This window comes from Kogia breviceps, chromosome 1 (genome assembly GCF_026419965.1).
Source record: "Kogia breviceps isolate mKogBre1 chromosome 1, mKogBre1 haplotype 1, whole genome shotgun sequence".
NCBI lineage: Eukaryota > Metazoa > Chordata > Mammalia > Artiodactyla > Physeteridae > Kogia > Kogia breviceps.
Window position 1 is genome coordinate 23,920,607 of NC_081310.1, and position 288,358 is coordinate 24,208,964.

Here is a 288,358-nt window from a genome sequence, read left to right on the forward strand (position 1 = left end):
TAGGCTTGCTTAGGGGTTTGATACCCAGCCTGGGGCAACAGGAAGAAGAAAAGCCCCCTTGGCCCTATCAGCCTGGCCTGAGTGCTCTGTGATAGGCGGGGATGCCGACAAGAGAAGCCTGTGCAAAACCACCGCAGCCGAAAATAAAGAGGCTCTGGCTACAGAATCACTGAGCAAATTCTGGCCTTGGTCCCCACATGAAAAGCTCCCCGGCTAAGTCACACCCTCCACTGAGGCATCTCAGAAAGGCTGGGGAAAGCTCTCTTTTCTGGGAATTGGGAATGTGGGAAACTCCCAAAAGGAGTCAAAATCCGCGGGCTGCAGGAAACGACAGTCAGGCCACGGAAACAGTGACCGGCTAGTTTTCGTGTGCTGCCACCTTCTGGGAAACTTAGAAACTGCAGAACTGCCGGCCAAGGAAGAGAGACGCTGACTCATTCTCCAGGTATTTTTTGTGCATCCAGATGTGGGAGGCATAAGCCAGGGTCCCCGACTTTGATAAGGACACAGTTTAGGTAATTTGTTGTAAATGCAGTAGAGAGAAGTGTGCAAGCCAGAATCCTGGGAACCCTCTCCACCTCCAATCCATGATCAAGTCCTCGTGATTCCACGGCCAAAATGCTCCTTAGATCCATCCACTTCCCTCCACTTCTGCTTCCTTCTCTCCTGAGTCAGACCAAGACTTTCCTTTTGCCTAGCTTCCTCCCTAAATATTCTCCTTCTTTCCATCAATGCTCTTCCCTCAAACCATAGCAGCAGGCTTAAACCATTTAAGCAGGTTGCTTAAGTGGAGAAAGACCAAGCTCCCTGCTGCAACCCAGGGCCCCACGTGGCCTGGCAGCTGCCTCATCTGGTGCCTGCTCTCCTCCTGACTCTCTCACATCTGCACACAGATCTTCCTTCAATTCTCCGGACTAGACAAGCTCCCTTTTGCCTTCAGGACTGTGCTTCTCCATCCCTTCTGCCAAGCACCGTCTTCCTTATCACCCCCCTCTATCTACCTAATTCCATTCACCCTTCAGATGGCAGCTCAGACATCACTTCTTCAGATAACAGGTCCCTCTGCAATCTAATCTAAACTCTGTGTGCTTCGTCCTCACGGCAAACATCACAGCTTAATTCCTATGTGCTCGTTCAGTCGACTAGTGTCTCCTTCCCCACAAGCCTTAAAACTCAACATTGTGTCACCAGCGCCTAGCATGGTACCTGGCATGTAGTAAATGCTGAATAAATATTAGTGGAATGAATTTGAATGGGCCTGTGGACTTCTTACATTGAAGAAGGGAACAGTTCGGTTTGCTCAGTGAATACAGACCTATACTCCCCACCACAGGAGTGGAACAGGGCCGGGATTTCCCCTGCCACCTGGAAGGATGCTCTAACCACAGTGGCACCTCCCTCTGAGCCTTTCTGGAAGGCTCAGCATTGCCCTGTCCTGGGTGGATGGTCCTTAAGATGGATCATTGGTGGCGGGGTGGGAAGGCTAACGACAGAGGGTGGCTGTGAATGGAGCAGAGAGCAGGAAAAGGGAGTAGCAAGACACCATTAAAGTCAGAAGGCCACTGGACTGATGACCTCTAGGGTATGTGAAGTCCCCATGCAATTTCTCCAGGTGTCAGAGAGAATGATGCTGTGTATACACGATGAGGAGTCATCGTCACCCACTTGGGTGTCATTACCTGGGGCTCAGGCTGGTTGAATTCATTCCTTTGGTAACCTTTACTGCGTTCTTGTCCTCCAGGAAGTGACACTGCCCTCGGCCCGCAGAGGGCACCCTGGAGGCACTTCTGGGCAGCCTGTCCTGCACTCAGGTCCGCAGAGCCTGATGTGAAAGTCGCTGAGGCGGAAGCCATCTGATTGCGAAGCAGGCTGGGTGGAGGAGCGGAGGGAGAGTTTCCCCCGTGTGGTTTCCGCAGTGGTGAGGTGGGTTGATTAGTCACAGCAACAGAGGTACGTATAGCAGCCATTTGTTTTTTTAATTGCCCAGCGTTCACTTCCCCGTTATTGGAAATATCACCCCAGTTTTTGTGTGTGGAGTTAAGCCTCTCTCCTGTGTGCACTCTTGGTGGGCAAGTAAATCAAGGGACTTTCCCGCACAGCCGAAGGGTGGGGCACGTGATGCGGTCCAGGCTGCTCAGACTCTCTCCTGAAACTGTAACTTTTTTGGGTGGGGCTGGGGGGAGACTGCCCTGCACGGCTTGCGGGATCCCAGCTCCCCAACCCGGGATCGAACCCGGGGCCTTCGGCAGTGAGAGCTCGGAGTCCTAACCACTGGGCCGCCAGGGAATTCCCACGAGACTGTGACTCGTGAACAGAGCCAGGCATCATCAGCAATGAACGCCTGGAGCACACCTATCGCCTCGGTAACTCTCAGGTAAAGCAGTTGACCGGTTTCTGTTGGTTCCTGTCCCATTTCAAGACTGGGTGTCCAGCCTCCTGTCTACTCTGTGAGCTACCCGAGAGTGTTTCAACAAACATCTCCTTTTGTCTGACTTGCTGAAGCTGGTTTTTGTTCCTTACCACCAAGGAACTGTGACGCATTGTCATCTGGTTCATAACTTCCATTTGGCCGACTACAGGTGGTGGGCAATGGTTCAAAGGCTTGGATAGGAGCTGCCAAAAGAGGAGGTGGCTGGGAGTGCCTGAAATATTGGCCATCAGAGTCCTTGGAGGATAAACAGGTTGACACTAGTCGATGAGGATAGCCAGAGAATTAAGTGCACTATGTTGCTGACAGTATCTCTTACCATTAGGCATGAGCCAGCCAAGGGTATATAAACACAGAAGGTTGGAGATGAAGCCCAGAGATCACATATTCCAGGGACATTTGGGACTGGGGAATGTGCAATGATCCTCAGATGACCCCAGGCAGAAATGCCAGAAGTGGTGCCACAGGGCGGGATGTCATCAGGCAGACAACGGAGACAAACGTCCCTTTTCTGAAAAGGATATCCACCCCCTACTCCTGCCAGATTTGGAGAAAGATAGGCACGGGGTGGCCCCGTCCTCTGCTGGAGAAATCATTCACTCTCAGCAGTGAGATCCTGGGCCGGGTCAAGATAAACTGGGACTATGGCAGAGGTGGTGGGTACTCGACAGTGTTGGGGACAGAATTCTGAAGTGGAGCGAGGAGATGGCTCCTGCTTTATAGGGAGCTGGGGCCACGGGTGATGACACTAAGCTCGTGACATGCTCGTTGTGAGTAGCTGGATGGGGAAGGGCTTAGGAGTCACACCCCCTCTTCAGAGGGTATGTGTTGCAGTGTCCATCTCCACCCAGGTGGCCCTGGGTAGTGTCGGAAGCCTGCTCTGTCAGACCAAGACAAAGTCTCCTCATGTTCTGAGTCCATAGATGCTGTGATCCAAAGGCAGAACCCTACCCTTCCCTTGCCCCCTACCTGCCCTCAGAGCTCCAGCAGACTGTGAACACCCCACCCCCCCACCCCTTGGCCATGGCCTGGTGACAGGAGTCAGGGACCAGGCCGCTGGCATCAGGCCCATCCCCTCCGCAGTCACGAGGATGGGGGAGATGGGGGCTGTGCAGCACAGCCCGGAGAAGGTTTGCTTCAGGGATCTTGGTTGTAAGCAGCAGAAACCAATTCTAGCAGGTTAGAGCGGCAAATAACACTGAAAAGATACTGGGTAGCTCAGAGGGGCTCTAGGACTGGAAAGTCAGACCTGGAGAAGACAGGAACAGAAAGCCCCGGTCCACTGATGCTTACACCGCTGACACTGCCCACACTGGACAGTGGACACCACGGCCACCGTCCTGACACCTGTGACACTGGGGGGTGCTCGTGACTGAAATCTCGTCACAACTAGGAAGGATCCCTTCTTTGTTTCATTAACTCTCAAGTCTGACTCTAGGGCAGTGCTTCTGATAGGCTGAGTCTAAAAAACAAAACAGAAGAGACAGAAAGAAGAGATTTCCAGTAGAACTCCCCTCTACCTCCACTTACTCCTTAACTTTTCTTTTGGCGTCTGAATTCTTCCATACACGTTTTATAAGCAAGAGATCTGAACTGCCACTCTGGTGGATGCGGTGACGCCCGACCTGATCCCCATTCCAGCTACTGAGCGCTGGCGGCTAACATGTCACAGCTGCTCCTTTTCCTCCGCTTCTCGGGAGAAATGCCCTTGGCTGGCAAGAGCTGCCTGCTGGGAAGTTACGAACCCTTTTCCCCAAGAGGAGGGGGCAGCTCCAGCCACCGACTGACTGATATGGGGGTACAGAAGCTGCCCCCGTGCCTCGGGGCAGGTTATGTTCCAGAGTCCCCCTCTGTTAGCCTTTGCCTGAGACCACAGCCTGCAGCCGAGTTAGAACTTAACCTGCTTGAAGCTTGCCCTCCCCTTACCTACTTTGCCTCTCTTTCTCCCTTATAGGTTTTTCCTGAAAACAGCCCCTCGATAAATCATGAGCCTGTCTCAGGCTCTGCTTCCATCCTCATCTCTCTCCCCTCTCACTCCAAGCCCTAGAGTCTAAGGTGTCTTGCCTTCTGCTTCCTGGGCAGACAAGTGATAGTGATGAAGGACAGGCAGGAGAGAGAAGCTGGGCCTCCCGCAGGAGAGACAGGTATTAACCCAGTAATCACGCACGTGGCTTGTAAGGTAGCGATCGAGACAAAGCTCGTGAAGGAAAGTCTGGGTGAGAGGATCCAACCCAGTCAGGAGGGGGGGAAGTCTTCCCTGAAGAAGTGAAGTTGAGTAAAAGTGTAAAGTGGGACGAGCAGAGCCTTCTCACACAAAGGCCCTACGGCAGAAGGGGATCTGAGATGAAAACAGGGCCTCTGAGATTGGAGCAGAGAAACCAACGTCTGGTGGCACTGCGTCTGCGGGGACGGAGAGGGCCAGGGGGGGCTGCCTCGGCTTTTTAGAGAATCTGGTCTTCAACCTAAAACAAAAGAAGCATTGGAGGGTTTTCCGCTCGTGGGAGAGGGGTAAAGAGACACGATCCGTCTGTGGTGGAAAGATTTCTCTGGCTGCAACACAGAGAAAGGGTAGGAAAAGGGGTTTTATTTTAAGAGCAATGGGAAGTCACTGGTTGGTTTTAAGTGGGAGTTGGTATGATGAGATTTCTCCTTTGAGAACATCTCTCTTGTGTAGAAAGCAGAGTAGAGAAGGGCAGGGGCTTCTGCCCCTGAATCAAGAAGACCAGTGAAGAAGCTCTAGCAGCGGCTCAAATGAAACATGGTGGTGGATGGAAGTAGAGTGTTGGAGATGGAGAGAAGTGGCAGATGGGAGATGTAGAACGGACAGGACTCACCTGTCAATCAGATGTGGAGTGGGCGGGAATGTGAAAGAATTGGATGCTGATGTCACTTACAGAGATAAGAAGGCCTGAGGAGTGAACTAAGCGAGGGGAACCGAGAGTTCCGTTTCAGATCACATTACATGTTAATATGCCCATTAGGTAACCAAGTGGAGATATCAAGCATGTAGTTTGATACGAGTTGGATTTCAGAGCTAAGGAGAAATGGTTGGGCCCTAGAACTGGATGAGATTACTAGGAAGAAGAGATCCGGGGACCCAGAGCTGATGACAATATCTAGTCCAGGCAGAAGAGTAGGCGCTTGCTTTGTGGAATATTTTTATTAGAAAAGTACATGTGTTATATAGGTTTTCTGAGTTGCAGATAACAAATATTCACGTGGATAAACTCAGGTATTCAGGATTTATTGCCATCATGCCCAGGAAAATAAAGATGGGAACTTTAGCCACAGCCTGACCTCATAATAACTCAGGGGCAGCCAACGAGCCATATTATTTTAATATAGTGTTGAGGAAATTTCAGTGGGTCTATGCTCCATGGAATCCAATGACCCTAACTAAACTATGATTATGTTTTATAACACTACTTGCTTTAAGCCAAAGAGCACAATGCTAGTGCATGGGTCTCTGTGAAAGGGCAAAGGTGTATATCAATTTGAAAGTCTGGCTTAAATGAAAGAATGATTTTAGATTAAGTAGAAAAATGAATTGACTATGTATTTTTCAGACTATCCATCATAGATACTATTCTTGCAACCAAACTTTTGATACGTAACCTTGGAGGTTATACTCCCAAATCGTATCTGAAGAGCCTGGCATGCAGTAGTTGTTCAATAAATATTGTCTGAATGAATGAGAGTCATCTTATATTGCTGATTAAGAGCATACTTTAATTATGGACCTCCAGGTGGTCCAGTGGTTAGGACTCTGCACCTCCAGTGCAGGGTGCATGGGTTTGATCCCTGGGCAGGGAAGTTCTACATGCCACATGGCACGGCCAAAAAAAAAAAGAACATACTTTAATTAGAGATAGGTCACTTGACTGAATAAAAGACTAATGTACAAAGAAGGGCCAAAGGACTGTTCATAAGTAAAGCACATTTTATTTTAGAAAACAGTTTTGGGTTTTTTTTTTTGGATTATAACGTATATTTATTGACAACTGCTTGATGTGTTGAAGAGGTCACAAGAAGCTGAGTACACTATATCTTCCCCACTAGTTGGAGGAGAGATTTGGTTTCCTCTGGTCTCCTTCCACCATTCAGGAACTAAGCTCAATAAGTATTTATTAAGCACTTACTATGTGACAGGCATCATGTTATATAATAGGGATAAGGACTTATAAATCACTTTAGAAGACAGTTCTGAGTCTATTCCAGCACAGGACAAATGGGTGACTAAAGTCAAAATCTCTATGCCATGAAACACAGTCATGATAACTTTTGCTTAGAGTTTTTTTTTCCAGAAGTATTAACAGATACCCAAAACAACCATTATGAAGTCTCAATAAAGAATGTCTAACTCCAAGAAATCAATTAGCTATATATATCCAGGTGAGTTTCTAGTCTCTATTCTGTTTCATTGTTCTGTATACCTTATCATATACCAATAGCACACTGTCGTAATGAATTTAACTTTATAGTAAATATTACAATCATGGAATATAAGTCTTTCAACATATCTTTTTCAACTTTTGGTTAATTCTAAGACTTTGCCTTGGGCTTCCCTGGTGGCTCAGTGGTTGAGAATCTGCCTGCTAATGCAGGGGACACGGGTTTGAGCCCTGGTCTGGGAGGATCCCACATGCTGCGGAGCAACTAGGCCCGTGAGCCACAACTACTGAGCCTGTGCATCTGGAGCCTGTGCTCCGCAACAAGAGAGGCCGCGATGAGAGGCCAGCACACCGCAATGAAGAGTGGCCCCCACTTGCCGCAACTAGAGAAAGCCCTCGTACAGAAACGAAGACCCCACACAGCCAAAAATAAATAAATAAATTAATTTTTAAAAAAAATTAAAAAAAAAAACAAAAAAAACGAAGACTTTGCCTTTCCTCATGAATTTTAGTATCAGCCTGTCTGTTGGGATTTTCACTGTGTAAGGATTCCATTGACTCTGTAATTTAGACAAATTGACATGTTAATGTTGAGTCTTCTAATCCAAGAACAAATGATATCTTTTTGTTTATTTAGGTCTCCTTTAACTTCCCTCAGCAGTGTTTTGCCTTAGAGGTCATCCCATATTTTGTTAAGTTTATATAGCCATGTGCTGGTGAGCCAAATCTTAGGGCAAGGTGGGAGGTCATAAAGTCCTAATTTCTTCTGTTTGCCAATTTCTGTGGTCTAAATACTTCAAGCTCTCAACGTGATGTCACCCAATGTAGAGTTCAGAAGAGATGACGGAATCACCTGTCATGCGAGCCAGTTCCAACACACATAGGATACATTGATAAACATTTCATGGTTTTGTTGCTATTTTAAATTCCTGACATTGTAAACGTTGTTGAGCGATGGGATTTTTCTTGTCTTCCTTCAAAGAGAGTTAAAGTCTGTTTGGTTGGGCAGTTGAGTTACTTGCAAATCAGGCTGACCGTTTGAGTTATTACAGCCTCCTCTTGAGGCCTTTACTATAGGCCAGTTTAGCTCTTCTACTAAGACACGACACTTTTGAGGTCCTTACTCTGTACCCCAAGGGTTCAACAATTGCTCTCCACTCTTCACAGTAAGAACTCAGGTCTCCCAGCCCTGTGTCAGCTTTGGTAATTGTTTAGCTTATAGATTCCCATCAGTTGCTCTTTTTTAGGCCTTGGGGGTTTCATCCAACATGTGCTCAGGTTAGCCTTCACTCAAAGTCTCAAGGGAATCCTCATGCAGATTTCCGAAGCACTTTCTTTTTTTTAATTTTTAATTTTTATTTTATATTGGACTGTAGTTGATTTATAATGTTGTGTTAGTTTCAGGTGTACAGCAAAGTGATTCAGTTATACATATACATGTGTCCGTTCTTTTTCAAATTCTTTTCTCATTTAGGTTATTACAGAATATGGAGCAGAGTTCCCTGTGCTATACAGTAGGTAGTAGTGTATATATGTTAATCCCCAATTCCCAGTTTATCCCTACCCCCTACCCCCGCCCGACCTTTCCCCTTTGGTCACCATAAGTTTGTTTTGTTTGTCTGTGAGTCTGTTTCTGTTTTATAAATAAGTTCATTTGTATCATATTTTTTAGATCCTGCATATCATTGACGTCATATGATGTTTGTGACGCACTTCCTTTATATAGTGTCTTCCTCTTTAATCCTCTGCCTTGCAAATTCCCTTGGCAACCCCCCTGCACCTCCATGTCATATACACAACGCCAGTTTTGTCTCTAATTCAGCAGAATCTCATGGGTTTTAACTGGGTTCCCAACCCCTGCACAGCAGTTTAAAAATTGCCTTCGGGCAGAAAGCTGGAGCCATCGTAGGGCTCATCTTATTTGTTTCTCTTATCTTTGGGGGCACAGTCTTCGCTGCCTATTGTCCCAATATCTGAATACAGTCGTTTCATAGGTTTTGTCCAGTTTTCTAGTTGTTTATGCCAGAAGGGCAAGTTCCATTTCAATTACTCCTTCACTGCCAGAACAGAACTTATTGGTTTGTTTTTTAGTCTGAGTCAATACATGCTTAATCGAAAACATTTGTGTTAAAAGTGTTGCTTTGTGCACTAAGGGCTATGAGAGCAATAGAAACAGAGTTAGAAATGTGCATATTCTAGGTGAGGGGAGAGAACTGAGAAGGCTTTCAGGAGAAAACACTCAAGTTGAATCTTAAAGTATCTCAGACTTTTCAAACCCAAACCAGAACTCCTGATATTCCCCCCAAACCTGCTCCTCCAAGTATGCCGTATCTCAGTTAATGCCAACTCCATCCTTAGAGTTGCTCAGACTAAAACCTTTGATGACATCCTTGGCACCTTTCTTTTTCTCATATCCCACATCCAATCCATCAGCAAATTCCATCAGACCTACCTTTAAGCTACATCCAGAATTCAACCATGTGTCACGGCCTCCACTGCCCCCACCCTGGGCCAAGGCACTAGCGGTTCTTGCTTGGATTTCTGCAGCAATCTCCTAACAGGTCTCCTGCTTCCACCCTCGTCTGCCTACAGCCTGTTCTCAACTCAGTAACCAGAGGGATCCTTCTAATATGTAACATCCCTGTTCAGACCCTCCAATAAGCTCCTCATCTCACTTAGAATAAAACTTTGCAGGCTTCCCTGGTGGCGCAGTGGTTGAGAGTCCTCCTGCCGATGCAGGGGACACGGGTTCGTGCCCCGGTCCGGGAGGATCCCACATGCCGCGGAGCGGCTAGGCCCGTGAGCCATGGCCGCTGAGCCTGCGCATCCGGAGCCTGTGCTCCGCAACGGGAGAGGCCACAACAGTGAGAGGCCTGCGTACCGCAAAAAAAAAAAACAGAAAAAACTTTGCAGTGGTTTACAAGGTCTCCCCTTATCTGTCTCACTTCGCCCTTCACTCCTCTCCAACTTGCTCACTCTCCCCAGACCACACTGGTCTCCTTCCAGCTGCTCCCCTGTTTGAGGGCTGCCCCTGCCTCTGGATCTTTGCCCCTGCTCTTCACTTTTCCCTTAATACTTTTCCCCCCGAATACTCACCTGGCTGGCTCCTTCACTTCCTTAAGTCTTTGCTCAAATGTCCCTTCTCAGTGAGGCCTTCCCTGACCATTCCATTTGAAATTGCAATCACCTCCACACCTGCTCTGGCACCCCGCCCACATCCTGCTTCCCTGCTTAATTTTTCTCCGTAGCACTAACCCCTCCTAGTCTGTCATATAATTTACTTATTTATTTTGCTTCTTGTCTGTCCCCTCCCACCACTACCATCACCACCGCTAGAGTACAAATTCTGTAGGTCAGGACGTTTTGTCTGTATTCTTCACTGATGCTCAGCACCTAAATTAGTATCTGGTGTGTAGTAAGCCTCAGTAAACAGTTCATGAATAAATGAATGCCGAAGCAGTGGGAGGGGAGGTAACTAGTGAAGGATAACCATTTGGGGCTGAAAGAACAGCACGGAAAAGCACTGAACGGGGAAAGAGTGTGATATGATCAGGAAACCGAAATTAGATGGATACAGCTGGAAGGAAGGGCCTCTGGGGAGGCAGGGGGTGGTTTGCCATGCTAAGGTGTTTGAACTTCGGCCTAAAGCAATGGGGTGTCACTGAAATGTTTTAAGCTTGGTGGAGAGGGCTGTGCAACCTGATCATGTCAGTAATTGAGAAAGATCACTCTGCCCGAAGACATTGGTTTAGAGGTGCTGAGGCTAAACGCAAGGAGACCAGTTGTTTCTAATTGCAATAGCTCTGATGATGAATGATGAGGGCATGAATTAAGTCAGTAGCCAGAGGCATTAACACAGAAAGGGGGTGGATCTGAAAGGGAGTTAGGAAGTGAAATCTTTTTTTTTTTTTTTTTTTTTTTTTTGCGGTATGCGGGCCTCTCACTGTTGTGGCCTCTCCCGTTGCGGAGCACAGGTTCCGGACGCGCAGGCTCAGCGGCCATGGCTCACGGGCTTAGTTGCTCCGCGGCATGTGGGATCTTCCCGGACCAGGGCACAAACCCGTGTCTCCTGCATCGGCAGGCGGACTCTCAACCACTGCGCCACCAGGGAAGCCCAGGAAGTGAAATCTTTAGGATTTGGTAAAATGAATTGGTTGTGTGTTGTGAGACAAGAGCAAGAGTTCAGGATGACAGCCAGATTTCTAGCTTGGGTAACTTGAGCGTTGATGGCGCCATTCACTGAACACAGATGTGAAGCAATTATACAGACTCACCAGTCATCTTCCTGTTATTGGGCAGCCAGGGCCCAGGGATGATGGGTGCAAAGCCCAAGACTTTCATCTGCATTCACCATGTGTGGACACCCAGCTGGTGGCAGGAAGTCTGACCAGAGCACCATCAGTCAGTGGCCTCCCTTCCAATATGAAAGACCAAGCCTATATTGCTTTAATTTGTTAGACAGGGCTTTGTGGCTTCTTGCCCCACCTTGACTGCCCTATGAAGTAACTGGAAAAGGAAACTGGGTGTGGGTTTCCCTAAAGAGAAGTTTAGATTTGTCTAAGATTATAAAGGTACAGGCAGCAGGGATTGTCACTATCAAAATCTGCCATGACCACGAGTATTTATGCAAAATACAGCGCTAGACACTAAACTAAGCTCATGTGTCATTGAGGTGCTACTTTATTCTTTGCCTTCCTGAGAAGATCTTTTTCTTTAATTGAGTGGTGAGGGGAGTGGTGAAGAAGACACTTAGCTGACCAGGCTGGTCTTCCTTGGAGTCAATGTTCACTGTAGCCAGATCACCTTTACCTCCAAGTCCGAGCTGTCTGAACTTCCCTCCTAGGCTGGGGCTGGGTGGAGAAGTGAGGCAGGCTGCAGGATGAGGAGTCCAGGGAGAGCACCCAGGAAAAGAGTCTGAAGCATCTTTCAACTTTCAGAGGGATCAGGATGTTGAGTGTGAAGCAAAGGGACTCTAAGCAGAGTTAGCAAGACAGAATAAGTCAGCTTAGTAGGGTAGAAGGGAGGCATCCTGGAAAGATTCCCTGAGGGTCCAGAAAAGAGAAGCAGAACCTGCCTGTGAGTTTGGAGAAAGCTGTTGAAGCAACTCACTTGGGCACAAGCAGCTTATACAGCAATGGTGCCACATTTTATGTAATGGAAGTGATAGAGAAGGGAATAAAGGGGTTTAAGATTTAATGGCATGCACTATACGAAGGTAGAATATTTGCATTCACTCATTTAGAAAGCTGTTATTTAGTGCCTACATGCACATAAAACAAGATTGCCACGTGAATGGAATAAACAGATTATAGGCTGGTGCAGTTGGAGGAGGATTTTAACACATATATAACTTCTAATGAAGTGTTATTCCTAATTAGAAGAATGACATGTGTATAATTTCTTTTTTGATGATACTGCTAAAGATGGCAATTCTGAATTAAGTAGATCCTTTGTAAGAGTTTTATCCCATGGTTTTGAAATAGATAATTTTTCTTGGTTATTAAATTTACCCTCCTATGAGTTTTTTTTTTCTATGAGTTTTAATAAGTGACTCAAGTCAGGAGGCTCACCACCACGATGAACATTTTTTAAATGATAAATGAAATTAAAACATCTGAGTTCAAAAGATTGCCATGGATCCTTTGCTTTTGAAGCTACTTGTGCTGTTCTTTGGAGGCTAGATAGCTTTCCTGAACTATTGAGAACTGACCTGAGTTAGTGGACAGAAATGAAGAAAAGAATTTGTCCTGCATGGCCAAGCAGATCTTGTATAGCCTGATCACTCTGAATGGAAAGAAATTGTTCTCTGGGGCTTTTTTTTTTTTTTTTTTTGCGGTACGCGGGCCTCTCACTGCTGCGGCCTCTCCCGTTGCGGAGCACAGGCTCCGGACGCGCAGGCTCAGCGGCCATGGCTCACGGGCCCAGCCGCTCCGCGGTATGTGGGATCTTCCCGGGCCGGGGTACGAACCCGCGTCGCCTGCATCGGCAGGCGGACTCTCAACCACTGCGCCACCAGGGAAGCCCTGGGGCTTTTACATATATGTAAAACATGGGTAATATTCTATGCTACTGCACCGACTTGTTTTTACTTTTCCATATATGACAAATAGCATTGTAGAAAGCAGTAGGCCACCATAAAAAAACCTATCTAGTTAGGCAGATAGATATAAATATTGAGATATATATCTTTTACAAAACAGCAATCCTAACATCTTGCTTGAGTACAGTAAAATGCATCTGGGTCACTGAGAAATTTTAGGGTGGCCCTGTTGTTCACTCTCTAAATATATGTATTTCAGATAAAAATATGGTTTCCTTTTTGCCGATATGTTTACAATTTCTTTGAACTGAAAAGAGGAAGTATTGCAATATGATTATTTCCTTAAGTAATGACATGGCAAACTGTGTCAAATGTGACAGGAAAAACAAACAATTATAGATTCTTCATGAAAGTTTAACCTGTGTTCTGATGGAAGAAAGACTAAGACTATTAAAAACTGGGCTTTTTAATGCAGTTTGGTTTTTTTCAAAGAGCACGTTTGTGAAACAAATAATCTGATACATGATGCACTGTAGGCAAAAGGGACAATCTCAGTAGTCCAAGTTCTAAAGATGCTCTTTGGAGCTTCTCTGTAGTAATGTTCATTTTCAACATTTAAATGCTTCTTTCTGAAGAGAGACTATCTCTAATTAACTGATGGCTGGGGAGATTAATGATAACTTACAGTGCATTTCAATTCTTCTCCCCCAGTGACACTCAATTTTCTAAATCAATAACAAACACACTTTCCACGTTAGAGGATTTTACTTTTACTATGACTGCAAAAAGTTACCCCAAAACATGGTGCCTTGAAGCACAATAATCAAGCGTTATATAATGTATTATTTCTCACCTTTCTGTGGTCAGAAATTCAGACCAGGTATAGAATGGTTTCTGATCCACAATATCTGGGGCATCAACTGGAAAACTCCAAGGCTGCGGGCGGGAATCGTCTGAAGGATCATCCACTCGTACTGTATGACAGCGATTGATGCTTGCTCACGGCTGGGGGCTGGCTGCGGCTGTCAGCCCGGGTATCTGCACTGGACCCCTCCCTCTATGTGGGCTGGATTTCCTCACACGTGATGGCTGAGTTCTAAGGGCAAGTATCCCAAGAGACAAGGAGAAAGAGATAGAGATTGTATCTTTCGTGTGGCCTAGGCTTCAAAGTCACATATTTAGTGGCATTCTGCCAAACTCCAGTGCTTGAGGCAGTCACAGGTTCCTGTTCAGGTTCATAAGGAGGGAACAGAGATCCCACCTCTCTTTGGGAGAAGTGTCAGGCTCATTGTAAGACAAGCCTGTAGGATGAGATAAATGTATAGGTAGAGCCATCTTTGGAAGATACAGTCTGCCCCACTGTACTTCTAGAAAGGTATCGGAGATTCATCTCCTAGTTGCTACATGAGTTAAATTTTAATATATTTTATTATAAATATAATATCTGCTCATATGGAAAACTTAGAAAAATATGACTAGAAAATAGACCAGTACGGTCCTAATACCCAAAAAAGCCATAATTAGAGAGGATTAAAGTTTTTGTGTTGTCACAGATACCATTTACCCCGTGGTTTCTTTTTCTTTTCTTAATATTCATTTATTTATTTGGCTGCGCTGGGTCTTTGTTGCGGCACATGGGATCTTTAGTTGCAGCATGTGAACTCTTAGCTGGGGCATGTGGGATCTAGTTCCCTGACCTGGGATCGAACCCAGTCCCCCTGCATTGAGAGCTCAGAGCCTTAGCCACTGGGCCACCAGGGAAGTGTCGTCCCCGCCCCCCCACCGCCTCCACACTGAGGTTTCTTTCATTGCCTTTCCCTCCCAACTTTTTTTTTTTTTTAATTAATTTATATTTTGTATGCGGGCCTCTCACTGTCGTGGCCTCTCCCGTTGCGGAGCACAGGCTCCGGACGCGCAGGCTCAGCGGCCATGGTTCACGGGCCCAGCCGCTCCGCGGCATATGGGATCTTCCCGGACCGGGGCACGAACCCGTGTCCCCTGCATCGGCAGACGGACTCTCAACCACTGTGCCACCAGGGGAGCCCCCCTCCCAACTTTTAATGAAGATTTTGAAAGAGTAGTTTCCAAGAACATCCATTTGCTCTCCACATAGGTTTAGTAAATATTAACATTTTGCAATATTTACTTTATTTTTTCTTGCTGAACCAATAGAAAGTTAATTTCAGATACCGCGATTCTGCCTCAACATATTGCTATTGCAATACTTATCTCCTGAGAATAAGGACATTATCCTAAACAATCACAACACCATTATCATCTAAGAAAAGTAATAGTCTCATAATGCTGTCTAATATCGATTCTATATTAAAAATTCTCCATTTGCTTCATGACCATCTTTTATAGCTTTTTAAAAAACAAATCAGGGGGCTTCCCTGGTGGCGCAGTGGTTGAGAGTCCGCCTGTTGATGCGGGAGACGCGGGTTCGTGCCCCGGTCCGGGAAGATCCCACGTGCCGCGGAGCGGCTGGGCCCGTGAGCCATGGCCGCTGAGCCTGCGCGTCCGGAGCCTGTGCTCTGCAACGGGAGAGGCCACAGCAGTGAGAGGCCCACGTACCACAAAAATTTAAAAAACAAACAAACAAAAAAAAACAAATCAGGATCCACTCAAGGTTAACATTTGGCCTCTGGGTGACTTTGGCAAGTTTCCTGACCTGGCTCCTGTGCCTCAGTACCCACGTCTGTCAGATGTGCACTTAGTGATAAGATCCCTGTGCACCCACGGAGTTGTTGTGAATATCACATTCATTCATTTCAACTGATACTTATTGGACACCTACTGTGTGCTGGACAGCAGTGCTCTCATGGAGCACACACTCTAGACAGATGATAGAATAGGCTTTGAAAGTTAACAGTGCTATATAAATATAGGGGATTATCCTTTTAAAGGACTGGAGCAAATCTTGACAAAAAAAATCTCCTTTATACAAAATGAAATGGATTTGGATTAAAATTAAATTATTCCTGTGCTGTGTAGGTGATTGGCAAGCTCAGTGAAGAGATTAGTAGCACTGAGCAGAATGACAACTTTGGAGTTTAGAGTGTAAACTGTTTCTTCTGCTTCTAATGAAATAAAATTATGTATATGCATTTCATCACATAATATTTGCTAATTTTGACTTTCTCAGTTATTATTTTTCTAAATACTTAATAACCAAAAAAACCCATATTGGAACACAGAGATGGTGAGACTCACAGAGGTTAGAGCTGGAAGGGGCTTTAGAGGTCATCTAACCCAGATTCCACATTTTTACAGATGAGCTCATCAGTGATCATTTTAGAGGCATTTGCATGAATTTTAAGGCTCTAGACACACATAGTTTCCGTATGTAGAAGCCCACTTTCGAAATCCTGCGCATTAGGTAAGACAATCCGAACCTTGTATTATGCTAATCTTTGTTCCTCATCTCCCAGGCACATGGATTTTCATGTCAGTCGTGGGAGACCTGAAGTAGTAATGGTGTGACAGTGTAACAACCGTGGTGCAGTGGTGCTTGCCAGTCTGGAGATCTATCTTATGCCGCTAGAAAGGTGATGGATCTTCTTCAGCAATATGGGTTGAACTTAAGCAAAGGTGAAAGGGAGCATTTTGGAGCCTTTCCCTGGAACAGCTGACAGGCATTGCCTGTTCCTGTCCTTGGCTCTAAGCTGCTGGGCAATGTGGTTGGCGAGTAGATGCCAACACTTGGGGATTTTGTTCTCCTGTTTAACAGTTCTTAGCACTGTTGGCTCTCAGGGAAATTCAGGACAAGCTCCTTTTGTTACTCTCGGGTTGGCTTGACTGGTGAGGGGTGTCTGGCCAGCTGAGGACAAATTGAAGTCATTTGTTCATTCATGTGCCGGTGCCCCTGTATTCAGGAACAGTTGTTCTATGGATGGCAAAAGTGGAGGACTTCAGGATTTATGATAAAACTGAATGGTCAGGGACTTCCCTGGTGGTGCAGTGGTTAGGACTCCACACTCCCAGTGCACGGGGCCCGGGTTTGATCCCTGGTCAGGGAGCTAGACCCCACATGCATGCTGCAACTAAGAGTTCGCACACCGCAACTAAGGAGGCAGCAAGCCGCAACTGAGGAGCCTGCCTGCTGCAATTAAGACCTGGTGCAACCAAATAAATAAATAAATAAGTATTTTAAAAAAAAAACCGAATGGCTGTCCTTTTGGGACTCCTTAGGGACTTAGCCGTGTCCCATGTGTTACACTTACCTTGAGTTTTAGGTTTCTTTGTTTTTTATTACTGAGGATATTCTATAGGTTTTCTTAAAATAAACAATCAGCATCTAGATCCAAATTTACAATCTTTGATGACCTTCCAGAACTTAATGAATAAAACAATAGCTAGCAATGCCCCATTAATGCATTTAAATATACTGGAGTCTGCCAATGTCCTCTTATGCCTCTCTCCAAAGGAGGCTTGAGGTTTGAGCATATGATGATAAGGAAACATTTAGTACAGTAGAGCAAACCCAGTATTTAACCAAGATTCCAGGAATGTGATCAAAGCTGGCTATACAGAACCCTTGGAGAGTGGTGGTGGGAATGTCCGCCTTTGAAAGTATGGCCAAGGCATGGTCAGATCCTTTTCCCAGGCCTTCTTCGGCATGGCTGAGAAAGGCAATAATTTCCAGAAAGAAGTTGCTGAATACCGTTGGGGGTGGATGGGGAGGTGAATTAAACATAAAGAATAAAAGAAACATAACATCACTTATTCAATCATTCATTCAATGACTATTCACTGAGTATCTAGTATATGCTGGAGACAAGCAGTGAACAAACTTTAGAGAAAGCTTGTAGCTTTTAATACCCTTTGCCTTATCAAAAAGGCAAAAACAACTTGAAAAATACAGGGGACAGAAAAGAAAATCTGAAAAATATCACCCGTGGTCCTTGTTCTCATGGAGTTTCCATTTTAGTGCTGAAGGTGGCACTTGGGAAGCTAGAGAGTAAGTAAACAAATGAGGATGAAACATGTTAGCTGGTGCTATGAAGAAAAGCAGGGTAAGAGGATAAAGAATGAGGGAGGAAAAGGTGCACTTTAGGTGGTATGGTCAGGGAAATCACCTCTGATGAGGCCCATGGACCTCACTCTGTCCTTTCTAGTCTCAAAGGTCTAACCTAACTTTGCAAGCACCTGGTTTACCAGGCCCCAAAGTCACCACATGGAGGATCCTTCTTATAGAAACTAGTTTTGTAGACAATTTGGGTCCTTGTAGCCAAGAAGCAGTGCTTCTCTGTGGTTCACCTGAGGCTTGCCTCTCAGTGCCAGCTTCTGGTCTAGGAGCCTGTATTCGTTTCCTAGGGCTACTGTAACAAATTACCACAAACTGGGTAATTATCACAGCTCTGGAGGATAGGAGTTTAAAATCAAGGTGTCAGCAGGCCCTACTTCTTCCAAAGCCTCAAGTGGAAGAACTTGCTTGCCTTTTCCAGCTTCTTGTAACCTCAGGTGTTCCTTGGCTTGTGGCAGCATCACTCCAATCTCTGTCTCCATCTTCATATGGGCACCTTGTCTCTGTGTCTCTGTGTTTCTTCTCTTCTTATAAAAACACCAGTCATGGGCTTCCCTGGTGGCGCAGTGGTTGAGAGTCTGCCTGCCCATGCAGGGGACGCGGGTTCGTGCCCCGGTCCGGGAAGATCCCACATGCCGCGGAGCGGCTGGGCCCGTGAGCCATGGCCGCTGAGCCTGCGCGTCCGGAGCCTGTGCCCCGCAACGGGAGAGGCCACAACAGAGAGAGGCCCGCGTACCACCAAAAAAATAAATAAATAAATAAAAAATAAAACACAAATGCCACCTCTTCTTATGGCATGAGATAAAGAAATACTACTTAAGCAATAAATTCTGAAGCTGAACTGCTTAGATTCCCTATACATTTAACTGTTATAAAATACCTTTTATACATTTATATTAACAGACCCACAATTGTTGGTATATAATTGATAGTTATATCATATAATAGAGTAGTAATTTGATTTTTTCCATTTGTATGCAATATGGTAAAGACATCAGAAGTTCCACTGACCACATACTCAATAGCAAGAAGGCATAGGGGAGGTGAGAGACCTTTGAGGAGCTGAGAAGGATCCGTCACTTTGGGGAACATGTAAAAATAAGAGCATTCAGCTCAGTCAGGAAGGAAAGCCCATGGTTCAAGGGAGAGCTCTTTGGGAGACATTAGTCTCACTACTTCTAACATGACTGGATCGAGCCAGAGTTCAAATTTTCCTGCTTTTCTCAGAATTAATTTAAAGAAAATACGGTAATATGGTATTCTTATTTTCGTTTTACCAGCAGGGTTCTTCTATGTCACTACTCCCATCTTTAACTATTTTAGAGTTCTGGAGCTGCTGTTACCTTTAGAAAACTTTTGCATATTGTTGCTGTTTCCCTATATATTATGCCAATGTTCTTGAAAGTATCCTTTAAGCTGGTGAAAATGAAGGAAGAAAACTAATATTGTTGAATACCTACTATGTGTTTGGCACTGTTCTCGGTGTGACATAGCATATGTAATTTATTTCTCATAACAACTCTGTGAAGTAGGCACTACTATTATCCCAATTTACAGATGAGAAAATAGGTGCTTAGAGAGGTAAGGCTTGTAGTCTTCAGAGTACCGAGGTGAATGGCAGGATATAAAACCCTCACCTTCTTGCTTCTCTTTCCTCTCTGAGCCTGTTGCTGGGTTATACTTGCTGGAAAAGTTTGCTGTTAGTGCCAAATTGTGCAACAATAACAACAACAAAATAACAAAACAAACCACTATTTATTGTATACCTAGCATTCTAGGCACTTTACATGCATCACCATTAATTTTGTTCCTATAATAATAGCCCTATGAAGTTGGTATTATTTTCCAATTTTATTGCTAAGTAGCCTGGGCCAGAATGTAAATCAATGCACAGCTTCCTTCATTGAGAAAGTTTTCCTTTGAAAGAAAAAGTCAGTGAACTTAGTGACATAAATGATTCCATATTCTGGCACTAGTTCCTTATCTCCTTGAAGATTTGTCCAGACACTCTGAAGATCATACTTGGAGTAGTAATGGCTTAGGCAGATCAAGTAAATCGCTCACGGTCTCATAGGTAATGGGTGGTAGGGACAGGATTCCAACCCAGGTCGACTGCTCTTTCCCAATACTACACTGTCTTCCCAGTGTTCAAGGAATGAGGTACTACTGGCCTCTGCAAACAACTCTGCAGAATGTACTCTCTTCCTTGTGCTTTCTCTCTCCCATTCCTTGCCACAATTTCACAGTATATATGTTATATGAGGAAAACAAGAGCTATTGTAAATGTTCCATTAGAATTAAAGAAGAGTGAAATTGGTACATAGTAATTCATGGAGGTGAGGACAAGGTATTGCCCAAGCAATTAGAATAAGGGAAATAATAAACAAACAACCCAGTTAAAAACTGGGCAGAAGACCTGAGTAAACATTTTTCCAAAGAAGACATACAGATGGCCAACAGGCACAATAGCATCTTTCCAAAATGCTCAGCATCACTAATTATTAGAGAAATGCAAATCAAAATCACAATGAGATATTACCTCACATCTACCAGAATGGCTGTCATCAAAAAGTCTACAAATAACAAATGCTGGAGAGGGTGTGGAGAAAAGGGAACCCTTGTTCACTGTTGATGGGAATGTAAATTGGTGCAGCCACTGTGGAAAACAGTATGGAGGTTCCTCAAAAAACTAAAAATAGGGACTTTCCTGGTGGTCTAGTGGCTAAGACTCCACGCTCCCAGCGCAGGGGCCCCAGGTTCGATCCCTAGTCAGGGAACTAGATCCCACATGCATACCACAGCTAAGAGTTTGCATGCCGCAAATAAAAAAAAAGATCTTGCATGCCTCAATGAAGATCCTGCACGTGGCAACGAAGATCCCGCGTGCAGCAACTAAGACCTAGTGCAGCCAAATAAATAAATACTAAAAAAAAAAAAAAAACTAAACTAAAAATAGAACTACCAGATGATCCAGCAATTCCACTGCTGGGTATATATCTGAAGAAAACAAAAAACATTAATTTGAAAAGATACATGCACCCCAATGTTCATAGTAGCATTATTTACAGTAGCGAAGATATGGAAGCAACCCAGATGTCCATCAATGGATAAAGAGGTTGTGTTATATATATACAACAAAATACTACTCAACCGTAAAGAAGAATGAAATTCTGCCATTTGCAACAACATGGATGGACCTAGAAAGTATTATGCTTATGAAATAAGTCAGACAGAGAAAGACAAATACTGTATGTTTTCACACACACATATCACTTATATTTGGACTATAGAAAATTAAAACAAATGAATATATATAACAAAACAAAAAGAGACTCACAGATATGGAAAATTAGTGGATACCAGTGGGAAGAGGCAAGGAGGGAAAGGGCAAGACAGGGGTGTGGGATTAAGAGATACACACTACTATGTATAAAATAGATAAGCAACAAGGATATATTGTACAGCACAAGGAAATATAGCCATTACTTTGTAACAACTTTAAAGAGAGTATAATCTATAAAAATATTGAATCACTATGCTGTATGCCTGAAACTAATATAATATTGTGAATCAACTATATTTCAATCAAAAAAATAAACAAAATAAGGAAAATAAGATTGCCCTCTGAAAATCAAACAGATGAAATCCACACGTATCATGGATAGACTTGACCAACAGTGAGAATAAACTAAGAGATTGTATGACTAAATGTTTGGTTGAGAGGTGTGGAAACACCCAATATACTACTCATAGTGACCTAGAAACAATCTCAGGGAGACCAGCCTGATTGTTTTCATCAGCCAAATCCCGATCTGTTGTACTGGGCTTTGTCTGGATTGACTTTGTACTCAGACTGGCGATGGTGAACCTAGTGTGGGAAAGGAAGTCAGGGACATGGAGTTGGGCATGTTTATCCAACACGGACTCTCCTCTGTTGTGAGGCAATTATGAGTCATCAGGCTTCCCAGGCCTGGATGAGATCTGACTCAAAACAATGCTCCCTTCTAAACTTTGATTTTGTGTTCACCAAGTAATCTTTTGATTATTGATGTTTCCCAGGTACCTCACTATCAGAAAAGATGGTGCTCTGGATATGAGTTACAGGGACCTTAGTTAAAGCAAAAAAATATCCACTATAGTATTGTAATGTATTGTAAATGAATACATTAGAATTTGGGTTTATATATGAACTTCTTATGAGTGTGATTCCTACAAGTCAGTCTCCTTGAGACAGATGAGCTCTCTAGGAGTCCTGGCATGGCCACGTTTCTGTACCTCCAAGGCCAAGACTAGAACCAGGCTCACGGTGCTGTCACCCTGAGAGGGTGTGCAGGGGCTGCCAGCCAGGTGCCGTCTCTCTCATCCCCCTTCTTTTTAACTTCAAAAACAAGCCCAGTGGTTGGCTGTATAAATGCCAGGAGATACATAAAGGTCCAAGAGGTAAGAAAACCTTTCAGAAGGCTAAAAGTGAGTAAGGAATCAGATGGCATAAGAACTGAGAAAATGATACATTTTTTGAAAAAGGACCACGTAATTCAGAAAAGGGGCAAGAGGAAAGAACAAGCTTTGGAAGAGAATGAAAGTGTTGATAAAAACCATGTTGTAGGGAGACGAGAGGAGAATTTCACAGCGTACATGAGGGACTCTCTCATGTCGAGATAGGTGGATCCAGAAAAAATCAGGAAGCGATCAGGGTGTCCATGTGAAAAAAACCTAGGCTGGGGAGTGGGGATCAGGAGAGTCAAAAGGCAGTGACATGAGGATGATGGCCCAACTGTCAACAGGTGGAAGGGTTTAGCATTTTCCATTTTCATTGCTCACTCTTGTAGGAAAGACAATCAACTGCAAAAAAAAAAAAAAAAAAGGCTTAAACACCAACATTTATAGAATTATTGTGAGCTTTAGATTTCCATCACCTTTTTGTGGTTTAAAACATCTCAGGGCACTAAAGATTTGAAATGGCAATGGACAGGAGGGCTTCTCTAATTGAAACAAGTCTTCAATCAGAAACTGTCAAGCTCCTCAGTACAAACCATACCCAAGGAATTCCTCAGGGAGAACAGTGAGCTGCTTTGAAGAGGGTCCGGCAGAGGATCTGCCTCTGCTTGAATACAGTGTCTGGATTGCTGGTTAGGAGGTAGATCAATATGAGCTGTAAATTAAAACCCATCTCTCACAGAATCTTTTTTTTTTTTTTTTCTGCGGTATGCGGGCCCCTCACCGTTGTGGCCTCTCCCGTTGCGGAGCACAGGCTCTGCACGCGCAGGCTCAGCGACCATGGCTCACGGGCCCAGCCGCTCCGCGGCATGTGGGATCCTCCCGCCCCGGGGCACGAACCCGTGTCCCCTGCATCGGCAGGCGGACTCTCAACCACTGCGCCACCAGGGAAGCCCAGAATCTATTTTTAATTGATATTAAAGGGAGATTCCCATGTTTGTTTTTATTAACAGATACCTCTTTATCTTTTGTTTTTTTGTCTTCTTTTCCTAACTCCACCAATAGAAGAAAAAGTGTATTCACTCATTTATTCAAAAAAAAAAGTGAATACCTACTAGATGCTAGGTACCTTGCTGAGTGTTGTGGGAAAAAGATGACAAAGACATTGTCCCTGCCTTAACAAAGCTCACAGTGTAGTGAGAAAGATAACTTATAAAGAGTAATCAGAATACAGGGCAATAGGTACTGCAATGGATCCTTGAACACTTTCTTATTTCAAGGCAGCAAGCTTCTCAACTATGTGCAGATAGCAACATCATTCATTAACTTCCTTTGTCTGGAGTGCCCTTTCTATTAACTTGCTGCCAACACATCAGATAACAACAGCAATTTGGTGTCAGATTTTTTTTTCTGGTTCATTAAGTGGGAAATGTTTCTCTTTCATATCTCAGCTGTGTTTTGTTTCCTGTCTAGTTACCCATGTTGATGTTTTAACATGGGCAGGAGAATAGATTTTATTTACATTGCTTGCAGTTGTGTCATAACGGATAATTTATTTTCTTCTAGTTGAAAAAAATGAGAGACAGGGACTTTGATCAGAGACAAATGAGAGACAACCTGGGGGTTGCCTATCTAGGTTTGTCAAAACTACACACAACTTTGAGCAAAAATCTTATTGAAATAAGCTGGATTTGGTAACATCTAAGGGTCCTCTGACTCTGATAATCTATGAAATTATTATTTGATAATATATGAAATTATATATTAGGCAAATTAACACTAAAAAAATCAAGGACCAGAAAATTGAAAAAATCTTAATACAATGATGGAATGTAGCCTGATATTTTTGTAGAACAACTCATCCAAAAAGACAGAGAAATCCGTTCTATACTGTCACATATTGTTCTTATTGAAGCAGCTTAAATAAGTCATCTGATGTCCAACAAAGTGTTGGCAATAGCAAATATTTGGTAGAAGTTAAAAGTTTACTACACATTTTTACACATAATCCTCACAACAGATGAGGAAACTGAGGCTTGGATAGTTTAAGGTCTTTGTCCATAGATGCACAGATAGCAAAGGGTCACATCAGAGATCAGGATTCACATTTACATCTTCTCCCTCTGAATTAAGTGCTTTTTATGTTTCAACAAGCTGCTTCCCAAAGTGCTTCATATATTCAAAGAAATTCTCAGGAGACTGCTGCTTTAAACCACATGCTGGAGGGGTCCATCCCAGTGCATTCATGTTGAGGCTCGTCCAGAATGGGATGCAGGTCACTCATGCTGATACTGGCCTGTGAGCCCCTGATGGTCTGGGGAGAGTTGAGGGTGGACACAAAGCTGGGAGCTACTGTCTCAGATCTCCTCTTCTCTAGGAGGTTGACATTACGCAGGTTTGAAACGTGCTAGCAAAACTAGCAAAGGAAAGAAATGATTTTACTTAAATAAAATTTTTAAAAGCACTTGGTTTTTAAGGACTCCAACTGTCATGGAATGGTTTATTGCGATTTCATCTATGTTACAAATGGTTTCCAAATCAGCTGGAATTATTCTCAGATATGCCGAAGCTGGTTTTTACACATCACTTTGTCCTTTTATGTTTCTGCAACACAACTCCATCTAAGTCTTATAGTATTAGTAGGACTGCGTTTTACTCTTTGAAATCTTTATGGTCTTCAAATTGAAAGACTCTTGATCTTCTTTTCTAATCTCTGAACACTGTAACTCAATAAGACAATAATTCTTACACAATGGTCTGGTGTGTCCCTCCGTCCCCTCCGTCCCCCTTTCTGGTTTCCACTGTCTACCCTGCTGACGAGAGAGCTCCTCAGCCTTATTTACTAAAGGTTTACCAAGTGCCTATTTTTCCGAAAGCTGCTCCATTGATGAGAGAACATATGTTTGTCTGAGATAGGATTAAAAGATTACATAATTGATTGCTGTGTCAGTCACCCAAAGAATATAAGAGCCTTCTTATGATACAAAAATATAAGTGCTAGGGGAACGTGGGTAACAAGGGTGTGTTTTGTCATTCACTCTTTTAACCAAAGCACTGTATTATAGTTAATATCTGAAATTTGCCAACTGTACTAAACTTTCATGTCTATAATCTGTGACAAAGGTAATGAAGGGTAGTTATCTAACTTTAAATTTAGACCCTTTAAAATAAGAGAATGCAGAATCAGAAGAACAAAAGAAATCTGAGTGATTATAGAGCTGTTGTTCAAAAACGCTCCAAACATAAAAGTGACAAGCCTTCTTTAAAAGTGCCTTTTGTCCAACTGGTGGGAAATAAGTTTGTGATCCAATGAATTCTAGTGAATAAATGGCTTGACCTAAACCAGAATGTGAAACTAAAATGTTCCTATGACAAACTGGTACACTGAACTGAGGGTTCATTATAATTACCAGTAAGATGCTTAAGAAAGAGTTGTAACTCTCTTTGATTTTAAATAAAAATATTTCAAACAAAAGGTAACTTGTCATTTAATTATGCTGTCCTGATTGCATTGCTGAGGGACACAGATATTGGTCTTGCCAAGCTTTGTATCCCCAGTGCCCTAAGTAATGACTAGCCCATCAAAAGCATTCAATAGATATTTGATGGCTGAACAAACGAATGAATGACAGGGAACTGAAACAAAATAAAACTATTCTGAAAAATACATTTTGGAATCTTAAGGATGTAATTTCGGTTTCATTGAAGTTCTGTATTGTTTTCTTCACTAAACAAGAATTATGTGGTCTGCTAATAAATAATTCACTTCTAAACCCTAAAGGTCTTTGACATTCAAACTTATTTTCAACAGAAGAATGCTCTAGGGCAGGGGTCCCTAAACCCTGGGCCGGTCCGAGGCCTGTTAGGAACCGGGCCACACAGCAGGAGGTGAAGCGGGGTTCGAGCGAGTGAAGCTTCATCTGCCTCTCCCCATCGCTCCCCATCGCTCCCATTACCGCCGGAACCATACCCCCCTTCCCCCCGTGGAAAACTTTCTTCCACGAAACCAGTCCCTGGTGCCAAAAAATGTTGGGGACCGCTGCTCTAGGGCATGCTGAACTTTATTCTGGGCATTCCACTGCTGGCTCTCCACTTAGGGCATCCTAGTTGACATCTTGTTTCAATTTTCAGACTTCTCATGGTGAAAAATTGATACCGTGTCACCTATGCTTTTCTTCAATCAAATCTAACAAGTCTACCTGAAATTTATTAAAATGCCATTCAGAGGACCCAAGAAGGAGTAAAGATAGAAAAGGCAAAAGGAAAAAAATCCCGATAGACTATAATATAAACCACGTAGAGATATTGTTTTGACTAACAAATTAAAATGCTTTGAAAACTTATGAAGCACCATGTAAACATCACAGTTCATATAGGACGTGCAAGCTCAATGGGATTAAACTAAATTCACAAGAAGAAATAAGACTGAGAATCCACCTAATAAACTAGGCACGAAGCATTGTTAAAATGGGTGACCTATTCCCTCAATGGAATATCAGACTTGACTGTTCTCATTTCCATCACTTTCCAATGCTGCAGAGCCAACTTTTCTTACCCACCTGGTTTCGTTAGAGGCAGGATGCTTCAGGCGAGAGATTTGTGACTTGGGAACAATACTTGCAACACCATTGACTAAAAGAAGCATAAAAACTATTATGTGCCCCCTGGAATTTGGCATAACAATGCCCTAAGGCAAGCATGAGTCTTGAGGATTTAAAGGTTGAGAAATGAAAAATGCAATGATATGTGAGTAAATAACCTGTAGCTACCCATAGCAGAATTTCAAGATCCATCATTGACAGTGTTCTTTACGGTTAAGGAACAGAGAAACCATAACTGTGATATTTTTAGTTAAAACATACAGATTTTTAAAGTAGCTTTACAAGAGGAAGATGTGAAAGAAAGGGAGAGGTAGAAAGGGGAACAATTTTTAAGAAGAAATTAAAACGTGGTACCATGTCTATGACAAATATTACCAGTGTTCAGAGAAAGAAATAAAATCTGTGGCATTTTTGGGGTACCATTCATGAAAAACAATTTTTCAACTTCATAAAAGACTATATTTTAATGGCAGAAAAATATTTTATTGCTTTTCTTTAAAAACTTTAGATTTGATTCAATGCCTATTTTTTAAACAAAACAAGTATAATCCGTCCCAAAATATTTGTGGCAAATCATTTGACAATCTGTTTCCCCCTCTACAGAACGAGATGTTTAGCCTAGAATATCTCTAGGGTCCCTTTTAATCTAATATTCTATTTTATTTTTATTTTATTATTTTTTTGCGGTATGCGGGCCCCTCACTGCTGTGGCCTCTCCCGTTGCGGAGCACAGGCTCCGGAAGCGCAGGCTCAGTGGCCATGGCTCACGGGCCCAGCCGCTCCGTGGCATGTGGAATCTTCCGTGACCGGGGCACGAACCTGTGTCGCCTGCATTGGCAGGCGGACTCTCAACCACTGTGCCACCAGGGAAGCCCTAATATTCTATATTTTGCTTTTTGAATGGTGAAATCAATAAATATATACTCATTCACTAAAAAATTATTTTAGCACTTATTTATATGCTGGCCACTATGCCATCACTGGAAATGTAGTAGGGAACATGAAAAATGACTCTTCACTCACCAAGTTTATTGTCAATTGGAGAAATCAAGGTTGGGGTACTCCTTGCTATAAAAAATCATCTCCACAAAATTGACGAAAACGTAGCTGTTGACAGAGGCACCGCTTCTATTTGAGACAGAGAAGCTCCGTTTTGTTGTTATTGCTATCAAGGTTTTTCCCCATTACTTTGCAAAACAAACAAGATCTAATTCAGAACACTTCAATGGGGTTCTTTTTTTTTTTTTTTTTTTAAAGATGTTCAAGCCACTCATTTCTTTTTGTTTTCTTCTTTTCCCATTTATATATATATTTATTTGGCCACACTGTGCAGCATGTGGGATTTAGTTCTCCAACCAGGCATCAAACCCGCACCCCCTGCATTGGGGAAGTCTCCAGTGAGGTTCTAAATTCTCCGAAATTAGATGGCTGTCTGTTGCCCCCAGGATGCTGGATTGGTACTGAAATAGCGACTCTTGAATAAAACATTCCAAATGGAAGCATGAGGGTCCACACTAGTTATCATTTTCTAGGCCTTTTACCAAAATAACATATGACTGATCATATAGGGAGAAAGGGAATGAAGTTCTTTTTTTTTTTTTGAATTTTATCTTATTTATTTTTTATACAGCAGGTTCTTATAGTTATCCATTTTATACATATTAATGTATACATATCAATCCCAATCCCCCAGTTCATCCCACCCACCCACCCCCACCGCCGCCGCTTTCCCCCCTTGGTGTCCATACATTTGTTCTCTACATCTGTGTCTCAATTTCTGCCCTGCAAACCGGTTCATCTGTACCATTTTTCTAGGTTCCACATATATGCATTAATATAAGATATTTGTTTTTCTCTTTCTGACTTACTTTCACTCTGTATGACAGTCTCTAGAACCATTCATATCTCTACAAATGACCCAGTTTCGTTCCTTTTAATGGCTGAGTAATACTCCATTGTATACATGTACCACATCTTCTTTATCCATTCGTCTGTTGATGGGCATTTAGGTTGCTTCCATGACCTGACTATTGTAAATAGTGCTTCAATGAACATTGGGGTACATGTGTCTTTTTGAATTATGGTTTTCTCTGGGTATATGCCCAGTAGTGGGATTGCTGGGTCATATGGTAATTCTATTTTTAGTTTTTTAAGGAACCTCCATAATGTTCTCCATAGTGGCTGTATCAATTTATATTCCCACCAACAGTGCAAGAGGGTTCCCTTTTCTCCACACCCCCTCCAGTATTTGTTGTTTGTAGACTTTCTGGTGATGCCCATTCTAACTGGTGTCAGGTGATACCACATTGTAGTTTTCATTAGTTTCTCTAAAAATTAGTGATGTTGAACAGCTTTTCATGTGCTTCTTGGTCATCTGTATGTATTCTTTGGAGAAATGTCTATTCAGGTCTTCTGCCCATTTTTTGATTGTGTTGTATGTTTATTTAATATTGAGCTGCATGAGCTGTTTATTTTGGACATTAATCCTTTGTCCGTCGATTCATTAGCAAATATTTTCTCCTATTCTGAGGGTTGTCTTTTTGTCTTGTTTGTAGTTTCCTTTGCTTTGCAAAACCTTTGAAGTTTCATTATGTCCCATTTGTTTATTTTTGTTTTTATTTCCATTACTCTAGGAAGTGGGTCAAAAAAGATCTTGCTGTGATTTATGTCAAAGAGTGTTTTTCCTATGTTTTCCTCTAAGAGTTTTATAGTGTATGGTCTTACATTTAGGTCTCTAATCCATTTTGAGTTTATTTTTGTGTATCGTGTTAGGGAGTGTTCTAATTTCATTTTTTACATGTAGCTGTCCAGTTTTCCCAGCACCACTTATTGAAGAGACAGTCTTTTCTCCATTGTATGTACTTGCCTTCTTTGTTGTAAATTAGGTGACCATATGTGTGTGGGTTTATCTCTCGGCTTTCTATCCTGTTCCATTGATCTATATTTCTGTTTTTGTGCCAGTACCACATTGCCTTGATTACTGTAGCTTTGTAGTATAGTCTGAAGTCAGGGAGTCTGATTCCTCCAGCTCCATTTTTTTCCCTCAAGACTGCTTTGGCTATTCAGGGTCTTTTGTGTCGCCAAATAAATTTTCAGATTTTTTGTTCTAGTTCTGTAAAAAATGCCACTGGTAATGTGATAGGTATTGCACTGAATCTGTAGATTGCTTGGGTAGTATAGTCATATTCACAATATTGATTCTCCCAATCAAAGAACATGGCATATCTCTCCATCTGTTTGTGCCATCTTTGATTTCTTTCATCAGTGTCTTATAGTTTTCTGCATACAGGTCTTTTGTCTCCCTAGGTAGGTTTATTCTTAGGTATTTTATTCTTTTTGTTGCAATGGTAAATGGGAGCATTTCATTAATTTCTCTTTCGGATTTTTCATCATCATTGTATAGGAATGCAAGAGATTTCTGTGCATTAATTTTGTATCCTGCAACTTTACCAAATTCATTGATTAGCTCTAGTAGTTTTCTGGTGGCATCTTTAGGATTCTGTATGTATAGTATCGTGTCATCTGCAAACAGTGACAGTTTTCCTTCTTCTTTTCCAATTTCTATTCCTTTTATTTCTTTTTCCTCTGGTTGCCGAGGTTAGGACTTCCAAAACTATGTTGAATAATAGCGGTGAGAGTGGACATCCTTGTCTTGTTCCTGATCTTAGAGGAAATGCTTTCAGTTTTTCACCATTGAGAATGATGTTTGCTGTGGATTTGTCATATATGGCCTTTATTATGTTGACGTAGGTTCCCTCTATGCCCACTTTCTGGAGAGTTTTTATCATAAATGGGTGTTGAATTTAGTCAAAAGTTTTTCTGCATCTATTGAGATGATCATATGGTTTTTATTCTTCAATTTGTTAATATGGTGTATCACATTGATTGATTTGTGTATATTGAAGAGTCCTTGCATCCCTGGGATAAATCCCACTTGATCGTGGTGTATGATCCTTTTAATGTGTTGTTGGATACTGTTTGCTAGTAATTTGTTGAGGATTTTTGCATCTATATTCATCAGTGATATTGGTCTGTACTTTTCTTTTTTTGTAGTATCTTTGTCTAGTTTTGGTATCAGGGTGATGGTGGCCTCATAGAATGAGTTGGGGAGTGTTCCTTCCTCTGCAATTTTTTGGAAGAGTTTGAGAAGGATGGGTGTTAGCTCTTCTCTAAATGTTTGATAGAATTCACCTGTGAAGCCATCTGGTCCTGGACTTCTCTTTGTTGGAAGATTTTTAATCACAGTTTCAATTTCATTACTTCTAGTTGGTCTGTTCATATTTTCTGTTTCTTCCTGGTTCAGTCTTGGAAGGTTATACCTTTCTAAGAATTTGTCCATTTCTTCCAGGCTGTCCATTTTATTGGCATAGAGTTGCTTGTAGTAGCCTCTTAGGATGCTTTGTATTTCTGCGGTGTCCATTGTAACTTCTCCTTTTTCATTTCTAATTTTATTGATTGGAGTCCTCTCCCTCTTTTTCTTGATGAGTCTGGCTAAAGGTTTATCAATTTTGTTTATCTTCTCAAAGAACCACCTTTTAGGTTTATTGATCTTTGATATTGTTTTCTTTGTTTCTATTTCATTTATTTCTGTTCTAATCTTTAGCATTTCTTGCCTTCTGCTAACTTTGGGTTTTGTTTGTTCTTTCTCTAGTTCCTTTAGGTTTAAGGTTAGATTGTTTATTTGAGATTCTTCTTGTTTCTTGAGGTAGGCTTGTATAGCTATAAACTTCCCTCTTATAACTGTTTTTGCTGCATCCTATAGGTTTTGCATCATCATGTTTTCATTGTAATTTGTCTCTAGGTATTTTTGATTTCCTCTTTGATTTCTTTAGTGATCTCTTGGTTATTTAGTAGCATACTGTTTAGTCTCCATGTATTTGTGTTTTTTATGTTTTTTTTCTCTGTAATTGATTTTTAATCTCATAGCGTTGTGGTCGGAAAAGATGCTTGATATGATTTCAATTTTCTTAAATTTACCGAGGCTTAATTTGTGACCCAAGATGTGATCTATCTTGGAGAATGTTCTGTGTGCACTTGAGAAGAAAGTTAATCTGCTGTTTTTGGATGGAATGTTGTATAAATATCAATTAAATCTATCTGGTCTATTGTGTCTTTTAAAGCTTGTGCTTCCTTATTAATTTTCTGTCTGGATGATCTGTCCATTGGTATAAGTGGGGTGTTAAAGTCCCTTACTATTATTGTGTTACTGTCGATTTCCCCTTTTATGGTTATTAGCATTTGCCTTATGTATTGAGGTGCTCCTATGTTGGGTGCATAAATACTTATAATTGTTATATCTTCTTCTTGGATTGATCCCTTGATCATTATGTAGTGTCATTCCTTGTCTCTTGTAATGTTCTTTATTTTAAAGTCTGCTTTATCTGATATGAGTATTGCTACTCCAGCTTTCTTTTGATTTCCATTTGCAAGGATTATCTTTTTCCATCCCCTCACTTTCAGTCTGTATGTGTCCCTAGTTCTGAAGTCAGTCTGTTGTAGACAGCATATATATGGGTCTTGTTTTTGTATCCATTCAGCAACCCTATGTCTTTTGGTTGGAGTGCTTAATCCATTCATGTTTAAGGTAATTATAGATATGTATGTTCCTATGACCATTTTCTTAATTGTTATGTGTTTATTTTTGTAGGTCCTTTTCTTCTCTTGTGTTTCCCACTTAGAGAAGTTCCTTTAGCATTTGTTGTAGAGATGGTTTGGTGGTGCTGAATTCTCTTAGCTTTTGCTTGTCTGTAAAGGTTTTGATTTCTCCATCGAATCTGAATGAGATCCTTTCCAGGTAGAGTAATCTTGGTTGTAGGTTCTTCCCTATCATCACTTTAAAAATATCATATCACTCCCTTTTGGCTTGTAGAGTTTCTGCTGAGAAATCAGCTGTTAACTTTATGGGAGTTCACTTGTATGTTATTTGTCATTTTTCCCTTGCTGCTTTCAATAATTTTTCTTTGTCTTTAATTTTTGCCAATTTGATTACTATGTGTCTCGGCATGTTTCTCCTTGGGTTTATCCTGTATGGGACTCGCTGTGCTTCCTGGACTTGGGTGGCTATTTCCTTTCCCATGTTAGGGAAGTTTTTGACTATAATCTCTTCAAATATTTTCTCAGGTCCTTTCTCTCTCTCTCTTATCCTTCTGGGACCCCTATAATGCAAATGTTGTTGCATTTAATGTTGTCCCAGAGGTCTCTTAGGCTTTCTTCATTTCTTTTCATTCTTTTTTCTTTATTCTGTTCTGCAGCAGTGAATTCCACCGTTCTGTCTTCCAGGTCACTTACCCGTTCTTCTGCCTCAGTTATTCTGCTATTGATTCCTTCTAGTGTAGTTTTCATTTCAGTTATTGTATTGCTCATCTCTGTGTGTTTGTTCTTTAATTTTTCTAGGTGTTCTTTCTTTAATTCTTCTAGGTCTGTGTTAAACATTTCTTGCATCGCCTCAATCTTTGCCTCCATTCTTTTTCTGAGGGCCTGGATCATCTTCACTCTCATGATTCTGAATTCTTTTTCTGTAAGGTTGCCTATCTCCACTTCATTTAGTTGTTTTTCTGGGGCTTTATCTTGTTCCTTCCTCTGGTACTAAGTCCTCTGACTTTTCATTTTGTCTGTCTTTCTGTGACTTTGGTTTTCTTTCCACAGGCTGCAGAATTGTAGTTCTTCTTGATTCTGCTGTCTGCCCTCTGGTGGATGAGGCTATCTCGGGAATGAAGTTCTGAACTGGGCACATACTTTCCTTTAATCTCTGCAACAGCTCTGCAAGGAAAATAAGTAACATTAGCCTTTCTTACTAGATGAGAAAACAGGCTGAGAAACGGAAGTAATTCCATTAAAATCATGTTGCTAGAAAGTAGTGAAATGGATTAAAACCCTAGTTTGTTTGGTTCCAAATAACCATGTTCTTTCCACTACGTAATGCTTCCTCCAGTAATGGAAGGCTTTGAAACCATGTTTACCTGTCCATCCTGTGGAACACTAATGAGGCAAAATGTTCCACAAGCATAAATGTTTTCATGCCATGGTCAAGTAACTTTGCGAAATGCCAAGCATATTAAAGACAGTGAAGTATTACATAAAAGAAATGCTTAATTTTGTTTAGTCCCCTTTCCCCCAAACTCATCTGATTATGAAACACAATTTTTTTTTCATTTAACAGTTATAAACATCTCTGGAAAGTAAAACAATTTGGCGTATGCTCAAATGACTGAAAAGAGGAAAAAGGAATTAATGAGAGCTTTAAAGTGGAAATTTGGTTTACAAAGCAATTGAAATAAAAAACTAGCAGTTATGAGGGAAGCATTAAAAAAAGTATAACATACAGTCTGCTCTCAGTGTAGCTGGGAGATGGGGGTGCTCGGTGGATGGAGGGAGTCTGAGGCAAAAGGGGAAACAGACATAAAATAATATGCACAGCATATATTCTGTGCGAGTTCTTAGTGATTAATATGGGCTGAATTTGAGAAGATTTGTGAGAGAAAAGAGACTTGAGCTGCACTATTTTTAGTGGAAGACCCTGAAAGGGAGAAACATGTTTGGAGGAAAGTGAAGAAAAGATTCCCAGAAACTACATAAGATAATAAAATAGGACAGGTAGTGTTGGTCCAGATTATAGACACTCATCATACAGAAACCATACCAGCATTCTGTCATAATTATGCAAAGAAAGATTAAAATTTGAAAGATCATTTTAGAAAGTCAATTAATCTGGATAATAAGTATGGTGAGACAGATTTTTGAATTTTACAACTGGCAGGGCTCATAGAGCAAAGTTAACAAATGTTTGTCTAACGAATCCATTGAACCTCTAATCCAGCCGTTCTTGCTCTCTAAATCTGATAACCAAAGTCCAGAGAGGTCACTTGATTTTCCTAATGTCACACAGCTCATTAGCAGCACACCTGAGTTGAAAACTCAGGTCTTCAGACTACCAAGAAGTACAGCACCCATGAATTGGGCATAAAATGGTGCCAAGGAAAGGAAATGTAGAATGGGGAGCAAAGCAAGGACATGAATTAGCACATCTGACTGCAGAGTAGTTTCTGTTTGAAGAAGTCTAAAATAATTAAGACAAACAAACAAAAACCTTTTTTTAAAAAAAAAATTATAAATTTATTTATTTATTTTTGGCTGTGTTGGGTCTTTGTTGCTGCTTGCAGGCTTTCTCTAGTTGTGGCAAGCAGGAGCTACTCTTTGTTGCACTGCACGAGCTTCTCATTGCGGTGTCTTCTCTTGTTGCAGAGCACGGGCTCTAGGCGTGCCGGCTTCAGTAGTTGTGGCACGTGGTCTCAGTAGTTGTTGCTGGCGGGCTCTAGAGCGCAGGCTCAGCAGTTGTGGTGCACGGGCTTAGTTGCTCCATGGCATGTGAGATATTCCCGTGTCTCCTGCAGTGGCAGGCGGATTCTTAACCACTGCACCACCAAGGAAGTCCCCCAAAACCTCTTTTAACTCCTTCTCCACCACAACTTAGCCCAGTACCTTTTGCAAACAAATGTCACGTTCAGAGGTTGCTGTCAATAAAGGAACAAAAATTATGGAAAAAAGGATATTACATTTCTAAAAGACAGCCTTTGACAAAAAACATACGGGAAAGGGTAACAGAAAAGAATAAACTTCCCTGATTAAAAAAAAAAAAAACGTGGCCTGCTAGAATCCTACCTTTACCTCCCATTATAATTCTTTTATTTGGAATTTACTATTGTGGATATATTCCACACGTTTGAAGAGTGTGTGGTGCTGGGACTTACTTCAAAGATACTAACAACAAATAAAAGAAATTCCACAATGAAACCCCAGGGTGACCAAACATGCAACACTGACTTGGGGTAAAATTTTGACTTAGTAGATTAGACTAGACCTCGTGAACATCTCTGGCCACGAAAGCACGCTCGGATGTTTAAAAATACAGAGGAGGGGGAAAGAAGCGTTTCCCCAAAAGTCAGGCGCCCACTTTTGGCACGGAAAGCCCGAGCAGGGAGAAAGAAAACCACCGAAGGCAAAGATTATCATTCGGCCACCGGTAAGCGGAGCCAGAAGATAAAGCGGCGACTCTTCCGTCTCATTAGACACCAGGCGGGATCGCTACGCGGGCGCTACTTCGGGTACAGACTACCACTCCCGACTCCGCGCTGGGCCCAAGGGCTGGGCGACCAGAGCGGTTTAACGCGCAAGGCATTGTGGGGTTCGTAGTCGTTCTTCCCTTCAGCTCTTTGGAGGTGGGGAGATCCTATTTTACAAAAAGGACCTGCCCTTCCCCACCCTGCTTCCCTTTCCTCCCTTTCCCTCCCCCACCTTCTTTCCCTCCCCCACCTTCTTTCGCAGAGAGTTTGAAATTCCCGCAGAGCCGGCGCTCAAGGCCGGAACACTCGCGAGAACTCAGGTCCCCGCGCCGCGATCTCCTTTCCGTCTCCCACTTCTCTCCGCCCTTCACCGCCCCTCCCATCCTCTCCTGGTCGTTTGGGACTGTGTGTCGGCCGGGTGGTAATGCGCAAAGCGGGGCCATCGCTGCGCGAGCGGAGGAGGCAGAGTCACGTGGGGAAGGAACCCGGGGCCGCGGCGCAGGCAACGGCTGCATTTTAGTCGCTGAGCGGTCGGCCGGCCTGTTGCCGGCGAAGGCGCTCGCGGGGCTTGTGCGGAGGTGTACGCGCCCTGCCGGCGGCGGCTGTGTCTCTTGGGAGATGCTGTGACGGACCCGCGCGGGAGGAGCTCGCGCCCCCCTGGACTTGGCGGCCGCGGCGGCTCGGTCACCCGCCCTTCTCAGGTAGTGGGAAGGGAAGGAGGGGGTTGGGCTGGGACGGTGGAGGGCGGGTCGGCGCGGCCTGGGCCCGGAGCGGCGGCCCGGCTTCTCCCGCCGCGCCTGGCCCGCCGGGCCCTCCCCGCGCCGGGCCTAGGCCGGGCCTGTGGCCGCTCAGCGAGCAGCGGCGGCCCGACTCGCGGAGCCGGCCCGAGCGGGCGAATGCGGGCGTTGGCGGTTGCGACACGCTCCAGGGCTCCGGGAGTCTGTTATATAACCTCCTCTGCGGAGCGGCGGCACATGGCGGCGGAGAGGCGCCTCGGGGTCCAACCCCCGCGCCTAACGCGCCGGCAGCAGGGTGCTCACGCCCTCCCGGCGACCTGGACCTCGGCGCCTCTTCCCCACGGTTGTTTGGTGCGGTTGAGACCTTGGCGGGCCTCGCTCCGGGGGAACCTGCTCGTACTTTGAGTCTGTCTTAACATTGGTGTGTGGTCCACATGCTCCTGGGCCTGGCTGGGAAGAGTCCCGGGCGGAGAAGTTTGCCTCGTGATTTGAAAAGTGCAGTGAATTGGTTCGATAAAGGAGATTTAAAATAACTGTACATCTTGGAGTGGGTATTAGTTTGCCTTGCTTGTGCCACCTGGAAACTTGAGGACGATTACTTTTGTTACTCGTGGACTGGGGGGCGTGGGGAGGTTAATTTGTTCTCAAAGCCAACGAGGTTCAAACTAGCCGTTATGTTTTTTCAAATGGGTAGTTTGAGAAGATATTTGATAAGAACCTGGGTCCTTGAGGATTAAATATGTGTCTCTTGGAAACTCTTAAGTAGAGTGTATTCTTAAAATATCCTAAAGAGCCAGTAGATGTTAAGGACTTTTCTTTAATGAGCTTTCATTGATTAAGTCTGTAAGGAGAGAAGGAAATTAGGGTAGGTTTACTTATTTTGGAGGATTTCATTAGGGATGACAAGCCCAGCTAAAGTTAATGTTTGAGGGATGCTCTGAGTGTGTTAAGCGCTAGGGAAAGTCTGCATTCTCCCCGTACTGTAATTTTTGATTCTAATTTTTCAATAACCTAGTGCCAGAATGTCACCGATTCGCAGAACAGCAATAATTACCAAAAAACCACATTTTTTTTTCTTTTTTAAAGATTGTTATGCAGCAGTTTTGGGATGGACACATCTCGATTTAAGAGGACACAAAACATTGTTTCTTTCCTAACCATAAAAATTTTCTGGAGATTCTTCGTTTTCTTCTTCAGAATGAAGTCTCATTTCCCTAGGTTAGGTCAACGGTCTCTACAGTAAATCTTCTGTACTGTCCACCCTCAACTATTCACGAGTTTATGCTTCGGCTATTCCAGAATCATCCGCAATCCTGGGCCCATTTTCTTGAAGATGTATTTTAATGTTCCTTTGCTCCTGTCCTTCAAGCCTGGAGTGCCATCTCTGCCTTTTTCAAGTTTTCAGCTTTCAAATCCTCCTTAGCTTAAATGCCATCTTTTCTATACACTCTTTCATTTCTCTTTATCCCAGTTCTTTCCTGGGATCTCACAGAATATACACCTTTATTGTAGCATTTATTTTCATGGTTGATTATGTATCTCCTAGAATGTAAACTCCTTGAGGTCAGAAAGTAGGTCATCTTTCGGCCCTTGCATTCCCTTCCCAACGCAATGTTTTAAAAGTAGTTCGTGATTGGTAAATATTTGAATTAAGTTTGAAAGAACAACTGCTAAAAGGCTGGACGTTTCTGGGTCCACGGCTAGTTTACATTTATATCATAATTCTTAGTTTTTTTTAAAAAGTAAAAATGCATATAAAATGACTTGTAGAAATGTTCGCTCAGTATATGGTGCATTATAATTATTGAACAACTAGATTAGAGTTTTATTTTCTGTTGTGGAGTTCAGCAGCCTTCTAGGATGTGTGAATTTCACACAACTGATTTTTCGTATTGTGTCAATATCTTTCCTAGTACTTTTGCAAATTTTGCTTTGCTTCTTAATATTGAAGCAATGTATACTTAAAAATAAGTGGGATCCAATATTAAGCTTTTTTTTTTTTTAAAGAATCAATTTAATTAATTAATTTATTTTTGGTTGCATTGGGTCTTTGTTGCTGCACGCGGGCTTTCTCTAGTTGTGGCGAGCGGGAGGCTACTCTTCGTTGTGGTGCGCGGGCTTCTCATTGTGGTTTCTCGTTGCGGAGCACGAGCTCTGGGCGTGCGGGCTTCAGTAGTTGTGGCGCGCGGGCTCTAGGGTGCACACTCAGTAGTTGCGGTGCACGCTCCATAGTTGTGGTGCACAGGCTTAGCTGCCCCACCGCATGTGGGATCTTCCCGGACCAGGGCTCGAACCCTTGTCCGCTGCCTTGGCAGGCGGATTCTTAACCACTGCTCCACCAGGGAAGTCCCTGAGCTTTTTCTTTTTAATACACTTTATTCTTTAGAGCAGTTTTAAGTTCGCAGCAAAATCGAGTGGCAGGCACAGAGATTTCCAGTATACGCTTTCCGTGCTCCTATTCATGCGTAACTTCTCCCATTAACAACATCCCATACTAGACTGGAACATTTGTTACAGTTGATGAACCTGCACTGACACATCGTCACCCAAAGTCCATAGTTTACATTACTATTCTCATTCTTGGTGTTGCACATTCTATGGATTTGGGTCAATGTCTAATGTAATGTATCCACCATTATGGTATCATTCAGAGTAGTTTCACCACCCTAGAAATTCTCTGTGCTCCCCTCTCCGTCCCTCCCTCTCTACTAACTCCTGGCAATCACTGATCTTTTTGTCTCCATAGTTTTACCTTTTTCAGAATTGTCTTATGGTTGGAATTATGCACTATGTAGCCTTTTCAGATTGGCTTCTTTCACTTTGTAATACACATTTAAGTTTCTTCCATGTCTTTTCTTGGCATGTACCTCTTTACAGCACTACATAATATTCCATTGTTTGGACGTACCACTGTTTATCAGTTCACCTGCTGAAGGACATCTTGGTGGTTTCCAGGTTTTGACGATTATTAATAAAACTGTTAAAAATATCCATGTGCAGGTTTTTGTGTTTTATATAAGTTTTAAGCTCCTTTGGGTAAATACCAGGAGTGTGATCGCCAGATCATATGGTAAGAATATGTTTAGTTTTGTAAGAAACTGCCCAACTGTCTTCCAAAGTGGCAGTACCATTTTGCATTCCCAGCATCAATGAATGAGAGTTCCTGTTACTCTACATTCTCACCACCATTTGGTTGTTGTCAGCTTCCGGAGTTTGGCCATTCTAGTAAGTGTGTATTGGTAGGTCATTGTTTGAATTTGCATTTTCCTGATGACGTAAGATGTGGAGCATCTTTTCATGTGCTTATTCGCCATCTGTATATCTTCTTTATTGAGGTGTCTGTTAGATCTTTGGCCATTTTTTAATTGGGTTGTTTGTTTTCTTGTTGGGTTTTAAGAATACTGAGTTTTTAAAAATTGATTTTATTTATTGTTCAACATGTCTATTCCTGTCCCTGCTAGTATCTTGCTATCCTAATTTATGACATGTTTAGGACCTGTTAGTTTCAAGGCATTGTGACCCTCTGGAATTCACAGGAATAAGGTATGATTTTTGCCTTTTAGAAATTCATAGTATTGTGGGGAAGACTAGCAAATACAAATAATGGATTTCAAAAATTATTTTTAGGATTGCTAACAAACATAAATATGGAAAGGGGTGAGCTCAGAGATGAGATTAAATAGGAAAAGGATTCCCAGACCACACTGGGAATCTAGTCCTTAAATGGGGCTTTGGCAGAAGGAGGTAGAGGAGGGAACAGCATAAATAAAAGAATGAATATGCGAGGCAATAGCAAACTGATGAAGGAAGGGGCGTGGGGAGACAAACATTGTAAAGATAGTCTGAGACTGCCAGATTGTGGAGGGTCTTGATTACCTGTGGCTGAAGATGTCAGTTTTTATATGCAGTAGGGGTGTCATTGAAGGTTTTTGTGAAGGGAGTGAAAATCCATCTGTGCTTTATAAAGACAGTGGACAATATTTTCATTGAAATTAGGCATAGTGTTCTTGCTCTGCCTATCTAGACCTTGGAAGGATTGAAACTTTGTAAATTACTTTTTAGAGGTTGCCAATACTGGCATGTCAGGCTAGGACTGTACTTAATTTTGTACAGTACTGAACATAGCTGCTTAATGTGTTTTTGTGCAGATGTATATATAGATATGTCTTTATATAAGATGTTCTTTCTAATATAATTTTTTTGAAGTTCTCTTCAGTGTGCTTAATATGTGAAAATTCACACTGTAAATATGGGATTTGAAAGGTCTGGAAGCCAGAAGCCAATTTGTGCCCTATAGATTCAAAGGCTAACTTCTACATTTGGAAAACATTTTCTTTCACTCACTGAACATTTTTTTGAACTCCTGTGTGTCAGAATTGACCCCTTTATTGTTATGAAATGACCCTCTTTATCCCTGGTAATATTCTTTGCTCTGAATTCTACTTATAAAAATAATAAATAAATTAATTATTTAATTAATTGGGCTGTGTCAGGTCTTAGCTGTGGCATGCGGGATCTTTGTTGCGGCATGCGGGATCCTTCATTGCGGTGCTTGGGCCCTCTAGTTGTGGTGTGTGGGCACCAGAGCACGCGGGCTCAGTAGTTGCAGCACTTGGGCTCTCTAGTTGTGGTGAGTGGGCTCTAGAGCGCATGGGCTCGGCAGTTGCAGCTCACGGGCTTAGTTGCCCTGTGGCATGTGGGATCTTAGTTCCCTGAGCAGGGATCAAACCTGCGTCCCCTGCATTGGAAGGCAGACTCTTATTAAACACTGGACCACCAGGGAAGTCCTATGAATTCTACTTTGACATTAATAAGCTGCTTCTGCTTTTTTTTAATTGTTAGCATGATATATTTTCCATTATTTTACTTTTAACCTATCTAAGCTTTTTATTTAAACTTTGTCTTGCTTTTTTATCCAGTCTGACTGATTTTTGCTTTTTAATTAGAATGTTAAAGTCATTTTGTTAATGTAATTAGTAATGTAATGTGGTTAGGTTTCAATCTACCACCTTCCTATTTTTTTATTTGTCCCACTTGTTCTTTTTAAAATTTTTTATTTTATATTAGTGTATAGTTGATTACAGTAAAGGTGTACAGCAAAGTGATTCAGTTATACGTATACATGTATCTATTCTTTTTCAGATTTTTTTCCCATTTAGCCATTTGTTCTTTCTCTCTTTTTATACCATTTTTGGATTAACTTTTTAAATGTTGATATTTTATCTTTCATTGGCTTATTATATGTTTGTGTGTGTGTTTAGTGTTTATTTTAAGGTTTCTAGTGTACATCTTTAAATTACTATAGTCTATTTTCAAACAATGTAGCATTTCGTGTATAGTTTAAGAACCTTGTAACAATATGCTTCTGTTGCTCCTCTCTAGGCCTTTGTGCCATTGTGTCATTTGTTTTCCTTGTAAATATGTTATAAACTCCTTAATATATTGCTGTCACTTTTGCTTCGAATAGACAATTGTCTTTTAAAGAGATTAAAAATAAGGAAAAAAAAGTATTTTGACCTTTTTTGGTGGTCTGTATTCTTTTACATAGATCCAGATTTCCATCTGGTATCATTTTGCTTCTGCCTGAAGGAATTCCCTTTTTAAAAAAAATAAATTTATTTATTTATTTTTGGCTGTGTTGGGTCTTTGTTTCTGTGCGAGGGCTTCCTCTAGTTGTGGCAAGCGGGGGCCACTCTTCATCGCGGTGTGTGGGCCTCTCACTGTTGCGGCCTCTCTTGTTGCAGAGCACAGGCTCCAGACACGCAGGCTCAGTAGTTGTGGCTCACGGGCCCAGTTGCTACGCGGCATGTGGGATCTTCCCAGACCAGGACTCGAACCCGTGTCCCCTACATTGGCAGGCAGATTCTCAACCACTGCGCCACCAGGGAAGCCCCTGAAGGAATTCTTAAACATCCTTAGAGTGCAGATCTGCTGGTGACGGTCTTTTCAGTTCTTCTGTGTCTGAAGGGTCTTCCTTTTGCCTTCATTTTTTAAAATTTATTTTTTAAAATATTAATTAATTTATTTTTTGGCTGCATTGGGTCTTCGTTGCTGCGCACGGGCTTTCTCTAGTTGCGGGAGTGGAGGCTGTTCTTCATTGCAGTGCACGGGCTTTCATTGTTGTGGCTTCTCTTGTTGCAGAGCATAGGCTCTAGGCACATGGGCTTCAGTAGTTGTGGCACATAGCCTCAGTAGTTGTGGCTCGCAGGCTCAGTAGTTGTTGCACATGGGCTTAGTTGCTCCTCAGCATGTGGTTTATTCCCGGACCAGGGCTCGAACCTGTGTCCCCTGCATTAGCGGGTGGATTCTTAACAACTGCACCACCAGGGAAGCCCTGCCTTCATTTTGAAAAGATATTTTCATTGGATATAGAATTATAGGTTGACAGCTTGCTTTCTTTCAGAACTTAAAATACATTGTTCCAGTTTTCTGGCTTGCATTGTTTTCAGTGAGATGTCTCTTGTAATTCTTATCTTTGTTGCTCTGAAGTGTGCTACTTTAAGATTTTCTCTTTGTTCCTTGATTAGGATGTATTAATATTTTGGTGGAGTTTCTTCATGTTTCTCATGCTTGGAGTTTACTGACTTTTTTGATTTATGAGTTTGTAGTTTTCTTCAAATTTAGGAATAATTTGGCCATTAGTTTTCCAGATGTTTCTGTCCTCTCCTTTTGGAGATTCCTATTACACATATTAGGTCACTTGAGGTTGCCTTATAGTTCAGTGATGCTCTCTTCTTTTGCTCCTCACCCCAGCCTTTATTCTTTTTGTGCTTCGTTTTATTTAGCTAGTTCCTATTGTGGGTGTTTAATTAACTAATATTTTCTGTGTCTAATCTATTAATCCCATCCAGTGTATTTCTCATCTCTGGACATTTAATTTAGACTTTTTTATATCTTCCAAGTCTTTCCTTAACCTGTTCATGCTTTCCTCTATTTTGTTGGACTTAGGGATTATAGCTAGAATAACTGATTTACTGTTCTCATCTAATAATTCTAACTTCTATGTGATTTCTAGGTCTGTTTCTATTTGTTGTTGTTTTTTCCCCTTATTATGGGTCATATTTTCCTGCTTTTTGCATGCCTGACAATTTTTGATTGGATGCCAGACATTGTGCATTTTACTTTCTTGAGTACTGAATATTTTTGCAATCATTTATATATTCTTGAGCTTTGTTTTGGGTTGCAGCTAAGTTTCTTGGAAACAGTTTGATTCTTTTGAGGCTTGCTTTTTGAGCTTTAGACCAGAGCAGCCTTTAGACAGGGGCTAATTTCTCTCCCCACTACTGAAGCAGTCAGTACCTTTCTGAGTACTCTACTTTGTGCCCATGTATTAGGCTTTTTTTCACTCTGGAGCTATACCTGGGCGTGCATACACTTTGGGGATTATTTCTCCTCTGCTTTTCCAATGGTTTATTTCTTGTCCTCTGGTAGTTTCCTTATATTAACCATGTGAAGATTCAAGAGAACCCACTGCAGATCTCTGGAGTTCTTTGTATGACCCTTTGTACTGCAGTACTCTGTCCTTTGAATTCTAGCTACCTGTGGAATTCTCAACCCTATCTTCTCAACTCAAGGCGACCCTTGGGCTCTATGTGGGTTCCCTCTCTCTGCTCTGTGTCCTGGATACACGCTATACACGATAACCTGGGACAGTCCTAGAGGTCATCTTGTTTTTCTTTCTTTTCTTAGGGACCACTGTCCTGTGCTACCTATTGTCTGGTGTCTGAACAACTTGTTTTCATATATTTCATTTCTTTTTTTTAGGTGGGATAATATTGGGAATGGAAATTACAGTTCTCTTTTTAAATATTGCGACTGTTTGAGCCACTACTTCCACGTCGTAATCTTTGTTTTATATTAAAAAGAGCACAGAAAACATCCAGCCTGAGGAATGGAACATTTATTATATTTCTTTTTCAAAAAATTGATTATTGTGCACCTTTCAGATGAATTTTAGAATCACTTTGTGGAAGTCATCTCGTAATTCTGATGGAGTGATCTTGATTGAACTGCAGTGATCATGGAACTTTTTTGCCTAATGTCCATGAACACTCCACTGACTATACTTTGGGAAAAGCTACCCAAAGTGTATGGAATTTTGGAGGTTTTAGCTCTAGAGAAGTGATTTGGGTTTTAAGTTTAATAGGAAAAATGTGTTAACTTCTGTTTACCATTACACTGTTTTTTTAAATCGAGAAGGCCATCAGAGGTGAAACCAACGTAATAATGTGATTGTGGCCTTTCCTACCTAAATTTGTGTAAAATTTTCTTTGGTACTAAAATACTTAGGAGGAGAGGGATACAATCACTTTATGAAAGCGTAATGCTTTCAGCATCTAAAGCTTGAGCCTAAGACCATCATGTATATATAAGATGTTAATATAATTGTAAGAGGCTAATGGTCATTACTTCTCACTGACTATATGTTATAGTAATAATAGTCTAATTACTTTATATTTGATTATACTTTTCGATCTGTTTTGGATAAAAAAACTAACACTTTAACTAGGAAGTCTCAAACACAACTTTTTTTGAGTTTTTTGAGTTAATGGTGACATACATGTTTTTTGAGGTAGTCGATCAGATTTTTTTTTTTGTCCAGAAAATAGCATTCATAGCCTGGACAGAAAATTATGACTCATGTCTTTGAGTAACCTTTTCAAATCTATTTTTTCTTTTCACATAAATTGGTAATAAGTACTTGCCAATTATAGAATGGCCAGAAAGTACAGGAGACTGGAGAACAAAAGACCATTAGTCTAGTTTTTGATAAAGCCTGAGTCACTAGGAAGAGAAATAATGGACTAGAAGGCAGAGGTTTGTTTTTTTGTTTTTTTTCCATAAAATGGGCAGTTTTTGGTGACCACTTGTATTGCGGGGTAAGGGGAGGAAAAGGAAACCATTTATTCATGTAGTCAACCAATATTCTTTGCTCCCTCCAGTGTGGAAACTACTTGGATTAAAATAAGTAAGATCTAATCTGTCCCCTAAGAACTTTCTAGTCGGGTATACAAAGAGGAAATTATGGAGTGCAGTAAGTACCATCCATGATAGGGGAAGTACCAGGTTCATCAGGAACAAATAGAATTGTAACTTAACCCAGACAAGGAAAATTTTTTTGGAAGAATCATTTTTTAACCAAGTCCTCAAAGTTTCTGGGTAGGTGGTGGAATCATTAACTGAGAGAAGAAACAGAAGAAAAGGAACAGATCTGTAGAGAGGAGGGAGAAAGATTGTTTCATTTTGGAAATGTTGAATTTGAGGTGAATTGGAAGCATCCACATAGGGAATGGTTAGTAATGTCTGTTACTTTGGAAAGAATATGGTGTTGCTGTCATACAGTATTTGAAGCCATGGAGTAGCAGGGATCTCTTTCTCCTGATGATCTGGTGTGATGATATTATGAAGAGGTAAAGGATATAAGTTTTTTACCTGTAGGAAATAAAAATTCTAGAATTACCAAGTCAAAAGATTTGTCCGCATAAAATTAGGGCCTGGCAAATTATCTTCCAAAAAGGCTTTTGGGGTTTATGTTTCTGCAAGAGTGTATAAGCACATGTGTGTTTTCCCTATACCTTTAACAGTGATTGGCAAAAATGGTATCATGATTTAACATGGTATTTTCTTGATTGTTAGTGAATATTAGGTTGATTTGCACCTTCTTCCCATCTTAGATTATATAAATATCTCCTGTATTTTCAAAGTTTTTTGTTTTTAAAAAGTTCTTAGTTAATTGATTTTATAAAAATGAAAAACATTAAAAAAAAATCCAAGCTGGGCTTCCCTGGTGGCGCAGTGGTTGAGAGTCCGCCTGCCGATGCAGGGGACACGGGTTCGTGCCCTGGTCTGGGAAGATCCCGCATGCCGCGGAGCGGCTGGGCCTGTGAGCCATGGCCGCTGAGCCTGCACGTCTGGAGCCTGCGCTCCGCAAAGGGAGAGGCCACAACAGTGAGAGGCCCGCATATAGAAGAAAAAAAAAAAAAAAAAATCCAGGCCATACCAAAAAAGTATAAAGGAACAAATCACCCCAAATTTGGGTCACACAAAAGTAAATAGTACTAATGTTTTGTATTTCAGACATCTCTGTAGTCAGATATATGGGTAGAAGATTTCATACAGAGACTAGTTTTATGAAATGCAATAGACTATAAATGTTATTTTTTAGAAAATTAATTTTATAAGAAAAAACTAAAATTAAAGGATAGGAATTATGAAGCTTAGGATAATTCTTTTAACACATCAGTCATTTCTTTATAAAAGTGGTGTTCGGGTTTCTTTTTGTTTTTTTTAAGAAAGATCTGTTGAGAGTAGCTGTTAACTATTGTTTTGCCATAGGTTTCAGTTTGATAGTATTGATTTTATTTTCTGAGAATGGCTTGGGCTGAGTGTTACAGTTGCATGTTGTCCCTGCTGGGATACCATGTACCTAGTAAAATGACTTGTACTTGGTATCACTCTCCTGCCAGGGAGACTCCTTTGGATGTTAATGCCTTTCTCCCGGTAAAGCAGCACAGTGCCCTGGAAGGTGGCCCTCTGATGAGGTTCAATGGTATGTAGTATGTAATGAGAGGCTTCTAGACCTGGAATTTTCCTAGGGTTATCTATTCACCCTTTTAGTTTACTTCTTTCCAAACTGAAGGATATTAGAATTCTATGGATTTTTTTGAACTCACCTTCTTTCTTCTGTATTGTTTCATGATGTACACACACACATATACTTTTATTCATTTTCTAGATATTAGGGGAGGAGTGTGTAGTATGTGTGTGGGTAATGTGTATAACTTTGCTCTACCAATGTGTAACTTCTTTGCTGGAACAAATTGTACTGGTAACATTAATTGAATAGTCCATACTTTTGCTCTGATTTGAAATACGCAAATATGCTTATATCATCTAAATTTTTGTGGTTCTGTGTCTAAATTATCTGTTTCATTGATCTATTTGTCCATTACTAGCATATTATTGCAGTTTTAATTATTATAATGTATTGAATAATAGTATGTTTTTATAATCTGATAAAGCAAATTTCTCTTTATTTTGTTTGGTTATTTTTAGTATTTTGCTATTAAGGAAACTCTACTAATATGTTCTTGTGTATGCCTCTTCCTATATATATTTTCAACTTGGATATGTAAGAGTCTAAAATAAGTCAAATGTCTCTTCATTCTCAAGACAAGAGGATTACAGATGCTTTATTTAAATCCAGTACTTGACCATTATTATTGTTGCTGTTATGTTGTCCATATTTTAGATTTTTCCATTTATTTACCAGTACTTTGACACACCATTCTTTTTGTGTCTCAGAAGTTGTGTCTGATCATTATTCTACCTGAAGCCTTCTTTTAGAATTCCCTTTAAGGGAGGATCTGTTTGTACTAAACTCAGTTTTTGTCCAAAAATGTGTTTTCATATTTGTTTTGGGGGATAATTTCAGTGATATATAAACTATATGTTGCCAACTATTTTTGCTTAGAATTTTGAAGATATTCCAGACTTCTGACTTCCACTGTTGTTGAAAAGTCATTTCTTTTTATTTGACCTAGGATTCACTGGTCTTCCTCATTTCAGAGAATTAGTTTGTCTCTACAAATCTGGGAAATATCTTTTAGAATATTGCCTCTTCCTTGCTATTCATGTTATATTTTGGGGGGATTCTGAATAAATGTATGTTAGATTTTCTCCCTGTATTGTCTGTATCTTTCAACTACTCATCTCTTTGTCTCTCTGTGCTACATTTTCTCTCTCCACTGCTTTTCTGATCTTTTGAGTTTGTTTTTATTGACTTAAGTGGGTACAAAAGAATATTTGTAAGTTTTGAAGAACCATGATGCAAAGAATACCTTATGTACTTGCTACCAAGTTTTAGAAAAAGAAAATTACCATTACTTGGAGTCCCTTGTGTATTCTTCTCCATTCCATTCCCCTTTCTCTCCTCTCATAGGTAACTACTATTGTGGACTTCATGTTTTCCTTTGTGTTATTCATACTATTGCTACATGTGCGTGTATTCTTAGGCAATATATTTTTTTTTAGTTTTGTAGTCTTTTAGACTTTATATATATGTAATTCTGCATGTATTTTCTCCACTTTTGTTTAATAATATACTCTGATGTTTGTTCATATTGTTGCACTGTAGCTGCTACATTCTCATTGCTTCATTGAGGTTTTTTCCCCATTGAGTTCTAAATTTTACTTCATTTTTCATTCCGGAATTTTTTTTTCCCCCCAAATCTACTTGACCAATTTTCATTATAATTTTTAAAGTTTATTCCTCATTAGCAAACTAAATCTTTGATTTCTTTAAACCTATTAAACATACTTATTTTCTGTTCTCTGATCTTTTCAGTATCTGAATGAAGTCTCTGATAGCCTGATTCAGCTGGCTGTTGATCCTGATATCCTTGTTAAAGTTTTGTTATTTTGATTGTAAGCTCATTTTCTTTGGAACTCCATCTTTGAGAACTCTTTGAGATTCCAAAGAGTTCAAATATTTGGTGGTTTCCGTGGGTTGCTTGGAGCATTACCAACCTGAGACTACTTTATAATATTCTTCACCTGAGTATTTTCTGGTACCATAGCTTGAATTCTGGCCACTAATTTGTATGAAGGGAAATTTTTTTTTTCTGTGTAGAAACTTTCAGCCATGGTCAAAATGAACAGCTTTATTGCTCGCAGTCCTGCACTCTAGAGGGTGTTTGTCTCACTCACCTTTATGCTGATGATATAGCCCTATGAAGTTTAATGGGGATGGGGGGGCGGTTAGCCCTAAGCTTTTTCTTCAGCCTCTTTGGACCTCAGGATGCTCAAAACAAGATCAGGGTCACCAGAACTGGATTTAGTAGCTAACCCTCAAGACCCAAGCCAGCTTATATATCTTCCAAAATTCCTACTGTTTCCATTTTTGGCTTTGCCAACTGTGTAATCTTTCAAAAAGATACTTTTATATATCAGCCATCATTTTTCGTTGTTTACAATGGAAGAGTCATTTAGGAAATCTACTGTTCTATACATTGTAAATGAAAGATAATTTTAGATTTTTTTCTGTGCGGTTAAAGACATGTGCCAAACTCAATTCCTGAGGTTACTGTGGGTTTGGACATTTTTCATGGACTTTCTCCTCTTTTACTGTAGTGGTAACTTTAGCAATTTTTCCTGTTTTGTGTGTGAAATGTTCTTTGAGAGTAAATGAAGCAATAAGATTAATTGCATTGAACCCAGTCTTCGAAGAAGACTGGCACTCATGTATGTCCTCAGGACATCTGGCTTAATGAATCTTTACCCTCCTAAGGCTGGTTGGGAAATACTTTCTTAGGAGAGAATGTCTCAGACCCAAAGCACATAATGTGTAGTTCATAATCAGATTTTAGTTTCAGTTTATTTACTTTTGTATGGTAGCTTTTTATTTTTCTTTTCTGTTTTCCCTTTCTCCTTGACTAGAGATAATCTAGTGTCTTATAGTACAAATATATCATAATAATCTTTCTTTAAAAAATATTTGCAGTGGAAGTATGCGAGACCTAACAGCACAAGTGACTGTAACAGCACAATTCCCAGAAGTGACTATCCAAGCCCTTGGAGAAGATGAAATAACATTAGAATCTGTGCTTCATGGAAAGTTTGCTGCAGGTAAAATAATGTTGCTGAAAATTTAGGAACATTATTGCTAAATTTAATAAGATGAATAATAAGCATATATTAAGATAAATAATATTAAGCATATATTGCAGTTCCTTTAATGTGGAAGAAAAAAAAGCAGAACCTGCTTAGAGTGGTCTTATATAAGTATATTACATCTACAACTACATATGTATTAATTTCTACCTACTTGAGCACATTTTCATTGAATCTCCTGGGGTATTATAGTTCATTTTTCCTTTTTGCAATACCATATATTTTATATCTCTTAGTATTGAGTATTTGCATTTGGAAAGTAGAAATGATACATGGCTGGTTTTCTTTTATAATTAGTAAGTTTTATTGGTGATGAATTTAGATTAGAACCTGAACAGTCTTATGAGTAGAAAAACCTGATTGTAGTGCCCTAGGTGATACAATATGTTCTGAAAGTCTTATTTCTTAATTCTATTAATCTGAACAAGGTCTTAATAATAATGATGTTTTACATTATATAATACAGCAGAGAATTAGACCAGAGAAGCCATTAAATTATGGATTTCAGTCTAGTAAAATATATTGCAGAAGACTTTTCTGAAAATGAATTTTATAGCCATCCTGCCTAGCAGGAAGACAACAAAACATATAGATCAGTAATTTAGGTATTTGTAGTGCTATTCTCTTAAATATTGAAGGTAATAACAGTACTACTCTTACATACTAGGTACTGTAACAACTTTTTATTGAGGTAACTACTAGGTTTCTCTAATTAGGCACTATTCTATGTGACTGAGAATCAAATAGGTTAAGTAACTTGGTCCCAGTTACATAGAAAGCAAGTGGCAAAAATGAGCTTTGAACCCATGCGTTCTTGGTCCCCACTGTGCCATGCTATTTTTTAAAAAAATTCTTTAGCCTCTCTCAGCTATAATCTAGTATATACAGCTATCTATTTGGATGCATCGTAGACATCACAAATTTAGTAGTAGAAATTAACACCATTCATCTAGCTGTTCAAGGGAAAATTCAGGGTCTAGTTCTTGATTTTTCTTTATTACTCACTTCCCTATATATTATTCATCAGCAAGTAAATCCTTTTAGTTCTGCCTCTGAGATGACTCTCCAGTCAATCCACTTTTCTCTGTTCCTGGCCACCAACCAAGCATAGGGTACCATCTCCCTACTTCTGCTCTGGTCCCACCTTATTGTCCATTTTCTGCTTAGCATCTGGACTAACATTTAAAAATGTAAATCAGATTGTCACTGTCCTGCTTAAAACCCTCCAGTTACTTTAGATTGCATAAAGAATAAAATCCAGACGTGACTAGTCAGGGGCCAAGAAGGGCTTCTGATATTTCCTATTATTATACTGGTTATGTCCTGTCTTCTCAGATTTTGAACTCTTCAGTGACAGAATCATGAGTTATACTTTTATAACTCCCATAACACCTAGTTTAACTCTTAAGGTATAATGTAGTAAAAATATGAGGTTGGGAGTTAAACAGACTTGCGATCTACTTCTGGCTCTGGTATTCATAGCCATGTGGGTTCTGGGCAAGTCATTCATTCATACAGTTGTATGAAAGTTTAGTTGCCTTATTTCTGTATTGAGGTGTATAACAAGGAGTAAGTGAGATAATGTATTTAAGCATATAACATGGTACCTTTACTGAATGGTTACTTTATTATTATTGCATTGGTAGTTGATCAATTTATTTTACTAATTAGAGGACCACTCTGTTCTGTAAATGCTTAGATTTCAGCTTGGAGATAATGAGCTGTATATTATATATGTAAAAGAGCTAACTGCTATTTAGTTTTGTTGTATATATACAATATTAAAATAAGCAACATTTTTGTTTTTTTTTCTTCTAGGGAAAAATGGACTTGCTTGCTTGGCTTGTGGTCCGCAACTTGAGGTAGTAAACTCTCTAACAGGAGAGCGATTGTCTGCATATAGATTCAGTGGAGTGAATGAACAGTCTCCTATAGTCCTAGCTGTGAAAGAATTCTCTTGGCAGAAGAGAACTGGATTTTTAATTGGATTGGAAGAAGCAGAAGGGAGTGTTCTCTGTCTTTATGACCTTGGTTTATCAAGAGTGGTTAAAGCAGTCGTTCTTCCTGGAAGGGTAGGTACTGCTTAAGATATGTGGACATAAACCCCTGCTTGTTACATGGGTGTGTTCGCTTTGTGAAAATTCATTGAGCTATATACATTTGTAATTAGATTACTTTTAAGAAAGTTTGTTGTTTTTCATTAAAAAGTTTAAAATAAAGAGGTTAAAAATACATTATCAAAGCAACATGACATTTAAAATAAAACCTTCCTTGGATAAAGAAGATGTGGTGTGTGTGTATACACACACACACACACACACACACACAGGAATATTACTCAGCCATCAAAAAGAATGAAATAATGCCATTTGCAGTAACACGGATGGACCTAGAACTTGTCATACTAAGCAAAATAAGTCAGAAATATTAGAAAGTCTAATATTTAGACTCTAAAATATTTTAGTGTATCATATTTTAGACTCCACATATGATATCACTTACATGTGGAGTCTAAAATATGATACAAATCAACATATCTGTGAAACAAAAACAGACTCAGAGATAGAACAGACTGTGGTTGCCGCAGGTGGGGTGGGGGTGGGTAGGGGAGGGAAGGGATGGGAGCTTGATATTCGCAGAGGCAAGCTATTATGTACAGGATGGATAAACGACAGGGTTCTGCCGTATAGCACAGGGAACTGTATTCAATATCCTGTGACAAACCATAATAGAAAAGCAAATATGTATATATATATATATAAAGAATATATATCTATGTATATGTATAACTGAGTCACTTTGCTGTACAGAAGAAATTAACACAACATAGATCAATGAAATTTTTAAAAAATTAAAATATAACTTCCTTATTCTTGGTTAGAAAATTACAGAGTAAAAATAGTGATGACAGGGGCTTCCCTGGTGGCGCAGTGGTTGAGAGTCCGCCTGCCGATGCAGGGGACGCGGGTTCGTGCCCCGGTCCGGGAGGATCCCACGTGCTGCGGAGCGGCTGGGCCCGTGAGCCGTGGCCTCTGAGCCTGCGCGTCCGGAGCCTGTGCTCCGCAACGGGAGAGGCCACAACAGTGAGAGGCCCACATACCGCAAAAAAAAAAAAAAAAAAAAAAAAAAAATAGTGATGACATGTCGTGTTCTAATCTTTTATATGAAAAGTATCATCTGAGTTTTGTTCTTACATCCAGTTGTGTTTTATGAGGACACCAAAAGTTTATAAAGATATTATATTCATTCCTATGGCATTTTTTTCCTTGCCTCTGTTTTTTTCTCTATTAATTTGAGACTGTAGCCTTGCAGCAATATGTAAAATATGTCTTTATTACCATTTAAGGTGTGAATAATATATTTAAATAGTGAGTTCATTTCTATTCACCATTTATTAATTCTAACATATGTATGCCTTGATATGCCAGACATCTTATCCAGTAGTAATTATAGAAGTTCTTTGAATTCAGGTTGTTTCTTCAGCAGATTTATTACTGCTCTTTTTACATGGTGAGAAAATGTATACACTTACAAATACACACAAAGACAAAAGTCATGGAAGAGTAGAATTCTTTTTCTACCAGTGGGAAAGAAGTATGCACTTTACACACAAAAGTATATGTAGGTATGTATGCATATATATGTATGTAATGTATATCGTCATAGAATAGAATTTTTAAAGTTAAAAGGGAGCTCAATGACAAAATAATGTTTTTATAGTGAGGAAACCAACCCAGTGGGCTAATGTGGGGTCTGAAGTAATTTATAGCCTGGTATCTTATATGTACTTGCCAGTGATGATGACATTAAAGACAGAATTATTCGGCAATTTATTGAGTGCTTACTGTAAATCAAGCTATGTGCTAGATTTTGAGGGTAAGTAGATGAATTGAACTTGGTCCATGCTGTCCAAAAAGGCTTGTAGTCTAGTGGGAGAAGACAGATTATATAGGATGATAGCATAAATATAATAAGTGCTTTGATAATTTTAGCACTTGGAATGTGGAGAACACCTGGATGATTTCTGTTCAAAAAGGTTGGACATTTTAGGCAAAGAGACCAACATGTTAAAAGTCACAGTGTATGGAACATTTGGAAAACTAGTCTTACTTAGAATGACGGGAGAGAAGGGAAAGAGGAAGTGGGTGCCAGAAATGGTGAGGATTGAGACTGTGAATGGCCTTATTTGCAGTTAGTGGCCTCCTCCTAAAGTCTGTGGTGAAATCATTTTAAAATTAAAGTGGAATTGTAGGGTAAAAAGCTATTTGGTTGGGGTAGTTCAGGTAAATGAGGATGATGGACTGAACCGAGGAAGTGACATAAGAAATGGAGAAGATGGGACAGATTCCAAGTTGATTCCAGAGGTAACATGGACACGACTTGTTGATCATTTGGATAAGAGTAATTGAGAAGGAATAAGAGTTAGATAAGTTATTGGTTGCTTAATTGGATGAATGGTTGATATCACATGGAATATAGGGGAAGGAGAAGATTGGGAGAGGAGTGATAGATACCTTCAAAAGGAGTTCAGTCAACTAGCTCCTTTTTGACTAGGGCACAGTATCCTCTCTTAAATTTGCTTTTAACTGCCTCACTTTAAAATTAATTAACTTCATGTATAATATTTATATGAGGAATGCAAACAGATCCCTTACCCTTCACTGAAGGAATTAAAGAGTACATGCTTTAGTATTTATAGACATTATTACATAATTTAGAAAAGAAAGACAATCCGTGAAATTACAGCTTTCAGAATTAGAAACACTAAGGAATGTTTTGTGTACTAATGAAATATTGAGAAAGCCAGGGTATTGTCTGTAATAATAAATTACAGCCTGAAACAAACTTTAACCTTACATTAACACATAAACCATCGATAGCAAATTTCCTCTTTTCTTTCTAGGATACTCATCAGTATTATAGTAGAAATCACCAATTACTTAATTATCAAATATCATACCTAATTAATTTTTGTGAATTAATAAGAAACAGAAGGAAAGCTAAGTGTAAACTAAAATACAGACTATTAGGTACAGACATTTAAAATTTGACTCATGAGATGAAGAGGAAAAATACAGCTCCATAACGTAGCTACAGTATGATTTTCTTTAAGTAATTTCAGTCCTTGTTAAATGTCAGTGATCCAGTTACTGCCAAAGCTTTGTGTGAAGTCCATTATAATGTAGCCCTTTTAAAGGTTAGACCTCTTTAGGCTTTAGGGCATAAAAAGGACCTTTTTAAAAAAGTGTAACCAGTAAATTTTTCTGTAATGATTTATTTTTAGTCTTCCTTAGAGAAGAGGCTATATACTTATACAGTAGCTGGTTAAGAGTTTTAAAGTGAGAAAAATCTAGGTTTCAGTTTCATACTTAATGACTGTGTGACTTGAATAGCTCATCTATTCTAAGCCTCAGGGTGTTTCATCTTTAAACAGGGATAATTATATATAGTCTGATATCAAAGGGTTATTGTGAATTGATTAGCATAATGCCTGGAATATAGTAAAGTCTTGATAAACATCAGTTTTTATTCCAGCTGCATCATGTATTTCTTGTTATATCTGAACTTTTCATTATGTTATTCAGATTTGCAAGTATCACATGCAGATTTGTGATTCTGTATTGGAAAATGTTAACATCTGTATAACTAATAAGCTGCTTTAACCTCAAAATTTGTTGTGTTTTCTCACTTTGTATAAGAAAAGCAAATGATATATTCTGCTTTATAGGTAACAGCTATTGAACCTATAATTAATCATGGAGGAGCCAGTGCAAGTACTCAGCATTTACACCCAAGTCTGCGATGGCTTTTTGGTGTGGCAGCTGTGGTAACTGATGTTGGACAGATCCTTCTTATTGACCTGTGTTTGGATGACTTGTCATGCAATCAGAATGAAGTAGAGGCATCAGGTAATTAATTAGTCATTCTTTGCTTGAAACCAGAAATTAAGCACCTGAGTATTCTGATGCAGTGGATTGATTTTTTTTTTTTTAATAGTCAAAAAATGTTGTATAGAAACTTCTTTATGTATATTTTTTAAAAAAATTGTTTGCTCCTATTTTATTGTTTTGGGCACTATGGAGATTTTTTGCATTAGTTATTCTGTTTTATTGATGAAGTGTTTATAGACTAAAGTAGGTCTTGAAAGAGATAGGGATATGTTTCCAGATTCAAGTTATTAAGTAAATGCCAGAAGAAGGGCTGAAAGGTATAAAATCTTGATCCTTATCAGACAGTATAAAATTATCCAACTATGTAGGATCTAACAGTGTTTTTGGCATACTGTTATGTTCCTACAGTAAATCCAAGATAGAAATAAAGCAATAAATAACAGTAATTTAAAAGTCTTCCCTCACAATATAACATCCTAAAATAGAACTAAAGCTACTTAAGTGAAGAGAGATAATTTTCCCCCTTTAATACTAATGCATATGTTTATAAATCTACTCAAGTGGTTTTTTTGTTATTTATGAGACTCTTACTTGATTGGTTTATGTAGGGAGGAAAGCTAACCTAAAAACTTCTAAAAATGTGTGTATTACCAATAAAGTTTCAGGAAAGGACTATTCCTTGAGGACCCTCTTGATTTTTAAAATAGTCCTGTTGGGAATTCTGGTGGTTCAGTGGTAGAGAATCCATCTTACAATGCATGGGACTCGGGTTTGATCCCTGGTCAGGAAACTAAGATCCCACGTGCTGTGGGTCAACTAAGCCCATACCCTGTAACAACTGAGCTCAGGTGCCTCAACTAGAGAGCCTGCGTGCTCTGGAGCCTGTGTGGCACTAGAGAAGAGAAAACCTGCACGCCACAACTAGAGGGAAGCCTGTGTGCCTCAATGAAGATCCGCATGCCGCAACTAAGACCCGACACAGCCAAAGATAAATAATATAATAACTAACTAACTAACTAACTAATCTTAAAAAAATAGTCCTGTAATATTAGTGCAGATCTGTTTATTTATGGATCAGCTAAGAAATAGATACAAATAATCAGTATTTTGTCCCAATTTATAATGAGTATAACTAATAAGAACTGTTGGTATGTAATAAAACCGATTAAAACTGCAAGTTGTAAAAATTATGTTTGACCAGAAATTAACTGAAGAACCAGATTATCTGATCAAAATTTAAATCTGCAAGATATGACGTGAAAAAGTTTGATTTGGTAGAAATAATGGCCACATATGCACTTAAGGAAAAAAAAAATCTCATAGTGATGGAAACTATACCTGGAAATTTGATATGTATTAAGATATTATTGATCTTAATAAAATCCCGGGTAAAGTTTAAATGAAAAGAATTGATTAGTATAAATAACAGTAACTAAAAATGAATTTGTAGAATATTAGAAATGATTTAACTGCTCTTTGTAGAAAATTGATGAAGGAATTAGTCTTGATGGAGTTTTGTTCCAGAGTGTTTTGTAGATGATATCACTATAGGTCTAAGGCTAATTAAAATACCTGTATTCATAATTAAAACTCTTCAGATCAAAATAGTAGAGTTGAAACATGCTTTATTTCAGGAGTCAATAGTTAGTAGTTAATTCAACACAAGGGTAATTTTATAGTGAAACTCTCTGGATTGTAATCAAAGATGAGAATCTGTTTCTCAAATATGAGAATTAGGAAGCCTTTGAATTTTATAGCATACAAAAAGTTGAGGGCTTCCCTGGTGGCACAGTGGTTGAGAGTCCACATGCCAATGCAGGGGACATGGGTTCGTGCCCTGGTCCAGGAAGATCCCACATGCCACGGAGCGGCTGGGCTCGTGGACCATGGCCGCTGAGCCTGTGTGTCCAGAGCCTGTGCTCCGCAACGGGAGAGGCCACAACAGTGAGAGGCCTGCATACCGCAAAAAAAAAAAAGTTGAGTTTTGGGGTTCAATGCAAAATTAATTTTTTGTTTACAGAAGTAATTTATAATTACAGCTATTTAGACTTCACTGAAACGCACACAACGTAGAAAATGAAGTTCTAACATGATAAACATACTGTAAATACTATTCTGCAACTTTTTCAAACTTAACAGTATTTCTATATCATCTTTCCATATCAGTGCATATAGAGTCTACTTTATTCTCTTGAATAAGTTTACAGTATTCCATTTATTAACTAGTTATTTTGGCAAAATGTAATAATCACTTGCTGTTTTCTGGGGGGGGGAATCAGAAGCAGAATGGATTAGGAGGGTAATCATTCAGGTACAATGTGATAGGATTTTTTCCCCCTTCATAATAGCATTGAGGGAATCTGCTCTTGCACAACAGTTATATCAATGAATGGGCCTGAATTTTTTTTTATTTAAACATTTCAAACATCTTCAAGTAGATAGACCAGTATAAAAATTCCCACAAACCTGTTACCTAAATTCAAGTTAGTTTTCGAAATTTACCCATATGTGCATCTGTTCTCTTTTCCCTTTTCCCCTCTTCTCTCTCTCTCTTTTTTTTTAATTTTTATTTTTGGCTGCACCGTGTGGAATGCAGGATCTTAGTTCCCAGACCAGGGATCAAACCCTTGCCCCCTGCATTGGGAGCACGGAGTCTTAACCATTGGACCACCAGAGAAGTCACCCTTCTCTCTCTTTCACTCTGTACTAATCTAAAGCAAATAACGGTTATTTTACTACATAATCATGATGCCGTTTACCACTGTTAACGACATTAAATATGGACTTACATTTGACAGTTTGCGTCTCATGTCTATTTGAATTTAGAGCAGTCTTCCCTCTATCCTCTCCTTATTCATTTATTTATTTTTAGTGCCACTGACATGCTGAAGATGTTAGTTATCTGGTAAAATGCCCCACATTTTGGAATTATCCGTGTGTCTTCATGTGATGTCATTTACATTTTGTATTTTCTGCAATTATAAGTTAGCTCTGATTAGATTGATTTAACACTTGACAAGTATACTTCAGAAGTGCTGGGTATTTCATAATGTATCACAGCAGGAGGCACATGGTGTCTTGTTTCATATTCAGTGATCAGTGGGTTCATATGACGACAGCATGATCCATCAGCCTTTGTACCAGTGGTTCTCAACTGGGGGTGATTTTTTGCCCTCTAGATTTTTGGTCATATCTGGAGACATTTTTGGCCATTAATACTGGAGGGAGATGATGCTACTTGGCGTCTGGTAGTTAGAAGCCAAGGATGCTGTGAACATCCTATAAAGCACAAGACAGCCCCCACAGCAAAGAATTATCTGACCCAAGATGTCAATGGAGCCAAGGTTGAAAAACCATACTTTGGGTCTTCTCTGGTGGCGCAGTGGTTAAGAATCCGCCTACCAGTACAGGGGCATGGGTTTGAGCCCTGGTCCGGGAAGATCCCACATGCCACAGAGTAACTAAGCCCATGGGCCACAACTACTGAGCCTGTGCTCTAGGCCTGTGATCCACAACTACTGAGCCTGCATGCCACAACTACTGAAGCCCGTGTGCCTAGAACCCGTGCTCTGCAGCAAGAGAAGCCACCGCAGTGAGAAGCCCGTGCACCGCAATGAAGAATAGCCCCCACTCGCCACAACTAGAGAAAGCCTGCGCACAGCAACAAAGAGCCAACGCAGCCAAAAATAAATAAATAAAATAAATAATTTTTTTCTTTTTAAAAAAGGAAAAACATACTTTGTTTCATCCATTGAGATTGTTGCCTAGGTCTCTTGTGTCATTAGAGCTGCAAAAAAGATGATTTTAAAGTTCTGTTAATCTAAATAATTTTCTGATTAACTAGGGCTGTTTGTTCACCTTGAACTACAGTTTGTACAGAAAAGGGAGAATAAATGCTTATATTACTATTTCTTTAAGTACTAATTTTCAGAGTAAGAAGCTGGTACGCAGCTACTTTCAGTGTTTCAATTCAGTAAGGTCTCTTGTAAGTAAGGAGGGCAGGAACTCATGGGGTTTTATATATTGTACTTAATGTGTTTTATTCACTTTCATTATTGTCTTCTCATGCTCAAAAATGTTCTGTTTTTGCTAATGAAGGCACCTTCATGTAGTCTGACACATCCCGTCAGATTTTGATAGCTTCCTAGATTTCTAGCACAGGATGTGCCAGGCTCATCTTATATATTTTCTGCTTCTGACTTGGAACCAGCCATTCTCCAAGGGGAATAGTTAGGTTGTTAGTTCTAAATTTGAATAAAGAAACCATCAGCTTTATTTATGATTGTTAAGGAAATTGTTTAATTCTTTTAAAATAGTCTACTTTAGATAATATTTGATGTGTACTATGAGATTTTTGAGAAATTATACAATTAAATGTACTTTGAAAATTATAGCATTTAAAATAAAGGTGGTTATTTTATAGTTCAGTATACTTTGTTACCACTAATCTTATTTTAATTGACCCCAGTAGTTTTCAGTTGCTGCTTGAATAATGGGTGACATGCTTGCTTTTATGCTGTTTATAGTTTGTTAATCTTACTTGCCTTATTTATTTTTTAGACCTCGAAGTTATAACTGGTATCCCAGCTGAAGTACCACACATCAGAGAAAATGTGATGCGAGAGGGACGCCATTTGTGTTTTCAATTAGTAAGCCCATCAGGAACAGCTGTTTCAACCCTTAGTTATATAAACCGGACAAATCAGCTTGCTGTTGGTTTTTCTGATGGGTATCTAGCACTTTGGAATATGAAAAGCATGAAAAGAGAGTAAGTACAACTTTTTCTCTTCGATTATGTGATTATTGGTAATTTCTTTGTGAATGTAACTTGTTCTCAATTACTAATATTTAAAAATTAGCATAAATAGGAAAAGATAGGATAATGATTGAATGACTTTGTAATTTTCCATTGCATTAAATCATAACTTGGTATAATAAAGGAGTGACCTAGCACATGAATTTAGGTTGATTCAGTGTATTTAAAAGGCATTTCAGGCAATTTCCTGGTGGTCCAGTTATTAGGACTTTGTGCTTTCCCTGCCGTGGCCCGGATTTAGTCCCTGGTCCGGGAACTAAGGTCCTGCAAGCAGTGTGGCTCGGCCGGGGGAAAAAAAGGCATTGCAGTCATGTGGTGTTCAATTTGCTAGTAACTATGACTGTATTAAGATAAACTACGTATTTGTATAGTATGAATTCCTTCAGAAGTACTTTTCTACATAACCATATGTGTAAGGTAGTTTAATAGTAGTAGTTCTCAGCTGACAGAAAAACAAAAGCTTTTTTAAAAAGTTACAAAATACTGTGTTTAAAATTTGTTATGCTGTCAGAAACTTTCCCCAAGTATAATTATATTGATACTTTTTATTAATCTTTATGTTGTTAAAATTGCTGAGGAATTGACTCTTTATTGAGGGAGGTAAGGCACTATAGGTTTTAAGTCTGATCTCTGTTAAGTAGATACCTATTTGTCTCTTAAGTTGTCAATTTAATATTTGTTTCTTCTTTTTTCTTCCAAGTAATATTGTAATATTTCCTTGAGTAATTCGTCTTGCAGATGAGTCAACAAAATAGTCACCCTTCCAAACTTTCTGCTAAGTTCATCTCACCAACAAATTGGTACCTACTTGGCTGTGTTTGGTTATAAATATTTGCCAAGTTTGAAGTGAAGGAAAAAGAGAGAGGTAGAAAATAAAAAGATTCTCATCTATACCCATTTTTTACTGTTGGGTTCTTTGATGATATTAGAGTGTTACTAGCTCCTTAAGTAAACATTGACTGTCCTTGCACTTCCTCAAAGTCAGATTTTTCTGCAAAGTGCGAGTGATGAAGTGGCAATGCTATTGCCTAGTAGCTCCCTATGGGAAATCCATCTCAACTCTCTTTGTTGATACCTTTTTTTTTTTTTTTTTTTTTTTTTGTGGTACGCGGGCCTCTCACTGCTGTGGCCTCTCCCGTCGCGGAGCACAGGCTCCGGACGCGCAGGCCCAGCGGCCATGGCTCACGGGCCCAGCCGCTCCACAGCATGTGGGATCCTCCCGGACCGGGGCACGAACCCGCGCCCCCTGCATCGGCAGGCGGACTCCCAACCACTGCGCCACCAAGGAAGCCCAGTGTTGATACCTTTTTATCAACTCTTGTTTTTGCATAGCTCCCAAAGGAGTGCCTGGAGAACCTGGCTTTTACAGTGTTTTCTTTAGCACTATCATCCTTCACCGATCATGCTTTTCCAAAGGGTTTGTGAGGACTCTTCAGATTCTAACTCATTCTGTTGTCATAATGGGGAAATTGACTCTAAACCCAAGCAGCTGAAATTGAGTGTCGTGGCAGTATTTCATCTCTTTCTAGAGTACCTGTTATTGGGGAACAGTACGTCATGGCATATGTTTACACTCCTGGAAGGACTAGTTCATGCATGTGTATATGCATGTGCTTTAGTAATTTTAACCCTTCCCAGTTCTACCTGGGAGATGGGGTGCCATGCTCATTGTCTTGATGTCTTGCACCCTGTGTATTTTTGAAGATAAGAGGATTGTATGAACAGCAGTTGCTGTAACCCAGATTCTTACATGAGGCATATTCTTCCTTTTCATGAAATTATAACTTAAAAGTATGAAGTGTACTGATTTTTGTGCCTATTGTAGATACTGCACACAGTTGGAAGGTGGAAGAGTTCCTGTATATGCTGTCACTTTTCAAGAACCTGAGAATGATCCTCGTAATTGCTGTTACTTGTGGGCTGTTCAGTCTACACAAGATAGGTAAGTGATACATGTGGTTTTAAATATTTGTCAGGAATGGAGTAGCAGTTAATTTCTTTTGCAAAGCTTTGTACTGTGTTGTCTCTTTTTAGTGAAAGCGACATAAATTCAGTGAATTAGAAAGTGGTGGTTGAAATGACTTTAAAAGATCAATGATTATTTCTGCATGTGTGAGTAATTCTGAGATATCAGTAAGAAGAAATTGTGCTTGCTTGACCTGTTTAGGTGTTATTTCAGAGAGTAAGCCAATACACATGAGTAGGCAACCTCTTATTCCTTAGGCAATTTTTATGGCCTATGTTCTCTCATAAGAACATTTTTTCTCTTATAATCTCATTCCTTTTTTCTCTTTGTTGTGTATGCCTCTCTCATTTTTATGTATCTGTACTGTGTTCTCTAGTCCCTCTACTTGCCTTTTGCAGTATATTCCTAGGATTAATTCAGTTAATTTTTCCGTCTTTTATAAGCTTTAATTTTATTCCAGCTATAGCTTGTGAGAAATCTTTCCTTTCAATTTAATTTCAAACAGGTTAAGCTCGTTCATTTCCAATGCTAGGACAGTGTAAGTATTGATTTTCTCTTATTTTTCATTGGTGTTTAGTACTTTCTTTGATGATCAGTGAAACAGTTAAGTCTGTGGTATAAATGACATGTTCTTGATAACTGCTCCTAATACTTTCTCTTCCCAAGTCCGTACATGAATTGTGGTCAACTTGGGTTTTTGTGTTAGATGTCCTCGCTTTGCGGTTTTGTCTTACTTGTTAGTGAGTAAATCAATGAAGGAAGAATTGATTTGTCACTTTGTCAGTCCTGGAGGAAAATAGAAATAAAAATATAGAGACGGCTATTGGGATATTCCTCATTAAGTGAAATCCATATTTCCATCCATCTGAGTGTAATATGGGCTGGCAGCAGCTTGAGTAATGTGCCTTCTGAAGGCTCCATGTGGTGAATGAGAAGGGATGTTTATCTGAACAATTTTTTTATCCCATTTATTTTTTCTTCCAGTATTGCCTAAGTAAAGCATACCTATTGAAGAAAGGGAGAAGGAATATTGGGTAAAGAGTTATAGTCTTAGCCACATAAGATGTCACCTAAAATATGCAAGCAACATAAGCTTTAGTTAATTAGAATCAGTAAAGAATTAAATCAGTTATTATTTCAAAGGACTGCATTTTGTGAAAACAACCAAGTAAAACTAAATTCTTTACAGTGACCTCAGTTTTGTCACATGCACTCAGTATTGTATGCAGATTAAATTTATTTGGACAATAAAAGGTGCTTAATGCATTAATAAGATATTCAATATTTCTCCTTAGCTAATTTCTGTTTCTTTCAGTGAAGGGGATGTTTTGAGTTTGCATCTGCTTCAGCTGGCCTTTGGTGACAGAAAGTGTTTGGCATCAGGACAAATTTTATATGAGGTAAATGGTAATGGTAGTATGGGTTCAGAGTACCATTTTGTTCATTGTTTGCGTGTTTTAAGTCTTTGTTTTAAGATACTAAGATACTGAAATGTTATTCTTCTATTCAAGTTAATACTATATTCGTAATATAATGTAAAAAGTATTAGATTAGGGATCAGGAGACTGGTATTTTACCAGAGTAGCAATCTTAAAATCTTCGGGTGTCATTTTCCTCTAAAATGAGGGGATTAGACAAGACTCAAACTTGTGGCCTAATTGGTAGCCAGGAAAAATAACCCCACTTTTCTTGTTCTAAGATAACAAGCAGTAAGCCATGGGGTGACTTTATAGTCTTGTTGCTTGCAGTTGTAAAAGAGGGTAAATGCATCTAGCGTTTTAGATGACTATTTTTCTGGCCGAATTCTTGACAAAATAGTGGGGTGCTGCTAATAGCCATATTTGGTTAGCCATCACATTAACTTCTCTAGAACAGGCTTTCTTAACCTAGTATTTGAGGGTATGTGGTTGGGTTTTAGGGAATTTGTGAAGCCCCTGAATTATGTGTGGCATCTTTATGATCATAGTGGCCGAGTCGTCCCTCTTCCCGCCCCCACCAATCCTCCAGTTCCACATCTGTAGATTCAACCAATCTCAGATCAAAAATATGCAGGGGTGGGGGGGAGAATTCCAGAGGATTCCAAAAAGCAAAACTTGAGTTTTCCGTGCCACAGCAACTATTTATGTAGCATTCACATTGTATTAGGTGTTATAAGTAATCTAGAAATGATTTAAAGTATATGGGAGGATGTGCATAGGTTATATGCAAATATTACTCCATTTTATGTGAGGGATTTGAGCATCCACAGATTTTGGTATCCGAAGAGTGTCCTGGAACCAGTCCCCCATGGACAGAAGGGACAACTGTATGCATTTTTCTGGGGAAAAATTCATAGCTTTTGTCAGATTGTTACAGGTATAAGTGAACAAAAATTTAAGAACTACTGTTTTAGAGCAAGAACTTCAGTGAAAACACAGATGTAGGTTTGCTGGTCTAGAGTATACGTATATATAATTTTAATGCTTAGGTCCAGTTTTCCCCCATAACCAGTAGTGCATGAAGGTTCCCGTGTTCAGTAACAGCTTTAGATTTCTTGGTAATTATTTTTGAGAGACTAAATATAGTCTTTTTATTTGTGTTTTATGCTATATAAAATTTTAGAACCCTTTTCAATAATTTGTTCTCTTCATTCAGTCTTTTAACTTTTTTGTTCGCTTTGTATTGTAAGAAAACTCTTTTGGAGAACATTTAATTTTAGAATGACTTTTTCCGAGAATCCTATTAGGATATAGATTGCTGTACATTTTCTGTTTCAGGGGTTAGAGTACTGTGAAGAAAGATATACACTGGACCTCACAGGTGGCATGTTTCCTTTGAGGGGCCAGACTGGTAATACCAAACTTCTGGGATGCCAAACTGTAGAGAAATTTCGATCTCATGGTGACAGGGAGGAAGGCATGAATGAAGGTTGGTTAAAAGTACTCTTATTATATATCATGTGAATACTTGATTTAAGATTTATCTTGATTTAAGATATATGACAGGTATTGTTTTCTATAGTTCATTGGAATACTAACTGTGGAATTTATTCAGGTCTGTGTGAGATATCGGGTATGTCTTGCTCTCCAGATTGCCATGTGTAGAATTCAAGAATTGAATAGATTAAGAAAATGAGGAACCCTTGTATTTTGATCCAGCTCTCAAAACAGACATACAAAAAAAGGGTCTCTAGTTGTAACTAGTATGAATAGTCTCTGAATAGTCTCTGAATAATGTTCACCTCTGTATTTTTTGAGACGTATGCAGCAAACATGCTTTGGTTGCCTTGAAGTTTTTGTCTCCTTTCTTCTTCCTGGTAAACATCCTAGCAGAGTGAAAATTGCATAGATCTTAGAATCCAACCAACATGGATTCAAATCCCAGCTCTGTCACTAGTTGTAACCTTTCATAAATTATTTAACATTTGTGACTGAGCCTTTTGTTTCCTTACCTGTGAGTGGAATAATACATTTATACCTTCTGCAAAGGGTCGGTTGTGAGGATTGAATGTGATAATGGGATAGGTTTATTTAGTTCTGGGAATGCTCAGTGGGGCCCTGATTTTGTTTGTTCTTATTGGGATTCATTCTCATGGTTAGCTCATTCACTCCAGAGATTGCCTCTGTCCTAGTCCCCGCATCTATATTTGTGATCCATTCTTCACATCCAACTAAACATGTCAAAACAGAACTTATCAAACCCTGTATTCCCAACTCACATCTTCTTTTTTTTTTTTTTTTTTTTTTTTTTTGCGGTATGCGGGCCTCTCACTGTTGTGGCCTCTCCCGTTGCGGAGCACAGGCTCCGGACGCACAGGCTCAGCGGCCATGGCTCACGGGCTTAGTTGCTCCGCGGCATGTGGGATCTTCCCGGACCGGGGCACGAACCCGTGTCTCCTGCATCGGCAGGCGGATTCTCAACCACTGCGCCACCAGGGAAGCCCCACATCTTCTTTTTTATATTGCCTGTTAGTTGTGCCTCAGATTTTTACTTTCCTCTTTGCTTCTATTGATCGCTTAACTTCGTTCCTATCCTTCTAGGCCAGCCACCATCCAGGTACCTATCTCCCCCAACCTCACCCGTTACCATATAGCTGGATCAATCCTTCTCAACTAGAATTCTTCTAAAGAATTAAGCCCTAAAGCCTAAAGGCATCCATTTTAAGTATTGATATTCTCTGGTAGCAGTGACATATTCATGGGAGAATTTTCATTTAAATCGTTTTCTACTTTTCTACCTACAATACCTCAAAGTTGCCAAAGAGTACTTTTTAATAAGGTCTTCTTGAAATAGAAAAACAGTCAACATACAAGTGAATGAATCTCTTCTTATAGAATAAATGATAGAAATGTGTCTTGACACATTTGACACAATCAAATCAAATATGAATTAAGCCTCTTAATTTATGAGAAAGTCTTGCTCTAATTTTATTTGGGAGATTTGTTTTGAGATTATTTATTCTATTTTTAAAAATTATCTTCTTTTCTTTTAGCTCTGTCCCCTGACACCAGTGTTTCAGTCTTTACCTGGCAGGTGAATATATATGGACAGGGAAAGCCTTCTATATATTTGGGGCTTTTCGACATAAATCGTTGGTATCATGCACAAATGCCAGATTCGTTAAGGTATGATTTTTCTTTCTCTCTCTATGTATATGTGTATGTATTTATTTATATATACATATATAGGAATTTTTATGTGTAGCAGTTCATTGACTTAATAATTGTGTAAAATTTTCTTTTAGATCAGGAGAATATCTACATAATTGCTCTTATTTTGCATTGTGGTCACTGGATTCTGTTGTAAGTAGGACTTCTTCACATTATATCTTGGATATATTAGTACATGAGAGAAGTTTAAGTCGAGGAGTTCCTCCTTCATATCCACCTCCTGAGCAGTTTTTTAACCCAAGTACTTACAACTTTGGTATGTATTTCTTTAACATTACCTTTAGAGAAAAATAACATGCAAGAGTATGTGTTTGTATTTGTGTTGTGTGTATGTGTGTGTGTGGCATATTGTTCATTTCTCATTGTTATTAGTTAATATGTGGATAAGTTAGGAAGTTAACTGGATATATACACACAGGAAGTTTAGTGTTTATATGTTTTATAGAGAAATTATCACTATTTTGAATTTGCTAGAAAAGATATTAACTATTTCACATTAAGTGCACTTGTGATAAGGTTTGGTATCTTGTTAGGATAGAAATACGTGGACAAATTACTTTAAAATTTATTGTATGTAGTAATTCCATACCTTGCCTAAGAATCTGTTATTAGGATAAATTTTACTGTATAAATACCATCCCAAATATAATATGTAAATGGATTTCTTTTTAATCTTTTTTTAAATTTTATTTTTTAGATGCCACCTGTTTGTTAAACTCAGGAGTTGTTCATATAACTTGTAGTGGTTTTCAGAAGGAGGTAGGTAACAAATAACAGTTTGGACAGAGTGTTTCTTCTTGAACTGAAGTCAGATCATGGATTTAAACTTTACTTAGTGTTATTTATATAAACGGTTGTTTCATCTTAAAAGGTAGCTTCTGCTAGGTTTATGAGATTAGCAGCTAGTAGCATCAGTTACTGATGGCAGCCTTCTAGGTTCTAAGGTATTGGGATGTTTTTAGCAGCTTTATATGGATGTTAGCTCCTGAACCCCAGGCAAAAGTAAATCAGTGCTTTACTGCATCCCTTTTTATCCATCCTCTTAATTCTCTTCCTTCTCAGAAAGCTTATGTAAAGCTTTGCATTACATGAAGTAATGCAAAGAAGGTACCTAGCACAGTGGCACAGTGACTGGCCCAGAGTGGATTATGACTGTATGTTGAAAATACTTTTCCAGGAAAACACAAAGTGGCAGACCCTTTAAATGATAATCATCTAGATGTGGATGAATGCCGTATTTATACTTCATATCAGATCTCTTTCACACTAGACCAAGAGGAATAAACTGCAAGATTTTTCTTTTGTATATTAAGTTTGTTAAGATCTGTTACCAAGTCTGTCAACTTTACAGAAGGTAACAGGGTTACCTTACATATAAATAACTTAAAATACTTTTATCAGTAGTATTATTTGTAACTAGCAAGCATTGGTTACCTCAAGAACCTATAAGCACTTTTCCTTGCAAGAAGTACAGAAATGTAGTCTTCCACAATTTTCATTCAGTGCCTTTTAGTTTTATTCAAAATGTTAAGTGTAAAGTAGGGTGATGAGTTTATTAGTTATTTTTAATTTTGATTATTTGAATTGAATAGTGACTGATATTAATCAATCTATTGTAGACTTTGACTTTTTTAAAGAAATCAGGACCATCTCTCAATGAAGTCATTCCTGATAGTTACAATCGATGTCTTGTGGCTGGCCTTCTCTCACCAAGACTTATTGATATTCAACCTTCCAGTTTAAGTCAGGTGAGAGATTTTTAACTCTTGTTTCTTTTGGATCACATGTTATTAGCTTTCTATTATAACAAAAATCTATTAGATAATTTCTAAAAAAGTAGATTAAGTAGAATAATGCCAACTCTGCAAGTCAGTAGTGGTGGTTCTTGGGTTTGGCTTGACATTCATACCTGCAGGACCCAATAGGCCTAACTTGCCACCAGGTCTATAGGCTAGGAAACACATCATGGCTGCATCAGTCATGTCATGACTAGAAATCATTGTAACAGTCGAGGGCCCATTTTCTAGCCCCCAGAGAGAACAGCATAGGTGCAAGAGAATGAGACCACATGAGTGGAAACCATCTTGACTTAGGTGAATCTCACAGTCTATAGCCACAAATTAGGGTTTCCAACATCAGCTTCCCTGGGAACTTGTTAGAAATGCAAGTTCTTGGTTCCTGCCCTAGAGCTACTGAATCAGAAACTCCAAGAGTAGAGCCCAGCAGTCCATATTTTAATAAGCCCTTGAGGTGATTTGTGATGGTTTGAGAACCACTGCTCTATAGAAACAAGTGTCTTGTGAAAGCCTCTTAGTGAAGATTCCAAGTTCCTGCACAACACAAGACAGACTTAGTCATGGAAGCCAAAATCTTAATTTCCTAATGGATGTATAAATACAAATATTGTAAAATCCACTCACAGTTTTTATAGTCCCAATACATTTTACCAGTCAGATGACATTCTTAAACAGTGTTGCCTGGTGACAACTTATAATTCACATTTATTTTAACTTGATGTTTGCTAGTAAAATGTGCTTAAAGAAAGTAAACCAATCCCAGGTCGTTTTCCTGTGGAGAAGGAGAAAATGTTTATTAACTTTTTTTTACCCTCAAGTAGTATTGGAATTAAGTTATTTAAATAATTGCAGGTATGTAACATAATGAATTGTTAGGGAAAGAGCTTTTTAAATATCAGACAAAATGTAAATATTGCTGCTGGCGATTTAACACCTGCAGTTGGAATTTAATGCCTAATTTCATAGAAATAAGAGAAATATTCAATACACTATCATCAGGAGATTTTTTTTTCCTTTCTCTCCCCCCTCTCCTTTTATATTACTGTACTGAGCAAATATTCACTGAGCAGTCATGTACAGTCATCCCTCTGTATCCACGAGGAATTGGTTCCTGGACCCCCACAGATACCAGATTTCAAGGATACTCTAGTACCTTATGTAAAATGGCATAGTATATGCATGTAACCTATGCACACCCACCCAAGTACTGTAAATCATCTCTAGATTAAAGTACTTAATACAGTGTACATGCTATATAAGTAGTTGCTGGCACATGACAAATTCAAGTTTTGTTTTTTTGAACTTTCTGGAATTTTTTTCCCCTGAATGTTTTCTGTCTGCAGTTGGTTGAATCGTGGATGAGGAACTGACTGTGGATATCTACATAAACATTTTCTTCTTACATAACTTTTGCTTTTTCCTGGAGTTTCCAGATGGCCTTAAAAAACCAAAAACCCTTGCCTAGCCTGTCATTCACACAACCTTAATTTTTTCTTTTCAGTTTGTTTTTGCTCTTTGTAGAACCCCATTAGACAAATATTGACTGTCTGAGTTGATCTTAGGTTAGCTTATCTTTGCTTTCCAAAAGTTTGTCTCATTTGCCTCTGATTTTATTTTCTGGGAGATTTCTTCATCTTCCTTTCTTTTAGATTTAAAAAATTTAGCCCCAATTTAAAATTTCTGTGAGCTCTTTTTTAAAAAAATTAATTAATTAATTAATTTGTTTATTTATTTATTTATCTTTGGCTGTGTTGGGTCTTCGTTTCTGTGCATGGGCATTCTCTAGTTGCGGCGAGCAGGGGCCATTCTTCATCGCGGTGCGCGGGCCTCTCACTGTCATGGCCTCTCTTGTTGCGGAGCACAAGCTGCAGATGTGCAGGCTCAGTAGTTGTGGCTCACGGGCCTAGTTGCTCCGCGGCATGTGGGATCTTCCCAGACCAGGGCTCGAACACATGTCCTCTGCATTGGCAGGCAGATCCTCAACCACTGCACCACCAGGGAAGCCCAGCTCTTACTCTTTGATCATCCTTTTTTCATAGTATTCTGTTCTATTTTATGGATGAAATATCTTCTCCTAGCTATGTATGTTTCAGGTTTTATTTAGTTCCATGTATTATCTCTATTTTCTCTGGAGTTATTTTTATTATTGTAGTCTTTCTGATCTGGTGGCTATCCTTAAATGTTTGGTGGTTCTTAGTTATCTTTTCATATGTTAAGTGAGTCAGTAACAGATTATAAACTGTCTTTTGTGTGTTTTGTGTGGATAGAGTTCATCCAGAGGTATCTTTTACTTTAGGATGATAGATTGGATGTGCACCATTTTAGTTGAGAAACGCAGATTTTTTTTCTGGGCCTATTCAGTGTCTCCAGAGATCTATCAGGCTGGCTCCACAGTTCTTTGCTGCAGGGTAACAGAAGGGTGGGGACTGTCTGTTCTATATACTAAATTTGAACCCGTTGCCTGTATTCAGTCCCATGGTTGATCACTCTTTCACCCACTTTCCTCTGTACCTGGATTCTCCAAGAACTTAACCTGATAGGATTCTGAGAGCCAAATTGGCTCTATTCTCATCTATAGTTCCCCTCTGTGGGGACTCTAGGATGTGGTTTCCTTCACACTGCTAAGTCAGTCACCTTTCCTCTGCTTAGTACTGCTTTTCAAAAATTTTACTGAGCCGTCTTATCCCATGATGCCTTCCCTTCTCTTTTCTTTGTCCTTGTTGATTTATACCTTTTTTGACTCTTTACCATCGTTTTAGTGAGACCCAGTGATGATGTAGGGGTAGGAGATAAAGGCTGTGGTGTGATGTTCCATTTTTAGCCACAGTAACAAGAATTTTTTTTTTAAAGACAAACCTATTTGGAGACTGGAGCACTTTATGAGGAAGCCTCATTCTTCCATCAGCCGGATCACATCCAAAATATTTCATCTGAATTTCTTGGCCAACTCTAATCCTAAAGCAGTGGGATATTTAATCTTCCGTTGATCATGTTGTATGTTACGAAGTAGTACTGTAGTCACATTTGGATATAGTTTAACCATTACTCCAATGTCTCTGATTTCAATTATTGTGGCGGTGTACACTGCTCCAATTTCTAACTACTGCTCTTGATCATCTTCGCAGATTTTGGTAATAAAGTCTCTTGCTTCATGCATAGCACTGGATGTTGGTACAAATACAGAAAATGTTTCTTCATCCACCTAATAGTTAATCCTGTTTCAGCCTGAAGTTATTTTTAATTGATATCCACCTGGTCCAACAAATTTTGCTCAATTTAGTAATGGAACCTGAACAGTTTCTACAACAGGTCCACTTTCTTTTCTAGATGCTTGAGGTTTTGAAATAGTTTTGTTCATAATCTTCTTTTGTTCATTGCGAGTAGTATGATCTTTTTAGCCCATCTATTTGGTGCATGTTCTAGAAGAATTGTTAATATGTTGTGCAGAAGAAATCTGTTCTGTCTAATGGTCCCTGGATAATCTATGGGCTGTGCATTTGCATTTAAGCTAGTGGGCTTCCATTCCCCTCCCCTCCAAGAAAACAACAAAATTGAAAACACAAGATTCAAAATGGCTTTATGCAGCTTTGAATTAGATTTATTAAAAGACCTCAGGTAAATTGTGCCCTGGTGGCCCTGCTCATAGGGCCCTTTGGTCAGAAAATGAAACTGACTATCCTTCCCTGGTAAAGGCTCCAAATTAGTATTGTGTGGAAACTGTTCATCATCCTTAAGAGTTGGGCACTTTAAGTGCTCTATTTAATTTTTTTACTTTAGGGAATTAATACTGATTCCTCCCCACCCCCACTGCCATTATACATTATCAAGTTTAGTTAAAGCAATGATATCTAAGGTTGTTTTTTTTTTTTTTTTTTTTTGTGTGTGTGTGTGTTATGCGGGCCTCTCACCGTCGTGGCCTCTCCCGCTGCGGAGCACAGGCTCCGGACGCTCAGGCTCAGAGGCCATGGCTCACGGGCCCAGCTGCTCTGCCACATGTGGGATCTTCCCAGACCGGGACACGAACCCGTGTCCCCTGCATCGGCAGACGGACTCTCAACCACTGTGCCACCAGGGAAGCCCGATATCTAAGTTTTAAAAAGAAAAGTGAAACTAGAAAAAAAAATTACCTGTAGTTCAACCATGTTAATGAAACAGCATTTACTGTTTTCTGTGATTATTATTATTATTATTATTTTTTTTTTGTGTGGTACGCGGGCCTCTCCCGTTGCGGACCACAGGCTCCGGATGCGCAGGCTCAGCGGCCATGGCTCACGGGCCCAGCCGCTCCGCGGCATGTGGGATCTTCCCAGACCGGGGCATGAACCCGTGTCCCCTGCATCGGCAGGCGGACTCTCAACCACTGCGCCACCAGGGAAGCCCTCTGTGATTATTTTGAATCTGTTAATCCAACCCTCGTTGTTTTTTTCCACTTATATAAATAATACATGAATAATTTGCATTCAGAAAATTGATTAAAGTATATGGAAGTATGCAAATATTGGCATTTTGTTGACTTTTTTAATGTATCTTCTTTAAAACTTTATTCCTAGAATAGACCAAATTGAGCTGAATTGGTTAGTGATGCGTACACAGAGGTAAAACAAAAAGAAAAGCAAGAAAGTGATTCCTAGGGCTTCCCTGGTGGCGCAGTGGTTAAGAATCCGCCTGCCAATGCAGGGGACACGGGTTTGAGCCCTGGTCCGGGAAGATCCCACATGCCACCGAGCGACTAAGCCTGTGTGCCGCAACTACTGAGGCTGCACTCTAGAGCCCAAGTGCCACAACTGCTGAAGCCCACCTGCCTAGAGCCCATGTTCTGCAACAAGAGAAGCCACCGTGATGAGAAGCCCGTGCACTGCAGTGAAGAGTAGCCCCCGCTCGCCACAACTAGAGAATGCCTGTGCACGCAGCAACGAAGACCCAGCACAGCTTAAAAAAAAAAAAAAAAAAAAAAAAGTGATTCCTACAAAAGGCTGGAGAGTGGTTGGTTACCATGGGGGATGGGAGGAGTGAGTGGGATTTGCTTTTGATCAGGTAGGAGGAGACAGGGCTTCTGGGAAGTATTCTCAATCTAGACTTGGGCCATAGTTTCATCAGTGTCCACTTGGTAATTATTTGTTAGTTGTATGTATGGTATATGGACTTTTTGATATGTGTACTTTCCTGTATCTCTTTATCCCTCCATATACATGAAAAGGATGATATCATATATGTAATTTCATATATTATTGTCAGGATTTGTTCTTCTTTTGATTACATATTTGTAGGTTTTACCTTTTCTCTTATTGGGTTGTCTTTATAGAAATTCTTTATTAAAATATGTAGGTATTTATCCTGTCGTAAATCTTACAGATTTTTCCCCCATCATTTGCTCTTCACTGTTTTATAGTATCTCTTACCACATTCAAAATAATGTTTTTAGAGTCAAATGCATTTTATAGCTCTGGCTTAAAAAAATTTTCCTAACACCTAAATGTTTCCTTAACATTTAAGGTTATAATTCATTTTTGTGTGTCATATAAGGTAATAAAGGTACATTTTTCTTTTTGCCAGATGATTAGTCCAGCTGTGCTATATCATTTGTGAAACAGGACCCATAATATCCTTTTATCATTCTACTGAAATACCACCTTTATCTGATATTATATGTCCATATCTACTGGGTTCTATTTCCAGGTTTTTATCTTGTTTCATAAGTTTAGTTACCTATTTCTATACCATTTTAATAATAATGCTTTGATATTTGGTAATGCCATCTCTTTTTAATCTATAATTTTTGGAAGTTCATAGGCAGTTCTTTTTTATTAATTATAAGATGGTTTTATCCAGTGTTCCTGTTGGAATTCTTTTGGGAATTTTATCATATTCACATGTTAATTTGGGGGAGAATTGGCATTTTTATAATCATCTAGGTATAAATAGTATATATCTTTCCAATTATTTAGAAACCCTATATAATCTATCAGTACATCTCTCAGTAAGAGTTTATGATTATTTTCTAGTGGGTTTCTTTCTATTTTTATCCCTAAGTGTTTTTTAGTATTTTTATGAGTAGACCATTTTCCCTATATTCATTTCTAGATGGAGTTGATTTTTGTATATTCATTTGGTATCTACTTAACTAAATTAGAATTTCTTAGATTTTCAAGGTGTGCAATCAGCAGCAAATATAGGCTTTTTGCGCCCCCCCCATTTTTGTTTATTTATTTTCTCATGGCATTTGGTAGAACCCCGACAAACCATAGAAAAATAATTGTACTAGCAGACATCCTTGTTTTGTCGCTGATTTTAATGTAAATTGTTCCGATGAATCTCCATTTAGAATCATGCTGCTTTTAGTTTTGGGGAATCTTTATCATACTGTAGCTCCCTCTTCCTGTTTAACTTATTTATTTGTTCATATGATTCCTTTTTTAAAAAGTCTTTGCTGCTGTAGTGAATGAAATTCATAGATTCTTAAATGAGATGTATAATGCTTTTTTAAAAAACAGTGTTGTTGAGATTTAATTCATATACCATTCAGTTCAGTGGTTTTTAGTGTATTTATGGAGTTGTACAACTATCACAACATTAAATTTTAGAGCATTTTTATCACCTTTCCCCAAACCCCATACCCATTAGCACTCAATTCCTTTTCCTCCCTTCTCTCTCCTAGCCTTTGGTAACTACTAATCTACTCTCTGTCTATAGATTTACTTGTACTAGACATTTCATACAAATGGAACCAAATAATATATGGCCTTTTGTGACTGACTTCTTTGACTTGGCACAGTGTTTTTCAAGGTTCATCCATTTTGGAGCATGTGTCAGTACTTCATCCTATTTTCTGGCTGTGTAATATTCCACTGTATGATATACTACATTTTATTTATCCATTCTTCAGTTGAAGGGCATTTTGGTTATTCTCATTTTTGGCTGTTATGAATAATGCTGCTTCATATACACTTTTTTTGTGGACATGTGTTTTTATATCTCTTGCGTGTGTACCTAGGTGTGGAATTGCTGGGTCATTTGGTAACTCTATGTTTAAGATTTTGAGGAACTACCAGACCAAAGTGGCTGTCCCATTTTACATTCCTACCAGCAGTGTATGAGGATTTTCTGCACCATCACCAATGCTTGTTACCTTGTGTATAGCCATCCTAGTGAATCATAATGATATTTAATCCTTTTAAAATTTGTGTTCTGAACTAGAACTTGCTGCCTCTGTCTCTGATCACATATCCTTTCTTTTCTTTCTTTCTTTCTTTCTTTTTTTTTTTTTTTTTTTTAAAACACATGGTTTAGGAAGAACAGTTAGAAGCTATATTGTCAGCAGCAATCCAGACAAGTTCTCTGGGACTTTTGACTGGATGTATCAAAAGGTGGATAACAGAAGGTAAGATTATGATTTTTAACAGTTAAAAACTACTTTCGTATTTTTAAAACTGTCAATTCACTGTTTTGCAGGGGGTTAAATTAAACTTTATTTTGAGATAATTGTGGGTTCACGTGCAGTTGTAAGACATTTACAGTGTACCCTTACCCCCATGAATGATAAGATCTGGCAAATCTCTAATATATCACACCCAGGACCTCTCTTGTTGCCCTTTCATAGCCATGCCTACTACCCCTGGCCGCCACCCCATTCCTAATGCCTGGCACCCATTTATTGTCTATTTCTATAATTCTATCATTTCAAAAATGTTCATAAATGGAATCCTACAGTACATAACCTTTTAGGATTGGCTCTTTTTCACTCAGAAATTTTCTGGGGATTCATTCAAGTTGTGTGTATTACTCTCTTTATAAACACATATTTCACACACACACGTTTTTGTTCTGACCATTTGAGAATAAGTTGAAGGCATCATGCTTCTTTACTGAAATACTTCAATATATTCCTTCAAAGAACAAGGATATTCACTTATAATAATCTGTAGACCTTATTGGAATCTCACTAATTGCCCTAATGTCCTTTGTAACATTTTTAGGGAGGGGGAATTCAGAATCCAATCCAGAATGTATTTTGTATTTAGTGTTCAGGTCTTTTTAACTCTCTTAATCTTGTATAATTCTTAAGCCATTGTCTTTGAAGAAATTTACATTTTTAAAGAATATGGGCAGTTATTATTTTGTAGCCTGCCTATCAGTTTGTGTTTGTTGATCTTTCCTCATGATTAGATTCACGTTTTAGTTTTACAGCAGTGTTACATAAATTGATGTGCTCCCTGAAGTGATACCCTGAAGGTACATGTTACCAGTTTGTCTCCATTAATGTTGATGTTAAGGTCGCTCACTTGGTTAGGGTGGTTTCTGTCAGGTTTCTCCACTGAAAAGTTTCAATTTTTTTTTTGTAATTAATAATCATTCTCTATTTTTCCCTTTCATATTTACAAATAAGAACAACCAAATTCTGCTGCTAATTTGCGCTTTGTTCTTGAATGGACATGGAATAAAGCGGTTCTCACAAAAGAGGAATTTGACAGACTATGTAAGTAGTATATTAAAAAACTAACCTTGGTTTATGTTTTGAGTATATAACAATAATAATTTTTAATCATTTTGAAGTTGCAAACTCTTTAAAGAAGTCCCAGAAGGAAACTATTTCTTTTTACATTAGCGTGACAAGATTTTTCAACAGATCGTTTTTTTTGTTGTTTATTTTTTTATTTTTTAAATGAGCATGTATTAGCTTTAATAAAACAATAAAAATATCCCACATTGAAAAATGTCAATTTCATATTATTTATTCATGTAATCCTTTGCAATCATCATGAATAATTTGAGATGGACTCTCCTTAAATTCAACAGATCATTTAAATTGGCAGCATGTTAGGTATGTCCACAATAGCAAGTTTCAGAATTATAGCTTAATTATCTTTTGATCTTAGGCATTTAATTTATAAAATATGCTAATGAGTAAAGAGAATATGCCAGTTAACTTCTGAGTTTTATTCATTTTCCATTTAAAATATTTATGAAGCTAAATAGCAGGGCAAAAACTCAGTCACGTGTCTTCTACTAACAGATGTCATTAGTCATTATCTAGTCTTGTTTATTAGTGAATTGTACATTTTGAGTTTTCTTGTATTCTGTGAATATTAAAGACCCATTATGCCCAACTAGTGCAAAAGTAATGTTAAAGGTAATATATGATTGCCCTGTACATGAAAGTAAAATTTAAGTTTATTTAGAATTATATATGTATTTGTTATTAGTATTATTGTCATGATGAATGAACAAATTGGACTTATTTAAAAAGTTATTCTTAGTAGAGGATTTTTAAACCAACAAAATTTGATAGGAGTACATGGGGTCTATAGTATTTTTAGGGTATACTTAAATGAAATTGTAAACATGAAATAAGTAATTTTAAATACTTCAGTAATCATTGTACATTTGAAGTGTGGAACACCTGATAATTCAGAATCAGGGTTAAAAAATATTTTTTTGAGAGGAAAATGTTTTCAGGGCTGATTATGTAAGTTATGTAAAAAAAATTCAACTTGGGGATTCCCTGGTGGTCCAGTGGTTAGGACTCAGTGCTTTCACTGTGGGGGCCTGAGTTTGATCCCTGGGCAGGGAACTAATCAAGCCATGTGGCGTGGCCAAAAAAAAAAAAATTCAACTCAATTCATAAATTGTATGCTTTTACTATGCTTTGAACATAATGTGGTGTTTCAGGGTTGAACTTGGTAACTCAGCCATTACTATTACTGCTTTGAGCTTTATTACTGGTTAATTTTTTTTTTTAACTAAGAATAATTAAAATACAAAGCATAATTAAATGTACTGGAAGTAAAGCAAATGATTTGAGGAAGTATTCAGAATTAAGGTATTTGTTTTCTGGTCAAATCACACATAATTATTAATGTAATTAAATCTTATCTAAAACGATGTAATCAATAGCTGCTAAAATAGCTTCTCCCAAAAGTACATTTGTAAACTCAACCTTGAGTTTGAAATGAGAGGACAACCGAGTCTACAGTGCATTCATTGTAGGAAGCATACAATTATATTGTAATAGGTCTCTATCTGACTCTTAATTTCATTGTCTCACTTCTGAAGACTGGAGGTGAAAGAAAGAGTTCTTATCAAATAATAATCACAAAACAGCATAGTACATAAAAGATCGGATATAAAAGATTTATTTGAAGGAGAAGCATTTAATGAATATAACTGATTTCTAGTGAATCTGAAGTTGAATCTATATCACTTTCCTCTGTGCTCATCTATTGCTTACCTCATTCTACATTTTTATTTTATTATTATTATTATTTTTGGCTGCATTGGGTCTTCGTCGCTGCGTGCGGGCTTTCTCTAGTTGCGGCGAGTGGGGGCTACTCTTTGTTGCGGTGTGCGGGCTTCTCATTGCGGTGGCTTCTTTTGTGGAGCACGGGCTCTAGGCGTGCGGGCTTCAGTAGTTGTGGCTTGCGGGCTTTACAGCGCAGGCTCAGTTGTGGCACACAGGCTTAGTTGCTCCGCGGCATGTGGGATCTTCCCGGACCAGGGCTCAAACCCTTGTGCCCTGCATTGGCAGGCGGATTCTTAACCACTGCGCCACCAGGGAAGTCTCATTCTACATTTTTAAAAAATAAAAATTTGTATCTGCCCTTCTAGATTCCTTGAGGGTATTTGTCATTTGAAGCTGTCTTTGTAGATCTCGTATAAAATAATTCTCTGGTTAATAGGAATTTGATGTGTTTTGCATTTGTGACTTTAGTTAATTCAGATGTACTGTGTCAAAACTAATCTTACATTTTATCCTTGAAAGGTGCGCCATTATTTGATGGTTCGTGTCGTTTCATCGATCCACAAACTATACAGTCTCTCCAGCAGTGCCATTTACTTCTTAGCAACCTTAATATAGTCTTAAGCTGTTTTGCAGCTGAGGCCCAAGAGATCACCGAGAGAGGTGTGCTCTTTGTCTTATATAAATGAATGTTTCATTGACTTTTACTTCTTGACTTAGAGAAAGAATACATTTCCTATGTGTTAGATGGATTACTGGGCAAACAGGCCATCATTTCTCAAATGCTGGAATTTTTTTTTTTTTTAATGAAAAGCTACAGAATGTTATTAGATGTGCCATGAGCTGATGATTAAATGAGGTTGGGAAATTTGGGGATTAAGGATTGTTAAGATAGTGTACTAATGGTAGAATTTCAGATTTTTAAATTATATGTAAGTTTTTTTCATAGAGTTGGTCATTGTAATTTTTCTCCTCTGTTTTGCCATTTAAACAAAACAGCCAGTTTCATCTAAAGGGCTGGTTTGAACAACCTGTATAATGATACTGTACTAGTTTGTTTTAATGTAAAAATCTGACTACTGAAATTAGATAAATGGAAGTGTAGCTAATATAGAAGCAAACTTACCTAAAGTGTCTATTTTAGTCAATGAGTTAGTTTAGCATTTTGGAGATTATTTGTTCAAGCTAAGTTTGTTTAAAAATACATACATATTGCTTAAAATCACCAAGTAATTAGTTACTTTTTTTGAAAACTATTGAGTGCCTTGATTTTTCATTTGTGGTTGATAAATTGAAAGCTAACAACAGATTTTAACTCTTTGCAGGTCTTATGGATTTAAGCAATAAGTATATGGTTACCCAGCTCATCTGTCAATATGCACAAGTGGTTCTTTGGTTCTCTCATTCTGGGCTTTTACCAGAGGGCTTAGGTAAAATATTTACCTAATCTATAAATACTAACATTGGAACATTCTTAAATCTTTATAATTTTGTTGTTCTGTTGTTGTAGGATTCCTTTCTTATACCACCTCCCTTATGTTTTCTTGTATTCTTCTTTTCTTACATTCTTCCCTACTTTGTACATTCAGTGCTTCATCCCATGCCTGATACACATGTGTTCCATACATGTTTATTGGGTTAAAAGGAAAGAATATTTGCTAAAACATGGCTTCTGAAGATGGGTTCAATGATATCACTGGCTATAATTTAGATCCATAGAACTATGAATTTTATAATCTAATTTGTCCATCTTTTTCTCTTAAGGGTTCTTTTAATATGGTTATTAACCAGTATTATTAGCCATCAGTTAAATACCCTCTTTATTTAATAACTCATCTAATACCAAGAATTAGAGAATTTGACTTACTATATTTGTTTAGAACAGAAGTCTCCAACTTCTCGCATTTCCAGGATACATGGGCTTAGAAGTGCTTCTGCCACCGTGCATACTTACTGTTGATCTTATTCTTTCATAATTCTCTTAGAGTTTTACTTGAACAGATAGTGAACTTGCTTGCTTTTAAATTATCATTTGTGCCTTAGGGAGTAAAATCATTTTCTAGAATAGCTTTTCCATGGTTTTAAGCCAGCATCCTTTTGTTACAAGACTTTTATGAGAGATGCAGTTTTCTCATTTGTGTATCTATAAATAAAGGTGTGCAGTGTTCTTGTATTACTTTAAGAAACCTGCAAATTGAACAACATTACAAAATTATAGTAAAATATCAATATATGTAACTTTAAGTATTTGGGGGATATTTTGGAAATATTACTAGCTTTTATTCTAACTCTTAAAAAACATCTAGATGATGCTGTGCAGTTGCCAAGGTTATGCTACAACTACCCTGTAATTCAGAACTACTACACCAGTCGTCGACAGAAGTGTGAGCGTTCATCAAGGTATAGTACATCCAGAACCTACAAAACTATTTTAGAAGTTACTTGTGTAAGAAGTTAAAGCTTTCACAGAACAGAATTCATCATGTTATAAAATGATTAAATGGGTGGAATTCTCAGTAAAGTATATGAATTTGTCACCAGCATCACTATTTTATTTTATTTTTTTATTTTTATTTTTTATTTTTTTTTTGTGGTACGCGGGCCTCTCACTGTTGTGGCCTCTCCCGTTGCGGAGCACAGGCTCCGGACGCGCAGGCTCAGCGGCCATGGCTCACGGGCCCAGCCACTCCTCGGCATGTGGGATCCTCCCGGACCGGGGCACGAACCCGCGTCCCCTGCATCGGCAGGCGGACTCTCAACCACTGAGCCACTAGGGAAGCCCCAGCATCACTATTTTAGTTGTAATGTTTGCCTTGACCTAATGGTTATACCTTTATTTTAGAAATTGAGAATAGCTATTTATTATTTCCTAAATAAAACTATTTACCACATGATTGATTTATTGGAGGAGATTCTATAATTTAATTCCTGAGAATTCTTACACAGAAAAAGACTAGAAGCAACTGTTTATTAAAGCATAAAATATATTTCACGTTAGTTATTTTACATTATTTTTCCATTACCATTTGCATTTCAGCACTTCAACCACTTTTTTCTTTATTTCCTTTATCTCTCTTTTCTTTAAATACATACTCCCCCCTTCCCTTTAAATATATATGTAGTTGGTTCCTTTGAAATAAATATATAGAAGTAATAGAAGAAAAAAGAGTAGTGTTTAGAGCCTTGGCTCTACCATGGAATTATAAATAGCCTTCTTCTTCAGGTTGGAATGACAGAATTGTAGAGCAGCTTAGAACCTTTAGAGCAGTGATTCACAAACCTTGGTTCTGGGTTTGTTGTGTCAGACTCACTTGGAAATCTGTATAAGACTGCACCTGGCAAGTTGGGGGATCCAGTACTTTAGAGTAACTGATCTACGATAGTGAGCATTGACTTGGGAGATTTATTAGGCATATTGAAAATTTCTAGATCTGTTATTTCCGAAGTGTATGTCCTTGAGCAGGTTGGCTAAGCTTTCTAATCCTATTTGTCACATAAATTATAAAGTCAATATAAAGATGAAATAAAATATTATATGCAAGGTACCTCTTACAGTGCCTTACTCATAAGAAAATTTCATTCAGTAATTAGTAACTGCTCCTGCTGTTATTAATATTAGATGAGGAAACAGACAAGGTCCATATCTGCTTATCCCCTTGTAGGTGCTCAGTAATATATATTATCAGGGAATTAATGAGGTTAAAAGACTAGTCCAAGTGATGAAACTGAAAATATTGACATTGAACTACAGTATTATTTTCTCTATACTGAGCTGCCATGCTCTTTGGTAATTTGCTCAAGATGGTAAAAAGTAAGCCTCAGGCATTTTGCTGGCTAGACCACATTCTTCCCTGGAATCTGACCTTCACTGACTGACTTGCTGATGACCAAACTTGAAGCTTCTTCAGGGTTTATCTGACTAACTTTCCTTGATGTCTGGATTTCTCATGATGGCATCCTGTCCTCGAATCTCTTCTGCCTTTGATAGTTGAGATCATTACTTTTAAGAGTTTGGTGCTTATTGTTTTGAATAATTTAACACTAATGCTAAATATCCTTATTGTTGCCCTTATTGCAGAGGGAAGTGGAACCCTGATTGCTTGATGATTGATGGAATGGTTTCTCAGTTAGGAGATCGAGTAGAGAAGTTGTGGAAACGGGATGAAGGAGGCACAGGAAAATATCCTCCTACTAGTCTACATGTAGGTTTGCAATAACATGATATCATTTAGTCTTCAAAGTTGGGGTGGGATTTTTCATACCTGGCACGGGCTCGGGAAAACAAAAGGAGCATAAATGAACGAATATATACAATGCACTAAATTTTTTTTTAATAGGCATTACTTGACATATACCTACTAGACAACGTTACCGAAGCAAGCAAGCATTCTGTTGTATCCTTTAAAATTTTATCAAATAATTCATGTATTACCAAAATCATTCAGTGTCAGACTAGTGGTAACCTTATGCATCTCATCCAATCTCAATTTTACATTTGGATTTGTTTTAAAGGAAAGATTCTTTTTTTTTTTTTTTGCGGTACGTGGGCCTCTCATTGTTGCAGCCTCTCCCGCTGCGGAGCACAGGCTCCAGACGCGCAGGCTCAGCGGCCATGGCTCACGGGCCCAGCCACTCCTCGGCATGTGGGATCCTCCCGGACCGGGGCACGAACCCGTGTCCCCTGCATCGGCAGGCGGACTCTCAACCACTGCGCCACCAGGGAAGCCCTAAAGGAAAGATTCTTAATCTAGGACCTGTTGGTTGGGTTCAGATGGTCTATGGTTAACCTCGAATCTATGCAAAATTTTGTTTTATTTATTTTCTTAGGGATAGGGTTCATGGCTTTTATCAGACTCTCAAATGTGTCCAAGACACTCCCAAAGTTAAGAACAGCTGCTCTAAAACATTGCTAGCAAGTGGTCATTCTCTGAGGTTAATTCATGTGCTGAATATGAATGCATTATAAGTTAGCTTAAATTACTTAGGCATTGTGTTTGAGCCTTGTGGTCTCTTAAATAAGATTTTTGTACTAATGTCAGTTTCTTAGTCAAAATGTGTAGTTTTATTAATAATTTATAAAATAAGTGATGTGTTTGCTTAAAGGCTGCCAGGTTTTGCTGGATAACTGGAATTTCATCTATAGCTTCCTTAAATTTGCTAAGCTACTAACTTCATGAAGAAAGTATGCTTTAGATCATCTCCTTTATGGTGGTACTTACTATTGAGAATGAATGAAGTCGGTTGTGGGATCGGCTGTACCCACGTTTAATAAAACTATACTTCTGTAGCTGGACATCCATAATGGCTTACTGAACACTTAAAGAAGTGTCTTAAGCCTTTTTTCTGATATCTTTTGTTGCTACCTATTGCAAATATATATGTAGGAGTTTTTCTTTTTGTTTATTGTCCTTAATCCTCTTTTTTAAAGACTATTTATTTGCTACTTGATATTATGTATTCCTTTCCAAACAAAACGGATACTTCCATTGAATCATTTCCAACTGCCTTTGCCATTTCTTGGGGCCAGGTTAAACTTATTCAAGGGTTTTGGCTGATAGATCATAATGACTATGAGGTAAGTCTGTAGTTCACTTATAATGTAAGCGTTTGTAAATTATTAGAATTTTAGAAAAAATACATAACTGGATTTAAATTTGATATTAAAGATATGACACAGTCTACTTCCAGAGGTAATTTAAGGATTCAATTTAATCAGTAACTTCACCAAGCACCATCTTAGGCAGTACAAAGATAAAATAGTTTAGAACCCCAGGTTCCTTACTGTCTAAAGAAGGAAGGAAACAAACAATTATTAACAGTGCAAATATAGTGATTGATATGTTAGAGATATGGTTGGTGTGTTGGGTGAACTAGAGGAGGCAGAATTTGGCATTGATGTATGAAACTGGTGATGGAAAGATTCTATATACTAGCTTAACAAGGTCTCAGAAGTATGAGGCTTTTGATAAGGCTTTTTATTTAAAATATATCAATATCATAGATTAAAGTAGATATTTTCAGATATATTTAAATTGGTCTTGTCTTGGTTTATGTAGGTTTAGTATATTGCCTTTTTTTCCCCTAAAAGCAGAACATTATATTTGTATTTACCAATTTTTGTGTCATTTTTGCAGAGTGGTTTGGATCTTCTGTTTCACCCAGCTACTGTAAAACCTGTGTCATGGCAACATTCAAAGATCATTGAAGCCTTCATGAGTCAGGGTGAGCACAGACAAGCCCTCAGATATATTCAAGCAATGAAACCAACAGTGTCCAGTGGTAGTGATGTTATCCTTCACCTCACCGTTTTGCTCTTTAATAGGTAAGTACCTATTTTGAAAGTACAGTCAAACTCTTGGTCATGTGTTAATAAAGTAGAATTGATGAAATAGTAGCAATGTACATTTTGATTTGGTTGCATTACACAATATTCTTATGTTCTTCATCTTTTCATCATTAAGAAAAATGTAAAGCACCTTTTATCTAAAATAAGATGAAGAAAAGAAGTACCTTGAGTAAAAGGGGAAATCAAACTGAGGTTTAAAAATTGTATTTGTTTCTACCTGGCAATATTGACAGTCTCCTGCGTGGACAGTTGAAGTTTGATTAGGCTGAAAAGCAGCCAGAAATATATTGAGTTGATAAATTATGCTCTTTGAGGGTGTATTCAGTGATGGTACTCTGATATTTTTGTTAGTCTTGGTTGCTTGGGTGTTGGAATTCTTTGGTTTTTGTTGTTGCATATAGCAATACACTGTTGGCTATAATAATTATATTTGTCATGTATACAATAATTGACAAGTTAAATGGCATGATTGGATATATAGTAATCTGGTTTTTGGGTTTTCTTAATACCTCGTTAGTTGGGAAACTTGTTTGGGGCTGAAATTTCTTTGATTGTAACTATTTTTTTCAACGTGTATTGGTTTTTTTTTCATTCTTACTGGTTGAGTTATTTTTTATATTTTTTAAAATTTGTCACTTTACTCATCCCAAATTGTCATTTATGAACCATACAGCACTTCAGTGTCAGCACTCTGAAAGTTGTTTTCTTTGTTCTCTTTGGTTAAACAGGATGTATTTCTGAGGAGAGAATACATTTCAGACAGATTTGCAGTTTAATAATAGACTCGTTAGACATATTGAAACTTACAGTGTGCTCAGAAGTAATGAACTAAGAAGTACTTGTTGAAATAATTTTGCTTAGCAAAAGTATTTGGCTAAGCTGAATAAATTTAGAATGAATATAAGAACAAAAATTTAAAGAAGCTAAAGGAGATAAATGTTTAATAAATGGGTTAAGAGTTCTAGTACTTGGTAGGCAAGCAGCATGTAAATTTTCAGTTGCATGTAAGCTTCTCACTCTTAAGTGACTTTAGAAGGTGGTAAGGGCTTCCCTGGTAGCGCCGTGGTTGAGAGTCCGCCTGCCGATGCAGGGGACACGGGTTCGTGCCCCGGTCCGAGAAGATCCCACATGCCGTGGAGCGGCTGGGCCCGTGAGCCATGGCCGCTGAGCCTGCGCCTCCAGAGCCTGTGCTCCACAACGGGAGAGGCCACAACAGTGAGAGGCCCAAGTACCGTAAAAAAAAAAAAAAAAAAAAAAAGAGGTGGTACTTGTACACAACTGCTTTTACATCAGAAAAGCAGATGTTGGAACATTGAGGGAAAAAAACTTTGAAAGGTTGGTGGTTTTTCCTCTTTATCATTCCATTGTCCTTTGATTCATCCAGAGTATGTTTCTCTGTTTTGCTAGATTCTCATTTCCTCTCCCTTAGCCATAGCAAACATTATGTAATAATGTTTATAATAATACAAACTTTATATAGTATAATTTCAAAACCTTATTTCTCAAGTACAATAAAGCCTCAGTTATCTAGTCCCCAGAACACTAGCATTATTAAGTATCCTTTACAGTAAGTGCAGGAGTGAAAACAAAGGACCACTCAAAATGCCATTTGTGAGATAGCATGTTTTCAGATTCAGTAAATGTTTAAGATAATTGCTGGTTCTATAACTGGAGAATGACTCGATTGTTAGAGAGGCAGAAGACAACTGTTAAGATAAGTAAAAGTGGTGGGGGGTTTTTTGTTTTTGTTTTTAAATTGAGGTATAGTTGACATACAATATTATATTAGTTTCAAGTGTACAACATAATGGTTTGAATTTGTATGTACTGTAAAATGATCACAATAGGTCTAGTTAACATCTGTCACCATACATAGTTATAGAATTTTTTTTCTTGTGATGAGAACTTTAAAGATTTACTTTCAAATATGCAATACAGTATTATTTACCATGACTTATTTATTTTATAACTGGAAGTTTGTACCTTTTGATACTTCATCCATTTCACCCACTCCCCACCCCCCTCCTCTGGTAACCATAAATCTGATCTCTTTTTTCATGAGTTTTTGAGAGATTCCACATTGAAGTGAGGTTATATGGTATTTGTCTTTCTCTGCCTGACTTATCATAATACCCTCAATATCCATCTGTGTTGTCCAAATGGCAAGATTGCATCCTTTTTTGTTGTTTTTATTGAAAGTAAGAAAACAATGTAGGAAGAGGCTGCTTTAGGTTTTGAACCGATACTTGTGTAGAAAGGCAGACATGTTTCATTGCTCAGGAGGTCATGCAGCTACATACATATTCTGCACTCCACTTTTATTAGAAAGTAGTAAATGACAAGAAAACAAGCTGATTTTTAGGGACTGATTCAATAAAGCAAAGTTCTGAGGTATGTCCCATGTTTAGCACATAATCACCTAATTTCCCCAAATGCGTACATCTTTAATCCAACAGAATGATTAACCACAATGTGCTTGAAACATGGAAAAAAGCTAAGCTTGGGAAGTTTGAACAAAAAGTAAGTCAGGCTACACAGCGGTCTTGCTAACATCCATAGGCCATGATTGCATAGCAATAGTTAAAATATCTGAAAAAATTTTGATACTTCAACCATCAGAATACTAACCCTCTCCCCAAACTCACCCCATGCTAGATAAGTGAGGTCTTGTTTGGTTTTCCAGCTATTGTTTGAATTTATATTAATGATATTATTTATTAATTAATCTATATCTTTAAAAAATAACGATACTGTAATAGCTGCTGATGGTAGCAGAGATGTTAAGAGCACAATCTTTGGACCAAATAGATCTGAATTTATACCTGAACTCTGCTACATTCTAAAATATGATCAAAAGCAGTTAAATTATCCTTTCTGAGCTCAGGTTTCCTCATGGGTTAATAATGACCACCTTGCAACATTTCGAGGGTTAAATTTTGCAAGCACTATTATAGTTGCAGGTAATAACTCATCAGTAAATGGTGGTAGGTTGAATTTTTTTCAAGTTAACTGTCATTGCCATCATTTATTTAACTTTCCAGCCTGACTCCTGACTCCATCAGTTCTTTATTAAGATCATCTTTCTTTAAAACCATTATGATGGTAGCTTTTCAGTTGTATGAGCTTTATTTATAGACATACCGTCACAATTATGGCTTGGCAAATAGGTTTACCTGCAAAGTAATCATGATGCACGGTACACGATAGCCTCAAAGTAACAGCGTTAGATTTTCAGCTGTTAACATTGAGTATTCAGTCTTAGTAACAAAGAAGTACAAAAGAGCTGGAAAACCTTTTTGTATAGGCGCAATCATTGTCTTTATTCTTTTCTTCCCACTTCCTATGGGTTTTATTCTGCTGTACTTTTAAAAAAAATTTTTTTTAAATTTGTTTTTATTTTTGGCTGCTTTGGGTCTTTGTTGCTGCGTTCGAGCTTTTCTCTAGTTCCGGCGAGCGGGGGCTACTCTTTATTGCGGTGCGCGGGCTTCTCATTGTGGTGGCTTCTCTTGTTGTAGAGCACGGGCTCTAGGCATGTAGGCTTCAGTAGTTGTGGCTCACAGGCTCTAGAGCGCAGCCTTACTAGTTATGGCGCATCCTCGGTATGTGGGATCTTCCCGGACCAGGGCTCGAACCCGTGTCCCCCGCATTGGCAGGCGGATTCCTAACCACTGCGCCACCAGGGAAGTGCTTTTTAACTCAAGTTGTGCTTTTTAACTCAAGTTGGATGATTTCTCATTCTCAACCCTTTACCTTTACTAATATAAAAACATAAATCTGAATGTTCTGTCTATTGCTGTGGCATCATCCCACAATTTTAATTATCTTTCTGTTCTAAGTATTTTAAAATTTTCATTATGATTTTTTTCTCTTCCTATTAGGTGTTTAGAAGTTTCACTTTACAAATGTGGGTTTAAAAATTATCTTGTTCTTTTCTATCTTAATTGCATCATGACTACATAATGTGATCAGTGTGGTACCCATCCTCTAAAATTTATTAAGACTTGTTGTATTCACAAGTAGTCAATGTGTTGCTCATTTATTAGGTGAGGTGTCAAGTGTATTTGTCTAAAAGATCAAGTTTGTTCATTGTGTAGTTTTAATCCTTGTGTGTCCTTAATGGTTGTGTGTGTGTGTGTGTGTGTGTGTGTGTGTGTGTGTGTGTGTGTGTGTGTGTGTGTGTGTGTGTGTGTGTGGTCTGCTTAATTATTAAGAAAGGTTTGCCGGGGGTTCCCTGATGGTCCACTGGTTAAGACTCTGTGCTTTCACTTCAGCGGGGCGTGGGTTTGATCCCTGGTTGGGGAACTAAGATCCTGCATGCCGTGCGGTGCAGCGATAGATAGATAGATAGATAGCAAGTTGCCTACTCTAATGAAGGATGTGTTCATTCCTCATAATACTGCTAACTTTTTGTATTTCGAATATTAGGTACATAAGAGTTTTTTTAAATGACTTTAACATTTTATTATTATAGAGTAACCATCATGAGTAATTGTTAATCTAGCTGTACCAATATTCTGTTATTTATGATATATCTTTTCCTAATATTTTAACTTTTACACTAATCACTGGAAACCAGTAGTAGCTTGTTTACCTCTCTGGAATTTCTTTTTTCATTGTGATCTCCATGATGCATTTCAAAAGATTGTTTATATTCAGTCTAGCATTTTTAGAGCTTGTCACAGGAGTGTTTTTCAGGCTGTCTTCTTGCTGTATTACCAAGAACCCCCATACATTTGTTATTGAAATAACTTTTACTATCAACATACTAGTTTAGCCTTTCATCAGTTGAAGTGATTTTCTTAACTGCTTTTCCTGGCATCATGCCTTCCTGCCATAGGAAGCAGGAGAGAGTGGAAATTTGAGACTTAACTTATTTTAAAATTTATGCATGTGTTGGCCCAAAATGGAGCATCAGTTTCTTGTAGTTGGAGGTAACTGTGTCTTCTCCTGCTAGGGGGGAAACTGGGAAAAAACATTATCATTTGTCTTTTGTTTTTAGATATGCTCACTGTTACTAGATTAATATTTGATAAGTCATAAATAAATTAATCTTACTCCTACTAGTATGTCTGCTCAACTGGGAGTAGGTATCGTACTTTGAAGTGGAAAACTTAAATCCATGGGCTGGGGGAAGAGGGGCAAGAATATGGCTCTTTCTGTTTTTGAATAGTAAGATATTTACATGCTTTTTTCTAAAGGTACAAAAGGATACACAGTGAATTCCCAGCCTCCTAAGCTTCCTCCCACTACCCAAACAATGTTAATAATTTCTAGTGTATCCTTCCTAAGCCGTTCTGGACATACTAAGCAAATGTGTATATGTGTCATTGCCACCCCTCTCTCCCTTTTTAAAAAAATACAAACAGCATACTGTACGTCATTCTGCAGTATACTTTTACAGCTAGTTTGGAATTCATTTCATAATAGTACATAAAGAGCTTCATTGTGTGGATGTACCAGTATTTATTTAACCTGGCTTCCCTTAGTGAACATTTAGGTGGTTTTAATGTTTTACCATTTTAAACACTGCTGTGTGTGAGTAACCACCCATTTTACACAAGTGCAAATTTATTTTGTAAGGTAAAATCTTGGAAGTGGATTACTTGGTAAAAGGATATTTGCAATTATAATTTTGATAATGGCATGTTGCCTTCCATGAATGTCATGACAGTTTAACCCCCTGCATTTATCCATCTGATAGGTGAAAAAAATAATATGACCTCACTATAATAATTGAACACATCTTTTCATAAAGAGCTATTTTATGAAGTCAGAATGACCAGTATTTTTATGACTTGTGTCTTTTCCACTTCAATATTATTATATAATTCTCTCACTGTTTCTATTACCATTCTGTGTTTTTTGTTTTATCATTTAAGTTTTTGATGCATCTGAAATTTATTTTGGTATAAGCATTTTGTAAGAAGATTCCAGAATACACAAAAAGTAGACTAGTGCAATGACTATTCCATACACCCATCCTAAATCAAATTCAACAGATACCAAGAGCTTATTATACCCACTTCATCTATTTCTTTATATTAAAATTAATGATGAGATGTTCATTCATCCTCATTAGCTATTTTTCTTTCTGTAAGAATGGTGTGCTCATTTTAACATTCCCAGATTTTTGATTTAGGAAAAAAATTACTCCTCTTAGATACTCAGGTTATAACAACTACACTGTCATGCCTGTCCTGGTAGAAGAAGAAGTGGAAGGCAATTTCAGATGCAGATTTTTAGGGAATATACCACAAATGTTTTACTTATTTGGGTCATCAGTTTTATAAGTTCTGTGGAATATGTTAAAATATTCTAGTCCCCAAACAATAAAATTAACAGGGCCCTGAACTGCCAACAGTGGGATTTGCTTCCCCACAAAACTTTGTGTCTAGTGGGAGTCTGGGACAGTGCTGCCAAAATTTCCTCAGATGCATTTTCATTATGAATACTAACTGCTGTAACTTTGTTCACACATTCTGTGTTTCTTACGAGGGTCAGTTATTTAGAAGTCCTTTCAGTTTTTGTTTTTATTTCAATAAAAACTATAGCTAAAGCTTTTTAATTAAGATGCCTATTAAAATCAAAATTATTGGGCTTCCCTGGTGGCGCAGTGGTTGAGAATCCGCCTGCCGATGCAGGGGACACGGGTTCGTGCCCCGGTCCGGGAAGATCCCACATGCCACGCGAAGCAGCTGGGCCCGTGAGCCATGGCCGCTGAGCCTGTGCGCCCGGAGCCTGTGCTCTGCAATGGGAGAGGCCACGACAGTGAGAAGCCCGCGTACCACTAAAAAAAAAAAAAAAAAAAAAAAAAAAAAAAAAAAAAAAAAAAAAAAAAAAAAAAAAAAAATCAAAATTATTCACTTAAAATTAGGAATGATTATTTTTTTTTAGAAAATTATTCCTATCTGCTTGCCATTCTTTTATTCAGTCCCCGCTTCTGACTAGACAGTTATCAGCCCTTCCAAAAATTCTACCTGTCAGATTAATCATTGTTAATCTTAGTGTATATTTTTCAAGATATTTTGTTGTCTAAATAAATACATAAACATTTATAGGCTTTGTTTATTGATTAATTTTTAGAAATTATAGTTATTCATGCTGTTTTAAGCTTATTTCTACTTAACAATATATCATGAGAAACACTGCTTCATTTAACACTTTATTGCCCACAGAAGGATGTTTCAGCAGCCCCAAATGGTATCTAAAACTGTCTAATTTGACCCAAGTTCTCCAGTCATATCTTGCTGTAGATCAGCCAAAATCATCTGTTACTAAGCTAAGTCCTTTATTTTCCCATAAATACAATATGCTGTTTCTGTCTGTAGGTCTTTGCTCATTTTCGTTTACACTCTTCTCATGCTGAGTGTCACCTCCTTAAGAACCTCACTTTAATCTTTCAGTACTGTGCAGACCACATTAGTTTTTTGTCTTCTTGAACTCTTGGGCATAGACAGTCCCTGACTTAAAATGGTTCAACTTGCAATTTTTCAACTTTAAAATGGTGCAAAGCAATATGCTTGTATGAAGTAGAAACGATTCTTGGAATTTTGAATCTTGATCTTTTCCTGAGCTAATGATATGCAGTGTGATTCTCTCTAATGATGCTGAGCAGCTACAGCGAGCTGCAGCTCCCAGTCAGCCACGTGATCATATGCTTAAAACCATTCCCTACCCATAGAACAATTCTGTTTTTAACTTTCAGTGCAGTATTCAATAAATTACATGAAATATTCAACATTTTATTATAATATAAAGTCTTTAGAGATGCCTTATCTTCTTGTTGACAACTTCATTATGCAGTGATTAGTATTCAATAAAATTTTAAAGTACTTTTAAATTGTATGTACAAAGTATCTTCGGGATTCTTCAGGTGGATTACTTGTTTTGAATAGCTTTTCTAAAACTAAACTGATAAATACTGATTTCAGGTGCATGGTTGAAGCCTGGAGTTTACTGCGACAGCATTCTAATAGGTTGGATATAGAGGAGTTGCTCAAGCACACATATGAAGTCTGTCAGGAAATGGGCTTAATGGAGGATTTATTGAAGCTGCCATTCACAGACACTGAACAGGTAATGACTTATCAGTATAAACTTATATCCAGAAACTCAGCATAAGTTAGTGGCTTACAAATCTGTTTTGTTCTTTCTAGGAGTGTTTGGTGAGATTTTTACAGTCCAGTGCCAGTGCTCAGAATCATGAATTCCTTTTAGTTCACCATTTGCAGCGTGCCAATTATATTCCTGCCTTGAAGCTGAACCAAACTCTGAAGATAAATCTTATGGTACAGTTAAACTTGTTTTATTATGGGAGACAAGAGAATAGGGAAAACAGGTGACTTTATTATATGAGAGCTTGTAGTTTGGTAGCCACTGAGCTTTGTGTAATCTTGAGTTTAGGAAATCCTCTTCTTGGCTTCTGTAGCAGAATTGAGGAAACAGGGTATTGTTACTTATCTAATTCTTTCATATATGCCATTTCTGTTTAGATATCTGCCCACAGTCTTGCAAGACTAACTACTTCACTCGGAAAACAAGAGGAATTGGTAGAGGATAGCAGTAGGAAATAAATAGTGCAACAAGTATGGACTGTAGGGGTTGGGCTAATTGTTCATTTGCTCTGTGTGAACAAATGAGCACACTCTGAACCTTGGTTTCCTCAATTGTAAAATGACAGTATCTCTTCGTGAGGATGCACAGAGGTGTGTGTGAACATGTTGCTTAGTAAATGATAACGATTGCTTTTATTGTGAATAATCAAGGCTGGGAAGGAGAGACTTGGAATTTAGTGATGGGTAAGGACTGATGAAGCAATTGGGTGTGTGTATGAGGTCCTTGGTTTGGAAGAATGGATATGTAGGAAGGAGGAAGATATTCTTGCGTATTCATAATTATATTTTAAATGGTAAATATATAAACATAGCACTAACATTTTTGAAGATTAAATTTTTACCAGTTATGATATGTTCAATAGAATGATCGTGATCCTCGTTTGCGAGAGAGATCAGTGGCTCGAAATTCTATATTAGACCAATATGGGAAAATTCTTCCGAGAGTCCAGCGAAAATTAGCCACTGAGCGAGCTAAGCCTTACCATCTGTCAGCATCATCAGTTTTTCGAGAAGGTAGGATATCATTGAAAAATGTCATAACGTATTGGGCTAGAAAAGATATTGAATGATTGATTATCTTCTGAAACCATTGTTATCTTCTATTTAGCTCAATTTTGCTTTGATTCATCACAGTGGTACTTTTTCTTTTTTTTTTTTTTACTGGCTACTCTTCCCCAAGAAGTCAAAAGCTTTCTTGGAACTTTTTACAGTTTATTTAATACAAAATGACAGAACTCTTTTTATTTCATTTGAAGACTCCTATCTAACTTCTAGAGAACATGTAGAATAATTATTTTACCATCTCCTAAAAGCCCAAATTGTTAAATTGCTGCATAGATGTTGCTAAACCAAATATAACTTTAACTGCTTTTATGTTGTGTTTTGTTTTTTCCACTCTTTCATATTAATCTACTATTAAAATTCTGGTGTTAGAGATGAAATTAAATCCTACCTTTTTCATTTTACAGTTTCTAGGCCAAAACCATTATCAGCAGTTCCAAAGCAAGCTGTAACAGGGACTGTGTTAACAAGATCTACTTTCATCAGTAATGTGTTATCTAAAATTGGAGAGGTCTGGGCAAGTAATGAACCTAAAAATAGCATCTCTGTCTACAATAGGTATGTTTTTCTTACACCTTTTATAGTCATGCTATTTGTTAATCTTTCCTGGATATCAGCTGCATTCATAAACAGTCCAGCCTTAGAGCTTATTAATGTATGTAAAACTCTTTTTTATGTTGTCTACTTTTCTAGAAGAATGTTCTTTGTCTTTAAATTTAAAACCAAATTATGTTCATCATTATTTGTAAATAAGCAGAAATGCACTAAGGAAAAAAATGAAAGCCCCCTTCTCCCATCCAATCTCACCTTCTTACAGCGTTTGTAATTTAATCCTCCTTGTGATACATAATCAAAAGTTAAATTTTTATTTTCTTTGTAGTCCTAAAATAGAGGAACCATCTCCTATAGTATATTCCCTCCCAGATCCAGAGCTGCCTGAGGCATTTGTTGGAACACCAATTTCAAACGCATCACAAAAAATTTCTAGGTAAGAATTTATTAAATCACTTTTAAAAGACAATGTTAGATAAGAATTACACTGTGATATAAAATTTGTCTTTATCTGACTTCACTTAGTGTCGTATTCTCTAGGTCCATCCATGTTGCTGCAAATGACATTTCATTCTTTTTTTTATGACTAATTCCATTATATATACCACATTTTCTTAGACCAGTTGTCTGTTGATTGGCACTTGGGTTGTTTCCATGTCTTGGCTATTGTAAATAGTGCTGCTATGAACATTGGGGTGCATGTATCTTTTTGAATTAGAATTTTCTTCATTTCTGGATATATGCCTAGGAATGGGATTGCTGGGTCATATGGTAACTCTATTTTTAGTTTTTTAAGGAACTTCCATACTGTTCTCCATAGTGGCTGCACCAATTTACATTCCCAGCAACAGTGTAGGAGGGTTCCTATTTCTCCACACCCTCTTCAGCATGTATTACTTGTAGTTTTTTGTTGTTTTTTTTTTTTAGCGGTACGCGGGCCTCTCACTGCTGTGGCCTCTCCCTCTGTGGAGCACAGGCTCCAGACGTGCAGGCTCAGGGGCCATGGCTCACGGGCCCAGCCGCTCCATGGCATGTGGGACCTTACCGGGCCGGGGCACGAACCCGTGTCCCCTGCATTGGCAGGCGGACTCTCAACCACTGTGCCACCAGGGAAGCCCTATTATTTGTAGACTTTCTGATGATAGCCATTCTGACCAGTGTGAAGTGATACACTAAATAATCACACTGTAATTTTAAAATTTTCTTTAAAATTTTTATAAATATTGTTTTAAATTCTTGAATGAGTTTTTAATGCTTGCTGTAAATAAATTATTTGGGCAGTATTATAGTAATTTTAAGAAATTTTGCATCAGCTGATTGCTTAGAATTTTTGCTTAATGATTTCAGACTGCCTAGAGAAAAGTAAACTTTGTTTTATTAAAATTATGAGCAAAATAAACTGTTAACTTGCTTTCTTTGATCTCATTGTTGATTGACCCATTTTATAAACCCCAACTAATCTTGGTTGGCTTCTTAAAGCTTGTTCCTTTGTAACAGAGCCTACTAAAATGTCTTAAGTGGCTTCAGATGCAATAATATGTTATTTCTTAACCTGTGGTATTAGAAAAGTAAATAGTTAAATTGAAATTTTGCATCCAACATGAAATTGTGATTTTGTTTATTTTATTTAAGAACATTGGAGAGTTGAGAAATGTTCATAATCGTCAATAGCAGAGAACAAACAAGTGTCTCAATGTAATGATTCTTTCTCTTTAATAATATGACCATAATTGTTGGAAATTTTTGATTGTTTACATTTTATCAGTGACAGAATAACAATTTTATGGGAATAAAGTTATCTGAATCTATGATACTAAGAATAAAGTACTCAGAATAAGTTAATAACTTAAAAGCAATTAGGGCCAAAGCTGTTTGTAGTGTACATAATGGATATATTTTCAAATCGTGAAAGGATTTACCCTTTCTTGGATTAGATTTTATTAGATTGAGGTTCTTTTCCTTTAATTACCTTCAGGAGATGGTAAGAAGATTGCTTCAAATGGATGTCATTATCACTGGCATTCTGTTTTCCTACCAGTAGTTTCGATATTTTTCCCACAAGTCACTTTTTCTCAGTTCCTTTGTATTTTAATAGATCTGGGGTTCAAGAAAGGAGTGATAATAAAAGTGTTAAGGCTCTCTCTCCTATCATTTGATATGATAAAAATGTCCAGGACACTATAGAAAGCCATTTAGTAGAATATCGGGATTCTCTTTTGCCACTAACGTCATTAATTTGAGAAAATTAACTTTGTTTTTGGTTGGTAAGTCTAGTCTTTATTGTGATCAGAACCATAAAGGTAAATAAACCAGTATTCATTATGTACCTCACATGTGCGTGAAAGGAATTATGTTGTGAAAATGAATTGTACCAAATGGATTGCTAGGGAAACATTGACTTGTCTTCTTGAGTATTTAAATTATTAGCAGTTCATCTTCATTTGAAAATAATGCCTAGGGGCTCAGTAAATATTGGTAAAAGGGAGGGAGGAGGGCTAGAACTCCTTTTCAGGGTTGTGGGGAGATGACCAAATTGTTATCTAGAATTCATAATTCTCTTTTTTGCTACTGAATTAATTTTGATTTCTGGAACTAAGGGTGCCATTACAGTAATATACTTGTCTGAATTTATATTTTCATATGGTTACATTTACCAGTGAATATAGAAGTCTGTGTAATTAAATGGGATACTAATTCTTTTGTTTCTTCAGTATAACTCAAGTATGTTACCAGGATTTTTCTATTTATATGTATGCTGTGATTACAGACTGCTGGATTTGGTTGTTCATCCTGTCCCCCAGCCTTCTCAGTGTTTGGGATTTATTCAGCAAAGCCCCACAAGATCTCCTTTGTCCCTGGCATCCACCTCATTGCCAGTAAATTCACAATCAAAAGGATCACGTCACAGTGCTTTCAGGGCTTCAGAATTACATTTACTTGAAACTCCTCTTATAGTTAAGGTAAGTATTAACATGTCTAGCATTCCTAGTGAAGCTAGGAAGTTCTTACTTTTCAAGTAGCAGAGAGAAATAAGCTGTTTATAATTGATATCTTTGGGTAATAAGGGGCTTTAAGCCATTATTTTCCTTTTTTCTTTTCTGTGGATACGTTTCCACAATGCTTACTGTATTTTTATATTTTCAGAAACAGACTATTAAATTTACCCTTTGTGGTTAACTGGCACTATGTTCAAGGTTAACAGTTATTGCTCTGAAAGTAATGCAAACCTCTGTGGTTATTATAAATATGCCTTTTTCCTTTGAAAAATGCTTTCATATTCTTGGGTTTGCTTTTTTTTTTTTTAATTCAGTTTCTGATAGCATTTTGCCATTGTTTCTTTCCTTTATCAAATGCTTTTTCATTCTTAATATTTTTAGAAAAAATTTATTTTAAAATTCTGCCTCCTTCAATAAGATTGTAAACTGTTACTCTTTCCTGCTATCAGTAGGGAATTGCTTTTTCCTTCACCCTCTCTGATAAATTATTAGCTGAGAAACCATAAAACTAAACTTGTGATGACGGGTAACAGTGGACTTTTACCCTCCCATTGTCAAAATGTTTTCACATATGTTATCCACAAGCTCATTGTCCAGTGTTCTGGATTCAGACCCAGAAGCTTTCTTTTTTTGTTGTTGTTTTTTCTTAATTGTTTCTGGATATCCAGCATGTAAAGTGAAGCCAGGGAATTCTTATTTTTCAGGTTGGATAAAAGATACTTTAATAAATGCTAGACCTAAAATAGTTATTAAAAGAAGTTGAAAAGAAGCTTGCTAAGATTATTAAGTTCCTGATGTTTAATATCCAGTATATCTAACTTTTTTTCTTCTATAGAAAAACATTCACATTTTATTCTCTAGGGCTAATAAGTTCAAATGAAATTAAATGAGGAATAATTTTGTACTTGGTACCAAAATGAATCTAGGAAAAAAATCAATATAATCTTGTAACAGATCTAATGGAATTTAATAATCTTATAGGATCCGATAATCTGTTTACTAGTCCTTTAGAGAGGTTAAGTGAAGGAATTGTCAATATTTCTCCTAACTAGTTCCTATGCTAATTATTTGTATTCATTGTAGTAAACTAGTCAGAATTCTTATAAGTAATTCAGTTACTATTGGAGTCGTATGATGGAATTATATTTTTTCTAAAACATTCTTAAAGTCAGTCTAACTTAGATTAGCTTGCTATAATTAAACTAGGTTCTGTTCATCACACACTATCATCTCTTTCACCTAACTAAAGTTTTCTAAGCAATAGTTAAATAATTTATCTTATCTCAGCACTTTATTAAGTTGAACTTAAACCTGGGAATAACCAAGGTCTTTAGAATGATTATGGATGCAGCTTTATGTTTTATTTTTATAGCCTTATATATAGAAAGCCGTGAGTAGAATTTTGTATTTCCAGTAATGTAACACAACTTTTTATTGATATTTTTATTGGAGACGAGAATATAGCCACCATTGTGACTCTCTTGGCCCTGTCTGTCCTTATGTAGGTGCCTTTTACAAACACTAATGGTGAATTCCATTTGCTCTTTGTCATAGAAAGCTAAGACTTTGGCTATGTCAGTTACTTGCCCTGGATTTGCCGAGTTCACTCCTCAGTCCATCCTAAGGTCTGGTCTTCGAACAACACCTTTAGCATCTCCCTCTTTGTCACCTGGAAGGTCTCTTACTCCTCCTTTACGACTTAAAGAAACTAGAATTTCATTCATGGAAGAAGACATAACCACAAAGTGGACTGCTGGAGTAAGTTTGATAATAGTTGGAACAAAAGGATTTAATAAGAATATATCAGGGGCTTCCCTGGTGGCACAGTGGTTGAGAGTCCGCCTGCCGATGCAGGGGACATGGGTTCGTGCCCTGGTCCAGGAAGGTCCCACATGCCGCGGAGCGGCTGGGCCCGTGAGCCATGGCCGCTGAGCCTGCGCGTCCAGAGCCCGTGCTCCACAACAGGAAAGGCCACAACAGTGAGAGGCCCGCGTACCGCAAAAACAAAACAAAACAAAAACAAAGAATATATTAACTCTTATAAGTAAAAAGTTAGATAAATTGATTTATGTAATATCACTATAGATTTTTATATACAATCTTGCAGGTAGTCATAAAATCAGAAGACGTTAGTTCAGAAGGCAACTTTAGGGCCTTGGCTAAACCAAACCCATCACTTACAGGTGAAGAAAATAGGGCTAGAAGCACCAAGTCAAATGATCTATAACCAAATAGCTATTTGGTGGTAGAAATGGGACTAGAATTGTTTTGTTTTGTTTTTTTAAATTTCTTTGTTTTTTAACCTGTATTGTACTGCTTCTCTTATTAAGTTCCTAGTTCATTGTCTATTTAGGGAGGGTATGTCTTCAGAGCTCCACTGTAGGTTAATAGGAACTCATTGGTGCTTATTGGGCATCTTGCCTATTCTGTGTTTTAGTCTTTTGGGAATAGTGATCTATTACCAGTTAGAGAACCATTAACAGTCATTAACTTTTAATCAGCAATCTGAAGAGAATGGATTTAGAATAAGTGAATTTTGATGGAGAAAAGAATTTGGAGAAAAACGGAACGTGGAAAGGGTGGGTATGATTGGGATGGATAGCTTAGATGTGACTGATTTTTACTAGTAAAATTATTTTTCTCCATACCTTTACTTAACAGGCTGCAGATGACAGCAAAACAAAAGCATTTATTACTGCACCTTTCCATAAATGTGCAGTTCCAGCAGAAACTGAATGGCTGAAGAATAAAGATAAGACAACATCTTTTCCCCTGAATAGCCCTGAAAAGGACCATCAAGAAATGAATGTGAGGTCACAGGATACAACTTCACAAAGTTTGGAGAAACTGGATGTGAGAATAGAAAATAGCAATACTTCAACCAGATCAGACCAGACTACCTTAGAGTATCAGGATGCTCCATCACCAGAAGACTTTGAAGGTATTTTCATGGCCTCTAAGCCAGTGACACGCTCTTCCACTGAACAAATTACTAATTTAACTGAACAGACTGAGAACAGTGATAAAGATACATTTGAATCGGAAGTAACTCCTCCAGAGCTGGAGAAACAAATGGGTAAGAACTCATCCCAAATATTCAAAATGGCCATTGATACTCTTCAGTAAAATTTGTAATCGAGGTTTTTCTGTTATAAGAAAAGCATCGGGGTTAAATAATTATATGATCACAGAACAGTAGGTTCTAGATATAATGTACATATCTTAATTCTTTCCACTTAACAAATATGGCTTATTTATATTGTTACATTCATTATAAGTAGGTATGAGATTTGAAGAGAGGAGAACTTAATGTGTGTTCTTTTTTCATTTGGAAATGAAATTTGGAAAAGAACAATAATGGTTAAGGAAGAAATGTCAGGTATCAGTGTGACTTAAGGTTTTCCTATAGCTATGAGAAATAATAATACTACCTTTACAGACTAGATTAACTTATCCATACAGCAGCCTCAACTTTCTAGAAAGCTGCTCAGAAAACAGGAAGTTCATTCTACTCTCCATCCCTACCTCCAAAATAATCATTGGAAACTGAAAAGTAATGTCCAAAGACCCATGAATTTATTGTCTTTATATTCATTTGTCAAAAAAATTTTGAGCCCTTAATTTATGTGCAACAGGTGGGCTCCGGCTTTGTGTGTGCTAGGTGTTAAGTGATAAAGTAATAAGTAGACATAGCACCTGCCCACAGTAATTTTGCACCTAGTGGATTATATATATCAAACAAGCACGTACTATGCAGTTTAATAAATGCTACATGGGGAACATAGAAGGGACCAGTAGAACACCAGGAAGGGGAGAGATTTGGCTTAGAATTGGTGGATCAGAAGAGTTATTCTATTTTTATGTTTCTTACCCCTGCATAGATTTAAAGGTAATTCTTAATTTTAAATATGTAAAACCCAATACTTATATAAAAATCTGTGTTATAGTGGTTTCTTTGGGAAAATACGTTCTGCCTAAGCTGAACTAAGGTTTCTTAAAATGTGAATGCAGTGAAGTTTGGGCTATGAGGTCTTTTTTTTTGGTGGTACGCGGGCCTCTCACTGTTGTGGCCTCTCCCGTTGCGGAGCACAGGCTCCGGACGCGCAGGCTCAGCGGCCATGGCTCACGGGCCCAGCCGCTCTGCGGCATGTGGGATCTTCCCGGACCGGGGCACGAACCCGCGTCCCCTGCATCGGCAGGCGGATTCCCAACCACTGCGCCACCAGGGAAGCCCTGAGGTCTTTATTTAATAAACATACACATTATTAATTGCTCTAAGAATTTAGGACGCTCTTTATAAATAGCATATGTTTAGAAGTTTACATTACTCTTTTGATGTGCTGTGTTCCACTAAAATATTTGAATGGTAAATGTTTGACAAGGATGTTCATGGCAGTGTCTTCATTGATTAGTCCTAAAATGATTAGACAGTCTCAAATAGAAATTTTTATTGTTTTTGTGGGGGATTATATAGCACAAACTTTAGAGTGAAATAGGCTAGATTTGAATCTTACTAGCTCAGCAGTTACTAGGTTTGTGATCTGGGATAAGCAGTGTAACCGTATGCTTCTGTTTTCTCATCTGTAAAATGGGAGTAATAGTACTACCTCTTGTTGAGGATTAAGAGAGTTGTTAAATGTAAAACACTTGTAACAGTGCCTGTTAAGCCAAAAGTGTGAGTGGTAGATGAAAGAGAGGGGGTTGGGAGGGGGTCTCTTGGCCTAGGCTCAGAGAATTAGAAGGAACTTGCAGTCTGATGCCAGTGGAGTAAATCTAAAAGTGCAAAAAGCAGACCCAACAACTTATTAAAAAGTAATAGGCCAAGACCATGAGTAATCGCTAAACATTTAGCATAAATAATTATGAATGTTCTTAACTGTGATTTATAGGCACTTTAGAAGATGCAGAAACAAAGGATCTCTTAGTTGCAGAGGGAGCACTTTCAGAATTAAATACCTTAAGCCCCATTCAAGGAGCTGAAGCTTCTCTTTGTGTACCATCAGTCTGTGAAGGGTAAGTTTATAGAGAAAATTTCAAATATTAGTAAAGTTTAATGAAACTGTGAAGCAGTAGTAAATATTGATATTTGTTCTATGCATAGATTAGCTCTTATTTTGATCTTTGGCATTTCCATTTTGGTAATGTTTTCTGTTATGAAAGAAGTTCATTTGTACAACTGTGTGTTATTTCGTAGTTATTATGAAATCTGAGAATGATACCAGATGTTTCCTAAATATATAGAGACATGATAAATTGAGGCCGAACTCTTTAATATTCTTTGGTGATTCTATTTTTGTTGAAAACCAAAAGTGTCACTCACAGCCACGCATCCCTCCATGCTCTCCCATTTTCAGTGGTTTCAGAATGATCAGGTATGTATCCTATAGCACCAAGGCAGAGCATAAGGGAGATGGTTCAGAGGCAGTAGTGTTCCCTGCCATTTGATTGATACAAGACTCTAGCAGTTTTTGTTTTTCAGTGACTGCTTGAACTGTTATACTCCCAATTATTCCGTCTCATTTAGCACTTAACACAATTAGGCAGTGTACTAGATGATGTATGTCAGTGCTACTTAAAGTGCGGTCTAATAAGATTGATGCCAGTTCCCAGTTTATGGTCTACAACAAGATAGCAGCTAGAATATATAGCAGTAGCCTTTTTTGAAAGTCAGCTGAGCTAATCAGTGAAGTAATTGATTGATTGACCTTCTGGCATAAACTCCTTCCGTCATTGCAAGACTGGACACATTGTATATCAGCACTTTGAGTAACACTGTTGCAGAGCAGGGGTCTCCCGCCCCGGGGCTGCAGACCGGCTGTGGACCGGTACCAGTTAGGAACGGGGCTGCACAGCAGGAGGTGAGTGGCGGGCAAGCAAGTGAAGCTTCATCGTCACTCCCCATCGCTCGCCTGAACCATACCCCCTCATCCATGGAAGAATTGTCTTCCACGAAACTGGTCCCTGGTGCCAAAAAGGTTGACCACTGTTGTAGAGAATACCAAAAAAGTTGCAGCTTCAGTTATCAAGCAGTAGTAAGGGTAATTTACTAAGATTAGCCCACATAAAATGTGATAATTTAAGGTGTTGTAAATGGTTCATTACTTTATAAGTTTTGAGAGTGACTTCACAAACCACCCACAAAAATCAATATCATAATAGTCACCTCTCATATTGAACTCAATCAGGTGCTTCACTTCTGAGAAGAGAAATCCTGATTAACTGTGATCTTTGCCAGGCCTTCATGGAAAAAGAGGGAGAAACAGTACAAAAGGATTATCAAGATTGTTTTGTTGTTTAATTCTAAGGTTTTTAAAATTTTAATGAAAACTAATATTTATTGTAATGGGTTTGATGGATAATTACAACAATGGCAAATCAAAAGAACATTCACTTGACCAGAAACTTTGTGGTCATCAGTAACAATCTAGGTGAATATTCACCATCCTTGGCAAGCTAGTTCCTTTTTAAATGTAAACTTATTCGGTTATGGCTTCTTAGTTATCCTTACTATAAATATTGTGATTGAGGTAAGTCTTACAAATATACCTACAAATAAATGTGTATATATTCCAAATACGTACTTTCTCTTGAATTTACTTTACAGTTTGTCCAGTTTAAAAAATCAGCATGCTTTAGTTGGCTTTAGGGAAAGGCCAGCTCAGAATAGAAAGGGACCACTGTCAACATCTTTCCAGAACACTTACCAAGTGGATTAATGCAGGTCACACTGGTCTCCGATTTTGAGTCATTTATCATGTGCTTTCCAGTTAGCATTAAAATATTGAATCTGATTCTACTGAGTATATGGGGGAAATGTCCCTAATATTTGATAGATTTATTTGAAGAATGTGGCCACAGATAATTAAAATTTATCCTAAGTGTAATTTATACTGAGCAGCATTTTAAAATCATTTTATTTGTAGTTTAAGCTCATGCCATTGTATTCAACAAAAAAAAATTAGAAAATAGGAAAAACAAATACAGCATTACTTGTTTCTAAATTCACTTGTAAATTGTTTAGTATTATTCTGGATGAAATTGCATGGTATTTTCTCTGAACCTCAGTTTTCATGAACAAAATGAAAAGTAAGAATTGGGTAAAGCAGGTTAGAGCAGATGGAATCTTCTTACACACTAAAGTATATGTTTCTATTTCTAAAGGAAAATCCTCACCCCTAAGTCCAAGGTACCTGTTTTAGACGAAGGACTAGTATCTGTTGAAAGCTGTACCTCTGCATTTAGAGCAGGTAACAATAAATGTTATGTATTATTTTGACTTTAGAATTATTTCATTTTAGTGTTGTGTCTAAAGTGTTCTATTCTTAGGACAAAAGAATCTGGATAATAATCCAGACTTTGTTATCTCAGTTATTCTCCAGTTGTTTCCCCAGCTAAAAATAGAATTCTAAGGAGGTGTGTCAGCTACCAAACAGTGGGTTGCTTATAAAACATTCTATGGTTCTCATAGTGGAAGTTTTAGAATGCTTTTTGTGGACATATTTAAAGAAGAGCAAAGTAAATTACCAGTCCCCAGCCAGACTGCACACCTGCTTTTTGATCTTCTGAGGTTCAGTTATATATACAGGGAAACTTCCATATTTATTCTGTGTTTGTGGTAACATATAGCCAAGATTGGCTTATTATTATTAGAAAATAATCTCAAATGACTGAATTTGCTCCAGGGAAAATGAACAGATACATGGAATTTGTTTTGTTTTGTTTTGTTTTGTTTTGTTTTGAGTGCCTCCTCTCAGTTAGACCCGGACTATACAGAGATGAGGAAGATATATTTTCCTCATTGAACTCACAGTTGGCTTTAGGGAGAGCAGACACCTTGAATGCCTGTGCCTAGAACTTGTCTAAGCCTTTCACATATGGTGTTGACACTGTCTGACTCTAGAGCTCATGCTCTTAATCATTGTATCCTTCTGCCTGTCACATTATGAATAGGGCTTAGGACAAGCTTGAGCAGACCTGTTCTCCCCCCTTCCCAGCCCATTAAGAATGTAATATATATTTACTGTAAAATAATCAGGAAATCATAGTCTCACATATAAAGTAAAACTCCCCATAACCCGGTTACCCAGTTTAAGAATCTATTAAGAAAGTGACTTTTCCCTGAGTTTTTTTCCTGTGCATTTTTTCCCAGTATGTTGAAAGAGGAGGTAAGTGCAGTGGATAGAGAATACCAAGGATTTAAACAGACTGCTTGGGTTCATAACGCTGTTCTGCACTTACTATGTGTAAGACTATGAGCTATACCTCTGTTTCTTTGTCTATAAAATTTAATAGCTTTCACTGTTAATAAAAGCTCAGTAAATGTTAGCTATTATAAATTATTAACAATTAAATTTATTATAATCAAAAACAACTTTCTTTTTCACTTAACAGTATATTTAAGATATTTTCCCATGTCATTAATACAGATTAATTCTGTTCTTTTTATTGGCTATAATAGTATTTCATAGTATGGATGTTCTGTGGTATGCTTAACTAATTGCTGATTGGTGAACAGTTTGAGCTGATGACCATTTTTGTTTGTTTTGCTATCTCATTTCTGCAGTGAATATTATTGTGTATGCATCTTTGCAAGTCTGTGTCAGTGTTTCTTTTGAGCAGACTCCTAAACATGGCCTTGCTGGGTCAAGGAGTGTGCACAGATTTTTAATATTTTATTGTTTTCGTCAATAAAGGTTGTTTAAAGAGGAAGGTGAAAGATAAGGAGAAATTTTTCTTTATGATTCCCCCCCCCACCCAGTTTATTTAAGTGATAGAATATGTGGCCATTTGGATGCTTTCTGCCAAAAGGGAAATATCTAGTCCTTTTCACAGCCAGATCAAAGCCCAGATTGCATGTCCCTCATGTAATTCTATAATGGCTCAACAAGGATAGCTGGTTGTCTAGTAGTCACCTGGTGAACATAATTTTCAGATTAATAAGGAAGAAGCACATCTGAGCTCCTCAGAGCAGTTTATCATCATATTGAAGTTTCACAGTAAGGGCAAGAATTATATTCTAGTTGAGAAAAACCAAAGTTGTCATTTTTAAATGTAAAATTAATGTTCTGTGTTTTATTTTTGTGGAAAGCAAATATGTATTGTTTAAACTGAGTGATTGGATACTGATGAAACAGGAGTGATGTAAATCCTCATAGGCTTTTCCTCTTTTAAGATGTTAGAAATTTTTTGGCACTATGACAGTTTTTCAAGGAAACATTAAGTGCAATGCAGCCTTTTCCCTTCTGTTTGCTTCCCCAGTTGTGTATATATCTTTTTTTGTTTTTAGCTTAAAACATGGAAGATTAACTCTCATTTTTCTTTCAGCTGTGGCTGATGTTCTTGGTGATAGTGGAAGCTCTGGGCTTGTTATCTCTGAAGGCCCTATTATCTCTGAGCATAGGCTTGACCAGGAAACAGCACTGAACTTAAAAGAAGATCATGAAATAGAAGTTGATGTACTAAAAGCAAGTGTTGACTTACCAGAAGAAAAGCCTCCAATTTCTGATGATTCTCCTGATACTCAAGAAATTCATGTAAAAAAAATAATTTTTTATTTCTTTGTCAGTCTTTCAGTTTTGGTTTAGTTAGATTTCAAACCATAGTTCAAATCTAATGTATTCATTTATTTGACTGCTATATGAAAACCTCTTTATAAAACTGTGTTGAAAAAAGTATATATTGTGGAATTACAGAGCACATTCTTTAAGTAAGAAATTGTTTTTCATGAAAACCAAAAGGCTGTGTTAAAGAAGTCACAATTTTAATTAATTTTTGCTCAGTATCCGGTTCAAATGAAAGCTCTTTTAGCCATAAGAAAACAGATATTGGTTACCCTAGAGACATGTATGACATCGAAAGTATCCACAGCATATATTTGAGAATAATTGAGTACAGATAAATAGGATTCTTTCCCACCCCCACCCCCCCACCCTCTCATTCATACTTGTGGGAAAATGGTGTTCTGCTGGCTGGGGTTTAAGTTCTTAGACGCTCCAGAAAGGTGGGAGCTTTTTTGTGTGTGGGGGTTTTTTTTTTGGTATTTAATATGACTTACATTTCCTAAAATTCCACCAAATCTCTTTTATTATCAACAGGCAACTTTTATATGATACATGAATTTAAGATGAAGAAAAATCACCTCTTCTAATTATTTATAGAGATGTGATTGTATAATATTTGGGAGGTTTAACTCATAGAAATGTCATGGTTATCCATATTCAGTTTCATGAGTATTCTCACTGTGAGTTAGATGGATAAAGTCCCTGTTCCTTCAGCTGGGAAGCTAACACAATTTGTGGGCATGGTGTAAATGGGAATCCTCATTTCTGGGTATTTCCAGTCTTTCATTTCACTGAATGTTTGGGGAGTGGGAAAATGTCATTGTTTAGGTGGGTGGTAATGTTCTACCTTCTTGGTCAGGAGATCTCTCTGTTACTTTCTGCCTCCTCCTTTTTCTCCCCTTCCCTTACCAAAAGGTAAATGCAAGGAGCATTCCTTCTTCCACCAAACCCTTGCAAGAGAGGTACTGAACTTGAAAGCCTTAGGAATTTCATGGTTTATGCAGCCCCAGCAAAGGGAAGAGGATTGAGTCTAGCCCAAGGGAGCTTATGTAGGTGAATTCTTCTTCAACCTTATGGGGATCATGCTGTTTAGAAAAAGTGTGGTTAGTTAGGTAATTTGGGGATTATCATTAAAACACAGTTTGGGGGTTGTTTCTTTTTCTCCAGTTAATTTTTCTTTCCTTGGGTGAGAATAGAATAAGTCCTTAATTATCACAACTGTTAGCATCATAATAATTTTTAAGGTTTTGTTGAGACTGTCTTTTTTAGCCAGAGAAATGTAGAATTCTACTTTTAATTCCATTCAGAATCTCAATATTTTTCTATCTAGTTATTTTGACTGAGTGAGAAAGTCTGATTGCTTAAATGGATATTTTATAAAGTAAACCCATAAGTATATGCCATATCAAATGTAGTTTATGTTTAACAATTCATACACCAAGGGAGAGGTGGTCATGAAAAAAAATTATGCTTTAGGTTAAAATAAATGTATACATTAACAGTCTCTTATCTTTAATTCATTTTAGGTAATTGAACATGAAAAGCTTGAAGTTCAAGATTCAGGACAAGAGGCTAGGAATCTTTCATTTAGTGAGTTGTATCCCTCAGGAACTCTTAAGCTTCGGTACAATTTTGATACCATTGAGCAACAGTTTTGTGACTTACCTGATAACAAAGACTCTGCTGAGTGTGACATTGCTGAAGTAGATGGGGAACTTTTTGTGCCACAGAGCAACTTTACCTTGATTTTGGAAGGTGAAGAAGGAGAAGTAGAGACAGGTGATTCTGCAGCATCTAATGTGCTAGCTAACGCAGCTAATTCAGCCACTGAGGAAAAACATGTATACAGTGGGGAAAATGATAATCACGGACATGTTGCAAATTTGCCATCTGGCATAACTAGTGATCAAGAGTCCCAAAGGGTAGAGACATTACCATATGTGCCTGAACCAATTAAAGTAGCAATCGCAGAAAATTTATTAGATGTAATTAAAGACACAAGAAGTAAAGAAATTACTTCAGATACGATGGAACAGTCCATTCAAGAAAACATACCTTTAATAAGCCAAAAGGTAATGTGTTCCACCAAGTTAGCCAAATCTACATTTAAGACTATTCAGGAAACAAGTACGGTGACTATAAATGTCAGCGAGGTTAATGACATGATTTCCTCCAGAACTCGCAACAGAGGACGTGTCCAAAACCTGAATGTCAAATCGGCACAGCAGGAAGAGTCAGCAGATGTTGCTACTCCTAAGATGCTGGGACTTTGCATTACAAAGAAAACTAGGAAAACAAAAGTAATTTCGGGGGCTTTTGAAAGTGCCTGTTCTGATGATAAAGGAATATCTCATAACCAGCAAATACCTCAAAATTCTATTACTCCTAGGAGAGGAAGGAGAAAAAAAGAAACTGATCAAGACACTTTAGAAAATATTAATTCTGTGGAACCAGAATTACAGGTTACTCCAGGTAGGGAATTAAGAAGGTTAAAATCATCTCAGCTGTTGGAACCAGCAACTGAAGAAACTTCTTTTAGAAAAGAAGTTAAGCTTTCATCTGTTACAAAAAGGACTCCTAAACGAATTAAAAAATCTGTCGAAAATCAGGAAAGTGTTGAAGTTATAAATGATCTGAAAGTCAGTAAAGTAGCAAGTCCTAGCAGAAGTACCAGGAAATTGAGAAGTGCTAATTTGGAAACTTCTAAAAATACAGGATATAAACAAGATGGGGAGTCCATTGAAGAGCAGCTGGCTATTCAACATAGTAAAAGGGTTAAAAAGAAGGAAGTTAGTGCATCAGATGTAATAGAAGATTCCAAACTTGGTTCATCCCAGTTGACTCTTCAAGCAGAATTTGATACTCCTGCTACACCTAGGAAACGTGGTAGACCAAGAAAAATTAATCCCTCTGAAGATGTAGAATCTAAGGCTGTTAAGGAAGAAAGAAGTCACAAGAAGAGAGAAGGTCTCAGCATCCAAAGGAGATCTACAAGAAACACCCCAGCTAAAAGTGAAAATACTGATGTTGGAAAACCAGCTTTAGAAAAATCTGTTTTAGTGCCAAATGAGGAACTTGTTACAGCGATGAGCTCTAAGAAGAAGCTTACAAAAAGGACTGAAAACCAAAGCCAAAAACGTTTATTACGCTCAATATCAGAAAAATGCACAGATGAAGAAATGACAGACAAAGAACCAAATGACCAAGAAGAAAAATTGCTTGCCACAGTTGCTTTGACTAAATCTTCCTGTAGCACAAGGACTAGATCTAGCAAGGCCATCTTGTTGCCGGACCTTTCTGAACCAAAAAATGAGTCTTTTTTATTTTCTCCTCCTGTGTCAAAGGTTCCAAGGAAAGAGAAAGGTACTTTTATTTCTTTTCAAAGCATAATTTTCATCTCATTCCAAGTCTTCAGTTTAAAAAAAATTCTGTTGGTTGGGAAACATGATTAGATTTTGTGTTAAGGCACTAATGGATTATTTCTTCTAAAAATGATTTGTAGTTACAGGGAATTCCTCCCCCTTCAAAAAACAAAAAAACATTTTTGATCTTTTGATAGTAAAATTTAAATATTTTATATTTTAAAGTTTATTTTTAGATTCAAGAATTTCTGTTTCACCATGACTTTTTAAATCCTATAATTCACTTGACATAGGTTTAATTTTTTAGAATAGTATTATTTCTCTTCATTCTCCCCTTACATCATGTGACTTAATTTTGGTTTCTCCCCAGATAGAACCATCATTTTTGTCTCATATCCCAGGTGATGTCCACAACTTCAAATTGTTTTGAAGGGAAACAGCAGTAGAATTCTATTGATTACAGTACAGAAATTATTTAAATCCATATTCCCTATTGTCTATGAACTGGCAAGGCTACATGCCCAACCTCCCTCACTGACAATAAATGAGCTAATGATTGTACTGTTTGGTTGGTATAGTTCATACCGTCTCAACAGGAGTGATGTCTCTCCCAAAAGGGTGAAAATATCTTACTCTTTTTTTATGTATAAAGCAGAGATATACATGAAGTACATAAACAGATATACAGTATTGTCTGTGCTATTAAGATTTCTTGTGGGGGGGGAATTCAGTGAGGGAGACAGTTAAGGAAAAAGGTCTAAAAAGGTGCTGATAAAGATTAGGGACTTGTAAGTAAAGTAGGTGTCTTTGTTGTTCTACTAAACTTTTTTAAACTGTTGTGTGCATTTTTAAATGCATTAGTGAACATCCTATATAGTTGCTTCCCAACTTGGGGAAGGCCAAGAGAAAGATAAGTTATTTAAAAATCTGCAAACTGGGGCTTCCCTGGTGGCGCAGTGGTTGAGAGTCCGCCTGCCAATGCAGGGGACATGGGTTCGTGCCCCAGTCTGGGAAGATCCCACATGCCGCGGAGCGGCTGGGCCCGTGAGCCATGGCCACTGAGCCTGCGCGTCCGGAGCCTGTGCTCCGCAACGGTAGAGGCCACAACAGTAAGAGGCCTGCGTACCGCTAAAAAAAAAAAAATCTGCAAACTGAAATTTTCTGTCTTCAACATTCATTGTGTAAAAACCTCTTTAAGTATATTCATGAAGTCCAGTTGTTATATTTACATAGCACAAGCCCAGGAAAGGGCCCTTTGCCATAGAACTGATCATTTGACCAAAAAATGATCTGTAGTTATAGGAGATTTTGGTAGTACTGTGTAATCCAGTTTCTTCATGCTGTTGGGAAAGTGTGGTTATGCTTATACTTGGCATGGAGGAAAATGAAATGACCAAATGTGTGAGATTTTAGCTGACTTTACTAAGCTGCTATTTTAGATAAAAGTTAAAATGAAAAAGAACAGTGAGTGGTAGAAGAATGTCATTAACAAATCTTTTATACTTTTCTAATGACTTTTAGAGTATAGTAAATGTAAAATTTGGGGGTTGTTTTGGTAGAGCGTAGCCAGACATCTCAATAATTCTGATATTTGTTATCTTTACATAGTCGTCATCTGTATACATGTTAACTATAACTTTTTTCTGTAATAAAAATAATATATGCCTGCCACAGAAAATTAGAAATTAAAAATATTTAATCTAGTCAACTAGAGAACCAGTAACCACTGTTCACATTTTCTTGTATATCCTTCTCGTTGAATATATAGTTTGTTTTTTATAAAACCCAACAAACTGCGGTATGTGTATAGATATATATACTGCTCCCCCCACTTCCTACTTACTTCATGAGCATTTTTCCTCAAAATCCTGAGTGTTCGTGGTTTTGTATTTTTTTGTTTGTTTTTTACACATTGATAGAGTCCACGTGTGACATTTCATCTCACTTATGTGCTGCAGATCACTCAAGCATTCTCCTGCCAGGTATTTGAATTGTCTTCAGATTTTCTGGTATTAACAATAAGCATCTTCTAGTATGAGGTTAGAGGTGATAAGAAATTTGCGACTGAGATTTCTCACTTCTGCCACTTACTAGCTGAGCAGAAAATCATTTAACCTTTCTGAATCTTGTTTTCTCATCTTTACAATGTTGGTAATAATGCCTACTACTAATAGTGCCTACTACATAGGGTTCTTGTGAGTATTGAGTGTTCACTACTTTAACAAAGCAATTAACACCATCATTTGTTTCCTTTCTTATTTTGCCCTCAGATTATAGTTTCTACACTCTTACAATACCTTCTGTCCCTTGTGCCTATTTAAATTGCATTTAAAAAAAAAAACTCCTCAGGGAGGGGTGGGAGGTACAGAGAAGGGTGGATACAGAAATATTATAAGATTAGGAAGCTGGAGGCCATCCTCTATTTAATTGAAACATGTCAAGAAACAGATAATCGTAGAACCACTAGCTAAAAAGAATGTAAAGCTTTACATTTCAATAAGATTTCTCAAATTTCATTACTCAGCAGCAGATATTTAAGAAGGGTTTGCTGTATACCTGAGGCTATACTAGGGTATACATTCACCAGTTCATTTGATTCTAAGTATAACCCAGTGTAGTACACGTACTATTTCTTCTTTCCACAATGAGGAAATTGAAATTCAGTGAAACTGAGCACCCACATCACCCAGGTAATGAATAAATAGTGACGTCTTGGATCTGATTCCTGCTGGCTCGTGAGAGCCAATTGTTAAATATTCAGGAATTTTGTGAGCCAGCCATGGAACATTTATAGCACAGAAATAAGCAAATGCTGTAAATCAGAGTTGCGTTTTTTGTTGTTGTTGGTTTTTTTTCCTTCCCAGAAAGCTGTTTACTAGTACATTATTGGGTTTGAATCTATAGGACTTTTGAACTTCTTAGGCCTTAAGTAGCACTGGCCACCAAAACTTACCCTCAGGAAGCTTACCGAACGAAGTACGCAAGGAATTGAAAGTATAATAAAGTCTTGTGTGGCTAATAGAAGTGTATGGAAGGAATGGTGGGGCTGAACATTTTTGCACGTGATAATGTATTTTTGTATTTCCTTCTTTATTCCTTTGGGTGCAGTGGGGAACTGTAGGTGAAAAATATGAGCTGGTCTTTGAAAAGCCAAAGAAGCTGTTACTCCTGGTAGCCTGGAAAAAGAAAAATAGAGTGTATCATTTTCATAGAGCATAGATTTGTTTGTCTGTATCTTAACTGCGAAAGAAAGAAGTTACCACCAGTGCCACTTAAGCCACTTATCAGCTGGGAGCGGAGATGACTTTTATTTCTGACCCTCACCCCTCTTTTTTCTTTTGTTATAAATCACATGCTTTACAGAATTTGATAACTTATAGAACTCTTGATTGTCCCAGTAGGTAAAATATCATTAAACTATAATTTGGGAATTTTATTCCAAAGATTTGTAAATTATATTCTTGAAATAATAACATTATAACATGCAAACATCCATAAAGCACTTACCATATACTAACATTATTCTAATCTTTAATCTCCACAGTAACTTTAAAGGTGCCATTTTGAATCTCATTTTATAGATACTGGGGCACAGAGAGGTTTAGGTAACTTGCTTTTTGTCCCACAGCTAATAAATCCAGAAGCTAAGATTTAATTTCTGGCAGACTGGTTCAACTGCACCATATGCCACTTCGATAATTACATTGCTAACTGCCATTAATATGGAGACCCTATAGTAAAAACAGGGAAAATAATCTGAGATGAAGTGTGTGATAAATATTTTTAATTACATACTTTCAAGTAATTCTTAATTAAACCATTTCTATTTGTCTATGGAAAATCTTCCTATCAGCCTGTTTTTCTGTATTGTTACTTTCTCCGTTTGCTTTTTTCCTGTTACTCTGTGGACTTTTCTGTTCCCCTTGCATGGAACAACTGGCTCAGAATAAGCTGAAAGGAAAGAGGGTTTGAGTCTCTTCTTTGTAAATAAAATTGCTTTTTAAAAGAAAAACCTTGCCTCTGGAAAAGTAGGAATTATGAAGCAAAGTAGCTCAGGTTACACAGGGTAGGCATACCTGGGAGATATTTTCAGATTAGGTTCCTTACTATCACAATAAAGCAAATACCATGTTAAAGCAGGTCATGCAAATTTTTTTGTTTCCCAGTGCATGTAAAAGTTATGTTTACACTATACTGTAGTCTTTTAAGTGTGCAATAGTATTTTTTAAATGTTCATACTTTAATTATAAAATACTTTATTGCTAAAAAATGCTAACCATCATCAGAGCTTTAAGCGAGCCTAATCTTTTTGCGATAGTAACATCAAAGATCACTGATTACTGTAACAAATATAATAATAATGAAAAAGTTTGAAATACTGGGAGAATTACCAAAAATGTGACACACAGACATGAAGTGAATAAATGCTATTGGAAAAACAGCACTGATAGACTTGCCACAAACCTTCATTTTGCCATACCATATTTCAAACCTTCAAATATGCCTACCTCTTTTTATTGTGCTTTGCATTATTGCCCTTAACTGCACTTCACAGATCTTGCTATTTGTTGCAAGTTGAATTTATATATGTCTATATATATAAAATAGATATACATAGATATACAGTGTTTTTTTCTTTCTTTCTACCCTTTCTTTAGCTAAAAAAATAGAGGCTCCTGTGCAGCTGCAAGAATTAGTTTCGGATTTATCTTCTCAATTTGTCTTCTCACCTCCTACTTTAAGGACCAGGCGGAAAAACACATCTAATACATCCAGACATGTAGATGAACTGGTAAGAAATGCATCTTATTTGTATGTGTATTTAAACATGCTTTTTATTTTTTTAAGCAGCGCTTCCTAGATAAACTTCTTTTAAAAAGAGCAGACATTTATACTATTAAGTCCAGAATTGTCTTTTCTGCACTTTTGGGGATACTACCTTTAAGACAGATTGGTATGTTACTCATGGTTTATTATTGGCAACTGCAGTTTAAATTACCTATTAGGGGAAGGGTTTTTAAATTGTAGTGTCCCACCATAATTATCTGGATGTGTTTATTTAAAATTTAGGTCCCTGACCCCCTGGAGTGTCATCCACAGACCACACTTGGAGAGAGAGTGTTTCAGAGCTGACTAGTTGCATGTAACTCTAAAATAAAAATAGTTTAGGGATTGAATGTGAGCATGAGACCCTTATATTTACCAGTCTTAATTCATAAGCATGTCTTGAATTATCTGCTGTGAGCCAGTTACTATGCAAGGACAAAGGCACAAAAATAATTCAGGCAGATTCCTTGTTTTTCAGGAGTTCAGTTTAATTGAAGAGGCAAAAATACAGATAATTATTTTACAGCATGATAAGAATCATTTATACCCAGATAACCCTGTAGACCCTGTAGGTGGAGGAGAAGACAGCAGATGCAAAGGCACAGAAGCCTGGCGATGCATGAGGAAGGGGGTCGGGCTGTTCACAAACTAGCAAATAGCCATGTGCATGCTTTAAGTTTCGGTGAAAAGGGAATTCTAGGGAGGAAAAATAGTCACTGGTGGCATAATGCTTATGCTGCGAGAGCCTGGATTTGGACAGAGTCAATAGAACAAAAGGGCAGGGGACAATGGAAACATTCCAGAATAAAATTGATAAGACTTGGAGATAACAGAATGTGTGGGGACAAGGGATAATGAGCTGTCCTAGATGACCAAGGTTTCTACCAAAAAATATAAGGAGTCCATTTGATATTTGTTAAGTTTAAATTCATTTAGCACTGTTTGGCTATATTCCTTGTAGATTTCAATTGTTTAATTACATAAGTTTCATCTTTAAAAATTTTTAACCCATAGGAAGATGATGCTCGATCAGTTGAAACTGTGGGAAAGCAACAAGTGAAAAGAACCAGGACTGCAAAAACAAAACAAGCAAGCAAGTAAGACTTTTTCTATGCTGTTATTTTTTTTCCGTTTTGTTTCTTAAAATTAGAGAAGACTCTTAACTTAAAAAGAGAAATTAAGCTAATCAGAAAAGGGTAATTCTTAGGGGCATTTATATGCACTGGCTCTGTGTAATTGTTAGATTTCACTGCAGAAGGTGGCTTTCTTATATAGCATGAAAGCACATTCATTCATCCTTTTTAAAGAAGGGTATCACCTCACACCATTCAGAATGGCCGTCATCAAAAACCTGCAAACAGTAAATGCTGGAGAGGGTGTGGAGAAAAGGGAACCAACCCTCTTACATTGTTGGTGGGAATGTAAATTGATACAGCCACTATGGAAAACGGTATGGAGGTTCCTTAAAAAACTAAAAGAACTGCATATGACCCAACAGTCCCACTACTGGGCCATATACCCAGAGAAAAGACACATGCACCCCAATGTTCATTGCAGCACTATTTACAATAGCCAAGTCATGGAGGCAACCTAAATGCCCATCAACAGAGGAATGGATAAAGAAGATATGGTACATATATACAACAGAATATTACTCAGCCATAAAAAGAAATGACATTGAGTTATTTGTGGTGAGGTGGATGGACCTAGAGTCTGTCATACAGAGTGAAGTAAGTCAGAAAGAGAAAAACAAATATTGTATATTAACACATATATGTGGAATCTAGGAAAATGCTATAGATGACCTTAATTGCCAAGCAGAAATAGAGACACAGACGTAGAGAACAAGTGTATGGATACCAAGGGGAAAGTGGGGGGAGTGGGAGGAATTGGGAGATTGGGATTGACACATATGGACTACTGATACTATGTATAAAATAGACAACTGATGGCAACATACTGTATAGTACACGGATCTCTACTTAATGCACTGTAGTGTCCTCAATGGAGGGGATATATGTATATGTATGGCTGATTTATTTTGCTGTGCAGTAGAAGCTAACACAACATGGTAAAGCAACTATGCTCCAATAAAAATTAATTAAAAAGAAAAAAAGAAGGGTAGTAGGGTAGGGGTAGTTGAATACCTACTGAATCTTTGTTTTTACAATGAGCTGGGGAGGGGAGTGGGATGTTTCACCTTAGTAAAGATAGATAACTATCAGTAAAGATCGTTAAAAACTTTTAAAAAATCCTGTGATTTCACTATTAGCAATTAAAATTTCATCCATGGGGAAATAACTCCATTTCAGATATATTTTTGCTTAAGTTGAATTTCATAAAAGCACAAAGTAATCTATTTTATCTTTCTTTAAAAACTGATTTAACAAGCGCTTTTGACTATAATAACACTACATATAAATTGGCTTTGTGTATATGTGGAAAACTTTGTATTATGAAAATATATACACAGTTGCTAATTGCTGGTATTTGAGAATTGCCATTTCTCATACATCTCATTATGGGCCTGCTGGGCTCTCATACCATGGACTGGCTAGCTACTGGTACTTGACCCCTCCTTGTAACCCAGCAGTATTTATTAATACATATGAAACATTTAAATGAAAATTCAGCAGTAATTGTTTTGAGTATCCCAATCATAAAGAAAATTTCTATCAGTGAAACCTTAACTCTGCCTCTGATTAGTTTATTTGACTATAGTTTTATTTCACTTCTCCTTTATAAAATAAAGCACTAGAAAAGACTAATCCCTAACATTTCTTCAATATATTGGGAAGCCAACTACATTTTATATTATAACATGTTTATTTGTTACTTAAATTAAATCGTTATTTCAGAAACACAGAAAAAGAAAGTTGGTCACCTCCTCCAGTAGAAATTAAGCTGATTTCCCCCTTGGCAAGCCCAGTTGATGGAGTAAAGAGCAAACCAAGAAAGACTGTAGAAGTAACAGGAAAAAGTCTTGGAAGGAGCAGGAAGAAATTGTCTTCTTTTCCAAAGCAAGTTCTACGCAGAAAAATGCTGTAATTTTTTTCCAGTTTTTAATGTACACCTATTTGTAAAGTCATCAGAATTGTGTGGATTATTAAAAATCATCTAATTTGGAAGAAAATAATTTATATAAATTATTGTAAATTTTTGTAAACAGAATGTCTTCAATAAGTAAAGTAACTCCATATGGAGTGTGATTCTTTTAGTGCAGGCAGTTTTTTCTATTTTATATTAAGACTTCATACATTTATATAATATGTAAATATGGCTTATTGGAATGTTAAATAAAGTGTATACTTCACAGTAGTCTGTGTGTCTGTTAGATTTTTGAGAGGGGATTTCTGTTTTAATAATGATTTTATATGCTAGTAGGTATTGGTTCCATTTTCTTTCTCTGTGGTTAAAAGTATTAGACCAATTTTAAAATGAAGATGATTGAACTGGTTTATTTTTTAAGTTGCTGTTTTATAATGTATGCACTTTGCTTCTGTGATTAAGATTTCTAATCATAAATTGGGAAGGCTGTTACTGTGTTGAAATTGAATTATGGGCACGTAATTTTGCCACCTTTTTGTAGTTTAACATATTTTGTGCATTCTACCTCAAATTAGTAATTTTCCAAGTAATGCATTGGTTAAATATAATGTTGGCATTTCTTGTTCAGCAAGCTTAAAGGCTGTTATCCTTAAAGTCTCTTAATTATTCAGAGACTGATTATCCAGGTTAGACTGACCGGTTCACTGCTCATTAGCAGCTTCTTAAAAGGGTTTGAGTAGTCAGAAAGGAAATGTAAAATACATCTGATTCGTGGCTATTCAGTGCACCTTGTATGTGCCTGATATTCCTAGAATGAGAAGTCTGATCAAATTTTATAAATATTCTTGCTGTGAAGGAGCTTGCTACTGAATCACAGAAATCCCTTAATATTCAGGTTTTAAAATGACAAATTCTCATAGGACCTCAGGCACAGAATACTGAGGATGGGTAAAGAGTGTGAGTAAATGTGGAAAAAGGAAAAGAAAAACCACTGTTCTCTGCAATGTGACTGTGTGCAATTAAGTAGTGATGCTTGATGTGGGCTATAAAATTCATCAATAAATAAGTATTGTAAAATTATAACAGGTAATCGATAGTATGTAATGAATGGACCATTAATAATTGATTGTCTAGAAACAGACTGCTTTTGTTGGCTAAGCTTTCAGTGTTTCAGTGTGAATCCTAAGCAGTGTACTTTCTACATTATTTTTCTACCAAATAACAATACGAATAATGGGAAAATGATGAAAATGCCTATGCCAAGTATTGACAGTGTGAAAGTGGCAGTACGAGTGCGGCCTTTTAGTCAGGTTAGTGATAAATGTTGCATTGCCTTGTTGAAAGTTTGACTATGACTTTCACTTTATTAATTTTTTTAATAATTATCAAACTTGTATTTAAGCTGCTTGTCATTTACCGAGTATTAAATTTATTTAAATTAACTTGTTAAATGGGTAATTTAAAGATCTAAACATAATTCAGAAAAGACTTCATTTCATTCGTTTGAGCAAATAGCACAATAAAATTGACAAGAAAAATGTATTGTCAAGGTAATAATTTTTTAAATCAGTGCAGTTTGGTGAATATAGACATTTGCTATGTATTTTTAATAATGTACTTTTTGCCCCTCAAAAACAATAGATCATAAGCAAACAAATTGCCGGTTCTGAATGAACTCTTCATTTTACATGCTTTTATGTATAATTGTGTTTATATAACTTTACAGAAACACCAGTCGTTAAACAATTTATGGATTATACTCATTCTGGGACCTTTAGCAATTGGCCTATCTTTGATTATCAGTGGAGTAGTTGAATCTTAAGATAATTGTTAACAACAGCAGAGTTTTGATTGTTTGTTGTGAACTAGAAACTGAGGATACAGTGTACCATCTATGTATGTTAATAATTTATAGCAGTATGTACCGTGGTAAGGTAAATCATCTTGGCACCCAGAGAAAGATCAGGTATAGTTCATTCTGCCTGCACAGAACTTGAAGACGTCTGGAGCTAGAAGCATTTGTGATGACCATAAAAGATAAGTAAGATTTGGATAAGAGTATGCTAGAATGGCATGGCAAGGTTTATTTGACAGTAATTAATTCTGAATGGGATACAGTGTAATGATGACCTCATATTACATCTTTTTTCCCATTTGTACAATTTGCCGCTTTTTCTTTCTTGTCCATTAAAACAAAATACTGCTTTGCACATTTTCAGTTGGTATCAGTTCTGTCCTGTCCCATGACATTCCTCTATATTGCAGAAAATATTTTAGCAATCAGGCAGATATATGATTAGATAACTTTATATGTATAACTAGACAACTTCAAGTGTAGCAGATATTTAAGGTTTCTAAAGTGGCATAGTTTCTCAGGGAACTGATGCAGAAAATGTCAAAGAATTGTGATCAGTAAATTAAATGTTTTGGCCAAAAAATGGGAAATGAAACTATTTTATGACCTAACCCATCAACACATTGAAAGTTATTCCAGGGGTATTTTTCACTGGACTTTAAAATCACTAAACTAACTGCAAGTTTTAAACAGTTAACAAGGATATAGAAATGGGCAGTAAAGCAGTTACATAATTATACAGCCTTTAGGTCCACTAAAAGTGATTGCATTTGATTCAAATCTACCACCAAAGTTGGTTATCCTAGACTAGAATAGTAGCAAGGAGGAAAGGGAATGAATTCAAGAGGTGGTTTGAGGGTAAAGAGTTATGGATCACACCTGGACTAGTGTTATACCGCCTTGGTGACCTAGACCCTGCCCAATTTTCTTAACTTCATATCCAGTCTTCATCTTCACTGTGGGATCAGAGAACCAACTTTATGAGACTTCCTTTGTTTTAAGAAAAAGGCTGTCAGGAGCCTTTGAAGTCGGATGAACTTGGGTTCAAAACCTGACTTTACCACTTACCCACTGTGTAGCCTTCATGTTTTTAAGCTCTGAGCCTTGAATTCCTTACGTGTAAAATGGAGATATTGATACCTCACAGGGTTGCTGTTACAAACACTGGATGAAATGATCTGTAAGTTAGCACTATGTTTAACAAGTAAACTTTTAATATTAGCTGCTATAGTTATTTTCACCATAATATCAATACCTTTTAAATGGTTTTATTGAAATTATAATTTACATTCTATACATTTAACTCATTTACAGTGTATAATTCAATTATTTTTAATATATTCATGGATACATGCAACCATCACCATGGTCAGATTTATTGATAGAACATTTTTATCACCTCAAAAAAGAATGTACTCTTTTTTTTTTTTTTTGAGGAAATTCTTCAGGGTCAAACAAAGACTAAAACAAATTTAAAAGGAGATAATGCAGGTAGCAAACAAAAATCATTATCATAGTTAATATTGTCAGATAAGAGAAGAACTCAATCTTTATGACCCAGAAATAGAACGCTAGGAACAAAGAGAACAAAAGTGAGTTTCTACATATTATTTTTTTCAGATTGTGTTTTATTTGATTACTAAGGCAAAGACATTGGTAAAGCAAGTACAATCTGTAATAATAAATACATCCGCAATAGATGCTAAATATCATTAAATTATATAATTTAGACAGTAAATATGGTCTATTTTTGGTTCTTTCCAATAGAATACATTTGATCACATTTTTTTTTAATATACAGCAGGTTCCTATTAGTCATCAGTTTTATACACATCAGTATATACATGTCAGTCCCAATCGCCCAGTTCATCACACCAGCATCCCCACCCCACCGCGGTTTTCCCTGCTTGGTGTCCATATGTTTGTTCTCTACATCTGTGTCTCAATTTCTGCCTTGCAAACTGGTTCATCTGTGGCATTTTTCTAGGTTCCACATATATGTGTTAATATACTATATTTGTTTTTCTATTTCTGACTTACTTCACTCCGTATGACAGTCTCTAGATCCATCCACGTCTCAACAAATGACCCAATTTCGTTCCTCTTTATGGCTGATTAATATTCCATTGTATACATGTACCACATCTTTATCCATTCATCTGTTGATGGGCATTTAGGTTCCTTCCATGACCTGGCTATTGTAAATAGTGCTTGCAATGAACATTGGGGTACATGTGCCTTTTGGAATTATGGTTTTCTCTGGGTATATGCCCAGGAGTGGGATTGCTGGATCATATGATAATGCTATTTTTAGTTTTTTAAGGAACCTCCATAGTGCTCTCCATAGTGGCTGTATCAATTTACATTTTAACTGTTGTGAGGTGATACCTCATTGTAGTTTTGATTTGCATTTCTCTAATAATTAGTGTTGAGCGCCTTTTCATGTGCTTCTTGGCCATCTGTATGTCTTCTTTGGAGAAATGTCTATCTAGGTCTTCTGTCCATTTATGGATTGGGTGGTTTGTTTTTTTAATATTGAGCTGCATGAGCTGTTTATATATTTTGGAGATTAATCCTTTGTCAGGTGCTTCATTTGCAAATATTTTCTCCCATTCTGAGGGTTTTCTTTTTGTCTTGTTTATGGTTTCTTTTGCTATGCAAAAGCCCTTAAGTTTAGTTAGGTCCCATTTGTTTATTTTTGTTTTTATTCCCATTACTCTATGAGGTGGATCAAAAGAGATCTTGCTGTGATTTATGTCAAAGAGTGTTCTTCCTAAGTTTTCCTCTAAGAGTTTTATAGTGTCTGGTCTTACATTTAGGTCTCTAATCCATTTTGAGTTTATTTTTGTGTATTGTGTTAGGGAGTGATCTAATTTCATTCTTTTACCTGTAGCTGTCCAGTTTTCCCAGCACCACTTATTGAAGAGACTGTCTTTTCTCCATTGTATATCCTTGCCTCCTTTGTCATAGATTAGTTGACCATAGGTACGTGGGTCTACCTCTGGGCTTTCTATCATGTTCCATTGATCTATGTTTTTGTTTTTGTGCCAGCACCATATTGTCTTGATTACTGTAGCTTTGTAGTATCGTCTGAAATCAGGGAGTCTGATTCCTCCAGCTCCGTTTTTTTTCCCTCAAGACTGCTTTGGCTATTCGGGGTCTTCTGTGTCTCCATACAAATTTTAAGAGTTTTTGTTCTAGTTCCATAAAAAATGCCATTGGTAATTTGATAGGGATTGCATTGAATCTGTAGATTGCTTTGGGTAGTGTAGTCATTTTCACAATATTGATTCTTCCAATCCAAGAACATGGTACATCTCTCCATCTGTAGGTATCATCTTTAATTTCTTTCATCAGTGTTTTATACTTTTCTGCATACAGGTCTTTTGTCTTCCTAGGTAGGTTTATTCCTAGATACTTTATTCTTTTTGTTGCAGTGGTAAATGGGATTGTTTCTTTAATTTCTCTTTCTGACCTTTTGTTGTTAGTATATAGGAATGCAAGAGATTTCTGTGCATTAATTCTGTTTCCTGCAACTTTACCAAATTCATTGATTAGCTCTAGTAGTTTTCTGGCAGCATCTTTAGGATGCTCTATGTATAGTCTCATGTTATGTGCAAACAGTGACAGTTTTACTTTTTTTCCAATTTGTTTTCCTTCTATTTCTTTTTCTTCTCTGATTACCGAGGCTAGGACTTCCAAAACTATGTTGAATAATAGCAGTGAGAGTGGACATCCTTGTCTTGTTCCTGATCTTAGAGGAAATGCTTTCAGTTTTTCACCATTCAGAATGATGTTTGCTGTGGGAATGTCGTATATGGCCTGTATTATGTTGAGGTAGTTTCCCTCTATGCCCACTTTCTGGAGCGTTTTTATCATAAATGGGTGTTGAATTTAGTCAAAAGCTTTTTCTGCATCTATTGAGATGATCATATGGTTTCTCTTCTTTAGTTTGTTAATATGGTATATCACATTGATTTGCGTATATTGAAGAATCCTTGCATCTCTGTGATAAATCCCCCTTGATCATGGTGTATGATCCTTTTAATGTGTTGTTAGATTCTCTTTGCTAATATTTTGTTGAGGATTTTTGCATCTATACTCATCAGTGATATTGGTCTGTAATTTTCATCTTTTGTAGTATCCTTGTGTGATTTTGGTATCAGGGTGACGGTGGCCTCATAGAATGAGTTTGGAAATGTTCCTTCTGCAATTTTTTGGAAGAGTTTGAGAAGGATGGGTGTTAGCTCTTCTCTGAATGTTTGATAGAATTCACCTGTGAAGTCATCTGGTCCTGAACTTTCGTTTGTTGGAAGATTTTTAATCACAGTTTCAATTTCATTACTTCTAGTTGGTCTGTTCATATTTTCTGTTTCTTCCTGGTTCAGTCTTGGAAGGTTATACCTTTCTAAGAATTTGTCCATTTCTTCCAGGTTGTCCATTTTATTGGCATAGAGTTGCTTGTAGTAGTCTCTTAGGATGCTTTGTACTTCTGTGGTGTCTGTTGTTAACTTCTTTTTCATTTCTAACTTTATTGATTTCAGTCTTCCTCTTTTTCTGGATGAGTCTGGCTAATGGTTTATCAATTTTGTTTATCTTCTCAAAGAACCAGCTTTTAGTTTTATTGATCTCTGCTATTGTTTTCTTTGTTTCTATTTCATTTATTTCTGTTCTGATCTTTAGGATTTCTTTCCTTCTGCTAAGTTTGGGTTTTGTTTGTCCTCTTTCTCTAGTTCCTTTAGGTGTAAGGTTAGATTATTTGAGATTTTGCTTGTTTCTTGAGGTAGGCTTGTATAGCTATAAAATTCCCTCTTAGAACTGCTTTTGCTGTATCCCATAGGTTTTGGATTGTTGTGTTTTCATTGTCATTTGTCTCTAGGTATTTTTTGATTTCCTCTTTGATTCCTTCAGTGATCTCTTGGCTATTTAGTAACATAGTGGTAGCCTCCATGTGTTTTTTACATTTTTTCCCCTGTAATTCATTTCTAATCTCATACATAGCATTGTGATCAGAAAAGATGCTTGATATGATTTCAATTTTCTTAAATTTACTGAGGCTTGATTTGTGACCAATGGTGTGATCTATCCTGGAGAATGTTCCAGGCACACTTGAGAAGAAAATGTAATCTGTTTTTGGATGGAATGTCCTATAAATATCAATTAAATCTATCTGGTCTATTGTGTCATTTAAAGCTTCTGTTTCCTTATTTATTTTCATTTTGGATGATCTGTCTATTGGTGTAAGTGAGATGTTAAAGTCCCCCACTATTGTGTTACTGTCGATTTCCTCTTTTACAGCTGTTAGCAGTTGCCTTATGTATTGAGGTGCTCCTATATTGGGTGCATATATATATTTATAATTGTTATATCTTCTTGGATTGATCCATTGATCATTATGTAGTGTCCTTCCTTGTCTCTTGTAACATTCTTTATTTTAAAGTCTATTTTATCTGATATGTGTATTGCTGCTCCAGCTTTCTTTTGATTTCCGTTTACATGGAATATGTTTTTCCATCCCCTCACTTTCAGTCTGTTTGTGTCCCTAGGTCTGAAGTGGGTATCTTGTAGACAGCATATATATGGGTCTTGTTTTTGTATCCATTCATCAAGCCTGTGTCTTTTGGTGGGAGCATTTAATCCATTCACGTTTAAGGTAATTATCAATATGTATGTTCCTATGACCATTTTCTTACTTGTTTTGGGTTTGTTTTTGTAGGTCCTTTTTTTCTCTTGTGTTTCCCACTTAGAGAAGTTCCTTTAGCATTTGTGGTAGAGCTAGTTTGGTGGTGCTGAATTCTCTTAGCTTTTGCTTGTCTGTAAAGCTTTTGATTTGTCCTTTGAATCTGAATGAGATCTTTGCCGCATAGAGTAATCTTGGCTGTAGGTTCTTCCCTTTAATCATTTTACGTATATCATGCCACGCCCTTCTGGTATGTAGAGTTTCTGCTGAGAAATCAGCTGTTAACCTTATGGGAGTTCCCTTGTATGTTATTTGTCATTTTTCCCTTGCTGCTTTCAATAGTTTGTCTTTAATTTTTGCCAATTTGATTACTATGTGTCTCGGCATGTTTCTCCTTGGGTTTATCCTGTATGGGACTCGCTGCGCTTCCTGGACTTAGGTGGCTATTTCCTTTCCCATGTTAGGGAAGTTTTCGAGTATAATCTCTTGAAATCTTTTCTCTGGTCCTTTCTCTCTCTCTTCTCCTTCTGGGACACGTATAATGCGAATGTTGTTGCATTTAATGTTGTCCCAGAGGTCTCTTAGGCTGTCCTAATTTCTTTTCATTCTTTTTTCTTTATTCTGTTCTGTGGCAGTGAATTCCACCACTCTGTCTTCCAGGTCACTTATCCGTTCTTCTGCCTCAGTTATTCTGCTATTGATTCCTTCTAGTGTGATTTTCATTTCAGTTATTGTATTATTCATCTCTGTTTGTTCTTTAATTCTTCTAGGTCTTTGTTAAACATTTTTTGCATCTTTTTGATCTTTGCCTCCATTGTTTTTCCGAAGTCCTGGATCATCTTCACTATCATTATTCTGAATTCTTTTTCTGGAAGGTTGCCTATCTCCACTTCATTTAGTTGTTTTTCTGGGGTTTTATCTTGCTTGTTCATCTGATACATAGCCCTCTGCCTTTTCATCTTTTCTATCTTTCTGTGAATGTGGTTTTTGTTCCACAGGCTGCAGGATTGTAGTTCTTGCTTCTGCTGTCTGCCCTCTGGTGGATGAGGTTATCTAAGAGGCTTGTGCAGGTTTCCTGATGGGAGGGACTGGTGGTGGGTAGAGCTGGGTGTTGCTCTGGTGGGCAGGGCTCCCTAAAACTTTAATCTGCTTGACTGCTGATGGGTGGGGCTGGGTTCCCTCCCTGTTAGTTCTTTGGCCTGAGGCAACCCCACACCGGAGCCTACCTGGGCTCTTTGGTGGAGCTAATGACAGACTGCGGACTCACGCCAAGGAGTACTTCCCAGAACTTCTGCTGCCAGTGTCCTTGTCCCCATGGTGAGCCACAGCCATCCCCTGCCTCTGCAGGAGACCTTCCAACACTAGCAGGTAGGTCTGGTTCAGTCTTCTATGGGGTCAGTGCTCCTTCCCCTGGGTCCCTATGCGCACACCAGTTTGTGTGTGCCCGCCAAGAGTGGAGTCTCTGTTTACCGCACTCCTGTCGAAGTCCTGCAATCAAATCCCTCTAGCCTTCAAAGTTTGATTCTCTAGGAATTCCTCCTCCTGTTGCCAGACCCCCAGTTTGGGAAGCCTGATGTGGAGCTCAGAACCTTCACTTCACTGGGTTCACTTCTGTGGTATAAGTGTTCTCCAGTCTGTGAGTCACCCACCTAGCAATTATGGTATTTGATATTATTGTGATTGTGCCTCTCTCACCATCTTATTGTGGCTTCTCCTTTGTCTTTGGATGTGGGGTATCTTTTTTGTTGAATTCCAGTGTCTTCTTATCGATGATTGTCCAGCAGCTAGTTGTGATTCTGGTGTTCTCACAAGAGGGAGTGAGAGCACATCCTTCTACTCCGCCATCTTGGTTTCAGGCCCAGGATGTCTGTACTCTTTAGCTATCATCCTTATTCCCCCAGTCCTAAACAACCATTAAACTAATCCCTGTTTCTGCATATTTCCCTGGTCTGTACAATTTGTATAAATGGAATTATGTAGTCTTTTATGACTGCCTTCTTTCACTCAGCATAATGTTTTCAAGGTTTATCCATGTTGTAGCATATGTCAAAAATTCATTTCTTTATGGCTGGATAATCCATTGTATGGATATACCACATTTTGTTCATGCATTTCTCAGCTATTTGGTGTCAGGGTTGTTTCCATCTGTTAGCTATTATGAATCATGTTGCTATAAACATTTGTTTACAAGTTTTTGTGTGGACACGTTTTCATTTGGTTATATACCTAGGCATGGAACTGCTGAGTCATATAGTAACTCTATGTTATCATTTGAGGAATTGCCAGACTTTTCCAAAGCAGATGCACCATTTTATACTACTACTAGCAGTGTATGAGGGTTCCAGTTTCTCTAATCCAGGCTAACACTTGTTATCTTACTTCATTATAGCCATTCTAGTTGGTGTGAAGTGGTGTCTCATTGTTTTGATGTGCATTTTCCCGGTGACTAATGATGTCATGCATCTTTTCATGTACTATTGCCTATTAGTATATCTCCCTTGGGGAAATGTCTGTACAGATCCTTTGCTCAGTTTTATATTTGGTTATCTTTTATATTGATCTTTTTATATATTCTAATATAATTTCTTACCAGATATATGATTTGCAAATTTTCTCCCATTCAAAGGGTCATCTTTTCATCCTTTGAAACACAAAATTTTTTAATTTTGAAGTCCATTTTTTTCAAAAATTGTGCTTTTGATGTTATATCTCTCTTTGCCCAATCCAATGTCATGAAGATTTATGTTTTCTTTTTTAGTTTTAGCTCTTACATTTAGGGCTTTGGTCCATTTTGAGTTGATTTTTATATATGATGTGAGGTAAGGATCCAAGTTCATTCTTTTGTATGTGGCCATTGTGTTTTCCCAGCACCATTCCTTCTAAAGTCTATTCTTTCTCCATTTTGGCAGCCTTGTTGAAAATCAGTTGATCACAGATGTTTGGGTTTATATCTGGATTCTCCACTTCATTACATTAGTCTGTATGTCTGTCATTGTGCCAGTACCACACACACTTGATCACTGTTGATTGTACTGAATTGTGAAGTTGGTGTGAATCCTACTTTTTTCTTCTTTTTAAAGATTGTTTTGGCTATTCTGGGTGCCTGGCAGTTCAATATGAATTTTACAATCAGCTTGTCAATTTCTACAAAGAAGTCAGATGGGATTCTGAAAGAGATTGCATTGAATGTTCATCAATTTTGGGAGCATTATCTTAATAATGCCAAGTCTTTTGATCTATGAAATGGGGTGTTTTTCTAATTTTTAGAAACAATGTTTCTAAATTCCCACAGTGTTTTGTAGTATTCAGAGTATACGTTTTGTACTTTTTTGTTAACCTTATTCGTAAGGATTTTATTCTTTTTGGTAGTATTAGAAGTGAAATTTTCTTAATTTCCTTTTCAGATTGTTCGTTTAAAGTGTAGAGAAATACAGTTGATTATTGTATATTGATTTTACATCCTGCAAACTTACTGAACTCATTCTGATAGTTTTTAGTGGATTCCTTAGGATTTTCTAAGATCACGTCATCTGCAAAGAGCAATCATTTTACTTCTTCCTTTCCTATCTGGATGCCTTTTGTTTCTTTTTCCTACCTAATTGCCCTGGCTAGATCCTCCAATACAATATTGAATAGTGATGTCAAGAATAGAAATCCTTGGGCTTCCCTGGTGGCGCAGTGGTGGAGAGTCCGCCTGCGGATGCGGGGGACACGGGTTCGTGCCCCGATCCGGGAAGATCCCATGTGCCGCTGAGCGGCTGGGTCCGTGAGCCATGGCCGCTGAGCCTGCGCATCCGGAGCCTGCGCTCTGCAACGGGAGAGGCCACAGCAGTGAGAGGCCCACGTACCAGAAAAAAAAAAAAAGAATAGAAATCCTTGTCTTCGTCCTGATCTTAGGGGGTAATAGTCAGTCTTGACTATTAAATGTGATATTAGTCGTGGGTTTTTCATGGATGCCCCTTGTGAGATTGAAGAAGTTCCATTCTATTCCTGATTTGTTGAGTGTTTTTATCATGAAAGGGTGTTGGATTTTGTCAAATGCATTTTCTGCATCTTGAGATGTACGATTTTTTGGTTTTATTCTATTGATATGTATTAAATTAATCATTATTTGAAAGTGTACCCAAGATTTGTTTTAATCAGGTATAGTAAGGTTACAGATTTAGTGACAACTGCCTTATAATTCTCAAGAGAAAGGAGCATTCCACACAGCCACATGGGGAAGTATCAAAGTTGGTCAGAAGGCTCGAGAAAAGAATGCATGGCCCACAGCCTTATGGTGGTTTCCACAGGAAGGAATGGGCAAGGCATGGTAGGCAAATTTGAGCAATCTTAGGATTGGACAGTTTGAGTAGTTTCCATGTGTGCAGCCTACTTTTCAGATACCTGGCCCTGGGGTGATGCAAGGTGAGGAAAATATTGGCTTGGTGTGTGAGTTAGATAAAGGAGGTGTTTGGGGTGTGGGCTTTGGATTGGTTGGTTTGCATGAAAGGTAAGTTTTTTGCTATCTTTATAAATTCATTAGCCCTGGGAGGGACAATCTCTCTGGGCCCCAGGGATGTAGAATTTCATAAATATAGAAAGTAAAAAACATGATCAATAGAATCATTTTCAGATGTTAAACCAACCTTGTATCCCTAGGATAAATCTCATTTTGTTATGGTGTATAATTCTTTTTATATGTTGCTGGATTCACATTGGTACTAATTTGTTGGGGATTCTTGCATCCATATTTATAAGAGATATTGGTCTGTAGTTTTATTTTCTTGTGATGTCTTTATCTGGATTTGGTATCAGGGTAATACTGGCTTCATAAAAATAAGTTGGGGAGTATTCCGTCTTCTATATTTTAGAAAAGTTTATGAAGAATTGATATTAATTCTGTAAATGTTTGATAGAATTAAGCAGTCAAGCCATTTCTTCATGAGTAATTTTATTTGTTGTTTTTTTACTACCATCTCTTCATTTGTTATAGGTCTATTCAGATGATTGTCTATTTCTTCTTGAGTCTGTTTCAATAGTTTGTGTCTAAGAATTTGTCCATTTCATCTAAATTATCTAATGTAATCAATTGTTTATACTATTCCTTTATAATCCTTCCTTTAGTTCTTTAATCTGGTTTCCTTTAGTTCTGTGAATATATTTATAATTGTTACTTTAAGTATTTTTCTGATAACTCCAGCATCTGGTTACTTCTGTTGCCTGCTTTTTTTTCCCAATGTGTAGGTCTTACTTTCCTATTTCTTTGCATGCCTCACAGTTTTTTAGGGAAACTGGACATTTTAGATAATATATTGTAACAAGTCTGGGTACTGGTCCTCCCACCCCTCTGTAACTTGTTGTTGTTATTTGCTTGTTTATTTGTTTAGTGATTGGCTGGATTATTTTAGTTAAGTCTTATCTCCCACCAGGTTCTAGGTACTTTTGCTGTAAACTTCTTTGCCACAAACATTTTCACCACATAACTAGTTGGCCATAGGGTAATTTTGCCATAAAAAAATAAAATAATGAAAAAGAAAAGAGGGACATTAAAAGACTATTTCAAAATACAAAATATTTGATTGCATTTAAGATATGTGTAGATTCTTAGCAATACTGCACAAATAACTGATTTTATTTTGTGGCTTGTACCTAAAGAACTTATCTTTGAAGTCTTTCATTTATAGTATCATGCTTTTTTTTTTTTTTTTTTTTTGCTTGTTGATTAGTCTTCTCATTTGGCATTGAACTTTTTTCTTTGCCACTAAAATTTCTTCCTTCATTAAGAGAGGTATCAGTTCCCAAACACTAGAATACATATTTGTAACTGAACTTTGGTATGTTGTGAAAGCCTCTACACTGTTGTTTGTTCTTGGCATATTGTCACATGTCCCTTGATGGGTGTTCCAAAGTTCTCTGGGAAATGTTTCAACTCTGTGCCTTTGAGGCCCTCAGCTTCTTTCTTCTCTAATGCAGTGTGTTTCAAAATAAGTAAACAGGGACTTTCCTGGTGGCACAGTGGCTAAGACTACGCACTCCCAATTCAGGGGGCCCGGGTTTGATCCCTGGTCAGGGAACCAGATCCCACATGCTTGCTGCAACTAAGAGTTAGCATGCCACAACTAAGGAGCCAGCAAGCCACAACTAAGGAGCCCACTTGCCACAACTAAGACCCGGTGCAATGAAATAAATAAAAAAATTTTTAAAAAGAAAATCAAAACCTAAAAAGGTGGGGGGGAGCACAAAACATTTTTAAATACCTTATTAAAAAAACTAAGAAAACAAACTCTTGTAGCAAATAAATCATCATCACTGGTGGTTAAAGCCTTCAGTAACGTGGATAACAGGAAGAAATGCTAATGCATTTAAACCAATAGAAAGCAAACTGTCAACTAGTTAATTTTATCTGGCATGGCAGAATTGCTTTATAGCCAGTTAGTTATGCACCAAAAATGTTTGTGGTGAAAATGTGTGCAGCAAATATGTTTATGGCAATGAAGCTTAGTGGTGAAAATACCAAACACGCCCCCCAACCCCTACTTTTTTTGTTGCTCCTCAAGAAGACACAGCTTTGGGTATGCCCTGGTTACCCTGGGATGGTAACAGTTTTTGTAGGGCTCCCTTTCCCTCTTGACCACACCAAGCTGCAAACTCCACTGATTGCTGATTGATTGCTGTGTTGTTTTCAACAATGACATTGGGCATAAATTGCTCTACAAACTAATTCAATCAAATTCTGGTTCTTTTGAAAAGTTTAACTTCTGAGATCAGTGTTTGATATTTTTTTCAGTGTCCAGGTGGGTTCCTCCCCTGTAAACTAGAGGGCCTGTACTTTAACCTGTTTCTTGAATCTCCCAATTGCCTTTCATCACAGCCGCCTCTGTTCTTAAGAGTGCCCTTAAGGGTTGAACTTCTCTAAGGGAGCCAATGAAGTCAGTTCCTTTGGGAAGAGATTAGGTGCTATCTGCCCAGGCAAGATCTGTAAACCAGGGCTCTGGATTTGTGGGTGGGGACAACAACAAGCTACTCTGTATGACACCCCTGCTCTAGAAGCCCAGCACTTGGTGAATGTGGAACAGCAGCCTGTGACCCTCTCAGTTTGTCTCTTTTGGTATAGAACCACTACCTCAGGAGCCAGGCAAGGGTGATCAGCACCCCAGTATTCTCAGCATGCTGCAACCAAAGTAGAGTCTCCGTTCCATGAGTGGAAACTAGGTAGAAGAAGGAACTCTCACCTCTCACCTATACTTACCTATACTTAGCCTCAGCCACAGGTAGATGGGGCAGGGTGAGAAATGATGATATTCTCCTCCTAGGAATAAATCCCTCCTACTGGGATCTGGGGAGAAAGGGAACCCTGTGTTCTTAACTCTAGCAATCTGAAGTCATCTCTGCTTTGCTGAGCTGGCAATGGAGAGGGAAGGAATAGTCTTGCTTAAACAACAAAAACTCTCCTTTCTTACCAAATTTTGATAGATTTTATTGAATAGATCTTTCTTCATTGGCTGTTTGCTTTTAGAACCATTTCCAGAGGCTTTAAATTTTTTCATTTTCTTTTTTTTCATTAAAACTTTTCACCAGTTTTTCTGGGGAGTGGGACAGTGGAGCTTCTTACATTGTCATTTTGGAAGTGGATCTCTGATGCTATAGTTTATGCTATTAGTATAGCTGAGTGTTAGATATGCTATTCTCAGAAATTTAATATGACTAGAGACAAGCCTTTTAAAATTTCTGAGGAAGTATAAGAGCAACTGTTGTCATAATAGCTGCTAAGAATAACATAATTAGAGGACAAAATGAATAAATGGTAAGTTATTGGCTTAATTTCTTACTAGATGTAAAGACCTGCAAAACAGATGACAGAAAAACTGTAATGATTGACTCTGACTTTGTAATTTGACTATATAGAGAGAAGAATTCTGGGAGCAAATGTGTGATTTCCATGCATTCCAGGACCACTACCATTATACAAGACCCTAAGAATCCAGAACATACGAAGACATTTACTTTTGACCTGGCATACTGGACTCACAATGGATTTCAAAAGGATAAAGATGGTGTGTTTATTTCAGCTGATCCTAGCAGTAAATTTGCAGGCCAGGTAAGTTGCTTTAAAACAACTTCAATGGTAGTTTTTTTTTTTTTTTAATAAAGTGTTAACAGTATACCGGTACAATTATTTTTATGCAAGCATACTACAATATATGCTTCCATATGAGAGTTTGGTTTTAAATTTATTCCTTTTCATGTTAAACATGAGGTCCAAAAGTGCAGCTATTGTCTAAGTAAATATTTAGACACTCAAGTCAGTTATTTTCCAATATACTGACATATTTTGAAAAAGGAATGTCAGTCAAGTCAATTATATTTCCTTCTCTGAGATAAGCAAAATTGCATGGTACTCAGCATTTGAGAACTTTGGTTTATTATTTATCATATGCCATGCACTATTCTGCCTTAAAGTTGCCCACAATTTGCTGTAGGGAGACAGGCAAAAAAGTGCATTCAAATGTTAGTTTCTGTGATAAAAATATGTATGGGATACAATGGGGTACAAAGGAAAAATGGTCATTTCAATCTGGACAGAGCTCATTAAGCTTCTTGAATCTGTGGGTTTGTAATTTCCATCAAATTTTGAAAAAATTTCAAACAAAATTTCTCCAAGTATTTTCGTCTCTCCTATTCCTTCTGTGACTCTAGTTACATGTATGCTTGAGATTGTCCCATAGGTCACTGAGGTTCTTTTTTTTTTTTTGGCTTCTTTTTTTTTTTTCTTTTTTAACATCTTTATTGGAGTATAATTGCTTTACAATGGTGTGTTAGTTTCTGCTTTATAACAAAGTGAATCAGTTATACATATACATATGTTCCCATAGCTCTTCCCTCTTGCGTCTCCCTCCCTCCCACCCTCCCTATACCACCCCTCTAGGTGGTCACAAAGCACCGAGCTGATCTCCCTGCACTATGCGGCTGCTTCCCACTAACTGTCTATTTTATGTTTGGTAGTGTATGTATGTCCATGCCACTCTCTCTCTTTGTCACAGCTCACCCTTCCCCCTCTCATATCCTCAAGTCCATTCTCTAGTAGGTCTGTGTCTTTATTTCCATCCCCTAGGTTCTCCATGACCTTTTTTTTCCCTTAGATTCCATATATATGTGTTAGCATACGGTGTTTGTTTTTCTCTTTCTGACTTACTTCACTCTGTATGACAGACTCTAGGTCCATCCACCTCACTACAAATAACTCAATTTCGTTTCTTTTTATGGCTGAGTAATATTCCATTATATATATGTGCCACACCTTCTTTATCCATTCATCTGTTGATGGACACCTAGGTTGCTTCCATGTCCTGGCTATTGTAAATAGAGCTGCAATGAACATTTTGGTACATGTCTCCTTTTTTTTTTTTTTTTTTTTTTTGCGGTATGCGGGCCTCTCACTGCTGTGGCCTCTCCCGTTGCGGAGCACAGGCTCCGGACGCGCAGGCGCAGCGGCCATGGCTCACGGGCTTAGTTGCTCCGCGGCATGTGGGATCTTCCCGGACCAGGGCACGAACCCGTGACCCTTGCATCGGCAGGCGGATTCTCAACCACTGCGCCACCAGGGAAGCCCCATGTCTCCTTTTAAATTATGGTTTTCTCAGGGTATATGCCCAGTAGTGGAATTGCTGGGTCGTTTGGTAGTTCTATTTGTAGTTTTTTAAGGAACCTCCATACTGTTCTCCATAGTGGCTGTATCAATTTACATTCCCACCAACAGTGCAAGAGGGTTCCCTTTTCTCCACACCCTCTGGTTACTGAGGTTCTGTTCACTTCCCCCCAACCTTTTCTCTCTGTTCTTCTTGTTTACATACTCATCTTTAAAAATTCAACCCAAATATTATAGCCTTGTTAAACCACCCCCAAAAATATTCTCTGTCAAGTAGATCTAATTTCACAAGTGCACTGAAAGGATTTCAAGGATCTCCTGGGAATGCACTTTGAGAACCACTGCCCTAGAGCAATGAATAAAAAAATCAATCAACAAAAAGATAACTAATGAGTCAAGTGTGGGGAAATGGAATTATGAAACAAACTCAAAATGTGGCAGGAAAAGAGGGAGAGAAAAAACAGAGAGGAGGTGAGACAAATAGAATACAAATAACAAGATGGCAAATTTAATGCCAACCATTGATTATTTTATCAAATGTAAATATGCCAATTAAATGGTACAGATGATCAGATTTGGTAGGAAAAGCTGGATCCAACTACCTCTGTTTACATAAACCCAATTTAAATATAAATAAATAGATATCCATGTAAACACTAAGAGAAAGAAAACTGCAGAGGCTATATTTACATCACACAAAGTAGACTTCAGAACAAGGAATATTTCATAATGATAAAGTAATCAGTTCACTAAGAAGACATACTATCCTAAACGGATATGTACCTAATAACAGAACTTCAAAGTACATGAAACAGAAACCGATAGAAATTGGAGAAATAGACAAATCTACAATTGTGATTGGTGACTTCATCACTCCTCTCTGAGTAACAGAACAAATAACCCCAAATCAATAATATTATAGAAGACCAGAACAATATTATCAACCTAACTGACAATTATAGAACAATTCTACTACCCCCATTCAACCACAGCACTACACACTTTTTTTGAGTGAACATGGAACTTTCTTTATGTTAGATCATATTCTGGATCATTAAACTAGTCTCAATAAGTGTAAGATAACTGAAATCATACAAATTACGTTCTCCAACCACAGTGGAATTAAACTAGAAAGAAATGACAGAAAGGTATTAGGAAACTCCTCAGATATTTAAAAAATAGCAGATTTCTATACAATCCATAAGTCAGGGAATAAACCATAAGGGAAATTAGTAAATATTTTGAACTGAATGAAAATCAAAACATCAAAATTTGTGGGATGCAGCTATAGCAGGGCTTAGAGGAAATTTTATAGCATTAAATGATTATATTAGAGAAGAACAATCTCAGATCAACAGTCTAGGCTTCCACCTAAGAATTTAGAAAAAGAAGAGTATAGACAAAGCAAAAGAGGAAGAAATAAGAAAGATTAACTTAAGACAGTAAAATAATAGATAAAAATCTATTAAAAGCTGGTTCTTTGAAAATAACAATAAAATTGATAAACCTTTAGCCAAATTGATCATCAAGGAAAAAAAGATACAAAGTACCAAGATAAGAAATGAAAGAGAGATGTTACTGCAAATCTTACAGACATTAAAAAAATAATAAGAGGATATTATGAACAACTTAATGCTGATAAATTTTAAAACATAGATGAAATGGACACAGTCTACTGAAGTTCACACAAAAAGAAATAGATAACTCAAGTAGCTCTATATCTATTAAAGAAATTGAATTTATAGTTAAACTTCTCCCCCCAAAAACTAAGCCCAGATGACTTTTCTGTGAATTCTACTAAAGGAAGAAATAATGAGAATTCTAGAAAAAAAAAAAAATTGTAGATGGTAGAAGGACCATTCATTTTCTGAGGCCAATATTACACCAAAACCAGCCAAATACTACAAAAACACTACAGATCAATACCCTTCATAAACATAGGCATAAACAATGTAACAAAACTTTAGCAAATAGAATCCAACAGTATATTTTTAAAAATACATTGTTGTGGGCTTCCCTGGTGGCGCAGTGGTTGAGAGTCCGCCTGCCGATGCAGGGGACACGGGTTCGTGCCCCGGTGCGGGAGGATCCCACATGCCGTGGAGCGGCTGGGCCCGTGAGCCATGGCCGCTGAGCCTGCGCGTCCGGAGCCAAAAAAAAAAAAAAAGAATACATTGTTGTCAAGTGGGACTTCTTTTCCTGGGAATGTGATCAGATGCAGAAAAAGCAATTGACAAAACTCAATACCCAATCATGATAAAATTCTCAGCAAACTTAAAATCGGAGGGAGCCTCCTAGAAATAGAACTTCCCTCAGTACATAGATAACATAACATTTGATGGTGAAACAATGAATATGTTGCCCCTAAGAATGGGGACAAGGCAAGGAGGTCCAATCTCATCATTTCTATACAACATCTACTGCAGGCCCTAGCCAGGGCAGTAAGTCAATTAATAGGAAGTGAATGATATGCAGATTGAAAATGAAGAAGTAAAACTATTTGCAGAAAACGTAATTATCTATGCAAAAAACCCTAAGGAATCCACCCAAAAAGGGAAGAAAAAGCTATTACAGTGAATAAGTGTGTTTAGCAAGGTCAATATACAAAAATTGATAGTATCTCTATTCTAGCAGTGAACAATTGGAAATTAAGATATTAAAATATTTACAATAACATCAAAAGCACAAAATACATGCAAAATCTGTACACTATAAGACATTACTGAGGGCTTCCCTGGTGGCGCAGTGATTGAGAGTCCACCTGCCGATGCAGGGGACACGGGTTCATGCCCCGGTCCGGGAAGATCCCACATGCCGCGGAGCGGCTGGGCCTGTGAGCCATGGCCGCTGGGCCTGTGCGTCCGGAGCCTGTGCTCTGCAACGGGAGAGGCCATAGCAGTGAGACGCCCATGTACCACAAAAAACAAAAACAAAAAAAAACCCGTGACTGAAAGGAAGACTTAAATGAATCAAAAGACTCAACAGGGCTTCCCTGGTGGTGCATTGGTTGAGATTCCGCCTGCCAATGCAGGGGACACAGGTTCGTGCCCCGGTCCGGGAGGATCCCACATGCCGTGGAGTGGCTGGGCCCGTGAGCCATGGCCGCTGAGCCTGTGCGTCCGGTGCCTGTGCTCCACAACAGGAGAGGCCACAACAGTGAGAGGCCCGCGTACCGCAAAAAAAAAAAAAAAAAAAAAAAAGACTCAACATTATTAAGAAGTCAAATTGATCAATAGATTCAAAGAAATCTTAATCAAAATACCAGCAGTAATTTTTTGTAGAAATTGATACACTGTTTCAATAATTTACATGGACTTGTAAAGGACTGACAATAGCCAAAATTATTTTGAAAGAGAATAAAGTTGAAGAACTTAAACTCACTATAGATAGACCTACAGTAATCAAGACATTGTGGTATTGGCTAAAAGACAGAGATAATAGATCAATGGAACAGAATACAGTGTCCAGAGACAGATCCTCATATATCATGAATTGTCTTTTTACAAAGGAGCTGTAATAGGTTGAATAATCTCCCCAAATTTATGTCCACCCAAAGCCTCAAAATGTGACCTTATTTGGAAACAAGATATTTTCAGATGTAATTAGTTAAGATGAGGCCATCCTGGATTAAAGTAAGCCACAAATCCAGTTCTTTTAAGAGGGAAATTTTGACACACAGATACACAGGGAGAATGCCATATGACAATGGGGGCAGAGACTGGAGTGATGGAGCTATAAGCCAAGGAATGCCAAAAACTGCTGGGAGCAACCAGAAGCCAGGAAGAGGCAAGGAAGGATTCCTCCCTACAGCCTTCAGAGAGAGCATGGCATTGTCAGTACCTTGATCTTGGACTTGTAGCCTCCAGAACTGTGAGAGAATAAATTTCTGTTGTTTTTAGTCACCCAGTTTGTGGTAATTTGTTATGGAAGACTAAGCAAACTAATACAGGTGACAACATTTTTCAAAACTAAAGTCTTTGAAAAAATGGTGCTGGAGATATAGGATATCCATATGGAAAAATATGAACTTTGATCCTTTCCTCACACCACATACAAAATGAACTCAAAATAGATCATAGACCTAACTTTTAGAGGTAAAATTATAAAACCTTTAAAAGAAAGGATAGGAGAAAATTGTAGTGATCTTGATTTGGCAAAGATGTCTTAGATAGGACACAGATCATGAAAGAAAATATTTGATAAATGAGACCCATTACAAAAACATTTTGCTCTTTGAGAGATACCAATAAGAACATGAAAAGGTAAGCCATAATGAAAGCAAATATTTGCAAAACATATATATGATAAAGTACCCAAAATATATAATGAATTCTTACAACTTATGGGAAAAAAAGGAAGAAAAGTCATTTTTTTTTAAATGGCAGGGAATTCCCTAGTGAGCCAGTGCTTAGGACTCAGTACTTTCACTGCTGAGGGCCTGGGTTCAATCCCTGGCCTGGGAACTAAGATCCCACAAGCCACATGGCATGGCCAAAATAAAAAGAAAATAGCAAAAAATTTGATCAGAGACCTCACCAATGGAGATATATAAGTTACAACATATCATAAAACCAGTGAAAAAGTGTCCTTTATTAGTCATTAGGGAAATGCAAATTAATACCACAATACTACACATACATGAGAAATGACAAAAATTAAAAACAGACAGTATCAAGTGTTAACATGCATGAATGGAACAACTGGAACTCTAATACAGTGCTATGACCATGTAAAAGATTCAGTTATTTTGGAAAACAGACAGTTTCTTTAAAATTTAAGCATACGTTTAACATATAACCCAGCAATTCGAAGAGAAATAAAAATATATGTTCTCACAAACACCTATATACAAATGTCCATAGCAACTTTATAGGTAATAGTCCCAAACTAGGAACTAAAATATCCATCAACTTGTGAATGGATAAAAAAAATATGATATATTTATAAAATAGAATCCAATTCAGCAATAAAAGGAATTAATGATTATACGTAACAACATGGATGAATCTCAAAGCATTGTAGTAGGTAAAAGAAGTCATATACAGAAGACTGTTCACTATATAATTCCACTTAAATGACAATTCTAGAAAAAACAAAACTATAGTTACAGAAAATAAATCATCAGGGCCTGAAAGTAAGAGGAAGGGCCTAAGTGCAAAGGGGCACAAGAGAACTTTTAAAAAACCTTGATTGTGGTGGTTGTCACATGGCCAAATACATATGTCAAAACTTATGAAACTGTGTGCTTTAAACTGATGAATTTAGTCAATATTAATTTTATGTCAATAAAGAGTTTTTCCCAAGAAGAGTAAAATACCAAGGAATAAATATAGCCAAGGAGGTGAAAGACCTGTACACTGAAAACTATGACACTGATGAAAGAAATTGAAGAAGACACAAATAAATGGGAAAGATATTCTGTGCTCATGGCTTGGAAGAATTAGCATAGTTAAAATGTCCATACTATCCAAAGCAATCCACAGATTCAATGCAATCCCTATCAAAATTCCAATGGCATTTTTCAAAGAAATAGAATGAACAATCCTTAAATTTGTATGGAACCATAAAAGACCCTGAATAGTTAAAGCAATCTTGAGAAAGAAGAACAAAGCTGGAAAAAAAAAAAAAAAAAAAAAGAACAAAGCTGGACACATCACACGTCTTGGTTTCAAACTATATTGCAAAGCTATAGTAATCAAAACAGCATGCTACTGGCATGAAAATGGACACATAGATCAACAGAGTAGAGAGCCCAGAAATAAACCCATGCATATATGGTCAATTAATTTACAACTAAGGAACCAAAAACATACATTGGGGAAAGGACAGTCTTCAATAAATGGTGTTGAGAAAACTGGACAGCTACATGCAAAAGAATAAAACTGGTCCCATACCTTACACCACTTAAAAAAAATGGATTTAAGACTTGAATGTAAGACATGGAACCATAAAACTCTTAGAAGAGAACATAGAGGGTAAGCTCCTAGACCTCAGTCTTGACAATGATATTTTGGATTTTACACCAAAAACAAAAATAAATAAGTGGGAGTACCTCAACCCAAAAAACTTCTGTACTTAAAGAAAACCATCAATGAAATGCAAAGGCAACTTACAGAATAGGAGAAAATATTTACAAATCATATATTAATAAAAGGTTAATATCTAAAATATATAAAGAATTCATATAACTCAATAGTGAAAAGAAATCTGATTTTAAAATGCACAGAGGAATTAAACGGACATTTTCCTCAAAGAAGGTACGCAAACAGCCAACAGATACATAAAAAGGTGCTCAACATCACTAATCATCAGGGAATGCAAATCAAAACCGCAATGTGGGGAATTCCTGGTGGTGCAGTGGTTAAGAATCTGCCTGCCAATGCAGGGGACACGGCTTCAAGCCCTGGTCAGGGAGGATCCCACATGTCGCAGAGCAACTAAGCCGTGTGCCACAACTACTGAGGCTGTGCTCTAGAGCCTGTGAGCCACAACTACTGAAGCCTGCATGCCTAGAGCCTGTACTCCACAAGAGAAGCCACCGCAATGAGAAGCCTGCACACTACAACGAAGACTAGCCCCTGTTTGCCCCAACTAGAGAAGCCTGCATGTAGCAACAAAGACCCAACAGCCAAAAATAAATAAATAAATAAAGTAATTAATTAAATAAACCCCACAACGTGTGTCACCTCACACCCATTAGAATGACCATCATTGAAAATGACAAGAGATAAGTGTTAGTGAGGGTGTGGAGAAAAGGGAACCCTTGTGCACTGTTGGTGGGAATGTAAATTGGTGCAGACACTATGAAAGGCAGTATGGAGGTTCCCCTCAAAATTAAAAATGGAACTACCATGTGATCCAGCAATCCCACTTCTGACTGTTTATCCAAAGAAAATGAAATCACTATCTTGATAAGATATCTGCACCCCCATATTCATTGCAGTATTATTTACAGTAGTCAAGACATGGAAACAACCTAAGTGTTCATCGACAGACGAATGGATAAAGAAAATGTATATATACATACATACACAATGGAATATTATTCAGCCATAAAAAGAAGGAAATCCTGCCATTTGCAACACATGGATGGACCTCAGGGGCATTATACCAAGTGAAATAAGTTGGACAGAAAAAGACAAATACTATATGATCTCACTTGGAATCTTTTTTAAAAATGAACTTTTAGATACCAAGAACAGATTGGTTGTTGCCAGAAGCAGGGGTTAATGTTGGGTGTTGGATTTGAAGGGGGTGAGGGTGTGACACGGATGAAATGGGTGAAGGTCATCAAAAGCTACAAACTTCCAGTAAGGTAAATAAGTCCTGGGGATGTAATGTACAGCATGGTGATAAACAGGCAGACCTCATTTTATTGTGCTTTTCTTTATTGTGCTTTGCAGATACAGTGTTGTTGTTGTGGGGTTTTTTCTTTTTCTTTTCTTTCTTTCTTTTTTTTAAAAACAAATTGAAGGTTTGTGGCAATCCTGTATCAAGCAAGTCTATTGGTACCATTTTTACAACGTTGCTCACTCCATGTCTCTGTGTCACATTTTGGTAACTCTCCCAGTATTTCAAATTTTTCTTTCTATTTCTCATGGTGATCTGTGATCAGTGATCTTTGATGTTACTATGCAAAAAGATTATGAAGGCTCAGATGATGGTTAGCATTGTTGAGCAGTAAAATATTTCTAAATTATGATGTATACATTGTCTTTTTAGACATCATGCTATTGCACACTTAATAAATTACAGTATAGTGTAAACATAATTTTTATATGCATTGGGAAAAACAAAAACTGTTTGTGACTCACTTTATTGCATTATTTGCTTTATTGTGATGGTGTGGAACTGAACCCACAGTATCTCTGAGGTATACCTGTAGTTAACAATACAGTATTGTATATTTGAAAGTTGCTGAGAGAGTAGATCTTAAAAAGTTCTCATCACAAGAAAAAAAATTGGGGGAATTCCCTTGTGGTCCAGTGGTTAGGACTCTGTGCTCTCACTGCTGAGGGCCCAGGTTTGATCCCTGGTTGGGGAACTAAGATCCCACAAGCCACACCACATGGCCAAAAAACTAAAAAACAAACAAACAAAAACTCTGTGAATTAAATTTATTTTGGTAATTATTTCTCAATATATACATATATCAAATCATTATGCTGTACATTTGAAACTAATATAATGTTATATGTCAATTCTATCTCAGTTTTTTAAAAGATAGTTTTAAAAGACTGCAAGAACTGTGCTATAAAGAGACTTGATTAACTTTGTCAACAGCTTTCCCTCTCATCCTCCCTATCTTTTGTTGACCACCTATTAAGATACTGCAGAATTATATATATACACTATTATATTACATTATATATTACATTATATTACATTATATTATATTATATTACATTATATATTACATTATATATATACACTATACTGTAGTGTAGGAAAATGTTTCATGTAGTTGATTATAGGATGAAGAGCAGGAAGAAAGTAGAAATGTAGCTCTGTGACTTCTTGTCTTACCTAATATGCAAATCACTGACACCCAAAAGAGATTTCAATGGAAAACTATACAGAAAACTCTACAGCTAACAAAATTTACAGAATGATTCTATTCTTTAAGATTTTGTTTATTTAATAAAATTCTATGTTGCTTGTTTGAAGTTTTCAATTCATAAAAATTGGCAATAAAAGCATTTTCCCCAAATCTCCAAATAGCACAGAGGAAAAAAAGATAGCAAAACCAGTTACTTTACTAAGCTTAGTGAGCACTCCTTAGGTTCAGCTAATAGCTCCTATGGTAGAGTGGATATCTATTACATAAATACATATTTCTGGTAAAAGTATGGTCTCAATGTTCTGGGAAACCACTGGCCAGATTCCACATTTTAAGCCTAGAGCTCCCCCAAACACTTATAGTGTAATATTTTTATTCCTTTCTCATGAGAAATGAATAGTGTAAGAAAATTGGTTATTGCCTATTGTCCTTATATAAATCACACTACATTGGTATGTGCATCTTTCCCAGAAATAAAAATTATATAAATTACACAGATGTATATATTACAACAAATGGAGTGTATAATGCTTACTTACTATTTTTTTTTTTTTTTTTGGTACGCGGGCCTCCCACTGTGTGGCCTCTCTCGTTGCGGAGCACAGGCTCTGGACGCACAGGCTCAGCGGCCATGGCTCACAGACCCAGCTGCTCCGCGGCATGTGGGAGCTTCCCGGACTGGGGCACGAACCCGTGTCCCCTACATTGGCAGGCGGACTCTCAACCACTGCGCCACCAGGGAAGCCCTTTACTATTTTATTGATATTAGAGAACAGAAAAGAATATACACTTTGAAACAGCTTCAAATAAGAGAATTATTCCTGGCTATGGCAATAACAGGTAATATCTCTCATATTATAGATAACATAATAGATAATAATAGATAATCAGATGATAGATAATAAAAGCCAGACTGCATCTTCTCTTTCAAGCAATTGTGGGCACATGGGTGCACATGTATGTGTGTGTGTTGGCTTCAGAACCACTAGGTCTTGTTAATAAAAAAAAAAAGAAAGAAGGTTCAGCAGCAGTGAGTTAAAATTAGTGTAGGAATTTTGTGACGTTGTTTGGATTAAAGAATACAGAGAAAGAAGAAAACACTTTGACTGGTCTGTGTCCCTCGGTGCCTTGAAATTTTTGTCTAATTGCTGAATTTTAAAGACCCAGCCCATGTTTTGTCAAGTCTATAAAATACTCAAATCCATTACTGATGAATACTGGCTAGCTGAAGATCCATGGTGATTTGTGGTGATCAGTGTTTTCCAAACTGACAAATCCCTTTTTGGTTGCCAGCTTTATTTCACTGGTTCTGAGATAGCATCTGAGTCATATTTCAAGTAAGTCATATGATACTAATTAAGGTGGAACTCACCAAAACCAGAATATTAGATTTTAAGAGTACTGTGAAAAGTCAGTGCTGAACTTGATGCCTGTCGTCTTCTTTCCAGAGAGATGTTTTCCACGATCTTGGCAGGGGAATTCTGGACAGTGCCTGGCAAGGCTATAATACTACTCTCCTGGCTTATGGCCAAACTGGTTCTGGAAAAAGCTATTCCGTGATTGGGTTTGGGGCAAACAAGGGTATCATTCCAAATGTGTGTGAAGAGATATTTCAAGCAATTGAGAACCCAGAGAAAAATCAAGAATACCAGGTATGTATTATTCTAGAACACTTATTTAAGGAATTTTTTTTTTCATTTTGCAAATTCTCTGCCCCCAATGAAAGTTATCGGCATCTCTGTTTTAGGATAATGTTAATTTTCCATACCAAAATCTTTACATGATTACAAAATCAAGTTATAGCTAAATAAAATGTTGAATTTTTCTGGTTCTATGGAGGCAAACCCAAGGAGATATTTTTAAAAGGCATTTTGAGTACCATAGAAACAGGCATGCTGACAATAGCAAGGGATCATTGTTGAGGCTTATAACACAAAACCTTAGCTAACTCAAGTCTCTGGTTCCCTTTGCTACCCTCTCCTACCAAGATTGTGGGTGTGTTATCATCTTAATTAATTTATTTTTATTCCTAAATAAAGAATGTTATTTTGTTTCTTAATTATCCCAGCATAGTTTCTTACATGCCCTAGCATAGAAAGCCCAAGAAGGTGAAAGACCTGTGCACTGAAAGCTATAAGACACTGATGAAAGAAATTGATGAAAACACAGATAAATGGATGTACATCCTGTGTTCATGGATTGGATGAATTAATATTGTTAAAATGTCCATATTACCCAAAGCAATCTACTAATTCAATACAATCTCTATCAAAATTCCAATGGCATATTTCACAGAAGTAGAACAATTCTAAAATTTGTATATAACCACAAAAGATCCCAAATAGCTAAAACAATCTTGAGAAAGAAGACCAAAGCTGGAAGCATCACACCCCCTGATTTCAAACTATACTACAAAGCTATAATAATAAAAATCAGTATGGTACTGACACAAAAACAGGCACAGAGATCAATAGAACAGAACTGAGAACCAGAAATAAACACACACACATGGATGATTAATTTATGACAAAGGAGCAAAGAACATGCAATGAGGAAAGGACAGTCTCTTCAATAAATGGTGTTAGGAAAACTGGACAACCACATGCAAAAGAATGGAATTAGACCACTATATTACACCATACACAAAAATTTACTCAAAATGAATTAAAGACTTGAATGTAAGTTTTGAAACCATCAACATCCTAGAAGAAAACATAGGCAGTAACCTCAATGAAATCAGTCTTTGCGATGTTTCTGTGGCTCTGACTCCATTGTAGTTTTGATTTGCATTTCTCTAATAGTGATGTTGAGCAGCTTTTCATGTGCCTCTTGACCATCAGTATGTATTCTTTGGAGAAATGTCTATTTAGGTCTTCTGCCCATTTTTTGATTGGGTTTTTTAAAAAAATATTGAGCTGCATGAGCTGTTTATATAGTTGGAGGTTAATCCTTTGTCCGTTAATTCATTGGCAAATGTTTTCTCCCATTCTGAGGGTTGTCTTTTCATCTTGTTTATAGTTTATTTTGAAGTGCAAAAGCTTTTAAGTTTCATTAGGTCCCATTTGTTTATTTTTGTTTTTATTTTCATTACTCTAGCAGATGGGTCAAAAAAGATCTTACTGTGATTTATTTCACAGAGTGTTCTTCCTGTGTTTTCCTCTAAGAGTTTTACAGTCTTACATTTAGGTCTTTAATTCATTTTGAGTTTATTTTTGTGTATGGTGTTAGGAAGTGTTCAAATTTCATTCTTTTACATGTGGCTGTCCAGTTTTCCCAGCACCTTCTCTGAAGAGACTGTCTTTTCTCCATTGTATATCCTTGCCTCCTTTGTCATAGATTAGTTCACTGTAGGTGCGTGGGTTTATCTCTGGGTTTTCTATCATGTTCCATTGATCTCTATTTCTGTTTTTGTGCCAGTACCATATTGTCTTGATTACTGTAGCTTTGTAGTATAGTCTGAAGTCAGGGAGTCTGATTCCTCCAACTCCGTTTTTTCCCTCAAGATTTCTTTGGCTATTCGGGGCCTTTTTTGTCTCCATACAAATTTTAAGATTTTTGTTCTAGTTCTGTAAAAAAATGCCACTGGTAATTTGATAGGGATTGCATTGAATCTGTAGACTGCTTTGGGTAGTATAGTCATTTTCACAATATTGATTCTTCCAATCCAAGAACATGGTATATCACTCCATTTGTTTGTGTCATCTTTGATTTCTTTCATCAGAGTCTTATAGTTTTCTGAGTACAGATATTTTACCTCCTTAGGTAAGTTTATTCCTAGGTATTTTATTCTTTTTGTTGCAATGGTGAATGGGATTGTTTCTTTAATTTCTCTTTCTGATCTTTCGTTGTTAGTGTATAGGAATGCAAGAGATTTCTGTGCATTAATTTTGTATCCTGCAACTTTATCAGATTCATTGATTAGCTCTAGTAGTTTTCCGGTGGTGTCTTTGGGATTCTCTATGTATAGTATCATGTCACCTGCAAACAGTGACAGTTTTACTTCTTCTTTTCCAATTTGTATTCCTTTTATTTCTTTTTCTTCTCTGATTGCTGTGGCTAGGACTTCCAAAATTATGTTGAATAATAGTGGTGAGCATGGACATCCTTGTCTTGTTCCTGATCTTAGAGGAACTGTTTTCAGTTTTTCACAATTGAGAATGATGTTTACTGTGGATTTGTCCTATATGGCCTTTATTATGTTGAGGTAGGTTCCCTCTATGCCCACTTTCTGGAGAGTTTTTACCATAATTGGGTATAACGCTTGTCACAAGCTTTTTCTTCATCTATTGAGATGATCATATGGTTTTTCTCCTTGAATTTGTTAATATGGTGTATCGCATTGATTGATTTGCATATATTGAAGAATTCTTGCATCCCTGGGATAAATCCCACTTGATCATGGTATATGATCCTTTTAATGTGTTGTTGGATTCTGTTTGCTAGTATTTTGTTGAGGATTTTTTTCATCTATATCCATCAGTGATATTGGTCTGTAATTTTCTTTTTTTTTTAGCATCTTTGGTTTTGGTATCAGGGTGAAGGTGAGCTCATAGAATGAATTTGGGAATGTTCCTTCCTCTGCAATTTTTTGGAAGAGTTTAAGAAGGTGTTTAGCTCTTCTCTAAATGTTTGATAGAATTCACCTGTGAAGCCATCTGGTCCTGGACTTTGGTTTGTTGGAAGATTTTTAATCACATTTTCAATTCTTTACTTGTGATTGGTCTGTTCATGTTTTCTATTTCTTCCTGGTTCAGTCTTGGAAGGTTATACCTTTCTAAGAATTTGTCCATTTCTCCAGGTTGTCCATTTTATTGGCATAGAGCTGCTTGTAGTCATCTCTTAGGATGCTTTTTATTTCTTTAGTGTCTGTTGTAACTTCTCCTTTTTCATTTCTAATTTTCGAGTCCTCTCCCTCTTTTTCTTGATGAATCTGGCTAAAGGTTTATCAATTTTGTTTATCTTCTCAAAGAACTAGCTTTTAGTTTTATTGATCTTTGCTATTGTTTTCTTTGTTTCTATTTCATTTATTTCTGCTCTGATCTTTAGGATTTCTTTCCTTGTACTAACTTTGGATTATGTTTGTTTTTCTTTTTCTAGTTCCTTTAGGTGTAAGGTTAGATAGTTTATTTGAGATTTTTCTTGTTTCTTGAGGTAGGGTTGTATTGCTATAAACTTCCATTTTAGAACTACTTTTGTTGCATCCCCTAGGTTTTGGATCATTGTGTTTTCATTGTCATTTGTCTCTAGGTATTTTTTGATTTCCTCCTTGATTCATCAGTGATCTCTTGGTTATTTAGTAATGTATTGTTTAGCCTCCATGTGTTTCTGGTTTTTATGGGTTTTTTCCCCTGTAATTGATTTCTAATCTCATAGCATTGTGGTTGGAAAAGGTGCTTGAGATGATTTCAATTTTCTTAAATTTACTGAGGCTTTATTTGTGACCCAAGGTGTGATCCATCCTGGAGAATGTTCCATGAGCACTTGAGAAGAAAGTGTATTCTGTTGTTTTGGATGGGATGTCCTAAAAATATCAATTAAGTCCATCTTGTTTAATGTATCATTTAAGGCTTGTGTTTCCTTATGTATTTTCATTTTGGATGATCTGTCCATTGGTGAAAGTGGGTTGTTAAATTCCCCTACTATTATTGTGTTACTGTCAATTTCCCCTTTTATGGCTGTTAGCATTTGCCTTATGTACTGAGGTGCTTCTATGTTGGGTGCATAAATATTTACAATTGTTATATCTTCTTCTTGGATTGATCCCTTGATCATTATGTAGTGTCCTTCTTTGTCTCTTGTAATAGTCTTTATTTTAAAGTCTATTTTATCTGATATGAGTATTGCTACTCCAGCTTTCTTTTGATTTCCTTTTGCATGGAGTATCTTTTTCCATCCCCCCACTTTCAGTCTGTATGTATCCCTAGGTCTGAAGAGGGTCTCTTTTAGACAGCATATATATGGGTCTTGTTTTTGTATCCATTCAGCAAGCCTGTGTCTTTTGGTTGGAGCATTTTATCCATTCACGTTTAAGGTGATTGTTGACATGTATGTTCCTATTACCATTTTCTTAATTGTTTCGGGTTTGTGTTTCTAGGTCCTTTTCTTCTCTTGTGTTTCCCACTTAGAGAAGTTCCTTTAGCATATGTTGTAAAGCTGGTGTGGTGGTGCTGAATTCTCTTAGCTTTTGCTTGTCTGTAAAGCTTTTGATTTGTCCTTTGAATCTGAATGAGATCTTTGCCACATAGAGTATTCTTGGTTGTAGGTTCTTCCCTTTCACCACTTTAAGTATATCATGCCACTCCCTTCTGGTATGTAGAGTTTCTGCTGAGAAATCAGCTGTTAACCTTATGTGAGTTCTCTTGTGTGTTATTTGTCATTTTTCCCTTGTTGCTTTTAATAATTTTTCTTTGTCTTTAATATTTGTCAGTTTGATTACTGTGTGTCTCTGCATGTTTCTCCTTGGGTTTATCTTACCTGGGACTCTCTGCACTTCTTGAACTTGGGTGGCTATTTCCTTTCCCATGTTAGGGAAATTTTCGACTATAATCTCTTGAAATCTTTTCTCTGGTCCTTTCTCTCTCTCTTCTCCTTCTGGGACCCCTATAATGTGAATGTTGGTGTGTTTAATGTTGTCCCAGAGGTCTCATAGGCTGTCCTCATTTCTTTTCATTCTTTTTTCTTTATTCTATTCTGTGGCAGTTAATTCCCTCATTCTGTCTTCCTGGTCACTTCTCCGTACTTCTGCCGCAGTTATTCTGCTATTGGTTTCCTTCTAGTGTATTTTTCATTTCAGTTGTATTGTTCATCTCTGTTTGTTCTTTAATTCTTCTAGGTGTTTTTGTTCTTTAATTCTTCTAAGTCTTTGTTAAACATTTCTTGCATCTTCTCAGTCTTTGCCTCCATTCTTTTCCGAGGTCCTGGATCATCTTCACTATCATTTTTCTGAATTCTTTTTCTGGAAGGTTGCCTATCTCCACTTCATTTACTTGTTTTTTGGGGGTTTTATCTTGTTCCCTCACCTGATACATAGTCCTCTGCCTTTTCATTTTGTCTATCTTTCTGTGAATGTAGTTTTCGTTCCACAGGTTGCAGGATTGTAGTTCTTCTTGCTTCTCCTGTCTGCCCTCTGGTGGGTGAGGCTGTCTAAGAGGCTTGTGCAAGTTTCCTGTTGAGAGGGACTGCTGGTGGGTAGAGCTGGGTGTTGCTCTGGTGGGCAGAGCTCAGTAAAACTTTGCTTGTCTGCTGATGGGTGGGGTGGCCTGAGGCGACCCAGCACTGGAGGCTGCAGGCTCTTTGCTGGGGCTAATGGTGGACTCCAGGAGGGCTCATGCCAAGGAGTATTTCCCAGAGCTTCTGCTGCCAGTGTCCTTGTCCCTGCTATGAGCCACAGTCACTCCCCGCCTCTGCAGGAAACCCTCCAACACTAGCAGGTAGGCCTGGTTCAGTCTTCTATGGGGTCACTGCTCCTTCCCCCTGGGTCCTGATGTGCACATTGCTTTGTGTGTGCCCTCCAAGAGTGGAGTCTCTGTTTCCCCCAGTCCTGTCGAAGTCCTGTAATCAAATCCCACTAGCCTTCAAAGTCTGATTCTCTGGGAATTCCTCCTCCCATTGCCAGACCCCCAGGTTGGGAAACCTGACATGGGGCTCAGAACCTTCGCTCCAGTGGGTAGACTTCTGTGGTGTAATTGTTCTCCAGCTTGTGAGTCACCCACCCAGTGGTTATGGGATTTGATTTTATTATGCTTGCACCCCTCCTACCATCTCATGGCAGCTTCTCCTTTGACTTTGGATGTGGGGTATCTTTTTTGGTGAGTTCCAGTGTCTTCCTGTCAATGATTGTTCAGCAGTTAGTTGTGATTCTGGTGCTCTAACAAGAGGGAGTGATTGCATGTCCTTCTACTCCGCCATCTTGAACCATCCAAGACTGTTTTCTTTTGTTTCTGCATTATCTTGCTTCTCTGATTAAACTTATTCTTTGACTAAACTTTTTCCACACACAAAAGGCAGGATGAAGACATAGTGGGCAATGACCATAGGGTCCTGCTCCATTTCAGTGTCACCTTGCACCTGTTAGAATGGCTATTATCAAAAATGACAAGAGATAGGGAATTCCCTGGTGGTCTAGTGGTTAAGACGCAGGCTTCCAGTGCCATGGGCCCAGGTTTGATCCCTGGCTGGGGAACTAAGATCCCTCAAGCTGTGTGGCATGGCCAGAAAACAACAACAACAACAAAATGACAAGAGATAAGTGTTAGTGAGGAAGTGGAGAAAAGGGAACACTTGTGACTATTGGTGAGACTTTAAATTGGTACAGTCACTATGGAAGACGGAATGGAGATTCCTCAGAAAACTAAAAAAGAGCTACCATATGATCCAGCAATTCCACTCCTGGATATTTACCCAGAAACAATGAAAACAACAATTCATAAAGATACATGCATCCCGAATTGCATAGCAGTATTATTTACAATAGCCAAGATATGGACTCAACTTAAATGTCCATCAAGGATGAATGGATAAAGAAGATGTGGGCATATATATATATATAATAATGAAATCCTCCCATTTGCGACAACATGGATGGACCTTGAAGGCATTACAGGTGGAGAAAGACAAATACTATATGATTTCACTCATATGTGGAATCTAGAAAAACATGGTCTAATCCTTGACCATTTTTTAAATTTTAGTTCTTCTCTGTTAGTTCTTCTTTTAGTTTCTTCCCTTGTGGTTTGATGATTTTCTTTAGTGGTATGCTTATGTCCCTTTCTCTCTAGTTTTTGTGTGTCTATTGTAGGTTTTTGACTTGTGGCTATCATGGGTTTCATATATCTTATCCTATATCTACTTGTTTGAAACTGGTGCTCATTTAAGTTCAAACATATTCTAAAATCTACATTTTTTCCTCCCTTCCCCTATGTTTTGTGTTTGTGATGTCATATTTTATATCTTCATGCTTATCCCTTCACTGTTTATTATAATTATAGTTTATTTTATAATTTTTTTGTCTTTTAATCTTCATACTAGTTTATTTAAGTTATTGATCCACAGCCTTTACTATATATTTGCCTTTGCTAGTGAGATTTTTCCTTTCCTATAGATTCTTAGTTGTTGTAGCCTTTTCCACTTAGAGAAGGCCTTTTAACATTTTTTTAGAGTCAATTTAGTATTGATAAACTCTTTTAGTTTTTGCCTATTTGGGAAGTTCTGGAGATGGAGGAGCTAGGGCAAGAGCCAGGTCTGACCTGGGGCTTCTCAGTGGCTGTCACTGCCCTGTAGGGGGCAGGGTCGAGCCTCAAGTTACGGAGCAGAAGACTTTAGGGTTGAGTCGAAGCTGGCTTTTAAGTGTGTGCTCTTCCCCCTCCCAGCACCTTCACCCCAGAGGGCAGCAGTGCTGGGGCAACAGGGGCTGGAGCGGGTGCTTGACTCTGGCTGGGGCATGCCAGAGCAGTTGCAGGAAACTGGCCAGAGTCCCATGCAGTTTTAATCTGCTTTCTCTGCCTTGTTTCTGGAGTAAGCAAGTGTGTGCACACTCTTCATGAGTGGAGTCTAGGTTTCTTATAGCCCTCTGTCAGTCTCACTGGTTTTCAAACCAGCTAGGGGGACTCATCCTCCCAGTGTCAGACCCCAGGGCTGGGTTGCCCACTGTGTGTTCAAACCTATCACTCCCCAGGAGGATCTCCAAGCCTGTGTAATACCTCTCCTCTTCTGTGTCCATCCCAGGGGCGCAGGTCCCGACCTGATTGCTTCTCTTCCCTTCCGACCCGATTCTGTGTGGATCTTTCTTATAGCCTTGGTTTTGTAAGCATCCTTCTGCTGGTTTCCAATTAGTTTTCAGTGAGAATTGCTCCACGGGTAGATGTATTTTTGATGTGTTAATGAGGGGAGGTGAGCTTAGCATCCTCTAGCGCTGCCATCTTGATCTCCCCTCCCATTTGTTCATCTTAAAATGTGATTCTCTCTGAAGCTAGTTGGAAGCTCTGGGGAGGTAAAGTTTGACTGGCAAGACTCACCACAGGGTGACTAACAGACAAGCCAGCTTTTCATGGGTGAGGGATGGTGGTGGCAAAATGTCAGTATTTTAGAGCTTTTTCTCTAGACTAGAGTAGTTCAGATTCCCCCAATCTCCTGTTTAAGGGGTGTAAGCTTGGCTAGCATTATTCCAAAAGCACAGTAGGGTAAAGACCAATCTTTTTCTCTGCATATGTTCAGATCAGAGAGTGAGTAATAAAAAACAACCTTTTTCTCTTCACAATTGAGACTGAAACACACACACAGGCACCCACACATGCAATGTTTTGTATCTGTTTTTTTGTTTGTTTTTGTTGTTATTGTTGTTGTTGTTGTTGTACACGGGCCTCTCACTGCTGTGGCCTCTCCCGTTGTGGAGCACAGGCTCCGGCCGCACAGGCTCAGCGGCCAGGGCTCACAGGCCCAGCCACTCTGCGGCATGTGGGATCCTCCCGGACTGGGGCACGAACCCGTGTCCCCTGCATCGGCAGGCGGACTCTCAACCACTGTGCCACCAGGGAAGCCCTGTTTTTAATTTATATTAAGAACTTCCTCCATATCATTAAAATTATTTGAGAATCTCTTATTGCTTGTGAAAAAGAGCTTTACTATATTTAATATTTAGCTTTTTCCTTTGTTGTACATTTATCTTGTTTCCATAGTACTTTTTTGTTTTTTAAAGATGACTGTTTCAAGAAAATCTTAATTTACTTTATGCCCTTTTTTATACAGGTTACGTTCAGCATGCTGGAAATTTACAATGAACATGTAACAGTGATTATATTTTCTGACACACAAATCTGAGTGACTCTCTGCAGCTTAATAAACATCAGAGGCTCCCCATCACCTATCCTACAGATAAAGTCAAAACTCTTTAGCCTGGCATTGACTATTCATCCCTAACCTACCTCATTTTAGGTAGGTTCTATTTCATTTTATGTCCTTGTATCTCCACACATTCTATTCTTCAGCCACATAGAATTATTCTTCCTTTCCAGAACATTCCATTCTTTCCTACATCTATCTTCCCCTACCTGGAATACCCTTCCTGCTCTCTCTGGCCTTAAAGAAACTACTAAACTTCAAATCCAGCTCAGATGTCAGCTCCTCTATACATCCTAAGGCTTCAGTCAGTCTGGCTTCAGCACAGTGGTTGGCAAACTTTATCTTCAAAGCCCAGATAGAAAATATTTTAGGCTTTGAGGGCAATAAAGTCTCTGTCACCACTACTGTATTCTGCCCTCAGAGCACAAAAGCAGCCACAGAGGATATGTAAGTGAGTGGACATGTCTGCATACCAATAAACCTTTGTTTACAGACACTGAAGCTTGAATTTCATCTAATTTTCATGACACAAAATATTTTTCTTTTGATTTTTTCAGCCACTTAAAAATGTGGAAAACATTCTTACCTCAATGATCATACAAAAACAAGTGGAGGGCTGAACTTGGCCCATGGGCCATAGTTTGCCTGATCATAGAACCTGGTTTCAAACCCCAGCTCTCTCATTTACTTGCTTTGTGACGTTGGGATATCACTTTATCTCAGAGCTCAGTTTGCTTATTTATAAAGTAGAGAATTTAACATAAGACACTACACTTTGAGATGCACTGAATCTTACATTTCTAACGTAGTGCTTATCAAACACTAGATATTGAGCAACCTTTCCTTATATCATACTGTAAAATTTTATTTACATATTTGTATCTCCAGAACAGATAATTGCACCTTTCTATTGGCAATACTTAGTGTAATACTTGGTTTAGAATGGATACCCCTAAGGTTTGCTGAATGGGTAAATTGACAGAGGTATCTATAATTGTAAGTTTCTTAAGGGTAGTTTCATACCCCAAGATTTCTTGTGTAACCCCAAGCACTATCCCAAAGCCTTGCACTTAATCATTACTAAATATTACCGAAGGAATAAATCTGTCAGTGTTTTTCTCTTTATATTAAGGAGAGAAAATATCCATTTTTTTCTCATATGCCTCCATGAGCCATTTATTACTGTTGAAGGTTGATAGTAAATTCAAATGGGTTATTATGTTAAGGTCACAGATTAAGTTTCTATTTCTTTCAAGTTGATGGGCTTGGGAGACAGTATAGCTCCTTTATTTCATATCAATAACTTCAGGAGGACAACTTTACTTCCTTTATTACAAAGTTCTTGTGAAAGGAACAGGGGGAAATGGCTTCACATTGTGGGTCCCTTACTGATACCTATTAATGAGGATAAGCTCTCTGGAGTTGTCTTTTCTTATCTCTAAAATAAGGACATTGGACATCCTAAATACTTCTTCATGTCTCACCTTCTATAAGTCTCTGGTATTTTTCCAGCAGTACTTGAACAAAGTGACATTTATTAGATACTTTTCATGTTTCAGACACCATACTAGACTCTGAGAATGAATAAAACCTAAGACATGATTCCTGCCATGGAGAAGTTTCGTAGAAGATATAACATCCACTGCAGACAGTAATAAAATACATTACATATGCCGCATGAAAGGTGAAAAGAAAGGCATAGAAGAGAGAGAACCAATACTGCCTGGGATTGTTGGTTTGTTTGTCAACAGAGTTAGACTGGGCCTTGAAAGATATTTATGAGTTTGGTGAGGCAGTAGGAGGGCTGGGGGGCCCTTTAGGAAGCTGGATTCGTATTTAATAAGTCCAGGGATACGTGAAAGCACATGGCATTTAAGGGAACAGTGAGGGTCCTGTGTAGCCAGAGCTGGAAGCCTGCGGGGAGGTGAGAACAGGGAAGCATCAGTAGATGGAGCTAAACATCAGTTGCGAAAAGGCAAAGGCTCTTTGTCTGGGAGGCAATGGAGAGTCAGTGAAGGGTTCTAAACAGGGAAATAAGAGAATCAGACTGGGGTTTTAGAAGATTTCTCTAGCGGCAAAGTCATATTTGAAGGAGTGCCAGATAGAGACAGACTTAGGAGAGTTCACAAGAGCTGAGGTGAGTGAGGAAGTTCTCGTGATAACCATCGATTCAATCTCCAAGTACAGCCTGGAGGATCTGGTACCAGGATCTGCCCTTGTCTCTGGGCACTTCCGTATTCCATTTAGATAAACCTACTTACCTTTTATCTAATAAGCCTTCTTCAGACACGTCTTCAGCCTTAGATGCCGCTTCCTACAATTTATAATCACTCAGTGGAAGTTATGGAAAAGGCTTCCTATCTAAGGCAGAGTTGCCTCTGTTCTGATGTCTTATCTCTGGCCTTTCTGTCCACTGTCCTCATTTGCTTTCCTGAATTCAATCTGTGATCTTGCTTTGACTTTAAAGACTTAAAGCTACAGAATACTTGGGGAGATCTTAGAGACCATTTTATCCATCGCTCTTCTCTTATGAGGAGAAAACTGGGAATGTAAGAGACCTTCCAAAGCTCTCCCACTTTGGAGACAGAACCAGAACTAAGAAGCCAGGTCAGATTCCCAGCCCAGATCTCCCTGCATTGTATGACACCAACGACCTGCTGTAGGGGCTCTGGCTCTACCAGGCTCCCATAGCTCGACTTACTGTGCCTTGGCAGAAGGGGCTTTTTTGGGAGAGAGGCAACATGGATGTTCACCTGAGGCCATGGTCTAAGTGTGACATCACACAAATCTCCAATAATAAGAAGAAGATCCAAAGAATTACCCACAGTCTCTTGTTAGGTTTGGCTGTAGCAAATACTGTTTGGGTTAAGTAAGCTTCCCTTGGAAGTAGATATTCACAGTGGTGGCATTTGTTGCAGCATGATTTAACCTAGGCAGAACGTTAGGTACTTTGGATGTTACTAACTTTTAACTGTTTTAAGTTTCATTTATCACTGTTCTCAGGAAAGTAAGACTTCATAACTCTGTAATACAAAATTTGTGATAATTCAGAAAGAGGCTGGGATCATTTATTTTTATATTATTCACAAAGGAGTTGAGAATCAACTACAAGAGTTAACAAGATTGCTAGGAGAATATTTAGGATAATCCAAGAACAATGTTTTCAAGCACAAAAGCTTTAGAATCACCTATGTAAAGTCAGACAACTGTAGATACCAACTAATATGTTTTTTCATGCTACAAAAGCAGTTCCGCCAATGCTCCATATTCAGTGTATTAAACATTAAGCTTAGCTTCAGTTACACTATCCTCTCCACAAGCATTCACTGAGTTCCTACCACATGTCAGGAACCATGTTAGGATTTACTGTCCTAGTAAAGAGACATACCCTGCCCTCAGGGACCTCGCAGTCTGGTTGAAGTGCTCTAGGTACTTGAACATAATAAAACTGAATTTCTAAAAAAAAAATATGCTTCTGATTTCACTAATTACAACAGGTTTCCATATTTTCTTGCTTGTCATTTCTCTATTCCTTACTTATTTAAATTATGAGGTGGTCTGGTACCTACAGAAATTTAACATTTATTCATTCATCCAATACATATTTACTGAGCACTTATTATATTCTAGGAGGAGCTGTAACAGTGAAATAAACAAAAATCCTTGCCTTCCTGAGTTTTGCATTATTTATTCTTTTTTCCACAGGTAAGAGATTTGCTGTCCAAAACCAAGAAACCTGGAGGGCTAAAAGTAAGGGAAGACCAACAGCTGGGCTTTTATGTGGATGGTCTAAAGTCAGTGCCTTGTGAGAACTATGCCCAGATTGAAAGACTGATGGAACAAGGAACAAAAATAAGGACCACAGCTTCGACCAACATGAATGCCAGCAGCAGCCGGTCTCACATGGTCATCACCATTCAGTTCAAGCAGGTGAGATTCAAGTGGATGCCATTGTCCCCACCTCCCTCCACGGGGGTCCAGGGAAAGTTTCCCAGTAGCATTATGGGCTGGTGAGTATTATGGAATCTTTTTAGGTTTGACCTATGGATTAAGGTGGCTCTTTCCAAACATAGACTATAGGGTCAGAAGCAGGAGAAAGTGAGGCACTTGTCTTCTTGCCTCCCTCTCCCAGCATCCATGCCCCCCAACCCCGGCCGAAGAGAGCCCGTTACTAACAGAGGGGTGGCAGTAAGACCTACCAAATCCCAGAAATGCCCCTGGGACTAAAGACTGCTTTCCCTCAAGTAAATTCCATGCTCTGGGAAACGGGTTTTGACCCCCAAGTTGATCAAACTGTGGAGATAGGAGAGTGGGTCTGTGGTTTGTCATGGAGAATTCTACTAGTAGGCCTTGTGTACATCACCAGTATAATATCGACCAACTTTCAGATCCATGAGCCTAGGGGACCACCAGATACTGAAGTGTCTTTCTGATATTTGGAAGTATAAAGATAAAGTCTTTGAAATCAGGTAATCCATGTAATGCCCCACTAACTAGAATCTTTGATAAACTAGAGCATACTTTTCTCCTCCATTCTCCTTGGTGGATATCACTGAGTGATCTCTACAATTATGGACAATCTGATTCAGACATGGTCATTCACAAAGCCTGGTTAAACATTTAGCTACAATTTTACCACCTCCATCCCCTAAGCCACAGCACTAGTAATAGGTAAAATAGTAATAAATAAAGATTGTCCTGCTCTAGCCAGGAATAGTGGAGAAACACTAGACCATGTATGACTCTGTTTACCATCTCTGAAATTTTGGGAAGTAACTTACCTTTCCTAAGTCTCAGTTTCTTGTTCTGTAAAAATGAGATGAATAGTTATCCTCATAGGAATGTTGAGAAGTCTAAATAGCATTCTGCATTTTAAAGAACCTTGTAAACTTTTAAATATTATTCACTTAATTTTACAATGTTACTGCATTCATAAACTTTAAATATGGTTTGCCCTGCTATTTTTTAAACTTGATATTTTAGAGGCAAGAGACAAAATTAACTGGAAAAGAATGATTCTAATCTGTTTATTGGTGTCAGTAACAATATTAACACCTATTAATGTATGCCAGACATGGTTAGAACCATTGCATCTATTATCTTTTACCCTTATAACATCCCAATAACATGCTATCATCCCTATTTTACAACTGAGAAAGTTGAAACTCTGAAAAGTTAAATCATTTGTTCACAGTTACTTGACAGAAAGGGAATCTGTAGCATTCTTTCTATTACATGACTACACCATCCTGAACAGTTACTTATTTTGCAGATTTCACAGTAGATTTAAAATACTTATTGATCACAGAAATACTAGGGCAATAATTGGTATCTAATATATCATTGAAAGTAGCTTTGCAGAATTGGGAAGGGGCAACTGAGACATTTGAACCTAGTAATATTATTGTAAAATGTCATTATAAAGAGGGTGGCATTTTAACTTGCAAATTTTTTTTTTTTTTTTTTTTTTTTTTTGTGGTACGCGGGCCTCTCACTGTTGTGGCCTCTCCCGTTGCAGAGCACAGGCTCCGGACGCGCAGGCTCAGCGGCGGCCACGGCTCACGGGCCCAGCCGCTCCGCGGCACGTGGGATCCTCCCAGACCGGGGCACGAGCCCGCGTTCCCTGAACTAGCAGGCGGATTCTCAACCACTGCGCCACCAGGGAAGCCCTAACTTGCAAATTTTATTACATCTTTTTTGAGTGTGAAATACAACTAGAAAAAATATTTTAGAATGTAAAATAGATTGTCTTCTTGTGGAGTCTGCTACCACTCTAATAGCATGACCTGTGTTGCTTTCCTACAGGTTTTCCTAGACAGAGACCTCAGCAAACAATCCAGTATTAATTTGGTGGATTTAGCTGGAAGTGAAAGGCAGAAATCTTCAGGATCTGAAGGTGACAGACTGAGGGAAGGATCACGAGTTAACTTAAGTTTAACCAATTTAGGAAATGTTATCAGGTAAATAATCAGTGGATAGGTACTTATTTGTGCCCTAAAAATAAACTAAAATATCAAAATTTAGATTAATCATGACCCTTGGTTCATGACCCACTATCATCATTGGTTCATTCCTGGCCCTCCTGTAGATTTTATTTTAAACTAATTAATTGCTTTTAAATGAAATAACAAACACTAATAAAACCACCACCCAACCCAAGAAACAGTTGGTATTCCTCTCCTATTCTCCCCTTGGAGGTAACCACCATATTGAATTTTATGTTTATCTCCCTCCCTTCCTACTTCCTTCCCTCTTTCTTTCTTTTATCATTTCTTGTTTTATCGCTTGTGCACATTATTATTTATTAGTAGCACTGATTTTTGAATTTTATAAAAGGGTAAAATATTATATTGCTTTCTGGATCTTGCATTGTTAAGGTTACTTAGGTATAAATTACATATAGTAAAGTGCACAAATCTTAAATGTTCAGCTCAATGGATTTTTATATATGTATATATCTATGTAATTACCACCTAGACTGAGATATAGTACATTTCCAAAACTCAGAAAACTCCCTCATACCTCCTCCTAATTTTTAATCCTAACAAAAGAAATTGACCTTTGTTATCAAAGATTAGTTTTACCTAACTGTATTGATTTTCATAAAAATGAGATCACGTATATCAGGTCATTGTCTTTTTTAAAAAATTAATTAATTAATTAATTTTTGGCTGCGTTGGGTCTTTGTTGCTGCGCGTGGGGGGCTCTCTCTAGTTTCGGCAAGCCGGGGCTACTCTTCCTTGTGGTGCATGGGCTTCTCATTTCAATGGTTTCCCTTGTTGCAGAGCACAGTCTCTAGGCACGCAGTCTTCAGTAGTTGTGGCTCACAGGCTTGGTTGCTCTGCGGCATGTGGGATCTTCCCGGACCAGGGCTCGAACCCATGTCCTCTGCCTTGGTAGGCGGATTCTTAACCACTGAGCCACCAGGGGAGCCCAGGTCATTGTCTTTTACATCTGGCTTCATTCACTAAGGATTGTGTCTATGAGACTAATCCATGCTGTTTCACTTAGCAATTATTGTTTTTCATTACTATGCAGTATTCCATTGTAGGAATATACCACTATTTATCCATTCTCCTCTTATATGGGCATTTAGTTTGTTTCCAGGTTTTGACTATTATGAATAAAGTTGCCATCAACGTTCTTGTACATGTACTTTGGGGAAAATAATTACGCATTCCTCTTAAGTACATACCCAGGAGTAGAGTTTGCTTTTAGATTCAACATTATTAACAATATCTATCCATGTTATGTGTGGCTCTGGTTAATTTATTTTCTGTTCTTTTACTAAATGTTCTGTCTATGAGATTCATCTATGTTGTTACAGTTGTTACTTCTTTTTCATTATTGTGTAGTATTCCATTGTGGGAATATGCCACAATTTATTCCTTCATTCTCATGTTAATTGGCATTTTGGTTGTTTCCAGGTTTTTGCTATTACAAACAGTACTACCATGAACATTCTTGTACAAATCACTGGGTATCAATATTTCAAAGTTTTTTTGGTATGGGCAAAGAATTGAAATTTGGGGGTTTTATATATAAGGTGTGTGAATATCTTATTTTTCAAGATGGTGACAAATCGTTCTCCAGAGTGGTTGGATCAATTTACATTCCCAGCAGCAATGTATAACATATCCCATTGATCCACATCTTTTCTAAGGCTTGGTGTTGTCAAATTTCTTGATATTTACCAATTAAGTGGATACAAACATATTTTACCATGGTCTTGATAAAGTTGGTTACTAACAAGCTTGAGCCTCATTTGATTTGCTTATTAGCAATATGTTTCCTCTCAAAATACCTGGTCTTAAGTTTTTTTTCTGATTATTCTATTGAGTTATTGTCTTTTTGATTGATCTGCAGACATTTTAAACTATTTTTATTACTCTTTTCTCAGGTATATGTATTGTAAATATCTTCTCCCAGTTAGTAGCTTGACTTTTCACTTTTTAAAGGTATCTATTGATGAGCAGAAGTTATTGTTTATGTTTTGCATTTTTACTCTGATGCTGTAGTCCTATGGGGTCCTAACGCTATGGATCTTCCTAAGGCGGTATGAGAGAAAGGCAAGAAAAGGACTTAAACCCACTCCCCATTCCTATCTTCACCCTGCTAGCCTGCCACCCTCTTCCTCAGATCACAACCCTTCCCTATACATAAATTTACAATAGCCTGCAGGCTCTGGGTTTTCCTCCAAAGGTTTAGTGTGTTAGTGCCTCAGATCTGGGCTTCCCTCTCTGTTATGGTTTCCCAGTGCTGACCTTGGAGGTGGAACCAGCAGCCTCTGCTGCTGGCTTAACTTCAGCATCTTTGTACAGAAGGTGTCTCAACTATTGGATATTCCTTAGAGTCACGTCTCTGGTATATGAGGTCGACAAGGGGATTTGAGGAGTGTTTTTGACTTATCCACAGGGAAGCAGATTTCTTCTTGATACATGTAAAAGATTTTGTTGTTTTATATTTTCTTTTGATTCAGTGCTCTGGCTGATGCAGCCATGGGGAAGAAAGTCTTGCACATTCCCTACGGAGACTCTGTTCTGACCAAACTGCTCCCGTCAGCTCTGGGTGGGAACAGCAGAACTACTTTGGTAAAGTGATTTTCTTACCACATTTCAGACTGTTTAGACTCATGTAGCTGTCATTATTGCTGTTGTTATTATTATTATTAAACTTATTCTCTGTGGATCACTAAACACAGCACTCTGCATTGATATAGCACGTTCTGATCTATGATCTCATGACTCCTGGAGCTCTTTCCATGGAGATGTTCAAATAAAGTTTCTATATTGCTAATTTTGAGTTTTTAATTTACTCTTTTCTGGTTCTCTACAGAAATATATATTACTTTTATTATCAGGAAGAAACTAATACAGTTTTAACACTAACAATGTCATGTTATTATAAATCAGCAGTCATTCCATGGCAGGACTGAAAATCAATTTTTGACTGTTTTAGACACAGGGCAGGTGTTTAACCTGGAGAGTAGACAAATCGTGTCATCTCAGCAAAAGACTCCAGGCTCTATTATTGAAAGTTTGCCAAGTGGTACCGTGTACAGCGTGTTAAGTCAGGGCACTCCGCTCTCGAGCGTCAGATTAGGGAAGGAACAGAGCTGGGCAAGCTCTGCTTCCAGCCTCGCACTGGCCTCCAGTCTGTTGTCCTGATTAGGAGAGAAATGCTTGCTGCTGGATCTGTCTTTATCATTTATTCTTGCCTAACTCTTTTCAAACATTTTATTTAAAGTTTTTCTGGTTGTCATTACCTGTGGGCCTCACTGGGCCATCCCCCAAGAGCCTGGACTAAAAGAAGGCCAATAAGACTCCTCTGAATGTTAAACATCCAAGCTCTTGAGGCTCCAAGGCTCCAATCCCAGTTTCAGCATACGTACTGTGAGACCTCCTTTTCCTCCTTCCCAAAGTGAAGAAAACAATATCGCCTTGGAAAGGCTGCTGTGGTGATTAAATGAGATGATACAATGAACAAGCTTTAAAAGCTGCAAAGCTGGACAAAGATAAAGGGTTACTCACCAGGCCCTTATGCTCTGAATCTTGACCTCCAGGACCATAAGTTACAAGCTGCCACCTGGGCAATCACACTCCCCCCTGTTCACCCTCAGTGACCCTGCCCACCTCCAGCTCATCGAAAAGTTTGTTTTCTCATTTGAATTCTAGAACAATTAAGCCAAAGTCAATAGCCAGACTTGAAACCGTACAAGTGGCTCCTCAGTAATGATTTATTGATTGGTCTCTGCAGTGCCAGTGTCCAACGGTCATTTAAATCCCCGAGGAAATCTGCTGGGGACTCAGTGCTGAGGGACACGCAGAACAGAGGTCAGCTGCACAGGTGTCAAGTCAGGGCTGGTTCAGGTCTCAGCCCTGCCAGTTATTATCTGAGTGACCTTGGCACGTTATTCTTCTCTAAGCCTGAGTTTTCTGTGTGAGTTGTAAAGTTTGAACAGTACCACAAATTACAAGATGTTCCATGACTGTTAGTTGTGTAATATCAACAACAATAGCTCTAAAACCTTATATGAAAAACAAAATCTGAAGAGGTTATTTTTTACAGATAGCGGCCATAAGTCCACAGTGGTTCTAGGTTCTAAATCTGGCAAATTCTTCTAGTACCCTTATACTTGATGGGTTGGCGTCTTGGGAAGGGGTCCAGAAGAAGGAAGAATACACCTACACATACATATATATATGTATGTATATATATATATATGTATGTATATATGTATGTATATATATATATGTATGTATGTATATAAATATATATATGTATATATATATTTATTTTTCAGATTCTTTTCCCATATAGGTTATTACAAGACATTGAGTAGAGTTCCCTGTGCTGTGCAGGAGGTCCCTGCTGTTTATCTATTTTATATATAGTAGTGTGTATATGTTCATCCCAAACTCCTGGTTTATCCCCCTCCCACCTCCCAGCTATCCCCTTTGGTAACAATAGGTTTGTTTTCTATGTCTGTGAGTCTGTTTCTGTTTTGTAAATAAGCTCATTTGTGCCATTTTTTTTTAGATTCCACATATAAGTGATACCGTATGGTCTTTCTCTTTCTCTGACTTACTTCACTTAGTGTGATAATCTCTAGGTCCATCCATGTTGCTGCAAATGGCATGATTTCATTCTTTTTTGGGGGGCTAACCTTCCGTTGTATATATGTACCACATCTTCTTTATCCATTCCTCTGCGGATGGACACTTAGGTTGCTTTCACATCTTGACTATTGTGAATAGTGCTGCTGTGAAGATCCTAGTCTTTATAGAACTTGCCAAGTGCAGTGAGTGCAGTTCTATTTCCCACTCCTCCTGAGAGTGGCATGTTTTGACTGAGACATTCTGTGCCTCACCTTTGACACTGAAGACCTTAAAATTGGCCTTAAGTTGCTTAAAGTATCTCCCTCCTTCCAGAGCTGCCAGCCTGTTGGCTCAGGTCTCCCACTGATCAGATGAGCTGGGTGCACCAGCTGGAGCAGGCCCGGAGCAAGTGGCAGCAGCACTACGTGGCCATTGCCCAGGTGAGCTCACCACCTCCACCTGCCGAGGCTGACAACCTGGCGGGGGGGGGGGGTGGTGGTGGACTTGCCCCTTTTACCCAGACCTGCGCCAATGCCTGGGTTCATGCCAGGTGGATAATCGGGGTGAGGTGTGTTATGTATAATATGTGAATGTGACATGTTATATGTGACATATGACTTAATTAAATTATTGGCAGAGGTGGGGAGAGAATGACAGGGCATGAAAGGGAAGGAAGCAAAGAGGCCATGAGGCTGAGGATAGAATTCAAGGCTGTGGATAATTAGAATCTGGGGAGGATCTGAGGAATATGATTGTCTTCTGGGGTCCGTGAGTTGTGACCCTGAACCACGTATCTGGCATTCACTGCCAATTCCAGATCATAAATGGGCTGGGGTGTGAACTTTGTACCTGGGCCAGGGAGATGCCCTCTCTGCCTCCCATGCCCTTCCTCCCCAAAGCCACAAGTCTCTGGACAAACTGCAAAGTCATGGGCCAGCCCTGGAGGACTTTAGAAGTGGTGGGAGGGGTCCAGTCCAGATTCCAAAGGGCTCATGACGCCAGAATAGATGTCAGCTTCAGATGGAAGGAATGGAGTCGGGTGGAGGTCTGTGGCAGCAGGGGGTCAGGTTAAGTTAGGGTCCAAGAACTCTAGAGGCATGGATGTAATATGGCTACACCCAGCAGCCAGAAGGGCCAAGAAAGTAACATCCTGTGTAAGGGGTACCTGGGTTTGTGACTCTTGGCTGCAGGGGTCAAGTAGGATCCAGAGTGAAGAACCTAGGACTCTGTTCTCTGTGGACAGTTAGAACCAAAAGGACTCTCATCTTCTTTACTCTTTATGAGAACTTCAGGACTTAAAAGCTTTCCTTGTGCCTGCATAGTTTATTCCAGTTCTGTTTGACTATCAAACCTCTATAACCGCAATACCAATCAATACCTGTATTAAAAAATGAAGTGCATTTTGGTAACCAAGAGAGGGCGATGCAATAGGCCCCATTTTGCTATCAACACCTGATGGGTGATGAGCTCGCCAAAGGACTTGGGGGAATGAGATTTAGGGCAGATGGTTTAGTGGAACCTGGGAAGAATTACCCAGGCGGGGCACCAGAATGGGGCCTTCTGACAGCTGGGGATGCCGGGGGCCTGAAGAAATGGCAGGGGTAGAAAGCAAAGTGCAGGGAACCATGCGAGAGCAGCTGGGAATGGTGAACAGAGTCGGAAACCCGCTGTGCTTTGCAACAGTCCTGACGGGATGAATGCAGGCCCCCCGACAGCTGACCTGCCAGGATCGCACCCTCTCTGTCAGTGAAGCCCCTGGTCACACTTTCCTCCTCTGGGTTTGCTTTATGGGGTGAGTTGATGGGATGCACAGACAAACAGCTCTGAGGAGCAGTGGATAGGAAGGAACATTGCCGTCCGTGCTGTGCTGCCCTGTCTGGTGAGGAAGCCCTCTCTGTTTCTCCTCCAGGAGCAGCAGATGATGAAGACCTTCCTGCACATTCTCAACGTCAATGAAGACCCGCAGCACACGGGGGTTCTCAAGCACTTCATTGAAGCTGGTACTCACTCCTCTAGACCTGCCCTGATCCCGCTTATGCTTCGTGACCCTTCTTTCTTTTTTTTTTGCGGTACATGGGCCTCTCACTGCTGTGGCCTCTCCCGTTGCGGAGCACAGGCTCCGGACGCGCAGGCTCAGCGGCCATGGCTCACGGGCCCAGCCGCTCCGCAGCATGTGGGATCCTCCCGGACCGGGGCACGAACCCGTGTCCCCTGCATCGGCAGGCGGACCCTCAACCACTGCGCCACCAGGGAAGCCCTTGAATTTTTTTGTGGTAAAATACACATAACAGAAAATTCACCATGTTAACCGCCTTTGTGCCTTTGCATTGTGGTGCAACCCTCACCTGCACTCATCTCCAGATTGATTCTGTCTTCCCAAACTGAAACCCTGTCCCCTTTATGCAATAATTCCTCATTAGCCCCTCCCCCAGACCCTAGCAACCACCATTCTACTTCCTGTCTCTATGAATTTGACTATTCCAGGTACTTTGTATAAGTGCAGTGTTAACAGTATTTGTCCTTTTGTGTCTGGCTTACTTCACTTAGTATAATGTCTTCCAGGCTCATCCATGTTGAAGCCTGTGTCAGGATTTCCTCCCTTTTTAAGGCTGAACAATATGCTATTGTATGTGTGTACCACATTTTGTTGATCCACTGGAAAATGGCACCAGTATTTAGTCCCATCTGGCTTTCCCGCCCTAGCCCTGTGCACACTCAGGACAGGAGAGGCTCATGCAGGCCGGCAGTGGGGACTGAATGAGGGGGCAGCCCCAGGAGGCTGGTGTGATGCTCCCAGCACTGTCCTTGGGCTCAGTCACTGGACAGAAGCAGAGCTTCACAGACCAGGGCCTTCCCTGGGGCCAGGCTTCAGTGGGTCTCCTAAGGCCCAGATGCAACAGTTTCTTCCTCCAGGATTCCCATGAAGAAGGTAGAACTTTAAAAAAGTTAGGAAATTGAGACATCGGGGTTGACATATGCTCACTACTATATATAAAATAGATAACTAATAAGAACCTGCTGTATAGCACAGGGAACTCTACGCAATACTCTGTAATGACCTATATGGGAAAAGAATCTAAAAAAGAGTGGATATACTTGTATGTATAACTGACTCGCTTTGCTGTACACCTGAAACTAACACAACATTGTAAATCAACTACACTCCAATAAAAATGAATAAAAATTCATTTAAAATAACAATAATAATTCCATTAAATGTTAAAATAAATGACACATTCTTAAATAAAAAACATTTTCCTAAACAAACAAACAAAAAGTTAGGAACATCACAAAAAAGGTAGAAAGTAGACCAGTTATCCCCAAGGCAAGGTGATGTCCACGTACCATCATGACTGAAAATCGCAGTGAAAAAATCCCTTCACATGATCTAATTGGAGAGGAAATGGCACTTCCCAAACATCAAACATGTTAACTTACTAATGTCAAATCCTGAAAAAATTTGAAAACAACTTACCTTAATTCTTTTCAGGTTCGTGTGATGCTGGTCAGGCAGCTTCAAACGCCATCACTCTTCAAGGTTTGGGGTAAGTTGACGTGACCCAGCACCTCTGTCCAGCATTAGAGAATTGCAACCACTGCATCCAGAGGAGACTCTCAGAATTCAGCTAGATGTCGTCAGGCCAGGCCACAGGCCCTGCCGGACAACCAAGGACGAGATATGAGCAGACCTTCCTCGGGACCCCCTCTAATGCTTATGGGAGATCACCTTCAGAGGGTTTTCTTCTGTCACCGAAATCCCTCGTGCTGCGCTCACTTTGTTTCCTTGGCTCTGAGCTTGGGAGAAAGGGAATAATTCTCCACAAATGGACATGAGTAGATGGGGCAGGAAGTGAAGAGAGTTAGGAGGACGGGCTCCGGACGGGCGGCCTATTCCTTTTGTGGTCCCCCCACCAAGAGCAAAACATCCTCGCTTCACTGTGCTCAGAGCCCTCCCCAACCGGACTAAGGCAAAGCCCAGACTCTGAGCTGATCCCCTTCCTGAGGACCCCTCAGGATCCTTGCAGGAGCCCCTGCGGAACCCCAAGGCGGGTTCGTAAACTCACAGTGGGGCGCTACCTCCGTGGCCTCTCTCCTGGGGAGGCAGCTGCTCCAGGGTTTCTTTCCCTCTTCCGGGACCACTGTGTCCTGACTGCCCACAGATTTCCAGCCAATAGACTCAATCAGCCCCTACAAAGAGGGACCTTACTGACCAGTCCCCCCGACATAACTCAGCCCTCCTGAGCCCGCCTGGGGTGAGTGTGTGTGTGTGTGTTGGTGTGTGTGTTGGTGGCTGGGAGGGGGGTGGAGAGGCGAGGCGGGGGACTGGTGGGCACTACCTCATCCTGACCTCTGGCCTCCAGGCCCTTTGCCCTGATTCTTCCTGGGGACCCCCTCATGTCCCTTTCCAGAGCACTTCCTGCGGAGACCCTAGTCTAACACACAGGTCTGGAAAGGCTGAACTCCAGATGAGCTGAGGGTCAAACCTTCCCACAGGACCCCTGAGCCCCAGGCAAACAAGGGCTCCATGACAGCCAAGGAGTCCAGGAACATTCTAGAACAGCCAGGAAGCCGGTCGTTCAGGGCACAGAGATGACGTCTGTTGGGCGACCAATCTGACACCTCTGATACTGACCCCAAATCCTGTAACATCTCAAGTCTGGATTTGTATGGATAAAGACCAAGAACCACACCTAAACTTCTCAGCAATATGTGGCCACATTATTAAGTCACCTTCCCAAGTGTCTCTTCTGAAACACCTTTCTTTCTATTTCCCCTCCTCTCAATCCTACCGGCCTGTGCGTCCCTGAGGGCTCTAGTACTGGGGTGGGGGAGGGGTGCGGTTCTACTAAGAAATGATTGCTTTGTTGTCTCCCCGCTGGAGGGCAGGGTCCCTTGCACCCACCTCTCCATCTCCACCCACTGAACCAGAACACAGGAGCCCCACAGGGCTTCCCTGGCAGCTGTAGGGCTTACCTGATTGTGCAAATGAGAAAGAACGATCTAAACTGTTCACTAAAGTCGTAATTTATTTGGTCTCTTAGACGCAGTCTTATCCTTTTAGAATTTCAGATAAACACGCTTCCTTCACAAATTCGGATGGTAAAGTGACGGTGACTCCACACGGCAAATGCAAGGTCATCGTTAACGGGGTGCCCATCACGACCAAGACGAAGCTGCAGCATTTGGTAAACTCTCCTGCGGAGCCACAGGGTTTCCTAAGTTTGTCCGAGAGAGCCGGAGGGAGGTGGGCAGGGCTAGGAGCTAACGCGCTCGTGTCCCTCTGCTACCGTGTCACAGTGATGACAAGGTCACAGCTGTGGGCTCAGGAGACCTGAGATTAACTCCCCGTGTGTCCTGGGGAAGTCACTTCACCTCCTTGGACCTCGCCTATAAAGCAGAGAGGGGTGAACTAGGTGATCGCCAAAATCCTTCCAGCTCTAACCCCCCGTATGACATTTCAGAGTTTTAAAACCTGCCATGGAGAAGGGACTGCCAGCCCCTTGCCAACATCGGGCTCTCCCCGTCTCCTGCCACCACCCCGGCCCGAGTCCCAGCAGCACGGGGGCTCCAGGCCCCTCTCCAGCCCCTTTTCCACCTGTAGCCACAGAGAGCCTTTTAGACAAGCACACTGGAGCAGGCCACCCCTTTCTCAGAAATCCTTCGATGACCTCCCTTTTAGGACACCCGAGGGAGCTGGCCCATCTCCTGCCTCTCTGGCCTCACTGCTCTGCCTGGGCCTCCCTCGGTCACACGACCCCTTGGATGCTCAAAACGTGCCAGGCTCCGGTGGGCAGCGGCCTCCTCAGCCTCGCCAAAACTCAACACACTTGAAGTGTCACCTTAAATAGTGCACCTTCCAAGAGGTCTTCTCTAATCCCTGGTGTAAATAAGGCCCCATACACTCCGCGGAAGGCCTGCCCTTTTCCTCCCAGCATCCCACATGGGCTGGGCTGTGATTACCTTGCTGTGATTACATCGTTAGTTCATCAAGTCCCGGAGGGGAGGGATGGGTCTGCCCAGTCCCCACCGACTCTCAGCGCCTGATGGAGAGTGTGGAATAAAGAAAGGAGTCAGTGAAAGCACGAAAAAGCAAGAGGCCCCCTCTTCCCTCCTCGTTTATGGGTCTCTTCCCTGTTTGGGGGATTCACAGGGTCTCAAGATTTACACAGAGGAGCAGCTGCCCTCACCTCCTCTGGCCTCCCTCTGAGCCCACTCTCTCCTCCCAGGGACCGAATGATTATGGGATCCAACAGCGCCTGCCTCTACATCGGGTTTCCTTCAGAGCGAGGCAGTGAGGACTTGAGCAGATTTGATTATGACTTTTTCCAGCTGGAGAGAGCGGCTTCGGAGGGAGTGAGTGTGGACAAGCTCGGTGAGCAGCCTGGACCTGACTGCTGGCATTTTCCATGGGTGGATGTGAAAGCAGCTGCTTTCACTGTGTGCTCTCCTGCTTTCCTTAAGAAAATAATCTTTTACTGTGTCAAAATACAATGTTTAGAAAGTTAAGGTATGATTTTCATACAGAGTGAGCACACGTCGAAGATTTGTTTAAAGGAGTAGAGAGTTGATACAACACTGGGATAGGAGGATGCTGAAATGGGATTGCTGGGTCCGGCACAGCTAATTCCTGCCTTCAGGGAGATAATCTTCTCCTGGACAAAAATTCATTTCACAGTGTGCCAGTCTTCTAACTTTAGTCTTCTGTAAATTAACATCGAACGGCTCAGAGTCTGGCCCTAATCAGTAGTCAGTATTGAGGGTAGCCCCTGCCCCCTTTGCAGCCCCCTGGGGGACCAGAAGCTCCTTACACGGGCTCTGCTAGGAAAGGCAAGTCATCCTTTGGCCCTATTTCCATGCTTTGTATGACTTCTTGACAGCTCTCCCTTTTGCCCCTGAAACCTTTTCTTCTGTGGTCACCATGTGGCTCTCTTATGGGCACACTTCCCAAAGCATCTTGGCCAAGAGTCAGCCAGCCTGTCTCTGAGCTCAGAAGCCTTTAGCCCCAGTTCTCTGGAGCCCCTTGCCAAGGTGGGCAAGCATTTTGTGGGTTATTCTTAACTCTGACATTTCTTGAAAGGTACAGAAAAGTTTCAAGAGTAGTGCACTGAACTCTCAAACACACTCTGCTCAGATTTCCTGTTTAAATATTTTACTACATTTGCTTTATTATATATGTATATGTGTGTGTGTGTGTGTGTATATATATATATATATATATATATATATATATATATATTTTCCTGAACCATTTCAGAGTAAGTTGCAGACATGATGCTCCTTTATCCTTAAATACTACATTGTATACTTCCTAAGGAAAAGAACATTATTCTCTTGCAAAACTACAGTGTAATTATCAATATCAGAAAATTAAGATCAATATAATACTATAATTTAATCTATGAATTTTGCTCATATTGGTTCAATAATTTCCTTTATAAAAAAAAATTTTGGATCCAGGGTCCAATCCAGGACCCTGTTTAGTTGTCATGTCTCTTTGGTCTCTTTAAATCTGGAACAATTCACCAGGTCTGTTTTTGTCTTTCATGACCTTGACATTTTTGAAGAGTAAAGGCCAATCATTTTGTATAATGTTCCTTTGTTTGGGTTTTTATGATGTTTCCTCCTGATGGGATTGGGGTGATACATTTTTGGCAGGAATGCCAGCAAAGTGATGTTGTAGCCTCTGTGCCTCACATCAGAAGGCACATGGTGTCAGGTTGTCCATTTTTTGTGATCACTTGGTTAAGGGGGTGTCTGCCAGGTTTCTCCGCAGTAAAATGACTATTCCTATCTTTTTAATTAATAAATATTTTATGGGGAAAGACTTTGATATGTAGATATCCTATACCTCATCACACTTTCATCCACTAATTTTTTTTTTTTTTTTTGCGGTATGCGGGCCTCTCACTGTGTGGCCTCTCCCGTTGCAGAGCACAGGCTCCGGACGCGCAGGCTCAGCGGCCATGGCTCACGGGCCCAGCCGCTCCGCGGCACGTGGGATCTTCCCGGACCGGGGCACGAACCCGCGTCCCCTGCATCGGCAGGCGGACTCTCAACCACTGCGCCACCAGGGAAGCCCCACAGGGTTTATTTTTATCTTTCTCTTGGTGGGCAAACATACTATGTTTGCCCGTTTTCTCCATCTGTCCTCTGAATTCCATCCCTCTCACCTTCTCAAGCATTTGTCTCTGAAGAGCCCCCTCCTCTCACCCTCCTGCATCACTAAATGCTCTCCATGGGTCATTCTATCACATGCAAACATGCTCCACTATCTTCCACCATAAAAACAAACAAAGCCCTACTTAGACCCACATCTCCCTCGAGCTACTGCCATATTTCTTTTTGTTCCCTTTTATAGAAAACGAGGAAGTTGTTTCCATTTTCTCATCTCCAGTCTGGCTTTTGTCCCACTCGTGCCTTGACCCTGATCCCTCTGCGTTCCAGATCTAGCAGGCACTTGTCTGCACACATCTTACCGAGGTCTCAGCAACATCTTACGCGGTTGAGCCCTCTCTCCTTTTTGAAATATTTTACTCTTGGAACCGTATGTTCTCCTGGTTTTCTTCTAGGCCACTTCTTTCACATCCCCTTTCCTGACTCCTCATCTAACCCATCTTGAAATTCGGAGAGCCCCAGAGCTTGGACCTTGGGACTCTTCTCTAGATGGATGCTTTCCCCACTCTGCTCTCATCATTCTCAGTGGCTCTAAGTGCCATCTGTGCTAACAACCCTCAGCTCCCCTGTCTTCTTGCTGTCCCTTGATATATCTTTTTTTTTAATTAAAAAAATTTTTTAACATCTTTATTGGAGTATAACTGTTTTACAATGGTGTGTTAGTTTCTGCTTTACAACAAAGTGAATCAGTTATACATATACATATGTTCCCATATCTCTTCCCTCTTGTGTTCCCTCCCTCCCCTCCTCCCTATCCCACCCCTCTAGGTGGTCACAAAGCACAGAGCTGATCTCCCTGTGCTATGCGGCTGCTTCCCACTAGCTATCTAATTTACTTTTGGTAGTGTGTATATGTCCCTGCCACTCTCTCACATCGTCACAGCTTACCCTTCCCCCTCCCCATATGCTCAAGTCCATGCTCTAGTAGGTCTGTGTTTTATTCCAGTTCTACCACTAATCTCTTCATGACATTTTTTTTCCCTTAGATTCCATATATATGTGTTAGCATATGGTATTTGTTTTTCTCCTTCTGACTTACTTCACTCTGTATGACAGACTCCAGGTCCATCCATCTCACTACAAATAACTCAATTTCGTTTCTTTTTATGGCTGAGTAATATTCCATTGTATATATGTGCCACATCTTCTTTAACCATTCATCTGTTGATGGACACTTAGGTTGCTTCCATATCCTGGCTATTGTAAATAGAGCTGCAATGAACATTTTGGTACATGACTCTTTTTGAATTATGGTTTTCTCAGGGTATATATGCCCAGTAGTGGGATTGTGGGGTAGTATGGTAGTTCTATTTGTAGTTTTTTTTTTAAGGAACATCCATATTGTTCTCCATAGTAGCTGTATCAATTTACATTCCCAAGAGCAGTGCAAGAGTGTTCCCTTTTCTCCACAGCCTCTCCAGCATTTATTGTTTCTAGAGTTTTTGATGATGGCCAATCTGACCTGTGTGAGATGAAATCTCATTGTAGTTTTGATTTGCATTTCTCTAATGATTAATATGTTGAGCATTCTTTCATGTGTTTGTTGGCAATCTGTATATCTTCTTTGGAGAAATGTCTATTTAGTTCTTCTGCCCATTTTTGGATTGGGTTGTTTGTTTTTTTGTTATTGAGCTGTAGGAGTTGCTTATAAATTTTGTATATTAATCCTTTGTCAGTTGCTTCATTTGCAAATATTTTCTCCCATTCTAAGGTTTGTCTTTTGGTCTTGTTTATGGTATCCTTTGCTGTGCAAAAGCTTTTAAGTTTCATTAGGTCCCATTTGTTTATTTTTGTTTTTATTTCCATTTCTCTAGGAGGTGGGTCAAAAAAGACCTTGCTATGATTTATGTCATAGAGTGTTCTGCCTATGTTTTCCTCTAAGAGTTTGATAGTGTCTGGCCTTACATTTAGGTCTTTAACCCATTTTGAGTTTATTTTTGTGTATGGTGTTAGGGAGTGTTCTAATTTCATACTTTTACATGTACCTGGTCCAGTTTTCCCAGCACCACTTATTGAAGAGGCTGTCTTTTCTCCACCATATATCCTTGCCTCCTTTATCAAAGATAAGGTGACCATATATGTGTGGGTTTATCTCTGGGCTTTCTATCGTGTTCCATTGATCTATATTTCTGTTTTTGTGCCAGTACCATACTGTCTTGATTACTGTAGCCTTGTAATATAGTCTGAAGTCAGGGAGCCTGATTCCTCCAGCTCCATTTTTCGTTCTCAAGATTGCTTTGGCTATTCGGGGTCTTTTGTGTTTCCATACAAATTGTGAAATTTTTTGTTCTAGTTCTGTAAAAAATGCCAGTGGTAGTTTGAGAGGGATTGCATTGAATCTGTAGATTGCTTTGGGTAGTAGAGTCATTGTCACAATGTTGATTCTTCCAATCCAAGAACATGGTATATTTCTCCACCTATTTGTATCATCTTTAATTTCTTTCATCAGTGTCTTATAGTTTTCTGCATACAGGTCTTTTGTCTCCTTAGGTAGGTTTATTCCTAGATATTTTATTATTTTTATTGCAATGGTAAATGGGAGTGTTTTCTTAATTTCACTCTCAGATTTTTCATCATTAGTGTATAAGAATGCCAGAGATTTCTGTGCATTAATTTTGTATCCTGCTACTTTACCAAATTCATTGATTAGCTCTAGTAGTTTTCTGGTAGTATCCTTAGGATTCTCTATGTATAGTATCATGTCATCTGCAAACAGTGACAGCTTTACTTCTTCTTTTCTGATTTGGATTCCTTTTATTTCTTTTTATTCTCTGATTGCTGTGGCTAGAACTTACAAAACTAGGTTGAATAAGAGTGGTGAGAGTGGGCAACCTTGTCTTGTTCCTGATCTTCGTGGAAATGGTATCCGTTTTTCACCATTGAGAACGATGCTGGCCGTGGGTTTGTCATATATGGCCTTTATTATGTTGAGGAAAGTTCCCTCCATGCCTACTTTCTGCAGGGTTTTTATCATAAATGGGTGTTGAATTTTGTCAAAAGCTTTCTCTGCATCTATTGAGATGATCATATGGTTTTTCTCCTTCAGTTTGTTGATATGGTGTATCACGTTGATTGATTTGCGTATATTGAAGAATCCTTGCATTCCTGGAATCAACCCCACCTGATCGTGGTGTATGATCCTTTTAATGTGCTGTTGGATTCTGTTTGCTAGTATTTTGTTGAGGATTTTTGCATCTATGTTCATCAGTGATATTGGCCTGTAATTTTCTTTCTTTGTGACGTCTTTGTCTGGTTTTGGTATCAGGGTGATGGTGGCCTCATAGAATGAGTTTGGGAATGTTGCTCCCTCTCCTATCTTTTGGAAGAGTGTGAGAAAGATAAGTGTTAGCTCTTCTCTAAATGTTTGATAGAATTCGCCTGTGAAGCCATGTGGTCCTGGGCTTTTGTTTGTTGGAAGATTTTTAATCACAGTTTCAATTTCAGTGCTTGTGATTGGTCTGTTCATATTTTCTATTTCTTCCTGGTTCAGTCTCGGCAGCTTGTGCATTTCTAAGAATTTGTCCTTTTCTTCCAGGTTGTCCATTTTATTGGCATACAGTTGCTTGTAGTAATCTCTCATAATCTTTTGTATTTCTGCAGTGTCAGTTGTTACATCTCCTTTTTCATTTCTAATTCTATTGATCTGAGTCTTCTCTCTTTTTTTCTTGATGAGTCTGGCTAATGGTTTATCAATTTTATTTATCTTCTCAAAGAACCAGCTTTTACTTTTATTGATCTTTGCTATCGTTTCCTTCATTTCTTTTTCATTTATTTCTGATCTGATCTTTATGATTTCTTTCCTTCTGCTAAATTTGGGGTTTTTTTTGTTCTTCTTTCTCTAATTGCTTTAGGTGCAAAGTTAGGTTGTTTATTTGAGATGTTTCCTGTTTCTTAAGGTATGATTGTATTGCTATAAACTTGCCTCTTAGAACTGCTTTTGCTGTATCCCATAGGTTTTGGGTCGTCGTGTCTCCATTGTCATTTGTTTCTAAGTACTTTTTGATTTCCTCTTTGATTTCTTCAGTGATCACTTCGTTATTAAGTTGTGTATTGTTAGCCTCCATGTGTTTGTATTTTTTACAGATCCTTTCCTGTAATTGATATCTAGTCTCATAGCGTTGTGGTCGGAAAAGATACTTGATATGATTTCAATTTTCTTAAATTTGCCAAGGCTAGATTTGTGACCCAATATATGATCTATCCTGGAGAATGTTCCATGAGCACTTGAGAAAAATGTGTATTCTGTTGTTTTTGGATGGAATGTCCTATAAATATCAATTAAGTCCATCTTGTGTAATGTATCATTTAAAGCTTGTGTTTCCTTATTTATTTTCATTTTGGATGATCTGTCCATTGGTGAAAGTGGGGTGTTAAAGTCCCCTACTAGGATTATGTTACTGTCGATTTCCCCTTTTATGGCTGTTAGTATTTGCCTTATGTATTGAGGTGCTCCTATGTTGGGTGCATAAATATTTACAATTGTTATATCTTCTTCATGGATCGATCCCTTGATCATTATGTAGTGTCCTTCTTTGTCTCTTGTAATAGTTTTTATTTTAAAGTCTATTTTGTCTGATATGAGAATTGCTACTTCAGTTTTCTTCTGATTTCCATTTGCATGGAATATCTTTTTCCATCCCCTCACTTTCAGTCTGTATGTGTCCCTAGGTCTCAAGTGGGTCTCTTGTAGACAGCATATATATGGGTCTTGTTTTTGTATCCATTCAGCCAGTCTGTGTCTTTTGGTGGGAGCATTTAATCCTTTTACATTTAAGGTAATTATCGATATGTATATTCCTATTACCATTTACTTAATTGTTTTGGCTTTGTTCTTGTAGGTCTTTTCCTTCTCTAGTGTTTCTTGCCTAGAGAAGTTCCGTTAGCATTTGTTGTAAAGTTGGTTTGGTGTTGCTGCACTGTCTCAGCTTTTGCTTGTCTGTAAAGGTTTTAATTTCTCCATCAAATCTGAATGAGATCCTTGCTGGGTAGAGTAATCTTGGTTGTAGCTTTTTTTCCTTCATCACTTTAAATATGTCCTGCCATTCCCTTCTGGCTTGTAGAGTTTCTGCTGAAAGATCAGATGTTAACCTTATGGGGATTTCCTTGTGTGTTATTTGTTGTTTTTCCCTTGCTGCTTTTAATATGTTTTCTTTGTATTTAATTTTTGACAGTTTGATTATTATGTGTCTTGGCGTGTTTCTCCTTGGATTTATCCCGCATGGGACTCTCTGTGCTTCCTGGACTTGATTGACTATTTCCTTTCCTATATTATAGTTGAAAACTTCCCTAATATAGGAAAGGAAATAGTCAATCAAGTCCTTGATATCTCTTGATACCCCGATTCAGCTGCCTTCTTGGTATCTCTGCTTGCATGACTCACAGGCCATCTCAACATGAAAGTGTCCAAAACAGAGACTTGACTCCCCACTCACTCCAAGCCTGTTCTCATTCCCAGGACTTATCATCTTGGCAAACTGCTCAAGGCAAAAGTCTAGGCCTCCTCCTTTCCCTCACTTCTTAATCCAGTCTGCCTTTTCTCCATCCTCCTGTGCCACCATTTAAGTGCAAGCCATCATCTTCTCGTACCAGAACACTGTAGTCATCTCTGAACTTATCAGATTGTGACACGCTCGGGCTGCAAAATATTGACCAACTTTTCAGTGTTCTTAGAATAAAACCCAAACTCCCTATCATGGTCTTGAAAGCCCCATGTGATCTACCACATGCTCTCTCTCCAACCCCATCTCACACCACTCTCTCCTCACCCCAGTTTGAACCCCACTGGTCTCCTTTCTGCTCCTTCAACACATCAAGCCCTTTCTGCCTCAGGGCCTTTGCACTTATTGCTTATTTTCCTTTCCATCTTTGGCTCATTTTCATCTTTCATCTCTCAGCTCAAATATTACCTCCGCAGATAGATCTTCCCCTTTCTTGGCTTCGTTTGTTTATTCTTTCTTACTTAACTCTATTTCTTTCCTAGCATTCATCACATTTAAAAATTATTTATTAGTTTTCATTTGTCCACCTGAGAATATAAGCTCTAGCTGGGATTTTTTTTTCTCTTGTTTACTCATTCATTTATACATTCCTTCACACAGCAAGTATTTACTGAGCTCCTATTATGTGCCAGATGTGGTTCTAAGCCCGGGGGATCCAGCAGTGAGCAAAGCAGTGTCCTGTCCTTACAGAGCTGATGAGAGCGGGTTCACTTCCGAATCCTCAGAGTCTGATAATGGCCTAGCAATGGGCCTTCAGTAAGTGTTTGTTGAATGAATGATGAATGAGATTAACCAGATCAGCTCCCACACTGAAGCTTAGTTATGCACACGTGCATGACCTAGGGCCCAAATGTAGGCACGTCCTGCTCTGTTCTATCTGAGACCACCCTGCCCCAGGAGCCCCATGCCTGGACGTCGGGTTCCCCCCCAGGGCAGGGCAGGCTGGGGTCTGTGCTCCCCACTCACCTCCCAGCCCCACCCAGGGGCCTTCTGGGCCTATAGAAGCTATGGCCCAACAGCTAAAGATGCTGACTGGGAGCCTGGAGAGACGGTGATGAACAAAAACCAGATCCTAGACTAGAATAAATTACAGCCTTAGGTTTCTGAGTCAAAGGCTCCCGTTATCCTCTCAGCCCAGCCTCCACTGCCCAACAACCTGGGACTCCTTGTCCGCAGGAGCATTCAGGAGCTCTGGCGTCTTCCTTTGTCCATCTCTTCCCTCACCTCAGATGGAGGCTCTTGACCACCTTACCTCCCCTCCCATCTCCAGGCCCCGGCTCACTCCCCTCAGGGGAGGCCATGGTACCAGGGCCCCTGGAAGCCACGTGAGCTTGGGCTCCACTGAGGTATCTGGCTGTGCTGGACTTCCCAAACGAGGAGAGTCTCAGGTGTGCCGGTACCTTCTCTCCAGCCCACGCACCCTGCCTGAACTTGCCTTATAAACCCATGCTTGGAGAGCCGTGGGGTGTGCCTACATATGTGCAAAATAGTTCCTCCCTTTTTTGTATACCGAAGATTTTTCTTCAGAATTTTAGCAAAATAAATTGAGGGCACAGCTGCCTTCCCAGCCCAGGGCTGGCAACACAATGAGGTCGAACATGCCCCCGACGCTAGGCTGAAGGCGGTCAGCGCCAGCAAAGACTGTAGGTCCTCAGCAAGGCGGCTGGTGGGCAGTTCTGGGGAGTCAGACTCAGGGCAGGGAATCCCTAAATAGTTGAGAGTTCCTGGCACAAGGCAGCACCAACCGGGGTCTGGCAGGGGGATTGGCTCACCCTTCATCTCCATGATCCCCTCCTCCAAGCCACCCCAAGCAGAAGTAAGAACAGGTTGCTTCTGTGCCAGCTGTGGTTCTCGAGAAATCCCCAGACCTTCCTTTAGCCAACTGTATTCTTCCTGCCCCAGCCTCCTCCCTGGAGAGTGTGGAGCCACCTTGGGTCAAGGACCCTGAGACCAAGATGGGAAACTAGAGGCAGAAGGCCTCCTGTTACGATGCTGCTGAGATTCTTGGGTTAAGCTGAGCAATTGCTTAAGTAAAGCCAGGCAGTGTCCTCTCCTCCTCACTTAGTTTTCTTTCTTGGTTTTTGTTTGTTTGTTTGTTTTATTACATGCTTGTAATTTTTTAAAACTTTTAATTTTATATTGGAGTATAGTTGATTAACAATGTTGTGATAGTTTCAGGTATGCAGCAAAGTGATTCAGTTATGCATATACATGTATCTATTCTTTTACATGCTTGTAATTTTAAAATGTAAATATTTGGTGAACAGTTGAATGAACGACTGAATGAAGGAACCAAGGAGTGTATAAATTTATTCATGGCTGAAAAGTATCCTAGAACCAGTGAGTGACTTTCCCTCCCTCTCCGATCTTTCCTAGGTGCTGTGAACAGTGGGGATGGCAAGGCAGACCCCAGTGTCCTGGCTGTGTTCCAGGACTACATCAAACTGATGCCACTGGTTGCAGAAGCGAATCAAATGAGTGAAGAGCTGAAGAAGGTAAGGCTAGAAAATGGTAAAATCCCAGCTCCAGAAAGGACCTCAGAGAACAGGTTAAATGCACCCCTCACTCCCATTGCCTTGCACTGGCTTCATGGTGTAGACATGCCTGACACGTGGGCCTGGAGAGGGCAGGTGCTTTGCCCAAGACTCCACAGTGAGCTAGTGACAGGGCCTCAGCCAACACCCGGGCCTCCCCAGTCCCAGCCTCGAGTCCGTTCCTTCCACCTCTGGCCCCCACGGCTCTGGGACCACCAGGACCCCAGACCAACACTAGCTTGCCATGGCCACCCCACCCCAGACTGTCCTCCAGAGGCCCTCTCTGGGTGCAGGCACCCTGGTGGCTTCTCTGCCACAGAGAAGGCCTGGGCTGGCATTTGCTCTCTGGTGACACAGGATCCCAATCATCGGGAAACTTGCATGAGATTCAGTCACTTTGGTGAGGCCTACACGTGTTAGTTCCAGACTACCGTTGAGAAATTCTGGTGCTTTGGCTTTTCTCTTAATGGGAATTCCAAAGAACAAGAGGTGGACCATCATCTTTTAGAAAGCCTGAGTATGGAGAGAATGAAAAATAAATTTCAAAGATGGTATAGGTTGATAAAAGTAGGATTATTTAGTGAGAAGTATTTTTCTTATCAGGGACTTAACATGGAGCTGAAAGTGAAGAACTTAGCGTCATCAGATTCCAGGGGCTGTGACCTACGAAAAGAGGTCATGGTGAAGGTGACCAATCAAAGGACTCGTCAGGTGAGGCTGCTTCTTGGGGGCAGGTGTGAGACTCCACAAAGAGTTTCGGAGGAGCTTTCCTAGGGACGCAGGTTAGTTTTACTTGCTACAGCTTGTGGAGACCCAGCGAAGGGGCCAGACACGTTCCAATTGTGAGTGGGGTTCTGGGGGACAGCCTCTGGGGAGAGGGGACCCTCTCCGTGATGTCCTCCTCGGCGTCTCTCCCCGACAGCACCAAGACCTGGAATCTTTCCCACCCACAGGCTTTCCCACCCATGCTTTCTCCTTATTTTTATCATGACTCCAGAGCTTTAGAACCAGAAGGGAGCCTGAGAGTGTGTCCAGCTGATACTGGTGTTCGTGCGAGTGCCTGAGAGAGACAGAGCTGCTGTTCTGAGCAATGAGAAAATCCGCACTTTCATTAAGACGCCAGAAGAGGCCGTAAACTCCACTGGCTGGTCCATTCCCATTTGTGACGTTGTTCACCGTCGGGAAGGCCCTTCTTAGTCACTTAAGACCCCTTTCCTCTCCCTCTGCCTAACAGAAAAGGGTGGGCCTATAGTTGGTGTCCCTTATGCCTTCAGAGCAGCCCTCCAGCCATGTTCACTCCTTACTGCATCTTCAGAGGATGTGCCCCTACTTCTCAGGTGACCTTTGGGTGGGCTGCTCTCTCCCAATCCTTGGTGTACACATGCCTCCTTAGCTGCGAGTCTTGTAGCAACCATGCCTCTGGAGGAGGGGCTGGCTGTGGCTGGGGACTTTTCCGTCATTGGATGATCTGCTCCGCCAAACAACTAACTGGTGCTTCTCTGGGTTTAACTTTTCTGCTCATTGCCCTAAAGCTGCCAAAATTTTCTGGGTCAAGACCAATCTTTAAAAACTTTTTAAAATTGTGAAACATGACAAACAGAGAAAAGGTTATGAATGTATCTGTTCACATGGTAAACGCTTGAGTACTCATCAGCCAGCTCAAGGGGCTTTTTGTCTGCCAGGTGCTGGGGACACCAAGACCACTGCTCGAACTGTGGGCGCCCAGAAGGCACACTTGAGCAAGGCCGTTCCTGAGCCACAACCCCTGAGATGTGTTCCTGTCCTCTTCTTTTCCTCTGACCAGCACCAAGGTGGCCTCCCCTCCATCCCCTAGGGTTGGAAGAAGGCAGAAACATGTCTTGGTCCACCCAGGCTGCTACAGCAATATACCAAAGACCAGTGCGCTAAATAACAAACAGTTATTTCTCACAGTTCTGGAAGCTGTAAGTCCGAGATCATGGCAAGGGCAGGTCTAAGTGTCTGGTGAGAGCCCACCTCCTTGTTCATGGATGGCTGTCCTCTTGCTGTGTCTTCACATGGTGGAAGGGCTAAGGGAGCTCTCTGGGGGTCTCTTTTATAAGGGCACTAATCCCACCATGTGGGCTCCACCCTCATGACCTAATCACTGCCAAAGGCCACATTTCCTAATACCATCACATTGGGGGTTAGGAGTCAACATATGAATTCTGGGGGCATACCAACATTCAATCCATAGCAGCATGTTTGATGCTGGCTCACCTCACATTCCCAGTGTAGCTCTCAGGGGTCTCAGTAAGACTCCACATCCTGGAAAGTCAGCCTTGACTTCTATGCCAAGTCCCATGAGGCCTTTGGAGCTGAACCTTCAATATGTGTGTGATTTTTGTTTTCTTTAATCTGGCAAATGCCATCAGGGCAAAGAAGCTTTGGTGATCCAATATTCCATATGCTTCTCTGGGGCCAGGCGTTACCCCAGAATTTGTTCTGGCAGTTTCTTACTATCCTGTCAGACTTTGCTTTAAGGAGATTTTTAGGTTTTTATGAACTTTTCTCCCCAATGTTATTCCTTTTCATTAGTGTTTATTTTTTTTTATTTTTAATTTTTTTGCGGTACGCGGGGCTCTCACTGCTGTGGCCTCTCCTGTTGCGGGGCACAGGCTCCGGACGCGCAGGCTCAGTGGCCATGGCTCACGGGCCCAGCCGCTCCGCGGCACGTGGGATCTTCCCGGACCGGGGCACGAACCCGTGTCCCCTGCATCGGCAGGCAGACTCTCAACCACTGCGCCACCAGGGAAGCCCCTATTGTTTATTTTTATTACAGTTTAAAGGTGATTTGAAAAAATATTTCATTCAGCCTTTTTTATTGTTAGCAGAGGGGTTACCTGAGTAACAGCCTGCCATTACCAGAAACAGAAAGCAAGATGATGTTTTCACACTTTACTCAGTGCGCCATGTGGGAGAGCTGAAGGCCTGGACGCATTCTGAGATGCTGTTCTTTTGCTTCAACCTGGCATCCTGGTCACGGCCACAGGTAACTGTTTGATGGGAATGCTTCTGCGTAAACTGTACTGCGTTCTCTTTTAAGGGATTATGCACTAATTAATTTTATGGTGATTTTTTTTTTTCTAGTTTTCTTTTTTCTCATGCAGAGATTAATCTTACTGATCTGTCATCTTCAAGTCTGTCCATTTTCACCTTTTAAAAGTACTAGTTACATTCCTCAAATGAAGCCCTGCCTTCCTCCAAAGCCCTGTGAAACGCTGGTAGTAACCTCTGGTAGTTTCTTGGATCGTTCGTGTGTGTGTGATTTTGAAGGCTAAAAGACAAGACCGGTGAAGAGCAGCAGTGGGTCCTAGGTATGGACACGAGTGGCGCTTTTTTGGTGGTCGATCGTGTAAATGTTCACCCCTGCACCACGTGCACCATGAGTGCTCCGCCGTCGCCGCAGGGTCAGGGCAGCGACTGTCAGAGCCACCTGGGAGCAGCCAGGGCCGCTGGGGGCTGGGAGGGCTTTCTAACCGCCAGTGCTGCGGCTGCAGCTACCAGCCCAAGAGCTGCGAGAGCCCAGCGATCCGCTCTGCGCCAGGGCCACAGGCCGGCTGCGGGGTTCAGCGCAGAGGCCTCGTTGACCTGCCCGGGTGACGTCAGCTTATCCGCCGCAGGGCACAGTAATGAGGCGGTGGACTGCTTTCATTACCTGGATTCCCATTTTCTTAGTTCTCTAGCCTAAAGGTCTCTCAAAACCCACGTGACTAGAATTCCTGTTGTGCTAGGCTCCAGCGCGGGCGGGTGCTGCAGCCAAGGTGTAGCCTTCACCACGCCTCTGGGGATGGAGTACTGTGTTCTTCGCCGTTGCTTGGGGCAAACAGAAAAAGAATGGAGTCTTTTTTATGCCTGGAGGATGTCGTTTTTTTATGAAGATACATAACACTCAGAGAGAGAATGACTTACCTGTTAGTTTTTTGGTTTTTTCCAAGTTGCTCACAGAAGGAATTGCTACTCTTACCTGGTAACCACGTTTGTTTGTTTTTTCCTTCTAGTTTTATTGGGAGATACTTGACGTACAGCACCGTGGAAGTTTAAGGTGTAGAGCATAATGATTTGACTTACATACATCATGAAATGATGACCACAATAAGTTTAGTGAACATCCGTCATCTCATATACACACAACATTAAACAAATAGGAAAAAAATTGTTTCACTTTTGATGAGCACTCTTAGGGTTTACTCTCTTTAACAGCTTTCCTGTATGACGCGCAGCAGTGTTCATTACAGTTATCGTGTTGTACGCGTCCCTAGTAATGATTGATCTTATAACTGTAAGTTGGTACCTTTACACTGCCTTCATCCAGTTCCTCTTCCCACCACCCCTGCCTCTGTAACCACAAAACTGAACTCTTTTTCTATAAGACTGTTTGTTTTAAAAGTATAACGGACCTAAAACCCTGTGTTACTTCCTGGTACCCAACATAGTGATTTGATATTTCTACGCATTTCAAAACGATCGTCAGTCTAGTTACCATCAATCAAGATACAAAGATAGTTTCATAATTATTGACTACCTTCCCCATACTGTCCATTTCATACCGAAGACTCACTTACTTTGCGCCTGGGAGTATGTACCTCTCCATCTCCTTCAACTGAATTTCGTCCCCCCACCCCCTTACACTCTAGCAACAACCTGTTTGCTTTCTGTATCTATGACTGTTTCTTTTTTTTTCATTTTTTTACAAACCCTTGTGTCGAGGGCTGACTTTCAATAGATCACAGCGAGGGAGCTGCTCTGCTACGTACGAAACCCCAACCCAGAAGCAGATCGTCTACGAATGGTTTAGCACCAGGTTCCCCACGAACGTGCGGTGCGTGACGGGCGAGGGGGCGGCCGCCTTTCCGGCCGCACCCCGTGTCCCAGGACGAAGTATGACTGTTTCTTTTTAGTTACTTTTTTTAAAATTGAAGTACAGTCTATTTACAATATCATACTAATTTCAGGGGACAGCATAGTGATTCAATATATTTATATATTATACTCCATTTAAAGTTATTATGAAATATTGGCTGTATTCCCTGTGCTGCACAATATATTCTTGCAGCTTGTTTATCTTATACATAGTAGTTTGTAACTCATAATCCCCTACCCCTATTTTGCCCTCCCTCCTCCCCACTGGCAACCACTAGTTTGTTCTCTATATCTGTGAGTCTGTTTCTGTTTTGTTATATTCATTCGTTTTATTTTTTAGAGCCCACATATGAATGATAACATACAATATTTGTCTTTCTCTGTCAGGCTTATTTCAATAAGCATGATACCCTCTAGGTCCATCTACATTGTTGCAAATGGCAGAATTTCATTCTTTTTTATGACTGAGTAATATTCCATTGTGTGTGTGTGTGTGTGTGTGTGTGTGTGTGTGTGTGTATCACATCTTCTTTAACCAGTCGTCTGTTGATGGGCACTTTGGGTTGTTTCCACGTGTTGGCTGTTGTAAACAGAACTGCTATGAACACTGGGGTGCATGTATATTTTTGACATCTTTATTGGAGTATAATTGCTTTACAATGGTGTGTTAGTTTCTGCTTTATGACGAAGTGCATCAGTTATACATATACATATGTTCCCATATCTCTTCCCTCTTGCATCTCCCTCCCTCCCACCCTCCCTATCCCACCCCTCTAGGTGGTCACAAACCACCTAGCTGATCTCCCTTTGCTCTGCATCTGCTTCCACTAGCTATCTATTTTACGTTTGGTAGCGTATATATGTCCATGCCACTCTCTCACTTTGTCACAGCTTACCCTTCCCCCTCCCCACATGTATATTTTTGAATTAGAGTTTCTTTTCCGGATATATGCCCAGGAGTGGGATTGCTGGATCATATGGTAGCTCTATTTTTAGTTTTTAAAGGAACCTCCATATAGTTTTCCATAGTGGCTGTGTGAACTAACATTCCCACCAACAGTGGGCTAGGGCTCCCTTTTCTTCACATCCTGGCCAATATTTGTTATTTGTAGATTTTTTTGATGAGAGCCATTCTGACAGGTGGGAGAAAATCTCTCATTGTGGTTTTGATTTGCATTTCTCTGATGATTAGTGATGTTGAGCATCTTTTCATGTTCCTTTTGGCCATCTGTATCTCTTCTTTGAAAAAATATCTATTTAGGTCTTCTGTGTATTTTTTTTTTACTCTAGAATATGGAACACTTTGTGAATTTGCATATCATCCTTGTGCAGGGACCATGCTAATCTTCTCTGTATTGTTACAGTTTTAGTATATGTGCTGCCAAAGTGAGCACTCTTCTGCCCATTCTTTAATGAGGTTGTTTGCTTTTTGGATATTGAGTTGTATAAGCTGTTAACATATTTTAGATGTTAACCCCTTATCAGTCATATCATTTGCAAATATTTTCTCCCATTCAGTAGGTTGTGTTTTCATTTTGTTGATGGTTTCCTTTGCTGTGCAAAACTTCTAAGTTTAATTAGGTCCCATTGGGTTGTTTTTTTTTTTTTTTTTTGGCCATGCCATGCAGTGTTCCTAGTTCTATGACCAGGGATCGAACCTGCACCCCCTGCAGTGGAAATTGGGGAGTCTTAACCACTGGACTGCCAGGGAAGTCTCCCATTGGTTTATTTTTTATTTTGTTTCTTTTGCTTAGGAGACAGAGCCAAAAAAAATATTGCTATGATTTATGTCAAAGAGTGTTTTGCCTATGTTTTATCCTAGGAGGTTTATGGTTTCAGGACTTACATTTAGGGCTTTAATCCATTTTGAGTTTACATTTGTATATGGTGTGAGAAAATGTTCTAATTTCATTGTTTTACATGTAGCTATCCAGTTTTCCCAGCACTACTTATTAAAGAAACTGTCTTTTCTCCATTGTATATCTTTGCCTCCTTTGTCATAGATTAATTGAACATAGGTGCATGATTTTATATCTGGGCTCTCTGTTCTGTTCCACTGATCTATATGTCTGTTTTTTATCAGTACCATGTTTTGATTACTGCAGCTTTGTAGTGTAGTCTGAAGTCAGGGAGCATGATACCTCTATCTTCATTCTTTCTTCTCAAGACAGCTTTGGCATTTGGGGATCTTTTGTGGTTCCATATAAATTTTAGAATTGTTTGCTCTAGTTCTGAGAACTGTCATGGCAATTTTGATACAGCTTGCGTTAAATCTGTAGATTGCTTTGGGTAGGTATGGACTTTTTAACAGTATTAATTTTTCCAATCCATGAACATGGGATATCTTTTCATTTCTTTAAATCATCTTCAATTTCCTTCATCAATGTTTCATAGTTTCAGAATACAGATCTTTCACCTCCTTGGTTAAGTTTATTCCTAGGTATTTTATTCTCATTTTTTTGCAATTGTAAATGGGATTGTTTTCTTGAATTCTCTTTCTGATAGTTCACTATTATATAGAAAAGCAACAGATTTCTGTATATTAATCTTGTATCCTGCAAATTTACTGAATTCATTTAATAGCTCTAATAATCTTTTGGTGTAGACTATGGTTTTCTATATATCAACCTATGTCATATGCAAATAGTGACAGTTTTACATCTTCCCTTCCAATTTGGATGCCCTTTATTGCTTTTTCTTGTCTGATGGCTGTGGCTAGGACTTCCAATACTATGTTAATTAGAGGTGTTAACAGTGGACATCCTTGTCTTTTTCCTGATTTTAGAGGAAAGCCTTTCAGCTTTTCACCAGTGAGTACAATGTTAACTGTGGATTTGTCATAAATGGCATTTATTATGTTGAGATGTGTCCCCTTTAAACCCACCTGATGAGAGTTTTTATCATTAATGTAAAGCTGGTTTAGTGGTGCTGAACTCTTTTAACTTTTGCTTGTCTATGAAACCCTATCTCTCCTTTAAATCTGAATTATAGCCCTGATGGGTACAGTATTCTTGGTTGCAGGGCTTTTTCCTTTCATCGTTTAAAATATATCATGCCACTCCCTTCTGGCTAGCAAACTTTCTGCTGAAAAGTTAGCTAATAGCCATATGGGAGTTCTCTTGTATGTAACTTGTTGCTATTCTCTTTCTGCTTTTAAGAGTCTCTCTTTATCTTTAATTTTTGCCATTTTAATTACCATGTGTCTTGCTGTAGATATCTTTGGGATCATCTTGTTTCGGACTCTCTTTGCTTCCTGGACTTGAATGTCTATTTCCTCTCCCAGGTTAGAGAAGCTTTCAGCTATTATTTCTTCAAATAAGTTCTCTAACCTTTTCTCTCTCTCTTTTCCTTCTTCCGGGACCCCTATAATGCAAATGTTAATATGGTTGATGTTGTCCCGGAGGTCTCTTAAACTGTCCTCCTTTAAAAAATTCTTTTTTCTTTTTATGTTCAGCTTCAGTGATTTCCACTACTCTCTCTTCCAATTTGCTGATCTTTTCCTCTGTATCATCTAATCTACTGTTGATTCCTTCTAGTGTATTTTTTTCATTTGTTATTGTATTCTTCAGCTCTGTTTGGTTCTCTTTTATATTTTCTAAATCTTTGTTAAAATTCTCATTGTTTTCCTCCATTCTTCTCCTGATTTCTTTGAGCATCTTTATGGTCATTACTTAGAACTCTTTATTGGGTAGGTTGCTTATCTCCATTTCATTTTGTTCTTCTTTTTTATCTTTGTTCCCTCATTTGGAACATATTTCTTTGTTGCCTTATCTTGACTAATTTTGCTTTTTTATTTCTATATATTTGGTAGAAATATATGGTTACATCTGCCAATCTTGGAGAAGTGGCCTTTTGTAGGAGACATCCTATGTGTCCCAGCAGTGCCCTCCCCTCTGATCACCAGAACTATATGCTATAGGGATGCCTCCTATACTGGCTGTGTGGGCCCTTCTCTTGTAGTGGGGAGACTACTGTGCGTGGTCTGGTAGGCATGGCTGGCCCCCAGTCTGGTTGGTTGCCAGGTCCTGCATTTTGTAGAGGTTGCCAGCCACTTACGGCTGGGGCTGGGTTATGAGGTGGCTAGCTGTGGAGCCCCAGGGGTTCTGGGGCTAGTCCTGGCCCACTGGTGGGTGGAGCTGGGCCCTGGGGTGGCTGTTTGCAAGGCCAGGGATCTCAGATTTACTCTTGCCTGCTTGCCTGCTGGTGGGTGGTGCTGTCTCCTGACATGGCTGGTGGTGGGGCCTGGGGTGTCCCAACTCTGGTGTCAGCCCACTGGTGAGTGGGGCTGGATCCTGAGGCAGATCTAGAGATGCTCAAGTTTCTCAGAACTGTTGTTGGCTTGCTGGTGGGCAGGGTTGGGGCTCAGGGGGGTCCTAGGGCTAGTGCTGGCCTGATGGCTGCAGAGTCCTACAGGTCCCACAGTTGCTGTTGACCTTCTGGTGAGTGAGGCTGTGTCCTGGGGTCTCTGGTTATATGGTCCTGGGGGTCCTGGAGCTGGTTTTGGCCCACTGGTGGGCAGGGTGGGGGCCTGGTGATTCCTGGAGTTGGTATCAACCCGCTGGTGGGCAGGGCTGGGTCCTGGGCCCTCTGGTGGACGGGGCTGGGTCCCCTAGCAGCTGGGGGCTCAGGGGGTCTTTAGGCAGCAGCCCGCTGATGGATGGGGCTGTGCCCCCTTCCACTACCTGCTTGGCCTGAGGTATCCTAGGACTGGTGCTGACTGGCTGGTGGGCGGAGCCAGGTCCCAGCGCTTACACACTAGAGGGAGGACTACAAAATGTTCTTGTCAGCACCAGTGTCCTCTTGGTAGAACAGGCCCCCCAAATGGCTGCCCCAGCACCTATGTCCCCCGGTGAGTTCCAGTTGCCTCCTGCCTCTCTAGGAGACTCCCCAAGATCAGCAGGTGGGTCTGATCCAGGCTCCTTTCAAATTAGTGTTTCTGCCCTGGATCTCTGAATGTGTGAGATTTTGGGTGCATCCTTTAAGAGTGAAGTCTACGTTTCCCACAGTCCTTTAGCTCTCCTGAAAGTAAGCCCAACTGATCTTCAAAGCCAAACGTTCTGGAGGTTTGTCTTCCCAGTGCAGGACTCCCAGGCTAGGGTGCTTGATGTGGGGCTGAGACCCCTCGCACCTTGGTGAGAACCCCTGCAATTGTTATTGTCTTCCTGTTTGTGAGCTGCTCATCTGGGGTTATGGGTCTTGATTATACTGTGTCTCCACCCCTCCTACCCATCTCGTGGTGGTGGTTCCCTCTCTGTATCTTTAGTTGTAGAAGATCTTTTCTACTCGTCTTCAGGTCTTCCTCATCGATAGTTGCCCTATAAATGGTTCTAATTTTGGTGTGCTCATGGGAGGAGGTGAGCTCAGGGACTTCCTTCTCCTCCGTGTTGGCCACTCCTCCCGGTAACCCTCACTTACTGAAGGGACAGACAGTGCCAGGCTCTTGTCCTAGATTTTCTGCTCATTGGGTGTGAGCACACAAGTTTATTATCTTATAGTTCAGTAGGTTAAAATGCCAACACAGATCTCACTGGGCTAAAAGCAAGGTGTCAGGAGGGATGTTTTGCTTTCTGGAAGCTTGAGGGGAGAGTATGTTTCCTTGCTCTTTCAAGCTTCTAGAGCTACCAACGTTCCTTGGCTCATGGCCATCTTCAAAGTCATCCACATAGCATCCCTCTGACCCGGCTTCCGTCACCATCTCTCCTTCTCTGACCCCCTCTTCTGCCTCTCTCTTCCACATTTAAGGGCTATGTGATTACACCGGGCCTATCTGGATGATACAAGCTAATCTCCCTATTTTAAGGTCAGCTGATAAGCGAACTTAATTCCTCTTTGCCATAAGGTAACATAGTCACAGGTTCCAGAGACTGGGACATGGACATCTTTGAGGGTCATTCTTCTGTGTACAACGAGACCCAAACTTCATTTCTCCTGGGAGGGTCTGTTTTCTAACTCCATCATTTCCTCTAAGTCATTTCCTGGGATCCAGCAATGCTGAAGTAAATAGGTCAGGAATGAATGTAGTGCTCTTGAAGGACCTCACCAAAGCTAAGTTTGATGGGAGTGTTATTGGTCTTGGGTACCCCAAATCCAGCCCATCAGGGACAGCATGCTGGGAAAAACCATAGAAATGAGTCGTTAGAGCAGCAGATGGAATCAAATATTGGCGACCTACCTTTGTGTTTCCAGGTGTGGATTTGGTCAAAAGCCAAGTTTATCAACAGGAAATTCCTAATGGAGGAACTTTACCAGCGTTTTCTGGATGGAGAAGATAGCCACCTAGCTCAGGTAGATGACCCTTTCTGGGATCCTGCTGAGGTCATCCACTTGGGCTCAGCTCACATCTGGCTCCAGTCACTTGCCTACTGCATGAAGTTCGAAGAGCAAGTGGAGTTTCTGAACTGTGACAGGCTAGAAGAGGCAGTGTTGCATATCCACATAGGCCCTTGCTCCCCGACAGGACAGTGGGTATCTCCTCCGCCACCTTGTCTAGTTCTGGGTCGGTCACACAGAAAACTCATAGCACGCCTGAGTTCTCCTGGAGGGGGTGGTCAGCTTGGTACCCTGAAGAGGTCATTCGTGAGGCAAATGAATGAACTTGTTCATTCATAATTTGGCTTTATCAAATCTGATTTTGCCATGGCAGTCAAAGCAGCTGCAATACTTAAAATCCCATGTCCAGCAGCCTTTGAGCAGCTCAGCACTGCCCTAGGGGACCAAAGGAGTGAGGAGGATATCCTGCAAAGAGGCAGGAGTGTAGTAGAAGGAAACATGGACATGAACCAAAAGACCTGCGTTGGTAGAGAAGCCAAGGGTGCTGCAGGACCTGATACTCACAGCCCCCCTCCCCCGCCACCAGAGCGCCGTGAGGTCTGGTACCCACCACACCCACTTGCTCTTTCCGGTGCTAGCCCTCCTCCCTGCTGATGAGGCTCAGGAGCCAGAAGCAGAAAGCTCATTTTGTAGCTCAGCCTATCTCCCTGCACAGACTCTGGTAATTTCTTTGTTCCTTTTCTCAAGGAAGGAACTGTGGTGTCTTTGTTTCCTTACATGGCCTCATTCTGAGCTGTTATCCAACCTTTGTTCTAACTCCACTCCATTACCTTTACTGTCCCCTCAGGGTGTCTCATCTGTTTTCTCTCTTTGGGCCAAAGGCAGTTTCGGGAGTTTTTTTTTACAAAAGCTAAAGTCTCTTAGCAATTCTAAGCAAAGAGGCTGGCAGGAGGCCTGGTCTGGGTGCCAGGGTCCTCATGGGTACCCGATGCAATCTTTTTCTCTTTCTGAAGAGGAAATAGGCTGAAGAAGGGAGCAAGAAAACTGCAAAGTCCTGTGACTAAAAGACCAAGATGACCGCTGACTCACTGTCTTTACTGGGACTCTAAGCAAACTGCTTGGTCATTTTGCTCGCTCGGGCTTCTAGGCTGCCTGATGGTTATATTTCCCACTCTGAATTAATAAAGTAGCATTCTAGTTTACAGGTTTCAATCTTGGTGAGCTCGTTGATGTGAGAGAGGTCCTCTATTGGAAAGCTGTCCCTATTGGTTTCTGAGCCTGTGGGCCTGGGGTTGACCCTAGAGACTATGAGCACTGAGGTAAATGACACCTCGAGAGGCTGTATCTGGGCAGCCAGCTGGCATTCTCTGGGTGGCAGCCCCTTTATCACACTGGGAACCTACCTAAATCTTCAATGCCAGTTTGGCACCCACATCTGGGTGCATTTACTGAAAGGAGCTGTTATATTCCCGTCTCCTCCTTGAGACGGTCCATATCTTCCCTTGAAGTACTAGAGCATGGAGTGCGTTCTTGTTATAGGTCTCTTGAATGAGTGAATTCTACAGCTGGTAATATTACCCATCCTTCCTTCAGAGAATCTGGCCATCTCTTAGGAGTCTATGTAATTCCCACTGACATCACAGTCCTAATTTGCTTGGACCCAGGCTAACCTGTGACAATGTTTTACCTCTTCTGTTTGTAGAGCACGTGGTGAGGAGGATGTGGTTATTGACCCACTGGAGCTGCTGGGCAAGAGAATGGATTTCCAGATTCGCATTGTGCGGGGCCTTGGCACCAAGTGGCTAAAGGAAGGTGCAGAGCGGGGTGTTCAGGTGGGGTACCAGCCTGCCCTGCAGAGCTGCTGAACACAAACTGCCCACTTTGTGGGCCCTGGTGGGAGGGAGTCTTGCCTCAAGTTTTAAGAATGAGCTATCATGTCATTTTCTTAAGTTTTTTTGCTTGTTCAACCCCCAAATGACTATTTCCTCCAACTCTTTCACAGATAAGCCGCACGCCCCTCCAGGTCAGTGGAATGTGATCAGTGTGCACTCATCATCCTAAGTAACTGAAGCAAAGAGTCAGAAATTTTAATTATCAGAAAGACTATCCAGTAAAACTGTGTTATCTAAGTAGGACGATTGGGTTTATTTTATTTAGTTGGAAACAAAAGGACTGTATTACAATATGGCAGAGGCCCCAGATATGCTTAAACTAATTAAGCTAAAAGGATATTAAAAGATAAAGCAATAAAAAAAGGGCAGGCTCTGAAGGACAAAAACAAACTGCAACCTCATGTGGAAAACAAAATCCTTTTCTCTTTTTGTTAGACATTTAATATTATCTATGTAATGATGATACACACATTGAATAGCTGAGGTGCTGGAGGTGGCAATCACGAGAATCGATTAGAGGTCTCGTTTATCAACAAGCAAAGCAGGCTATAATTCTGTGGCTCACCTGATACTTTTCTTTACAAATGTATCCCTTATGGTTTTGAGTTATGTTTTCTGTTCTTGTCTCAGGTACAGAATTTATGATCTTCCAAACGCTTTATATACCAAGTCTGTATGGAAAATTGTGAATCCCCAAATTGAAGAGACTGTCCAATTTACAGCCTTAAATGCATCTCAGGAGTTTCTGAATTATTTACAGACAAATGCTCTCATTGTTGATTTATGGGGTCTTCAAGGTACCATGTTTACTTCCTCTTTTGCATGGTTCATTCTTCAGTCAGATATCATGTCTGTATACCTAGCGCTGCAGAGGAGGGAGATGGAGGGAGGTGGTCAGGGTCTTGACAGCAGTGGCCAAGAGCTATCGTCCCTTGGGCCTCTGAGTTTTAGTCCACAGGTGATCATATGGCTTAAATATCCTCACACAACAGAGGGGCTGGACAACTGAGACATTTCTTTCCTTGATTGGTGTCTCCTCCACACTACAGAAGGCTGTGCTGAACTGAGCTGCTCTCAGCCAGGCCTCATGGTCACAGGTGAAGGCCACATCATGGTGGACACCAAGAAAATATCTGCTGTGATGGATAAGGGCCAGGTGTGTATACTTAAGTGACATTAAAAATAAATGTCACAGATGACTAAAAATATCTCCAATGACAGTTGCTTGGGGATCATCAATGTTCCTTCCCATTAAAAAACCTTTTTCTTGGGGCTTCCCTGGTGGCACAGTGGTTGAGAGTCCGCCTGCCGATGCAGGGGACGCGGGTTCGTGCCCCAGTCCGGGAAGATCCCACATGCCGCGGAGCGGCTGGGCCCGTGAGCCATGGCCGCTGAGCCTGCGCGTCCGGAGCCTGTGCTCCGCAGCAGGAGAGGCCACAACAGTGAGAGGCCCACGTACCGCAAAAAAACCCAAACAAACCTTTTTCTTGATTTATTCCTGTGAACCCTGAGGGTCTTAAACCCTGGTCGTCACACCCCTCCACCCCACGTAGTTTTCACATGGTAGGAACAACTGCCACTCTCCAAGGGTATGCAAATAATCCAGCAAAAGGCTAAACTGACCTGTTTTTTGTAGACTACATCAAACCAGATACCAGAACTTTATCTGAAGCTGCTCAAGTTAGAACAGGAGACGGAACTTCTCAGAAACATTAACAGAGTGCTCAGAGAGGAAAATGTGTTTCTTAAAGAAACTATTGAGAAAACTGGTTCTAGTCAACAAGGTAAGAGGCTGCTCAAGTCTTGGTGTTTAGCTTTTCTCTAAACTTCTACATTTGTGATGTGTATTTTCTTTCTAAGAAATGAGATTTTAAATGAGTTAATATCTTGTTTCAGTTAAAAAAAAAAGGGGGGGTACTTTTTTTCCTTTTTCCTTGTAAGATTTCTTTGAATGGGTCCAAACTGGTGCCTGATAAATGCTGATGTAGTAAAATGCACCAAGATAATTAAATATATAAATATCTGGATAAATAAATAGATGAATAAATAAATGTTATCTTTCAACCTCAGCACATAAGCCTTCTAGTATCCTGAAGTTAACTGGGATGACAGAACAATTGCCAGCAGCCAGAGAGATTAATCAGATGTGCACCCAGCAAGCCAGCTATGACAGAGAATTTGCCAAAGCTCCTAAGGTGTTCTACCAAAGCATGAATGTGGCAAGAGGGCAGTTTCTCAAATTGAGACATTATAAACCTCCTGTAAGTAACCAGAATCCTGGGAGCAAAAGGAATTTCTTTCCATTAAATGCAGCTGTTTGATATAACTGCATTTCCTGAGTATGGGGACATGGGTGTATTTAAGCCGAAGAGCAGGTTGAGGCCTAGAACACTGTGAGTCTGCTGCTTTCCGGGCTCCACCCATCTTTGCTCCCATTTTTCACTTTAGTGTACATCTGGCTGGTTCAAGGCAGCCGTGGCCACTGCAGCACTGATATTCCTTCACTTTATGATGTACAGAGTATCTCAGAAATGCAAGTTCGCTTTATCATAATAAAACCAAATAAATATAATTCATCACATTAAGATATTATAGGAGAAAAATCATGATTACTTCAATATATACAAAAAAAGCATGTGATAAAATTCAGCATCCTACCACGATAAAAACTTTTAGCAAACTAGGAATAAAATGGCCATTACTTAATCTGATAAAAGCAATCTTAAACGAACACACAGTAAGCATAATCTTAACGGTAAATTACTGATGCCAGCTATCTTCACTTCTGTTTGACATTGTACTTTAGGTTCTAGCCAGTGCAGCAAGCCCAGAAATAAAAGGTATAAGGGGGGGAAGCGAGAAGATGGCGGAAGACTAAAACGCGGGGATCACCTTCCTCCTCACAGATACATCAGAAATACATCTACACGTGGATCTTCTCCTATAGAACACCCACCGAACGCTGGCAGAAGACCTCAGACCTCCAAAAAGGCAAGAAACTCCCCACGTACCTGGGTAGGGCAAAAGAAAAAAGAATAAACAGAGACAAAGAATAGGGACGGGACCTGCACCAGTGGGAGGGAGCCATGAAGGAGGAAAGGTTCCCACGCACTAGAAGCCCCTTCGCGGGCGGAGACTGTGGGTGGCGGAGGGGGGGAGCTGCGGGGCCGCGGAGGAGAGCGCAGCCACAGGGTGCGGAGGGCAAAGCGGAGAGATTCCCGCAGAGGATCGGTGCCGACCAGCACTCACCAGCCCGAGAGGCTTGTCTGCTCCCCTGCCCGGGCGGGCGGGGCTGGGAGCTGAGCCTCGGGCTTCAGTCGGATCCCAGGGAAAGGTCTGGAGTTGGCAGAGTGAAAACAGCCTGAAGGGGTTAGTGCACCACGGCTGGCCGGGAGGGAGTCCGGTTGAAGTCTGGAGCTGCGGAAGAGGCAAGAGACCTTTTCTTCCCTCTTTGCCTCCAGGTGTGCGAGGAGAGGGGTTTAACCACGCCGCTTAAAGGAGCTCCAGAAACGGGCGCGAGACAGCCACGGACAACAGAGACGGGTGTGGGACGCTAGGGTTGCTACTGCCGCCACCAAGAGGCCTGTGTGCGAGCACAGGTAACTCTCCACACCGCCCCTCCCGGGAGCCCGCGCAGCCCGCCACTGCCAGAGCCCCGTGACCCAGGGACAGCTTCCCCGGGAAAACGCGAGGTGCGCCTCGGGCCAGTGCAGCGTCACGCCGGCCTCTCACGTGGCAGGCTCGACCCGCATCCATGCCCCTCCCTCCACCCCCGCCTCTGCCAGAGCCCCCAAATCAGCTGCTCCTTTAACCCCGCCCTGTCTGAGCGAAGGGCAGACGCCCTCGGACGACCTACACGCAGAGGCGGGGCCAAGTCCGAAGCTGAACCCCAGGAGCTGTGCGAACATAGAGGAGAGAGGGAGGTCTCTCCCAGCAGCCTCAAAAGCAGCGGATTAAAGCTCCACAGTCAACTTGAAGTGCCCTGCATCTGTGGAATACCCGAATAGACAGCGAATCATCCCAAGGTGAGGAGGTGGACTTTGGGAGCAAGATATACTATTATTTTCCCCTTTTTTCTTTTTGTGAGTATGTATGTGTGTGCTGCTGTGTGAGATTTTGTCTGTATAGCTTTGTTTTCACCATTTGTCCTAGGGTTAGACCGACCTGGTTTGTTTGTTTGTTTTTTCTTTAATAGACATTTTTCTTCTTAATAATTATTTTTTATTTGAATAACTATATTTTATCCTACTTTATTTTGTCTTCTCCCTTTCTTTCTTCCTTTCTTCCCTACTTCCCTTCCTTCCTTTCTTACTTTCTTCCTCCCTCCCTTCCTTTCTTCCTTCCTTCCTTCCCTCCCTCCCTCCTTCCTTCCTTTCTTTCCTTTCTATTTTTTTCTCCTGTTTATTTTGAGCCATGTGGATTAAAGGCTCTTGGCACTCCAGCCAGGTGTCAAGGCTGTGTCTCTGAGGTGGGAGAACCAACCTCAGGACACTGGTCCACAAGAGACCTCCCAGCTCCATGTAATATCAAACGGCGAAAATCTCCCAGAGATCTCCATCTCAACACCAAGACCCAGCTTCACTCAACGACCAGCAACGAAGAGTGCTGGACACCCTATGCCCAACAAAGAGCAAGACAAGTCTACAGCCCCATCCATTAGCAGAGAGGCTGCCTAAAATCATAATAAGGCTACCAACATCCCCAAACACACCACCAGACGTGGACCTGCCCACCAGCAAGACAAGATCCAGCCTCATCCACCAGAACAGAGACACTAGTCCCCCCAACCAGGAAACCTACTCAACCCACTGAACCAACCTCAGCCACTGGGGACAGCCACCAAAAACAGAGGGAACTACGAACCTGCAGCCTGCAAAAAGGAGACCCCAAACACAGTAAGATAAGCAAAATGAGAAGACAGAAAAACACACAGCAGATGAAGGAGCAAGATAAAAACACACCAGACCTAACAAATGAAGAGGTAATAGGCAGTCTACCCGAAAAAGAATTCAGAATAATGATAGTAAAGATGATTCAAAATCTTGGAAATAGAATAGACAAATTGCAAGAAACAGTTAACAAGGACCTAGAAGAAATAAAGAGGAAGCAAGCAACGATGAGCAACACAATAAATGAAATGAAAAATACTCTAGATGGGATCAATAGCAGAATAACTGAGGCAGAAGGACGGATAAGTGACCTGGAAGATAAAATAGTGAAAATAACTACTGCAGAGCAGAAGAAAGAAAAAAGAATGAAAAGAACTGAGGACAGTCTCAGAGACCTCTGGGACAACATTAAACGCACCAACATTCGAATTATAGGGGTCCCAGAAGAAGAAGAGAAAAAGAAAGGGACTGAGAAAATATTTGAAGAGATTACAGTTGAAAACTTCCCTAATATAGGAAAGGAAATAGTCAATCAAGTCCAGGAAGCACAGAGGGTCCCATACAGGATAAACCCAAGGATAAACATGCCAAGATACATAATAATCAAACTGTCAAAAATTAAATACAAAGAAAACATATTAAAAGCAGCAAGGGAAAAACAACAAATAACACACAAGGGAATCCCCATAAGGTTAAAATCTGATCTTTCAGCAGAAACTCTACAAGCCAGAAGGGAGTGGCAGGACATATTTAAAGTGATGAAGGAAAAAAACCTACAACCAAGATTACTCTACCCAGCAAGGATCTCATTCAGATTTGATGGAGAAATTAAAACCTTTACAGACAAGCAAACGCTGAGAGAGTTCAGCACCACCAAACCAGCTTTACAACAAATGCTAAAGGAACTTCTCTAGGCAAGAAACACAAGAGAAGGAAAAGACCTACAAGAACAAACCCAAAACAATTAAGTAAATGGTAATAGGAACACACATATCAATAATTACCTTAAATGTAAATGGATTAAATGCTCCCACCAAAAGACACAGACTGGCTGAATGGATACAAAAACAAGACCCATAGACGTAGGGACACTTACAGACTGAAAGTGAGGGGATGGAAAAAGATATTCCATGCAAATGGAAATCAGAAGAAAGCTGGAGTAGCAATTCTCATATCAGACAAAATAGACTTTAAAATAAAAACTATTACAAGAGACAAAGAAGGACACTACATAATGATCAAGGGATCGATCCATGAAGAAAATATAACAATTGTAAATATTTATGCACCCAACATAGAAGCACCTCAATACATAAGGCAAATACTAAAAGCCATAAAAGGGGAAATCGACAGTAACACATAGTAGGGGACTTTAACACCCCACTTTCACCAATGGACAGATCATCCAAAATGAAAATAAATAAGGAAACACAAGCTTTAAATGATACATTACACAAGATGGACTTACTTGATATTTATAGGACATTCCATCCAAAAACAACAGAATACACATTTTTCTCAAGTGCTCATGGAACATTCTCCAGGATAGATCATATATTGGGTCACAAATCTAGCCTTGGTAAATTTAAGAAAATTGAAATCGTATCAAGTATCTTTTCCGACCACAACACTATGAGACTAGATATCAATTACAGGAAAAGATCTGTAAAAAGTACAAACACATGGAGGCTAAACAGTACACTACTTAATAACGAAGTGATCACTGAAAAAATCAAAGAGGAAATCAAAAAGTACTTAGAAACAAATGACAATGGAGACATGACGACCCAAAACCTATGGGATACAGCAAAAGCAGTTCTAAGAGGCAAGTTTATAGCAATACAATCATACCTTAAGAAACAGGAAACATCTCAAATAAACAACCTAACTTTGCACCTAAAGCAATTAGAGAAAGAAGAACAAAAACCCCCCCAAATTTAGCAGAAGGAAAGAAATCATAAAGATCAGATCAGAAATAAATGAAAAAGAAATGAAGGAAACAATAGCAAGGATCAATAAAAGTAAAAGCTGGTTCTTTGAGAAGATAAATAAAATTGATAAACCATTAGCCAGACTCAGCAAGAAAAAAAGGGAGAAGACTCAAATCAATAGAATTAGAAATGAAAAAGGAGATGTAAAAACTGACACTGCAGAAATACAAAAGATTATGAGAGATTACTACAAGCAACTCTATGCCAATAAAATGGACAACCTGGAAGAAATGGACAAATTCTTAGAAATACACAACCTGCTGAGACTGAACCAGGAAGAAACAGAAAATATGAACAGACCTATCACAAGCACTGAAATTGAAACTGTGATTAAAAATCTTCCAACAGGGCTTCCCTGGTGGCGCAGTGGTTGAGAATCCGCCTGCCGATGCAGGAGACAGGGGTTCGTGCCCCGGTCCGGGAAGATCCCACATGCCACAGACTGGCTGGGCCCATGAGCCATGGCCGCTGAGCCTGTGCGTCCGGAGCCTGTGCTTCGCAACGGGAGAGACCACAACAGCGAGAGGCCCGCGTACCACAAAAAAAAAAAAAAAAAAATCTTCCAACAAACAAAAGCCCCAGACCAGATGGCTTCACAGGCGAATTCTATCAAACATTTAGAGAAGAGCTAACACCTATCCTTCTCAAACTCTTCCAAAAGATAGCAGAGGGAGGAACACTCCCAAACTCATTCTATGAGGCCACCATCACCCTGATACCAAAACCAGACAAAGACGTCATAAAGAAAGAAAACTACAGGCCAATATCACTGATGAACATAGATGCAAAAATCCTCAACAAAATACTAGCAAACAGAATCCAACAGCACATTAAAAGGATCATACATCACGATCAAGTGGGGTTGATTCCAGGAATGCAAGGATTCTTCAATATACGCAAATCAATCAACGTGATACACCATATCAATAAACTGAAGGAGAAAAACCATATGATCATCTCAATAGATGCAGAGAAAGCTTTTGACAAAATTCAACACCCATTTATGATAAAAACCCTGCAGAAAGTAGGCATGGAGGGAACTTTCCTCAACATAATAAAGGCCATATATGACAAACCCACAGCTAGCATCGTTCTCAATGGTGAAAAACTGAAACCATTTCCACTAAGATCAGGAACAAGACAAGGTTGCCCACTCTCACCACTCTTATTCAACCAAGTTTTGTAAGTTCTAGCCACAGCAATCAGAGAATAAAAAGAAATAAAAGGAATCCAAATCAGAAAAGAAGAAGTAAAGCTGTCACTGTTTGCAGATGACATGATACTATACATAGAGAATCCTAAGGATGCTACCAGAAAACTACTAGAGCTAATCAATGAATTTGGTAAAGTAGCAGGATACAAAATTAATGCACAGAAATCTCTGGCATTCTTATACACTAATGATGAAAAATCTGAGAGTGAAATTAAGAAAACACTCCCATTTACCATTGCAACAAAAAGAATAAAATATCTAGGAATAAACCTACCTAAGGAGACAAAAGACTTGTATGCAGAAAACTATAAGACCCCGATGAAAGTAATTAAAGATGATACAAACAGGTGGAGAGATATACCATGTTCTTGGATTGGAAGAATCAACATTGTGACAATGACTCTACTACCCAAAGCAATCTACAGATTCAATGCAATCCCTATCAAACTACCACTGGCATTTTTTACAGAACTAGAACAAAAAATTTCACAATTTGTATGGAAACACAAAAGACCCCGAATAGCCAAAGCAATCTTGAGAACGAAAAGTGGAGCTGGAGGAATCAGGCTCCCTGACTTCAGACTATACTACAAGGCTACAGTAATCAAGACAGTATGGTACTGGCACAAAAACAGAAATATAGATCAATGGAACATGATAGAAAGCCCAGAGATAAACCCCCACACATATGGTCACCTTATCTTTGATAAAGGAGGGAAGGATATACGGTGGATAAAAGACAGCCTCTTCAATAAGTGGTGCTGGGAAAACTGGACAGCTACATGTAAAAGTATGAAATTAGAACACTCCCTAACACCACACACAAAAATAAACTCAAAATGGGTTAAAGACCTAAATGTAAGGCCAGACACTATCAAACTCTTAGAGGAAAACATAGGCAGAACACTCTATGACATAAATCACAGCAAGATCCTTTTTGACCCACCTCCTAGAGTAATGGAAATAAAAACAAAAATAAACAAATGGGATCTAATGAAACTTAAAAGCTTTTGCACAGCAAAGGATACTATAAACAAGACCAAAAGACAACCCTCAGAATGGGAGAAAATATTTGCAAATGAAGCAACTGACAAAGGATTAATATCCAAAATTTATAAGCAACTCAGGCAGCTCAATAACAAAAAAAACAAACAACCCAATCCAAAAATGGGCAGAAGAACTAAATAGATATTTCTCCAAAGAAGATATACAGATTGCCAACAAACACATGAAAGAATGCTCAACATCATTAATCATTAGAGAAATGCAAATCAAAACTACAGTGAGATATCATCTCACACCAGTCAGATTGGCCATCATCAAAAACTCTAGAAACAATAAATGCTGGAGAGGGTGTGGAGAAAAGGGAACACTCTTGCACTGCTGGTGGGAATGTAAATTGATACAGCCACTATGGAGAACAGTATGGAGGTTCCTTAAAAAACTACAAATAGAACTACCATACGACCCTGCAATCCCACTACTAGGCATATACCCTGAGAAAACCATAATTCAAAAAGAGTCATGTACCAAAATGTTTATTGCAGCTCTATTTACGTTAGCCAGGACATGGAAGCAACCTAAGTGTCCATCAACAGATGAATGGATAAAGAAGATGTGGCACATATATACAATGGAATATTACTCAGCCATAAAAAGAAATGAAACTGAGTTATTTGTAATGAGGTGGATAGACCTGGAGTCTGTCATACAGAGGGAAGTAAGTCAGAAGGAGAAAAACAAATACCGTATGCTAACACATATATATGGAATCTAAGAAAAAAAAATGTCATGTAGAGATTAATGGTAGGACGGGAATAAAACACAGACCTACTAGAGCATGGACTTGAGGATATGGGGAGGGGGAAGGGTGGGCTGTTGCAAAGTGAGAGAGTGGCAGGCACATATATACACTACCAAAGATAAATTAGATAGCTAGTGGGAAGGTGCCGCATAGCACAGTGAGATCACCTCTGTGCTTTGTGACCACCTAGAGGTGTGGGATAGGGAGGGTGGGAGGGAGGGTGACGCAAGAGGGAAGAGATATGGGAACATATGTATATGTATAACTGATGCACTTTGTTGTAAAGGAGAAACTAACACACTATTGTAAAACAGTTATACTCAAATAAAGATGTTAAAAAATAAATAAATAAAAATAAAATATATTTTTTTAAAAAAAGGTATAAGAATTGGAAAGGAAAAAAAGGTAAGAGTAAGAATAGTATACATTTATGTAATACTTACCAAGTGCTTTTACATTTACTGACTCAATTCTTGCAACAACCTGATGGGTAGGTACTATCATTAGCTTTATTATACAGTTGATGGATCAAAGGCACAAGAGAGGTTAAGTAACTTATGTAAGGACACACAGCTAGTATGTGTCAGGGCCAAGCTCCCAACCCAGGGCTGCTCCATGGTCTATACTCTTTCCCACCACACCATGATGCCTCTAGTATTATTTGCAGATGACATGTTTATGTAAATAGAAAATCCAAAAGAATTTATAAATAAATTACAAGGTTGCTGAATACAAAAATCAATATTTAAAAATTAATTATGTTTGAATATAATAGCAATAGAACAAAATTTTTAAAATAAAAGCATTTATAATTACATCAAATGTAAGAAGTACTTAGGCCTATAGCTAACATAAAGTATGGACTTCTATGGAGAAAATTTTAAAGCTTGTTTGAGAGATGTTAAAGATGATCTAAATAAATGGAGAAACATGCCATGGCTCCATAGTTTAGAAGATTTGTTATTGTAAATCTGTCAAGTCTCCTGAGATTCAGTATAATCACAATAAAATGTAATGGAATCTGACAAGATGATCCTGTAATTTAGATGGAATCACAAAAGCAAAGATTAGCCGAGACAATCCAAGGCTCAAAAACAAGGTAGAGAACTTACCCTACTCTATATCAAGGCTTATTTTAATGCTATGGTAATAGACGGTAAGGTATTGCCCAAATGTAGGTAAGATAACAAAAGGAAAAGAAGGCCAAGAAATAGATTCACTCAGAATTAGAGACTTGATATATGACCGAGGTGGAACCAAAGATGGAGTGTGGCAAGGATGGATTTTTCAATAAGTGCTCAGAGCATTAAGAATACATAGGAAGATAAGTGAAATTGGAGTCTTATCTAAAACTATACCTAAAAGTCAATTTTAGGTGAGAATTAAAGACCTATACGTGAAAGGTAAACTCCTAACGCTTACAGAAGATACTTTAGGAGACGTCTTCATGACCTCACGGTAGAAAAGGATTTTAAACATGACAAGAAAAATACCTAGATTTAAAGAAAAAGATTGATAGACTCATCTATATTAAAATTGTAAAGTTTGGTCCAGAAACCAAAACAAAGTCGAAAGGGATATGAAAAGTCATTTGCAACACATTTAATATATAGTGAAGCTAATATCCAAAATAAAGAGCTACTACAAATCAAAAAGAAGAAGAGATAGATTTTGACCCAGTAGGAAAAAATGGTCAGAAGACCCGAACAGGAACTTCACAAAAGAGGAAATCAAAAAGGCCAATAAATATATGAGAAAGTGCTTAACTTTAATAATTTGGGAAACACTAATTGAAACCGCTGGTATGCTAGTATAAAGTAACCATACTGGCAAAAATTTCCGTCTGAAAATATCAAATTTTGGTAAAGCTATGAAGCAACAGAAACTTTCATGCCACGTTGGAAGGAGTATAGATCGGTACAACCACTTAAAAAACGGTTTGCCATTTATCTAATAAAAGTCAAAGATGCATCTACCCGGTAAGCCTGCAACTCAACTCCTCTTCTCCACAGAGTAAACTGGTTCTGCACTTCTCTGCACCTTAATGCCGTGAGGCAGAGGTTCTCAAAGTGTGGTCTTCTCACCAGCAGCTTCAGCATCATCTGGGCTCTTGATGCTGCGGGGCCCTCCTGGGTACAAAATCCCCACTGTGTCCCCCGTTTCTTGTTTATAGAAAGTCTTTCATCTCCTAGACCTTCCCTAAGTTCCAAAGAGCAGATTCAAGCCGCTGCTAACTAGGCGAGTGAGGGAATGCAGAAACAACGGAAAAGCAAGCCCAACATAATCTTTTCCATGATTGTTAGCTTAAAGCAATGCCTTGACTCATGACCCCAAACTGTGGAGATAATGTCCTGTGGCTTCAACTGGCTGGCCTCAAGTGGACTTAAAATTGATGACACTGGGAAGGTCAATTAAGAACTGAAACTCCTGAACCATCACGAAGTAAATAACAAAGTGCCTCAACCATTGCTTTTGCTTTCTCCTAAAAAGAAGTTAAGGGATCACAAGACCATGATTTACTAGTTTGCTCTGCAGGAACACATAGATCCAATCACATTCACCAATGACAGACACAACGAGTCCCAAGACAGTGCTGGGAAGTCTGCAACTGAAGTCTTACAGGAAAGCTGAAATCAAAAAGACCCCTTCCCCTTTACTTTTTTTTTTTTAAAAAACCCTGTGCCCCTGGCCAACCAGCAAGATGGATTTGAGATGAGTCTAGGTCTCCCATCTTTGGGGTTGGCTCCTCCTTGACTAATACAAGTTTCTCTGCTCCAAACTCCGCCGTTTCAGTTTGTTTGGCCTCACTGTGCATCGGGCACACGAACTGGGGCTTGACAACAATATTGTTCTTTTCTTTATTTTTAGGAAGACGATCAAATGCTTCGACCATTTGTACACCAGCAGTCACAGATGTTAAAGGACTTTGGGGACCTACTTGAATCCAGCTTGTGGAAACTGAAAAATGAGGTTGCTCTTATAGTGAAAAAGAAGAGAGAATGTTTATTGCATATGGAATAGTGAGGCTACACCAACTGAAAACATTCGAGCTTTGAGCTGTGAAGATTATTTGTGCGGCTAATAAGCTTAATTAACTTGGCTCTCAGAGCTGAATTGTGGACTCAGCCTAGTCAACCCATTTCCCACTGACTCAACCTATTATACCACTTTTAAGCAAAACTCCTCCTCTTCAATTTGATTTAAAATCATGTAAAAATGAATCCAGAACCAGGGTGAAGGTGAGGTGGGAAACACGAAAGCGAATGGTCAGCACTCCGAGCTCTGGGATTGACTGCCTGGGGTTGAATCCATCACTAATCAATTGTGTGGTTTGGGGCAAACACTTCCCCTCTCTAAGTCTCTTTCCTTATCTGTTACAGGGGAATGGTAACAGTACTTACTGCAGATGGTTAACAAACATAAAAGAATATGAAGCACTTAGAATGTGCTTGGCACACAGAAGGAATTGATAAGCAACTGCCGTTAATATTTTCAAGATCAACAACTCCAAACTTCAAATAAAAGCTCTTTTGATAAGTTTCTTGCTGTCTCACCTAGAGAATGGTTATTTCATGCTCCTCATTTTGTATCCTTGTTCTGAACAAATTTGATATTCTACCTCCACTTATTTTCTGTCTTCATAGGTTTATTTGAAATAGCTTCAATTCATTAAGCATCGTTAGTGCCTGTACTGTGGGACCCGTTCAGTGCAAGGGCCTGGGGTGGCAGAGATTAAGATTTACTAGAGATCTGCCAGGAATTAGTCAATCTCGAAGAGATCTTGATTCCACAAAGAACTGATTGATGAGTCTTAGTTAAGAACCCACGGGCACTGAGTGCTCTGGGGAAAGGCTTGTAAAGAAAACTTTTGCAGCCTTAGACAGACTAACAATAGCAACAATAACAGAGACTTATCCAGTGCTTACTGTGTGCCAGGCACTAATCTAAGTGCCAAACATCTGTGAGCTCATTTAATTTTCACCATAATTCTATGAATTTGGCCCTATTACTTTCCCCATTTTGAGGCTTTAAAGGTTAAACAAATGAGGCTTGTCCAGGCCACTGTAAACAGCGGGCTGACTCTGGGACTGCATTCCTAACCAAAGGCCTGGGGCCTTAATATGCAGGACTGTGCCAAGGAGCAGTTTGACTGACTTGCATAAGAACAGGAAGGAGGCAATAGAGGTGACAACTCCAATACTTGTTCCCTAAAATATAAAGTTAGGGGCACTGAAACTCTACTGGCAGGAGAGGCTATCAAGGGCTCCAAGAGGAGTCTCCCTGGGAAGGCAGAGGCATCTGGGCTGGTGACTTCAGCTTACTACCAGGACCCAAGGGCTTATGGGAGGGGCTTGGGTTTTGCCTGTAGCTCAGGTCCTGGCTGAGTGTATGCACATGAACTAAAAAATAATCTGTAACCTTGGAGCCCAAGTGTGGAGCTCCATGTTGGTGATGGCAGGGACAAGGGTTAGCAAAGCAACACAGAATCCAGGGAAGCCTTTGTCCTTGGGGCAGGATAGCAGTGAGACCATGGGAAGCAGGAACGACTTCTACCTCTTGGACTGAGACTTAAAAGTTCTTGGACAATTTGCTTGAGGCAAGTAAATATACTTTCTGCAAGTGAGCAGGTAGAGCCTTGGAGGGTTAAAAAGAATATCAGGATGAGACACTTCTACCTCAAGCTGGAGGACAGGGTCACACAGGTGGTCATATATCAGCATCAACACTAGAGCACAACACAGCACGCATTGCAAAAGTAGAAAGATGCACATGGAGTCTCACCCGGTAGCTTCAAGTGCAGATCTAAGCCACAGATTCCTAGGGCCCAACCGTCACACCTCCCGAACACAAACTGCTGGAGTCCGCTGGGGAACCTATATTGTTTGTGGTTCGGATATGCAGCTAGTCATGAGATCTCTTGCTCTTGTCCATCTTCCTGATTTTAGAGATGATAAAACCTCTTTTAAGGTCCCACAAATTAGTGCACAGCTGAGACCCGATTCGACCAGCCCTGGGCAGAGGAAGCAAAGTTAGGATGGACAGTACTATCACCAAGGATCTCCCTCTTCAAGTTAAATAGACCCTCTTTCTTCCATACAGGCAGCACAGATGGACCTCCCAACATGAATAAGATTCCTATCAATGTCATGCCTCTCACTGTAGAGTAGAAATTCCATGAAGGCAATGGCTGTCCTCTTTACATAATGAACGTAACAGAACACTTATGTGTGTTTATTATATGCTTATTACAAAAGGAAAAGTCCTTTGCCTTATTTTTGGGCTTCAGTGGAAACCTGGTTAAAATATAAAAAGTAAATTAGAGACAAATTTTGCTTAGGCAGTGAAAATCAATAGAAACTTACCAGCTATATCCTTAAACCTAAGGCACACAGGTACAGAACCAGGGAAAATGAATGATAAGCCCAATTATTAGCAGTACACAGACCACTTAGGAAGCACATTTCTACCATTACTCAAATACACAGGCACATCCAAACACAGAACCACTGTTCAATTAACAATCCTTTATTGTTAAACTTAGGCAAGAGTCCAAAATCAGTCAGTGTGGATGGCTGAAAAAGTAGGCTAAAATAGCAAAAACTGCAGTTTCATTTGGCAAAGGCCTACACTATGCAGAGAAATTCATGGGGAAGTGAGATCCCATTCAATATCATGGCAAGGAAAAGAGTAGTTGCCGTCTTACGTGACCACCAGCCTGGGCGTGTCAGCCACACAGAGAGAGCCACCCATCCCACCCTCTGATCTTCCAGCTCACTTAAAAAACTGACCTTGAATTCTTCAATGAAAAAGTCAGTCAAATATGAATTTTTTCTCACAAGCAATAAAATCACAAAAATCAGCTAAGATTTGAAATTTAGGGTAAGCTAGTACAATTCCCTGCTTTTACTGTATACATATTTTAGATTTGACAATCTTTTCCACATATACTCAGACAGGCTTATAGAAGAATTTCAAATGTCAAACTAAAAAGCTGTTAATTCATGCATTTTATGACTTTGGTTAATTATTCAAATGTTTAGACTTCAGAGCTGCTAATGACACTAAATTCAATGCCACGTTGGTTGAGTCTGTCAATCAACTTTGTTCTGGAGAAAGCTGCTCCAGGAGTGAAGACCCCACCCCTGTAAGACAATAACAAGATGAAACAGTGCACAAAGCCCAGCTCCAGCCCTTTCCTCGGCTAGTGTGATTTACTGGAGGACTAGCTACCGAATCAATGCAGAGCTTATGTAAACCTGATTCTTGATTCCATCATGGACTGGTTTTGGTTCCATTCCTAAAATCAGCCAAATGAGCAAGTAGCTATTATTCAAGAGGAAACTAGTAACCAGCAAACCCATCTAGGTTGGTTCAGTGACTAATGAGACGGTTTCCATGATACTGGTGTGTATGTTGGAAGGGGCACACTGAGGGTTATTAACCCAAGTAACAGCTGCTGTTTATAAAGTCAGCCCTTAGACTCAGGAGGATTAAATATGCACATGGGCAAAATAAATTTAGGTAGTCAATTATTACTAAAGCATAAACAAGACAATTTGGATGAAAAAGAAATTTCTTTAAATGTAGTGGGTAACATTTAGAAAATGCTAAATATTTTCAAAGGGTATACAAATATGTGAAGAAAATTTAATTAGGTTTCACTTTATATAATTTTTATATTTATTACTTACTATTATTTAAGGTCAGACATAAATTTATTTGTTTCTAAGCCTGCAGGGCTATGCTCATTTGTAAAGCTGGTCTACTTTTAGGGTAACAGCTATATGCTCCAGGAAGATAGCTTACTTGACACTTATCTAGCCAGGATGCCATGAATCAACTCATGGGGTCAAGGCTCTCACTGCCAGCTGGGTATCATGCAGCATGGATTAGGGGCTCCTGCCAACAACATTTAACTACAGGGACCTTTTTTTGAGTAGCTGACTTTGGATCTGAGTTATTTTCAGGAGGAACTGAAGCATGGCTCTCAAACTTTTCTGTCTCCTCTCATTTACTTCTGCACTGTTCCCAGAGGCCAATAAAGAACTGTCCTTCTCACAATATTAAGTTTACCTCTATCTTTGGATTAAAGGTATTGTAAATGCTTATGTACAAACCCAACGCCTGAAAACTGAACCAAGATAAGCTAAAATATAACATAAATGAAAACGATATCTTCAAATGTGAAGAAAAGCAGACTTACGCCTTAGGAAGATCAGAGGTGTCAGTTAGTAGAGTTATGGCTGCCTGGACCATGGCGATGGGGGTAGCCACATAGCCAGCTTCTGCAGATTACAGGTGATGAAAGAAAAAGAAAGTATTCATAAAATATGCATTCAACAACACCCAAAAATCAAATGGTAGATTTTATATCTAAGTATCAGTGTACAGAATTTCCTCAATAAATACTCTGTTCATGTAATAAAAATAACAACATTTATATAGTACTTATCAAGTGTTAGGAACTGTATTAAGTGCTTTAAATCCATTAAACTCATTTAATTCTCCTAACAATCTAGGTTAATACTATTTTATACTGATTTTACAGATGAGGAAACTGAGGCATAGAGAGGTTAAGAGACTCATTCAAATTCACAAAGTTAGGTAGTGGTTGAGCCAGAATCACATGCAGGCAGCCAGCTCAAGTCCACACTCTTACCAATAATCCTAGGTTTCTTGTTTCTCTATTCATACACTACACTGATCCTTATCAATCAAATACATCGAACTTCACTTTTAAAAAAGGACTCCATTTCTTAAAGAAAAACTGAGTAACTCTCAAAGAAGTCTAACTTTAAGAAGTAACTTTAAAAGAAGTCTGTAAACAAGGAGAACATTAGTGTTTATATTCATGTTAAATAAGAACACAGCTTTTCTTAAAAACCCAGGTGGAAATTTGAAAAAAAGGCAAGATGCAAAGATATCTTTGCTATTGGGCTTGATTAAAACTGCACAACAGACCCCCTATGATCTATTAGGAATGATGGTATAAAATTTATACTATAATTCACAAGTGGGATTGTCTCTGTACAGTTCTCTAAAATTTATAGCATAAGTTATTGAATGTTTTGGAGTGATAGTTCTTTTTAACAATCTATCAAAACTTTTACCTTGCCCAGAAAAATGCACATGTACACACACTTTACAATGTCAGGGTGATCCAAACTCCAAAGAAAGCTTGGATCACAGCTTTGATTATGTTATAACTACACTGCTTTAAAGTGACCCTTGACTATAAGAATAGAACAGATAAATATCAATCAGCTCCTTGTCTTCTTAATATTAAAAATTCCATTCAGAATTACTGAATCATACTGAAAGAAAAAAAAAACAGAGAGAGGGACACAACATAAAATTGAATGATACCAATAATTCCAATCCTTCTTTTGACAGAATTATTTATCATTATTACTTAAATAATTTGTGCAAATTTATTTCTAAAACAAATAAACTTTAAAAAGAAACTGCTGTAATAGCACAGCACTTTATAGCTTAAGACAGTGTAAAACTCCCAAGCATTCTTAAGTCACATGTGAAATACCTGGTCCTTTCACCTGAGTACAAATTCTGATATTTGGTTTGTTCTTATCAGGACCAAAGCCTTGGCTGTATCCTTGACCAAAAAATGTCAATGTAAATGATGAGGCATCAATCTGAGGGAAAGAAAGCAAAGGGTTTATTAAATAAATATGTCATTTCCTCCTTGAACACAATAAAACCTACTAATATACTTCATATAAGACATTTTTCAATATATAAAAAAATCAATATTCTATCTGCCAGAATATCCTGTCATCCTTTACTTAAGCATGGAGCAAAAAATAATTCTTTGAAGAACAACAAGTTTTGCTGACTGGAGTGATGTTGAGAGGAGGGAGGTAGTGAGGAATAAAGCTGATATAAAGATGAGTCTTAGGTTGTGGCTGAAAGAAGAACAGCACCACCAGAATAGGCAGTTTCAGAGGAAAAGCTGGAGGTAGTTTTTAGTTTAGAATAGAATATGGTACTCTGGCTTTAGATATCTGTTTGAGGTGACAAGACAAAAATAGTCAACAAGTAACGGCAGTATGGGCCTAGGGTATAGATATAAAACTGCTCCACTTAGAAGTGTAAAAATTTGATTCAAAAATTAAATTATAGAAGATCTATCCAAGCATCTGTCACAATCACTAAATTTAGAAATAAAATAACAAAGCCATGGTGAACAAATTTAGAAATAAAATAACAAAGCCATGGTGAACAAATTTTTATTAAGTATCAACCAAGGGTCAGACACTATGTTAGGTCCTGAGACATAAATAAAGTATTAATAAAATTAAAAGAAAAGAAAAGAAAAAGAAAAGGCATTCCTGGAGCTTAGAGTTTAGTGAAATATATACACATACACACACACACACACACACACACACACACACACACACACACATACACATAAGACATCTAATAACAATATGAGACATGAAGTAGAAGTGCAGGACTAGTTTAGCAGAGAGCATTATTAAATTTACTGAGGAAGAGGCAAGGGTTTTGAATTGTGCATGTGTACGTGCGCGCACACACACACACACACGCACATACGCACACACATTCTAATAGAGAAGTTTATTACATAGGAAAGTAAGGTGAATACCAGAAAGGAGAAACCATTATTTAAAGGCAAAACCAGAAAAGGATGCCACAAGAAAAGAAAATGACAGCCAATATCACTGATGAACCTAAGTGCAAAAATCCTCAACAAAATATTAGCAAACTGAATTCAACAATATAGTAAAAGGACCATATACCATGATCAAGTGGGATTTAGTTTAGGGATACAAGGATGGTTCAACATCCATGAATCAGTCAATGTGATATACCACATTAACACAATAAAAGATAAAAATCATATGATCATCAAATGCAGAAAAAGCATTTGACAAAATTCAACATCCATTTATGATAAAAAGTCTCAGCAAAGTGGTATAGAGGGGATATACTTCAACATAATAAAGGCCATATATGACAAACCCATTGTTAACATCATACTCAATGGTGAAAAGCTGAAAGGTTTTCTTCTATGGTCAGGAACAAGACAAGAGTGCCCACTCTTGTCGATAGTACTCAACATGGTATTGGAAGTTCTATCCAGAGCAGTTAGGCAAGAAAATGAAATAAAAGGTATCCAAATTGGAAAGGAAGAAGTAATACTGTCACTATTTGCAGATGACATGATGTTATGTATAGAAAACCCTAAAGACTCCATCAAAAAATCAGAACTAAAATGAATTCAGTAAAGTCATGGGATACAAAATCAACACCCCCAAATCTGTTTCATTTCTATACATTAATGAACTATCAGAAAGAAATATTAAGAAAGCAATCCCATTTACAAATGCATCAAAAAGAATCAAACATCTAGGAATAAATATAACCAAGGAGGTGAAAGATCTACATGCTGAAAACTACAAGACATTAACAAAAGAAATTGAAGAAGATCCAAATAAATGGAAAGACAGTCCATGCTCATGGATTGAAAGAATACCATTATAATGTGCACACTACCCAAAGCAATCTACAGATTCAATGCAATCCTTATCAAAATACCAATGGCATATTTCACAGAACTAGAACAATAAATCCTAAAGTCTATATAAAACCAGAAAAGACTCCAAATAGCCAAAGAAATCTTTGCAAGAATAACGAAGCTGGAGGTACCATGCTCCCTGATTTCAAACAATATTACAATGCTGTAGTAATTAAAACAGTACGGTCTTGGCATAAAAACAGGCACATAGATCAACAGAACAGCACAGAGAGCCTAGACATAAACCCACACATATGTGGTCAATTAATTTATGACAAAGGAGCCAAGAATATTCAATGGGAAAAGGACAGTCTCTTCAACAGATGGTGTTGAAAAAATGTAACTGGACTGCTTCTTATACCACACACAAAAATTAACTCAAAATGGATTAGAGACTTGAATATAAGACCTGAAACCATAGATCTCCTAGAAGAAAACACAGTCAGTAAGTTCCTTGACATAGGTATTAAAGATGCTTTTTCTGAACTTGACACCAGAAACAGAAACAAAAGCAAAAATAAACAAGTAAGATTACAACAAAGTAAAACGCTTCTGTGCAGCAAAGGCAACCATGAACAAAATGAAAAGGCAACCTACTAAATGGGAGAAAATATTACAAATCACATATCCGATAACTGGCTATCACCCCCAAAATATAAAGAACTCATACAACTCACTAGCAAAAACCAAACACTTGAACTGAAAAATGGGCAGAACATTGGAAGACACTTTTCCAAAGAAGACATACAGATGGCCGATAGGTGCATGAAAAGATGCTCCACATCATTAATCATGAGAGAAATGCACATCAAACCACAATGAGATATCACCTCACACCTGTCAGAATGGCTACCAGCAAAAAAACTAGAAATAGAGGAATGACCAAGATGGTGGAGTTTAGGAAGTCCCTGGACACACCAAAATTATAACTATGTACAGAGCAACTATCAATGAGAACAACCTGAAGACTAGCAGAAAAGATTTTCAACAACTAAAGATATAAAGAAGAAACCACAACAAGATGGGTAGGAGAAGTGGAGATGCAGTGTAGGCAAGACCCAAACTCCCAGGTAGGCAACCCCCAAATGGGAGGATAATCACGATTACAGGCATTCTCCCCAGGGAGCAAGGGGTCTGAGCCTCACACTGGGCTCTCCCCAGCCCGGGGGTCCTGTACCAGGAAAACAAGCCCCCACAACATCTGGCTTTGAAGGCTAGCAGGGCTTGCATATAGAGAGCTGGAGGGCCAAAGGAAACAGATTACACTCTTAAAGGACTCACACAAAATCTCACAGGCTCTGAAATCCAATGCAGAGGTAGTAATATGAAAGGAGCCCAGGTCAACCCACTTGCTGATCTTGGAGAGCCTTCCAGGGAGGCAGAAGGGAACTGGGACTCCCTCTGGGGATAGAGATGCTAATGGGAGCCATCTGGGGGCACCTGTTCTGCCATGAGGACACTGGTGCTGGCAAGCACGATTTTGGGGTCCTCCCTCTATCTCATTAGCACCAGGTGCTTCCCTGCCCAGTAGCAGACCAATACCAGCCCTGGGACTCCCTGGGTCCTGCAGCCAGCTATGTTGGGACCCAGTACTGCTCACTCCAGGGGGGTGGCACCAGCCTGCGCCCCCTGGATACCTGGCGCAGCATGCCATGACTTGGCCACACCTAGTATCAGGCTGGTACCAGCCCAGGACCCCCAGGGCCCTGCAGCCAGCCTCTCCAGGACCAGGCCATGCCCACCAGAGGGGCAGTAGCCTCAACATGAGGCAGGGCCTGGCAGCCATCTGGTGGCCAGCTCTGCCTACCAGTGTGCCCACAGTAGTCAGCCCTGCCACTACAGAAAGGCCCATACAACTCACATTGGGGGCACCCCCAGAGCATATAGCTCCGGTGACCAGTGGGGAGTATGCTGCTAGGCCCCAATGAAAGTCCCCTACAGGAAGCCATTCTCCAAGATTGCAAAATGTTACTGACTTACCTAATATCATACACAGCAATAAAAAACAGAGACATAGGCAAAAGGAGGCAACAGAAGAATGTGTTCCAAAAAAGAACAAAATAAGACACCAGAAGAACTAAGATAAGTGGAGATAAGCAATCTACTTGATAAAGAGCTCAAGATAATGATCATAAAGGTACTCAGAGATGCTTGGGAGAAGAATGGATGAACACAGTGAGAAGTCTAACAAAGAGTTTGAAAATATAAAGAAGAACCAAACATAGCTGAAGAATGTAATAACTGAAATAAAAAATACATGAGAAGAAATCAATAGCAGATTAAAGATACAGAAAAGATCAGTAAACTGAGAGTAGTGGAAATCATCCAAGCTGAACAGAAAAGACAATGTTTAAAAACGAGAACAGTTAAAGATACCTCTAGGTATCTTTAGTACCTCTAGGTACTAATGTACTAATTTACCAATTTTTGCATTACAGGGGTACCAGAAGGAGAAGAGAGAGAAAGGGGGAGAACTTATCTGAAGAAAAAATAGCTGAAAACCTCTCTAACTTAGGAAAGGAAACAGACATCCAAGCCCAGAAAACACAGAGAGTTCCAAACAAGATGAACCCAAAGATATCTACACCAAGACATACTGTGATTAAGATGGTAAAAATTAAAGATGAAAAGAGACTCTTAAAAGCAGAAAGAGAAAAGCAACCAGTTACGTACAAGATAACTCCCGTAAGGCTATCAGCTGACTTTTCAGCATGAACTTTGCCAGGAAGAAGGGAGTGGCATGACATATTTTAAAGTAATTAAAGGAAAAAACCTACAACCAAGAATACTCTACCCAGCAAGGCTATCATTCAGATTTAAAGAGGAGTTTTACAGATAAGCAAAAAGCTAAAAGAGATCAGCATCACTAAACAGGCTTTACAAGAAACATTAAAGGGACCTTCCTAAGTGGAAAAGAAAAGACTACAACTAGAAATATAAAAATTATGAAACGAAACACCTCATCGGTAAAGGCAAATATATAGTAAAGGTAGTAGACCAACTACTTGTAAAGCTAGCAGAAAAGTTAAAGGACAAAAGTAGTAAAATCACCTATTTTTTTACAGTAAGTAGTTAAGGGCTACACAAAATTAAAAAATGTAAAATATGATTTCAAAAACATTAACATCGGGTAGGGGGTAGTAAAAATGCAGGGTTGTTAGAAATGTGTTCAAACTTAAAGAGATCAGTAACTTATAATAATCACAAATATATACAGGTTGCTATATATAAACCTCATGGTAATCCCAAACCAAAAATCTGTAATAGATACACACACACACACACAAAAGAAAGAGATCCAAACATAACACTAGTCATCAAATTACATGGGAAGAGAGAAAAAGAACAAACAAAAAACTACAAAAACAACCAGAAAACAATTAACAAAATCGTAGTAAGTACATACCTATCAATAATTACAGTAAATGTAAATGGACTAAATGCTCTACTCAAAAGACGTATAGTGACTGAATGGATACATAAACAAGACCCATATATATGCTACCTACAAGAGAGTCACTTCAGATATAAAGACACACATAAACTGAAAGTGAGGGAATGGAAAACAGTACTCGTGAGAAAAAAAAATGAAAAGAAAGCCAGAGTAGCAATACTTATATCAGAGAAAATAGACTTTAAAACCAAAACTATAGGGGGGCGAGAAGATGGCGGAAGAGTAAGACGCGGGGATCACCTTCCTCCTCACAGATACATCACAAATACATCTACAGGTGGAACTTCTCCTATAGAACACCCACCGAACGCTGGCAGAAGACCTCAGACCTCCCAAAAGGTCTGAATCAGCTGCTCCTTTAACCCCGTCTGAGCGAAGGGCAGACGCCCTCGGACAACCTACATGCAGAGGCGGGGCCAAGTCCAAAGCTGAACCCCAGGAGCTGTGCGAACAAAGAGGAGAGGGGGAGGTCTCTCCCAGCAGCCTCAAAAGCAGCGGATTAAAGCTCCACAGTCAACTTGAAGTGCCCTGCATCTGTGGAAAACCTGCATAGACAGCGAAATATCCCAAGTTGAGGAGGTGGACTTTGGGAGCAAGATATACTATTATTTTCCCTTTTTTTCTTTTTGTGAGTGTGTACGTGTATGCTGCGGTGTGAGATTTTGTCTGTATAGCTTTGTTTTCACCATTTCTCCTAGGGTTAGACCGACCCCTGTTTTTTTTTTTTTTATAGAAATGTTTCTTCTTAATAATTATTTTTAATTTTAATAACTATATTTTATCCTGCTTTATTTTGTCTTCTCCCTTTCTTTCTTCCTTTCTTCCCTCCTTCCTTCCTCCCTGCTTTCCGCCCTTCCTTCCTCCCTTTCTTCCTCCCTTCCTTCCTCTCCTCCTTCCTTTCTTCCTTCCTTTCTCCCTCCCTCCTTTCCTTTCTTCCTTCCTTCCCTACCTCCCTCCTTCCTTCCTCCCTCCCTTCCTTTCTTCCTTCCTTCCCGCCTTCCCTTCTTCCTTCCTTTCTTTCCTTTCTATTTTTTCTCCCTTTTATTTTGAGCTGTGTGGATTAAAGGCTCTTGGCACTCCAGCCAGGTGTCAAGGCTGTGTCTCTGAGGTAGGAGAACCAACCTCAGGACACTGGTCCATAAGAGACCTCCCAGATCCACGCAATATCAAATGGCGAAAATCTCCAGAGATCTCCATCTCAACACCAAGACCCAGCTTCACTCAATGACCAGCAATGAACAGTGCTGGACACCCTATGCCCAACAAAGAACAGGACAGGTCTACAGCCCCATCCATTAGCAGAGAGGCTGCCTAAAATCATAATAAGGCTACCAACATCCCCAAACACACCACCAGACGTGGACCTGCCCACCAGAAAGACAAGATCCAGCCTCATCCACTAGAACAGAGACACTAGTCCCCCGAACCAGGAAACCTACTCAACCCACTGAACCAACCTCAGCCACTGGGGACAGCCACCAAAAACAGAGGGAACTACGAACCTGCAGCCTGCAAAAAGGAGACCCCAAACACAGTAAGATAAGCAAAACGAGAAGACAGAAAAACACACAGCAGATGAAGGAACACGATAAAAACACACCAGACCTAACAAATGAAGAGGTAATAGGCAGTCTACCCGAAAAAGAATTCAGAATAATGATAGTAAAGATGATTCAAAATCTTGGAAATAGAATAGACAAATTGCAAGAAACAGTTAACAAGGACCTAGAAGAAGTAAAGAGGAAGCAAGCAACGATGAGCAACATAATAAATGAAATGAAAAATACTCTAGATGGGATCAATAGCAGAATAACTGAGGCAGAAGGACGGATAAGTGACCTGGAAGATAAAATAGTGGAGGGGCTTCCCTGGTGGCGCAGTGGTTGAGAATCCGCCTGGCCATGCAGGAGACACGGGTTCGTGCCCTGGTCCGGGAAGATCTCACATGCCGCGGAGCAACTAAGCCCGTGAGCCATGGCCGCTGAGCCTGTGCGTCTGGAGCCTGTGCTCCGCAACGGGAGAGGCCACAACAGTGAGAGGCCCGCATACCGCAAAAAAAAAAAAAAAAAAAAAGAAAAAAAAAATAGTGGAAATAACTACTGCAGAGCAGAATAAAAATATTGAAAACAACTGAGGACAGTCTCAGAGACCTCTGGGACAACATTAAACGCACCAATATTCGAATTATAGGGGTCCCAGAAGAAGAAGAGAAAAAGAAAGGGACTGAGAAAATATTTGAAGAGATTACAGTTGAAAACTTCCCTAATATAGGAAAGGAAATAGTCAATCAAGTCCAGGAAGCACAGAGAGTCCCATACTGGATAAACCCAAGGATAAACATGCCAAGATACATAATAATCAAACTGTCAAAAATTAAATACAAAGAAAACATATTAAAAGCAGCAAGGGAAAAACAACAAATAACACACAAGGGAATCCCCATAAGCTTAACATGTGATCTTTCAGCAGAAACTCTGCAAGCAGAAGGGAGTGGCAGGACATATTTAAAGTGAGGAAGGAAAAAAACCTACAACCAAGATTACTCTACCCAGCAAGGATCTCATTCAGATTTGACAGAGAAATTAAAACCTTTACAGACAAGCAAACGCTGAGAGACTTCAGCACCACCAAACCAGCTTTACAACAAATGCTAAAGGAACTTCTCTAGGCAGGAAAAACAAGAGAAGGAAAAGACCTACAAGAACAAACCCACAACAATTAAGTAAATGGTAATAGGAACATACATATCGATAATTACCTTAAATGTAAATGGATTAAATGCTCCCACCAAAAGACACAGACTGGCTGGCTAAATGGATACAAAAACAAGACCCATATATATGCTGTCTACAAGAGATCCACTTCAGACCTAGGGACACATACAGACTGAAAGTGAGGGGATGGAAAAAGATATTCCATGCAAATGGAAATCAGAAGAAAGCTGGAGTAGCAATTCTCATATCAGACAAAATAGACTTTAAAATAAAAACTATTACAAGAGACAAAGAAGGACACTACATAATGATCAAGGGATCGATCCATGAAGAAGATATAACAATTGTAAATATTTATGCACCCAACACAGGAGCACCTCAATACATAAGGCAAATACTAACAGCCATAAAAGGGGAAATTGACAGTAACACAATCATAGTAAGGGACTTTAACACCCCACTTTCACCAGTGGACAGATAATCCAAAATGAAAATAAATAAGGAAACACAAGCTTTAAATGATACATTACACAAGATGGACTTAATTGATATTTATAGGATATTCCATCCAAAAACAACAGAATACACATTTTTCTCAAGTGCTCATGGAACATTCTCTAGGATAGATCATATATTGGGTCACAAATCTAGCCTTGGCAAATTTAAGAAAATTGAAATCATATCAAGTATCTTTTCCTACCACAACACTATGAGACTCGGTATCAATTACAGGAAAAGATCTGTAAAAAATACAAACACATGGAGGCTAAACAATACACTACTTCATAACGAAGTGATCAATGAAGAAATCAGAGGAAATCAAAAAATACTTAGAAACAAATGATAATGGAGACATGACAACCCAAAACCTATGGGATACAGCAAAGCAGTTCTAAGTTTATAGCAATACAATCCTACCTTAAGAAACAGGAAACATCTCGAATAAACAACCTAACTTTGCACCTAAAGCAATTAGAGAAAGAAGAACAAAAACCCCCAAATTTAGCAGAAGGATAGAAATCATAAAGATCAGATCAGAAATAAATGAAAAAGAAATGAAGGAAACAATAGCAAGGATCAATAAAAGTAAAAGCTGGTTCTTTGAGAAGATAAATAAAATTGATAAACCATTAGCCAGACTCAGCAAGAAAAAAAGGGAGAAGACTCAAATCAATAGAATTAGAAATGAAAACGGAGATGTAACAACTGACACTGCAGAAATACAAAAGATTATGAGAGATTACTACAAGCAACTCTATGCCAATAAAATGGACAACCTGGAAGAAATGGACAAATTCTTAGAAATGCACAAGCTGCTGAGACTGAACCAGGAAGAAATAGAAAATATGAACAAACCAATCACAAGCACTAAAATTGAAACTGTGATTAAAAATCTCCCAACAGGGCTTCCCTGGTGGCACAGTGGTTGAGAGTCCGCCTGCCGATGCAGGGGACACGCGTTCGTGCCCCGGTCCGGGAAGATCCCACATGCCGCGGAGCGGCTGGGCCCGTGAGCCGTGGCCGCTGAGCCTGCGCGTCCGGAGCCTGCGCTCCGCAACGGGAGAGGCCACAACAGTGAGAGGCCCGCGTACCGCAAAAAAAAAAAAAAAAAAAAAAAATCTCCCAACAAATAAAAGCCCAGGACCTGATGGCTTCACAAGCGAATTCTATCAAACATTTAGAGAAGAGCTAACACCTATCCTTCTCAAACTCTTCCAAAAGACAGCAGAGGGAGGAACACTCCCAAACTCATTCTATGAGGCCACCATCACCCTGATACCAAAACCAGACAAAGGCGTCACAAAGAAAGAAAACTACAGGCCAATATCACTGATGAACATAGATGCAAAAATCCTCAACAAAATACTAGCAAGCAGAATCCAACAACAGCACATTAAAAGGATCATACATCACGATCAAGTGGGGTTTATTCCGGGAATGCAAGGATTCTTCAATATACGCAAATCAATCAACGTGATACACCATATCAATAAACCGAAGGAGAAAAACCATATGATCATCTCAATAGATGCAGAGAAAGCTTTTGACAAAATTCAACACCCATTTATGATAAAAACCCTGCAGAAAGTAGGCATAGAGGGAACTTTCCTCAACACAATACAGGCCATATATGACAAACCCACAGCCAGCATCGTTCTCAATGGTGAAAAACTGAAACCATTTCCACGAAGATCAGGAACAAGACAAGGTTGCCCACTCTCACCACTCTTATTCAACCAAGTTTTGTAAGTTCTAGCCACAGCAATCAGAGAATAAAAAGAAATAAAAGGAATCCAAATCGGAAAAGAAGAAGTAAAGCTGTTGCTGTTTGCAGATGACATGATACTATACATAGAGAATCCTAAGGATGCTACCAGAAAACTACTAGAGCTAATCAATGAATTTGGTAAAGTAGCAGGATACAAAATTAATGCACAGAAATCTCTGGCATTCTTATATACTAATGATGAAAAATCTGAGTGAAATTAAGAAAACACTCCCATTTACCACTTCAACAAAAAGAATAAAATATCTAGGAATAAGCCTACCTAAGGAGACAAAAGACTTGTATTCAGAAAACTATAAGACACTGATGAAAGAAATTAAAGATGATACAAATAGGTGGAGAAATATACCATGTTCTTGGATTGGAAGAATCAACATTGTGACAATGACTACTACCCAAAGCAATCTACAGATTCAATGCAATCCCTCTCAAACTACCACTGGCATTTTTTACAGAACTAGAACAAAAAATTTCACAATTTGTATGGAAACACAAAAGACCCCGAATAGCCAAAGCAATCTTGAGAACGAAAAATGGACCTGGAGGAATCAGGCTCCCTGACTTCAGACTATACTACAAGGCTACAGTAATCAAGACAGTATGGTACTGGCACAAAAACAGAAATCTAGATCAATGGAACAGAATAGAAAGCCCAGAGATAAACCCACACACATATGGTCACCTTATCTTTGATAAAGGAGGCAAGGATATACGGTGGAGAAAAGACAGCCTCTTCAATAAGTGGTGCTGGGAAAACTGGACAGCTACCTGTAAAAGTATGAAATTAGAACACTCCCTAACACCACACACAAAAATAAACTCAAAATGGGTTAAAGACCTAAATGTAAGGCCAGACACTATCAAACTCTTAGAGGAAAACATAGGCAGAACACTCTATGACATAAATCACAGTAAGATCCTTTTTGACCCACCTCCTAGAGAAATGGAAATAAAAACAAAAATAAACAAATGGGATCTAATGAAACTTAAAAGCTTTTGCACAGCAAAGGATACCATAAACAAGACCAAAAGACAACCCTCAGAATGGGAGAAAATATTTGCAAATGAAGCAACTGACAAAGGATTAATATCCAAAATTTATAAGCAACTCAGGCAGCTCAATAACAAAAAAACAAACAACCCAATCAAAAAATGGGCAGAAGAACTAAATAGACATTTCTCCAAAGAAGATATACAGATTGCCAACAAACACATGAAAGAATGCTCAACATCATTAATCATTAGAGAAATGCAAATCAAAACTACAATGAGATATCATCTCACACCGGTCAGATTGGCCATCATCAAAAACTCTAGAAACAATAAATGCTGGAGAGGGTGTGGAGAAAAGGGAACACTCTTGCACTGCTGGTGGGAATGTAAATTGATACAGCCACTATGGAGAACAGTATGGAGGTTCCTTAAAAAACTACAAATAGAACTACCATACGACCCTGCAATCCCACTACTAGGCATATACCCTGAGAAAACCATAATTCAAAAAGAGTCATGTACCAAAATGTTTATTGCAGCTCTATTTATGTTAGCCAGGACATGGAAGCAACCTAAGTGTCCATCGACAGATGAATGGCTAAAGAAGATGTGGCACATATATACAATGGAATATTACTCAGCCATAAAAGGAAATGAAACTGAGTTATTTGTAATGAGGTGGATAGACCTGGAGTCTGTCATAAGAGGGAAGTAAGTCAGAAGGAGAAAAACAAATACCGTATGCTAACACATATATATGGAATCTAAGGAAAAAAAAATGTCATGAAGAGATTAGTGGTAGGACGGGAATAAAACACAGACCTACTAGAGCATGGACTTGAGGATATGGGGAGGGGGAAGGGTGGGCTGTTGCAAAGTGAGAGAGTGGCAGGCACATATATACACTACCAAAGATAAATTAGATAGCTAGTGGGAAGCTGCTGCATAGCACAGTGAGATCACCTCTGTGCTTTGTGACCACCTAGAGGGGTGGGATAGGGAGGGTGGGAGGGAGGGTGACGCAAGAGGCAAGAGATATGGAAACATATGTGTATGTATAACTGATTCACTTTGTTGTAAAGGAGAAACTAACACACTATTGTAAAACAGTTATACTCAAATAAAGATGTTAAAAAAAAATAAAAAACTAAAACCAAAACTATAGCAAGAGATAAAGATGGATATTACTAAGTAGAAAGGGACCAATCCAACAGGAGGATATAACAACAAACCAACACAGGAGTACCTAAATACATAAAGCATCTCTTAACAAACATACAAGTAGAGATCAACAGTAACACAATCATAGCAGGGGACTTTTAACACCTCACTAACATCAATGAACAGATCACACAAACAGAAAATCAATAAGGAAACGCTGGCCTTAAATGACATATTAGACTAGATGAACTTAATAGATATATACAAAGCAATCCATTCAAAAGCAGCAGAATACACATTCTTTCCAAGTGCACACAGACATTCTCCAGTATAGATCACATGTTAGGTCACAGAATAAGCCTTGGTAAATTTAAGAAAAAGCATCTTTTCCAACCACAACACTATGAAACCAGAAATCAACTATAAGGAAAAAACTGCAAAAATCAAACATGTGGAGGATAAACAACATGCTACTAAATGATAAATGGCTTAATGAAGAAAGAGAATATCAAAAAAATACCTGGAGACACATGAAAATGGAAACACAACAATCCAAAATCTATAGGACACAGGAAAAGCAGTACTAAGGGGGAAGCTTATAGCACTACAAGCCAACCTCAGGAAACAAACAAAATTCAAGTAAATAACCTAACTTTACACCTAAAGAAACTAGAAAAGTAAGAACAAACAAGACTCAAAGTTAGTAGAAGGAAAGAAATCATAAAGATCAGGGCAGAAATAAATGAAATAGAGGTTACAACAACAATAGAAAAGATCAATGAAACTAAGAGCTGATTCTTTGGATAGATAAACAAATTGATAAACTTTTAGCCAGACTCATCAAGAAAGAAAGAGAGCTCAAATAAATAAAATCAGAACTGAAAAAGGAGAAGTTACAACTGACATCACAGAAACACAAGGGATCATAAAAGATTTCTGAAACAACTGCATGTGAATAAAATGGACAATATAGAAGAAATGGATGAATTCCTAGAAATGTACAATCTCCCAAGATGGAATCAAGAAAAAATAGAAAATATAAACATACTGGTTACCAGGAATGAAACTGAATCAGTAATTTAAAAAACCCTCAACTCCCAATTAACAAAAGTCCAGTACCAGAAGGCTTCACAGGTGAATTCTACCAAACATTTAAAGAAGAGTTAATGCCTAACCTTCTCAAACTATCCCCAAAAAATGCAGAGGAAGAAATGCTTCCAAAGTCATCCTATGAACATGCATCACCCTGATACCAAAACCAAAGATATCACAAAAAAAGAAAATTACAAGTCAGTATCATTGATGAACATAGATGCAAAAATCCTCAACAAAATGTTAGCAAACTGAATTCAACAATACATTAAAAGAATCATATACCATGATCAAGTGGGATTTATCCTGGGATGTAAGGATAATTCAGTAACTGCAAATCAATCATTGTGATACAGGGTATACAGGGAACATACTGGGTATACAGAGAACATACTTCAACATAAAAAAGGCTATATATGACAAGCCCACAGCTAACATCATCCTCAATGGTGAAAATCTGAAGGCATCTCCTCTAACATCAGGAGAAAGATAAGAGTGCCCACTCTTGCCACTTTTATTCAACATAGCATTGGAAGTCTTAGCCACAACAATCAGACAAGAAAAAGAAACACAAGGAATCTAAATTGGAAAGAAAGAAGTAAAACTGTCGCTGTTTTCAGAGGTCACAATACTACATACAACAGATCCTAAAGATGCCACCAAAAAACTATTAAAACTAATAAATGAATTTAGTAAAGTTGCAGGATGTGATACAAAGTTAATATACACAAATCTGTTGTATTTCTATACAGTAACAACAAACAATCAGAAAGAGATTAAGAAAACAATCTCATTTACAATCGCATCAAAAGGAATAATACCTAGTAAAAATCTAACCAATGAGGTAAAATACTTGAAAAATTATAAGATGCTGATAAAACAAACTGAAGACAACACATAGAAAGATATACCATGCCTGTGGATTGTAAGAATATTGTTCAAATGACAATACTACCCAAGGCAATCTAGAGAATAAATGCAATACCTATCAAAATACCAATGGCATTTTTCACAGACTGAGACCAAATAATTCTTAATTGTGAAGTCAAAAGATCTCAAATAGTCAAAATAATCCTGAGAAAGAACAACAAAGCTGGAAGTGTCATCTTCCCTAATTTCAAACCATACTACAAAGGTACAGTAATCAAAACAGTATGGCACTGGGAATTCCCTGGTGGTCCAGCGGTTAGGACTCCATGCTTCCACTGCAGGGGGCACAGGTTTGACTCCTGGTCAGGGAACTAAGACCCTGCAAGCCACGGTGGCATGGCCAAAAAAACAAAAAACAAAAAAAACAAACAAAAAAACCCAGTATGGTACTGGCAGAAAAAAACAGATGCATAGATCAATGGAACAGAATAGAGAGCTCAGAGATAATCTCACACTTACATGTTCAATTAATCTACTACAAAGGAGGCAAGAATATACAACAGGAAACACAACCTCTTTAATAAATTGTGTTGGGAAACTGGAGAGCTACATGCAAAAAATCAAACTGGACTACTGTCTCACACCATATGGAAAAATAAACTCAAAGTAGATTAAAAACTTAAGTATAAAACCTGAAACCACAAAAATCTCTAGAAAAAAATATAAGTAGTATGCTCTTTGACATTGGTCTTAGCAATACTTTACTAGATATGTCTCCTCAGTCAAGGAAAACAAAAGCAAAAATAAACAAGTGGGACTACATTAAATTGAATTTTGCACCATGAAGGAAACTATCAACAAAACAAAAAGACTGCCTACTGAATGGAAGAAGATATTTGCAAACAATGTATCTAATAAGGGGTTAATAACTAAAATATACAAAGAATGTATACAACTCAACACCAATAAAATCTCAAACAACCTGACTAAAAATGGGCAGTAGAATGGAATAGATATTTTTCCAAAAAGTATATACAGATGGCCAACAGACACATGAAAATATGCTCAATATCACTAATCATCTGGGAAATGCAAATCAAAACCATAATGAGATATCACCTCACACCTGTCAGAATAGCTATTATCAAAAAAGACAAATAAGTGTTGATGTGGAGAAGAAGGAACCCTTGTGAATTGTTGGTGGGTATGTAAATTGAATGCCACTATAGAAGAGAGTATGGAGGTTCCTCAAAAAATTAAAAACAGAACTAGCATATGATCCAGCAAGTCCACTTCCAGATATTTATTTGAAGAAAACAAAAACACTAATTTGAAAAAAATACATGCATCCCCATATTTACTACGGCATTATTTACAATAGCCAAGATGTGGAAACAACCTAAATGTCCACTAATGGATAAAGAAAATGCAATGTGTATATGTGTGTGTGTGTGTGTGTGTGTGTGTGTGTGCGTGCGTGCACGCGCATATATATATTAAGGTCATATATACAGAAAACAGATTGCTGGTTGTCAGAGGCAGGGGGTAGGGGTGGAAGAAATCAATGAACTGGATTTTTTTTTAGATTAAATAAATTGAATAAAAAATAAAGAAAAAGATAGGAGCTTTTTAGTACATTTATCAAAATTAGGTAACTATTATTTAAAAGTAGCAATAGATTCATCTACTCATGTATGTCCAAGGTCATATGCTGTCAAAGGCCAATACCAAAGAAGATGAATTCCAAATAAAAATAGGAGGAAGCCAAGTTGGATAAGTTTCACAAAAGAAACCAAGTGGACTTCCTTGGTGCAAAGATATTTGGCAGCTTTCTCAGGCATGACCACTTTTCCTTCCCATTTCCCTCACTTCATCCTACAACATGTAGCCTTATAAATGCCTGAGCTTTACATTATAAATTGTGAGTTCATGAGATCTGAGCAGAGATTATCTTAAAATAATAGGATGAAAAAATTAAATAGGATGGCATCCAAGCCTTTCACGGCCTGATTGATTGTTCACTATACACTAAATCTCCCAGAATTAGTGTTGGCAAGTAGAGAAGAAAGGAAAAGAGGAAACAGAAGGGGAGATAAGTTATTGATTTTTTTTTGTCCAAACATGTCTAAGGGAAAGAGGATAATTCTTCCAGGCTACCTGAACTGTAGTCCATCTCTTGTGAAGACTGATTCCACTAAAAAAAAAGGGAATTGTCTTCTGTAATTTGCTTAAAATGGAGAGAATAAGTAAGCAGGACAATGCCTTGTCCTGAAATTATCTTACCTACCTAATAGATATATTTCTGATTAACTTAATTAATTGCATTCTGGTTTATATACCTCAGGCTCCTGTGAATTAGTTACAGTGAGTAACCAATTCTTCTGGCCATGATAAATCTCAACAGTGTTAAGAACCCATATAACGATTAGTAAGTTTCAGCACTGGAATCAGGACCATTGTAAGCTCTTCCTTCTTTTCACACTTAAACTGCTCCTACACCAGTGGTTCCTAATTTTTTTTTTTTTTTTTTTTTTTTGGTACGCGGGCCTCTCACTGTTGTGGCCTCTCCCATTGCGGAGCGCAGGCTCCGGACGCGCAGGCTCAGCGGCCACGGCTCACGGGCCCAGCCGCTCCGTGGCACGTGGGATCTTCCCGGACCGGGGCACGAACCCGCGTCCCCTGCATCGGCAGGCGGACTCCCAACCACCGCGCCACCAGGGAAGCCCTGTGGTTCCTAATTTTTAACTCAAGAACCCCTTTCGAGGGAAAAAGTCAAGAAGGGATGCAGTAGCATGATGGATCACAGTCTAACATGGTTAGAACATACAACTGAAGAGGAACAACAGGGTGGAATTAACGTGTCAGTGCTGTGAAGAAAGTCAGAAACACAGGCTGTACTTGTCTCCTCCCCTGCCTGAGGCACACATGCTATATTATCATAACCCTCTCAGGCTTGACACATTCAGAATGAGACAATTTTCAACACAGTCTCTAGGATGCTACTACCAATTAATCAGAGTTGGCATTAAAAAAAAAAAAGCCTATCTGCTATCCAGGTCTAGCTCATGAAGGGCCTCACATCTGCAGAGATGGACTTCAGTCACTGGTGCTCTAGGAGGGTGAACCAAAATAACCCAAACCTCACCCAGAACCTTCCTACCTCCACATCAGTGATTCACAACCTTGGCAGTGCATTAACGTTACTGGGGAGTTTTCAAAAAGCCCAGTGCCCAGGCCACATTCCACACCAATCAAACCTGCATCTCTGGTCATGTGTTTTGGGCTCTCTCCCAAAGCTGAGAACCACTGACCTATCCTTTGAGGCCCCACTCCACACCTACTGAATCAGAATGTCCAGATGCCAGGGTCAAAACATGTATTTGAAAAAATCTCTCTGGGTGATTCTGATATATAAAGTCCCAGCTGTAAGAGTCATTGCCAAAGCAATAAGCCAAGGAAGTATTTTAAAGAGGGTGATAACAGGGTCAGATTTTATTGCTTATTGAAATATAGTTGATTTACAGTATTGCTAGTTTCAGGTGTACTGCAAAGTGATTTAGTTATACATATATATACATTTTTGCATTATTTTCCATTTTAGGTTATTACAAAATATTGAACATAGTTCCTTGTGTTATATAGTATATCCATGTTGCTTATCTATTTTATGTATAGTAGTTTGTAGCTGTTAATCCCCTTCTCCTAATTTATTTGCCCTTTCCCCTTTGGTAACCATAAATTTGTTTTCTATGTCTGAGTCTGTTTCTGTTTTGTATATAGATTCCTTTGTATCAATTTTTAGACTCCACATATAAGTGATATCATATAATATTTGTCTTTCTCTGTCTGACTTACTTCACTTAGTATGGTATTCTCTAGGTTCATCCACGTTGATGCAAACAGCAATATTTCATTCTTTTTTTATGTCTGAGTAATATACACCATATCTCCTAAAACCAATTGTCTGTTGACAGGCATTTGGGTTGTTTCCATGTCTTGGCTATTGTAAATAGTGCTTCTATGAACATTGGGGTGCATTTATCTTTCTGAATTAGAGTTTTCCTCTTTTCTGGATATATGCCTAGGAGTGGGATTGTTGGATCATATGGTAGCTCTATTTTTAGTTTTTTAAGGAATCTCCATACTGTTTTCCATAGTGGCTGTACCAATTTACATTCCCACCAACAGTGTAGAAGGCTTCTCTTTCCTCCACACCCTCTCCAGCATTTATTATTTGTAGACTTTTTGATAATAGCCATTCTGACTGGTGTGAGGTGATAGCTCATTGTGGTTTTGTCGTTTCTCTAATAATTAGTGATGTTGAGCATCTTTTCATGTGCTTCTTGGCCAGATGTATGTCTTCTTTGGAGAAATGTCTATTTAGATCTTCTGACCATTTTTTAATTGGATTTTTAAAAATATTGAGTTGTATGAACTGTTTGTATATTTTGGACATTAACCCCTGTTTGGCTGCATTGTTTACAAATGTTTCTCCCAGTCTGTAGGTTGTCTTTTCATTTTGCTGATGGTTTGCTTTGCTGTGCAAAAGGTTTTAAGTTTAACTAGGTACCACTTGTTTACTTTTGCTTTTATTTCTTTTGCCTTGGAATGTAGATCTAAGAAAATATTGCTATGATTTATGTCCAAGAATGTTTTGCCCAGGTTCTCTTGTAGAAGTTTTATGGTATCGTGTCTTATATTTAGGTCTTTAAACCATTTTGAGTTTATTTTTGTACAAGGTGTGAGGGAGTGTTCTAATTTCATTGACACATGAAGTTGTCCAGCTTTCCCAACACCACCTGCTGAAGAGACTGTCTTTTCTCCATTGTATATTCTTGCCTCTTTTGTCAAAGATTAATTGCCTTTAGGTGTGTGGTTTTATTTCTGGGCTCTCTATTCTGTTCCATTGATCTGTTTTTGTGCCAATACCACACTTTTGATTATAATAGCTTTGTAGTATTGTCTGAAGTCTACAAGGGTTATGCCTCCAGCTTTGTTCTTTTTCCTCAGGATTGCTCTGGCAATTCTGCATCTTTTGTGGTTCCATATTAATTTTAGGATTATTTGTTCTAGTTCTGTTAAAAATTTCATGGGTAATTTGATAGGGATGACTTTAAATCTGTAGATTTCTTTGGATAGTATGGCCATTTTAACAATATTAATTCTTCTAGTCCGAGAGCATGGGCTATCTTTCTATTTCTTTGAATCATCTTCTATTTCCTTTATGAATGTTTCACAGTTTTCATCATATAGGTCTTTCACCACTTTGGTTAAGTTTACTCCTAGTTTTTTCTTTGATGAGATTTTAAACGGGATTTTTTTTTAACTTTTTCTTTCTGATATTTCATTGTTAGTGTAAAGGACTGCAAGAGATTTCTGTATATTAATCTTGTATCCTGTTATCTTGCTGAATTCATTTATTAGTTCCAATAGTTTTTGTGTGGAGTCTTTAGGGTTCCCTATATAGGGTATCATGTCATCTCCAATTTTACCTCTTCCCTTCCAATTTGGATATTTTTTATTCCTTTTTCTTGTCTGACTAAAGTGGCTAGGACTTCCAATACAATGTTGAACAGAAGTGATGAGAGTGGGCATCTCTGTCTTGTTCCTGAATTTAGTGGGAAGGCTTTCAGCTTTTCACTGTTGAGTTTTATGTTGGCTATGCGTTTGTGGTAAATGGCTTTTATTATGTTGAGATATGTTCCCTCTACACCCACTTTGGTGAGAGTTTTTATCATGAATGGATGTTGAATTTTATCAAATGCTTTTTCTGCATCTATTGACATGGTCCTATGATTTTTGTCTCCTCTTTTGTTAATGTGGTGTATCACACCGATTGATTTGCGTATGTCGAACCATCCTTGGGAACCGGGTCAATTTGCATCATAGATTTCTTATACAACAGTGGGAAGATGAATTAGAAAGAAATACTAGGAAGACTACGAACAGTTCAGCTGAAAGATAAGGGCCTGCACTATTAACAGAGTGAAAAGACAACCCCACAGACTGGGAGAAAATATTTGCAAATCACATATCTGATAAGGGATTAATATACAGAGCTCCTTGAACTCAACAATACAGTACAAAAATGGGCAAACGACATGAATAGACATTTCTCTAAAGAAGATATACAAATAAACAAATAAGCACATGGAAAGAAGTTAAACATCACTAATCATTTAGGGAACTGCAAATCAAAACCATAATGAGAGATCACTTCACAACTATTAGGATGGCTACTATAAAAAAAAATAAGGAAATAGCAAGTGTTGGTAAGGATGTGGAGAAATTGGAACCTTTGTGCACAGTTGGTGGGAATGTAAAATGGTACAACTACAGTGGAAAATAGTTTGTTGGTTCCTCAAAAATTTAAAAATAGAATTACCACAGGATCCAGCAACTGAATTTCTGGGAATATACCCAAAAGAACTGAAAGAAGGGTCTTAAAGAGATATCTGCACACCCAATTTCATAAAGGCATTATTCAAAATAGACAAAAATAGAAGTAACCCAAGTGTCTATGGACAGATGAATTGATAAGCAAAATATGGTATATACAATCAGCCCTCCATATTCATGATTTCTGTGTCCACAGACTCATCCAATGTCAAATCCAAATTATTTGGGAAAAAAACTTCCAGAAATTTCCAAAGAGCAAAACTTGAATTTGCCTCATGCCACCAACTATTAACATACCATTTACAATTATTTACATAGTATTCACATAGGTATTATAAAGTAATCTGTAGATGATTTAAAGTATACAGGACAATGTCTATAAGTTATATGCAAATACTATGCTATTTTATATAAGGGACTTGAGCATCATGGATTTTGGTACCTGTGGGGAATCCCGGAACCAATCCTCTGAAGATACTTAGAAACAACCCTATATACAATGGAATATTATTTGGCATCAAAAGAAAGGAAATTCTGACACATGCTACAACATGGATGAACTCTGAGAACATTATCCTATGTAAAATAAGCTGATCACAGGACAAATTCTGCATGATTCCACTCATGAGGTTCTAGTGTGGTCAAACTCATAGACACAAAGTAGAATTGTGTTTGCCAGGAACTGGGGAAAAAGGGGAAAGGAGAGTTATTTTTTAATGGGTATAGAGTTTCAGTTTTGCAAGATGAAAACAATTCTGGAAATGGATGGTGGTGATGTTTGTATAATAATATGAAAGTACTTGATACCACTGAACACTTAAAAATGGTTAAGATGGGGAATTTTATGTCATGTGCATTTTACCACAATTAGAAGAGCGAGAGAGAGAAGAGAAGAGAAGAGGGATAAGAACCTGAACTAAGGTAGTTGCAATGGATTTGGAGAAAAATCTAGAATGATGCCTACATTCAGGATTGGGCAGATGACTGTGCCACCAACTGAGGTGGGAAATACAGAAGGAAGAAGAGGGTTCGGTGGAAAGACGTTTACATTTTACACATGAAATCTGAAGTGCCTGAAGCAGTTATGCTGAGGATACCGGACAGATGGTAATTCAACTTATCTACCATGGGGATCCAGGGTGTGTGAAAGAGGAAAGGGAAGGGAAGATTTGGGGGAGGGGGAGAGAGGACGTAAAAAAGGAGGAGATAATGAAGGAGAAAAATTGAAGAGTAAAAATATTTGAAATCTCTATGAAGTAAAGAGAATATAATTTCTGGAGCCAGATAGCTGGGTTCTCATCCTAACTTGGCCATTTACTCACTATAGGACTTTGGCAAATTTCTAAGCCTCTCTGTGACTCATTTTCCTCATTTGTAAAATGGAGATAACACCTCAAAGAGTGTTCAAAAAGACTGAGTAACCTAATTTATGTAAAGAACATAAAAGAGTGTCTGAAACACAGTAAGTGCTTCACCAGGTCTTAGCTGTTATTTTCACTACACTGAGGAAAAGTAAAAATGAAATAAAGAAAAATATTATTTTAGAGACCTGGATACAAAGGAAAGGGTTACCTGTTTTTGTGTTGGACCTTGTTTTGAAAAATAACCAAAGGAGAAGAGCCATGGGAACTATAGGAAAAAAAAAAAAACCTTTAGTGATATTTTCAAAAATTCATGGAAAATACTTCTAGAGGTCTAACTTCAGAGAAATATTACTTACTTTTATGAGGAGTTGCCTTCCAATGCCAAACTTCACAAAGAATAAAAAGAAAAGTCCAGCAAACATCAGCTTAATAACAGAGGTGACACCTCCCACAGTTACATAAGCAGCATACTGAACCTAGATGAAGAATATAAAGTCATGATGTTACTCCCTACTTTCTTAGACCAAGTAATACAAGAATGTTAGCTATTAATAACTTACTCTATAGTCATAAATATTGAACAAAAGCAGTTTCCATTTTATGAATGTGTTATGTTCCAAAAGCTTGTTCAGAAATCAGACACTGGGAGGACATTTTTAAAAAGAAATTATTAAAATGGGCAGAAGGCCTAAACAGACATTTTCCAAAGAAGATATACAGATTGCCAACAAAAACATGAAAGGATGCTCAACATCACTCATCATTAGAGAAATACAAATCAAAACTACAATGAGGTATCACCTCACACTGGTCAGAATGGCCATCATCAAAAAATCTACAAACAATAAATGCTGGAGAGGGTGTGGAGAAAAGGGAACACTCTTGTTCTGTTGGTGGGAATGCAAATTGATACAGCCACTATGGAGAACAGTATGGGCTTCCTTAAAAAACTAAAAATAGAACTACCATATGACCCAACAATCCCACTACTGGGTATATACCCTGAGAAAACCATAATTCAAAAAGTGTCATGTACCACAATGTTCACTGCAGCTCTATTTACAATAGCCAGGACATGGAAGCAACCTAAGTGTCCATCAACAACAATGAATGGATAAAGAAGATGTGGTACATATATACAACGGAATATTACTCAGCCATAAAAAGAAACAAAATTGAGTTATTTGTAGTGAGGTGGATGGACCTAGAGTCTGTCATACAGAATGAAGTAAGTCAGAAAGAGAAAAACAAATACCGTATGCTAACACATATACATATGGAATCCAAAAAATTTTAAAAAGGGTTCTGAAGAATCTAGGGGCATGACAGGTATAAAGATGCAGACGTAGAGAATGGACATGAGGACATGGGGAGGCGGAAGGGTAAGCAAGAGAGTGGCATGGGGCTATACACACTACCAAATGTAAAACAGATAGCTAGTAGGAAGCAGCCGCATAGACAGGGAGATCAGCTCGGTGCTTTGTGTCCACTTAGAAGGGTGGGATAGGGAGGGTGGGAGGGAAAAGCAAGAGGGAGGAGATACGGGGATATATGTATATGTATAGCTGATTCACTTTGTTATACAGCAGAAATTAACACACCATTGTAAAGCAATTATACTCCAATAAAGATGTTTAAAAAAATTTGTTAAAAAAAAAAAAATTGTTGCAAAAGCTAATTAGCTCCCCCTACTTGAACACAAAAGTCCACATAATCTATATATAAAAAGTCCATAACAATATACCTGAGTTTAACAATTATATATTATAGGGTGTAGACTCCACTTACAACCTCTTCTATAAGAAAATACTCTCTCTTTTTTTTTTAAAACTTGAGATAGTTTCCTCTTCAGGCCTCAGCAGTGGGAAGAATTACTTCCCTCACCAAATGGAGTAGGATAGTTCTCTAGAGGTAGCAAGGAGATAAGAGAGAAGAACCTAGACACCTCCATAAGCAACAGAAAGAGTATTCTAGCAGCTGAAACTCTCAACAGGACTGTTGGGTGTTTACGATACCAGGATTTCCTATATTGAACTTGCTGCTATTGTGTTACATTAAAAAGGTATTCAGAAGGTCAGATTTGAATTATGGGAGAAGGCTAATACCATCCCCATAAAATGCAAAATGTTCTACACTACTAATTCTTTATGCTTCCAGAAACTGAAACATGCACTATTTTATCTCTTTCTTTTTTTGCTTTATAAACATAAAAATCCTACATTAAAATGATAGGGGAACTGAAACATAGAATACTCTTTATTAAAAAATAAATCATATACACTTACAGGTGATTGCTCTAAATTTTCGTGCAAGTAACGCTGAGTCCGCTTCACAACAGACACATCTGCTCCCAAGAAAGGAATGGAATAACTGTTGAGTTCTTTGCAGTACGAAACTGGCCACCTGCAAGACACAAGCATGTTGCATCTTCTCCATTTACAGTGACCACAACTTTAACTAGTAAATTTCTGAATAAAAATTTTAACTCTTCTTGAGGCAATTAATAATAACAGTAAAGATGGCAGATCTGCTCTTAATTAAAATTTACTTCAGTATTTGTCCTTTGTTCTCTACACCTGCACCCAAACAAGTGACAAGTTGGAACAATGTAGTATTCTTCACACCATGGGCACTTAACACATATAGTTTAACCATGTTTCATACCCCATCAGTTTCCCTAGATAATGATAAAAAGAACACTCATTTCAATAGCCAAACTCTGAGTTTAGAGTTCTCACATACAAATACTATTAACAGGTTGATTAACATACATGAGATCATCACATTTTTACTGCATGAAATTTAATTGATGTTTAATTTTTATACTGATAGTGAAGTCATAAAACTGATTTTTTCCAGAATTTTCCCAGAATCCAAATATATTATTATATATGAAGTACTTAAACTTAGGGTAACATATTAATTATATTTTATTTATCTTTGAAAACAATCCTGAACTCACTATAAAAGTCTCCAGGCTTTTCTTAGTAGCATATGTTATTAACAGTTAGATAAACAACAATATGGATAGATAAACTGAAGAATAGATTTTGAGATAATATACCTTCTTTTCAATTTTGGACCAACAATTGGGACAGGCTTCAAATTGGACTCATTTCGTAGTTTTTTCAAATTACTCTGATCTCCAAAACCATAAACCGCTGACTTCCAGGTACCATCATGAATGCACAACCCCTAACAAAATAATTCAAGAGTTAAAGCAACTTCCCTTAAAACTGACACAATATTGTAAATTAACTATACTCCAATAAAATTAAAATATTAGAAGAAACATGTCTTAAGGGATAATTACTAAAATGTAAAAGCAAGTAATTTATAATTGATACAAAGAACATTTCACCTCTATTTGAGCAAGGCATAATCCCTTATTTAATAATCTTGAGATAAATTTTTATGACTGGCTAGGCAGCAGTAAAACTCATTAAATTTGATCAGATTCACTATTTACACCCTATTTATATATTATATATTTACAAACATATGCCCTTTCTTCTTTCCTCCTACCATTATTTATGCTCTTTCTAATAAGTTTCACTTCATCATTTTCACTCAACTATTTATCACTGATTGCTTTAAGCAGAAAAAAAGAAACACTAAAACCATCAGAAGATTCAGGTTTTCATATAACAGCTTTGATGAAACTAAAAGGTAGAGAGACAACAACCTAATTTCCATTTTGGTACAGATTAATTTCTTCTGTTGGTTAAAACTAAATCAGAGCTAAAAGTTTTAAGGGTTTGATTTGTGAAACTATCCTCAATCTGCACCTAGACAATCTGACCTATTTGCAAAGATTTCCAAAAATCAGGAGAAAATAGTTTTTTTAAAAACGTTAAGAGTATCTTCTCATACAAATAAGCCATCAAAAAAGCAAAAATTACATTCCATTGTAAAAATCTTTCATTTTGTTGAAAAATAGAAAGAAAAGTGCACAAGACATAAAAGTATAGTTTAATGTAATTATGAAGCTAACATCATGTAAACCCAGAAGGCCCTCCTTCTGTCCTGCCTTTGTGGTAATCAAGAAAATTCCTTGCTTTTTAAAGAGTTTTACCACCTAAGTATTCATTTCTAAACAGTGCAGTGAGTTTTGCCCATTTCTAAATTTTACAGAAATGGAACCATATAATGTATATTCCTTGAGTTTGGCTTCTTTTGTTCAAAATTGTGATCTTAGGGTTCATGATGTGTTAGAAGGACCTCCTACTCTGTTGTTGACCTTCCATTTTCTTAATGGTGTCTTTTGATATAAAAAGACATACTCAATTTAAAATTTTAAATGTATTCCACTTTTTAAAAAATATTTAATGCCTTCCGTGTCTTTTTCAAGCAGTCATTCCCTGTACAACATGGTGACTACAGTCTATATTATATAGCAAATTAGAAATTTGCCAGAAGAGATGATTTTAAAAGTTCTTAGGACTTCCCTGGTGGTGCAGTGGTTAAGAATCTGCCTGCCAATGCAGGGGACACGGACACAATCCCTGGTCTAGGAAGACTCCACATGCCGTGGAGCAACTAAGCCCGTGCACCAAAACTACTGAGCCAGTGCTCTAGAGCCCGTGAGCCACAACTACTGAGCCCATGAGCCACAACTACTGAGCCCGTGTGCCACACTACTGAAGCCCATGCACCTAGAGCCCATGTTCCTTAACAAAAGAAGCCACCGCAATGAGAAACCCACTCACTGCAATGAAGAGTAGCCCCCGCTCGACACAACTAGAGAAAGCCCGCATGCAGCAACAAAGACCCAACACAGCCAAAGATAAATAAATAAATTTTAAAAAATCGTTTATATGCTTAAAAATAAACATATAAAGAGCTGCTGATAATCAGATTCCAAATAAAGAAAAGTTACTTCAAAAAAAATAAAAACAAGTTCTCACCACAAGAAAAACAACTTAAGCATGGTGATGGATGCTAAGTAGTGGTGATCATTTTGTAATATAAATAAACATTGAATTATTATGTTGTACACCTGAATAGTACAATGTTATATGCCAATTATACCTCAATAAAAATAAATTAACAAAAAAAATGTATTTCTGGAAAAAAAAGAAGCCATTCCTGACCTTGAGGCCATGAAATATGTCATCTTCTAAAGCCTACTGTTTTGCCTTAAGCATTTAGGTCTATAACCCACCTAAACTTGATTTTTGTGCAGTGCAAAGTATGAGTCCAATTTCATTGCTTCCACATACCCATCATCTCCTGAAAAAGACCCTTTACCATAAATCAAGTGCTCATATATGCACAAACTACTCTGAGTACTTTATCCTAATCTGCTGGCCTATCAATATCTCCCTGCCAATGTAACACTCTGACTTAATAATGTATTTTTTGGGGCTTCCCTGGTGGCGCAGTGGTTGAGAGTCTGCCTGCTGATGCAGGGGACACGGGTTCGTGCCCCGGTCCAGGAGGATCCCACATGCTGCAGAGCAGCTGGGCCCATGAGCCATGGCCGCTGAGCCTGTGCGTCCGGAGCCTGTGCTCCGCAACGGGAGAGGCCACAACAGTGAGAGGCCCGCGTACCGAAAAAAAAAAAAAAAAAAGTTCTTTTGTTTTTCTTTAACATCTTTATTGGAGTATAATTCTTTACAATGGTGTGTTAGTTTCTGCTTTATAACGAAGTGAATCAGTTATACATATACATATGTTGCCATATCTCTTCCTCTTGCGTCTCCCTCCCTCCCACCCTCCCTATCCCACCCCTCTAGGTGGTCACAAACCACCGAGCTGATCTCCTTGCGCTATTCGGCCGCTTCCCACTAGCTAGCTATTTTACGTTTGGTAGTGTATATATGTCCATGCCACTCTCTCACTTTGTCACAGCTTACCCTTCCCCCTCCGCATATCCTCAAGTCCATTCTCTAGTAGGTCTGTGTCTTTATTCCATCTTACCCCTATGCTCTTCATGAACTTTTTTTTTTTTCTTAACTTCCATTTACATGTGTTAGCATACGGTATTTGTTTTTCTCTTTCTGACTTACTTCACTCTGTTTGACACACTCTAGGCCCATCCACCTCACTACAGATAAATCAATTTTGTTTATTTTTATGGCTGAGTAATATTCCATTGTATATATGTGCCACATCTTCTTTATCCATTCATCTGTCGATGGACACTTAGGTTGCTTCCATGTCCTGGCTACTGTAAATAGAGCTGCGATGAACATTTTGGTACATGACTCTTTTTGAATTATTGTTTTCTCAGGGTATATGCCCAGTAGTGGGATTGCTGGGTCGTATGGTAGTTCTATTTGTAGTTTTTAAGGAACCTCCATACTGTTCTCCATAGTGGCTGTGTCAATTTACATTCCCACCAGCCATGCAAGTGTTCCCTTTTCTCCACACCCTCTCCAGCATTTATTGTTTCTAGATTTTTTGATGATGGCCATTCTGACCGCTGTGAGATGATATCTCATTGTAGTTTTGATTTGCATTTCTCTAATGATTAATGATGTTGAGCATTCTTTTATGTGTTTGTTGGCAATCTGTATATCTTCTTCGGAGAAATGCCTATTAAGGTCTTCTGCCCATTTTTGGATTGGGTTGTTTGTTTTTTTGTTATTGAGCTGCATGAGCTGCTTGTAAATTTTGGAGATTAATCCTTAGTCAGTTGCTTCATTTGCAAATATTTTCTCCCATTCTGAGAGCTGTCTTTTGGTCTTGTTTATGGTTTCGTTTGCTGTGCAGAAGCTTTTATGTTTCTTTAGGTCCCATTTGTTTATTTTTGTTTTTATTTCCATTTCTCTAGGAGGTGGGTCAAAAAGGATCTTGCTGTGATTTATGTCATAGAGTGTTCTGCCTATGTTTTCCTCTAAGAGTTTGATAGTGTCTGGCCTTACATTTAGGTCTTTAATCCATTTTGAGCTTATTTTCGTGTATGGTGTTAGGGAGTGTTCTAATCTCATACTTTTACATGTACCTGGTCCAGTTTTCCCAGCACCACTTATTGAAGAGGCTGTCTTTTCTCCACTGTATATTCTTGCCTCCTTTATCAAAGATAAGGTGACCATATGTGTGTGGGTCTATCTGTGGGCTTTCTGTCCTGTTCCATTGATCTATATTTCTGTTTTTGTGCCAGTACCATACTGTCTTGATTACTGTAGCTTTGTAGTATAGTCTGAAATCAGGGAGCCTGAGTCCTCCAGCTCCATTTTTCGTTCTCAAGATTGCTTTGGCTATTCGGGGTCTTTTGAGTTTCCATACAAATTGTGAAATTTTTTGTTCTAGTTCTGTGAAAAATGCCAGTGGTAGTTTGATAGGGATTGCATTGAATCTGTAGATTGCTTTGGGTAGTAGTCATTTTCACAATGTTGATTCTTCTAATCCAAGAACATGGTATATCTCTCCATCTATTTTAATAATGTCTTGATATTCAAGAGCATCCTTTAACCTTATTCTCCTTTAAGAAAGTGTTGACTATTCTTGGCCCTCTGCATTTCCATATACATTTTAGAATTAGTTTGTCAAGTTGCATACTAAAACAAAACAAGCAAGCAAAAAAAAACCTGTTTGTGATTTTGATTGGAATTATATGGGATTGAAAATTAATTTAAGGAAAACTGACATTTTAACAAAATCAAGTCTTCCAATCCATAAATATGGTGGATTCTTCCATTTATTTGTCTTCTTTAAGGTCACTCAATAACATTTTATAGTTTTCTTCACAGAAATCTTGTAGATTTTATTTTATATCATTTATTCTTAAGTACTTGATTTTTTTTTTTTTTTTTTTTTTTTTTTTGCGGTATGCGGGCCTCTCACTGTTGTGGCCTCTCCCGTTGCGGAGCACAGGCTCCGGACGCACAGGCTCAGCGGCCATGGCTCACGGGCTTAGTTGCTCCACGGCATGTGGGATCTTCCCGGACCAGGGCACGAACCCGTGTCTCCTGCATCGGCAGGTGGATTCTCAACCACTGCGCCACCAGGGAAGCCCAGTACTTGATTTTTTTAATGCTACTATAAATGGTCTCTTTTTAAAAAAATCATTTTCTCACTGTGGCTGGTATACAGAAATGCAATTGATTTTTATATTACTGTTGTATCCAGCAACAATAAAAACTAGAGTGGAAATAAATGAAACAGAGAATAGAAAAACAATAGAGAAAATCAATGAAACCAAAAGGTGGTTCTTTGAAGAAATCAACCAAATTGAAAAACCTTTAGCTAGACTGACAGAGAGAGAGAGACAGAAGAAGAAAGAGAGAGAGAGAGAGAACTCACATTACTAAAATCAGGAATAAAAGAAGGGGCATTACCAATCTTACAGAAATAAAAAAGAATATAAGGGAATACTATGAACAACTGTATGCCAACAAATTAAACAACCTAGATGAAATGGACAAACTCCTAGAAAGACACTGTTATGGATTCAATTTTGTACCCACCCCATATTTATATGTAGAAGGCCTAAACCCCGGTACCTCAGAATGTAACCTTATTTATAAGCAGGGTTGTTGTAGATGTAACTAGTTAAGTTGAGGTCATACATATTGGAGGAAGTGGGCCTCCAACCCCAAACCATTGGTGTCCTTATAAAAAGGAGAAATGTGAACATACACACATCATATGAAGATGAAAGAGAGGTCTGAGTGATGCATCTACAACAAAGGAACACCAAGGATTGCAAGCAAACCACCAGAAGCTACGAGAGAAACATGGAACAGATTCTCCCTCACAGCCCTCAGAAGAAACCAAACCTGCCAATATCTTAATCATGGACTTCTAGCCTCCAGAACTGTGGGAACAATGTTTCCCTTGTTTAAGCAACCCAGTTTGTGGTACTTTTTTACCGGAGTCCTAAGAAACTAACACAGACACAAACTAACAAAACTGACTTAAGAATATAAAGAAAATCCTAACAACCTATAAGAAGTGAAGACATTGAATTCTTATTATCTCTTCACTGATTTCTAGTATAATTTTATTATAGTCTAAAACATACTCTAGAACGGGGGTTGGCAAACTATTTCTGTAAAAGGTCAAACTAAATATTTTAGGCTGTGCAGGCCACAACTGGTCTCTGCTGCATATTGTTTTTTTATTATAGCCCTTTAAATATATTAAAATTATTCTTAGCTTACAGCCATATAAAAGTAGGCCATGGGCTGACCCTGCTCTGGAGCTGCACTATCTGGTATGGAAGCCATTATATAGCACATATGGAACACCTTCATCACTGTGGGAAGATTTACTGGACAGCACTGTCCTTGAGTATATGATTCCAACTCTCTGAAATTCTTTTGAGTCTTGCTTTATGGTCTAAAACATAGTTTAAGATTCAATTTTTTATGTAAAGTAACAAAAGCTTAAGGGGAAAAGTAGGATAAGGAGTAGGAGAACAATCCTCTGCCAAGGGATGCATAGAATCAAGGGAGTTATCTTTGTCCATCCTTGTGAAATTAAGGCTCCGTAGTTTGCTTTAAGAGGAATGAGGAGGAGATGCACTGACTAGATGTTTTCAAATGTCTGGTTCTGATTAAGGCCCAACTTTGAGTCCTTACAATAATAGGACTTAATAACATTTATTGAGTGATTACTAAGTGCCAACCACTGTTCTGATTTATATTCATTGACTAATTTAATCCTCATAACAACCATATGAAGGAGACACTATTATCATCTTCCGCTACAGATCATCTTCTGCTCCTCTTTCAAAGGAAGCCTCTTTTCTAGCTCTGTTTTCTATCTCCCTGTAGTGGACATCTGTTTTTTTGTCAGTCCTGCATTAATTTCCTGCAGGGAATTCTTAATTCCCCTACCCTATGTTCTGCTTACAAAACTCTCTTTCCTATTGGGAGTTTGTTACGTGTTGTTGAGAAGGGCTTGGCCCTATGATTCCCTCTCCAGAGGCCCATGACCCAGGCCTGGGCAACCTTATTACTCCATGACCCCAGGTCACACTGTTTGGCTCAAGAATGACCAAATGACCCAATACTTGACTAATCTTCCCCATCTTTGAATATTCACACTCTGCTAGCTGTTCCTGGGAAATCATGAACCTTATGGACAATGCATACCTGGGGCTGCCAGCACCTTCCCCCACCCAGATTGTGAGAGCCTACACTGAGGAGCACAGAAGTAATGCAGAGACAGGAAGATGAAGAGAAAAAAATGAGTTCCGATAAGACCATTTGAACATCCAGATCCAGCCATACTGTTTACTTGCAGATGTTTGGTTACATGAATCAATAAATTCCTTTCTGTTTTGTTGGTTTAAAGCAGGTTGAGTTGGCTTTCTAACTCATGTTCCCCAGAGCTCCAAGCATGTCTTTCTTCCTCATTTCTGAGCCTTTGTTTAGGTTGCTGCCTCTCACCTTCCAAATGCTATTCACTTTTCAAGGTTCAACTTAATAAGGCTTCTATGAGGCATTCCCAAATTACTCAGGCCCACTATCACTTCCCTTTATTCTGATACTCTAGTGGATATTATCTGTAACCACAAACTTTAGCAAGTTTTATATAGTTCTTCATGTTTATTCACCTGAACCTACAATCCAGACAAATAAAACCATTACTTAAACATGCTCCACTCCACCCTACAGTTACATCTTTATTAAACTATTTCCTCTCCCTTATCCACATCTCCTCAGCACCAACCTTTAAAATTCCATATCCCAGCTTCTCCAAAAAGTCCTTGATCTCTGGCCTCCCAGCTAGATATAACTCCCCATTCTCAGAATCCTATAATATTTCATCTGATCTCTTTAATAACAATTTTTGTCTCCTGCTGGTCTAAATTATTACCTCTTTAAGGGTTTGCATGTTGTTCATTATGTGTCACACTATCTTGCACTACTATATATATGTGCATTACATGATATTTGAAATACTGAATATTTTTTAAAGAGAATAAATACTTATGAAGCCTCAAGTATAGACAGAGAATTGGGTTAGACACTACTGGCAGTAAAACTACTACCACAAAACATGGTCCTTTCCCAGAAATGCAACTATCTTATGCTCCCAAATAGACCATAAATTCAGTGAGATTACATTTACATTATACATTTCTCGTACGGCCATAAGAGCACCTAATGCCAAGTTAGGCACATAATAAAAATGCACTGATTTGCACTAAGGTGATAATTTTCTAGGCTGACAACATTCATCACTTTAACAATGACAGATCTTTAGTGTTAGGATGATGGCTCATTCTAATAATGAACTGTGCAGTTTTAAACAAATTCTATTTGAAGTCAAAATAACTCTCAGCAATCTTTACTTTTAAAAATTAAACAGTGACTTTCATACACTAAAAATTACAACTGTATATACAATTTAATTAATCTAAACCTTTTTAACAGGCAAGTATCATTTCCAAAATGTTTTAAATATTAACATAGAAAACACATGACAAAACAAAAACTAACCTCAGGTCCTGAATGTATAGTCAGGAAACTTTCCACAGCAGTCAGTGTACCTAAAAGAGAAGGAAAATCGTAAAAGTAAAATCAAATAAAAATCTATTAACCCAGAATAAGTAATAATAAGCTATTCCTATTCATTTAGAGAACATTTTTATTAGGCCTACAGCTGATATAATGAGGAAAATCTGTGCTATAACAGTATTATTAGGTTATTCTAAACAGATTTAAGGAGCAGCTAAAGCCAGATAAATTATCGGAAAAATAGTAGCTTAGTATAAATTAACTGCTGGTACTCACAAAATCTTTTCTAGTATTCAAACTGACATTGCAAAAAAATCTCTTCCAATAAGGCAACAATTTAGCTCACTGATTCTGGAAGACCATCAGTTCTCAAAACTACATCTATGGGAATTATTCTATTTTCCAATATGAGAGCTTTCAAGAAGACTCATTAGTAGTGACTTACAATAAATATACAGAAACCCTACCAAAATGGGCCTTTGTGATGGCTTATTAAATACTTAAAGTAAGGCTAGTTAAATGAAATAAAAATATAATGAGTAAAAACAAAGTGGAAAACCAAGGCCAGAAAAAAAGGGGAGAAATCAATTATATTAACCATGAGGACTAATACATACGTATAGTGGCTAAGTATTTAATTAATCTTTGAGCTTATTGAGAGCAGTAAGACAAAAGAAAAACATAATGGGCTAGCTAGTTCTCAAAATCTGATAAAATATACCAATTTGTTAAGAGATTGTATTCCTAGTTTTAATTCCAAGAGAAAATTAAAGCCGTGGGGCCTTAGAAAGTTGACACTGAGCAAAGGTAACAAATAACCACACCATCCACAATGTTACAGCAGAAAAGAACTGAAGCCACATAAATAACACTTATCTGACACTGTCAAAAACCAAGAATAATAGATCATTAAACTCTAATTCACTGGAGAGGATTCTGAGAGTTGTTAAGAGAAAATGGCCTGGATACATGGCTCTTTGATCTAACCCTGCTGCACAGAAAGAACATGTATTGCCTAAGGCAGTATGCAATGAAATGTGAGCCACCTGAATCAACAATTAGCTGGGGTATTTGTTAAATGCTGACTCCTAGGTTTTAGTATCTGAAAAAAGTTTTAAAATAAACCTTAAAGTAATATTTCTCCCTTAAAAATAAAAAAGGACCTATTCAAAATAACAACTATTAAATATTTAAGAATAACCTCAATAAGAAACATGTAGGATCACCATGAAAAATACTCTAAACTTTTTCAGTAAATGGAGATTTTTTTTAGTAAGTTTTTTAATAAATGGAAATATACCAGATCCATGGGTTGAAGACTAAATAAATATTTTAAAGACGTTCAATTCATGCCCTTCTCTTTATTGGGAATGGTTCCAGCATTTCATCATTAAGTATTATGTTGGCTACTGCTTTCTTTTTTTTTTTTTGTGGTACGCGGGCCTCTCACTGTTGTGGCCTCTCCCGTTGCGGAGCACAGGTTCCGGATGCGCAGGCTCAGCGGCCATGGCTCACGGGCCCAGCCGCTCCGCGGCACGTGGGATCTTCCCGGACCGGGGCACGAACCCGCGTCCCCTGCATCGGCAGGCGGACTCTCAACCACTGCGCCACCAGGGAAGCCCGGCTACTGCTTTCTGACATTCACTGTGTTGAGAAAGTATTCAATAAATGGCGGGCATGCGTGTTACCTTTGTTGAGCTTTGGTTTCATAGTTACCGTTCTAACATAAACCGGAACACTTTCCATATTTTTAAGCTCTAGAATGGTTTATATAGAACTGGACTTATCTGCTTCAGGTCATTTTATAAAGGAACACTTTTTATATATGTATAACATTCCACTGTTTTACTATAATAGTGATTTTTTTCCATTCTTATTGTCTCCATTTTATAAATGAGCTAAAAAAGATGTCAAAAACCTTGTTCAATACTTTCTAGCTTTGTTCGTTTAAAAAAAATTAAAACTTTCCAACTATAGTATGTGTATAAATCATACTTTTAAGATGTATTAATTCCTAAACAAAGCAAGTTTGAATTTGTAATCCCTGCCAAAAATTTTTTTCCAGCAATTGTATAGCTATAACCACAACTAAATTCTAATGGAGAATTCCTTCTTTTAGAACACTTATAGTACTATCCATACCTCAAAAAACAATAGTGTCAATATCATTTTCTAACAAATACAGCTATATTAAAAACAAAGTATGTGTTTTAATACTACCCATTAATAGTTGTTTCTTTTCTAAAGAAGATTTTAGTTCACCACAATTACAAACATGAAACACCTCTATTTTAAATTCCATTATTGCTTCTTGATCAATAATTACCATTCATTTTATTTCTGGTATATATTACTCCCAGATCTGCTGGAATGGAGTCAAAGCCACTGCTTCCAACGATATAAGCCCCTTTTTCTGCAGCTTTCTCATGATACTTCCAATACATTAGTTCCAGAAACTAAAGATTCAAGACAAAAGATCTAAATCAGAGCTATGGAGAAACATCTAGACCAAAATTAAATGATTTACCTTTAAAAACAAAGCAATTAAACTGTGAAAATGTTAACCAAGATGGCTCTGCAGCAAAATATTAACTGTCAAATAGTTGGCACTTACTCAGCAAACATACCTACTATGTTCCAGGTGGTGTGAGAGGTATGCAGATCTGACTTAATTCATTTTTTAAAATGACTTTTAAATGCAAAAGTAATACCTATTATGAAAAATTAATATAGAAAAATACAAAGAAAACAAAAAAAGGTTACCCCAAATCAAATCTTCCAGATGAACATCATTACAGACATATATCTGTGCACGTATGTAAGTAGAAAGAGTGGTAGGAAAGGAGGGAACGCAAGAAGGGAATAATGTCTGTTCAAATTCTTTGCCTGTTTTTTTTTTTTAAAGTTTTAGAATTACAGAAAAAAATTGAGTACTAGAGAGTTCCTAGGTACTCCACACTCAGTTAACCTTATCATTACATCTTTTACGTTAACATTTATTATAATTAATGAACCAATATTGATACATCATTACTAACTAAAGTCCCTATTTTGTTCAGGTTTCCTCAGTTTTTATCTAATGTCCTTCTTCTGTCCAGGATCCCATTCAGGATACCATACTACATTTAGTTGTCATGTCTCCTTAGGCTCCGCTGGCTGTGATGGTTTCTCAGACTTTCCTGGGTTTTGATGAACTTTACAGTAGAGGTCAGGTACTTCGAAGAATGCCCTTCTATTGGAAATTATGGCATGATTTTCTCATGACTACACTAGAGTTACAGGTTTTGGGGAGGAAGACGGGGTAAAGTGCCATTTCCTGATGTCATATCAAGAGTACATACTATCTCACAGACATAGAAAATAAACTTATGGTTATCAAAGTGGGAGGGAGGGAGAGATGGATAAATTAGGAGTATGGGATTAAAAGATGCACACTACTATGTATAAAATAGATAAACAACAAGGATTTACTGTATAGCACAGGGAACTATATTCAGTATCTTGTAATACCCTATAATGGAAAAATATCTGAAAAAATATACATATATAGCTGAAACACTTTGCTGTATATCTGAAACTAACACAATATTGTAAATCATTTAAAAAAAAAAGAGTACATGCTATCAACATAATCTCTCACTGGTGATGTTGACCCTGAACACCTGGCTGAGGTGGCATTTGTCTGGTGTCTTCACGGTACAGTTCTTCTCTCCCCACCCCCTTCCATACTGTACTCACTGGAAGGTAGTGACTGTGCAGCCCACACATCACGAGGGAGGAGTGAAGCTCCCCCTCCTCAAGGGCACAGTAGTTATGTGAATTATGTGGAATTCTGCACAGGTGATTTGCCTCTTTTCTTCCCTTTGCCCATTTTAAATTGGGTTATTTAAATTTGTATTTTTGACATATATATTCTGGATCATTACTAGGTTTTGATGCCACATTCATGGTACTTTATAAGATAACTTAGAAGCTTTCCACCATTTTCTTTGCTCTAGAATACTTTAAATAAGATAGGAATCAGTTTCTTTTACATTCATATTTCCTACCTCTTCTTTCATCAGTCTTGTTAATTTACACTTTCTTAACACTTTCCAATATACATCACCAACTGATAAGTTCTAAGTATGTATATACCGGCACACTGAGGATGGTACTCAGCAGAGACTATAGGGACACATGAGGTTACAGGTATAAAGGAGCCAGTGTAGCTCAGTGCTTATTAACACTCCACTTCCTACAGTGTTAATTCAGGCAAACCTCAATGCAAGTCCTAGTTTTTCTACTTAATGGTTGCATGACTCTGAGCAAGTTTTATTTTAATTAATTCTGTTTACAGCATGCAGTAGCAATATAAATCAACACATCCTATACACAAAGGCCATGGAAGACATCAGGATGTAGGGAAGAAAAATTCAAGAAAACTGAAGCTAAGACCTTACCATCATGCTCTCCTTCAAGCTTTCAATGAAATACCATCTCTAAATGCTACAGAGTCATCACCTTCTAAAATCTGTCTGCAAAATGACACTAAATGTTTTTCACTTTAACAGAAAGTTGTATTGTTAATTTTGTTCCTTCTTTTCCATTTTACATACCTGAGGTTCTCCACAGATGTCAATACAGCTAGTTCCATTTTCAACACATGCTTTTACTACAGGTTCTCCATAAAATCGGTACTGGGAGAATAAAGAAAACCAACAGTTTACTCTTACTCAGCAAGCTTAAATGAAGGAATACCATTGAGTATTGGAAGTATTAAGAAATCAAATATTATTAATAAAGTAGCCTAATGAGAAAATGAGAAAATAATGTAACTGCAATTTACTGACTCTCACAGTGTAAATAAAAGCATGATGGAATTACCTCTAACTGAAGACAAAGTCGGAAGTTTTATAAAAGAAGTGACTCATTTGAGTTGAATTCTGAGGAACAGTAAGGATTTGCCAGGAAAAAGAAAATCCAAATAAATGAAAATTTATATGTAAAAGTGTAAAAAAAGGGTGATGCTCAGGATACCTGAAGCACAGAGTAGTGGAGAGGGAAGTGGTAAGAGATGAGTCTGGAAAGAAACACTTGGGCCAGATCAGGAACGACCCTGAGTGCCATGTTATCAAGATTGAACTTTATCTTTTCTGCATTGCTGAGCCCTCCTAGAGTATTTTAAACAGGACAGTGGTGGAACATTTATAACACAGACATATCACTCTGCTTGTGGCATTGAAAAACAAAACTCATGGCAAGTAAGAAATGAAGGACAAAACTAAGGAAGCGGAAGGATATACTAAGAGTGAGATATACTTAAAAGACAGAAATGACTGGACTTCTTGATTAGCTGGACATGGGGACCAACAACTAATGAAAGTATCAGCAAAATAAAGAAAGGACAAAGAGGTTTGGAGGGGATAAGTTCAATATCGTACAAAGTAGCTATTCTGAGCCTGTATGATTTTGGATCTCCCAAACTATTTGTTGCTCAAACTCAAGGAATTAAAATTTAAAAATTTTTATATAATAGTTAATACATCAGAGTCAGTCCCATTTCAAAGGAAGCATGACAAATTTTCCCTTTGTGAGGGAAGGGTAAGTGGAAGCATAAACTCCTCTGCTCCTCTCATTCCTCACAGCAAAAGATGGAGAAAGGAGATGGTCTGCTTCTTCTAGCCTTCAAGAAACAGGTAAAGGGACACTTAAGAAGAAGAAAAAGGGCACTACAGGGATTGACCTTTTCAAGTGGGTCACTTAGGCTCCTCTCTACCTGACTCCACAGCCTCATCTCCACATCCTCCTCCCCCTTCTTAAAAACAGCAAATGACACTGGAATTACAGGACTAGAAAAGTGTGCTTAAGTTCTAGTTCATCCTCTGCGATTCACCAATCATGAAAAATTACTGAAGCACTTAACTTCTGAGGCAACGTAGTACAACAGAACAAACAAGGGCTTTCAAGGCAGCAGGACCCAAGTTCACATTCTAAATCCATCATCTACTTAATTGTATGAATTTATTTACAAATGACATACATGGACTACTATACTAATAAAATATACACTTTAAACATACATAAAATGGACATAAAGTTGAAATTAAAATAAGTACAAGTCAAAGCTCTATTTTCTTTCTGTACCCAATGGATCATCTTGGGTAATCTTTACATATATCCATTTGAAACTCACTTAGCAATTTCCTTGGCCTCCTGGTTATCTTACCCCCGAATACCTCAAGTTGCCCCGTAGTTCACCTGGGTCAGAATCAGCTGGGTCGCTCATTAAACATGCTGGTTACTCAGTCCCACCCCAACTCCCTCCAGTAATAAGTTTTTCTGGGGTAGACTGCAGTAACCTGCATTTTAAATGAGCCTCACTGGTGACTCTTACGTACGTTAGAGGTGGAGAATCACCTCCCTAGACATTCTCCCTGGAAAATCTCACCAACTTTCTGGATTTCAACTACAACATGAATGCTGATGACGTCCAACTCCTATCTCCAGAGCTGCTCACTGATGAGGCTGCCTCCTCTGTGGCTTCTGTTATAAACTTCAGGACCCGCAAGAGCACAGGACATGGGGCAAAACGAATTTCACTTTGGCTTCTTTTTCTCTCCTCTATTTCCTCTTCACCCTGACTTCCTCACTTGCTTAAAAAAAATAATCCCACAATATAGTACGCATTTCCTATCTCAATTCAAAAATATCTAGCAGACACCTCAGTTTCAACACATCCAAAATCAGATTCATCATCTTTCTCTCAACAGCAGTTTTTCCCCCTCCACTTCCTAGCACAGGAGACAATAAAGAATAATGCTTACAAGTATTCATTCAGTCATTTTCTATATATTTTGACATAATACTTGTTTACATATGCCTGACTAGTTTTACAGCTATCATTTAGCTCTCACTAAAGAGACCTTCACAAAATGGGTAAAAAAAAATACCTTCAAAGAAACAAATTATGACACCAAAACTGGTAAACTGGAGTCTACCCCTGGGAGTATAATCCATATTACAAAGTGAAAACGACCTTCCAAGTAGAGCTTAGGGAGGAGCATGTTTTGGGGCAAAAAGCTAGAGATGCCTATAAACCATCCAACTGGAAACATCCAGAAGGTAATTCAATCCACCAGTTTGGAGTTTAAGGGGTAGTTCCTTAGTGGGAATAAATTATTATAGGCATCATCAGGAAACAGATGGTATTGAAAGCCATGGCTTTCAATTCTTTCTGACTACAACCCCACCCTAAGAAATTCATTTCACATGGTAGCTCCAAACACAAATATATCTGACACAAAACCTTCATGAACCAATACTTACCTGTATTATGTGTAATTCACCCTATTTTCTATTTCAGTCTATCTGATTTTTTTTTCAATGCCTAGTCTTAACCTACTGAACTGATTTCACAAAGTTTAAAAAATACTGGCCCGTGGGCTTCCCTGGTGGCGCAGTGGTTGGGAGTCCGCCTGCCGATGCGGGGGACAAGGGTTCGTGCCCCGGTCCGGGAGGATCCCACATGCCGCGGAGCGGCTGGGCCCGTGAGCCATGGCAGCTGAGCCTGCGCGTCCGGAGCCTGTGCTCCGCAACGGGAGAGGCCTCAACAGTGGGGGGCCCGCATACCACACACACAAAAAAAATACTGGCCCAGTTAGTTTCTGTTTGGGATGGTGAAAACGTTCTGGAAATAAAGAGGTGACAGTTATATAAGATTGTGAATGTACTTAATGTCATTGAAGTGTATACTTAAAAATGGTTAAAATGCTAAATTTTATGTTATGTATATTTTACCACATAATAATATTAAAAAAATGGTCCAGGGAATATAAACAGAAAAGAGTTTCTAAGGCTTAAGCTCTGAGACCTATGGCATTCACAGGAGGATAAAAAGATCCAACAGAGGAGACAGAGGCAAAGGTGGTAGAGAAAAAGAAAACTAGGAGAGGGCAAGAATTCAGATACCAAGTGAAGAAAGGAAAAAGTGATCAATTGTCACAAATGCTGAGAGGTCTGATTAAGATGAGCACTGAGAACTGACGATTGGATTTGACAGGACAGGGATGCTGGCAGAGTAGTTTCATTTAAGGAGTACGGATACAAGCCTGACAAAACTAGATAGAGGAGGAGGTGAGGGAGTAGGGACAGTAAGTAAGGCAAACTCTTTCAAGGAGTTTTGCTAAAAAGGGGACAGAAAAATGGGAGTAGTTAGAGGAGCATGCAGAATTCAGAGAAGTTTTTCTTTAAATGGGAGATATAATCCCATATTTGTATGTTGAGAGAAATAATCCAATCACTAGGCAAAATTTGATGAGAATAAGAATATGTGGAACTGTAAACCTGTACATATAAAGTCTTTGAATACTGTATCCATGAGAAGCAGGGCTAGTTTTTCCCTGTAAAAGAAGATAAGGCAGAGTCAGGATACAATGCAAATAGGAAGATCTGGTGGTATAAATTCTCTTCTGACAGTGTGTATGTTCATAGTTTAAAAAAAAAGGAAAGAAAGAAAGGAAGGGAGGGAGGGAGAAAGGAAAGAAGGAAGGAAGAAAATCACGAGGCAAGAGTGAAGAAAAAGGAAGAAAGGGGTGGGATGCTAAAAGTATGAGGAAAAAAAAGAAGTTATAAAACAGCTGCTTCAGTGAGTAGGAGAGAAAATAGCCTAGGAAAATAGATTAGAATTGCTGGAGGTACTGAGGCTGCACGTGAGGTTTGTAACCACATATTTAAAGTGGGACTAGTCAGCATCTGGATGCATTTTTGTCCAGCCAGACTGGGTTACACATGTTCAGGTAGAGTAAGCAGTGAGCTGGAATAACCAGGGCTGGGGTTTCTTCGGAGGGAGGGACAAGCTGGCTGAGGATGTATATAAGACAGTGATTCAAGCAACGAACCACAGACCACATTCTAAACTAGTTAATGAAATAAACAATAGAAATACATTTCATTTGATGACAATCAAAAACCTTTCTGGTTTCATTCGATGAAATTATCAACAGTTTTCTAGATGCTTAGTTTCCAAATGTTTTGACAATTGAGAAAGCTTCCTCAGATCCATAAATGTCACCAACATTCACCCTGTTACACAGACCACAAGTGTCTCTTTCACATCCAGTCCAATAGCAGCAGCTAGAGGTTCTCCTTTCAGAATATCTGCTTTCAACCACTTCTCACCACCTCTAACACTCCGACCCTGTGATTGGCTTGCTTGCCCCATTCCACTGTTGGTTCCCTACCACCTATTTTTCCTCTCAGAAGCCAAAGAACTTCAAATACGTAAATCAAATCATGCCCTTGCTTTTAACCATTCAATGGCTCTTTCATATTTAGAAGGAAACCCAAACCCTGATCTTGACCTTGCAGACCTAACCACCTAGTTCCTAGGTACTTCTCCAATCTAACTCCCCACCTCTTTGCCCTGCTCACGCCCAACCACGCTGGCCTCTCTCACATCCCTCAGTCAGGCCAAGCACATGCTCATCTCAGGACCTTTGTATTTGCTCTTTCCCGGAACACCCTCTCCTCAAATACTCAAAGGATTTACTCCCTCACTGCATTCAGGTCCCTATGCAAATTTCAATTCCTCACAGAGACCTTCCCTGACCATCCATCTAATAGAGACTGGTGTGCCTATCTTTTTATCTCCCTTCCCTGTTTTATTTTTCTTCAAAGCACCTGTCACTTACTATTATTTTTCTGTCTCCCCACTGGACTGTAAGCTCCATGAGGGGCTTTCTGTTTTATTCACCATTATGTCCGTAGACTAGTTCAGTGTACATATAATAAACACTCAATAAACATTTATTGAATGAACAAATCCTTTTTTAATATCTTTCTTTGTACATGCACTAACATATGTACTGGTACAGTAAGACAGAATGTAATTTAAAAACAAATAAAAAGTAAATTATGGGTACATGCTCAAACTTTTTTAGTTAAGGGGCATGCAGCACAAAAAAAAGTTTGGCAATTATAGCTGTAACCACTAAATAAACCGGCACACATTCCTGGAGTCTAGTGTCACTCTCTCTCTCAGGAGACTGGTCATATCCATTTGCTTCTCATGAGAAGTAAAAACTCTCCATACGGGGTTAGGCCCTGAATCAATTCTTCTGTCCCCTGCCCTTATGTTTCTTTGGAATATAAAATACCAGATTCTGCTAGAAATGAATAGATTGTTTGTTCTGATTGAAAGAAGGGCAGATTACTTACTGGTCCTACACAATTGAGGACAACTGTGGCCTGTTTAGCCATTTCATCAAGTGAGGCTGGATTAGTGATATCACAAATTATTATTCCAACTTCAGATGACAGTGTCGGCCTTCCTAAAATAAGAAATAAATTGTTTTAAGCAAATCCCAATACAGTATTAGATCGCCCAGACCTTTTTTTCATAATAACCATGACGGAAAATTTACTAAAAATACTAAAAGCTAACTCTCCCTCTCAAACAAAAGATAAAACTGTTTTTAACCAGGTAATTTAAAAAATGGAAAAAACTATGAGGAAAATTGAGTTAAGACTAAAAGTTAATAAAACACATTACTAACCTTTTAAAAGAAAATCTAAGGTAAGGAATGTGTAAATGACAACTCTATGCAAAATGCCAATTTTACAAGTTTTCAGATACTGAGAAGACGAATTTTCTGACCTGCTCTCCAGGAAGAATTATACTATTACACTATGAAAGTAGTTTCTCATCAATGATTAAACAACTACATATGATAAAATTATGAGGAGGGGAGTTAACATCAACATAATGAAACAAAAGAGGACAGAGGTAAAAAAACAGTCTAGGGAAGAACACTCAGGTTCATAATAAGGAAATAACTGGAATCAACTTAGTCAATAGAGTACTGCAGGTTTCATGGCTCAAGGTGTATTTCCTGCAATAACCTGATATGGGAACTACAAATGGTAGACAACTCGGCTATACCTGTACAGTCTCGTTGAACAGAAAAGAAGAAAGGGAAGCATATATTTTAGTCGTGAAAGTATTTCTCTTGGAAAAGTAAAGAAAGACCAAAAAGCTCTTTGGTCAAGATTCTGAATTTGCGATTGGCAGCAAAAGAGCTGTGGGAGAGTCCAGCCTACATGGTATCTTCTGTACCAACCACAAACAAAACGGGTTCCAAAAACAGGGCTCTGTGTGGAAGTATAAGGAAGTGAGATGAAGCTGAAGGTGAAGAACGAAGTATGCCCGAAACTCTAATAGGTGCTGTCTGTATGACAGGGCAGTAGGGTGGGAAACTGACAACCAGAGTTAAAGGCGACTGACTCCTAACTGAGATGTTCCCACCACGGGGAACATGGGTAGGGTGTGTGTGTGTGTGTGTGTGTGTGTGTGTGTGTGTGTGTGTGTGTGTGTGTGTGTGTGTGTGTGTGTGTGTGTGTGTGTGTGTGTGTGTGTGTGTGTGTGTGTGTGTGTGTGTGTGTGTGTGTGTGTGTCTCTCCGCCACATCTGTATCCCCAGCATTTAGACTAGCACCTGATATTAAAAAGATCGCTCAATAAAAACAGGCTGAATGAATGCCGAAAGAGTAAGTAAACGGCCAAAACAAAAACACCAAAAAAAACTTCTTGATGAAGAGTGCGACTGCTGGAGAATGCTTACAAGTAAAAATTAAATTAAAAAGTAAAGCCACAGCAATGTTCTCCGTAAAACTCCTAAGCTTCCTCTCCCATCTCCAAAACACAAGGCAAAAGGAGAGCACAAACCATCCCGAAGAAACCAGTGCTCTACTTTTGTACCCGATCAAACGTCAAGAGACTTCCAGGCCCACCAGGTTACCCCCACTCTAGAAGGGGACGGAGCAGAGAAAGGAAAAACTAAAGTTCCTATTTCGCCAGTGGGGATTCCCTAACTATGGGAGAAATTCAAGGGGGGACGTCTCTCTCTTTTTTTGTTTAGGGGACGTAACGAAGCTCTGACGCTATCAGGAGCCCCGTGCTCCTCCTCCTGGCAGCTAACAGGGTTGGGGAGCTCGAGGGGCACCCAGGGAGAGAACCTCTCATTTCAGGCGACTGAAACCTCTCAGCCGGGAGAAGGGGGCTTGGGGATGAGAGCCGCGGCGGTGGGGCCGAGACCGGGATCCCGGGGCCCCGTCCCAGTCGCTCCCTTTACCCAGCTTCATGGCAGCCCTCTCCAGGACTCGCTGCAGCTTCTCCCGAGAACGGCCCGCCACAGCCCAGGGCAGACGGGAGCTCCGCTCCGGGGACACCTGCTCCCGGGCCACCTCCTCGGTCACGAACTGGCCGGTAAAGCCAGAGGCGCCGAACACCACCAGGTGGAAAGGCCTCTGCTGGGTCGCCATTACGAGCCCACAGCGATGCAAGGACCAGGACGGGCTGGGCCCACGGCGCCTGCGCCTCAAGCAGCAACCCCAAGACCCAGCGCAGCAACCGCCTCCTCCGCTGCCGCTGCGGTCTCCGCTGCCTGCGCGCCGCGGTCCCGAAGGCCCGCGCGCGCCACTGCGCCAAGGCCCCGCCCATACCTCCTTTTGCCGGCGGCGCCACTACGCCTCCTCCTTCTCTGGGGTGTACGCCGCGCTGCTGCTGGCGGCCCTGGCTCTCGAGGCCTGTGTGCTTGTGGGCTGGCGGCAGCAGGCGGCGGCCCATCCTCCGCCCCGTTGTTGGTCCTACATAGCTCTGACTGCCCCAGGCGTCGCATCTTTTCGCTCTCCCGAAGGTTGTAGGGAGTTACATCTGTATCCCCAAAGAGAGAGCTCACGAAAACCTTCTGACGGTTGAGAGCACTTCCCGCGCAGAAACCCCTTTTTTAAATTTTCGAAGCACGTTGTCCAAGGGGGTGTCTGCGGAGCCACGTGGAGGTGGGGGGTGGACACGGAGTCTGGGGTCTGCCCTCTGTCGTAGGCCCCGCCTCCACCGCCTCGGTGCCTGTCACCTCTGGGACCCCCTTGGTGATGCGGCACACAGTTAATGGTGAACCTCCGCCGAAAGAAACTGCCAGAGTTGTGCCTTTTGAGCTGTGAGGTAAAGGTGAATGGTGGTTCAGGACGTCCTCGAAATGCAGAAGAAATCAAAAGTTTCTTGAGCAGTCGTTATTTATACAGTCAAAAACGTTTTAATATAAATAAATGAATAAGTGAATACATAAATAAATGGGGGAGAAGAGACATCTCCCAGAGGCATTCCAAATAATTTGTCATTACGACCTTCTCCAGGAGAAGAGTTTAACTCCCTCCCCTTTGAATATAGGCTTTGCTTAGTGACATACTTTAAAGAGAAGAATATGGAAAGGGGAAGGAGAGGTGGGAAAGAGAAACCAGGTAAAAGTTACCCTGGCCAAAATGATCAAGGTTAACATCATCAATACATCATGTTGATAGCACACATCCTTAATATGATGTGATAAGGATGATAGATACTTCATCTCTGTCGGGTTCCTCCCCCAAACCCATAACCTCATTCTAACCATGTTGAATATTCTAGAAAATACCTGCCCAATACTCCCCAAAATGTCAAAGTCGTGAAAAAACAAGGGTGGTAGGAGAAACTGTCAGTAACTAAAGGAGCCTAAAGGGATATGATGACTGAATGTAATGTGGTATCCTGGATGGGACCCTGGGACAGAAAAAGGACGTCAAAGAAATGCTAGTGAAATCCAAATAAAGTGTGTTTAGCTAATCACATTCACCAATATTGGTTTCTTAGTTGTGATAAAGGTACCAAAGTAGAGTTAAATGTTAACAGTAGGGAAGACTGGTGAGGGGTATAGAGAATGCTCTGTACTATCCTTAACTTTTCTGTAAATCTAAAACGATTGTAAAATTTAACATGTAATTTTAAAAAATAATATGAGTGATTTTAAGACAGTTTATTTTATTTATTTATTTATGGCTGCGTTGGGTTTTTGTTGCTGCACGTGTGTTTTCTCTAGTTGCAGTGAGCGGGGGCTACTCTTTGTTGCGGTAAGCGGGCTTCTCCTTGCAGTGGCTTCTCTTTGTTGCATGGGCTCTAGGTGCAGGGGCTTCAGTAGTTGTGGCTCGCTGGCTCTAGAGTACAGGCTCGGTAGTTGGGGCACACGGGCTTAGTTGCTCCACGGCATGTGGGATCTTCCCGAACCAGGGCTCGAACCTGTGTCCCTTGCATTGGCAGGCAGATTCTTAACCACTGTGCCATCAGGGAAGACCCAACATATAATTTTAAAAGAATTTTGGGCATTTGTATCAGATGCGTGTAAATATGTCATCTCATTTAATGCTATTCATCAAGCATTTCCAGAGAGCTTATGTTTGTCAGACTCTGAAATAGATCCTGGGAATATAGTGATAAATAGTTTAATTGCAGTACACGTGGCAAATGAAGGAAGGAACTATCTCTAGAGCAGAAGAAACAAGAGAAGCGTGTGTTAGGTTACATGCTATTGATGATGCCCAGCTATGCCAGGGACTCCTGCGTGTGCAGTCATGGGTACAGTTCACTGAAGAGGGAGTCTTCCAAGGGAACTTGACTTTGATTTCAATTAGTAGAGCTTAGATACAGAAGGATTGAGAGAGGGACAGGTGTTTGTTTATTCATCCAATAAACATTCAGTGTGTGTGTCATATGTACCAGATCCAGAAGCCAGGGCCAGATTTTGAAATAAAGTTATATTAATAACCCTCATTAAAATATGAATAGATGGATGCTTTTAAATCATGAAATATATTAATCATACAAAAATGGTAAAGCCAGTAACAAATATGTACCCACCACACAACTTAAGAAAAATATTCCATAAAATACAGACCTACTAGAGCATGGACTTGAGCATATGGGGAGGGGGAAGGGTAAGATGTGAAGAAGTGAGAGAGTGGCAGGGACATATATACACTACCAAATGGAAATTAGATAGCTAGTGGGAAGCTGCCGCATAGCACAGGGAGATCACCTCTGTGCTTTGTGACCACCTAGAGGGGTGGGATAGGGAGGGTGGGAGGGAGGGTGACGCAAGAGGGAAGAGATATGGGAACATATGTGTATGTATAACTGATTCACTTTGTTGTAAAGGAGAAACTAACACACTATTGTAACACAGTTATACTCCAATAAAGATGTTAAAAAAGAAAAGTTTTCCATGGAGTGAGGCTTCTGGGTACCCAGCCCTGAACACATTTCCTTCCCTACCCCCTAGGTGGCCACTTGCCTCAATTTGGTTTTATTCTTGTACATGTCTCCTTGAGCACATGTGCAAGGGAATATTTTAATACATATCTAGGAATCAAAATAGTCCTAGAATATGCACATTTGAGATGTAATCAAACTGCTCTCCAAAGCAAATGTACTGATTTACACTCTCAGCAGGATATGAGAATTCTCTGTTGTTTAATCTATGCCCAAACTGGGAATTGTCAGACTTTGAATTTTTGTCCCTCTGGTGGTTATAAAATGGTACATGTTCAAGAATTTATTGAACACCTGTTACATGCTAGACACTAGGAATAAAATACTGAGGATACTGCAGTAAACAAACCAAAGGCTCTGCCTTCATGAAATTTACATTCTAGTGCAGTAGACTATCAATAAAAAATAATCTTACACATATGCACGTTTGCAAAAATATTTGTCCAAGCATGCTCATTGCAGCATTGTTTGTAATAAGAAACTGAAACAACTGCAGTATCCTTCATTAGAGGATGTGTTAAATAAAGCATCATATCCTATCAACTTAATAGAAACTATGCATGTAAAATGAATGAGGTAAGTCCACGTATAGTGGCATAGAAAATTGTTCAAGGTATATTGTAAGTGAAAAGAATAACTTTCCTAACAATCTGAGAGCATAAATCCTTTGTTAAAGATGAAAATGGGGCTTCCCTGGTGGCACAGTCATTAAGAATCCGCCTACTAATGCAGGGGACATGGGTTCGAGCCCTGGTCCTGGAAGATCCCACATGCCACGGAGCAACTAAGCCCATGCGCCACGATTACTTGAGCCTGTGCTCTAGAGCCCACGAGCCACAACTACTGAAGCCCACAGGTGGGCTTAGAGCCTGGGATCCGCAACAAGAGAAGCCATGGCAATGAGAAGCCTGCACACTGCAACAAAGACCTATCACAGCCAAAAAATAAATTAAATAAATTGTTTTTAAAGATGAAAATGATGTGTATATTGTTGACTGAAAAAAAAAATGCACAACTTGAGAGTTGTGAGTTAAATTTTATTTGGGGCCTAATAAGGACTATAGTCCAGGACACTGCCTCTCAGATGGCTCTGAGGAACTGATCCAAAGAGGAAGGAGGGAGGTCAGTATATATGTGATTTTAGTGAAGGGGGGATCAAATCAAGCACACATATTGCAGAAGGTTGCTGCTTGTCACCAGAAGGTTGCCGTTAGTCATGAGGAACAGATGTCTCTGTTAATGATTTTAGTGCTTTAGGTATGAGAAGATGCAAAAAAATTGGACTCATAAAATCTTCCTCTAAAAATATCTGACTACCTGAAGGCCTGTTCTGCCAGGTTTTCCCAGAGCACAGTGTCTCATTCCTGATCTCTGCCCTGAAATTCTTTCAGAGTGTGTTGAAGATCAGTGACTACTGAGGCTAGTGACTTCATTCTTGTAGAACCAGATGGTGAGTGACAATTTTTAGTTGGCAGTATGCATACAAAATGTTGGAAGAATATATGACAAATCTTAATTTTAAAAAAGAGCTGTAACAGAACCTAAAAGAATGATGTGAACTGTTGGTGGGGTGTGCACATAGGAGATGAATTGGATACACTGCTGTGTTCACATGCTTTATTATTTCTCTTTCAACACTGTGTCCAAAACCGGTTCCCTTCTTTCACCGGCCGTTTTAGAGGCTCCTCTGTGGCTGGATGGAGCAAACTGCTGTCTAGTTTCCTTTCTCCTGGATGCAGAGGTGCTTTGGGCACTGCAGGCGGTAGTGCAGTGCTAGGCTCACTTCCTAGTGCGGCCCCTGCTTCCTCTCAAATCCCTGTTGTCCGTGTGTTCTGCATCACTCCCTGCGTTTATCTGTTCCCTGATACAAGTAATAATGAGATACTGTTCTTCCCACCATCCCTTAATTTTAGAATGAAAAAATGGGCCTAGAATCTGGCACTTTACTCTCTTTCACTTGATGAATTGAGAATTTGACTATGCAGAGCTGTCAGATAACTGGGAGGTGGCTTGAGGTCACTAGGTCTCATCTTTAGGACGTTCACTCCCACATACAGTGTTCAGCGCTCACCCAGGCTAGGCAGCTAGGCAGTAGCTTTTGAGCTTGAACACCTATGTGTGAACAAATTCTTTAGCACCTGAGTCCCACTTCATCCCCTTGGGAGCAGTTCGGGGTCAGCTAGAGCCCCAGAAAAGACAGACCCTCACCAACATGACTGGAGGGCTGGGGGCAGGCTGGCCTACGCAGTGAGCTTAGAAGGTAGCTGCTCACTAGCTGCCATCCTCGGCTTCTCTTATTTTCTCTTTGTCACCAGGTCTCAGCAATTTACAGAACTCTCCCTCCTTTCCTTCCTTCCACCTGTCACCTTTGCTTCTGAATAAGAACCATTTGTGTAACACTAATACTTACCTTATGAAAGACATGCATTATGTGGTTGTAATCAAACCTGATGCTTTCAGTTGACCTACTTACATCTTCAATGTCGAAAAGATTAAAAACAAAACAAATTCATCTAAACTTCTGGGCAATCCAGTTGACTTTTAAATGTAAGGAGGGAATTCCAAACACAACACATTCAGCTATATGACAGAAAGTAAATCTATGGATATGGTATTTTGTGAATGATAAAAGAAAACCTTACGTTTAAAAAAAAGAACTGTAAAATGCTTAAAAATGTACCTTACACATATTAGTCAATAATTGTCAGCTATTGTTAATAATAACAGTGATAATTACTGAGAAGTAGGTTTGTATGAATCACAGAAGAGGAAAGGGACTTATACTTTCCACTTTTTAACCTTTTTAATCCTGTATAAACTTTTGATTTTTAACAGCAAGTATATATTACTTTTATGATCATACTTTTTAAAAAGGAGCAGGAGGGACTTCCCTGGTGGCGCAGTGGTTAAGAATCCACCTGCCAATGCAGAGGACACGGGTTCGAGCCCTGGTCCGGGAAGATCCCACATGCCGCCGAGCAACTAAGCCCGTGCACCACAACTACTGAGCCTGCACTCTAGGGCCCGTGAGCCACAAATACTGAGCCCACGTGCCGCAACTGCTGAAGCCCACGTGCCTAGAACCCGTGCTCCGCAACTTCAGTGAGAAGCCCCCGCACTGCAACAAAGAGTAGCCTCCACTCGCCACAACTAGAGAAAGCCCACAGACAGCAACGAGGACCCAACACAGCCAAAAATTAATTAATTAATTAATTATTTTTTAAAAAGTATGCCATGCCAGGCATCAGTTGTTTAAAAAAAAAAAGGAGCAGGAGCTGGCTTTGCAGAAGGGGTTGAAGAGCAGCTGTGGGAATCACCCCTGATCATTTGCAGTCCTGCCACTGAGGCCAGGTTCCTGTTGCCACTGAGGCCAGGTTCCTATTGCCACCAGGGCAGGTTTTTTGATCCACTGTAACACACAATAATTTGAATGAATCTCACAAACATTAACTTAAGCACAGAAAGTCAGGCAAAGAAAGAGCACATCTGTATGATTCCATTTATGTGAATTTCCAAACCAGGCAAAACCAATCTATGGTGACAGGAGTCTTGGAAGGATTTGCTCTTGTGTTGAGCAGTCCCAGAACGTCAGGCTCTTTTTTTAAAAAATTTACTGTATTGAACTATAGTTGATTTACAGTGTTGTGTCAGTTTCTGGTGTACAACAAGGTAATTCAGTTATATATATATAAATATTCTTTTTCATATTCCTTTCCATTATGGTTTATTACAGGATACTGAATATAGTTCCTATACTATGTAGTAGGACCTTGTTGTTTATCCATTCTATATATAACAGTTTGCATCTACTAATCCCAAACTCCCTATCCATCCCTCCCTCCTCTGCCCTCCCCCTTGGCAACCACAAGTCTGTTCATAAATAAGTTCATTTGTATCCTATTTGAGATCCCTCATATAAGTGATATCATGGTATTTGTCTTTCTCTTTCTGGCTTACTTCACTTAGTATGATAATCTCTAGGTCCATCCATGTTGCTGCAAATGGCATTATTTCATTCTTTTTTATGACTGACTAATATTCCATTGTATCTATATACCATATTCGTTCATTTGTCAATGGATATTTAGGTTGTTTCCATGTCTTGGCTATTGTAAATAGTGCTGCTATGAACATAGTGGTGCATGTATCTTTTCAAATTATAGTTCTGTCCAGATATATGCCCAGGAGTGGGATTCTTAGATCATATGGCAACTCTATTTTTAGTTTTTTAAGGAACCTCCCTGCTGTTTTCCATAGTGGCTGCACCAATTTATATTCCACCAACAGTGTAGGAGGGTTCAGGCTCTTCTTATAGTAATCCTCCATCTGAAGGATTTCCAAGGAATTCCCTCTTTCCAGGGACCAGCATAGAGGTTCATTTCAGCCCCAAGGTTAGTACAAAGAAGAAGGGAAGACACCTCTTCTACTAGAGAAGACAGGTTGACTTGTGGACAAGGCTGCTAGCCACCATCTTCACAAAGTCAGAGACCCAGCCCACTGAGGCTCAGAGGTGATGGGTAGGAAGTAGGGGGAGGGGATTGAGAAGGGAGAATTCCTGGAGCATCAGCTGTGAGTGGTTGCTAGGTAACAAAGATTTTCTCCTTGAGCAAACACTAGCCAAGCTCCTCTGAGCCCTCTTCACAACTAGACCTCAACCTTGGCCTATCAAGACTTGAACAAACACTAACAGTTTATAACAGCTCAAGGATGCAGCCCTAGGATGACACTACACTCCCTTAAAGTGCCTGCAGGAGAAAAATCAAGGCTGCCAAAATAATTTACCATTTGTTCCAGCCAACACCTGAGGACAGGGCCTCTGTCTGCCAGCCTCTGTGAGAGGGTAGGAGCCTAACTTCAGAAAGCACCAATTAGCAAGCCCAGATTGGTTACAGATGGACCAGCCGCTTACCACTTTTCATAATTTTTCACTTCCCTGACTCTACTGAGCCCCTGCTCACCTCCCTCCCTATTCCCTCCTGCTCCCTTTAAAATATCCAGACAACTCTATTGAGTTCAGTTCACACTGGACTCTTTTCGCTACTGCAATAATATATTACTGATTACGGATTAAAATCCATCCTTATACATTAACTCATATCTGGCTTAGTTTATCTTTGATGAAGTAAACCAGAAAGAGACAAAGAAACATTTAGGTAGTTCTAAGCGTCCATTTGAAGCTGAAAAAAGAAGAAAACCAACTTGCACTGTGCAGGTTGTGCTGCAACATTTTGGGGCCCAGTAGGCAGAAAGCAGACATGGGCATGACCCACCTGAGGACATGGTGTGGCAGTTATGGCTAAATATGAAGGGGGAAGAGAGACCTTCAAGATGGCGGAGGAGTACGATGTGGAAATCACCTTCCTCCCCACAAACACATCAGAAGTACGTCTACATGTGGAACAACTCCTACAGAACACCTACTGAACGCTGGCAGAAGATCTCAGACTTCCCAAAAGGCAAGAAGCTCCCCACATACCTGGGTAGGGCAAAAGAAAAAAGAAAAAACAGACAAAATGATAGGGACGGGACCTGCACCAGTGGGAGGGAGCTGTGAAGGAGGAAAGTTTCCACGCACTAGAAGCCCCTTCATGGACAGAGACTGCGGGCGGCAGAGGGGGGGAAGCTTCAGAGCCACGGAAGAGAGCGCAGCTACAGGGGTGCAGAGGGCAAAGCGGAGAGATTCCTGCACAGAGGATCAGTGCTGACCAGCACTCACCAGCCCGAGAGGCTTGTCTGCTCACCCACTGGGACGGGTGGGGGATGGGAGCTGAGGCTCAGGCTTCGGAGTTCAGATCCCAGAGAGAGGACTGGGGTTGGCTGTATGAACACAGCCTGAAGGGGACTAGTGCACCACAGCTAGCCTGGAGGGAGTCCAAGAAAAAGTCTGGAACTGCCTAAGAGGCAAGAGACCATTGTTTTGGGGTGCACAAGGAGAGGGGATTCAGAGCACCGCCTAAATGAACTCTAGAGACGGCTGCGAGCTGTGGCAGCACAGCTATCAGCACAGACACCAGAGATGGGCATGAAATGCTAAGGCTGCTGCTGCAGTAGCCACCAAGAAGCCTGTGTGCAAGCACAGGTCACTATCCACACCTCCCCTCCCGGGAGCCTGTGCAGCCCGCCACTGCCAGGGTCCCGTGATCCAGGGACAACCTCCCCAGGAGAACACACGGCGTGCCTCAGGATGTTGCAATGTCATGCCGCAGAGCCGCAGGATCGCCCTGCATTCCATACCCCTCCCTCCCCGAGGTCTGAGTGAGCCAGAACCCCCTAATCAGCTGCTACTTTAACTCCGTCCTGTCTGGGTGGGGAAGAGACACCCTCAGGCTACCTACGCACAGAGGCAGGGCAAAAACCAAAGCTGAACTCCAGGAGCTTTGTGAACAAAGAAGAGATAGGGAAACTTCTCTGTGCAGCTTCAGGAGCAGTGGATTAAATCTCCACAGTCAACTTGAGGTACCCTGCATCTGTGGAATACCTGAATAGACAATGAATCATCCCGAAATTGAGGCAGTGGACTTTGGGAAAAACTGTAGACTTGGGGTTTGCTTTCTGCATCTAATTTGTTTCTGGTTTTATGTTTATCTTAGTTTAGTATTTAGAGTTTATTATCATTGGTATATTTGTTTATTGATTTGGTTGCTCTCTTCCTTTTTTAAAAAAATATATTTTTTTCCTTTTTCTCTTTTTGTGTGTATCTGTATGCTTCTTTGTGTGATTTTGTCTGTGTAGCTTTGCTTTTACCATTTGTCCTAGGGTTCTGTCTGTCCGTTATTTTGTTTGTTTGTTGTGTTTTTTTAGTATAGTTTTTAGCATTTGTTATCATTGGTGGATTTGTTTTTTGGCTTCCTTGCTCTCTTCATTCTTTCTTCTTTTATTACTTTTTTATTTTTAATAATTTTTTTATTTTAATAACTTTATTATTTTTCTTTCTTTCTTTTTTCCTCTCCGTTTCTTCTGAGCCATGTGGCTGACAGGGTCTTGGTGCTATGGCCAGTGTCAGCCCTGAGCCTCTGAGGTGGGAGAGCCAAGTTCAGGAAATGGGTCCATCAAAGACCTCCCAGCCCCACATAATATCAAACAGAAAAACCTCTCCCAGAGATCTCCATCTCAACACTAAGACCCAGCTCCACTCAACGACCAGCAAGCTACAGTGCTAGACACCCTATGCCAAACACCTAACAAGACAGAAACACAACCCCACCCATTAGCAGAAAGGCTACCTAAAATCATTCTAAGTTCACAAACACCCCAAAACACACCACCAGATGTGTTCCTGCCCACCAGAAAGACAAGATCCAGCCTCATCCAACAGAACATAGGCACCAGTCCCTTCCACCAGGAAACGTACACAACCCACTGAACCAACCTTACCCACTGGGGGCAGACACCAAAAACAATGGGAACTATGAACCTGCAGCCTGTGAAAAGGAGACCCCAAATGCAGTAAGTTAAGCAAAATGAGAAGACAGAGAAATATGCAGCAGATGAAGGAGCAAAGTAAAAACCTACCAGACCAAAAAAATGAAGAGGAAATAGGGAGTCTACCTGAAAAAGAATTCAGAGTAATGATAGAAAGGTGATCCAAAATCTTGGAAATAGAATGGAGAAAATAAAAGAAACGTTTAACAAGGACTTAGAAGAACTAGAGAACAAAAAAACAATGATGAACAACACAATAAATGAAATTAAAAATTCTCAGTTATTCTGCTGTTGATTACCCTTGAGTATTTAGGTGAATAGTGATTAGCACATGCATATGAAGAAACTACTCAAGGCTGGGGGAAAACTATTTGAAATATTATAATTAGAGATAACAGTGTCTGATGATCAAACAGGGCTTGGAATGATGTCTAGTCCCAAAAGCCAGACGGAAAAACCAAAAAATTGAGGAGGATTTGGGTAGAGTATACACAAGGCTCTTACCTCAGTAATAGGGAATAATAAGCCATGGTGATAACTGCTCCAGTCTTCTTTTATAAATCTTAACAGTAAAACTTGAAAAGATCAAACAGTTTTCATGTAACATAACTACAACCCATAACAAAGCTCAGGAATATTTATGGGAATACAAAAATATCCTGCATCTCAGAAAGTAAACTTCAAAACATCTGACATCCAATAAAAAATTGCCAGGATATAAAGAAGCAGGACAATGCAACCCATAGTCAGGAGATAAACTGATCAAATGAAATTGACTCAGAACTGATACAGATGTTAGAATTAGCAGACAAAGACATTAAAGCAATTATTATACCTGAGTTCCATATGCTCAAAACTTAAGAAGAGACATGGAAAATATAAGAGTGACTAAAATTGAGCTTCTAGAAATGAAAATTACAAAGTGTGAGATAAAAATAGACCTAATGAAATTAATGGCAGATTAAGCTTAGAAGAAAAAATTAGTAGACTTCAAGATATAGTAAAAGAAAAAATTTAAAAACCATACACACAGAGAAATGAGAATTTAAAAATGTAAACAGAGAGATTAGCTTAAGATGGCAGAGTAAAGGACATGAGCTCACACCCTTCTTACAAAGACACCAAAATCACAACTAACTGCTGAATAACCATCAACAAAAAAACACTGGAAACTACCAAAAAAGATACCCTACATCCAAAGACAAAGAAAAAGTTGCAACAAGACAGTAGGAGGGGCATGATTGTGATAAAATTAAACCCCATACCTGCTGGGTGAGAGACCCACAAACTGGAAAACAATTATACCACAGAAGTTAGGCAACAGGAGTGAAAGTTCTGAGCCCCACATCAGACTTCCCAGCCTGCAGTTCTGGCAATGGGAGGAGTTCTCAGAGAATTTGGATTTGAAGGCCAGAAGGGTTTGATCACAGAACTTCCACAGGACTGGGGGGAAACAGAAACTCCACTCTTGGAGGGCACACACAAAGTCCTGTGTGCACCAGGACCCAGGGGAAAAAAGCAGTGACTCCAGAAGAGACTGGGTCAGACTTAACCTGCTAGTATTGGTGGGTCTCTGGTGGAGGCAAGGGTTGCTGTGGCTCACTGTGGGGACAGCAACATTGGCAGCAGAAGTTTTGGGAAGTCCTCATTGGCATGAGCCCTCCCAGAGGCTGCCATTAGCCCCAAACGGCCTGTAGACTCCAGTACTGAGTCGTGTCAGGCCAAACAGCCAACCAGCCCCACCCATCAGCAGACAAGTGGCTTAAAGTCTCCCTGAGCACAACCCTGCCCACCAGAGGGACAAGACCCAGCTCCACCCAACTGGGCAGGAACCAGCCCCTCCCATCAGGAAGCCTGTACATGCCTCATAGACAGCCTCAGCCAACAGAGGGCAGAGAGCAGAATCAAGAATTACAGTCCTGCAAGCTGTGGAGTGGAAACCACAATCACAGAAAGTTAGACAAAATGAGATGGCAGAGGAATATGTCCCAGATGAAGGAACAAGATGAAACCCCAGAAGAACAATTAAGTGAAGTGGGGATAACCAACCTACTGGAAAAAGAATTCAGAATAATGATAGTGAAGATGATCCAATATCTCGGAAAAAGAATGGAAGTAAGGATTGAAAAGATGCAAGAAATGTTTAACAAAGACCTAGAAAAACTAAAGAACAAACAAAGAGATGAACAATACAATTACTGAAATGAAAAATACATTAGAAGGAATCAATAGCAGAATAAGTGAGGCAGAAGGATGGATAAGTGACCTAGAAGACAGAATGATGGAAATCACTGCTGTGGAACAGAATAAAGTAAAAGAATGAAAAGAAAGGACGACAGTCTAACAGACCTCTGGGACAACATTAAACACAACAATGCTTGCATTATAGGCGTCCCAGAAGGAGAAGAGAGAGAGAAAGGACCTGAGAAAATATTTGAAGAGATAATAGCTGAAAATTGCCCTCACATGGGAAAGGAAACAGTCACCCAAGTTCAGGAAGCACAGAGGGTCTCAAGTAGGATACACCCAAAGAGGAACATACCAAGACACATAGTAATCAAATTAACAAAAATTAAAGACAAAATATTAAAAGCAACAAGGGAAAAGCAACAAATAACATACAAGGGAACTCTCACGAGGATATCAGCTGACTTCTCAGCAGAAGCTCTGCAGGCCAGAAGGGAATGGCATGATACATTTAAAGTGATGAAAGGGAAGAACCTACAAACAAGAGTGCTCTAACCAGCAGGGCTCTAATTCAGATTCAACAGAGAAAGCAAAAGCTTTACAGACAAGCAAAAGCTAAGAGAATTCAGCACCACCAGACCAACTTTGCTACAAATGCTAAAGGAACTTCTCTAAACAAAAAAGACCAAAACTAGAAAAAAGAAAATTATGGATGGAAAAGCTCACTGGTAAAGGCAAACATACATTAAAGGTAGGAAATCATCCACGCACAAATATATCAAAACCATCAATTATGAGAAGAGGAGAGCACAAATGCAGGATATTGGAAATGCATTTGAAATTAAAAGACCAGCAACTTAAAACAATCCTGTTTATATATAGACTGCTATATCAAAACCTCATGTTAACCACAAACCAAAAATCTATGATACATACATGAAAAACAAAAAGGAATCCAAACACAACACTAAAGTTAGTCATCAAATCACAAGAGAAGAGAACAAAAGAGGAAGGGAAGAAAAAACACCTACAAAAACAAATCCAAAACAAGTAACAAAATGGCAATAAGAATATACATATGGATAATTACCTTAAATGTAAATGGATTAAATACTCCAACCAAAAGACATAGACTGGCTGAATGGATACAAAAACAAGACTCATATATATGCTGTCAATAAGAGACCCACTTCAGATCTAGAGATACATACAGACTGAATGTGAGGGGATGGGAAAATGTATTCCATGCAAATGGAAATCAAAAGAAAGCTGGAGTTGCAATATTCATATCAGACAAAATAGGATTAAAAATAAAGACTATTAGAAGAGACAAAGAAGGACACTATATAATGATCACGGGATCAATCCAAGAAGAAGATATAACAATCATAAATATATATGCTCCCAACATAGGAGCACACTTCAATACATAAGGCAAATACTAACAACCATAAAGGGAGAAATCGACAGTAACACAATAATACTGGGGAACTTTAACACCCCACTTTCATCAATAAACAGATAATCCAGACAGAAAACCAATAAGGAAACACAGGCCTTAAATGACACATTAGAGCAGATGGAGTTAATTGATATTTATAGAGCATTCCATTCAAAAGCAGCAGAATGCACATTCTTCTCACTTGCACATGGAACATTCTCCAGGATTGACCACATGCTGGGCCACAAAGCGAGCCTCAGTAAATTTAAGAAAATTGAAATCATATCAAGCATCTTTTCCAACCACAAAGCTATGAGATTAGAAATAAATGACAAGGAAAAAAAAATTGTAAAAAACACAAACAGGTGAAGGCTAAACAATATGCAACCAAACAACCAATGGATCACTGAAGAAATCAAAGAGGAAATCAAAAAATACCTAGAGACAAATGAAAACAAAAGCTCAAGGATTCAAAACTTATGGGATGCAGCAAAAGCAATTCTAAGAGGGAAGTTTATAGCATACAATCTTACCTCAGTAAACAAACAAACAAAAAATCTCAAATAAACAACCTAACCTTACACCTAAAGCAACTAGAGAAATAAGAACAAACAAAACCTAAAGTTAGTAGGAGGAAAGAAATCATAAAGATCAGAGCAAAAATAATGAAATAGAGATGAAGAAAACAATAAAATCAATGAAACTAAATGTTGGTTCCTTGAAAAGATAAGCAAAAATGATAAACTGATAAACTTTTAGCCAGACTCATCAAGGAAAAAAAAAAAAAAAAAAAAAAAGGAGAGGACTCCAATCAATAAAACTAGAAAGGAAGAGGAGAAGTTACAACTGACAAAGGATCATAAGAGACTTCTACAAGCAACCACGTCAATAAAATGGACAACCTGGAAGAAATGGACAAATTCTTAGAAAGGTATAATCTCCCAAGATTGGGCAAGGAAGGAATAGAAAATATGAACAGATCAATCACAAGTACTGAAATTGAAACTGTGATTTAAAAACTCCCAACAAACAAAAATCCAGGACCAGATGCCTTCACAGGTGAATTCTCTCAAACATTTAGAGAAGAATTTAACACTTATCCTTCTGAAAATGTTCCAAAAAGTTGCAGAGGCGGCTTCCCTGGTGGTGCAGTGGTTGAGAGTCTGCCTGCCGATGCAGGGGACACGGGTTCATGCCCTGGTCCAGGAGGGTCCCGCATGCTGCAGAGCAGCTGGGCCTGAGAGCCATGGCCTCTGAGCCTGTGTGTCTGGAGCCTGTGCTCATCAACTGGAGAGGCCACAGCAGTGAGAGGCCAGCATACCGCAAAAAAAATAAAATAAAAAGTTGCAGAGGAAGGAAAACTCCCAAACTCATTCTATAAGGCCACCATCACCCTGGTGCCAAAACCAGAAAAAGATACCACAAAAAAAATTATAGGGCAATATCACTGATGAACATAGATGCAAAAATCCTCAACAAACTACTAGCATTCAGGGCTTCCCCGGTGCCTGAGTGGTTGAGACTCTGCCTGCCAATGCAGGGAACACGGGCTCGTGCCTCGGTCCGGGAAGATCCCACACGCCGCAGAGCGACTAGGCCCATGCGCCATGGCCGCTGACGCTGCACATCTGGAGCTTGTGCTCTGCAATGGGAGAGGCCATAACAGTGAGAGGTCTGCGTACCACAAAAAAAAAAAAACAAAAAAAACCCCACAAAAAAACCCTAGCAAACAGAATCCAACAACACATTAAAAGGATCATACACCATGATCAAGTGGGATTTATCCCAGGGATGCAAGGATTCTTTAATATCCACAAATCAATCAGTGTGATACAGCACATCAACAAATTGAAGAATAAAAACAAAATGATCATCCCAATAGATGCAGAAAATGCTTCTGACACAATTCAACACCAATTTATGACCAACACTCTCCAGAAAGTGGGTATAGAGGAGCATACCTCAACATAATAAAGGTCATATACAAGAAACCTACAGCTAACATCATACTCAATGGTAAAAAGCTGAAAGTATTTCCTCTAAGATCAGGAACAAGACAAGGATGTCCACTCTTGCCACTTTTATTCAACACAGTTTTGGAAGTCCCAGCTATGGCAATCAGAGAAGAAAAAGAAAGAAAAGGAACCCAGATTGGAAAAGAAGAAGTTAAATTGGCACTGTTTGCAGATGACATGATACTATACATAGAAAATCCTGAAGACATTACCAGAAAACTACTAGAGCTCATCAATGAATTTGGTAAAGTTGCAGGATACAAAATTAGTACACAGAAGTCTCTTGCATTTCAATACACTAACTATGAAAGATCAGGGACGGAAATTCAAGAAACAATCCCATTTGCCATCACATCAAAAAGAATAAAGTATCTTGGAATAAACTTACCTAAGGAGGCAAAAACCTGTACTCCCCAAACTATAAGACACTGATAAAAGAAATAACAGACTAGACAAATGGATGGAAAGATATACCATGTTCTTGGATTGGAAAAACCAATATTGTCAAAATGACTATACTACTCAATGCAATCTACAGATTAAATGCAATCCCTATCAAATTACCAATGGCATTTTTCACAGAACTAGAACAAAAAATTTTAAAATTTGTATGGAGACACAAAAGACCCTGAATAGCCAATGCAATCCTGAGAAAGAAAAACAGAGCTGGAGGGATCAGGGTCCCTGACTTAAGATTATACCACAAATCAAGAGTCATCAAAACAGTATGGTACTGGGACAAAAACAGAAATATAGATCAATGGAACAGGATAGAAAGCCCAGATATAAACCCATGCCCCTATGGTCAATTAATCTATGACAAAGGAGGCAAGACTATACAATGCAGGAAAGACAGTATCTTCAATAAATGGCGCTGGGAAAACTGGACAGTTCCATGTAAAATAATGAAATTAGAACACTCCCTAACACCATACACAAAATAAACTCAAAATGGATTAAAGGCCTAAATGTAAGCCTGGATAATATAAAACTCTTATAAGAAAATATAGGTGGAACACTCTCTGACATAAATCACAGCAATATCTTTTTCAATCCATCTCCCAAAGTAATGGAAATAAAAACAAAAATAAATAAATGGGACCTAATTAAACTCAAAAGCTTTTGCACAGCAAAAGAAACCATAAACAAAATGAAAAGACAACCCATAGAATGGGAGAAAATATTTGCAAATGATGCAACTAACAAGAGATTAGTCTCCAAAATTTACAAAAAACAGCTCATGTGGCTTAATATCATAAAAACAAGCAACCCAATCAAAAAATGGCCAGAAGACCTAAATAGACATTTCTCCAAAGAAGACATACAAATGGCCAAAAGGCACGTGAAAAGATGTTCAACATTTCTAGTTATTAGGGAAATGAAAATCCAAACTACAGTGACATATCACCTCATACCAGTCAGAATGGCCATCATCAAAAAATCTACAAATAATAAATGTTGGAGAGAGTGTGGAGAAAAGGAAACCCTCTTACACTGTTGGTGAAAATGTAAATTGATACAGCCACTATGGAGAATACAGCCAGTGTGGAGGTTCCTTAAAAAACTAAAATAGAACTACCATTCAATCCTGCAATCCCACTCCTGTGCATATATCCAGAGAAAAGTATGGTCCAAAAAGATACGTGCACCCCAATGTTCATTGCAGCACTGTTTACAACAGCCAAGACATGGAAGCAACCCGAATGTCCATCAACAGATGATGTATTAAAAAGCTGTTGTACATATAAACAATGGAATATTACTCAGCCATTAAAATGAATGATATAATGCCATGTGCAGCAACATGGATGGACCTAGAGATGATCATACTGAGTGAAGTAAGTCAGATAAAGACAAATATCATATGATATTGTTTATATGCAGAATCTAAAAGAAAATGATACAAATTAACTTCTTTACAAAACAGAAACAGAGTCACAGTCTTTGAGAATGAGCTTACGGTTACCAAGGGGGAATGATGGGGGGGGGGGATAGTTAGGGAGTTTAGGCTTGACATGTACACACTGCTATATTTAAAACGGATAACCAGAGATTTGAGAGGATGGTGGAAGAGTAAGACATGGAGATCACCTTCCTCCCTACACATACATCAGAAATACATCTACATGTGGAATTGCTCCTATAGAACACCACTGAATGCTGCCAGAAGACCTCAGACCTCTGAAAAGGCAAGAAACTCCCCACGTACCTGGGTAGGGCAAAAGAAAAAAGAAAAAAACAGAGACAAAAGAATAGGGACAGGACCTGCACTAGTGGGAGGGAGCTGTGAAGGAGGAAAGGTTTCCACACACTAGAAGCCCCTTGGCGGGCGGAGACTGCAGGTGGTGGAGGCAGAAGCTTCAGAGCCATGGAGGAGAGCATAGTAACAGAGATGCGGAGAGCAAAGCAGAGAGATTCCCACACAGAGGATCGGTGCTGACCAACACTCACCAGCCCGAGAGGCTTGTCTGCTCACCGGCCGCGATGGACAGCGGCTGAGAGCTGAGGCTCAGGCTTTGGAGCTTAGATCCCTGGGAGAGGACAGGGGTTGGCTGCGTGAACACATGCTGAAGGGGTTAGTGCACCACGGCTAGATGGGAGGAAGTCCAGGAAAAGTCTGGAGCTGCTGAAGAGACAAGAGACTTTTTCTTGCCTCTTTGTTTCCTGGTGCTCGAGGAGAGGGGATTAAGAGCGTGCTTAAAGGAGCTCCAGAGACGTGCGCGAGCCGCAGCTATCAGTGTGGACCCCAGAGACGGGCATGAGTTGCTAAGGCTGCTGCTGCTGCCACCAAGAAGCCGGTGTGCGAGCACAGGTCACTATCTACACTGCTCCTCCCAGGAGCCTGTGCAGCCCGCCACTGCCAGGGTCCCATGATCCAGGGACAACTTCCCAGGGAGAACGCACGGCGTGCCTCAGGCTGGTGCAAGCTCAACCCGCATCAACACCCCTCCCTCCCACCGGCGTGAGTGAGCCAGAGCCCCTGAATCAGCTGCTCCTTTAACTCGGTACTGTCTGAGCGAAGAGTAGATGCCCTCTGGCGACCTACACGCAGAGGCAGGGCCTAATCCAAAGCTGAACCCTGGGAGCTGTGCGAACAAACTAGAGAAAGGGAAATTTCTCCCAGCAGCCTCAGAAGCAACGGATTAAATCCCCACAATCAACTTGATGTACCCTGCATCTGTGGAATACCTGAACAGACAACAAATCATCCGCAATTGAGGAGGTGGACTTTGAGAGCAAGATATATTAGTTTTTCCCCTTTTCCTCTTTTTGTGAGTGTGTATGTGTATGCTTCTGTGTGAGATTTTGTCATTTGTCCTAGGGTTCTGTCCATCTGTTTTCTTTTTTTTACTTTTAAAATATTTTTTCTTAATAATTATTTTTTATTTTAATAGCTTTATTTTATCTTACTTTATTTTATTTTATCCTCTTTCTCTTTCTTTCTCTTTCTTTCTTTCTCTTTCTTTCTTTCTCTTTCTTTCTTTCTCTTTCTTTCTATCTCTCTTTCTTTCTATTTTTTCTCCCTTTTATTCTGAGCCATGTGGAGGACATGCTCTTAGTGCTCCAGCCAGGTGTCAGGGCTGTGCCACTGAGGTGGGAGAGCCAACTTCAGGACACTGGTCCACAAGAGACCTTCCAGATCCACATAATATCAAACAGCGAAAATCTCCCATAGATCTCAATCTCAACATCAAGACCCAACTTCACTCAACGACCAGCAAGGTACAGTGCTGGACATGCTATGCCAAACAACTAGCAAGTCAGGAATACAGCCCCATCCATTAGCAGAGAGGCTGCCTAAAATCACAATAAGGCCACAGACACCCCCAAACACACCACCAGACATGGACCTGCCCACCAGAAAGACAAGATCCAACCTCATCCACCAGAACACAGGCACTAATCCTCTCCACCTGGAATCCTACACAACCCACTGAACTAACCTTAGCCACTGGGGACAGACACCAAAATCAACGGGAACTACAAACCTGCAGCCTGCGAAAAGGAGACCACAAAAGACAGTAAGGTAAGCAAAATGAAAAGACAGAAAAACACACAGCAGATGAAAGAGCAAGGTAAAAACCCACCAGACCAAACAAGTGAAGAGGAAATAGGCAGTCTACCTGAAAAAAATTCAGAATAATGATAGTAAAGATGATCCAAAATCTTGGAAATAGAATAGACAAAATGCAAGAAACATTTAACAAGGACCTAGAAGGACTAAAGAGGAAGCAAGCAACAATGAACAACACAATAAATGAAATAAAAATACTCTAGAAGGGATCAATAGCAGAATAACTGAGGCAGAAGTATGGATAAGTGACCTGGAAGATAAAAGAGTGTAAATAACTACTGCAGAGCAGAATAAAGAGAAAAGAATGAAAAGAACTGAGGACAGTCTCAGAGACCTCTGGGACAACATTAAACACACCAACATTTGAATTATAGGGGTCCCAGAAGAAGAAGAGAAAAAGAAAGGGACTGAGAAAATATTTGAAGAGATTATAGTTGAAAACTTCCCTGATATGGGAAAGGAAATAGTTAATCAAGTCCAGGAAGCACAGAGAGTCCCATACAGGATAAACCCAAGGATAAACATGCCAAGACACATATTAATCAAACTATCAAAAATTAAATACAAAGAAAACATATTAAAAGCAACAAGGGAAAAACAACAAACAACATACACAGGAATCCCCATAAGGTTAACAGCTGATCGTTCAGCAAAAACTCTGCAAGCCAGAAGGGAGTGGCAGGACATATTTAAAGTGATGAAGGAGAAAAGCCTACAACCAAGATTACTCTACCCAGCAAGGATCTCATTCAGATTTGATGGAGAAATTAAAACCTTTACAGACAAGCAAAAGCTGAGACAGCGCAGCAACACCAAACCAGCTTTACAACAAATGCTAAAGGAACTTCTCTAGGCAAGAAACACAAGAGAAGGAAAAGACCTACAATAACAAACCCAAAACAATTAAGAAAATGGGAATAGGAACATATATATTCATAATTACCTTAAATGTGAATGGATTAAATGCTCCCACAAAAAGACACAGACTGGCTGAATGGATACAAAAACAAGACCCATATATATGCTCTCTACAAGAGACCCACTTCAGACCTAGCAACACATACAGACTGAAAGTGAGGGCATGGTAAAAGATATTCCATGCAAATGGTAATAAGAAGAAAGCTGGAGTAGCAATTATCATATCAGAAAAAATAGACTTTAAAATAAAGACTGTTGCAAGAGACAAAGAAGGACACTACATAATGATCAAGGGATCGATCCAAGAAGAAGATATAACAATTATAAATATTTATGCACCCAACATAGGAGTGCCTCAATACATCAGGCTAATACTAACAGCCATAAAAGGGGAAATCAACAGTAACACAATCATAGTAGGGGACTTTAACACCCCACTTCCACCAATGGACAGATCACCCAAAATGAAAATAAATAAGGAAACACAAGCTTTAGATGATACATTAAACATGATGGACCTAATTGATATTTATAGGACATTCCATCCAAAAACAACAGAATACACATTTTTCTCAAGTGCTCATGGAACATTCTCCAGGATAGATCCTATATTTGGTCACAAATCTAGCTGTGGTAAATTTAAGAAAATTGAAATCGTATCAAGTATCTTTTCTGACCACAATGCTATGAGACTAGATATCAATTACAGGAAAAGATCTGTAAAAAATACAAACACATGGAGGCTAAACAATACAGTATTTAATAACGAAGTGATCACTGAAGAAATCAAAAAGGAAATCAAAAAATACCTAGAAACAACTGACAGTGGAGACACAATGACCCCAAACCTATGGGATGCAGCAAAAGCAGTTCTAAGAGGGAAGTTTATAGCAATACAATCCTACCTTAAGAAACTGGAAACATTTCAAATAAACAACCTAACCTTGCACCTAAAGCAATTAGAAAAAGAACAAAAAAACTCCCAAATTTAATAGAAGGAAAGAAATCATAAAGATCAGATCAGAAATAAATGAAAAAGAAGTGAAGGAAACGATAGCAAAGATCAATAAAACTAAAAGCTTGTTCTTTGAGAAGAAAGACAAACTTGATAAACCATTAGCCAGACTCATCAAGAAAAAAAGGGAGAAGACTCAAATCAATAGAATTAGAAATGAAAAAGAAGAAGTAACTACTGACACTGCAGAAATACAAAAGATCGGGCTTCCCTGGTGGCACAGTGGTTGAGAGTCCACCTGCCTATGCAGGGGACACAGGTTCATAACCCCAGTCCAGAAAGATCCCACATGCTGCGGAGTGGCTAGGCCCGTGAGCCATGGCCGCTGAGCCTGCGAGTCCGGAGTCTGTGCTTCACAACGGGAAAGGCCACAACGGTGAGAGGCCCGCGTACCACAAAAACAAAAAAAGAAAAGCAGAAATACAAATGATCATGAGAGATTACTACAAGCAACTCTATGCCAATAAAATGAAACACCTGGAAGAAATGGACAAATTCTTAGAAATGCACAATGTGCCGAGACTGAATCAGGAAGAAATAGAAAATATGAACAGACCAATCACAAGTAATGAAATTGAAAGTGTGGTTAAAAATCTTCCAACAAACAAAAGCCCAGGACCAGATGGCTTCACAGGCGAATTCTATCAAACATTTAGAGAAGAGCTAACACCTATCCTTCTCAAACTCTTCCAAAAGATAACAGAGAGAGGAACACTCCCAAACTCATTCTATGAGGCCACCATCACCCTGATACCAAAACCAGACAAAGATGTCACAGAGAAAGAAAACTACAGGCCAAATCACTGATGAACATAGATGCAAAAATCCTCAACAAAATACTAGCAAACAGAATCCAACAGCACATTAAAAGGATCATACACCATGATCAAGTGGGGTTTATCCCAGGAATGCAAAGATTCTTCAACATATACAAATCAATCAACGTGATACACCATATCAACAAACTTAAGGAGAAAAACCATATTATCATCTCAATAGATGCAGAGAAAGCTTTTGACAAAATTCAACACCCATTTATGATAAGAACCCTGTAGAAAGTAGGCATAGAGGTAACTTTCCTCACCATAATAAAGGCCATATATGACAAACCCACAGCCAGCATCGTTCTCAATGGTGAAAAACTGAAACTATTTCCACGAAGATCAGGAACAAGACAAGGTTGCCCACTCTCACCACTCTTATTCAACCTAGTTTTGGAAGTTCTAGCCACAGCAATCAGAGAAAAAAAAAGAAATAAAAGGAATCCAAATCAGAAAAGAAGAAGTAAAGCTGTCACTGTTTGCAGATGACATGATACCATACATAGAGAATCCTAAGGATGCTACCAGAAAACTACTAGAGCTAATCAATGAATTTGGTAAAGTAGCAGGATACAAAATTAATGCACAGAAATCTCTGGCATTCATATACACTAATGATGAAAAATCTGAGAGTGAAATTAAGAAAACACTCCCATTTACTATTGCAACAAAAAGAATAAAATATCTAGGAATAAACCTACCTAAGGAGACAAAAGACCTGTATGCAGAAAATTATAAGACTGATGAAAGAAATTAAAGATGATACAAATAGATGGAGAGTTATACCATGTTCTTGGATTGGAAGAATCAACATTGTGAAAATGACTCTACTACCCAAAGCAATCTACAGATTCAATGCAATCCCTCTCAAACTACCACTGGCATTTTTTACAGAACTAGAACAAAAAATTTCACAATTTGTATGGAAACACAAAAGACCTCGAATAGCCAAAGCAATCTTGAGAACGAAGAATGGAGATGGAGGAATCAGGCTCCCTGACTTCAGACTATACTACGAAGCTACAGTAATCAAGACAGTATGGTACTGGCACAAAATCAGAAATATAGATCAATGGAACAGGATAGAAAACCCAGAGATAAACCCACACACATATGGTCACCTTATCTTTGATAAAGGAGGCAAGGATATACAGTGGAGAAAAGACAGCCTCTTCAATAAGTGGTGCTGGGAAAACTGGACAGCTACATGTAAAAGTATGAAATTAGAACACTCCCTAAAACCATACACAAAAACAAACTCAAAATGGGTTCAAGACCTACATGTAAGACAGGATACTCTAAAACTCCTAGAGGAAAACATAGGTGGAACACTTTTTGACATAAATCATAGCAATACTTTTTTGGATCCATCTCCTAGAGTAATGGAAATGAAAACAAAAATAAACAAATGGGACCTAATAAAACTTAAAAGCTTTTGCACAGCAAAGAAGACATAAACAAAATGAAAAGACAACCTACAGAATGCGAGAAAATATTTGCAAATGATGAGACCAAGAGATTAATTTCTATCAGGTACAAACAGCTCAATATCAAAAAAGTCAAAAAATAGGCAAGAGATGTAAATAGACATTTCTCCAAAGAAGACATACAGATGGCCAATAGGCACATGAAAAGATGCTCAACATCGCAAATTATCAGAGAAATGCAAATCAAAACTACAATGAGGTATCACCTCACACTGGCTCAGAATGACAATCATAAAAAAGTCTACAAATAATAAATGCTGGAGAGCGTGTGGAGAAAAAGGAACCCTACTACACTTTTGGTGGGAATGTAAATTGGTGCAGTCACTATGGAGAACAGTATAGAGGTTCCTTTAAAAAACTAAAAATAGAGTCACCATATGATCCAGTGATCCAACTCTTGGGCACATATCCAGAGAAAATCATAATTCAAAAGGATACATGTACCCCAATGTTCACTGCAGCACTATTTACAATAGCCAAGACATGGAAGCAACCTAAATGTCCATTGACAGAGGAATGGATAAAGAAGATGTGGTATATATATATATATATATATATACATACATATATATATATATATATATATATATATATATACAGTGAAATATTACTCATCCATAAAAAAGAATGAAATAATGCCATTTGCAGCAACATGGATGGACCTAGAGATTATCATACTAAGTGAAGCCAGATAAAGACAAATATCATATATCTCTTATATGTGAAATCTAAAAATAATGACACAAATGGACTTATTTGCAAAACAGATATAGACCCACAGAGAAAACAAAATTATGGTTACCAAAGAGGAAAGGAGGGTAGGGATAAATTAGGAGTTTGGGATTAACATATACACACTAATAAATATAAAATAGATAACCAACAAAGACCTACTATATAACACAGGGAACTATACTCAATATCTTATAATAATCTATAAGGTGAAAGAATCTGAAAAAGAATATATATATGTGTGTATACATATATATGTGTATATACATATATATATATACACACACAAATGTATGTATAACTGAATCACTTTTCTGTATACCAGAAACTAACACAACGTTGTAAACCAACTATACTTCAATAAAAAAAAAAATGTGAAGCCATCACCACAATCAAGATAGCAAACGTATGTTTCTTTCCCAAAAGTTTCCTCCTGCCTCTCTTTGTAATCCTTCCCCCTTTTGCTTCTCCACTTCTTTATCCCCAATTTTATACAAGTGGAATCATACAATGTGTACACCTTTATTATTGGCTTCTGTCATTCAGCATAGTTATTTTGAGATTCATCTGTGTTGCTATGTATATTAGTGGTTCACTCCTTTTAATTGCTGAGTAGCATTCCATTGTATGAATATGCCACAGTTTGTTCATCCATTCACCTGTTGATGGGCAGTTGCGTTGTTTCAAGTTCAGGGCTATTGCAAATTAATCGGATATGATCAGTGAACAAGCTGTAGTATGAACATATGCTTTTATTTCTGGGGCAAACAGGAGTAGGATAGCAGGATCATATGGTACGGATATGGTAAGCTTTTTCAGAAACTACTGTATTGTTTTCCAAGGTAATACCATTTTACATTCCCACCAGCAGTGTCTGAGAGTTCTACTTCCTCTATATCTTTGCCAATACTTTATATGCTCAGTCTTTTTCATTTTAGCCATTGTGAAAAGCATGTAGTGGCATTTCATTTGGTTTTAATTTGCATTTCCTTAATTAATGATGTTTAGCATCTTTTCATGTGCTGAAGTGACATCTGTATATACTTTTTGGTGTAGTGCTGTGCAAATACTTTTCCCTTTTTAGTATTTAGTTATTTATTTTCTTACTGAGTTTTGAGAATTCTTTATATATTCTAAGACAAGTCCTTTATCAGATATGTGCTCTGCAAACATATTTCTCCAATGGATTTTTTATTGCCTTAAGTGTCTTTCAAAAAGCAGTTTTTAAATTTTGGTGAAGTTCAGTTCATTGTTATTTTATGGGTTGTGCTTTTGATGTCAGACGTTTGAACCTTTAGAAATCTGTAACTTAAAGCAGGAAACTGTGGAAAATAAAGAGAAGGGGGAGATAAGGGATAGAAATGGATTTACTAAAATTAGCCAGTGATTTGGCTGTAGCTAGCAAGCCTTGTTCTAAACAGATTATTACAATGCTTTTATTCTGTGGGACGCCCCCCACACACACACACAGCTATTTAAGCACTTTCTAGAAGAGATGAAAATGTTTACAAACAGCATTTCAAGCTAGTGTTGTCACATCTAATTGGCTGTATTGTTTGCTTGGGGTTTTGTTTTGTTTTGTTTTGTTTTTAATTTTCTCCTCTGCTTTCTTCTTGACACAGACATTCAAAAGGTTAGTTTGTATTCAGAACACTCATGTCCAAAATATGGTCCTTTGGGCATTCCTAAGAGCATTCAGCCAAGATTGACTTAAAATCTGTGTTGATGACTTGAAGTGATCCCGAGAAGCCCATCTCAGTAACAGTGGGCAGTGTTGGGAGTGTGGTAGCTTAGTTTCTTGGAGTAGCAGAACAGAGGCTCCATTGCTGGCGTTCCCTGGTAGAATCAAGGAAGTTAGATGGTGTTAGCCCTCGGGTTACCATGAACACAGGCTGGACCAATGCAGCAAAAACTCGGGAGCTGTGTGCTGCACCTGCACCACGGGGTCCTGGGTGGTGTTTCCATCAGTTCCTGATGACAAGGACTCCTGGCAGTGGCTCCATCTGGGGAGCACACAGATGCTGGGCAGGCGCAGGGGCTGCCTGGCTGTGTTACAATCAGTCACCCTGCCCTCCTCTGGAAGCCGGAGGCAAACTCCAAAGCTCAGGGCATGCTCAGCATCTTGCAGCATCCGGCAGTGAGGTGCGGCGTCCTGGATGGGGTGCCACTGCCAATAGGCAACACCATTTCCGCCTGCCAACAGCCTGCATAAGACTACAGACAGAATGGTCTCCAGTTAAGGTCTTCCTGCAGGGCTGCTGAGGCCTGGGATTTCCCCAGATGCCATGGCAGGAGCACGCAGTGCTGTGAGGGCAGTCCATAAGGGCGTACACATCCTGTTTCAGAGTCATCTGCAACGTACTTGGTTGTCTGGAAACGCCCAGGGGCACAGTTACGTAGATCTTCTTTCTAAATTTTTATTGGAGTATAGTTGATTTACAATGTTGTGTTAGTTTCAAGTGTACAGCAAAGTGAATCAGTTAAACATATACATATATCCACTCTTTTTTAGATTCTTTACCCGTATAGGTCATCACAGAGTATTGAGTTTCTCAGACCTCCATTCCTCACAGGAGCCAATTTTCCCTCGGGGGGTGGAAAACTGATGTCTGAATGAGCAACAGTTCCTTCTCCACAGCTAGGGTTTACACCACCTGTTTTACTGGATTGCAGGTGACCAGGATGAATATATCATGGAGATTATCAGCTCGGAAAAGGGTTGGTGGAGAGGCAGAAGGAATAAAATCCATATTTCTGACCGACTGAAATAGCGACAGTGTAGTAGGGTGCTCTCCAGTGGAAGCAAAGAACTTTTTCTCTGTCCAGAAAGTAGTCTTAGAGCCCAGAAGGTGTTTCAGTGGGTCCTGCTATATCTGGTAAATTTCCTCCTAATCTCTGAGGTTTCC

The 288,358-nt window shown here is 39.2% G+C and overlaps 3 protein-coding genes, 1 non-coding gene and 1 pseudogene across 10 annotated transcripts; 2 read left to right on the forward strand and 3 right to left on the reverse strand.

Moving 5' to 3' along the window:
* The first annotated feature begins 36,212 nt into the window (after positions 1–36,212).
* AHCTF1 (AT-hook containing transcription factor 1) lies at positions 36,213–121,812 on the forward strand. 7 transcript variants are annotated; one of them, XM_067028926.1, is made up of 38 exons: positions 36,379–36,683; positions 50,221–50,345; positions 52,209–52,462; positions 56,119–56,299; positions 60,842–61,049; positions 62,923–63,039; positions 63,569–63,601; positions 64,379–64,463; positions 65,820–65,970; positions 67,535–67,667; positions 67,787–67,968; positions 68,410–68,471; positions 69,332–69,460; positions 76,796–76,886; positions 77,892–77,981; positions 80,265–80,405; positions 81,068–81,172; positions 82,049–82,142; positions 83,821–83,944; positions 84,080–84,136; positions 85,171–85,317; positions 85,877–86,064; positions 94,020–94,164; positions 94,245–94,376; positions 95,066–95,216; positions 95,672–95,822; positions 96,145–96,252; positions 98,584–98,776; positions 100,367–100,570; positions 101,474–101,888; positions 103,702–103,825; positions 105,974–106,059; positions 108,137–108,345; positions 109,899–111,735; positions 113,654–113,716; positions 116,393–116,526; positions 117,576–117,658; positions 119,420–121,812. In XM_067028926.1, the coding sequence occupies exons 2-38, from the start codon at positions 50,228–50,230 to the stop codon at positions 119,607–119,609; spliced, it is 6,915 nt and encodes a 2,304-aa protein (XP_066885027.1). In that variant the 5' UTR covers positions 36,379–36,683; positions 50,221–50,227; the 3' UTR covers positions 119,610–121,812. The 7 variants fall into 7 exon arrangements, with proteins under 7 accessions (XP_066885033.1, XP_066885051.1, XP_066885063.1 ...); XM_067028940.1 differs by having other exon boundaries at positions 113,693–113,716; XM_067028956.1 differs by having other exon boundaries at positions 101,474–101,753.
* LOC136793107 (polyribonucleotide nucleotidyltransferase 1, mitochondrial pseudogene) lies at positions 72,253–73,650 on the reverse strand (annotated as a pseudogene).
* On the forward strand, positions 120,851–203,201 carry LOC131759723 (kinesin-like protein KIF28P). Its single transcript, XM_067024362.1, has 25 exons — positions 120,851–120,919; positions 131,527–131,636; positions 135,032–135,224; positions 146,781–146,984; positions 156,076–156,111; positions 159,874–160,098; positions 161,974–162,128; positions 164,648–164,759; positions 166,237–166,249; positions 167,100–167,329; positions 168,676–168,766; positions 170,257–170,311; positions 171,829–171,952; positions 172,229–172,553; positions 172,918–173,139; positions 182,816–182,934; positions 183,577–183,684; positions 194,041–194,315; positions 195,827–195,961; positions 196,647–196,813; positions 197,066–197,172; positions 197,653–197,800; positions 198,087–198,277; positions 198,923–199,007; positions 199,478–203,201. The coding sequence occupies exons 1-25, from the start codon at positions 120,851–120,853 to the stop codon at positions 199,510–199,512; spliced, it is 3,534 nt and encodes a 1,177-aa protein (XP_066880463.1). The 3' UTR covers positions 199,513–203,201.
* LOC131746694 (U6 spliceosomal RNA) lies at positions 189,142–189,248 on the reverse strand. The gene has a single exon (XR_009332613.1). It is a non-coding gene; the product is annotated as a U6 spliceosomal RNA (small nuclear RNA).
* Positions 203,202–211,418: 8,217 nt separating the features above from the next.
* SCCPDH (saccharopine dehydrogenase (putative)) lies at positions 211,419–260,857 on the reverse strand. Its single transcript, XM_059068995.2, is given in 14 exon segments — positions 211,419–212,056; positions 213,118–213,199; positions 214,456–214,567; positions 237,020–237,076; positions 237,168–237,287; positions 239,097–239,214; positions 239,876–240,006; positions 248,211–248,260; positions 250,555–250,684; positions 252,827–252,907; positions 258,426–258,538; positions 260,338–260,560; positions 260,562–260,803; positions 260,806–260,857. Coding segments are annotated over 14 exon segments (1,617 nt in total). The 3' UTR covers positions 211,419–211,950.
* Between the last annotated feature and the right edge of the window lie 27,501 nt (positions 260,858–288,358).

Excerpts from the sequence above, each read along its gene's own strand:
- AHCTF1 (XM_067028926.1), top strand. The coding sequence starts at position 50,228 with ATGCGAGACCTAACAGCACAAGTGACTGTAACAGCACAATTCCCAGAA. Across the intron at positions 65,971-67,534 it reads GGAGGAAGGCATGAATGAAG|CTCTGTCCCCTGACACCAGT; the intron begins GTTGGTTAAAAG and ends CTTTTCTTTTAG. Across the intron at positions 67,668-67,786 it reads CAAATGCCAGATTCGTTAAG|ATCAGGAGAATATCTACATA; the intron begins GTATGATTTTTC and ends ATTTTCTTTTAG.
- LOC131759723 (XM_067024362.1), top strand. The coding sequence starts at position 120,851 with ATGATGAAAATGCCTATGCCAAGTATTGACAGTGTGAAAGTGGCAGTA. Across the intron at positions 197,801-198,086 it reads AACTGGTTCTAGTCAACAAG|CACATAAGCCTTCTAGTATC; the intron begins GTAAGAGGCTGC and ends TTTCAACCTCAG. Across the intron at positions 198,278-198,922 it reads TGAGACATTATAAACCTCCT|ATACATCAGAAATACATCTA; the intron begins GTAAGTAACCAG and ends TCCTCCTCACAG.